Here is a 288,358-nt window from a genome sequence, read left to right as displayed (position 1 = left end):
TATTTGGTTGAGAGACCACCATGTCCAAAATCATCGCCATTTCTGCATGTATGTATCCCAGGTAGTATCACGCCTACTATGAATCAGGACGTACCTCACATCTTGGGAACAGGTGAATTCAGCTTGGTGTAGCCAGCTAGGAACCAGGACATAAAGCGTACGTGGTCTAATTGGGGATAGACCACCCTGCCGCAATGTTGAGTCAAGAGGTTGTGTTGGTTTGGTAGACGGTATGGCTGTTGAATGGACATACGAAGGAGCAGGGACAGCCACGGTTGTCATGGCCAAAACGGGTCTACGAGTATTACTGTAGTGGTGTCTGTGTGTATTTTCTCCAGAACCCTTGGTATGAGTGGGACTGGAGGAAAAGCATATAGCAGATGATGACTCCAGCTGATGAGGAAGGCATCTCCCAAAGACTCCGATTCAGTGGCTGCCCTGGAGCAATAGAGCTGGCATTTCGTGTTGTGACGTGGCAAAGAGGTCTATAGTGGGGTGCCCCCAAAGTCAGAAAAGATCTTGTACCACCGCTTGGTCCAACTCCCACTCATGTTGTGGGGAGAAGTATCTGCTGAGAGAATCTGCAAGTATGTTGTCCTTCCCAGGAAGCTATGTTGCCGTAACAGTGATATCGTGGCGTATGCACCATGTCCATAATTGCATTGCTTCCACACATAAGGAGTGTGACCTGGCTCCTCCTTGTTGATTGATAATAGTATACAGTAGTTATATTGTCCATGAGAATTTGGATGGTGCAGCCTCGAATAACATTCACAAAGTGTCTGCATGCATTGACTACTGATCTCAGTTCGAGAAAATTGATGTGCTGCAATGACTCTTGGGCGTCCCATTGGCCTTGAGCCCTAGTGTGTTGCATGTGAGTCCCCCAACCCAGCAGGGATGCATCTGTTGTGATCTGCACAGTAGGTGGGGGGCGATGAAAGGGAATGCCTGCAAGCATATTGGCAGGTGATGTCCACCATTTTAATGACTCTTACCGGAATTGGCACGGAGACCATCCTGTGGACATCATGGCTGCCTGGGTGGTAGATTGTGCCTCCAATGTTGAAGGCATCTGAGGTGTCGCCTTGCATGTGCGACAACATATGTGGAGGCCATCATGTGACCTATTAGTTGTAAGCAGATAAGTATGGGGGTTTTGGGACTTATTGAAAGGACTTGCACAATGTCTCGAATGGCGTGGAATCTGTTCATCAGAAGATAGGCCCTGGCCATCGTGGAATCCAGTCGTGCGCCGATAAATTCGAGGGATTGTTATGGAGTCATCGCGGACTTGGAATAGTTGATTATGAGACTGAGGGCTTCAAATAACAACCTTGTGGTATTAATCGCATGTAACGCCTCGTCAAAAGAGGGGGCCTTGATGAGGCAATCATTCAAATACGGGAATATGGCGATGCCTTGTCGGCAAAGAAACGCCGCAACTTCAGATAGTGTTTCTCAGAATACCCTGGGTGCAGCACAGAGGCCGAAGGGTAGAACCCTGTATTGATAATAAGCTGTGCCTAGAACAAATCTCAGAAATTGTCTGTGAGCCAGGTGGATAGCCACATGAAAGTAAGCATCCTAGAGGTCAAGGTATGCAAACCAATTCCCTGTATCAAGAGCTAGAATGATGGATGCTAGTGTAACCATTTTGAATCTGCTCTTGCGGAGGTAATGACTGAGCCAGCGGAGATCCAGAATGGGTCTCCAACCCCCTGTTTTTTTCTTTTTCAAGAAGTAATGTGAGTAGAAAACCCTGCCCCTGAACTGATCGGGCACTTTCTCTACCGCTCCAATGTTGATGAGGCGGTGAACCTCCTGTTTTACGAGAACCTCATGAGAGGGGTCCCTGAAGAGGGATGGGAGGGAGGGGAAGGGCGGTGGTAGTATTATGAAGGGGATTGCATAGCTAAACGTCACTAGCTCTAACACCCATCGATTGGTTGTAACTGAGGCCAGTCGGTGTTGGTAAGACTTTAATCGATGGTGGAATAGCCTCGATGATTTGCTCAGGTGAAGTGCAAGAGGAATGGTTCGCAGGCCCTCAACCGATGTATCAAACTTGCTGATGGTTGTTTGGTTGATTGGTCGCTCTGTTGTTCTGCTGGCGCCTTTTCTATGGCCGTTGTCTCAGGCGTTGTTGGTCGAACTGCCTATAGTGAGATGGTGGGTACGAGAAAGGCCTTTGTTTTTGGTAGGGAGTGTATTGCAAGTTGCAGCCACGATGCTCTGCACATAACCACCGAAGCGGCAGTTGTTCTTGCAGCAGCATCAGTAATATTGAGGGAAATTAGGAGTGCCGTGCGCAAGGCAGTATACCCCTCTTGAACCACTGACTTCAATATCTGAAGTTTATTGTCTGGCAAGTGTTCTAAGAGTGCGACAAGCTTGGTGTAATTGTCAAAATTATGATTAACAAGGAGCGCAGCATAGTTAGCCATTCTTAACATGAGAGTAGCCAAAGAGTAGAATTTTCTGCTGAACAGGTCTAAGCATTTGCTGTCTTTGTCATTACCATTATTTTTGTACTGGGGTTTTTTGGCCTTCTGCTGCACTGCGTCCATCACCAGAGAATTCGGCTGGGGATGGGTAAGTAAGAAGTCCATGCCCTTAGACGGAACAAAGTACTTTTTATTTGCCTTCTTATTAGTGGGTGGAGTGGACGCAGGTGTTTGCCAGATGTCGTTAGCTATCTTGAAGATGGCGTCATCAAATGGTACAGCCACTTTAGCTTTCTGAGATGGTTGTAGGTTCTTCAGCAGACGATGTTGTTTCTGCTGCACTTCCTGGCTCTCAGCTACGCACTTGAATAACTCTTGGAATTGCCGGACACTGTCCATAGGCAAGGAGTTTCTGAGGAACACTGCATCATAGGGGGAAGAGAAAGATTGATCTGTCGGGGAAATTCCCTGCAGCTGTTCACCCTCCGATGAGTGTTCCGCATGAACTTGGGTGCCCTGAACAGGAGGTGGTATGTCACCTGTAGGAGTTGGGGGTCTTGTGCCTGAAGGAGAAGTCAAGGCAGTACCATGCATTTCATGTGATTGGCGAGAATGGGGTGAGCATGACTGGACTCATTCCACTGAGTAAGAATGTGGGACTATGTATCTGTGGTCATGTCATTGAGAGTAGTAATACCTCGGAGAGTACCTACTCCGGTAGTGGTAGTGAGAACAAGTTGAAAGCGTAGGTGACCCAGGTGAATGTGATCTGCTACGCCGGTACCTGGGTGAGGATGGTGACCGGGGTCGATAGTAGCGTTTCAGAGAAGGGAAAGAGTGCAGTGAGCGATGGTATGACCTGACGAGACGTGATGCGCGTCACTGGAGTGGATCGGTTCTGGTGATAGAGGCTCCAGGGAAAATGGGTGAGGTTCCAGACTTGAGGAAGAGTGGCGATTCTCCTTGATATACATTTGCCTTTTGTTGGTACTGGGGATGGCTCTCTTGAAGACAGTATTGGAGATGCATCCTGCAGTGCTGAAGCTATCAGTGCCGGCGCTATCAGTGCCGGAGCAGTTGGTGCCGGAGCCATCAGTTCTGGAACCATCGGTGCCGCAACCATCGGCGCCGTACTCGCAAGTGCCGCTGCTGGGCGTATCGGCACTGAAGGTGTCGGTGCTGGAGTGCTGCCGTGCTCCGCCAAAGGTCTTGGTGCTGGAGGTGGTGGTGCTGAAATAGGTGGCAGTCCTGTTGGTGCTGGTGCAAAATTGGGTCTTGGCGCTGAAGAGGAGCCCGTTGCTAGTTCCCTAACGAGGGCCGGATTAGGTGCTGACGTGCTGTGGCTTGTCTTCTGCTTCTCAGGATGGTGGCTAGCTATGAACTATACTAACTAACTATACTAACTAGAACTAGAACTGAAACTAAACACAAACTATAACTAACAAGAATGTTCTATTTCTTTCTCTTTAGGTTGTCTGAGGAAAAGCTGTTCACTCTATCTGCGACTGAGGACAGTTAGGAAGAACTGGCAGGAGCCGGACCGCGCAGCAGAAAGGGCGCGAACAGCATGAGGGTTGGCACACATGCACAGTCCAGCTAGACCACTGCTGGCGAATCTCCGATCTGCAGCGCCGGGACCAGCCCAACACCTACAGTGGAACACCCATGGGGACACTACTGGAAGAAGAAGCACCCCTTACAGCTGAGGAGGAGAAGCCTCGTACCCCCAAGGTTAGGAAGTCTGCCGCCACCACCGTGAAGAGGAAATGTAGAGTATTGGTGGTCAGAGACTCTCTTCTGAGGGGGACCAAGGCACCCATCTGTCGCCTTGACATGTCATCTTGGGAGCTATGCTGCCTGCCAGGGACCCGTATCCAAGACATTATGGAGGCATTGTTGAGGATTATCCGGCCTTCTGACTACTACCCCATGCTATTCATCCAGGTGGGCACTAATGATACTGCAAGGTGTGACAATGAGTGGCTCAAGAGTGACTATAGGGCTCTGGGAGTATGGGTGAAGGAGTTTGGAGAGCAGGTGGTATTCTGTTCAGTCCTTCCTGTTAAAGGTAGGGGCCCAGGCAGAGACAGGTGCATCTTGGAGGTGAATGTCTGGCTGTGAAGATGCTGTCACCAAGAGGACTTTGGCTTCCTCGACCACAGGATGCTATTCCAAAAAGGACTGCTAAACAGGGATGGGGTTCACCTTTCGAGGAAGGGGAAGACCGTATTTGGATACAGATTGGTTAACCTAGTGAGGAGGGCTTTAAACTAGGTTTGATGGGGGCAGGTGACCAAAGCCCACAGGCAAGTGAAGAACATGGAGACCTGGGAGATGGGTCAGAAATGGGAGGGAGCATGGACTATAATAGCAGAGAAAAAGGAGGGACAAGGCAGAACTGGGAGGCAAGATCAAATCAGTATCTTAAGATACCTATATACAAATACAAGAAGTATGGGTAATAAGCTGCAGGAACCTGAAGTGATAATAAATAAACACAACTCTGACATTGTTGATATCACAGAGACTTGGTGGAATAATACACATGATTGGAATATGTGTATAGAAAGGTACAGCTTGCTCAGGAAGGATAGGCATGGACAACAGGGATGAAGTGTTGCCTTATATATTAAAAATGTAAACACTTGGACTGAGGTGGAGTGGACGTAGGAGGCAGAGTTGTTGTGAGTCTCTGGGTTTGGTTAAAAATGGTAAAACCAAGGGTGATATCATGCTAGGGGTCTGCTACAGACCACCAACCCAGGCAGAAGAGGTGGATGAGGTTTTTTTTAAACAACTAACAAAATCATCTAAAGCGCAGGATTTGGTGGTGATTGGAGACTTCAACTATCAAGACATATGTTGGGAAACTAACACAGCAGGGAACAGACTATCCAATAAGTTCTTGGTCTACATTGAAGACAACTTCTTATTTCAGAAGGCTGAAAAAGCTACTACGGGGGAAGCTGTTCTAGATTTGATTTTAATAAATAGGGAGGAAAATTTGAAAGTGGAAGGCAGCTTGGGTGAAAGTGATCATGAAGTCATAGAGTTCATGATTCTAAGCAATGGTAGAAGGGAGAACAGTAAAATAGAAACAATGGATCTCAGGAAGGCAGATTTTGGTAAGCTCAGAGAGCTGGTAAGGTCCCATGGAAAGCAAGGTTAAAAGGAAAAACAACTGAAGAGAGTTGGCAGTTTTTCAAAGGGACATTATTAAGGGCCAAAAGCAAGCTATTCCACTGCGTAGGAAAGACAAAAAATATGGCAAAAGACCACCTTGGTTTAACCGGGGGATCTTGCATGATCTAAAAATAAAAAAGGAGTCTCATAAAAAGTGGAAACTATGACAAATTACAAAAGATGAATATAAGCAAACAATACAGGTATGCAGGGGCAAGATTAGAATGGCAAAGGCACAAAACGAGCACAAACTAGCTACAGTCATAAAGGGAAACAAGAAGACTTTCTATAAATATATTAGAAGCAAGAGGAAGACTAAGGACAAGGTAGGCCCATTGATCAGTGAGGAGGGAGAAACAGTAACAGGAAACTTGAAAATGGCAGCAGTGCTTAATGACTTCTTTGTTTTGGTCTGCACCAAGAAGTCTGATGACAAAGGAATGCCCAATATAGAGAATGCTATTGGGAAGGGGATAGGTTTAGGAGATAAAATAAATAAAAAAAGCAGAAGTTAAAAATCACTTAGAAAAGTTAAATGTCTGCAGGTCACCAAGGCCTGATGAAATGCATCTTAGAATACTCAAGGAGCTGATATCTGAGCCTTTAGCTATCATCTTTGAAAAATCTTGGAAGACAGGAGAGATTCTAGAAGACTGGAAAAGGGCAAATATAATGCCTATCTTTAAAAATAGAAATAAGAACAACCCAGGAAACTACAGACCAGTTAGTTTAACTTCGGTGCCAGGAAAGGTAATGGAGCAAGTAATTAAGGAATTCATCTGCAAACACCTGGAAGATAATAAGGTGATAGGGAACAGTCAGAATGGATTTGTAAAGAACAAATCACGTCAACCCAATCTGATAGCTTTCTTTGATAGGATAACACATCTTGTGGATAAGGGAGAAGCAGTGGACGTGGTATACCTAAACTTTAGTAAGTCATTTTATACGGTCTCGCATGATCTTCTTATCAAGAAACTGGGCAAATACAACTTAGATGGGGCTTCTGTAAGATGGGTGCATAACTGGCTGGATAACAGTTCTCAGAGAGTAGTTATTAATGGCTCACAATCCTGCTGAAAGGGCAAAACAAGTGGGGTTCTGCAAAGGTCTGTTTTGGGACCAGTTTTGTTCAATATCTTCTACAATTTAGATATTGGCATAGAGAGTATGCTTCTTTAAGTTTGCAGATGATACCAAGCTGGGAGGGGTTGCAACTGCTTTGGAGGATAGGGTCATAATTCAAAATGATAACACAAACTGGAGAAATGGTCTGAGGTAAATAGGATGAAGTTTAATAAGGACAAATGCAAAGTACTTCACTTAAGAAGGAACAATCAGTTTCACCAAAACAGAATGGGAAGGAACTGAATAGGAAGGAGTACTGCAGAAATGGATATCAGGGTCATAATGGACCACAAGTTAAATATGCGTCAACAGTGCAATGCTGTTGCATAAAAGCAAACCTGATTCTGGGATGCATTAACAGGAGTCTTGTGAGCAAGACACGAGAAGTCGTTCTTCTGCTCTACTCTGCACTGATTAGGCCTCAATTGGAGTATTGTGTCCGGTTCTGGGCACCATATTTCAAGAAAGATGTGGAGAGGTTGTAAAAGGTCCAGAGAAGAGCAATAAGAATAATTAAAGATCTAGAGAACATGACCTATGAAGGAAGACTGAAAGAATTGGGCTTGTTTAGTTTGAAAAGGAGAAGACTGAGAGGGGACATGATAGCAGTTTTCAGGTATCTAAAAGAGTATCACAAGGAGGAGAGAGAAAAATTGTTCTCCTTGGCCTCTGAGGATAGGACAAGAAGCAATGGGCTTAAACTGCAGCAAGGGAGGTTTAGGTTGGACATCAGGAAAAATTTCTGTCAGGATGGTTAAACACTAGAATAAGTTGCCTAGGGAGGTTGTGGAATCTCCATCTCTGGAGATATTTAAGAGCAGGTTAGATAGATACCTATCAGAGAAGGTCTACAATGGTACTGGGTTCTGCCGTGAGGGCAGGGGACTGGACTCAATGTCTTCTTGAGGTCCCTTCCAGTTCTAGTGTTCTATAATTAGTTCAGTGCTTGAGTTACTATTAGTACTTTCACTTTCCCACTCCTACTCCAATCATCCAAATCTAAGTCATACAACATACCTAATCTTCTGTGCACCTGAGTGGGAGGTTGTTTTGGTTGCCGCCAAAGCACTGTTATTATTTGGCTCATTTGTGGTGACATCTACATGTCTTTTTTAAGTTGTATTTATACCATTTGTTAATAACCAAGTAGGACAAGATTGTTGGACAAGAACCTTTTGTTATTCAATATTCATGGTATCATATCAATTAGAGATGGAAAATCTATCACATTTCTAATCTAATCTTCTGCCAATGCTGAGTTGTTCCTTATGGTTTCTTTTTCCAGTACTCCATCCATATATGAAAATATTATTAATAGGGCTATAAATTAATTGTAATTAGCTCACAAGATTAACTAAAAATTAATCATAATTAAAAATATTGCAATTAATAATACTTGTAAAAATAGAATACCAATTACATTTATTAATTATTATGGCTATTTTTCCACATTTTCGAATATACTGATTTCTATTACAACACAGAGTGCAAAGTGTGAAGTGGTCACTTACTATTTTTTATTACAAATATTTGCACTATCAAATGATAAAATAGTATTTTTCAATTCACTTCATACAAGTACTAAAGTGTAACCTCTTTATTGTGAAAGTGTAACTTACAAATGTGAATTTTTTGTTTAATAACCAACCAGAAACAAAACAATGTAAAACCTTAGAACATACAAATCTACTCAGTCCTACTTCTTGTTCAGTCTATCACTCAGACAAACAAGTTTGTTTACATTTACAGGAGATAATGCTGCCTTGCTTCTTGTTTACAACAGTGCCATGTGAATGCCTTTTCTCATTTTCAGGAAATGTTGTAGATAAGACACAGGCAGCATCATTGTCTGAAAATTGTTAGAAAGCTTGTTTGTCTGAGTGACTGGCTGATAAAGAAGTAGCACTGAGTGGACTTGTAGGCTCTAAGATTTTTACAGTTTTGTTTTTTATTGCAATTATGTAACAAAATTCCACATTTGTAAGTTACACTTTCACAAGAAAGAGACTACACTATGGTACTTGTATGAGGTGAATTGAAAAACACTATTGTTTCTTACAGTGCAAGTATTTGTAATAAATATATATTATGTGAATACCGTGCACTTTCCATTCTGCTTTAACTGAAATCTATGCATTTGAAAATGTAGAAAACACCCAAAATATTAAAATAAATAGTAATATGTTGTGGTTCTACAGTACAATTAATCAAGATTAATTTTTAATCATGCAATTAATCATGATCTTCTTACTTGCATGACTATTATCTTTTTAATTGCATGATTATTATAATAGAGTGGCCAATCCTCAGAATCCTGAATTGCTATATAAGGTAATCTGTTGAGACACTTAACTCCTACATGAGCATATGATAGCGTTATAGCTGAATCATGCTAACAAGTGGATTCAGTTAGTGTCAAACTGAATATAAAAAGGGTCAGAGCCATTCTTAGGAATTAAGGGAACTAGAATCCAGGAGAGAGATTGTAGAGGGATACATTTAGGAATCCTAATTTTGTTAAGAAGGTTAAATCTGAGGTTTATGTTTGCTTGTATTGTAATTTACCAGTAAGTCTAAACTCAGGAGGGGGCAAGTCTGGATGATCTATTCTATGACATGTTGGCTACGTCTACACTGGCCCCTAATTCTGGAAAAGTCATGCAAAGCAGGTAAGTCAGAATAGGGAAATTCGCGACGGATTTAAATATCCCCCGCGGATTTAAATAAACATGTCCGCCGCTTTTTTTCCGGCTTGGGGAGAAGCCGGAAAAAAGCGTCTAGACTGGCCCGATCCCCTGGAATAAAGCCCTTTTCCTGAGGATCTCTTATTCCTACTTTCCCCAAGCCGGAAAAAAAGCGGCGGACATGTTTATTTAAATCCGCGGGGGATATTTAAATCCCCCGCGGATTTCCCTATTCTGACTTACCTGCTTTGCATGACTTTTCCGGAATTAGGGGCCAGTGTAGACGTAGCCGTTCTGTTGAGAGTAGGGTAGGAATGACACCTGTGGATATCAGCCAATTTCAGCCTAGAATAAAAGGGACATTTTACTTGTTCACAACCTAAGTTTCTTATTGATTGACTACACATATTCAGTCACACCATTTCTTTCCCACACAGGTGGAAAAGAGTCTATCAAGCAAACAATTTTGAACCTCTAGAAAGCTCCTGTTCAAAGAATGGGCTAAGATGCTATTGAGAGAAGAAATCTTATTTTCCAAACAGGAATACCCACCCTATTGAGTAAGACACTAAGCATGGTAAAATCAGGAGGCATTATTCCATGTTATTCTACCTTCTCATTTATGGGAAATTGGTCATTAACTAATTGGACCATCTTCTAACACAGCTGCTATTTTTAAATTTCTTTGGAATATGTACCAACAATCCTGTTGAAAATGGTTTACACCTGGTTTACTATCTAATATACCAAGCTGAGACCAATTATTGCAATGTAGTTATCTATTAAATACACTAGTTTATATTAAAACATAATTCTAAAATCGCATTTCCCAAATCCATATATATATTGTTTCCTTTTACTGGCGTCATCTCAAATTGCAACATTTGTAATGTGAGTAATTAGAACCAGGGCTATTCTTTCTAAATCGTAAGTGAATATCTCTGTGCCATCCTTTTGCTTTGCATCCAATTAATGCTAATGCATACTGTCCTACAAGAATTTGCAAGCTGTACTGAGAAAAAATGCAGTGTTAGTTTTGTAATTTAGTGCACAGAGCACATTTGCGCAAAAGCTTTGTAAACTGGGCCTGTGGTCAAAAGGAGCAATTAGCACTTTGTTAGTATGCAATGATGTACTAATCTGCACAGTCCCCAAAAGCAATTGTCTATTCCATTTTGTCCTCCTGTGCAAATTTTCTACAGTATGTACAGCACTGCTTCCAAAATAACCCGTCAGTGTTGTAAATTGGGTTCCCTGTGATTCGTACCTACATATCAATTAGAAATTATTTGTTGGAAAAACAGTGTTCTGTTAACCCTTCTGAATGGGTCAGTGAAGAGAAAAGATCTTATTCATGGTAAGTGACTGTAACTCTTCTATCAGATATTTCAGTGAATAATGAAGGTCAAGTTCAGGTAACATAATATTCCCTTCTGGTCACTCTTTAGAGATCCCTCCTCACTACATTTTAAAATAAACCCTTACTTACAGTGACAAAGTTGGTGAAGTAATATCTTTTATTGGACCATTTTCTGTTGGTGAGAGAGATAAGCTTTTGAATGTATAGCTCTTCTTTGGGTCTTTGTATACAGTGTCCTCCAAAAAAATAAGAGACTCTAGTTCACAGTATGGGTATGTCCCATTCCGTAAGTCATGGACCTCATGTTAAATAAGGTCTTGTAATAAAAATCAGAGGGTTTATGAATAAAAGAGTGACAGTTATAAGAAATAATGCACATAACATACTGTTCCATGCATATTAGACATCCCCCCCTAGTGGCTGGTCCACAAAGGATGTGAGTCTAATATAACCACTAAAGAATAGAGTTATTCCTTTAACTTACGTAATAGAAATTCAAGCTTCTAGTGCTGCAGATCTTGGATTCAACCCATAGTGATGATCAAAGGTGAGGATTGTTACACATGGAAACTATTAAAAGCAGTATACAGTCAAACATATAACCAATATTTTCAAAAGTGACTAATGTGTGTGTGGGTGCAGGAGGAGGGGGACTACCAAACTTGAGCACCCAAAAAACTGAGGCACTCATAATCACTAACAAATTTTGATTCTTGGAAGAGGAGCCTGCTTGTGGTTGTCTCTCTGTGCATGTTGAGAAGTCAGGGAACTTACAAGCAGTTCTCTCCTCTATACCTCCTGTCAAAGAGTTAACCAGGATTGCAGACCTGTGCTCCCCTAGTACAAAGGTTGCTTAGGATTACAGCACTTATCAAGGACTGGCATTTTCAAAAGAGATATGAAAAATAATGGAGTGGCACAGTGGCTGCCCAACATCAGGATTTACAGAGACATCCTTCCTCATTAATGCCTTCTGGAATGCCCACTGGGGGAATGCAGCTCTGCAATATCACTTTAATGGCAAAGTCTGGATCATATTTACCACCTTAAAAGATGTATCCAACAGGATACTATAAAAATCCAATCCCTGGAAAAAATAAATTCCCTGTAGTTGACAGTATAGTAGGCAGTACTTTTTTTAATTAAAAAAATGGTATGGTACTCCGGGGGGGAAGTTGTTGAGAAAAAAAAAGTGCTGGGGACTGCTGAAATGATGCTGTGGCCACTTTAAGAGCAACGTGTCCCAAGCAGGCTTCCACTGGGAACCCAGACACCCCAGGAAAAGAGGTGCTGGTACATCCAAGGGGAATGCAATTCATTTAAGTTATGCAGGGCGTACCATCACAAAAAAAGCACTGAGAGTAGGTAAATGGGATGAAGCTATCTTTTGTTTAGAAATGCTGCCCTCATAATGGTCTCTAACAATAAGTGAGACAAAGTAACCTCATCAGGGTACAGATTTTGGTGTTGGCAACAGGAACCAAGAAACAATGAAAGAAGGCAGGTGCAGTGGTGAGAATCTGACAGAGAAAGATGCTCCTCTCTCCTCTGGTTTATATTTGCAACTGGCGTAGTACATGGCTAATTTTTCACTGAATGAAAATGGTGGGATACAGTTGTTAGACAAGATGGAGGCAGTGCACCAAACAGGACCCTCTCCCTTTCTGGAAAAGCCAACTGAAAAGTGGAAAACCCTATTCATTAAAATTTTCCAAGACAATTTCATTCCACAGGAACAATTCCTTTTAATCAGAGTTTTCCAAAAAAGTTTTACATTAGCTAATTTTCATCCCCTCTCTTTTGCCAGAGGGAAAAGGGAGAAAGAAGGGGAAAGGAAAATTATAAATAATTAAAAAAAAACCCTCTCTACTAAACTCAGTTTGTTGAAAAAGAGAAAGTTACTCATCTTGTGCAGTTATGTAGGTTCTTTGAGAAGTGTGTCCACATGGGTGCTTCACTTTCGGTATTTGTTTTCTCCTGCATTCATCTTTGAAGATTTTTGGTAGCAGTGCCTGGTTGGGTGGCACATGTGTAGTCCCTGTCTCATGCTATTCCAGGCAGTTAACTGATGCTGTGCAAAGTCTTCCCCCATTCCTTCTCTACAGCAGAGACTAAATAAGAAACTATGAAGCAGAGGAGGAGGAAGGATAGTAGAACATTCATAGGGACACACATCTTGAAGAACCTATATCACTGTACAAGGTGGGTAACTTTCTCTTCTGCTGTCCTTGTGGTTTCTCAGCAGTACCCTCTGGTGGAAGGAGGGGGCTTCTGAGTTGAAGTTATGACAGATGATAGTACAGAGAGTCTGAATAAGGTATTGGATGTTGTCTGTTGTTGTAATTCACACTGAGGCTACGTTTACACTACGGATTTTGCAGTGAAGCTCTTCATTTGAATAATTTATTCCGATCCATTTTTGCAGAAGAGGTTTTTGCACAAAAACATGCTGTGTGAACTTTTCCTTTTTGCGCAAAAATCCCTTTTTGCACAAGATCCTTATGCCTCTCCCGGAAAAAAAGGGGGGTTGTGCAAAAAGGAAATGTCAACACTGCATGTTTTTGCACAAAAATGGATTGGAATAAATTATGCAAATGAAGCACAACAAAATGCTGATCAGCACTTCATTTGCATTGCCTCTTCTGGCAAAACCCGTAGTGTAGACGTAGCCTGATGGTATTATAATTTTAAGCAACTGGAGATCCGCTTGGAGAGTCTTTGTTTAGATATGGCACTCCCTTAGGATCATTCGGTGATGGATAAGAATAGTTTGGGTGATCTACAGAATGGTCTAGTTCTATCTATGCAAAAAGCCAATGCCCTCTGAACATCAAGATTATGACAGGTGTAATATGTCCTATTTGTGTGAGGTTTAGGGTAGAATGTTGATAGGTAGTTGGCTGTTTAAGGTGGAAAGCTGAAATGACTTTTGGTAGGAACTTGGAGTACATTCTCAGGGATAGTTCATCTTTAAAAAAAGTTTTTTTATGGTGTAGGGCTGAAGAATGAAATCACCCTTTTAATGAATTACATCTACCAAAGTAACATTATGTAATCTTGTGAATTGTGGCTCAATTTTTATAAATGGGATTTCACAAATGAAACAATGTTAACCACTTTTGAATTAATTTGTTAGTAGCCTGTTAAGAATTGCCTTTGAGGAATCTGTTATTATTACTCCTTTTTAATACAGTATAACAGAAGTGACCCCATACTGTAACTGAAACCCCATTTTTAACTTTGTACTACTCTGTTTACATATACACATCCCCCCCATCAACTTTAATCTCATTTAACAGTGTGAATGTATGTGTGTGTGTAATGGAATCAATCCAGAAGTGACCAGCTTCCTTGATGGTGGAAGAACAATGCAGTTGCCAGAATCACCTTGATGGCTGAAGAACAATGGAACTTAAAAGACTAGAACTAGCAGAATCTTATTTGGGGGATAAGACAGTATCCTCTGCAAAAAGAACCCACCCAAGAAAGAGAAAGACAAAAGCCCCATTAAGAAAAAGATCAAAGTCCCATCTACTGTTAACTGATGACTTGTGGTCATACAGTGCTTTGGGGCAGTGGGACAGGACAGGATCTATGGACTAAAACTTATAAAAATGGGTCTTTCAGTTGTATGATCATCAGTGTGCCTTGACATGCCCTCACTCTTCTTCTCATGTCTATACCATCTGGCCAGTGGACTAGTCTGAGCCACTGAGGCTGGTAACTGTCTATTCCATTCATAGAACTATGTGTATGAGGCATGGATAATTTTAATAGCTAGGGACAATAAATGAATTCTAGATTCACAATAAACATGGCATACTGTCTTATTCCCCAAATAAGTTTCTGCTAGTTCTACTTCTCTAAGTGCCACATTGGGAGGTCTGCCATGAAATCCCCCAGTTCTTCTATACAGCTGGCCGACATAATTACCACAAGGAATGCTACCTTCATGGAAAGGCGTAGCAGTGAGCATGTCAACATAGGCTAAAATGGAGGAGAGGTGAGGGTGTGAACAACCAAGTTGAAGTCCCATGGTATAGTAGGCTTGCATAGTTTTTGGTAAGTATTATTGAATTCTTTGAGGAAATGTTTGGGTTAGTGGGTGAGCAAAAACAGTAGTGATCCACCTTGGGGTGGAATGCTGTGATGGCAGATAGGTGGACTTCTACTGAGCTCATGGAAAGGCCTGACCTTTTGTGTTCTCATAGAATGATAGAACACTTGTACTGGAAGGGACCTCGAGAGGTCATCAAGTCCAGTCCTCCGCCCTCACAGCAGGATCAATAGATAATATATATATATGTAGATAATCCAGTATTGAGAGTAGTGAAAAGGATGAACATCATCTGTTTTTGTTGTCTCCATGTCACAAATCACTGCCACTTAATGTTGTGCATGCAATGAATTGTTTCTCTTCAACTGTTTGACAGTATGTTTTGTACCTCTTCTGACAAGGTCATCTCAGGTCCCATGAGCAATGGAGAAGCCATGCTCTGAGATGCAGTTTCTGTGGATTCAAATGCAGGACATACAATCTGAGTCCTGGAGCAGAAGATGAGACAGAAGTGGGAGTGTGATTGATAGGTGTAAAGTCATCCTGAGGAGGTGAGGATACCAGTTATGCTGAGATCTTGCTGGGACTATTAGAATTACTATGGCCCTGTACTGGCTGATCTTGTGGACCACTTGGGTCAAGAGAAGAATGGGATGGAAGGCACAGAGGAGAAGAGCATTCCACTTAAGGAGAAATGCATTGCTAAAAACTGTATGCTGAGGCCTGCCGTGGAGCAAAAAGAGGGTATTTGGTATTTTGTGCAGATGCAAAAAGATATATGATTGGGAACCCCCACAGTTGAAATATGTGAAGTACATTGTTGTCAACTCCCACTCATGGTCCTAAAAAAACCCGCCTGATTAGGGTATCCAGTGTGTATAGACACTCCCAATTTCAAAATAAGTTATGCAATTGACGTAGCTCAATTTGTGTAGCTTACTTTGAGTTAAGCCCTGCAGTGTAGACACACCAATAGGGAGTGCAAACATGTTACACTTTGTCTGTTCATATAAAATATATAAGCTATGTTTTCCACAAGGATCTGAATAGTCTTAACCTTGATGAGTTGTAGGAAATAGGAACAAGCATTGCAGACGGCTTGAAGTTCTAACAGATTTATATGTAAACAGAGCTGTCCTGCCCATAGGATGGTTCAAGCAACAGCCCTGGATCCTACACTTTGAGGGGACCCTCACTTCAGGGGGAGGGGAGTCCAGGGCATCTAAGGTGCTACCAAGTAGGGGAGGCTGGTGCCAACAGCAGTGAGCGTGACCCAGCTCCAGCATGCCCCACTCTGCTGGCTTCTAGAATCACATAATGGAAGGGAGGAATGATGGAGGGGAGGGGCAGAGGAGAATCTGGGGTGGGAGGCAGCAAGATTTAGGCAGAACCTGAGGTGGAGGAGGTTGTCCTGGGTCCCAAAATCCTCTAGGAACAACCCTGTATGTAAAAGGAATTCTGCAGCAGACCAGAGGCTCTTTATAGAATGTGGATGCAGGTGTGCATCCCATCCTGGAAGTGAGACATCTGTGCTAATGGTTAGAGTTGGCATATTCTGAAGGAAGGGCATTCCCATGCATATGTTGATGGATTGGTTGTGTCCACCAGAGAACAGAGTGCTTTATTTTATCCAGTATCATAAGACATTTGTTTAAGCTGTGTCTGTATGGAACATAATTCATATGAAGCCATCCTTGAAGGAAACACACTTAATCTGGCGAAAACACCTTTAATTTGACAAAGGCTGTGGTTGCCATGTGTCCAGGAAGTTGTAGGCATGTCCTGACAGATACCCATGGACTCTCATGTTGTGGATATGTGGCCAATGAGAGTGAGAAAGTGTTGCCATGTAGTGAAGCTATGGCCTTTGACAGAACTGAGATGATCCACAATGAACTCCAACTCCTGCACTGGTGTTAGGATGATTCTTTTCAGTATTTATTTGGAAGCCCAAATTTATGAAGAGGTTATTGTCTGTTCAGTGGCTTGTAATGCAGCCTGCAGCGCTGGCACTTTTGGCAAGCAGTCATCCAGATACGGGAATACCATAATTACATTTCTGCGCAGGTAGGCTGCAATCACAGTCATTACCTTCAAAAACACTTGAGGGGCAGTGGATAGGCTGAAAAGCAGGTTCTTGTACTGAAAGTGATCCTGTCCTATAGTAAAGCAGAGAAATCTGAGGTGGGATGGATGTACTGTTACATGAAAATATGCATCTTGGAGTTCAAGGGTCAAAAACCAATTCTCTCTTTCTTAAGTGCTGGGATTTTGGTGCCTTCTGTAATCATCTTGAATCACTGTGTTTTGATTAACTTGTTGAGTTGATGTAGGTTAAGTATTGGTTTCCATTTATTGGAATTTTTCTTTGTGACAAAAGAGCGGATGTATAGATTCCCAAGGATTGGACTATTGCTTGTGAGTTCTTGAGTGAGTGTAGATAGTTGTCTTTTCAGTGAATAGTTTAGACCCCTCGAATGGCACATCTTCTACCATAGATAGTACCTCCTTGGGGAAGCCAGGAAGATGGAACTATGAAGTCCTTCTCATCACCGCTGCAATTGCCATTACCACTAATCTTGCAACTGCATCCACAGAGTCAAATGAGGCTTGGAAGGCTGTTTTGAAGATGAGTTGTCCCTCTGACAGAAGTGCTATGAATTGTTTTCTCTTGTCCTCAGAAATAAAAATCAATAGACATTTTTATGTAGCTTGTGTAATTGTATTTTGCTAATAATGCCTCAGAGTTGGCTATGTAAAGGTGTAGCGTAGCTGAGGAGTAAGCTTTGCATCCAAATACATCAAGTCTTTCCCAATCCTTATTGTAATTTGTTCTTGTGCTGTTGCCTGCCACATTCCTGGACTGCGCCTACCACTATGGAATTGGGTGCTGGGTGTGAGAAAAGGAACTCTGTGCCCTTGGCTGGCACATAATACTTTTTGTCAGATCTCTTGCAGTTTGTAGGAGCAGCTGCAAGGGTCTGCCAAATGGTTTTGACAGGGTTAATCAGCACATTATTCATGGGGTAGGGTGATTCTGAATGAAGCAAATATATGCAAAATATCCTCTAGTTGTGTCACTTGGACACCCTCAAGGGATATGTCCAGAAAGCTAGACATCCTTTTAAGTACATCCTGGAATAGTCTGAAATCATCCCCTATATTACAGGGAAGAGGCATAATGGTGTCATCTGTGGAAAGTGATGGCAAGTGGGTAGATGATGACCCCTCCAGGAGTGGGGGGAGGGAGGGTTCCTCCTTTTCCCTGATGCCACCAATGTGTGTGGGGTCTGAAAGTGGCAGGTGGTCCCCTGTTGTGTGGGCATGTGGCCCACAGGTTTTAGTATGTCCATGGGGGTGGGAAAACTATAGGAGGCTCCCAAGGTTAGCCATATCACAGTAAGTACTTGGGGTCAGTGTAATCTGGCTCCTCAGTTGGCTAGTTCCTGGCAGATAGGAGACAGAGATCACCTTGTCCTTCTTAACCCTCCTCCTCTTCTTCACTTGAATAAGGAGTGGATTGTGTTGGGAATGAGAGAAGACTCTGCTGAGTGTGCCATTTTCACAGTGGTACTGATGATAGTAGACGTCCACTCACAAAATGGTTCTTTGTGTCTTATTCCTGCTTTGGGGACCCAGGAGTCTGCCTCTTTGATTATTTTTTGGCCAGGGTTGTTCTGATGTATGGTTTAAGGAAGCAGCTCTATTGGAAGCCATGGTTGGCATAGTTTGTCTGGGGATTGTGGGTCCTGATGAGAGTCTGAGGCCCCGATGAGAGTCTGAGGGACTTCTCCATAAGGAGGAGCTTTAGCTGCAACTCTCTAGCCCTTCTTGTTTTGGCCATGAGCTTGAGACAGCATTGGCACTTGTGTGTTTCACCTAAGCAGCAAACACACTGATCATATCTGAGACAGATATCACAAGCTTACCACTGAAGTAGCATTTAAAGCCCAGGACACCGGACATTCTTGTCACGGAAGGCTTTTGCTTTCAAAACAGATGAATAAGCAGAGGTTCAACACAAGTAAAGTAAAAATATATTTTTTTTCTTAATGATAAAGGAAACAAGCTAACTAGCCGCTAATGAGGAAATTATGTAACTAACTGTTAAACTCATTAACTACTAAGTAGCAAGGTGCTGTAGATAGCTCCAACTTATAGCTTAGGGTGGAACTTAGGGTTCCTTAGCATAGAGAAGCAATGATGGGTTGTTAGGTGGGAGGATTAGTCACTCAGCATCAGTTAACTGGCTGGAAAAGCATGAGACAGAGACCCTAATGGGCACTGTTACAGAAGTCTTTTAATGCAAGCACACAGACACACCAACCCCTAAAGTAGAGGACCCACAAAGAAAGTACTCAAGGAATAATAACATTTTAAAAAGAACAAAAAATGTCCTTTTTTTAAAAAAAAGATTTTTAAAAAGAAATTATTTTTTTTGAAAATTTAAGATCAACTCTGATCTCAACTAGGGGTGTTAAATTTAGATTAATTGGCTAATTGAATAGTTTTGTAAAACAGATATGTCGATAAGGGTGCCTGTGCCTTTGAAGTGCAGCAATGGCCCCAGGGCTGTCACTACACTTCAAAGGTGAAAGTGCTGAGGGGAGGACAAGCAGTCCCCCGCTAGCCCTGTGCTTCTGCGGAGTTTCAAAGCGGCAGTGCTGCATGGAGCCCAGGGTCAGTGGGAACCCCAACTGGCTCCAGGTTGCACACAGCATTTCAAAGTGGCAGTCTCGCATGGAGCTGGCCCCAGGCTCCACACAGCATTGCTGCTTTGAAACACCCTATCCTCTTTTCCCACCCTTCCTGCCTCTTTCTGATAGAGGCAGCAAGGTTGGGGGGGAAGCGACTAGTTGATTAATGTATCGACTATCCAATAAGCATTTTTGCTTATTGTTGATTAGTCGACTAGTCATTCACATCCCTAATCTCAACTAATATGGTAGCTGCTTAAGGAGCAAACTGTCAGCCACTTCTTTTCTCATGTTGTGAAAAGTTCTGCTCAGAAGTAGGCATGGGTAGGTCTGAAAGAGCAATAGATCTGTTAGCCAGTGAAAATTAAACTGGTGATAGCCCAGCTCACAGTGTGAGGAATTTCAATCTGGCTTCTTTTATGGGATAGAAGAGCTGTAGGCCTTAACATAGCTCTTGGTGCTTCTAATTTAAAGGAAGCGACCAAACACATTCCTCCCCCAAGATGGATGCTTTACTTTTTTGTTGCTCCTGCTGCAATAATTTTCAAAGCTTTTGTGTTTCTCAGTATGTGCCATTTTAGTGACAGTAACTGAACACTGACTACTGCTGTTCAAAAGTAAAACTACTCTGGCAAGTTGTTAAAAAACCATAACGACTCTCAACTGTAACTTCTTTTCTATAATTTTCTCTTCTTTTAATAATGTGCTAAGTTCTAAAAAGAGCAATAAATCAATCTGGTATGATGACTGCTTGGCTGGTTAAAAGCAAGGAATGGAAGATTGTAGTTGGAGGAGCTGAGCTATTGATAACTGTACATATAAATATTTTGATCTATGGTTTCTATGCATGTACTCCCGCATTCCCTAACAATTACTTATACTAATAATAATGGCTCCTGAGGCATAACAATATGAAACTGCACAGACAATTCCACATACTTGTTCTCTTCATCCACTTCCTTATGCAAGCAGGAATATTTAATTCAAAAGCTTTCCTGCATCTGTTTTTCCATTTTCCCTATTCATCTATCCAGGGAATCACATTTTCCAAAGAACATGTTAAATTTGTTTTGTAAAGAAAACAGAGTTGCTTGGCTGCTACCCAGTCTGGTAAGACACATACAGCATCCGACAGCTCATATATCTAATTTGTAGTTAGCTTGTTGTAAGCTAACAGTCATCTGTCCGGAGTATTCGTAAAGGTACTTGGTTAGTTCTTAGTTCATTTCAATTTAATTGTCAATGAATTCTGTACAAAGAACTGTGACAGGTATCAGTGGCTAATATGCTAACAGGAAGGCTGTCTCTGTCCCTTACTTTACTTTGTCTTTGCCCCTGCCACTTGGGAATCCCTCCAAGATTTGTTTTCTGTTATTGAGAATATGAAAAGTGACCAAGACATTTTACCTATTTATGCTTACATTTTTGGACTTTCCAAACGAACAAACCACAAAATACTGAGAGATATTATCTAAACTATACAGACAGTCTCCCAAATATATAGCATTGCAGCAGATTGTTCAGTATTTGCCTGCATTATAAGATTAACACCTGAAAGATTTTTTACCAACAAAGAGTTTAAATATTACTTAGCTGAAAAATTATAATCTACTGATATGCATAAATGGATCCTTTTAGGTTAAAGTAACATATTTTAAAATATATATTGCTATCAAGATGCTATAAATATTGGCAATGATTAGCACTGAAAGAAATGTAAACTGATTCACCATCTGTGCTATTTGTTTATTTTTCACATTTCACTAATCCTAGACAGTGAAAATATATTAGTCTTTTTCACTCTCATGTGCTAGCCCAATAATGCAGAGTTTCTGTGGCAACTCTTGATGGGGAACATTTATGTCCAACCCTCTCATCTCTAGCCACCCTGTTATCACTGAAACATTTTTTTAAAGTAATATTACATAAAATAAAAACTAACTATAGGTTAAATTTCTCTAGCCCAGCATTCGCTGATCTAGCAACATCTATGGGCCAGCATGATTTTAATTAGCTAGATATCAACTTATGGGTGTGACCAAGTTTCCCGTGGTCCCACAAAGTTTGTTTACAGCCACCATTGTTCTGTGATATTATTTAGCTCTAATTTACCACTAAATGCTTTCTAAGAGCCTAGTAAGCAGCGGAAGTGTTGGTAATGTTACAAGATAATATTGACCTCCCATGGTTCGACAAATTCTCTGATTCAGCACCGGTCAGGCCCTGAGGGTGCCGGACTAGAAAGGTTCAATCTCTGCCTGACCTTATAAAATTACTGGATAATTATTCCATGCTTATGATTTCAGTTAATTATTCTCCTGGCCACATAGAATCATAGAGCTAGAAGATACCTCAGGATGTCATCAAGTCCAGCCCCCTGACCAAAGCAGGACCAATCCCAACTAAAAAAACCCAGCCAGGGCTTTGTCAAGCGGAGACTTAAAAACCTCTAGGGATGGGGATTCAACCACCTCCCTAGATAACCCACTCCAGTGCTTCATCACCCTCCTAGTGAAATATTTTTTCCTAATATCAAACCTAGACCTCTCCCAGTGTAACTTGAGACCATTGCTCCTTGTTCTGCCATCCGTCACTACTGTGAACAGCCTTTCTCCATCTTCTTTGGAACCTCTCTTCAGGAAGTTGAAGGCTGCTATCAAATCCCCCCTCACTCATCTCTTCTGCAGACTAAACAAACCCAAATTCTTCAGCCTCTCCTCATAGGTCATGCACTCCAGCCCCCTAATCATTTTGATTTCCCTTTGCTGGACCCTCTCCAATGTGACCACATCCTTTCTATAGTGGGCTGCCCAGAACTGGACACAATATTCCAGATGTGGCCTCACCAGAGCCGAATAAAGGAGAATAATCACTTCTCTGGATCTAATGGCCATGCTCCTCCTAATGTACCCTAACGTGCCATTAGCCTTCTTGGCTATAAGGGCACCCTGTTGACTCATATCCAGCTTCTTATCCACTGTAATTCCCAGGTCCTTTTCTGCAGAACTGCTACTTAGCCATTCGGTCCACACCCTGTAACAATGCTTGGGATTCTTCCGACCCAAGTGCAGGACTCTACACTTGTCCTTGTTGAACCTCATCAGATTTCTTTTGGCCCAATCTTCAGATCTGTCTAGGTCACTCTGGACCTTATCCCTGCCCTCCTCTCCCCCTAGCTTAGTGTCATCTGTGAACTTGCTGTGGGTGCAATCCATCCCCTCATTCAGGTCATTAATAAAGATGTTGAACAAAACCGATCCTAGAACAGATCCTTGGGGCTCTCCGCTAGAAACTGACCGCCCACCTGACATTGAGCCATTTATCACTTCCTGTTGGGCCTGACAGTCTAGTCAGCTTTCTATCCATCTTGCAGTCCATTTATCCAATCCATATTCCCTTAACTTGCCGGCAAGAATATTGTGGGAGAATCAAAAGCTTTGCTAAAGTCAAGGCATATCACATCCACTGACTTTCCACATCCACAGAGCCAGTTACGTCATCATACAAGCTAATCAGATTGGTCAGGCATGACTTGCCCTTTGTGAATCCATGTTGACTCTTCCTGATCACTTTCCCGTCTTCCAAGTGCTTCAAAATAGATTCCTTGAGGATCCTCTCCATGATTTTTCCAGAGACCGAAGTAAGGCTGACTGGTCTGTAGTTCCCTGGATTGTCCTTCTTCCCTTTTTTAAAGATAGGCACTACATTTGCCTTTTTCCAGTCATCTGGGATCTCTCCCAATCTCCACAAGTTTTCAAAGACAATGGCCAAAGGCTCCACAATGACATTTGCCAACTCACTCAGTGCCCTCGGATGCATTAAATCCGGGCACATGGATTTGTGTATGTTTAGCTTTTCTAAATAGTTCCTCACTTGTTCTTTCCCCACCAAAGGCTGTCCACCTCCATCCCTTCTTTTCATTCTTCCTGAAAAGTAATAGGTGTAACGGCATTGCGCAAGAGGGTTTTTCTTGCGCAAGAAGGGGCAATGTAGACGCTCCTTCTTGCGCAAGAGCTTCTTCTGAAAAAATGGTGGCTCATTAGGTATGCAAATGAGGCTCGGCAATATTCCACACTTAACCTCATTTCCATATTACTTGCACAAGAAGCTGTGAGTGTAGGCATAGCCATACTGTGTTGCCTAGTGCATTTGTCTGGGAGCTGACCTTGTACGTGAAGACAGAGGCAAGGAAAGCATTTATTACTTCAGCTTTTCCCACATCATCTGTCACTAGGTTACCTCCCTCATCCAGTAAGGGCCCCACACCCTCTCTGATCACCCTCTTACTGATAACCTTCCTGTAGAAACCTTTCTTGTTATTCTTCACATCCCTTGCTAGCTGCAATTCCAATTGTGCTTTTGCCTTCCTGATAACTCCCCTGCATTTGAGAGCAATATATTTATACTCCTCCTTAGTCATCTATCCAAGTTTCCACTTCTTGTAAGCTTCCTTTTTGTGTTTAAGCTCACTAAGGATGTCCCCGGAAAGCCAATCTGGTCACCTACCACATTTACTTTTCTTGTTGCGCATCAGGATGGTTTCTTCCTGTGACTTTAATAAGGCTTCTTTAAAATACTGCCAGCTCTCCTGGACTCCTTTCCCCTTCATGTAAGCATCCCAGGGAATCCCACCCATCAGTTCTCTGAGGGAGTCAAAGTCTGCTTTTCTGAAGTCCAGGGTGTGTATTTTGCTACTTTCCTTTCTTCATTTGGTTAGGATCCTGAAACCTACCATCTCATGATCACTGCTTCCCAGGTTGTCACCCACCTCTACTTCCCCTGCTAGTTCCTCCCTGTTTGTGAGCAGCAGGTCAAGCTGCGCATGGCCGCTGGTCATTTCCTTCAGCACTTGTACCAAGAAGTTACCCCCACCATTCTCCAAAAACTTCCTGGATTGTCTGTATACTGCTGTATTGATCTCCCAACAGATGTCAGGGTGATTAAAGTCCCCCATGAGAACTAGGAGCTGTAATCTGGAATCTTTTCTCAGTTGTCTGAAGAAAGCCTCATCTACCTCATCCACCTGATCCGGTGGTCTGTAGCAGACACCAAGTACAACATCACCCCTGTTGCTTCTACCTCTAAACTTAACCCGTAGACTCTCAACAGTCTTTTCTTCTTCTAAATATTGAAGCTCCAAGCAATCATACTGCTCTCTTACATACAGTGCAAGTCCTCCTCCTTTTCTCCCCCGCCTGTTCTTCCAAACAGTTTATACCGTTCCATGATAGTGCTCCAGTCATGCGAGTCATCCCACCAAGTCTCCGTTATTCCAATCTAATCATAGTTCTTTGACTGGGCCTTGACTTCTAATTCTTCCTGTTCGTTTCCCAGGCTTCTTGCATTTGTTTACAAACACCTTAGATAACCAGTTGATCACCCTACCTTCTCCATCTGAGTCAGGGGTCCTCCTTTGTTGCTTGTTCCTCCTTGAGTTCCTTCCCAGTATCCGACTTCCTCAGTTACCTCAGGGTTTTGGTCACCATCCCCCAAAAAACCTAATTTAAAGCCCTCATTAGGTTCACAAGCCTGCCTCCGAAGATGCTCTTTCCTCTCTTGGTTAAGTGGATCCCATCTCTTCCTAACAATCCTTGTGTCTGGAACAGAGTCCCATGGTCAAAAAACCCAAAGCCCTCTCTCCGACACCACCTCCGCAATCACGCACTTACTTACTCAATTCGACGATCCCTACCAGGACATTTTTTCTCCAACTGGAAGGATGGACGAGAACACCACTTGCGCTTCAAATTCCTTGATCTTTCTTCCCAGCGCAACATAATCTGCTATGACATAATCAAGGTCATTCTTGGCCGTATCGTTGCTTCATACATGGAGAAGCAGGAAGGGGTAGCAATCCGAAGGTTTAATCACTTTGGGAAGACTCTCGGTCACATCCTGAATGCGAGCTCCCAGTAAGCAGCACACTTCTCGAGATTGCAGGTCTGGACGGCAGATGGATGACTCAGTCCCTTTTAGGAGGGAGTTCCCGACCACCATCACCCGTCTTCTTCTTTTGGGGGTGGTGGTTGTGGAATCCCCATCCCGAGGACTACCCATGCCTTCCGGTAGATAGTGTTTCCTTCTGATTTCTTCCCTGAGAGGTTCCTGCCAAAGCATTCTCCACCACAGTGTCTGTGGAGAGAGCCTGAAAGCGGTTACCTAAATCTACATGAATGGGGGATACCTGAGCTGGCCTTCTTCTTCTTCTAGAGGTTACATGCTGCCAGTTTTCTTCCTTGTCCTGTACTGACCTGACTGGCTCTTCAGCCTGTTGTGCCTGCAGGATTAAACGTGACTTTTATCGAGGAAGTCTTCATCCTCTCTGATGGCACGTAGGGTCAATACTTCGGCCTCAAATCCTCTAATTTTTTCTTTCAAAATGGCAACCAGCTTGCACTTAGTGCAGATGAAATCCCTTCTTTCTTCCAGGAGGAAGACAAATATGGCACATGCTGAGCAGGTAACAACAGCAGACCTATCAATATCCATACCTGCATTCTGAGAGATTCCTCAGTTATTAAATGACTCCTTGAAGGGCAAGAGTGCAATGGAAGATTTTAAAGAATGGCGAGTATACCTCACACCCTTCCCACTCCCCTTCCTAACTCCCTCTCCAAATGCCCTGTTAACCGCCCCTGTTTGCAAGCTCCCTGGTTGCTGACTCACTCCTTTATAAAGCCCTAGACTGCCTGTAGCCCCTCTCCCTGATTAAGGCTCAACCAATGAGCAGAGGCTTCTAGATTTCAACCCTGATTAGAAGTTCACGGCTTCCACCTGCCAGCCACAGCGCACACTTCATGGGGGGAAGAGGAAGAGGAAAAAAAACCCCAAACCCCAGACAGACAAACAAAAGTTTAGCACCAAGAAACCCCCAAACACAAAGACACACACCACTACAGACAGCCACGTCCCTCAGGGGTCCTGTATTAGCTCCTTCTTCACCTGGTGAATTCCTTCTCCAAACTCCCTGTTAACAGTCCCTGTTCGCAAGTTCCCTGGTCGCTGACTCACTCTTATACTCTGCGCTTTACTCTGCAGAGGCTGTATCCAGTTAAGTTTGACAAATATGTATCCTGCAGTAAAAAAATGTTAATCACCAGCTAGCATATAAAGTGCCTGAAATACCTTCATAAGGAGAACTCAACTCAGGGCAATGCAGTTGGTGCTACTTTTAGGCTGTAGGCTAGGGTATGTCTATACTACAACGTTAATTCGAACTAACTTAGTTCGAATTAGTTAATTCGAACTAAGCTAATTCGAACTAATGGATCCAGACTAAAAAACTAGTTCGAATTAGCGTTTTTCTAATTCGAACTAGCATGTCCACATTAAGTGGACCCTGAACCGGGGTTAAGGATGGCCAGAAACAGTGCCGGCAGGGCATCAGAGGAGGACTTAAAGCATGGAGAAGCTGTCTCAGGCTAGCCGAGGGCTGTGCTTAAAGGGTCCCGACCCCCACCCCGGACAGACAGTTCTCAGTCTGTCCAAAGCAGTCCTGGCTTGGATTGCCCGGACTACCCACACTGGGCACATAACACCACTCGGCCATCAGCCCGGCTGCACTTGCCGCACGCTGCCATCTGGGGAGAGGGAGCAATTGGGGGGCTGCAGGAGAGCTTCCACCCCCAGAAGCCCGCAGAGCCAGCCCAGTCCTCCCCATTGGGGGCTCGTACCCCATTCCTCCCTCACCTCCTTCCACTAACCCCTCCCTAGCCCCCCTTCCTGATGTACTAAATAAAGATAACGTGTCTTCCAAAATGGAATCTGTCTTTATTGAACAAAACTGGGGGAGACTGGGAAAAGAAGGTGGGAGAGGGGAAGAGAGAGGATGGGAGAGGAGAGGGCAACTAAAATGATCAGGGGTTGGGAACAGGTCCCATATGAAGAGAGGCTAAAGAGACTGGGACTTTTCAGCTTAGACAAGAGGAGACAGAGGGGGGACAGGATAGAGGTCTCTAAAAGCAGGAGTTGGGTGGAGAGGTGCATACAGAAAAGTTCTTCATTAGTTCCCATAAGTTCCCATAAAGAAGGACTAGAGGACACCAAAGGAAAGGAATGGGTAGCAGGCTTCAAACTAGTAACAGAAAGTTGTTCTTCACAAAGCAAAGAGTCAACCTGTGGAACTCCTTGCTGCAGGAGGCTGTGAAGGCTACAACTAGAACAGAGTTGAAAGGGAAGTGAGATCAAGTCATGGAGATTAGGTCCATGGAGTGGTATTAGCCAGGGGGTAGGAGTGGTGTCCCTGCCCAAGGTTTGTGGAAGGCTGGAGAGAGATGGCACGAGACAAATGGCTTGGTCACTGTCTTCAGTCCATCCCCTCCAGGGTCCCTAGGGTTGGCCGCTGTCGGCAGACAGGCTACTGGGCTAGATGGACCTTTGGTCTGACCCAGGACGGCCATTGTAAGCTCAGGGCTCAGGGTCGGGGGTCTCAGTGGAGCCCCTTGATTCTCTTGCACACCTGCTCCTGGGTGGCCAGGCTGGCAGCTCTCCTGCCCTAGACGGCCACTTTCCTGTGCCTAGTGCGGAGATCGTGGACGAGGTCCACGATGTCTGCACTAGCCCAGGCGGGTGCCCGCCTCTTGCGGTCCGGGGCAAGCTCCCAGGAGCCGCCAGTCTGGTCCCGGGAAGAGGGGGAGGGATGGGGGGCATCGGGTGGGTGGCTCGATCCATGCGAGGTGCAGGGTCTGCTGGCTGGTTGCCAGCCCGTGCCCCTTTAAGGGGTCCGGGGCCGGGAGGGGGGCAGACGAGTTTCCCTGTTGTTGGCCAGAGTGGCCACCAGGGAAACCTGGGGAGGGCTAGCCTCCCACTAGTTCGAATTAAGGGGCTACACACCCCTTAATTTGAACTAGCTAGTTCGAACTAGGCTTAATCCTCTTAAAATGAGGTTTTCCTAGTTCGAACTAAGCGCTCCGCTAGTTCGATTTAAAATCGAACTAGCGGAGCGCTAGTGTAGCGCCTATTAAAGTTAATTCGAACTAACATCTGTTAGTTCGAATTAACTTTGTAGTGTAGACATACCCCCTGAGACAAGAAAATATTTTGTATAGATCATCCTCACATAAAAAGTCTTGTACACTGGGTCCTCTAAATTTATAAGCATGAAAGTCTTAAATTTCAAAGTAACTGAAGATGACATCAAGGTTGTATTGTATTTTGAGATATTAGATCCATCTGCATGATTAAAATTCTCTGAATCCTCAATGCTTCCTTCTTGTGTAAGAAAAACAAAGGATGAAAGATATGTAACAGCTGAGTTCTGAGATGTGGAAATACTCTCTTAACTTAAGATACATTGGACATTCCACTCCTAACAGAAAGAGTTTTAGGTAAGGCCTAAGTTGATTTAGTTTGACGGTGGGGCATTCTCAGTATTAGGGCACTCAGATTAGATCAGTTTGGTTTGCACTACCAGAGTACTCAGACTGAACACCTCATTTGTTCCATTCAGGGGATAGCTGTAGGTAGTAGAGAAAAAACTGAGCTAGGACTCAACGTAATTGATTCTGCAAGTTTGAGTCAATTCTAGGTAATTCCCTAATTAGAGGGCTTGATCCGGCACCATCAGGACCTGACCGATCCCAAATGAGGGAATTTGCTGGATCAGGGGAGGTCCCTGTAACTGGCCCCTCAGCCTGCCACCCCTCTCTACCACCAGCCCTGCTTTTGGCCCTTGCCGGTCCCCCGCCTCCAGCTGTCTGTGCTGCCGACACTGGGTGACTTGCCAGAGACAGGGCTCCTGGTTGCGCCCTGGGTTTTCCAACTGTGCCACAGGGCTTTCTCCAATGCTGTCAGCCTTTATGGTCCAGGAACATCGGTGGTCCTACTGGACCGCCGATGTTGCCACATCAGAGAGGCCCAGTTTAGGGAGGTACAACCGGTATAAGCAACCCATTTACTGGCTCTAAGTCAGATTTACAAATCTGATAGTCTTCATATCCAAATGACAAAGATGTATTAGCTCCTGTCCTAAGATCCATATTTCTGCACCCAGCAAGCATCCATCAAACAAGGAACAATTTCAGCTGAGGACCCTAAATTTCTTTACTTCTTTGTGGCAACTGCTCCTAGTAGTGGATTCCCACATTATAGGCCACCACTTGCACTGTTTGTCCCTCCCTGTATTTCTTCTGATATTCCAGGACAGACAAAATGTTTACTATTTGCTAAAAGAGTCATTTTAGAAAAAAGAATTAGAACAATTTTCTCCATATCACTGCTTCTTTTCTAGACTGTGGCAAAGATGCAAAAGGATGTCAAAGAATGAGAAAATAGATGAGAGAACATATGAAAACAGCAGGCAGTGGTAACTTTTTTTGTGAGAAGTTTTGTTTTAAAACAACACTGATGAATGGCAAGAAGCGAAAATTTCAGAACCAGGTTATAATGGCAGTATTCTGATGACACCACTATAAGAGCTGAGTAGAGAAAGAAAGAATTTGGAAAGTAGCTCAGGAATGAAGAGAAAAACCTCAGCAAATCAGAATGAAAGAGTTAAAGGTCTTGCATAAAAACAGACATATGTTGAAGTTTGGAGGAAAATGATATAAGTAAAAAAGAGACATTTTTGGATATAAATAATGGAGAGTATGTACAAGCAAATGGGATTTGTTCACCATAAAGGTCTAATCAGATAGATTTGTTGTTTTTCTTTTCTTTTTTTATTTGCCCTCTAATTTTATTAATCCCCTTACTTGTAAACTGTTCGTTATGTGACGTGGCTATAATATAATATAAATGACAATCAGCTTCAACAGTAGTCTTCCACAGTGTTCCTTCAAACATTTTTCATCCTTGAGTGAGTAGAATCCCCAAAAATGAAGCATCTGCCAAAACACTAGAATGCTACAGACTTTTGCAGTTCACAAAACTATCCCTCTTGCATTCATATTATTCACACATAGCTCATCTTTAAGATGCTAAACAAATCTAGGAGTCAACTAGAATAGCTATGCTCTCCTTGTAAATATTAATACAATATTCACTGACACTGGAAAGTAAAGTAAAAAGGCATTCACTCAGGCTTATACAATTTCTCTGGGATGTCAACTCTTAATAGAACAGTGAAAATAAGGCCCTGTCTACACTGGCACGTTTTGTCACCAAAAACTTCCTTTTGTCGACAAAACAGTGAGAGCATACACACTACAATGTAACTTTTGGTGGGAAAAACCACCCAGTTTTGGCAACAAAAAACTACCACCATGACAGACATTTGTCTTTTTCTCTCCCTTTATTGTCAACAAAGAGCCAATGTGGACTCTGTTGTTTGTTCCGTTGAGAGAACTGGCTTCCACCACTATTCCACAATGACTGCCCTTACGGCTGTGCTCAATGTTTTATGATCTCTGCTGCCCTACAGCCATGCACTCCTCCCCTTTGAAAGCTCCGGAAAGTATCTGACAGCTGAGTGAGCTGCTTTACTTGGGAAACAAAGAGCAAATCATTGGAATGCTTTGGTTCTGCCCTGCTCTAGATATAATGCAGGAGCAGGCAGACTGCTGCTACAGGGAAAGAGCTGAAGAGATTGATGTGCTGCTTTGACATTCCTCAGCACAGAAAGCTCACAGAGCTATGAAGGAATCCCAAGAAATGCAGGCTTCAGCTCTGCCTTCCACAACACTACACTGTGGGATGCTTACCCACATTACTTTGCTCTTATCTGTGACAGTTTGCTAGCAATGTGGCCATGAAATGGTGATAATGGGAGGCAGAAAAATTGGTTTGACCCTTTTTCACTTTTGGTGATTATTGACATGACATGTGTGTTGACAGCATTTTTGTCGCCAAATCTTCCCAGTGTAGATATAGCCTAAGTAATAAAGCAACACAGACAGCAAACTAAGCAACAAGCCATTGACAATTTGAAAATAGGAATGGAAGTAAAACATCAGGTTATGGATATTTTAAATGAATCTTTAGGGATCCATTCTATGCAAGTGAAACAGAGTCCTGTAAAAACAGATAAAAGTTCTCCTGGTTTCAAAGTTTCACCTTGTGTGTCACCAATTCAAATTCACATTAACACATGGCTTCAGGGTTTTTAGACAGATCCATGTTTCAAAGAGCTTGCAAATAAGGCCTTCATCCTACAAAACACTTAGCATCACATCTAGTGCTTACTACTTCTGAGTACACCCATTGACTAATAAGAGCCAGAACTCTACCAGATAACAAAGATCTGGCCTTAAAGGTCTGCAATACCCATCCCCAAACAAATTCTAAAACTTATTGGAAATCGCTTGTCTGGAATTCAACTCTACTTGAAAGGCCAAACAAATAAACAAGATCCATGGTAAATTTCTTCCGGTTTTAACAATTTACCATGTATTAATTAATAACACAAGATTTAAAACAATCATTAAGATCAGAGTTTTCAGATATCTAATATACTCCATTATTTTCTTTCTTAAGCCATTAACACCTATGTAAACTTTACTTGAAATGTAATCATGCAAATGTCATGAGCTAGGCCTTTTGCTTCATTATTCATTCACTAAAGCTTGAATGCTTAGCTAGAAAAGCAGCCTAAATGCTCTACAACAGAAAAAGACCAATACAAGGCAAGCCAGATCCTGCATTAAGACCTGCTAATGCAGACTCAGTCAGCCCTCTGCTCTGCTCTGGATCTGTCTCCTTCCAAAAAAAATGAAATGTTAGTCCAGGCTTTCTAATATCTCCAGGCTGATGGCCACCTGTTAAACTCAACATGGTCAAAAGCAAGTTCTTTATCTTCTCCTCCTGATACTAGGTGAAAAATATTTTGGTCTAGAACTGTACAGGATTCACTGTTTTGTGTTTGCTTTATAAATCTAACAGTGAAAAAGAATAGGGTGCTACATTTTTCTTTTCCCCATCATATATTTCTTGGCATATTTCAGATCTTGTAATTATGTCACCAACTAATACCAACTGCTCCTCAGGAGTGGCCCGAGGCGACCTGCGGTAGCTGGCGCCCCAGGCGGAATGCGTGATCGGCGCTCCCACCTGCATGGACTGACATCATCAGGTGCCCCGGTGCCCTGTGACATCATCATCGGGCGCTCCAGGTGCCCCGTTGAAGGTGGCGCTCTAGGAGGTGGCCAAGTCTGCATATAGTCATGGGCTGCCCCTGCTCCTCCTCACTCCAGCCTCAACAAGAAAATGGAAGATGTACTTGGACTGAAATCCTTCTGAAGACAATGGAGTTTCCCAATCTCCCATGTAGCCACATGACCCCCATGTTCCAATATAACTCACCTGAAAATTTGGCAAGGCCCCATGCAGCCTGCTTTCCCTTCTGAGCCCAGGAGAAAGTCCTCGGTCTCTCCCCTGCATGGGTCTGTCTCTTGCTGCAGCCCAGATGGGAGTCAAGATGCCCCAAACAAACTCCCCATCCCTACCTCACTTCACAGATGGCAGCACCCACTCACCCCTCTTTCCCTACCTCCCCCTGTGCAATTTGCTCTCCCACCCCAGTCCAGCTCGGGGCTGGGATAGTGTCCTGACTCGTGGAAATTGCAGTCACCAACAGCTGCAGCCAAGAGAACACTCCACAAACTCCTCACCCACCCACCCACCCATTTCCTCTCTATGCAATCTGTTCCCCACTCCCTCCTAGCCGGCAGCAAAGAGAGTAGCTAGCTGCTATTATCCAAGTAGTCTCTCCTCTCCCAGCTGCGGCAGGCCAGCTGGGAGTCAGGATGTCCCAAACTCCCCTCCACCCCCAGCCACTTACCCCTGCCTCTCTCTGCTTTATGTCCCCTATCTATCAGCTAAGCGAGGCGAGCTTCTCCATTCACAGCAGGGAGCTACTGCACCAGGGGGAGAAGTACCTCTACCCCAGCCAAACAGCTGTGTGTGCGGCAGCCTTGAGCCCCTGGGCAGAGCTCATTAAGCTCTGCAGCTTAGAGGGAACCTTTCCATTATTTTTTATTTTTCAAGTATAAAAATGTCACATCTGTTGAAGACATAATTTTCTTATTCATTTCTCCACATAGACTTAAAATGTTACGTTTTTTATTTTGTAACTTTGAGTCTGGAACGGATTATAAATGTGATACTGCAAATTAGCAGAAAGATCACATTTTGTCTGAATTTTTATATCAGTCTCTCTGAGAGATACTAATCAAGCTTGTCATTCTTCTGAAGGCTGACATGGCCAACAAGTATGCTGCTGAACTGCGACTTGTCAGGCTTAGCGACTCTTACCATAAAAGCATCTGAAATCTGAATTCTGTATTGATCCCAACTTGGCTTTTCTACACAATAACGTCTGTAGCAACCCTACATCAACACTTCACTCAGAAAGGTTATCCTGCATATGTCGATCATGTAAAATTTACAGACACGTTGACATGAATATGTGGATTATTTCAAACTTTTATTGCTAAAGTGATGCATTTGCTAATGTCAAGGCAGCAGTTAAAGTGCTGACATAGAAGTAAAGGTGGAAGCCATTTATTTCTCTTTCTAGAAAAGCTTCTGAATAACATTTTCATTCCCAGGAGCCATCCCTTATGCTCAAAAGGTCACATTTTTGCCTACTTACTCCATTTTGATGAATAATATTTACAAAAACGATGATTTAATATTCTGAAAATTAATACTGCAAAAGGATTTTTTTTTTCTTTTTTCTGAACAGAGACTCTTTGTAACCTTATCCAATTCCAACAAAGCAGCCAATATCTCTAGGCCCTAATGATCCAAGACAAGAAGCTGTCAGAAATGGCTTTCATCCAATCTCTTTTATTCTGGTCCACCTGCTTTGTTCCTTGTGGATCCCCTATTCCCCTCCTGTAAATGTTGCACTCTTCTGCTTCATCCCACTACAGAACTTCAGCCCAGGATATAGCTACTCACCTGTGTGGAGAATCATCTTTCTGATCCCTTCACTCTGGGGCAATAGGAAGAGTTTTAAAGGTGCCTAAAGGAGTTAAGTGCCCAAGTTCCATTGAATTCCAAGGAGACTTGGGTGACTAACTCCTTTACTGTCTCTAAAAATCACAGTCTTGAAACCAAATCATAAAATCTTTACTCTGAAAATACGCTTGTTAATCTCATTGGGAGTTCTGCCTCAGTAGGGACTGCAGGACTCCACTTTTAATATTTCAGATTTACTAAAATCCAAGGTGTATCAGACATATTTAAAGGCCTTTTTTACTATATACTACTTTCCAGTTACAACCCTGCTAAATCATGATAAATGTTGCTGCAAAAGGTAAACATCTTTAATGTCTCCAAGGCTCATGAAATGTCTTTGAGTAAGAAAGCTATATCAGCAATAAAAAGTTGAAGGTTTTGAATCAGCCGGGTCAAGTGTCTTTAAATCAAAAACAAAAAAAATCCCTTTTTTCCTCAGCTGTGGTGTAGCACCTGCCATTAGCTGTGGTAGTTCCTATTTTCATATTGTCTGACAGTAGCAGTTGGACTGAGCCAGAGCCAGTGAGGCTGAGAGGCAGACTCCCTGCTTCCACAAAGCTGAATTTAATAAGATGAGAACAGTATGCCAAGATGGTGATCTCCCTCCCTAGCACTTATCATGACACTAGTCACTCAGCAGGGCCCTTATTGCAGCAGTAATCTGGGTGAGCCTGGCAGAGCATCCTGCTTACAAGTTCAATATAATAGAACAGCAGGGCACTGAGGGCCTGGCAGAAAAGCTTAACAAAGTTAAAGCCTATTACTCTATGCTTGAAAAAAATGACTCTCAAAATATTATATGCCAAGTACAAACCAAGACATGTCAAGTGCAGTGACATGCTCAGCTTTGGCCATAATAGCTTATAGACCCAGGCATCATGGGTTTAACTATCAATAATTCTGATGGAAACGTATATGCAAATTTGTCCTGCTCTTTTGCTCTGTTTGTATTTAATAGGCAATGCTACTGCATAATATACAGCTAGCTAAAAGAAAATATCTTTAATCTACTTTAAGGTGCATGATTTGGTCAGAGGTTGAAAAAAATGATCACTTACATTTTATTCTTTTACTCTCCCCCATTCTTGCATTTTTACATGTGAAAAAATCAACTGGAGCAATAGCACAGCTTTCTGTCCTTTCTCTGTAGGGAGAGTATCCCACAATCCCGGGGATGCTTTAGCATAGCCTTTGAAAAGGATGATAGCAAAAGAGTTAGTAAGGTTTAGCTTGTAAGAATTAACAGTCAAGGGAAGGAAAGTTTTAATTCTGGTTTACCTACAATGATCTAGGATGGCATGGGTAGTTGGTAATGTAGGTAATGCAGAGCCATCCCAAAATTGCCTACATGACCGACTGCCTAAGCCTGGGGCTGCCGCTGGAGAAGGCAGCTTGTCTTTTCCCACGCTCTGGAGAGGCATTGGGCCGCTGCACATCAACTCTGCTTTCCCTACCTACTGGGGAAGGCAGCCCGGCTTTCCCTGGCCACCCCTGCATGGAACCCATTTTCCCCCAGCCGCTGGGGAGGCATTGGGCCACTTTTCCCAGCCACCCAGAAGAGCTGGGGACGGGCGGCAGCATGGGAGCCATGGCTCTCCACATCGTCCAGAAGGATCGGACTGGGAGTGGGCATGGCTTCAGGCAGAAAGAGGCAGGTCTGGAGCTTGCCTTCCCTGGCAGGCCTTTCACCTGACACCTATGTAGAATGATCTTTAAAACAATTGGATTTTCTTTATATGGATAATTAGTTATCTGGGTTGAACATCTTAAAAATACATTTTCCTCCTCTTCAGAATTCTAGCTTCAGCAGACATCTCTTATTGTGTAGATTTGAGTTTAAAACAGTACTATGCTGCTTTATGTGTAAAACAGCATGGCTGCGTCTAGACTGGCACTTTTACGGAAAAACTTTTACGGAAAAACTTGCCAGCTGTCTACACTGGCCGCTTTGAATTTGCGCAAGAACACTGACGATCTAATGTAAGATTGTCAGTGTTCTTCCGCAAATACAATGACTCTCCTGTTCAGGAAAAAGCCCTCTTGCGCAAATGCTTTTGCGCAAGAGGGCCAGTGTAGACAGCTAAGAACCGTTTTGCGCAAAAAAGCCCCATGGGGAAAATGGTGATTGGGGCTTTCTTGCGTAAAACCGCGTCTAGATTGGCACGGACACTTTTCCGCATAAAGTGTTTTGCACAAAAACGTCCATGCAAATCTAGACGCTCTTTTCCACAACTGCTTCTAACGGAAAAACTTTTCTGTTAAAAGCATTTGCGGAAAATCATGACAGTCTAGACGCGGACCATCAGTTACTGTTCTGACCAGCAGTTCTGAAGACACATTTTACCCTGTTGACCACTGTGTACCATTTTGGAGGCCAGCCACGATGTTAGATTTCTTGGAATATGATCCTGAAATCATAGATCAGCTAGCAGGCATACAGTAAGTACCAACTGCCCATGCCTCATTGCACTGAAAACAAAATCTTTCTAATGCATCCATTAAGATTCACTTGGTGGCTATATTAAGTGAATACGACATGGTGAATGGCTAAATTCTATTCTCTCACCGAACCACCAAGCAGTTCCTGAAAGGTCTTAAAACCTTTCAACCAATAAAGCCAGTAGTCCCATCTTGGAATCTCAACCTAGTCGTAAACACGTTGATTTGTACTCCATTTGAACATATGGCAACATGCTCTTTGGCACACCTTTCCATGAATGTGGCATTTTTCATAGCAATCAGAACAGCCAGAAGGGTCACTGAGCTAGCCGTCTTCAGGGCTGCCCCACCATTTACCACATACCATATACAAAGATAAAGTCATACTAAGACCACATCCGAAGTTCCTTCCAAAAGTTGTCTCATGTATTCACTTTAATGAACCTAAATACTAACCAGTTTTTCATCAGAAGCCTCATCTGGACGCCTACGCAGCAAGACTCTACTCCTTGGACATTAGGCATGCTATTGCTTTTTACCTAGATAGAACAAAACAATTTAGACAATTTCACAGACTGTTTGTTTCAATAGCAGACCACTTTAAAGGACAAGCTGTATCCAAACAAAGGCTTTCAAAATGGATAGCAAACTGCTTTCAGTAGTGCTATGACATTAATAAAGTGGTATTGTCTACAGGCGCGTTCCACTAGGGCAATGGCCACATCTATAGCCTTCTTACACAATGTGCCTATCAGGGATATTTGCAGGACAGCAACGTGGGGCTCCACGCATACCTTCACAAAACATTACACCATAGATACTTACCCTTCACAATGTACCACAATTGGTATGGTGGAGTGCCCACAGGGACACTCCTTGAAGACGAAAAGGGAGGTTATTCACCTTGTGAAGTAACTGGTGTTCTTCCAGATGGGTGTCCTTGTGAGTGCTCCATGGCCCATCCTACTCCCCTCTACTCTGGAGCTTTAACACCTCTCTGTGGTAGAGAAGGAACTGAGGGGACGGTTGATGGCACGTGCGTGTCAGCACTTTCACTGTGTTGTAGGCAGTGTTGCATGGGTGCGCTGGCACCCGGGGAGAATACTGCCACTACAAAGTTCTGATAATAAGTTCTGACAAGGTGCCAAGATACCTTGTCACGACCATGATGGATGGGCAGCAGCCTAGGGACTAAGGGGTTAACTGTATCTAACCAGGTAGCAGTAAACAAATATATTTCAAACTGGGACAAAGGAATTTTTGGGGATACTGAGGGGGACAGACAAAATGTCTCTCTCCAAGAAAAGACTCTTCACTATCTGTAAGCAGGGTAAAGTTTAGATAAATCTGTTAGGTTTTATTGTTTTATGGTTTGGGAAATGGGATCTGATGTCTGTGCATTTAGAAATGGATTTTCCTCTCTTTTGTAAATAAGTTTTGTTCCCTATGGGAAAATTCCACACGAGTATATTAATTGCTGGCTCTTATCATCGAGCCTATGCTTTTAACAGGAGTATTGTGGTGATAATAAAAGTTCTTTCTTTTTTATTAACCTGGTATTGGTTAATTTTTGTGTCCTGGTTTTACTTTCGGGCTGAGATTTCCCAAATCAACTCTTCCCTTGTTTTCTTACCATTACTTGGGTGGTGGCAGTGGATTTTTATCCCCCAAATCTAAGTTTTTAAGATTTTGGGGGAAGATTTATACCAAAGCCTGGAAAGATAAGGTTTTGGGGTATTTTTGAGGGCTCCCACTTCTGCATTCCCAGAGTGGGAAATCAGCCTTGACACATCTACAGTGGAGCATCCACTGGGACACTCCTTGAAGAACTGTTTTTTCTTCTTCGAGTGATTGCTCATGTCCATTCCAAGTAGGTGACTGCTAAGCAGTTATCTGGTGGAAGCACTGAGTTGCAGACTAGAGCACTGCTCTACTGAAAGTGACTTCATCTTTGGTATGTTGGTACATGGCATAGAGAGTTGTAAATGTGTGGACTGAAGGCCATGTTACCACTCGGCAGATATCCTGGGTGGGAACATGATCCCAGAATGCAGCTTGTGCTCATGTGGAACGTGTAGTCAAAGGAAGAGCTGGGACCGTGGCAAGGTCATATCAAGTAATAATACTTGCTGTGATCCGAGAGGAAATCCTCTGGGAAGATATATGTAGGCTTTCATCCTGTCTGCAATCAGGAGTGGCGTAATGCTGGCTGTGGCAGCTGGCGCCCCAGGCAGAACACGTGATTGGCGCCCCTGCCTGCACGGCCGCCAATGGCCGTGATGTAATCATGGGGCGCCCCGGCGCCCCATGACGTCATCATCAGGCGCCCAGGCCAGCGGCGCCCTAGGCAACTGCCTAGTTTGCCTAGCCTCACGGGCCACCCCTGTCTGCAATGGAGATGAACAGCTGGGTAGGCTTTCTAAAGGGTTTGTGCATTCCAAATAGGAAGGAAGGGCACATTTAACATCCAGAGTGGAGTAAATGTCCTTGTCTGATACATGTGGCTTTGGGTAGAAGATCACTAAAAAAAATGTCCTGACTGGCATAAGTGAATCTACCTTCGGAAGGAAGGCTGGGTGTAGGCAGAGCTTCACCGTGTCCTTATAGAAGATCATGTAAGATGGCTCTGATGTCACGGCCTTAAGCTCAGATACTCTTGTGGCTGATGTGATAGCAACCAGGAAAGCTACCTTTCAAGAAAGACAGAGGAGGGAGTCAGTTGCTAGTGGCTAAAGGGGGGAGGGGACATTAATTTTAACAGCACAAGCTTAAGGTCCCATGGAGGTATTGGCTGCTTCATGTGAGGGTAGAGTCTCTCTAGCCCTTTCAGGAAGTGACCTATCACTGGATTAGCAAACAAAGAGTGGCCAGCAGAGCCCAAATGAAACACTGAAATAACTGCCATGTGCACCTTTACTGAAGACACTGCTAGGCCCTGTTGTTTTAAATGAAACAACAGATGTTTTAATCCCAACTTAGGAAGGATAAAAGAGGTTACTCACCTTGTGCAGTAACTGGTGTTCTTCAAGATGGGTGTCCCTGTGGATGCTCCTCTGTAGGTGTCTTGGGAACCCCTGCACTTATAATCGGAATTTTTTAGTAGCAGTACCCAGGGTGCTGATGCGCATGGGCAGTGCCGGTCATACTATAGTGAGTGTGCCAATGCATGCACATCAACTGTCCCCCACTTAGGGTATGTCTACACTACAAAGTTGATTCGAACTAACAGACGTTAGTTCGAATTAACTTTGATAGGTGCTACACAGGCTAACCGCTAGTTCGAACTTAATTCGAACTAGCGGAGCGCTTAATTCGAACTAGGTAAACCTCATTCTACGAGGACTAATGCCTAGTTCGAATTAAGTAGTTCGAATTAAGGGCTCTGTAGCCACTTAATTCAAACTAGTGGGAGGCTAGCCCACCCCAGCTTTCCCTGGTGGCCACTCTGGGCACCACCAGGGAAACTCGTCTGCCCCCCTCCCGGCCCCAGAGCCCTTAAAGGGGCACGGGCTGGCTACAGTGCCTGTGCCAGGTGCAAGCCTGCCAGCACCCAGCCAGCAGACCCTGCACCTGGCACGGCACGAACCAGCCACCCGCTGCCACCCAGCCCTCCGCCTCTTCCCAGGACCAGGCTGGCGGCTCCCGGGAGCCTGCCCAGGTCCGCAAGAGGCAGGCGCCCACCAGGTCTAGTGCGGAGATCGTGGACCTTATCCACGACCTCCACACTAGGCACAGGAAAGTGGCCGTCTAGGGCAGGAGAGCTGCCAGCCTGGCCACCCAGGAGCAGGTTTGCATGAAAATCAGGGTGGTCCAGTGAGACTCCCAACCCTGAGCCCTGAGCTTAGAATGGCCGTACTGGGTCAGACCAAAGGTCCATCTAGCCCAATAGCCTGTCTGCCGACAGCGGCCAACACTAGGTACCCTGGAGGGGATGGACCGAAGACAATGACCAAGCCATTTGTCTCGTGCTATCCATCTCCAGCCTTCCACAAACAGAGGCCAGGGACACCATTTCTACCCCCTGGCTAATAGCACTCCATGGACCTAACCTCCATGACTTGATCTAACTTCTCCTTAAACTCTGTTCTAGTTCTAGCCTTCACAGCCTCCTGCAGCAAGGAGTTCCACAGGTTGTCTATTTGCTTTGTGAAGAAGAACTTTCTGTTATTAATTTGAAGCCTGCTACCCATTCATTTCATTTGGTGTCCTCTAGTCCTTCTATTATGGGAACTAATGAAGAACTTTTCTTTATGCACCCTCTCCACACCATTCATGCTTTTACAGACCTCTATCATATCCCCCCTTGGTCTCCTCTTTTCTAAGCTGAGAAGTCCCAGTCTCTTTAGCCTCTCTTCATATGGGACCTGTTCCAAACCCCTGATCATTTTAGTTGCCCTCCTCTCTCCGAGCCTCTCTCTTCCCCTTTCCCACCTCCTTTTCCCAGTCTCCCCCAGTTTTGTTCAATAAAGACAGATTCCATTTTGGAAGACACGTTATCTTTATTTAGTACATCAGGAAGGGGTGCTAGGGAGGGGTTAGTGGAAGGAGGTGAGGGAGGAATGGGGTACGAGCCCCCGATGGGGAGGACTGGGCTGGCTCTGCGGGCGTCTGGGGGTGGAAGCTCTCCTGCAGCCCCCCAATTGCTCCCTCTCCCCAGATGGCAGCCTGCGGCAAGTGCAGCCGGGCTGATGGCCGAGTCCTGTGATATGCCGAGTTTGGGCATTCAGGGCACTCCAAGCCAGGACTGCTTTGCTGTCCCTCATTAAGTTAGACAAGTGAGCGGGGAACCCCTGAGAACTGTCTATCCGGGGTGGGGGTCGGGTCCCTTTAAGCACAGCTCTCGGCTAGCCTGAGACAGCAGCTCCATGCTCTAAGTCCTAATCTGATGCCCTGCTGGCACTGCTTCCTGCTATCTTTAACCTCGGTTCAGGGTCCACTCATTGTGGACATGCTAGTTCGAATTAGCAAAATGCTAATTCGAACTAGTTTTTAGGTCTAGATGCACTAGTTCGAATTAGCTTAGTTCAAATTAACTAATTCGAATTAAGTTAGTTCGAATTAGTGCTGTAGTGTAGACATACCCTCACTTCTCTACCACAGAAAGATGTTAAGACTCTGAAGCAGAGGGCAGGAGTGAAGGTCGTGGAATGCTCACAGGGACACCCATCTTGAACATCAGTTGCTACACAAGGCAAGTAACTTCTTTTTTCTTCTTCTTCAAGAAGTATCCTTATGGGTGCTCCACTGTAGGTCACTGTCATGACCAGGAGGGTGGGCAGCATCCTGGGGACTAATGGGTTAACTGTATATAACCAGGTAGCAGGCAGCCAATAGAAATGCAGGTAGAAATTTCAAACTGAGACAAAGGAATTTTTGGTTTTTCCCTCCTTTGTCCCTGGGCAGTTTCTCTCAAGGTACTGAGGGGGACAGACATCATGTCTCTCTCCAAGAAAAAGACTCTTCACTATCTGTAAGTAGGATAAAGTTTAGATAAATCCATTAGGTTTTTATTGTTTTATGGTTTGGGAAATGGGAATCTGATGTCTGTACAATTAAAAATGGGGTTTCTTCTCCTTTCAGTCCAAACACTAGAGCATGGATGGGCAAAGGGCCTTCTGCGGGCAAAATCCAGCCCACCAAACTGGTAGATCCAGCCTGCGGCTGTCCTGCCATTCCCCCACTCCCAGGCCAATCAGGGCCTGGGAGGGCGGGAGAGCATGCGAAGTCTCCTCAACCCCGCAAGAGCATGTGGTGGCTAGAGAGAGACACACTGGCTGTTTTAAACCAGGCCAATCAGGGTCTGGAGGCGGGGAGCACACAAAGTCTCTCACATCTTGTCCCCGCCCTGCCAGGGGCGCACAGCAGCTAGAGCTGGGCTGCTCAACTTCGGAAGCCTCGGGAGCCATAGCTCATGCCAAGGGACGCATATACATGCAAACATATATGCAAATAGCTTTGTTCATACTGACAGGCATGAATACAAAGCATTGCCCACAATGCTCCTGGCACCTCCTCCTTGGGGGCTAGAAACACCGACACCCTGTATTCCAGCCAGCCTGTCCACTTGTGTCTTTCAATGCTCACCCTGCCTGGGAGACACCTTGCCTTTGTGGAATGTGTTCCCAGTGGAGCTATGTTCAAAGGATCCCACCAGCAGGCCATGAATTGAGTCCCGCATAAACCCAAACTGTACCGCGGGCCCCATGCGGCCCAGAAGACACGTGTTGAGTAGCCCTGGGCTAGACAGACACACCAGCTGTTTTAAAACAGCCGGCATGTCTCTCTAGCCACTGCATACCCTTTGGGGGGTAAGGAGACTTTGCACGCTACCAAGCCCTAACTGGCCTGGAGGCAGGGTGAATGGACAAGGTGGCCTCCTGTTAGACATCTAGGGGGAACTGCCAGCTGTTTTAAAACAGGTGGTATTTCTTTCTAGGGAGCAGGGCGGGGGAGAGAGGAAGAAGACTTCTTGTGCTCTCCCACCCAAGGCCAATCAGGGTGTGTGGGGGTGAAGCACAAGAAGTCTCGTGGCCCTGCCCCTTCCGCCCAAGGCCCCATTCCTTCCCCTTTTAAAAATTATTGCCCACTCCTGTACTAGAGGCAAGATTCACGAGCGTCTCCTGTAGGCACAGACTTCTGGCAAGAAGTACAATATTAGAAGCCCTGCTCTGATTCCCAGGAAAGGGGCAGGAAGGGGCTAACTTCCCCATTACCTAAGAGAAAAAACACAACTTATCTTTACTAAACATGTACCCTATCTTAACTACCTAAAGAAAACAGTTTACAAAGAACAGCTCAGAGAAACACTAGGAAATCACTTGCTGAAGGTAACAGAAGAAGAGTTCCAACTGTGGTCATTGGCAGTAAGAAGGAACTGAAAGAGGGAGAGATGGCAGTGGCCTATATACAGCACCATAACAGAACAACTCCAAAGGGCTCCACAGATTTTCTGCTTCCAGGTACTATTAGAGGAAAAACCTACTGATGACTGTGCATGTGGCATGCACACATGTATTTGGAATCAACATGAATCATAGTTCATTCACAAAACTCCTTAAGGAAGTATCTGTGCTTCTATAACAAGTTAATAGCGTTAATTTTTAAGTGCCATCGATTTAAGTGCCACAGGCACTGTACGAACCAAAATCCCGATTTGTCTAGAGGTACTGTTTAATCTCAGGAGCTGAAGGAGTGGACTTGGCCCGACATCCCTTGCTCAAAGCTAGGGGCCTTGCCACACCCTACCCCAGGGAGAAGAGCAGATAATCAGTTCTCCAAGCAGACTAGAGTGACTGCTTCTGCAACAGCCAATCAGGGCCCAGCAGGCTGATATAAAAAAAGCTGCTGAGCCAGGTCCTGGCAGTTCCTCACTGGAGCTTGAGATCTAGGGACCTAGGGACTAACTGGGAGGACAGCAGCACTTTGGACTGCTATGAGTGGGAGCTGGACTTCAGATGTGGTCGAGAACCCAGGCCCAGGAGTAGAGGACTAGCCATAACAGGATAGAAGAAGTTATTCACTTTGTGCAGTAACGATGGTTCTTCGAGATGCATGTCCCGTGGGTGCTCCACTGTAAGTGCTGGGCTTCTTCCAGCGCCACAGATCAGAGATATTTTTCAGCCGTAGTCCGCCGGACTGCGCATTTGCGATGTGCATCTTGTGCCTTTCACACCATTTCTGAGTGCGCGGTCCAGCATCCGCCAGTTCCTCCTGATCCTCTAGGGTCTGAAAGACACAATAAACAAGGTACTCCAAAGAGGAGAGGAGGGTGAGTCGTGGAGCACCCACGGGACACGCATCTCGAAAAACCATAGTTACTGCACAAGGTGAGTAAATTCTTCTTCTCCGAGCAGTGTCCCATGGCTGCTCCACTGTAGGAGAATTCACAGCAGTAGCCTAATTAAAGGAGGCGGGATTCAGAGCTATTGCCTTTCTGCCGTGGAGAGAACGGCAGAGGCCACTGCTGCATCATTCATCTGAATGTTAGAGATAGCATAATGTTTAGCAAAAACGAGGCAGGAAGACCAACTGCTACATGACAAATGTCCTGTAGGGGAAGTCCCTTGAGAAAGGCGGATGATGTCACCATCACTCTTGTTGAGTGTGCTCTCAAAGAATGTGGGAGTGGCTTGCCCTGTAGTGAATAGCACTGTGCGATACAAGAGACGATCAGCTTAGATATGCGCTGAGCAGACAAGAAATTGCCTTTGAAGCGGTCTGCAGTGGATACAAGGAGAGTCTGAGATTTCCGAAAACTCCATGTCCTATCGATGTAGAATGCCAACGCCCGGTGGACATCCAACATGTGGAGTCGCGTCTCTTGAGGAGAGGAATGTGGCTTAGGGTAGAATGTGGGAAGGACTATGGGTTCATTTATATGGAACTCCGAATTGACCTTTGGTATAAAGGATGGTAGAAGCCAAAGTATTATTGCATAAGGGGTGAATATGGTATAGGGTGGAGTTGCGGAGAGGGCGGATAATTCACTTACCCTTCATGCTGAGGTTATCGCCAACAGAAAAACCACCTTTAGGTTTAAAGTATTTAGATCACAAGTTGCTAAAGGCTCCAAAGGGGGTCACATTAATGCATCCAAGACAAGCTCTAGGCTCCAAGGGTCTACAGGTTGTTTGTGGCAGGGCAAGAGATTTTCTAGACCCTTCATGAACCTTTTTGTCATAGGGAGGGAAAATACCAAGTAGCTATCGATAGAGTTTCAAAAGGCTGTGACTGCTGCAATGCGAACCTTAAGTGAGGAGCATGTCAGTCCAGAGTGTTTGAGTTCTAGGAGATAGTCTAGAATGCGGTGAATAAAGACCAAGACGGGATCCAATTGAGCCGAGGAACACCATGAACAAAACAGTCACCATTTATGTAATTAAGTATTGCGTATACTAAGTCTCCTACTGTGCAATAGGACGTGTTTGATCGATTGGGAACAACTCATCTCCATCCTTTTGAACCAATGAGGTACTACGCTGTCAGCACAAGGTGGTCGAGTTGGGGATGGCAAAGGTGTCCTTGGTTCTGCGTCAACAAGTCGGGGCATCTGGGAAGATGGTACGGGGCATGTCTGGACGTTTGGAACAGATAAGGAAACCACGTCTGTCGTGGCCATTAGTATCTTTTCGAGAATTTTGGGAATTAGAGGAGTAGGTGGAAAAGCATAAAGGAGATGCTGGCTCCAATCGTACAGGAGTGCATCTCCCATTGAGTTCGGTTCGATCCCTGCTCAGGATCCCATTCGTGGTTGATGGAGAAGTTCCTGCTGAGAGCAGCAGCTATGATATTCTGATCTCGTGGAGTAACTAGGAAGCCTAGTTCGAACTACCTAGTTCGTGCCGCGTGTAGCCGCGCAGCACGGGGTTCGAACGAGCGGGGATTTAAAAATGGCGGCGTCCCGCTTATGCAAATGAAGCCCGGGAAATTCATTTGCAAATGCGGTAGTTCGAACTAGCGGGGTAGTGTAGACATACCCATAGAGAGTCTGTTTGGAAATGACTTGACCTTTGGAGTGGTCTGCTATCGAGAAAAAGAGCCTACTAGAACATGTAAATTATTTTGTTCTTTCTAGGTAAAAGGCGATGGCCCAACAGACATCTAAAGAATGGAGTAGAGCAACATTGGCATCTGGATGAGGCTTTTGGTAGAAGACAGGTAAGTACAAAGGTTTGTTAATGTGGAGCTGCAAAACCACTTTAGGAAGGAATTTTTGGTGAGGTCTGAGCACCACTTTGTGTTTATAGAATACTGTAAAAGGAGAGTCAACCATGACTGTGATAAGCTTGTGAACTCTTCTTGCCATGGTGAGGGCCATGAGGAAAGCAACTTTCATAGAGAGATGCCTGAGGGAAAACGTCACTATTGGTTTGAAAGGGCGACAAGTCAAGGTGGTAAAGATGATGTTTAGATCCCAGGATGGTGTGATTTATCTCAGAGGAGGGAACACATTGTTGAGTCCTTTCAAGATCTTTTTCGTAGTTGGCTTAAAAAGAGGGTATATGCCCGTCTATGTGACAATGCTCACTTGAGAGAGCTGCCAAGTGAACTTTGACTGATGAGTTTAAAAGATTCTGCTTCTTCAAGAAAAGGAGGTAATCTAGCAGTCTCGGTAGCTGTGTTTGTGAGGTGATAGCACGTTATGAGTGTCTAAAATCACGAAACGTTGCTATTTTTGAGCATAGACTTTCCTGGTGTTCAGTTTGTGACTGTTCATGATTAAGTGATGAACCTCTTCCGAATAGGTGAGGATAGGCATGGTCAGCCTTGAAGGAGCCAAGTTTTGAGGTGCAACCTTTGAATGTCTGGGAGTATAATCTGGATCTCGTCCTGTGACAGGAGACTTGCAAGCTATGTAAGACAAAGTGGGGGAGCAACAGACCTCTGAGATAGGTAAGAAAACCTGGTTTTCCTGGGCCATGCCAATGCTACCAATATGACTTGGGCCCTTGTCCCATTTATTTTCTGTATGACTTTATTGAGTGGTGGTAGGGGCAGAAAAACATAGGCCAGTTTGTCTGTCCAACTGAATAACTGAGTGTCGCCTAGTGAGTTTTTGTACAGACTCTCTCTGGAACAGTACTTGGGGCATTTCACATTGCGGATCTGTTTGCCCCTGGTGTGAGCCGCTTCAACTACAAGGGAGCTGGGAGTTGGTGGGTGAACAGAAACTCTGCGCCTTTGGCTAACACATAGTATTTTCTTTTGGCCCTCTTGGATGTTGGCCATATGCAGGCTGGAGTCTGCCAAATGATTTTTTTTGGATCAAGCATGGCTCTGTTCATTGGGAGGCCTATTTTAGAAGAAACAGAGGCCTGCAGAATGCTGGTAAGTTTATGCTTGATCTTGGGGACTTCAACTAGGGGGATGTCCAGCGAATCCAACATGAAGATGTGAGGTTTAATATAGAAGAAAAAAGGTATTATTGAGCAACAGCAGAGATAAATCCCAAGGAAATTACAATTAGTCTGAATTACAGACTTTGGGACTGATTCTTATTTTATCCAGTTCAATTCATTCATCTCTTGCCATGATCCTAATGTTTTCAAGTTGCATCAAAGAGAAATAGGAGAAACTATTAGTGGATTTCACACTTACCAGTTCAGACAGGTGAAAGGTCAAGGACTTATAATAATTACATCAGACATTGGCCACACAATGCAGAGTCACAGAGTTATTGTGGGGCAGACTGACTGTAATTTATACTAACTATATTGGCTTCAAAACAAATCCATTCTGTATTCCCCAATCAGTAGAATATAAAAGTAATAATTGTGCTTAATCCTACTATTTTAATCTAATCACTGCCTTCTCTGGAGATCCACCAGAAATGTTTTGCAGAAAAGGAGAATACCACTCAATCAACATGATTGTGCAGTACCTTTTCGAATGAAGAAGGTACTTCAAATTCTGGAGGCTAGCAGCAGCTGAGAACTGAAGGCAAAATTAAACTGCTCAACCAAAAAGGGAGCCAAAATCAAGTGGCTTAAATAGCCCAGGCATAATAAAGTGCTGAGAATCCCAAGAAGCACACAGCACCCTGCTTATTCAGTGTGTTCTAGAACTGTGGTATACAACATGTTAGCCACTAGCCACATGTGGCTATTTGACCGGTTGAGTGTGGCTAGCTGGTTTGAACAATATGGCTATTTGGCCAGTTGAGTGTGGCTAGTTCACTATAGCAGTAGCCACTATTGTGGTTACTGCTTCAGAACTGATTGGACACTACAGCTCTAGAAATTAAGAAGGAAGCTCTAGCGCTAGTCCAGAATCAGAAAAGACACACCATTTTCATAGAAATACATAAAATGTGACAAGGAAAACCTGAAATGTATTAACTGCGTCCCTTTATCAGTGAGGTTCATTGGAGCTGGTGATATGGGATTATTTAAAAACTGGAACCTAATATCTATACAGTGTCTAATATAGATATTAGGGACAAAAGAAATAAAATAAATAATCTGTCAGTATGTTAGGTTGGTGGAATGTAGAGTCTCAGATGGCATGTACTAAGGGTCAGACAGCAGGAAAAAGAAATAAAAAAAGCAAAAGACAAATTAGCTATATAGCATCAGCCAACATTACATGACAACTGGAAACTTTTCTGAAATTAAAAACTTTGTCACCCTAGAAGGCCAACTGGAGTCCATTCTCTTATGCATGTCTCATCACTTTACACCAACATTTTAAAAACATGTAGAGTTTTCTCCTAACAAAGAGAAAATTTGTCACTGATTAAATATAATCGTCACAGATGACTTTCCTAGAGTGTACAGTTTTTGCAACCAAAACCAAAATTATTAAATAAAAATTCTGACAAAAACTAAAAGTTTATTCTTTCCCTCCCAGTATGTGCAGTCACTGCAAGCCAAATACAACATATAAATTGGCAGCTAGCACTTTACATGATGTAAAGGTTGGCCATGTGGTTCCTACAAAAGAGAAGTGTAGGGGTATGTCTACACTACCACCCTAGTTCGAACTAGGGTGGTTAATGTAATCATTCGAAGTTGCAAATGAAGCCTGGGATTTAAATATCCCGGGCTTCGTTTGCATCTTGCCGGGCACCGCCATTTTTAAATCCCCGTTAGTGCGGACTCCGTGCCCGCGGCTACACGCGGCACGGAGTAGGTAGTTCGAATTAGGCTTTCTAATTCGAACTACCGGTACACCTCATTCCACATGTAGACATACCCTAGTAGATTAGTGATGGTCCCTCCCCCTTTGGGTCAGTGGGAGACCACTCTGTTTCACTACATCTCTGGGCATCGCCCACTAATAGGGTATGTCTACACTACAAAGTTAGTTCGAACTAATGGATGTTAGTTCGAACTAACTTTCATAGGCGCTACACTAGCGCTCTGTTAGTTCGAATTTAATTCGAACTAACGGAGCGCTTAGTTCGAACTAGGTAATCCTCATTCCACGAGGATTAAGCCTAGTTCGAATTTACTAGTTCGAATTAAGGGCTGTGTAGCCCCTTAATTCGAACTAGTGGGAGGCTAGCCCTCCCCAGGTTTCCCTGGTGGCCACTCTGGCAAGCACCAGGGAAACTCGTCTGCCCCCCTCCCGTCCCCGGACTCCTTAAAGGGGCACGGGCTGGCTACGGTGCCCGTGCCAGGTGCAAGCCTGCCAGCACCCAGCCAGCAGACCCTGCACCTGGCACGGATCGAGCCACCCACCCGATGCCCCCCAGCCCTCCCCCTCTTCCAGGGACTAGGCTGGCGGCTCCCAGGAGCTTGCCCGGGACCGCGAGAGGCGGGCACCCACCTGGGCTAGTGCGAACATCGTGGACTTTGTCCACGATCTCCGCACTAGGCACAGGAAAGTGGCCGGCTTGGGCAGGAGAGCTGCCAGCCTGGCTACCCAGGAGCAGGTGTGCATGAAAATCAAGGGGGTCCACTGAGACCCCCGACCCTGAGCCCTGAGCTTACAATGGTCGTCCTGGGTCAGACCAAAGGTCCATCTAGCCCAGTAGCCTGTCTGCCGACAGTGGCCAACACTAGGAACCCTGGAGGGGATGGACCGAAGACAGTGACCAAGCCATTTGTCTCGTGCCATCTCTCTCCAGCCTTCCACAAACCTTGAGCAGGGACACCACTCCTACCCCCTGGCTAATACCACTCCATGGACCCACCCTCCATGACTTGATCTCACTTCCCTTTCAACTCTGTTCTAGTTCTAGCCTTCACAACCTCCTGCAGCAAGGAGTTCCACAGGTTGACTCTTTGCTTTGTGAAGAACAACTTTCTCTTACTAGTTTGAAGCCTGCTACCCATTCCTTTCCTTTGGTGTCCTCTAGTCCTTCTTTATTGGAACTTATGGGAACTAATGAAGAACTTTTCTGTATGCACCCTCTCCACCCAACTCCTGCTTTTAGAGACCTCTATCCTGTCCCCCCTCCGTCTCCTCTTGTCTAAGCTGAAAAGTCCCAGTCTCTTTAGCCTCTCTTCATATGGGACCTGTTCCCAACCCCTGATCATTTTAGTTGCCCTCCCCTCTCCCAGCCTCTCTCTTCCCCTCTCCCACCTCCTTTTCCCAGTCTCCCCCAGTTTTGTTCAATAAAGACAGATTCCATTTTTGAACACAATTGTCCTTTATTTTATACATCAAGAAAAGGGGCTAGGGAAGGGTAAGTGGAAGGAGATGAGGGAGGAATGGGGCACGAGCCCCCGATGGGGAGGACTGGGCTGGCTCTGCGGGCTTTTGGGGTGGAAGCTCTCCCGCAGCCCCCCGATTGCCTTCTCTCCCCAGATGGCAGCCTGCGGCAAGTGCAGCCGGTCTGATGGCCAAGTGCTGTGATGTGCCCAGTGTGGGTACTCCGGGCACTCCAAGCCAGGACTGCTTTGCAAGCGGGGCACCCCTGAGAACTGTCTGTCCGGGGTGGGGGTCGGGACCCTTTAAGCGCAGCCCTCGGCTAGCCTGACACAGCATCTCCACGCTCTAAGTCCTCCTCTGATGCCCTGCCGGCACTGCTTCCGGCCATCCTTAAGCCTGGTTCAGGGTCCACTTAATGTGGACATGCTAGTTTGAATTAGCAAAACGCTAATTCGAACTAGTTTTTTAGTCTAGATCCGTTAGTTCGAATTAGCTTAGTTCGAATTAACTAATTCGAACTAAGTTAGTTCGAATTAACGTTGTAGTGTAGACATACCCTTAGGGAATTAGCTGAGCAACATGCAGTCCATGCCTCTAGCCTACAGCCTGGGCAGTGCAGGAATCTGTTGGGATTTCTAGCCTGCAATCCCACAGAAGAGGAGCAGATAGTTATGGGTCTCAACCCACAGGCAAAATGAAGCAGCAAAATGTCTATGGCTCATACCTATACCCAAGGCCGAGCAGCAAGCAAACAGTTATTAGCCTAAGACCTTAATCAGGGCAGAGCAGTATAGTGTCTATGTCTTAGGCAGGCATGCTGACAGGGATGTGAAGGGAGCAACTGCCCCGAGACTCAGCAATTCTGTGGTGGCCAGAGCTCTGGGCACTTTAGTATCACTGCTGGAGCGCTGGGCAGTGCACTCTAAAACTCCACACTATGTGCTCTGGCCGGCACTGAGGGCTGGAAGGTGGTGGGGGAGGGGAGCACTGGGTTGTACAGTCAGTGCTGTCCAAGCTCAACCCCTTCCACCCAAGGGCTCGTCCCTTCTGGGAGTGTAGAGTCAGTTCCTCCCTTCCCACATTGCCCAGGGGCTCAGAAGTTCTGTCAACTCCTCAGTCTCAGGCCTGTATTTAGAGCCAAGAAGTCAAAGGATCGGGCATCCTAGCTTCAGCAGATGGCTGACAAATGCTGGTTCCTTGGCTTAGAGAGCGGGGGACTGTCACTATATGAGTGGAGTACTAGGGTAGGGGATGCAGGCCCTTCTGACTCTATCCTAGCCCAGCCCAGGGCTCTAACAGCAGCAAAGTATTCTGCCACTGGATCAGCAGGGAGTCAAGCCATAACATGCTGACTGGGTCTCTGGCAACAATGTAGCCAGACTAGGATTGGCTGCCTGCAGCTACTTCTTCCTTCCCCTCAGGTTATACCTGGATCAATAGGGAATCCTCTGGTTCATCTGGATAAAAACAGTGATAGTCCATGATATTTTTGTCATCAGGGAGCTCCAGCAGCTCTGGCCAGTCCTCAGCTCAGTGGAAGTTCACTCTAGTCTTCCAGCTCAGGAGCATGAAGGAGACATCTGTCTCCTTTGGTGTCTGCAGCCCAACTGAACTCCAGGGCCCACGCTTTATACTCCCCGTTTGCCCCCCAACTTCTGGTGAGAAGAATGAGCAAAGGATGACTCTGCCCACCAGGGTTCACAGAATGGTCTCCCCACTCTGGCTCAGTGGGAGACCACTCTGCCTCACTACAAGAACATTCATTTGATTTTGCTTTACACATGTAAGTTAGAAGAAAATGTATATAGGAAGGCATTATGAGTTAGCTTCCAGGATGCTGCTGAACCTTTTCTTTGGCATTCATCCTTTAGCAATTAATGGATGGCCTGCTCTTTTCCACAAGTATGTCTTTGCTAAACCAGATGAAAAAGTTTAGAACAAAGTTTTTGTCAGAAATTCCCATAAGGTTTTGAATCACTTGTACTATTTGCTGCGTCTTGAGCCAAATGGCACGTGCAGCTTGATAAAACACTACCATTTGGTTTTCTGGCATGGGGTTTTACTCACTTTTCTTTCTTTATATTGACAACTACATTGATCTCATCAGTAGAAGCAATGTGCTTCCAAAGGAGTTTCATTTTTCATCAAATGAGTACCAATTCCAGCAGTACTATTTCCCTCCTTTGTTTTAAGAACCTATCCAAAAAGTTTGATGTTCCTAATTTTGACTTTGCATGTGAAAATTGGTAGATGCTTTTGGTCTTTCATTAGTAAACTCAAATGGATGGTTCAGCATAATTCAGCAATTTGGGAATTAAAATCCATCTGGAGCATTCAACAGAGAAAATATATTGTCCTGTTTTGATCATGCCATTTTATCCTACAATCAATCAGTAATAGCAATATACAATTATCCAAAGATGAGATGTTGTTAGTATACTTGTAGATTCTCCTTTGGAAGAATTTGACAATATTTTCTTGTTCTCCTACTTTCCATTTTGCTCAGCTCTTGGGATGCTTGCAGGATGCCATCAGCAGTAAGTATGCCTTCCTGACCAAATATTTAACCAGGAACTTACCATGTCTACTCTTTTGTGTTGGATTCCATTACTCACTTCTTAAGCAGCTCTCAGAACAAAACTTGGGCAGAGGTGTGGCAAGCCACGTTTCTGTCCCTCCAATTCTGTGAGCTGGTTTAACCACTAGTATAAAATAATACTTGCCACAGAGGAGAGAGAACATGAGGTGACACAGAACATGCACTACAACCGCAGAGCAGTCTCCTGTGCTGGGATAGAAATGTTGTGGCTGTTACAGTTATGGCTCTGAACTCCATGACATATGTGAAGTTGAGCATGCTGGGGGGACCAAAGGCCTTGTACATGAAAGTGATCACAATGAGCTCCCCATCCAAGGGTGTGTCTAGACTACATGCCTCCTTCGACGGAGGCATGTAGATTAGCCAGATCGGAAGAGGGAAATGAAGCCGCGATTAAAATAATCGCGGCTTCATTTAAATTTAAATGGCTGCCCCGATCTGCCGATCAGCTGTTTGTCGGCAGATCGGGGGAGTCTGGACGCGATGCCCCGACAAAGAAGCCTTTCTTCATCGACACAGGTAAGCCTCGTGAAACCAGGTTTACCTGTGTCAATGAAGAAAGGCTTCTTTGTCGGGGCATCGCGTCCAGACTCCCCCGATCTGCCGACAAACAGCTGATCGGCAGATCGGGGCAGCCATTTAAATTTAAATGAAGCCGCGATTATTTTAATCGCGGCTTCATTTCCCTCTTCCGATCTGGCTAATCTACATGCCTCCGTCGAAGGAGGCATGTAGTCTAGACACACCCCAAGTGTGGAGGTATCTGTCTTGATAGGTAGAAGTATAGAGAAAATAATTCATTGCACATATAAAGTGGATTCTTCCACTGATTTAATGAGAAGGGGACTTTTTGTAAGTCCTTCAACTTTACAGGTCACTTGGTGGATATACTGATTTCAACTATTCAGTGCAACCACCTTCCAAGGCTGCCAGGACAAAGGGGAAAAACATGTTTAAAGGGCAATGACAATGCCTATTCTGGCTAGAGTTCTTACCCACTGATGTACAGTCATCCCAGACCCCAACTAATTTCTACATTTTTCAATGTCTGTTGAATGAGGGCATTGTTACATCCTGTATACTCTTGAACATTGGAACGGAGGCAGTAGCATCTCTAGCAACAGATGAGGGTTGTGTGGTAACTGCAAGATGACTCAGTTCTGAGAATTTCTTGAGTACCAAGAATCTTGGTATCATAAATATCTGCACTGTGGCTGTTGATATCAGAGTCATGAGCATGAAGGTTATCTGTACCAAGTGGGCCAATGTTGACATCGGTGCCAAGGAGTCAGTACCAGGGGGAAGTTCAAACTATAGTTTCAGGTGATGCCACTGGCCAGTGACAAGCCAGTCTGAGGCACCACAGGGACCAAATCTAAGACACAGTCTACCTTTCAGCTGAGGCAAATGAGCTGCTACAGGGACACAATGAATCTTTTGTTTCATTTAACTAGACACTGAAGAGGGTGACTTTATGCACATGCTTGTTCTGAGAACAATGCTCCTTCCTATCCTCTTCTGATGACTGGGTGAAAAAGGTCTTGGGTACTTTGCTTGACTTAACAGTCAATGAAGAATGAGTTTAGAGTAGAACTACTGCTTCCTGGAGCACTAGCCAAAAATGGTCGTTCAGGCTTGGGCAGGATCTTTTGTCTTAGAAAGCTCTTTCTTCTGGAATGTTTGATGAGGGTTTCTTCAGAGTCTATATCCTCTTGAAGCCACAATAGGTCAAGCATCTGGTCACTCATCAAAGCAAAAGAGGCACCTGGAATGACTATCATTGTGCAGGCTACCAGCTCACAAAAAGGGCAAGTTTTAAATCCTGGAGACATAGATTCAGCCAAAGGTGCTTGAGTGCTGGTAGTGGGGATATTCCCAACCTATTAAAAACATTGTTTGCCTGTAGTCTACTCACTAATTATACTAACTTCTACTACTAAATTGCCTAAGAAGAGATTGCACTGTATGCACAGTAAGCAGAGACTGCAGAGGTTCTGTCTCGCAAACACAGGAGAGATGAAGGAATTGAAGGATGGCTGGATGAGCCTGCTTTGTTTGTTATGCCATAAAGACATGGAGAGAGAGGAAGAGATGCATAGACATCTACAGCACAGATGCAGCACAAATTGACATTGCTAACCAAAAAGAATCTGATTTCATGCACAATGGTCACACAGGCATCAAAAGTGAAATCCACAAGAGAAATCACTCCAGGAATAACTCTGAAGATCCTAACTTTAACATTTTTAGTTTTGGGATAATTATAACATCCTTATAATGTTTTGTACCAATAAGTCACTAATACATTTTCTCAACTGTAACTAGATTACAATGCATTTTCTTCATCCTAGAATACACATATATTCTATTTGGCTTTTTCCTAGTATACAACAAGGCAAATAGGTCTAACAATTATCTAACTCTTGCCTATGGAGCAGAATGTTATTTAAGACCTACCCTAACATTTGGGCTAACATCCAGTGTTGACATTTTTGGGGGTAGGGAGTATGTTACACTTTTAAAGGTGATGTCCTTCAAATGAGACTGTAAGACAAGTTACCTTCATTCCATCTCTATCTGATGCCAAATAATAAGATGGCAATACCATGTTCCCTTTCAAAAAGAACTGACTAACAAGCTCTGTATGCTGGACATCATTCCCATCCCTGTGAAACACAAGGGCTATGTCTACACTCGCGGCTTCTTGCGCGAGTAATATGCAAATGAGGCTAAGCGTGGAATATCGCCGAGCCTCATTTGTATATCTAATGAGCTGCAATTTTTGCGGCAGAGGCTCTTGCGCAAGAAGGAGCTGTCTATACTGCCCGCTCTTGCGCAAGAAGGAGCTGTCTATACCGCACCTTCTTGCGCAATGCCGTTACACCTATTACTTTTCAGAAAGTGCATAATGCACTTGTGCAAGAATGCATAATGTAGATGTAGCCTGAGGGTGCATCGAGACAGCAACTTTCTGTCGGAATAAGCTACACAATTTGCGCTAAGCAAATCACGTAGCTTATTCCATGTCTAGGTTCAAAGAGCTTATTTTGAAATTTGGTGCTGTGTAAACCGCACCAAATTTCAAAATAAGGCACTATTCTAACAAATCCCTTAATGTTACAGGGATGCTAGAATAGCATGCCTGCTATTTCGGGAAATAGCAGGTGCATTTAAAGACACAGTGCTACTATTTTGGGATACTTTCAGTATCCCGAAATAGCGATGCAGTCTAGACATTCTCTTAGAGATTACAGGACATGGACCTACCCAAACAAAAATTTAAGAGCTGAATGTTCATTTCAACAGAGATAAGCAGACATCTCAAAAAACATCTGCTGTCTTTAAAAACATCTGCTCCATTACAAATCAAAATATTAAAAGTCTGGGAATGAACAGAAAAGTATCAGTTACTGTTATAATTGCTTTTATCACCTGCTATTGCAGGATCCACCAAACTCAATTTTGGCCCCAATCCTGCAAAACATTTATGCATGTATTCAACATTATTATCTTATATGTTCCATTGCAGGGTCAGGGTCCTATACATTTAAAAATTTGAAAATACATGCCAAGGTCAAACACATTCATTAGGAGATTACAAAATTCAATTTCTTATGCAGTGGGTCTGTTTCAACCTATGGGTAATATTGACTGGTACATTCCGCCTATTTATGAGAACACTACTAGTGAAAAATTTGTAGCTTTGCCAACATTAAAAAAATCCAACTCAAAAAAATAATTATTTTGTCTATAAGCTTTGAAATTCGAAATAGAAATTTGGCAGCGGGATAAACCCTAGAGTCAGAATCAAATTCACCTAGATTTGGAATGGTTTAAACCGCCTGAGAATCATCAACAATGCATTCACATCATGTTAGAGGCTTGCAAATAAAATCTCTGTATATTCCATCTGCACAGGATATTCTCCAGTCTTACACAATAAGTGCATTTGAGTTTATAATTCAGTTATATCTGTGGTGTAGTCCTTTGTTTTAAAGATAATAATAAATGAATATCTCAGGTACTGCACCTAAAAAATCCCACTTTTACTGTAGCTTAGCAGATAAATAAATCAAACAGAAATGTAGGTTCAAATTCCATACTTACAAACTGGCTGATGTTCACAGATGTGCAGAATATGACTCATAAATAAGAGTACAAATTATAACATGTAATTTTATTTTTATTACATTTTTATGCATCTGTATTTGATTCTGATATAATAATGCATGATCTCTGAGTTTTATTTCACAAATTTGAGAGGAATGTTTGTCAGCACAGATCATGAAATGTAAAACCAGGTAAATAGTTAATGGACCTTGGTAGAATGACTAATGGTTCATGGGTACATGTGCCTAGAGCAGCTCCCCGAGCCTATTTACTATTTGGTCTTTTTTTTTTCTCCGCAGAGCAAGATTACAGTGCAAAGGCTCCTGAGTAAAAAAAATTAATATATAAAAAAACAGTACCCAGAAAGATTCTATCAATCCACTTACCTTTTCATATACATGAAAGACTGATGCATATGAAAAGCTTGGTGTTGACAGCCTGGAAAAAACAAGGTCAAATTAGGCTGAGGTCAAAATGAAGACCTGAATATGACTGCGCATGAAAATTTATTACAATTGTAAAATTATGCTTTTAGAATGAAAATCATTTAATATTTAATGGTGAAAATTAGTAGTTATGTAGAATTATGCCTCAGGGCTCTTGCTACGTTGGGCGGAATTTAATTTAGAAGGGCTGATGAAACTGTATGGAGTATATTCTTCTTGCAGATTTTCCACCAGTTTTTGTTACTCATAATAAGACAAAATGGACACTGGATAATGGGTCTCAAAAAATCTGAACGCAATACATTTATAAAATGTATACACACAAATATAATAATAATGCAGACAACGCATGCTTAATTTGCTTGGTTTAGAAGGACCTGACCACATATTTATTATGCCTACCCAAAACAAAAATTGTCATCCTCTACAACCTTCCTCTTCTCAATACACCTATGAAAGGAAAAGAAAGCAACAAAAATTATCATTGATTAAATCTTCACTCATTTTTCATGCTTTTATTACATTTGACAACTAAAATCACAGTACAGAATTTTGGGATTCCACAGAAGTCTCAAACAGCATAGTAGCTTTCAGGAAGCCAGATGTTTCAGCCTAGCTTTGCTATTTTTAGTAGCTATTGTGCTTGAACTTGGTACCACAGAGAGCACAAATCTATGGAACAATAATGCATGAGAGCTAAATGTTGGGGCTGCAGAACATTAAGAACAAAATTGCAAATAGTTCTTCACAAAAATCTGTAAGATGCTATGTCAAGTTTGCACGTCATGGATTATTTTGCTTATATAATAATACACGCTACAGATGCATTAAAATAGTACAGCATGAGATTTAATAAATCCAAGGGGCAAATGAAATAATTGTCAGGTTTTTTAAAAAAACTTCTCAAAAGATTTGTACTGTTTTACATCCCACCACATATGTTTAAAGGGACCTTTATGCAGAATTAGATTGTCAATATAAATTGATTTTACTGTGGGTGGCCCACTTCATGTAATTAACATGGGGCAAAATAACTTCTGGGTGTTCAAATGACTACTCACTTAACTGTAGCTGATTTTTATAAATCCTTAAATGTCTCGTATTGGTGACATATTAGTCCAATGCTTCATTGTGTGCAATTACATACTTATACCATTATGCTAAATACTTAAGGCCTGGTGAAATGCTGTGTATTCTCTATTGTGTGGCATAGACCCTTGGGCATTTTCCTCTAGATATATACTGAAACTTCGTTATCGAGGTGAATTGCATATATGATTAGAATAGGCTTGAGGCAGATTCTCAAGTTTATCCTGAAAACATAAAGGCTTCAGGAAAACATCATCCCTTGATGATCATAAAAGCACTGTTTGCCTGTTTCCAGATGGAATAGCCTTTGAACCTTGTTCAAAAGCTCAGAGAGAACTGAGAAGCAAAGCTGAGTGGTTCCAGTGCCCAAAGCTTTCTGGGATAATACTTACAATCACGAGGGTCATAGTCTCTGCTTACAAAGAACTGTTACAAATAAAAGGGGACATCTAACTACTCTGCAAGGCTCAGCAATACGCAGATCTATGGTTTCAGTCTGTCGCATAATAAGTTTTAAGGCCAGCCATGAAATTCACATCTAATTCTGAGTGTGAATGGTAAAGCCTCAAGAAGCTGTGTGTCTTCAGATCAAGGCCTTTGGTTCAGGCACATCTTTATTTAAGACTTATATGTCCTTTTGAAGAAAACAAATGCATTTAGCTATAAAACAAAAGGTTATATTTATTTAAAAATAGTAATAGTTGGTGTAATGGACAGTTATGCTTGTAAATTTGGAACACAGAGTTTGTGGCTGTTTTATGGGGGGGAAAGCAGTGTTTGACAAAACTATCCATCATCAAACATTATCATCATCTAACATCTGTTAGTAAGAGGATATCATCATACCTCTCGCGACCATAAAAATATAACAAACATAGAAAAATCCAAGATTTATTTTTTAAAAAAATTTAGTTAAATTCAGAATAGGAGAGACGGGAAGCCAACACTTACTACCTTTTGCAGATAGAATGAATTGCTATAGAGCCAGTCTTATAAACCCTGTTTTTGTCTTGATCTTTAGTCTTTGTATCCAGACCCATAAAGTCCCTTATTCCCCATACTTACTACTTTCATTGATGAAGTCCAACTTCCTGGATTGCAGTTAGCTGGATGTTTCCTATTCACTTAGATTACATTACGTTTTAAACTATCTATTAAGATTTCTGTCTTTTAACATTTCATGGCTCAACGGTAGTTGGATTCTCTCTGGCCTTCAAATTTGTCATTCTTGAGATTGTCTTAATTTTAGATCCATTGTTTTGATGTGATTTTGATTTTCTTCCTTCTTCCCTTTTCCTCCCTGAATATGCAGGCCCGTATGCAGGAATTTCAGTATGTGTATGTGGGGTGGTGGTGGTGCTTTTTTGTAAATATGGACCAAAAGGGTGTGAATGCACTCCATGGTCCCCAAGTACGTGGGAAAACTGACCCCAGCCTTCCCCCAGCCAGCCAGAGGATGGGGGAGGGAGACTCAGGCAGCACACCACTTTGCTTTCCCCAGGCCAGGCAGAGTATGCTTACTTGGGGGACCATAGAAGGGTGCTTTTGCACCCTGCACACCCACCCTGAGTATGCGCCTGAGATGTATGTCTGTTTCTAACATTCTTCATTTCTCAACATGGAGGCAAAGAATTCATGGCACTTTTATTAATTTTCATCTGTCATCAAAGGTATCCTCCTTATATCTTGGAGGGCCAGCTTCACTGAGCTTCCTTATTCCCACCCCACATTGCTAAGCACTTTTTAATCCATTTAAATACCCTCTAATATTTGCATTCATCATTTGATGTCCCTGAGATTAAAGTTCCTCTCTGTGTATTCTTATAAATATTTCTGCAAGTTTGTTTGTACTGAAAGATCTCTGAAATGATAAGAGCTAGAAACACCAAATTTTGCACGGATACTTCTCATTTCCTAACTTACATAACTGGATTGATTATATCTCAAAATCAGTTCCCCTGGCTCCCCCAAAGCCCCAATTGGGCCCACTGATAATTAGCTTTTAGTAGCGCCTGATCATAGAAACACATCATTTTGCATGGATACTCCTGATTTCCTAACTTAAAATCACTGGATTGGTTATATCTCAAAATCAGTTCCCTCGGAGCCCCAATTAGGCCCACTGATAATTAGCTTTTAGTAGCACCTGATCATAGGCATTTGTTGGACTCTTCTGTTAAGCGAGTCACATAAACTGCAACTACGAGATCCTAGAGGATAAAGCATGTGGGCACCTGCAGCACCATCAAAGGAAAGGCCCTGGGGAAGAGGCTGCAGTGGCACGGAGAATCAGCCACCTCCCCTATACTAGAGCACCAGCAGGTCTCCAGGACAGATCCAAATGTGGCTGATGCTCGCTGGGGTCTAGTCTTGCTAACTGTGGCTGGGAGAAGCCTCCAGCTATCATAGCCTCTCAACATCTTCATGCAGCTGGGCTCCGGCAGGACCCCTTCTAGAAATTAAAGTTGCTTCCCTCCCCCCAGGCCCAAACAAACCATCCCACCACTCGCCCTCCTTTGGTCTGCGTGCGTTCTCCTGGCAGGACTGTGTGCATTATCAGCAAGTGCTATGGGCATTATGCACTTTGCAAGATTCAGCTCACAGTACAAAGAGGAGATGGGTAGGAAGACAAGGTTTTGAGCACTGTGGAGCCTGAGGAGGACATGGTAGACTCATAACAGCCTATTCTCATTAGAACAGGTATGTTCAGGTGCTGCATGTTCTGATCATCTAGATACCACTAACTGCACCTGGTCTGAAGGTGTTTCGCTTTGTCTGATCAATGCAACAGGTCCAGCTGCCACTAGGAAGTCCATTCAGATTGCCCCATGGAGCAAGCACTGAAGGCACTCGGGGAGTGGCTACTTGGGGAGAAGTGATTTCCTGCTGCTGCAGAGCCCAGGAGATATCCCCTCCATTTCTCAGGGCTTCTAGCAAGGAGGTTGCAGGCATTGGTTTGCATAGAGTCTTTAAGGGAAGATGGGCCTTCCTGATTTGTGGGGATTGAGAAAAGAGACCCTATGGGATTTGTCCTTTTGTAAGCACATCATTAGCTATGTTAATTTCTTAAAGTAATATATCAGAGAAAAGTATTTCCAATAAAATATGCTATGTTAATGTCACTGATGTAGTTTATTCATCACACCTTTTACTATATTTTCCCCAGGCGACGCCAGGTATTTCTGCTAGTATTATATAATGTGCATTCCAGTTTAATATTTTTCTTTTCCTATTTTCTTTGTCAGCTTTCTTAACTGGTATTTTAAAAACATCCCCCAAATGTGACTTTCCAATTGCTTCTGGTTCTAGCCATATCTCGTGAGGGTTTTTTCCCCTTCAACAGTCTTCTTTTTCTGTAGATATAATGCATGTTTTAATACTTAATATTATTTTCTCCTGTTTACTCATCTGCTTATTTTAGCTGATTCTTCCTTTCTGCTAGATATCCCATCCCCCCATCCACTCCTTTAAACTCTCCCCTATAGCTCTGTCTATCCTCTCAGTGAGTGCATTTGTGACCCTTCTGTTCAGATGGAACCTATCCCACCTATATAGGCTCCATCTGTTCTAAAACATCCCACAAACCTAAAAGGGGATGGAGGAAATTCTCTCTACAGAACTGACAGTACTAGGTGGAATTCTCCTGGGGTTTTAGCCCTGGAGAATCAGTGGCATGTAAGAAAAATAAAAGACATCTCACTGAAAGGAATTCTTGTTAATAACATTACCAGAATGTTTACCTGGTTGCTCCCTTGCACAACACAGTCACTCAGGGCCTGATCCAAAGCCTATTTAAGTCAGTGAAAATCTTTCCATTGACTCAATGGACTTTGCATCAAGCCCTTATTACGTATGTTTCTATACTTGGGATCAGGGGGGTGAAATTCTCTAACGTCTCATGCAGCCTGCTGCTAAAGAGAGGACTTTTTCCTCATTCCAAAAATTTACATAAAGATCTAAAGAATTTAAAGCAGTAAAATATGTTTATGATTTGCTTCAAGGGACAAGAAAAGCTGGAAGCAAATAAAAGTAAACCACTCTCTAAAATTGGACCAACTTTTAGCTTTGAGAGAAACTTCATCATAGATTTTTTTTCCTTATAGCCTAAGGAGAAAAGTTCTCTTAGTTTAGACTGTGAGGTAAATACTTTGTGTTAAAAAAAATGGCTGCTAAATATAATTTACATATATATATTTAATCTCACTGGACAATAAAATTGGGAAGGAAAAGCTTGAAATCAATTCTTGACAATTATTTTTAATTTAGATACCTAAAACAATGATAGAATATTTTAAATTGCTGAAAGACAGATAATAGAAAAGCTGAATACTTAATTTATATGTAAGACTTCTCTCTATGATGGTCTCTCCTAGCTTTCTGCAAGGTACTGTAGCTGCAGCTTTGTTTATCTGGCCCCTACACAATATTGTCAGGATGCATTTCCATTTTCCAAGTGACTGCTGCCACTGTGCCACAATCTGTGCTCATTTCTCGAGCAGCTAAACCCTTTGACACTGTGGTTTTTAATTAAAATTACATTAAAGTTAATCAGCCAGAAAGAGGCTGCTGTAGAAGGCAGGTTTGATTGCAACCTGCAAAGGGCACTGGCGCTGCCAACTTGCTAAAGATGTGCCGGCAGATGCCAAGCTGCTTGTGTGAACCTCATGGTTACAGAAATGCTAGAAGAGGTCATTTCTGTCTTCACTTTTTTTAGCACTGTCTCAAAACAATAATGTAAAATGGTGTTCAATGAAGTTAAAGACGACAAACACAAGTTTAATGCACTCAAAGCAATTTTTAAGAAAATCATGGTTATTGCCCGAGTATGTTTCAGAAACAATTTTATGCTTGATTTTGAAAATGTTATGCTTGATAGGATTACCTGCATATCTAGTGATTGAGTGATAAATAATGGTTTGCAATTTTGAGTCTTGTGACTTTAAACAGTGTAGCATATCCTCAAGGATTCCTTTACAGTTACTAAGTAAAAACAAACAAAAAAAGGCATAAATGAGAGTTAGATTACCAAAAGTTCTTCAAAAACTAAATTAGATGAATTCATTGTCTACATGAGTGTAGCCAGCTTCCACAAATGGAGGTAGAGGTTGAGGTACATCACTTGCAACACCAAATTTAGAGTTCATTATACAATTTAATGGAAAAGTCATGATGGCACAAAGAAACTAAGGAGCTTTTAAACTGGTATTAAAATTGCTAAAATACTCTGCTACATCTATTGGTGACAGGAAACTTTAAATAAAATAGTGTTGAGTTTGCACCAAGTTACAGATAAACCAAAAATGTCCCAAACAATATAAAGTCCAAGAGAAGCTGTCAGCATATTACATTTGCTACAAACTGCATTGAATTAAGGAATCCTTGTGTAACAAGTGCCACTTGAAATCCTCATTTCAGTATTTTCCAACTTCTAAGTTTAGGATTTGAAATATACAATTAGGAAGAGCACGGTGATGGCAAAACAGCACTGTGAACCTGCTAGTTACCTCCACTTTAATAAAACTTTTCATGTTGAAATTCTGTTGCAGATAACTCATCTACATGGATTAAAGAAACAAAACAAGAAACTTGAAAACTCTGAATTTCAATTTATGAACTGCTCACTGATTATCCTATTTGTCATCCCTCACAGTGGAACAAAGCAGATCTGTCGCCTCAAAAGGCCATGTTAAAGTTTGGTGAAGTGCTGCTTTACATTACATAGGAAACTTCCATGAACCCTGAACTGCACAGATGACGGGCTAGAAAAGGAATATTCCTCCCTCCTTTTATCATGTGTTATCATGATATCCCTACAAGCAGTCACCTCCAAATCCCCCGGAAAAGGAATTGTTATGCAACAGGTTTGCACGCAATTCTATGGAAAATGACCATTCCCTGGCCTCAGCTCCTTCTGCTTCAGCTACACTCCATGAAACTCACAAACAAGGCTGTCATGGGCTTTGGCAGGGGAAGGATGTCCTAAAATCATTTCATGTTTCATTTATTCCACGTTTCCTTCCCAGAGTTGAAGCTTGTGCAGCTCTGGCTCTTCTACATGCAGAGGGTGATCTAGTGACTTGGGCACTGTTTTTTGTTATGAAGATATGCTTTGCTTTATATATTAGGGCAGTTGTGTTTATCATGCTTAATCTACTGAAAGAAGACAGAATTAGTTTAATAATTATATATGATGGCCAGAATACAGTATTTCATATACAATCACCAGCTGATGAGTACAATTACCAATGAAACTTGGAAATACAAAAACAGTTTGTGCACAGTGATTGTAAAGACAATGGTTAGGCACTAAAGTGTAGGAATAATGAAATCTACAAAAGCCTACCAGATGTTTGGATTTAATAGGTGTTAATAACAAATGAAAACTAGCATTGAACAGTCTTGCTAAATATAATTTCTTTCTCTCCTTCTGTGATGCTTGTTATTTGAAATTTTACTAGCATTGTGTGCATAATGTATGACTTGCAAGAGAAAAAAGGACCTAAAGCAAGCGGGGGAGAGAAGTTTCTTCTGTTTTTAAATTACCCTTAAAGAGCTTGCTCTAGATCACACAAGATGGCTGTAACAGAAGTAAGACTAGAACTCCTGGTCAATCTTACATATATCTTCTTTTGCAAGAATGAAGCACAGCATTATTGAAAAATAAAGAGACATACCTGAATATTACTCTTAATATTATTTGAGTGTAAATTTTGTGAGCATATAAATTAATATTAGATAGTGATGGAATAGGCTTATAACTAGGGTAAATATCAGTAAATAGCAACCAACTATACTGAATATAGTATGTTACTGACCTTCCTTCCCCCTAGGAGAAATGAGGGACAGAAGACAGATGTGCAATATGTGATGGGATAAAGATGGCATACATGGATAAGGGCAACTTGATATGGGGTATTTTTGCCTCCTGTATAATTAGGAAACCTTGGAGGTGTGACTGAATGAAGACAGAGGTGATGGATATAACAAATGATGGCTTCTTAAACTAATGTGTAGGGAACACTGCCAGGAATGGTTCATGTCTAGATCTTGTTAACCAATAACCAGGCAGTAGAAGCAAATTAGAGTAGAGCCCCCTGGGGTCAAGTGACCATAATCTGATTAAATTTATTATAATGCAGAAACCAAAACCAATTAAAACAAATATAAGAACTATGATTTACGACTGGCCAGTTCTGAAGCCTTGGTGAATGAAAAGGACCCGAGTTAAATGTATACAGGCATTGCAGAAACCCATGAGAGCAGGAGAAATTATATAAACCTATCATATTAGGAATGTATGAGAGAAAATTATATTTTGTCTTGTTTAAACATAATAGCAATATTTTAAAGGAGGGATAATTAACATTCTTTTCAAGAAATAACAGACCCACTAAAGGCATAAGCAAAAGCTTATGTGCACATTAACCGCCTTCATTTTAAAGAGGTGGGAGATATCTAAACCCAAGAAGTTTCATGTGAGGTGGATAATAATTAGGATTAATAATATGAAATATAAGGAATCCATAACAGTATTATAGAGAAACATATTATAAATTTCTCATTTGACTATACCTGTATAGGCAAGGCCCAAAATGCAATGGAAGCACAATGCTTCCTCTGCATGGGAGACATGCAACAACCACCTATATGACAGAATGGCTTTATAAAGAACTATGGAAAGAGTGTTATGGGTGTCTTTGTTAATTGATCACAACTTTCATAGGACTATATTCTGCGATGCTTACTACATGTAGTTAGTACCTTAGGCTATGTCTAAACTACATGGCTCCGTCGACGGAGCCATGTAGATTTGTTGTTTTGGCAAAGGCAAATGAAGCCGCGATTTAAATGATCGCGGCTTCATTTACATTTACCTGGCTGCCGCGCTGAGCCGACAAACAGCTGATCAGCTGTTTGTCCGCTCAGCGCGCTAGTCTGGACGCTCCCCTGCCGACATCAAAGCCCTTTGTCAGCAGCCCCGGTAAACCTCGTCCCACGAGGAATAACGGGGCTGCCGACAAAGGGCTTTGATGTCGGCAGGGGAGCGTCCAGACTAGCGCGCTGAGCGGACAAACAGCTGATCAGCTGTTTGTCGGCTCAGCGCGGCAGCCATGTAAATGTAAATGAAGCCGTGATCATTTAAATCGCGGCTTCATTTGCCTTTGCCTATGTGTCTAATCTACATGTCTCTGATGACAGAGGCATGTAGTCTAGACACAGCCTTACTGATGAATAATCCTGCTGATTTCAGTAGAATCTGATGAAGGGATATTGGTCACTATAAATAAATGTAGCACAATCTGGTCTTGATTCATTTGCGTGGCAATGCTTTCCTCTATTGGCTGGCTATTTTTGGCAACCCTTTCCAAGACAACAGGAAGTGAAGAACACATGTTGATTAAATATTCTTCTTTGGACACATTGGTAAATGCTTATCTTAGATTCTTAAAAGTTAGAGATGTTGTCCTGGGCATAAGTAACTTGACTCATTTTAGTGTGCATGTTTGGAAAGGTACATGAATCAGTGGACTAGATGAGATAAGGAGAAACACTCTGGTACCAGGGGAAAATGAACAAGATAAACTTGGAACATGACCCGTGCATGCACAGAGCATGCTGTGCAGTCACTGGTTCCTGAAAAATAACCACACCAAATAATGAAACGTGTGATGGAATACATAGTTACGAATATATATATTATTAGTATTGACAGAAATGTATGCAAGGAAAGGTGTTGCCATTTAATTTTGGATGAGTGGCATACCCCATACCCAGTACTGATGTCTGACTTTGATCAGCTCAAAACAGCTTTGCTGTATACCAAATAAAGAAACACAATAGATGAAATTGGAGTTGAATTGAGTTCTTGGGGAATCAAATGGAAGAGGTTTTTGGGGAATCTCAACAAAAGATAGAATACCAACAGCAGAAATATCCTGCCTGTAAGTTAACATGTAAAATATCAGGTATCTCAAAACGAGCTGAACTAATGAATATTGAAGAAAAAAAGTACAGAAAATGCTTAAAGTCTGATGATAGCTTATATTTCTTCACTTCTCCTATATTATTATTTATAGTGTATCCCTACTTGATATTATGATTTGAGATCTTTCATTTAGATTTGTAAGTGTGATGATCTGAGAGTAGATATGGGATTATATACTATGTAGGAGTTGTATATATTGTAGGAGAATATATATTTTGAGGTTTTGTGACAATGCAGAAATAGTTAAAAAATTAAATAGAACATGAGAAATATCTAATGTTAAAGTTTTCTCTAATTTTCTGGAATTTTATTTTTTAATTTATTTAATTTTTTGTGGGAAGTTAATTTCTGACAAGAAGAAAATTTAAGTTTTTGAAATGTGGTGCTATTGAAGATCTTTGTGCCTTTCCAGGATGGAAAAAAATACAGGCTGATGGTGGAAGTATTGGAGAGAAACAGACCCTGATGTCAGAAATCAAAAAATTCTATTTTACGGACTTTGGTCCCATTAAGTACAGAGATGGACATAGAATTTGATTACGAAGGAAATAGTAACAAGGAGAACCACAAAAGAGATGGATGGATAGCATGTTGCAGACCACTGGAATGTCAATGCTGAATGCTTAAAGCTGTTTAGTCTGGAAAAGAAAAGACATAATAACCATTTTCAAGTACATAAAAGGAGAAGGAAGAAATTTTTTCTTCTTAGCCTCTGAGGATAGGACAAGAAGCAGTGTGCTTATATTGCAGAAAGGGAGATGTAAGTTGGACATTAGGAAAATCTTGTCAGGGTGGTTAAGCATTGGAATAATTGCCTAAGGACTTTGTGGAATCTCCATCATTTGAGATTTTGAAGAGTAGGGTAGACAAACATCTGTCAGGGATGGTCTAGATTATACTTAGTCCTGCCGTGAGTGCAGCGACTGATTAGATGACCTCTTGAGGTCCCTTCCAGTCCTATGATTCTATGAAATTTAGACATTTATGGTGAAGACTTCCAAAAATTCTGCTATAATGTCACTGATATTAAAACATGAATAAGTAGGTTTAGTTATTTCACTTTAAACTGTTCTATTTCCTTCCTTGACTACTCTTTTGCATGTGTGTTATAAAAGTCTTATTTTTTAAATGTTTTAGGTGGCTATAGTCATGCACTTCAAATGTTGTGTTTAACCTTTTATATAACCAGAGACATCATTTGCATCCAACAAAGGAACACTTGTCTGCACCTATGACTGTATATATCACCACCAATTAGGAAGCATGAGGGTCTATATTACCAGACATGTCCCTGGAAGCACTAGGTCATTGGATTCAAAGGGTTAACTGATGGCATTTAATGTACTTATCTGAGTAAAGAGTTTCAAGGCTGGCAAATACTTCCCCTCATATTACAACTTGGTCAATTAGCAACCTTTAGGCCACAAATATATGTGCATGTTCTGTTGTTATCCTGTCAGCCTTCCTTACTCATTCGTCAGTAATAGAGTCCTGTGACTAAAACCATTTTTGGCCAGGGTAGCTGAAAGACCAGTGTCTGATTCCTCACAGAAACTTTCCTATAGGCAATAAAACAGCAGTTATATTGCAACTGCTCAAATGGCAAATGTGAAGTGACTGCTCTAGTATAAGATGCTGTCTAAAAACAGAGATGGGGGTAGCTCATTTGACAGAGCTGTTCACACTTTCTCTGCACAGCTGGGAGACATTAGCTTGATTTCCCAAGATTGGTGTGTTTTCCAGCACAGTGAGTTAAAAAAAAACCCAAACAGCCTCCAAGATAAACTGGGGTTCTACCATACATGCTTTGAAACTCAGTCACCAAGAACCACTCAAACTAACTGAAAGCTGGATATTTTTGTGAGGTCAATAGTTCAATTAAAGTGAACCAAGAAAAGAGAAGAAATACAAAACCCAAGCCAACCTTTTGTAGCCCACCTTTCTTATAAAGCTGCCCTCACTAGCTCAAAATTATAGGCATTATATTAAAGAAATTGGGCCAAAATCATCCCTGTTATCATTCCAGTGAAAGCAATGATGTTAAACACAGAATGAAAAGGCTTTTTATATTCAAAGGTATGTTACAATAACTTATTCTAGTAGAATTGGAAGTCAAGGGAGATTTGGGGGATAAAGGTCACTATTTAAAAAGAGATGTCCAAAGGTGACTTTCTAAATATGTTTGAGGGACATTTAAGTACGCAGTCCGATTTTCAAAAGTACTGAGCAACCATCAACCAGCAGAGGCTGATGGGTACTCAGAACTTCTGAAAATCAGGTAATTTATTTAGGTACCTACATATGGATTTAGGACCCAACCTTAGGCATCCATTTTTTTTGAAAAGCTTGGGCAAAGAGCTTTAAAGAAAGAATTCATTTTACTAACATCCATCCTCCCAAACTAATGGATGATGCTCATTAAACTGAAATAACATAAAGCAAAGTATAAATTTCTCAAGAAGTATCACAGGTATTTAAATGGGGTAGTATCTATTTCAGAACATTCAATGGACTTATATTAATTTATAACTTCGCAGTCTCCTTCAAAGAAAGTAGAAAAGAGAGAAAGCAATTGGTTGGAGAGGTGGGTAGACTTATGATCTGGATAATGTTTCTGGGGTTTGTGAAGATGTGGGCTGTAATTTTCTTTATGACTTATGGGTGTAGCCCTTATTTGGGCTTCTTATGTATAGCCTGCACATCTACGATTTATGTATAGGCTATATTTGATTCTAACTCTTATCTGTTTGCACTGCAGTTATTAATTTGTCACAGTCTAATATCTGATGATGAGTGGATGCAATTGCAGTTAAAAAGGCTTTTCAGAAATATTTTGACTTGTTAGCTGTTTATCTGACCGTGATGCTCACTTTTAATTCTAAGTAGACAAGCTGTCCCCTGATTTATGCTATGCTATGATTTACTACTGTCTGATCTTTTTTTCTCTAAAGGCATCTTTACCACTTGGCTGCTATAAAAGTATGGTTATGCATGAGGCCTGAGGTTCTTTTGAAATGATGTGCTGGATTCTATTCAGATTTTATTTATTTAAAACTTTGGCTCAGCAACAGACTCTCACGAGATATAACACCTCACTCACTTGATGGGCCTAGGGGAGGGCAGGCAATTCATACACAGTAAATATCATTTACACTATTTTAACACATTCATATCATTCTTCACTCTCAAAAAACCTTACTGATATCTTTTCTAACAATTTCAAAATAGATTAAAACCATGAAAGTGTTTTGAAGATTTGATAAACTTTGAAAAACTGAATTTAAAGCCTATGTAGGCAAAATTTGCATTTTAAAATAACTGTTCTCACACTATTATAAAAAGGATAGACTTAAGTCTATTATATATAAATTGGTCTTTTGAATTCATGATTACTTCAGTCCTTCAGTTTGTAGGCATCAACCTCAGTGGGGCTGTACATGTATGCAAAAGTCCATCATATAGAGTCCTCGGATGATTGAGGACATCACAGATGTCCATTTTTTGGAGCAGTATATTTTGGCACTCAGGTGGTAGAAGCTTAAGCTGAAGAAATGAGTAACAGGAGCAGAAGCTGTAAAGTGGAAAACAAAGTGATGGCATCAGTCTTCTGATGACACTTTTTAAGCTTGGTCCAGAGTAAAGTCCTGATTCAGTAGAGTACTTACATGTGTGTCTTATCTGATGCCCATGAATAGTCACATTGAAACCAAGCATCAGTGAAGTCCCTCTATAAACCCTTTGAAACCAATGGAACTACTCATGTTTTCAAAGTTAATTATGAAAACCAACAAATTAAAATGTGTTTAAACCTCTCTCTCTCTTAATGGAGATATCTCATAGCAAACATTTGCAATCAAGAATGTATTACATGCTGAAAATTCAAAAGATAAATCACTCTCATCCTGAACAACCAACAAGAAAAACAACCACCATAATAAAATATCAGAGACTTTTAAAGAGTTTACCATATTAAGGTAAAATCCTGGTTTCACTTCAATGCTCCAGTGGAGTGATTTCACCTCTTGTGGATATTAAGCATTAGGCTACATCTACATTGGCATGATCTTGCGCAAATACTCTTTAACGCAAGAGTTCTTGTGTTAAAGTATTTGCGCAAGAGAGCGTCTACACTGGCATGTGCCGTTGCGCAAGAGATATGCTTTTGCGCAAGAGCATCGGTGCCAGTGTAGACGCTCTCTTGTGCAAGAAAGCTCCGATGGCCATTTTAGCCATCAGGCTTTCTTGCGCAAGAAATTCATGTTGCCTGTCTACACTGGTCTCTTCTGTAAGAACAGTTGAACAAGAGGGCTTAGTCCTGAGAGGGAGCATCATAGCTGTTGCGCAAGAAGCACTGATTTCACACATTAGAACGTCAGTGTTCTTGTGCAAGAACTCGCAGCCAGTGTAGACAGGCAGCATGTTTTTGCACAAAAGTGGCCGCTTTGGTGCAAGATCGCGCCAATGTAGACACAGCCTTAGAGTTATAAATAATAGCATATTGTCACATACATTGGAGCATTTTTCATATTAATATATTTCCACTATTTGCAATTACTTTCTTTCAGGAATTGTAGGTCATATAGTACTCTCCTATATACAAATATAAATCAGAAGTATTGAGTAAATGAACTAATAAACTGACTTTTCAATGAATTCCATGATAGAGAAAGAGGTAACTGATGACTTTGCCAAAATCAGAAGATCAGAACCATCAGATTGAAATGACAATTGAGGATATTGACACCTTATGCAGTGTCAATATCCTCAATTATCATTATTTAGCTGAAATAAATGGTCATAAGCAGAGGTCAACAAATTATGGAAAACCCTACTCGCCAGACAAAAAAGGGACTCGCCACCCTCCCCCACAAAAAGTGTTTTTTTAATGGCATAAATTCCTAATAAGAATAAGAACAGTAATTACTAATAAGTTATTAATAAATATCACCCTGTTTATTAATAAATATCTTATAAACCTCTACCTTTTCTCTCTGCTGCCATGTCTACTCCTCTTGCTCCATCAGCTCCCCTGGTGCCTGCTGCCCCCCAACCCTCTGCTGTCCTGACTCCTGCCCTTCTCAGGTTATGTCTAGACTGCAAGCCTCTTTCGAAAGAGAGCATCTAGACTACAATACGCGGATCGGAAAATCGATCCGCTTTTTCGAAAAAGAGCGTCCTGACTGCTGGACGCTCTTTCGAAATTAAAAGCCACCCGGAACTGCTTCTGCCAGGGCATGGGGGCAGCATTTCCTTCCGGGTGCTGCTGCCTGCCCTTTGCAGAGACGCGTGGTTAAAGGGACGCCCCTGAACACCCGTTGCTCTGCTTCTGCAGCTGCCTTTGCTGTCCCTCTAGGAGATAAGCAAGACATTGCAGTGCTGGTTTGGAGTGCTCAGCTTCCTGGGACACCCCAGCAGGTTTTTTCTATGGAGGTTTTTCTGTTTTAGACCCATTTTTTTGGCATGGAGCCAGAGCTGCCCCTGTGCAGGCGATGGCCCCACGCCATCATACTGCAAGTGTTGCTGCATCTGCATGACACAGTCATGAGGCTACTTCCCCATCTGGACCCAGACCAGAGGTACGAAGGGATCGTCCGTCAAGCAGCCGCACTGCCCTTGCCTCCAAACTTCTTTGTGGACAGGCGTGTTTGGAGGCTTGACACCAGCTCTGACTGGTGGGACCGGCTTGTGATGGAGCTCTGGGATGACCAAGAGTGGCTACGCAACTTCCGGATGCAAAAGACCACTTTCCAGGAGCTGTGTACCTGGCTCGCCCCTGCTCTTCAATGGCAAGACACCCACCTACGGCCCGCTATCCCCCTGGAAAAGAGGGTCGCCATTGCCCTCTGGAAGCTGGCAACCCTCGACAGCTACCGCTCCGTGGGACACCAATTTGGAGTGGGCAGGTCTACTGTTGGATCCATCCTGATGGAGGTAAGTCATTGTCTGGGGACAGTCACAGTTTGGGGTGGGGGGAAGGGAGACTGTCAGGAAGGGCAAAGTGGAGTGGGAGTGGGAGGGAGCTACTCCACTCACCCTGAATTGTTGGGGGGGGGGAGTTCTGAGGAGGGGATTCCCGGGGTGTTTGAGAGGGAAGGTGGGTGGTGGGTTCTCCTCCTAAGAGATAAGGCACCCCTTCTAACATTTTGTTGTCTGTCTCGTTCTGCAGGTGGTGAGGGCCATCAATTTGGAGCTGCTCAACAGGCTCGTCTGTCTACCAGATCTGGACAGCGTCATGGCTGGCTTTGCTGCCCTTGGCTTCCCAAATTGTGGAGGAGCGCTCGATGGGACACACATTCCAATCCGTGCACCGCCCCATCGAGCAGCCCAATTCATTAACAGAAAGGGCTACTTTTCTATGGTCCTCCAGGCCCTGGTCGACCATCGTGGCCAGTTTTCTGACATTTGTGTTGGGTGGTCAGGGCGGGCACATGATGCCCGCATCTTCAGGAACTCGTACCTCTACCGGAGGCTTCAGGAAGGAACATTTTTCCCGCATCACAACTTTGCGGTTGGGGATGTGCACATGCCGGTGTGCATAGTGGCTGATGCCGCCTACCCCCTGATGCCGTGGCTGATGAAGCCTTACACCGGCCACCTGGATGCGAGCAAGGAGCAGTTTAATGCTCACCTTAACCGGGCTCGCAACCAGGTGGAATGTGCGTTCGGACGTTTAAAAGGCAGATTCCGGTGCTTGCTCACACGCCTAGACATGGGGGAGAGCAACATCCCTGAGGTGGTGGCCGCGTGTTGCGTTCTCCATAACCTGGTGGAGAGGAAAGGGGAGGCCTTCCTACCAGGGTGGGGTACAGGTGCTGATGGTCAGGAGAGGCACTTTGCCCAGCCCCGGACAGCTGCCATCTGCCAGGCTCACCGGTCTGCTGTTTGCATACGGGAGGCCCTACGGGAGCAATTCTCAAGTGGAGGCCACTGACTCTACTGAGGGGCTTCTGCCTGGGGACTGGGCCCTGGCCCAAAAGAAGCTTCCCTCCACAACCCATCTCCTGACCCTGTTTGGAGAAATCATAAACACCAGGGTTTGTCTCAAAATAGTAAGTTCTGTTTTATTTTTTTAAATATCACTCAATGGAAAATAGTATAACTGTTGCAAACATAAAAAAGCTTTTGTTCATTTTTGATGTAGAAAATATAGTTTCATGCCAAACTATGTACAATAAACATTTTGTTGAACACTTTCCTTGTCATTTAACTGGAGTGATGGGGGTGCTTGAAACCTGGAGGGGGGAAGGGGACTTGAAACCTGGAGGGGGGAAGGGGATCAGGTTGCACGGTGCTTGCCTGATCTCAGTCTCCTGCTTGGGCCTCGTGTTCGGGGTCCACCATGGCCACGGGATCGTGTGGTGCACCTGTCGGTTGGCTGGATAGGGTAATCTTGGGACGGGGAGGCCTGGGGGAGAGGAGGGCCAGGGGGAGAGAGGGGCTGGGGAACTGGGGGGGCTGGAGGAGAGGGAGGTCCAAGGGGGGAAAGGGATGCTGTTGTGGAAGGGGGGTTTGGTGGGGCGGGGTCATGGGGTGCTGGAGGAGCAGGACCAGGCACAGGAGCAGGCAAGCCGCAGACCTCCCTGAGAGTGGCAGTCAGGGACGTGCGCTGCTGGACCAGCTCCTCCATCAGCCGGTCATGCCACCGATCCTCTGCCTCCGCCCTCTCTCGCAGGATGGTGTTGAGCTCCTGCACGGCCTCCACATGCTGCCTCAGGATGTCCGCATACACACGCCTGTGTCTGCGGCTCCCATGTCCCCGAGATGGAGGTGGGGCTGGGGTGCTGCGTCCCTCTTGCACAGCTGGTCCGGCTGTGGAGGAAAAGAGGAAGACACAATCAGTCCTAAAAAACTGGACTCTGTAGCACTTAAAATACTAACAGGATGGTTTATTAGGGGATGAGCTTTCGTGGTCCAGACCCACTTCCTCAGAGCAGAGTAACACGGCTACATTTCTATCACAATCAGTCATGTGTGCAACAGCTGTCCAAAAGGGCATGCCCTCTCCTTGAGACAGGGGAATCAGACATTCTGAAGGTAACATTGTGTGTGACCTGGGCATCAGCCTGAGCATGACAGGTTTCCCTTGTGCATCACCCACTGTGCACCCACCTACCTCCCCCCCCCCCCCCGGGTGTTACACAACCTCACTGCACTCACCTGCTGCTTCATCTCCTGCGCCAGATGACACCTGGGAGGCCTCTGGGGTCTGTGTGACTGGCTCCAGGGTGAGGGTCGCCGTCTCCTCACTGTCCTCCTCTGGCACCATGTCCCCGTCTCCTGACTGCTCTGGGTCCTGTTCTGGCGCGTCCACCACAGGGTCTGCCAAGCCTGACTGCACGAGACGCCGTGGTGTGCGTGCTTCACCACCACCACCCAGGATCTGGTCCAGCTCACTATAGTAAGGGCAGGAGTGGAGGGTTGCCCCAGAACGGGAGCTATGCTCCCTGGCCTTTACATACCCTTGGCGCAGCTCCTTAACTTTGGAGCGCACCTGGTCCTGGGTGCGGGGGTAGTGTCCCTTCTGGGCCAGGGCCTCTGCCATGCGGCCATAAATGTCCGCATTTCGCCGCCTGCTTTTTAGGGCTTGTAAGGCCTCCTCCTCTCCCCAGAGCTCGAGAAGGGTCTTGATCTCTGGCCCAGACCATGCCGGTGCCCGGCGTTTGGAGCCCCTGGTTGGATCCCCAGAAGGCTCTCTGGAAGGGCCAGGAGGGTCTTGGGGCTGGGACATGCTGCACTTCACCAGCCGTGTGCTCTGGCTCCTTTGCTGCCACAAGTGGCTGTGAGGGTGCCTGTCCCTTTAAGAAATGGCTGCAGACAGGAACCAGAGACATGCAAGCCATGCCCCAGATTGTCCACCAGGGCTTCTTCCTGGAGGCCATTATTTTCGAAAAAATGGCCTCCCCACGTCCACACTCACTTATTTTTGACGGATCTCCGTCGAAAAAGGCGTTCTTCCTCGTGCAATGAGGTTTACCGCCGTCGAAAGAAAAGCCGCATTCTTTCAATTTAATTTCGAAAGAACGCGGCTGCAGTCTAGACGCAGGTGAAGTTTTTTCGAAAAAAGGCTACTTTTTTCGAAAAAACCCCTGAGTCTGGACACAGCCTCACTGTCCTCAGCCTTCCTGAGACCTGCCCCCCTCCGCCAGCCCTTCTCTCCCTCCTGTACCCATTCTTCCAGTAGCCCCACTCCGATTGTGTGAGCTACCCCTCCTTATCCCCTCTCCTAACACCTCCCTCTACACACCTGCCCTGCTTCTCTCCTCCGGTGCTGGTCCCTCCCCTGCAGGTGTCTGCCCTTCTGCTTCACCCCCAGAATTCCTTGGCACCTGCACCCTCCTGGTGCCTCCCCCTTCCCTCACTGCTCCTGCCCCCTTTGCTTTCTTTTTCCCTGATACCCACCCCCTCACCACCCTCTGCCCCCATTCCCTTCATGACCCATGCCCTCACAGATTCTTTGCTCCATCCCCACCTTCCTCATGCCCACCCCTTCTTTCAAGCCTTCTCCCAGCACCTCCTCCTCCCCCTCTAGCCCCCAGTGCCCTTACCCGCTCCTCTCCCAGCATCACCCTGTCCCCCTTCCACTGGCACCTCCCCTCCTGCCCTTTTCCTCATTGTCTGCACTTGGCCCCCTGGCATTTGTCTCTCCTGTACCCCTGTCCTTGGTGCCTTCCCCTTTCTTCTTCTTATTCTTCTCCTGACCTCCTCCCCTCAGCACAAGCCCCTTCCCCATATTTTCCCCCTGCTCTCCCCACAGCCCAGCCTAGCCTCTTCCCCAGGGGCCAGCTCTAGGTTTTTTGCTGCCCGAAGGAATAAATCCCCCCCCCCCCGCCCTTTGTTGTTGTCTTTTACACGTTTGCATTTTGCAATGGATTTTTTTTGTTTGTTTTCGTTTTTGTCCCAGCATTTTAGCCCTATAAATAACAAATAGCATTTTCATTTTTTTTCCATAAAGGCAAAGGTGCTTCAAGTGAACTCCCCCTTTCACTCGCTGTTGGGTCACAGCAGCCTTTTCCCTGCCCTGTCCAGCCCCTCCCTATGGGCAAACACCCTTCACTCCTGACCCACAGGGAGAGCAGGGTGCAGGGGCAGCACAGAGCCAGAGGGGTGCAGGGAACAGTGGGGGGGATACGAGGGTGGCGCAGGAAATGGGAGGCACAGAGCCAGAGGGATGCAGGGATCGGGGGTAGCAGGGTGCAGTGGAGGCACGGGGAATGGGATGCGGGGAACGGGAGGAGAAGAGGGATCGGGGTCTAGGAATAGTGCAGGGAATGGGCAGCACAGAGCTGGGGGGGCAGGGATTGGGGGGAGCAGGGTGCAGGGTATAAGGGCAGCACAGAGCCAAAGGGTCACAGGGAAGAGGGAGAGCAGAGAGTCCGGGGTGCAGGGGAGGCGTGGGGAACGGGCGGCGCAGAGACAAAGGAGGCTGGGGCCGTGGCAGGACTGGAGCCAGTGGGACGGGCCCTGGCTGTGCCGCGCACCACAGCCAGCTTCCAGGGACGTGTGGCTAGAGCCGAGCTGCCACGGTCCTTTAAAATCAGCGGGGCCAGGTCACACCAGCGTCCTGGCATCCCGCCCCGCCTCCTCACGCCAGAGCTGCACACAGGCAGCCCGGTGGGAAGAATCGCCGCACTTCCCCCTTCCCAGTGGCGCTCTGCTCCTCTGCCAGCTGGCGGATCGGATGGCGCTGCACCACCCGTAGTGCCGGCTTTGGCCAGCCCGTCAATGGCCCATAGAGCCAGTCCGCCCCTGCACTTGCCAGTTGGAAAAATCTACTTGCCACGGGCGAGCGGGCGAGTGCATTTGTCGAGTCCTGGTCATAAGAACAGCAATACTGGGTCAGACCAAAGGTCCATCTAGTCCAGTATCCTGTTTTCCAACAGTTGACAATGTCAGATACCTCAGAGGGAGTAATCAAAACAAGTAATCATCAAATGATCCCTCTCCTGTCATTTCCAGCTTCTGACAAACAGAGACTAGGGACACCATTTCTACCCATCCTTGCTAATAGCCATTGATGGACCTAACCTCTGTGAATTTATCTAGTTCTTATCTGAATCCTGTTTAAGTCCTGGTCTTCACAACATCCTCTGGCAAGGAGTTCCACAGGTTGACTGTGTGCTGCATGAAGAAACAAGATAAAGATCCTCTGACTGATACTAAGCCATCTCAGAAAAATATATCTATCATCATGAGATTATGAATAGGGCACACTGCAGGCATTAAAAAATCAAGAGAGATGAGACCAAGCTATATCCACTCTGCAAGATGTGCCAGAAGCAGGCTTTAACACCTGCTCATGCTGTTGACTGTAATATAGGGAAAAGGAAGCTTTTCAGATTGGACACCTTAGATCAAGCTTTTACAGAAGCTCCAGTACAAATGGCCAAATTTATTCTCAGACTTGCTGGCTTGATATGATTGTCACCGCACAAGACAACAACTTAAATCTAGCATAGTTCCAGTGAAGCCACTGAAGCTATTTAGGATTTGCACTCTTGTAATACCAGCAAATGGAGTCCTATTTGCTGATTTTAATTGATTAAAAATTAAAATAGTTATATATAATTAGTATTGGGACAAATTCTCCTTTCACTTACATTCGTGTAATTTTTATACAGTACTATGGATATAAACAAATAATAAAACAGACTGCATGTAAGAAAAAGAAAATAGCAAAGTTGTGTGTGTGTGTGTGTGTGTGTGTGTTTGTAAGAGAGAGAGAGAGAGAGAGAGAGAGAGAGAGGTGGCTCACAAACGAACAGCATAACGTAAACACCACCATAAAAATAAATGGGATTTCACAGGATCTTAACAAAGAGTGCAGCATTTTTAATTGCACTACATATTCAAACTGGGGCCAGTGGAGACTGTGGGGTTGGTGCCTGTGGATGAGGGGCAGCACATGTGGCCATTGCTGTACATAACAGCTGCTTTTGGGGTTGGGGCTGCTTTGGCTCTGCTACTCCATTGGGGCATATGTTCATCATATGACTTATTCTTATGGACAGTCTTTTTTTTAAAAATCAATCTGACTAGCCAGTGCAACAGAGATTAATATGATCCACTCTTTTTACAGGACCACATTTTGCCACTCTAACATTGGTTTCAATTGGATTATTTGGGTAGAAAAGAGGCAGAGCCATGACCAAGTTGTTTGCGTACTGCACAATATATAACAACTGAACAATATACATTGTTTGCATACTGCACAATATGGGTGTGTCTAGACTACATGCCTCCTTCGACGGAGGCATGTAGATTAGCCAGATCGGAAGAGGGAAATGAATCGCGGCTTCATTTAAATTTAAATGGCTGCCCCGATCTGCCGATCAGCTGTTTGTCGGCAGATCGGGGGAGTCTGGACGCGATGCCCCGACAAAGAAGCCTTTCTTCATCGACACAGGTAAACCTGGTTTCACGAGGCATACCTGTGTCGATGAAGAAAGGCTTCTTTGTCGGGGCATCGCGTCCAGACTCCCCCGATCTGCCGACAAACAGCTGATCGGCAGATCGGGGCAGCCATTTAAATTTAAATGAAGCCGCGATTATTTTAATCGCGGCTTCATTTCCCTCTTCCGATCTGGCTAATCTACATGCCTCCGTCGAAGGAGGCATGTAGTCTAGACACACCCTATATAGCAATAAAGAAAGAAAAAGCTGGGGAGAATCAAAACATTTTTCAACAGAAAATGGGGTGGGAGCAAAGGACACACATTTTCAGAGAAAAATATTTCAGGGTTTTTTTCAACCAGTATAGATATAGACACACGCACAATCTTCAATACATCAGTATAGCCTCACATACTTCACTGGATGTCAGCAAGGGCACAATTTGGCCCTGAGTGTCATATTTCAAATTAAATACATTTAATCGATTCCCATTTATATCCTGTTGGGTATAGAGTAACTGATACTTCAGATTTTCTATTTTACTTTTCCTGTTTTCAAGTAATTTTGTTGAGCATACAAAAGTATTGTTTATCTTTATTAATAAATTTTGTTTTACATGTCTTTGAAGCCTATATCCTGGGGAAAGTGGTGGGTCAACAACAGAAAATTACAAATTATTACTGCAATTACATTAGGAGGCAATAGAAGCTGACTAGATTCATCTACTAAATACTGAAATGCTTCAAAAACTGATATGCACAATGTACAGAAAAAAAATTCCACTAAGTCAATAGGAAACCCATGCTTTTAAATATTTTAAGTGCTTATTTAAAACCAGCCTTTGTTTTACTGGGAAACTCTGCAGTTAACAGCAATACAATTTAGTGGCAATGGTGGTCACAGCAGGAAGTAAATTTAAAAAAGAAATAACAATGAAAAGCCCTCTCTCTCAATCAATAATAATAATGCAGACCTATGTTTTTTTCATATTGACGGAAAGCTATGAGCATGCTGACCTAGGTCTGAACCCAGTGCCCTACAAACTAAATGTATCATTTACTCTGAACACTAATTGGTTTATGGACTTACACATGGAGAGGTGAAACATCTTGCAATGGTCAGTCACAGCAAGATAAGACCACAAGAAGACATTTACAGTAACAAAGGAGGAAAACTAGTAAGAACAATGCGGAGAGAGTGAGAGATTACCTCCTCTTACCAAAATTCCCTGATGCTTGCCATTCTACCTCAATTTTTGTTTCATTTCATATTGATTGAAAGACTCACAGGTCTTTTAAAACAATTATATAGCATATACAGTATGTGCAATTTTCGAATTTTTAACATCAACATTTTACCAAATTCCTAAATTCTTGCCATTTCAGCAAAATGCCCCAAAGTTGTTCTTAACTCACCCAGTACCTTTACTAGATTTTATAATTAAGGAATGGATTCTGACACTCTTGCATCTGTGAAAACTGGCACTTTCTGGTCCAACAAAATCCATGGTTTAGCACGACCACGGATGCTCCTGGACCAGAAAGCCTGGGAGCCTAACGGTAGGAGGGCCAGCAGCCTCAGTGCAGCAGGACTGAGAGAGCTCCACAACAGTGCTGGGACTGGAGAATCCCAGCAGCCTGGGGCAGTGTGGAGCGGTGACTAGGGAGACTCAGGTACCCATGCAGGCATGGAGCCGGGAGACGAAGCCCGGCTGCCCGCGACAGTGCAGGACCATAGAAGCTCGGGCACCCACAGCAGTGTGTGCTGGAAAAATCTGGCAGCATGCAGCAGCGTGGGCCAGCGCTGGGGAACCCCAGCTGCCCATGGCAACACCAGTAGCAGCAGAGCAGACAGCCCAGCTGCAGAGAGGGCAGGGGGCCAAAGGAAGGGGGACAGCTGGCTCAGACCCATGGCAGAGGACACCTCCCCTGGTCCAACAAATTCTATCAGTGACAGATCAGCGAGGTATAACCTGTAGTACTTTCCTCCGTAAACACAGTTCCTTCAGTTAAAATAGATACATTTGATTAATATAGCGGAACTCATACACTTAATTAATTTCTTCCTGGGAAAGCATTGCTCATAAGCAGAGTTCCACAATAATAGGAAATGCAAGTTGCCAAATTAAATAATTCAGGAATTTCATTCTACTTGTTGAAGTGTTTACACAGTATAGGCTGCTCTGGCTGTTGGTACACATCCACAGTTGCACAGGCAGGCATGCTTCTGGATTCCTCATGACAATAAGCTCTCACATAACAGTATCTGTGAGTAATGATTTCTATCACTTCAGGTTAGCTAGGAGACTCCATTCCCTTCTAATGAACAATGACCTGACCTCAATTATTCATATCTTTATTACCTCTTGGTTGGTCTATAACAATGCAGTATACATAGACATGAAGTCTTCACCATTAAGGGAACTCCAACTAGTACATGGTACATGTTCCTTCAGGAATGGGAGCCATACTGGGTTTTACAATGGCACCAATGGCCCTGGTACCAGGACTATGGCCCCATCTCCTGTTCCGCCTGCACTCCAGCCCAAGGCTCTGTCCCCTATTATGCATCTTCTCCCCAAGAACCTACCATTAATTTTTCTCTGTCTCCTCCCAACCATATGAGTAGCAAGAAGGGTCTTGGAGAGGAAGAAGCTGAGCAGAGACAGAGGGCAAGTGGAGTTGGGGGTAAGGCCACTGTCTGGGATCCACAGCCCACAAAAGATTAATTCAGCCCTGATTGTGAGCACATCAAACTTGTTTTCCATTCCCTACACCAGGGCTACTCAACATGCACCAGGGCTACTCAACATGCAGCCATCTGTTTGTGGCCCGCAGTGTGGTTTGGGTTTATGCAGGCCTCAACATGTGGCATGCGGGTGGGAGCCAAATAAAAAAAATAGTCATGCGGGTGACAATGGTCTTCTATTGATATGCGTTGCTCATTAAAAAGTGCTCATTGTTCATTAAAAGTACTGTCATATGGGTGGAAATTGGGTAAATACTGCATTTTATTAATATCAGCAGAACTGAATTAAATGGGACCTGTGTGTTGTGTAGTCTTGCCTTAATCTTTGTATTCATGCCATCAGTGTGAAAGAAGCTATTTGCATATCATAGAATCATAGAATAATAGGACTGGAAGGGACCTCAAGAGGTCATCGAGTCCAGCCCCCCGCCCTCAAGGCAGGACCAAGCTCCACCTACACCATCCCTGACAGATGTCTATCTAACCTGTTCTTAAATATCTCCAGACAGGGAGATTCCACCACCTCCCTTGGCAATTTATTCCAATATTTGACCACCCTGACAATTAGGAATTTTTTCCTAATGTCCAATCTAAAACTCCCCTGCTGCACTTTAAGCCCATTACTCCTTGTCCTGTCCTCAGAAACTAAGAGGAACAAATTTTCTCCTTCCTCCTTGTGACACCCTTTTAGATATTTGAAAACCGCTATCATGTCCCCCCTTAATCTTCTTTTTTCCAAACTAAACAAGCCCAGTTCATGAAGCCTGGCTTCATAGGTCATGTTCTCTAGACCTTTAATCATTCTTGTCGCTCTTCTCTGTACCCTTTCCAATTTCTCCACATCTTTCTTGAAATGTGGCGCCCAGAACTGGACACAGTACTCCAGCTGAGGCCTAACTAGTGCAGAGTAGAGCGGCAGAATGACTTCACGAGTTTTGCTTACAACACACCTGTTGATACAACCTAGAATCATATTTGCTTTTTTTGCAACAGCATCACACTGTTGACTCATATTCAACTTGTGGTCCACTATGACCCCTAGATCCCTTTCTACCATGCTCCTTCCTAGACAGTCGCTTCCCATCTTGTATGTATGGAACTGATTGTTCCTTCCTAAGTGGAGCACTTTGCATTTCTCTTTATTAAACCTCATCCTGTTTACCTCTGACCATTTCTCTAACTTGCTAAGGTCATTTTGAATTATGTCCCTATCCTCCAAAGAAGTCGCAACCCCACCCAGTTTGGTATCATCTGCAAACTTAATAAGCGTACTCTCTATCCCAATATCTACATCATTGATGAAGATATTGAACAGTACGGGTCCCAAAACAGACCCTTGAGGAACTCCACTTGTTATCCCTTTCCAGCAGGATTTAGAACCGTTAACAACAACTCTCTGACTATGGTTATCCAGCCAATTATGCACCCACCTTATCGTGGCCCTATCTAAGTTATATTTGCCTAGTTTATCAATAAGAATATCATGCGAGACCGTATCAAATGCCTTACTAAAGTCTAGGTATATGACATCCACCGCTTCTCCCTATTCTAGTTGTATATGCAATCACACTTAGGGTGTGTCTAGACTACAGAGTTTGGTCGACAAAAGTGGACTTTTGTCGATAAAACTATACCTGCGTCTACACTACCGCTGAGTTCTGTCGACATAACGTCGACAGAACTCAGCAGTTTTGTCGACGCTGGTAAACCTCATTTTACGAGGCATAACGCCTTTTGTCGACAGAGTTCTGTCGACAGAAGGTGTTATTGCATGTAGGGTTGTGTCTAGACTACAGGGTTTTGTCGACAATGCTTTGTCGACAGAACTGAATGTAGTCTAGACGCTCTTTGTTGACAGAAGCTTTGTCGACAGTATCTGTCGACAAAACTTCTGTCGACAAAACCCTGTAGTCTAGACGTACCCTTAAGTTGTGGCCGATGGCATGTGCTGTGAGTATCATTGTGGCCCCCAGGGCTTCCAAAGTTGAGTAGTGCTGCCCTACACTGACCTCTCATCAAGTTTAGAGTTTTGGTTGTTATCTTCAAGGCACTCAAAGAGCCTGGATATAAGGTATCTGAAAATTCAATAAAGCCCAGGTTAGCTACTTTGCTCTAATGGAAATATATATATATGTGACTAACATCTGTCACTTGTTTGTTATGCCATCCTCTCCGCTTGGGAAGAAATGTGTGTAGTTGAAACTCCATCAGTGGAGATATTTAAGAGCAGGTTAGACAGGGATGATCTAGACAGTGTTTCGTTCTGCCGTGAGAGCAGGGGACTGGACTTGATGACCTCTCGAGGTCCCTTCCAGTTCTAGGATTCTATGATTAAAAACAATGGGTCTTTTCAGCTTACAAAAGAGGAGACTAAAAGGGGGGCATGACTGAGGACTATGAAATCACGAAAAGTATGGAGAAAGTGAATATGGAAAAGTTATTTACTTGTTCTCAGAAAATAAGAACTAGGAGGTCTCCAAATGAAATTAATAGGTAGCAGGCTTCAAACAAACAAAAGGATGTTTTTCTTCACATAGTGCACAGTTAACCTGTGGAATTCCTTGCTAGAGGATGCTGTGAAGACCAGAACTTGAACAGGGTTCAAAAAAGAACTAGATAAATTCATGGAGGATAGGTTCATCAATACTTATTAGCCACGATGGGTAGGAATGGTGTCCCTAGCATCTTGTTTGTCAGAGGCTAGAAATGGGTGACAAGAAATGGGTCACTTGATGACTACCAGTTCTGTTCACTCCCTCTAAGGCATCTGGCATTGACTACTATTGGAAGACAGGATACTGGGCTAGATGGACCTTTAATCTGATCCAGTATGGACATTCTTATGTTCTGAAAATGGTGATAATTCCTTGTAATACTAGTAAACTTTTCACATAACCACTAAAAGCAACACAATGCAATACATATCACATTTCAAAAACAGACGTGAAGCATTTTAGGAGCATAAAAAAATTAAAATCAGCAATAATAATGAGTTTTCCCAATTTACATTTAAAATTGCAAGAGGGAATGTCAACCAGAGAAAATTCTGCAAAGGTGGAACCTAATTAGAAAAAGCTACAAAACTGAGGCAATAAGGAGGAAGTTATTGGTGTCACCCCACAGATTCCAAGGACTTAACAAACAGACTACATAAACTTTAAGCATGCCTCCTGGAAGCAACACTGTGTTTGAAATTTCAGAGGGATAGCCAAGTTAGTCTGTTTCAGCAAAAATAAGTAGTCTGGTAGCACCTCAAAGACTAACAAATGTATCAGAATGTAAGCTGCAGCTCCTGAAAGCTTATGCTGCAATAAATGTGTTAAGTCTTTAAAGTGCCACTGCACTCCTTGTTATTTTTACTTTGTGTCAAAAGACATAGTTTAGGGTATCTCAGACAGAGGTACCAGTGAAAGAAATATATTATAAAACATGCAGGTTGTTTAGGCACATACGTAACTTCAGGTTGGTAATCGCATTTCATGTGCATTCTAAGAACTATGGTGTCTACCATAAACCTTTGCTTTGTTAATCTAATTGTATTGTTTCTGATATATTGTGTGTGTTGGAATGGTGACTGTATTAAAAATAAAAGTCCTCAGATAATTTAATTTTGAGATGAATTGTTAAAATAGAAGCACCACTCAGACAAAGGCTGAGAGTATTTCAGAGGAGTTTTGCACCATCCCTGATGGGAGGAATCATCTTATATTACTTTGCAGTGATTGCTTGGCTGAGCTAAGTGAAGGCACTGATGGGTTCTGATGGGAGTTCCATGCAGCCCTCAACAGACAAAGATCACAGCAATGTGAGCCCTTGTAGAAGGTGTGTGGGGAAATATTAAGTCCTCTGAGAATAAGTGGTGATAGAAGGAATTGGGTTGTTATTGGTAAGGTGGGTATCTTAATATTCAGAAACCTCACACCTCAGGAGGAGTGAGGGAAGCACCCAGAATGACAGAGTAGGATTGCTAAAGATTTCCCACAGGCTCAACTATTTCCAGTGTTGTGGTGTTAAAAATATCTCACAACTCTGCTGGTAGCGAGTTCAGATTATCTCTGGCTGCGAAAAAGACAACTTTTCTAATAGGTTATATGGTAGAAAAAGTACCACCAACACATCACAACGAACAGCTGGTCAAAACTTATTGTGAAATTAACCAATTAACTTTGATAAACAGATTGAGGACTGTGTGAGAAAAGTTTGTTTCTCCTAACTCTGCAGAGAAGCTCTGCCAAAAGAAGAAAAAGGGAGTAAAAAATGGAGACACTTTAACAGTAGTTTAGGATTACAATGAACTCACTTTGTCTACACAGCACTGACATTATTCCAAAATAAAACAGTCTACGTCTCCATTACAAGCAGTTATTTCAACATAATGACAAAATAATGTCAAGCTGGAGGACTTCTTACTCCAACTCCTGTAACTATCATTTTATGAGGAGTATGGGAAGTCGGAGGAAGAGTGCTCTCTCTCGGACTTCCTACTGTGTAGACAGTGCCAAAAGACAGCTACATAGATCAAGTTGCGTAGCTTATTTCGGCTTTAGCCCTGCTGTATAGATGTGTCCTACTGAATAAGAAGGAGATTTCTAAGATATTTGGCTTTTTGAGATTCATTACAGTGTAATCAGTAATGTAACATTTCACATAAGGTAATTTACATATTTCACTACTTTTTGCAGCAATTTCACAAGAACATAGATTTATTTTAAATATGGTGTTGCTGTCTAAAGTAAGTGAACAAGTATTTAAGTTCATTGCACCAAACATACCTCTCTGAACTAGCATATACACCTAAGCTAAAATAGCTACCAAGTCTGTGTAATTTGATACTCTGACAAATCTTTGTTTTTTTTCTCAGCGGTGTCTCATCTTACCAACTCATTGCCATAGGCTACAAACAAATCTATGATATGCTATATATAATTAAAACATGAAACATTATTTTAAAAAAGGCTTCAAAAGGCTTCTCTTAGCCACTGTACAAGCCATTCTCCTTTGCTTCCTATTCTACTCTGTTTTGTAATGTTGATGTTAATTGTATCATCTGCAAAGTAGCTGCATTTCTTGAATAGAGAGTGAGATTTTCAAACCACTGGATATGCAAATATAAACATAAAAATGCAGTTGAATTTGCTTGGCTAAATTACAAGCACACTCAGTCAGGTGGATGTGTAATAAACAATTGCCAACCTATACTTTCAATTGAACAATTGCAGTAAATGCACACTCATTTCACCGACATCAATGTGGGATGGTCAGGAAAGGTACACGATGTCCACATCTTTAGAAACTCCTGCCTCTTCTGAAAGATGCAGAGTGCCACTTTTTTCCCAGACAGAAAAATCACAATCTGATAGGTGGAAATGTCCATTGTGATCGCTGGTGACCCAGCCTAACCCTTGCTCCCATAGCTCATGAAGCCGTACATGGGCAACCTGGACTGCAGTAAGGAGCAGTTTAACTACAGGCTGAGCAAGGGCAGAATGGTGGTTGAATGTACTTTTGAGAATTTAAAGGGAAGGTTTAGGAGTCTACTGACTAGGTTGGACCTTAGCAAATACAACATTCCCTTTGAGATGGCAGCCTGCTGTGTGCTCCATAATATTTATGAAAGTAAAGGGAATAGTTATCTGGCGGAGGGAGAGAAGGAAAGGCTGATGCAGAGCACCTAGCCAGAGATTTTGAGCAGCCAAACACTAGGATGATAAGGAGGGCACAGTGTGGGGAAGTGCAAATCAGAGAGGCTTTGAAAGAAAGTTTCAAGAGACATGCACATTGCTCTCAACGAGGTGTTCCTGTGTTCAGTGGGGTTGCCTGTAATCCTCCACACCACTCCTGCAATACAAGCAATACAAAGGCTGTTGTTCAGAGTCCGTGCATTTTTATTTACAGCGGGGACAGAAAAGCAGTCTGTAGTGGGACCCAAAATGGGGAGGGATCAGAAACATGAGACGGACAACCTTTAGCCTCCCAAGATCCTGGAGGTTGAGTGTGAGGCTACTCTTGAATTCCCTCTCCTGCCTGCTGTGTAATTCATTGGGCACCTGTGGGTGGAGGCTACGAACTGGGAGCAGAGGGAAAGTTGTTTTGCATAGGAGGGATCCTGTATTAGTCAGCAGAGCACCAGTCAACACAACAAATAGTGCCTAATCTCCAACAAGAGAGCATAAAGGAATCTCATTCCAGGAAGAAGGAAAATAAAAAGTGCTCTCTCAGGGTATGTCTACACTACCCCGCTAGTTCGAACTAGCGGGGTAATGTAGGCATACCGCACTTGCAAATGAAGCCCGGGATTTGAATTTCCCGGGCTTCATTTGCATAAACCGGGCGCCGCCATTTTTAAATCCCGGCTAGTTCGAACCCCGTGCCGCGCGGCTACACGCGGCACGGAGTAGCTAGTTCGGATTGGGCTTCTAATCCGAACTATCTGTACTCCTCGTGGAATGAGGAGTACAGCTAGTTCGGATTAGGAAGCCTAATCCAAACTAGCTACTCCGTGCCGCGTGTAGCCGCGCGGCACGGGGTTCGAACTAGCCGGGATTTAAAAATGGCGGCGCCCGGCTTATGCAAATGAAGCCCGGGAAATTCAAATCCCGGGCTTCATTTGCAAGTGCGGTATGCCTACATTACCCCGCTAGTTCGAACTAGCGGGGTAGTGTAGACATACCCTCAGTTGTTAATATATAATCTGTCTCTGTTGTACACACATAGTTAGAAATCACATTTTATCTCTGCAAAACAGACTTGTGTTTTGTCTTCTTTTGGTGAAATTTCAAATAAATACACAATGGACAGGACACAAAAACTGCAGAATAGTACAGAATATTAATGGCATTATTTCACTGGAAAAAGGTAGGAAATTTCTAACTGTTTTGGCAATTCTCTTCCATAGTCAACATAGGGAAGGGCTTTACTGTAACAGCCTCCGAAGTTCAGCATGGTTGTAGACACACTATACTATACACTTTTTCTTTTTTTTTAAATGTTACTGTCCTAGATAAACTGGGAAAGGGATTAAAGTAGTCATCTAATTACACATTCAATGTAATTTTTAATTTAAAAATTAAATAAAAAAATAATAAAAAGAAAGTCCATGCTTCAAAATCAGAGGAAAGTTAGTAATTCTTGACTTGCGTGTATTCCAGTCCAAGGTCAAATACAACCCAAGTAGAAACAAATTGGATGTTTCTATAATTATCACTAATTTTCATGTTTTTACAGAAACAAATGATCATAGTCCAGGATGAAAATCATCATTAGACTGATTGTTCTCTTTTTACCTTACAAAAACTGCAAGTGCGTTAAACTTGGTTCTCAAGATTTTTCAGTTTCTTCCATCAATACAGTTACACTTTCCACATCGGAATGGATTCTCATTTCTTTACTGACAGCAGGTATCTGAGTTGAAATGAGTTGAATTCATGTGATGTGTGAGATTACACTGTGTTACACAAGGTAATGCTACCATGTCAGCTATGATGAAGGAAAGAAACAAGACATGATATGACAGAAAACATACTACACTGCAGCACAAAATGTAAAACACAGCTTTCAATAGGAAACATCACAATTATATACCCAGCTTTAGCAAAGATGTAGCTGCTGAAAAGCATGTTCAAATTCACTAAGCAGACAGCATCAGAAACAAACTACATTTGTATTTTAGAATTTCTTTACTGCATGAATTACAAGACATCTTCCACCTATATATAACAATTGTTTTCCATATTACTGCACTAAAATATATTCCTCAATTATACACTAAAATATATTCCTGATTAAGAGACTATTCACTGGCAAAAAGGAGAAAAGAGAACAGAAAGATGTAAAATGAATTATTGTTCCTTCATCAGGAAAAAAAAAAGAAGAAAAAGGATTGAAAAATGATCCAAACACAGCCTCCTGTAATATCAGTCCATCTTTACTCAGCATAGCATTTCAAACAAAGAAAAGTTATAGTATATTTTGCACAAAAATGTGCTAGCTTTGATTTAAGGTGGTTTAGCAAACACAAAGCATAAAAGGCAAAGGAATAACCTCTTAATATATTTAGCATGTCGTCTATACTCCTTTCATCAATTTTGCTACTCAACCATCTCCTTTCCACCACCTACAGCATAGATATCTTCTCCCTTGTACTGAATAATCAACACACAGCTAATTTATACACACCCACACAGCTGGTGAGTGGGAACCGAAGCTGGTCAATACACTTCTATGAATATAAACTTAACATGGAAAATGGAAATACGGGCTGAACCTCTCTAGTCCAGCACACTTGGGACCTGACTGGTTCTGAATGAGAGAATTTTATGAACTATGGGAGGTCAATATTATCTAATAGCATTACCAACACTTCCACTGCTTACTGTGCTGCTAGAGGACATTTAGGGGTAAGCTTCAGGGGGTAGCCAATTTAGTCTATACAAGATAAACTTAAAAAACAAAAACTGGTCTGGTAGCACTTTATAGACTAACAAAACATATAGATGGTATCATGAGCTTTCATGGTCACATCCCACTTCTTCAGATGACCAGAGTTTTGAGTTTAGGATGTACCGACCCAAAATAAATAGGGGAGAAGGGAGAGAGGGGAAGGGAAAAAAAGGAGGAGAGGGGGCGGGAAACAAGGAGCAGAGGTTATGAAAATATCCAAGGGAAAAACAGGAAGGCAGAACAGGCCATCAGTAAGCACCTGAAGATTGGATAGTTAAAACAAAGCAGATAAGGATCAAAGTCAAAAGATAGGGAGGGTACTAACACAAGAATCTACCTCAAAAAAAAACAAAATAACCTCCCCACACAAAACACTGCCCCTTTAAGAGCCACGTGTGGCCCAAGCAGGCTTCCGTCGGCCACAGCGTCAGATCTCGCTGCCACAAGCAGCGCCCAGACCACTGAGCAGGGGAACACAGAACAGCCAAGGGTGCGGGAGCCGAGCCATGGGTGCCTCAAAAATGCGGCTCATGAGCCATGTGTTGGCCACCCCTGAAACCTCAAAAAATATGATGAAAATGGGCAAAAAATGTAAAAAGGAGTTTCTTACTCATTTTCTCTTGCTACTGTTGGTAAATATTTTTCTAAAGTTACAAAGAAAATTCAGTCATCATCTGATGAGTTATTGCACCAAAATTGGAGACTAAATTCAATTATTAAACCACTAAAGGCACATCTACAGCATTATTTAAAAATAATGTTATTTTGAAATAACAAGGTGAGCATCCACACAGCAAGCCCGTTATTTTGAAATAATTTTGATATATTAGATTTCTTATTCTGGAATAATAAACCCTCATTTCACAAGGAATATTGCCTGTTTCAAAATAACTATTTTGAAATAGGGGGTGTGTGGAAGTCCGAGCTGTGGTTATTTTGAAATAATTGGCTTCCAGGGCTTTGCACAGCTGCCTTGCTGGCCACTCTGGCCACACCCCTCAGACTTCTATAGTTTCACTTTCCCTGCAGGACTCTGTCCTGGAGATGCCCATTGTCAGCCTCCTGGTCCTCGCTCCCAGGATGTCTTCCAGGGTTCAGACGAAGGTATGGAAGGCCCATCAGGATGGACCTCCCTGGTCTGGGACCCTTGTGACCTGACTGGTCCTGGATGAGGGATTTTGCTAGACAAGGGGAGGTCATTTTTGGACCCCTGATTTTGAGCCCTCTGGGCCGGCCGCTGGCCTCCCAGCCGACTTCCCACCTTCTGCTAGCCCCGTTGCCCTGCTGATCCACTGGGAAGCCATCGCATGCACCGTGCACTGGGGGTCCAGACATCTGCACACACCAGGGCTCCCTGGGCAGCCCCGCGTGCTGGGACTTCCTGAGGAGACATGTGCATCACACCAGTGCTCTGTGAACAGCCCTGATGCAGGGTTCCCTGGGTAGCCCCGCGTGTGCACTGCACACCAAGACTCCCAGCCCCGCTGGGAAGCCACGCGCTGGGTCTCCCAACCCCATGTGTCAGCCCGACTGCCACGTGCTGGGCGGCCCTGCCCTGAACTCCCTGCAGGCAGGCCACTGCCCTGCTGGCTCCACAAGGATCCTTACTGCTCTTTGGTCCTGCAACATTCATGCCGGTCCATGGATGTTGCGGGACCAGAGAATCTTGGTTAAGAGAGTTTCAACCTTGTGATGGGGCTAGCCTGCCCCACACTGAACAGGAGGGAGGAGAGCCCGTCTATTGGGTAGAATACGCCCCTCCCCCACAGCCCTGCTGGGCATGCTCGCAGTGCAGCCTCAGTATAAAAGGCTGCCGGGCTGCTCAGTTGGGGCGGACCTCCGGGGAGGAAGAAGCTCCAGCCCAAGCCGCAGAGCCACAGCCGGACCTGCTGCTGGAACCAGAGCCGTGGGGACCGCCGCCGTTGCTGCTACCATCCCCGGGTCGAGCACGCCCCCAACGACAACTCCGGGGGTCCACCCGCCCCGCTGCAGTGGACAACCCCTTCGCTGCTGCCCCAGACATGGGACCTGCTGACATTGCCGCCGCCGCCAGCCCAGCATTGCCAGGTGGGGTCTCCGTCAGCCAGAGGGCTGGGGTAGGAAGCAACCCAGGGCAAGGGGCAGGGAACCCCCCGGTGGGCTCGGCGCGTTTCGGGGAGAACTCCTCGCCGAGCCGGTAGTGGGAATCACCCACCACTACTAGGGCCCTGGGTTGGGGTCCAGTGGAGAGGGAGGGCCCAGACCCCCCTACCCCAACTCCTCAGGGCACAGACTAGGCCTCAGGGCCTGCGAATTGTGATGGACTAGGCCTCAGAGCCTGCTTTAACCACAGACTAGGCCTCAGGGCCAACGATTGGGCAGAACTCGGCCTCCGGGCCTGCTTTAATCTCGTGAAGGAGAGGGCAGGGTGGGGGGACCCCGCCACAAACCTGTAGTGAAAACCATCAGTGACCTTAGTCCTCCAAATACACTTATACAACCAAAGATTGAAGAATTATTGTAGAGTTTGATGGAGTGTCCATTTGACACAGGAGTAGAAGAGGCTAATGGAGGCCAGATGTGTGAAGTAACCTAGCAGTTGGAGGTTAGAAAGAAAGGCTTACTCAGAGAGACAGGGTCACCTATACAGCAACTGGCAGAACCAGGGCTGGATGGAGGCATGGGTGAGCCGGGCAGCTGCCCAGGGCGCCAACCCACGGGGGGCGCCTAATGGCACCTGTAAGGTGCACGCGGCGTCCCTTACAGCTGCCATCAGGAGACGCATGCCCGGCTCCCGCAGCACTGGCCCCGCAGCGCTGGACAGCAGTGCCCTTGCTGCCACGGCTGTGGGGCCCTGCACGGCCCGTCGCGTGTGCCAGTAGCGCTGGCAGGGCTGGGCTGGGCAGTGCATGTGCCGTGCAACCCGGGGGCGGGCCCCGGGCTGCACCCCAGTGGCCGTAGCCGGTGCGCACATGCGCCGTGCGCCCAGGGGATGGGCCCGCACCCCACGGGTGGGCCTGCACATGCGCTTGCGCCTGGGGGCGGCGCCGCATGCCGGGGCTCAGGGCGCCAAAAGGGTTCGGGCCAGCCCTGGGTAGAACCTCTATAAGATCAAGTAGCTAGCTACAGATAGGGGTTGCTGTTGCTGAAATAGAAAAATCACTCATTGAGAAGAGGGAGGAGTGCTTAAGGGCTGCTGTTGGGAAAGGCACTAGCAAAATCAGAGAGGCTGGGAGCTAGTAATGTAGGAAGAAGCCCTCAAAAACAGTAGCAAGATGTAGGACTACACTGGGACTATGGCTGTTTGTTATAGGGTCCCTGAGCTGGAGTGTAGAGGGCGGACATGGGTTCACCAACCAGCCATAGTAGTGACAAAATGGAAACACCAGACATATAGCAGTCACTGGATGGGGAGGACTTTAGTGACATAGCTGGAGGAGAGGAGACTAGAGACCCAGGATTGAGTGGGGCTGCAAAGCAAAAAAGGTTTGGGAGAGACATCATCAGAGCCAGTGTAAAAGCTGGCAGTACTAATCCCTAGGATGGCCAGCAGGAGGCACTGTAAGCAGTAGTATGCTATATTATTTGGAGAAGCTATATTAAGCCATTCAATGTTGTGGCACCATAGTGGGTCATCTTATCCATGACAAATGCAGAATAATCTAGTAGTCAGTGAGATATAAGGGCTAAGAAAATTAGAGTAGTGGCTGCAGACCAACCATGGAGTCCGTTATGAAATATTAGTGCCAACAGACTACTCTCCTGTGTGTGGGACACCTATGGATGAATCTTCCAACACAGTAAGAGCTGCTGGCTACTTGGCAGTCAAATTCAAACAGCTGAGCACTAGACGTGTATTTTGCTGGTCCATCTGCAGTGTGCAATATATGCCAGATGCTTTACTTAAGGTGAATAGGAAAGGAACTAAGTGTATACTACATTTAGGAAACATGTTTTCAAAGAGATATACTGAGCATTTTGTTGCTATCTTATTCAAGCCAAAATGAATGGCACCTTAGACAATCAAGTTGTGGCAGGGGAATTAAAAAATGTATGAAAGATCATAACAGTCTATATAAGGAAAGAAAAGGTCTTTAAATTACCATATATATGAGTTAGCAGTCAGTAGTAAACTACATGTCCATCAGAGCCTTCTGAATTATCTGCCAGTTTGATATTCTTATCTTGCCTACCTCTAAAAGCAGGATGCATACAGTATTCTATAGAAAAGGATCTCCATCTACAGTGGAAATAGTTACAATGAAGAGGAGCTTAAAGCCATTTCTTCGAGTTCTCTGTTATATTTTAATTGGACTATGCCAATATATCATACAGTGAAGAAAAGCACTATTATTACAGGCAGTCCCCGGGTTACGTACAAGATAGGGACTATAGGTTTGTTCTTAAATTGAATTTGTATGTAAGTTGGAACTGGCTCCAGATTCAGCCGCTGTTGCTGAAACTGACCAGGGGCTGACTACAGGAAGCTGGAGGAAGCTGGAGGCAGAATTGCCCTCCGCCTCCCCGGCTTTGCTCCAGGTGTCCCTGGTCTGCTGGAGACGGTCCCCAGCAGACCAGGGGCACCCGGAGCAGCTTTTCTCGCCCCGGAGGTCGAGGTGGAAGGACCGCTGCGCTCTGGGTGGTCCCGCTGCCTGCGAGCTCCGGGGCGAGAAAGCCCCGTTCGTAAGTGCGGATCCGACATAAGTCGGATCCGTGTAACTCGGGGACTGCCTGTATATATAGCTTTCACTATATACTGATCGAATTCACATACATGTGACAAGCAAGGACATTGAAAATACACTGAATATGGTTAATTCTGGACATATTCAGTAGCATTGCAAAGACTGTTCATTAGTGAAATGATGTAGCTCATATATGTCATGACCAGGTTGTGGGCAGGAAGACCTAGTAGTAAGAGTCAAAATCCACAGTCACAAGACAACAATCAAGAGTCAGCATATTACTAGGAAGCAAGAGACAAAGTATAAATCAGAACCATGAATCAGAAGCCTGAGCCAGGTCAGGCCAATATACCAGGAGCTCAATCTCAAATCTCCTCAAATATAGTCAGGAGATTTCATCAATAAGACTGATGAGGCAGAGAATCAAACTGAGGCTAGATACTAAATGAGCCAGCATCAGCAGGCTGCCAAACAAAGAGCTCCTTTAAATTCTGAAGCGCCATCTTTGAGACCTGTGGGTCACTACCATGTCGTAGTTAATACTATTCACCACCTTCTTTCGTCTGGCTCAAGAGAGAAAGTCTGGCAACAACAACAAAAATCATATATTTCTAACAGGTCTTTGTTATTTTATTTTTTATTTTTGTTTGTTTGCCTGCAATCAGTTGCAGATACAAAGCAAAAGAAGCAGTAATAGAATCAATGTTTCCCAAAGCTAGTGGCTCATCTGGTTGACAAAGTTAAAGATGTCAGTTGGTATATAAGGGAATGGTGTGACTACCCTCACCCAATAGATCAGATCCCCATTTTACAATGGGGTAAGCTAGAGGTGACTTTTAGTTTGAGATAACACAACACTCAAACCCACAACACTCTGCCACTACACCTCCTGCAATACTATCACAAGCAGCAAAAATATTGTTAGGCATGTGGCTCCATGTCCTGATGATACATACAGCATTTCGCATTCTTAGCATGTGAACGTATTTTTAGACTTGGAATATATGCTGTTGATATTAGGCTTTGCTTATACAAGAGTCTATGTGGAAAGAGCTGTTTGCTCTCTGCCTTTGTCTCTGATTAGTTCCGGAGGCAGAGGTTTCTTCCCTGGCAGTCCAACACTGATGTTCAGCTGAAATTCCTCAAAGAAGGAACTGCCTTGCATGCTGTTTGAACATTTTGTTCCAGGACTGGTATATATGTGTAAACAAAGTAGGTTACATTTAGAATATACTCAGACTTCATAACTCTGATTTCCCCTCCACTGGGAATAGGGTTGACAACTTTCTAACAGCTCAAAAGTAAACACCTTTACCCTGTCCCTTTCCTGAGGCCCCAGCCATTCACTCCATCCCCCTCTTTCTGTCACTCAATCTTCCCCATCCTCACTCAATTGCTCATTTTCACCATTCTGGGGCGAGGGGAGGGGTTGTTGGGTTTTCCAGATGAAGGCATGAGCTCTGGGATAGGGCCATAATTGAAGGGTTCAGGGTGTGAAAGGGGGGTCCAGGATGGGACAGGGCATTGTGATAAGGGAGGGGGTGAAAGCTCTGAGGCTATGTCTAGACTGCAAGCCTCTTTCGAAAGAGAGCGTCTAGACTGCACGCGGAACTTTCGAAAGAGCAAGCCGCTTTTTCGAAAGAAAGCACCCAGTGAGTCTGGATGCTCTCTTTCGAAGAAGCCCTATTTACATTCAAGAACGCCTTCTTTCGAAAGAAGCACTTTCGAAAGAAGGCGTTCTTCCTCGTGAAATGAGGTTTACCGCCGTCGAAAGAAAAGCCGCGTTCTTTCGATTTAATTTCGAAAGAACGCGGCTGCAGTCTAGACGCAGGTGAAGTTTTTTCGGAAAAAGGCTACTTTTCCCGAAAAAAACCCTGAGTCTGGACACAGCCTGACTGAGGGGTGTGGGCTCTGGGGTAGGGATGTAAAATCCCATGTAATCAGGTTAAATGTTATTTTAACTGGTTAACTGATTAAGCGGGATCCCGTGGACATGTGGCCACTCCAGCCTAGCCCAAGCAGACCCCTCCCCTGCAGCACGATGGGTCCAGCATGACTCCAGCCCTGCTGGCTTCGTGAGGCTGCTGCCCCTGGACTGTGTCACAGTGAACTCAGCTGGACTGCTCCCAGGTTCTGGTAAATAAATTACTAGTAAGCATCATCTGATAAGGGTGATGTTACCAGTTAACTGGTTACCCGTTCACATCCCTACTTTGGGGCGGGGCCAGAGGTTTCAGAGTACAGGAGAGGGCTGAGGGCTGCAGCAGGAGGGTAGACTATAGGAGGGGGTTCAATGTGCAGGCTCCAGGAGGGAGTCTGAGTGCAGGAGGGGGCTAATGCCTGGGCACAAGAGGGAGTTTGGGGAATGATCTCCAGGCAGCGCTTAACTCAGACTGCTCCCCAGAAGCAGTGACATGTTCCTCAGCTCTTAGGCCACCGGAGTGGCCAGCCTGTGGGAGCAGTGGAGCCAGTGCTCAGAGTGGGGGCAGTGTGCAGAGTCCCCCTAGCTGCGCCTAAGCTTAGGAGTCAAGGGACATGTCTCTGCTTCTGAGGAGCCACACAAAGCTACATAGCTTCGGTGCTGACCTAAGCCATTAGCATCCCTTTTTGACTGAGTGTTCTGGTTGAAAACCAGCCACCTGGCATCCCTAACTGAGAGGCTGACCCAAAAGGCCCTAGACATCTGTCACTACTCACAGAAGGGCATCATCAGAATCAGAACACACTGGTGTTGACTGGAAGCATACTATACACTGGTGCAAATATGTAGGCTGCAATGTTGATTCATATGCAAGGAAACATCATATGCAAGGAATAATTCAAAGGAAAGAAGCCAGAAACAAACAGAGGTAATGAGAGAACATTCTATAGCAGAGTATAGCTAAATGGAATATGAAATGGCAGCTACCTCTAGCAGACTAATAGAATTTTTTTTAAAACTGTATGCAAGTAATCTTCATAGCCATTTCATGGCTTCATATATTGCATTGTGTCATCACTACAGGCTATGATAACATTGTATCAGCAATCTCACTTTGTATTCACTTTATAACTGAAGAATATTCCAATTTCAAGGATCAACAGGTATCAGAAAAGAGCCTAAAACTGAAAAGCACCCAGAACAGGGGAAAGAATGTTCTTTTGGCCCTTAATGTGTACACCAATCATACTGAACCCAGGTTTCTAAGGGTACGTCTAGACTACAGGGTTTTGTCGACAGATACTGTCGACAAAGCTTCTGTCGACAAAGAGCGTCTACACTACATTCAGTTCTGTCGACAAAGCAAGCTGCTTTGTCGACATGGCAGTGTAGACGCAAGGACAGTTTACATGCAATAACACCTTCTGTAGACAGAATTCTGTCGACAGAAGGCGTTATGCCTCGTAAAATGAGGTTTACCAGCGTCGACAAAGCTGCTGAGTTCTGTCGAGGTTATGTCGACAGAACTCAGCAGTAGTGTAGACGCAGGTATAGTTTTGTCGACAAAACTCTCTAGTCTAGACACACCCTAAGGGTTCATCGTAAAGCACCCACATACAGTAAATTTATGGAACTAAATTTCTCTGTTGCAGAAGTTGAACTAGAGTCTAGATATCACATATTTGACATGTGATTTAAGCTATCTATACATAAGTTGCAAAGCAGTTATCTGTACTACATGCCAATTGCTTGACAAACAGTGGGTGAGGTAGAGAACCCAAGATATGGTAGAAGAGAAAATTCACATCTTATGGTTAAGAACTAAGAACAGGATCCAAAGCTTATCAGAGTTAACAAGACTATTTTCATTGATTTCTATACGCTTTGGATCAGACCCTATATTTTTCTTCTATCCTTTTATCTTTTTCCCCTTTCAGGTTTTTTTTTTCTCCTTTATTTCTTACAAGAGCAGTAGTGACTACTGAATCAGACAATGCTTAGCTGACAGTCATTTTCAGATAATTAGACTAAGTCTCAAACACCTGCCCTGCACATCTTTGGATACCGACCAGACCAGAGTACCCAATTACCCAGGAGTATTAAGGGGAAGGGTGGGAGTAAGAGCAAGTGATTTGACTCTTGAACTCCTATTTGGATGATGCTGTACATGGTGCTTCTTTTCCCTAGCTATTAAGATCCAGTGAGAGATCAAAGGCCAAATCTTGTCTGAACTAGCATACAATTTCTCCATACTGTTTGAGATCTTTGAACTTTAGAAAGACTGCAGCATTCATAATTACATCTAAAGCAGGTCTGATGATGTCCCCCTCTACAAAGGATTCAGAGACATGAATAAAACTCCTAATTTTCAAGTGTTACTCCTTTCTTTCAGATATTAATTTTAAAAAAGTATCTTGCTAAGAAAGATTTTTTAGGGTTGTGGCTCTTGCATAGGAGAACACAGTTTGGTGGCCTCTCTTGTTAAAAATGTTCTAGTGCCCATCTGATGCCCACTTATTTATAGATTTTAGACTAAAAGCTCTTTTTTGCCAGTTTTCTTCACAAGCACTTATCTCAACATCCTCATTAGATGGTTTTTCTCTTTTCTTTTTTTCAGGCCTTTCCATGCCCTTGGTACTTTCTTTTGTTCCATTCTGCAAAAGGAATGGCTTTAAAGGATCTCTCTCTAGCAGTTCCAACTTTTTCCCTCTTTGTAATTAGCCTTATTTGAGGACTAGGAAAGTAGAAGACTAGAGGGGGATGGTGAAGAAAATCATCTGTTGAACAAAGATGTTCTTTACTTCAGTTATATGCTCTACAGGCTGGGTCAGATATCTTGCATATCTGCTTTGAAAATTATTTTTAAAAGAAACTTAGTTTCACAAGTAGCTGCAGATGTAAATGGGGAAGAAATCTCACAGCTAATGGAGAGAAATACTTTATACAATTGTTACATAATTCCAAAATAGTAATAATTAAATGTTTTAATTAAAGAATATTTTGAATTATTTCTGATAGAGGAATTTGTCTTGAAGTGAAAGATTTTATGAGCAACTGCTATGAAAGAAAATATTAAAAGTATTAACTCGTGTGTATAAATATGGATATTTACAAGACAGACTGAAAAACTGTCAAAGATGACACCAAGCTGTGCGTTATTGAAACAATACAATTTACCTTCTTAATACCATTACTCTGATGTTAATTTTCAGAAAAAATAGTATTGGGGAGACTGTTCATTCACTGTATTTTCCTTGTTATTTAATTTTAAATGAAGGTAAATGCACAGAAAATATTGGAGGTCCTACAGGATCTTAAAACCTATATGCTTTTACAGCATATCCAAAGCTTCCGTGGAGAAACAATATATCTGAAGTGGAGATGGTTCAGGGAGAGTTGCTTAATGATGAATTACAAAGTAAGAAAAATATTTTTTGTGCACTAATTTGCTGATTTTTTATTCATGATGGAAGTTTTTATTTTAATATTTTTCTGGTTTTTTTTAAAACCTTACTCAGTCTTGCCTTTTTTTTTTCTTTTTTTTTTCTTTTTTTTTTCTTTTTTTCTGAAAGACTGCTTGGACAGGATGAGAGCAGTTGGAGGGGGAGAATTCTTCACCATCAACTGAGAACTGAGAAGCACTTTGACAGCACTTTTCTAACAAATGTTTATCAGAACTTGAGCTAAAAAGATTAAAACAATTTTACACAGATCCAATATTCTGATTAATAATGGTCTAACATTTCAGAAATTAACTTTTTCTGTCAGACGTTTAAAGGATATTTTACTAGTGTCACTATAGTTAAATGCATTAAAATATGTTGACTGCAACCAAAAAGTATGTTTTGATAACTTCCACATATTGAAAGATGAGATTGAAGATCTTGCCTTCTGTAAAATCGCTGAGTTCAGTGTTTAAACTGAACTGAGTGGAATTCAGAGATGAATTTCTCCATATTTTATAATCTTTTCAAACATATCCTGTGGGGAGAATCCTGCACAAATATGGAGCAGACCACTTTTCATTTATAGTTCTCATTTTTATTATATTACCTAAAGTTAGTAAGTAATAATGGCAGACATATCTCAGGCTGTCCATAATACAGAGATTTAAAAAAAAACAGTTTTTCAAAAAACTTCACCTACGTCCATACTGCAATCTGTTCTTTCGAAAAAAATTAAAAGAACAGAGGGATCTTTCTACAAGGAAGAAGCCTTTTTCCGAAAGAGGTCTTTTGGAAAAAAGTGAGTGTGGATGGGAAAGAGGGAGTTTGTTCGAAAGAAGAGGAAAGAGGAAAAAGCACAGGTGCCCTGGTGGCCACTCTGTCCGTAGTAATCACTCGAAGAAGAATTAATGGGCTTAGAGGGTGGAGTCTTGGGAAAAATAAGGAACAGAGATGTATGAACTGGATAAAAGGTGGGTGCCTCACATATGAGAAAAAGAGATATTCAGAAGGACACAGAAAACATGCTTCAGGAGAGTAGTCTGAACCTCCCATATCAGAGATTACGGTAACTAGTCCGAGAGTCAGTAAAGCTGGCAAACAAAGACTAAGGTTTAAAGGAAGAAGAAATATGCTCTGTACCTTTGTGCAAATAAATAACGCTTTTTTTTTTTGAAGAAGCTGTGTTTAAGTCACTTCAGTCACCTCACTGGTCACAGATCCCTGCAGGAAAAGGGTTTACAGATGTCAAAGCCACCTGGGTCTGTTGTGTTAGAATGGCCTGGTAAACTGGGGGGAAATGCAGCCCAAAGATAGAGTCAAATAATGGAAGGGCCAAATGGTTTTACCTAAGATTGAAGGTAGCGAAACCTTTCCCCCAAAGGTGCATTCTGGATAGACTTTAACCATAACCTTAGCAATGTATTATTTTATATTCTTAAGTATGGGTTTAGATAATCATTGTAAATTTATCCTGGAAACATAACAGGATATGACTTGTTTCTATGATGGTGTAATTTATGTCACTTCAGATATATGCCACAAATAAAACAACCTGTGGTAATGAATTTGTTCCATTAATTAATATGCTGCATAAGTAGTATTCATTTTCTTGATTTGCTTTTTTAAAATTTCTTTCCATGGTGAGTTGCCTATTGTATTATGGAAGATGGGAAACATGAGATTGTCAATGTATTTACACCATCATTGCATCATTCTGCCTGATGACCTTTCCAAACTCTAGTTCTAATTTTTCTTCAGATATATAATTAGGGCATTGGAGACAGCAAGTAAAAACAGTATAAAAAATGAATTGCTTAGTAAACTACAACACTTCAAAGTACTCAATAAAAATCAAAGTTACATGGGAAAGAGATTTAGGTGAAAGCGTTTTATAATCAGAATCTGAAGACATTAGCTCAATAGCACACAACTTCAATTTGTGCGCATCATATTTATATGCCATATAAAAGCATTCAGAGGTTATATTATACACCATCTGAGAAGCAGAATAGATTTCATAAATAACCTAACTTGCCCTGAGTGTACAACGAATCAACACATATTACCATACGCTCACTGGAGTTGAGCATATTTAAAGGAGTTTGGATTAAGAAATCATGAAGCTATTGAAGATATTTGACAAAAACAAGATCAACACATTCCTTGTTTGAAATTTAGTAGAATTTATTAATAATTCCATGCTAAAAAACTGGTGTCAGTGCACAGAGATCCCACACAAGCAGCCAAGGATTAGACAGTGGGGAAAGTATTTGCTTCTTGATGAAGCAAGAGACCAAAGTTATCTTTGTTTCTTTTTTTTTTTCAAATTTAGAACAAACAGAAATCATTCTACCACAGCAATTATTTAAAATCTCAAAGACAAACTGCCAGCACCAGCATATAATCAAGTACTTATTAAGCTAGCCCCACATTCATTGAATCATAGAATACTAGAACTGGAAGGGTCAAGAGGTCATCAAGTCCATACCCCTGCACTCTCTGCTGGACCAAGCATCTAGATCGTTCCTGATAGATATCTATCTAACCTGCTCTGAAATATCCCCAGTGATGGAGGAGATTCCACAACCTCCCTAGGCAATTTATTTTAGTGTTTAGCAACCCTCACACTTAGGAAGTTTTTCCTAATGTCCAACCTAAATCTCCCTTGCTGCAATTTAAGTCTATTGCTCCTGTTAAAGAAAGACAATCCTCCTCTACTTTTCAAACAAAGTTCCCCCTCGTGAAATGTATTTTCTGGGAAGAAAATGGGTAAATGCTATTTAACTCCATAAATATCCCTATTTTTACATTTCAAATGCTGGCCAATATTGGAGACAAATTATATTACCACTCTACAAGAGAAGAACCTGAAGCAATAGACTTGGGAATGTTGGGTTTTATTTAAGTGTATTTAACACACTGTAGTGTAAACAACAACTACTGCCTCTTATCATGAAGAGTTGAAAAAGCTTTGCTTAGCAAAAGAGGCACAAGTTTAAATTCATTCTATTGTTTGAAGGAATGTTGAGAATATTTTACGTTAGAAGAGCGAGAATATTCTCAATGTTCTAGCCTCACATGGACAAAGTTTTCTGTTACGTATTAAATTCCTCATATTTAATATATAAAAATATAAATATGGACCATAAAGCAGCAGAGAAAATAGAATTCTGCTCTTCAGTTTTGGTGTGCGGCTGACTGAGAAGAGTCTGAGGGCTATTCATTGCTCAGTATACCTGGTGTCTATCAGTTAAGTGCCATCCCCCTAGCCTCCACCCCTCTTCAGAGCATCTTCACTATTTTCTGGGGATGCTTGAGTTTTAGCCCTGCTGAGGCTTGAGGCCTTGTTGCCAGTCATCCTGGGACTAGGGAGGCTGGAGCCAAGTGCCATTCATGCTGTGGGGCCAGGGAAGCTACCTATCACTTGCCCTCCAGGGCTGGGAGCTACCATCCCCATGCTTCAGGTAAGGCCACCTTCCTTCCCCCCCCGTGCTAGAGCCAGGAAAGGCTGGGGCTCCATGCTGCCAGCTCTCCCTCTCCCCCATGAGGGTGAGGAGGAAGGCTGGGGCCTCACACCACTCCTCTTTCCCACCTAGAGTTGGGAGCATGGATGGCAGGTACAGGCCTGAAGGCTAAATTCCCCCTGCTCTAGCTTCACCCACTGCCTATGTGTGCGCACGCACGCACACACTCAGGACCAATGGTAACTAATCGTGTTAGGAACCATTGGTCCTGAGTTTGTGTATGTGTAGATAATAGATATTAGTATCTAACTGACAGATAGATCATGAGGCATTGGGCACCATTAGTCCTGAGTACTCTATGTATTACTGAGAAATCTGTAATGCCAAGTGTGTTGTCATTATCAAGAAACTAGAATGGAATAAATCATTTGCAAGAAGTTTAGGATGAAGATGGCCATTACCAATTGGGGCTCACCCCAACTTTACAAACCTGGTAGGTACCTAAAAGGTTTATCTCAAATCTTCCTCCTAGTAAATAAAATATTAATTAAAAGGCGTTTGGGGATCCTCAGGGCATTCCAGTATTGCTAGCAAGATGCTTTATCCTACCTACTAGAGAAATACATAACAATGTTCTTTAAAAATTAAAAATTTAACAGAATCTGAATATATGCTCCTTGTCAATCCTCTAGGATGGCATCATGTTATTCTCGAGTGCACCATCATAGTGAATTCATTTTAAAATATCTACATAGCCTGTGGAAAAGCTGTTTCTGTGTACTAGATACAGCACATAATGAAGATTACACTTGCTTTGAGTTTGTCCTGGAGAAGATACCCTTTCAGAATTATTTTATTTGTCAGTGTTACTAGTCAGAGTATGCGGCCAAGTAACTGATGACTTCTTCACCACCCTCCTCGACCTAAAACCTCCTCGTTCCCCTGGCCCAGCCGAGACCTCCCCAACTCCCAGGCACAGGCCCCCGCCTGCCCGTCCGGCTGGCTGGGAACAGTCGTGGTCTCCCCAGGCGGCTAGGCCAGGGCACGTCCGCAGCGAGGTAGCAGGCCTCACACACCCCGCAGCCGGGGGGACGCAGGAGCAGACACTTGTCACGCTCCCTTCATGGATCCGTCCTCACTGGTCCAAGCACCAAACGCAACCTCAACCGGGCCCAGGCTGGGCCCCCGGGTGCCTCGTGCCATTCCACGAGGAGTAACGGTAGTTCGAACTAGGAAGCCTAGTTCGAACTACCTAGTTCGTGCCGCGTGTAGCCGCGCGGCACGGGGTTCGAACCAGCCGGGATTTAAAAATGGTGGCACCCGGCTTATGCAAATGAAGCCCGGGAAATTCAAATCCCGGGCTTCATTTGCAAGTGCGGTATGCCTACATTACCCTCCTAGTTCGAACTAGGAGGGTAGTGTAGACATACCCTCAGTTCTCCTCAGGGTGGACGCTCTCCCACAGGGCTTCCTGGATACTGACAACCCCCCGATGGATGTCCTGGTTGGCAGCCTGCAGCAGGTGCAGCCAGGCTGATGGCAATGCATCCACAAGATGCACCAGAGTGCTCAGGGGCAGTTCTGTCTCTATGTTGCAGAGTGCTAAGGTGTCTCAAGTGAGAGCAACCAAAGCACTCTGAGACACAAATACTTTGCTGTCCCACAGCAAGGCAGGCAAGCAAGCAGGGACACCTGAGAACCAGCTGGCTGGGGGGGTGTCCCTTTAAGCACAAGCCTCAGATAGCCTCAGGCAACAGCCATAAACAGACACTCCTAACCTGATGCCCTGCCTGACCTGGTTCTGGCTGGCCTTAAATCCGAGTCTGTGTCCAGTCAGTGTGGATGCAGTATTTTGAATTAGCAAAATGCTAATTTAACTGCATTTTGTGTGTAGACGCTGTAACAGACTGGGCCGTGTCTGGGCACAGCTAAGGGCGTGCGCTTAGGGCGAATTGCTCAAATTCGGGGCTCCTTACAGCCCCCCGACTGGTGACTTCTCCAAACAGGCCACAAACCAGTCACACAGAGCACTTCAGCTGCCTGCCTGAAGCCTCACGAGCAAAACCCCTCCAACACCCCAGCAATATCCGTGCTCCAGATGGCCCGGGCCTCATACACAGGTGGGGAGTCCTAGCACCCAATCCCACCTACCCCGAACAAGTTCTGTCCAGTTCCAAGAAACCAGCCACAGATCCCTGGTCAATTTACCCTTTGGACCTTACCCACAAATCACGCTGGGCCAATCTTTTAGCATCTAACAACTAAAGGTTTATTACCTCAAGAAAGAAAAGCATGAGAGTAAGGTTGTTAAAGAATCATACATTACATGCACCGAATCTCTCAGTTCTCGATACAGGCTCTAGAAGAGATGTTACAGCTGCTGGTTAAAAGTCCTTGTTGCACATCCTAGAATCAGGATGGGTCCTCAGTTCTTCCTGGCTCTTCGATCCCTGCAATGCTGCCTCTGGGATGAAGTGCTGAGCTCAAGACAAAATGGAGTCCCCCACATGGCCTCTTTATACCTCCTTCCTGGCCTCTTCTTGGCCGCAGCCGGTCACCTGGCCCTCAGCCTCTCTCTCTGGCAGCTCTTAGGTCTCCGCCCTCATACTTTAGGTGTGTCCTTGGCCCATCGAGTGCCATTGTCCCACAGGGCCTCGCTAATTAGCATGTCCATAGGCTGGGCTCTGCCCAATGCTCAACCACATTCAGAGAAATAATCAGCTTCCTCACACATTACAGATTCCTACCTACACACACAGACATTATACACTCACATAGTGTACACAGGATCAGCAGACAGTAAGCTCCTATTCAATACCTCACATGGCTCCCTTCTATACCATTTTTGGGGCCAACACCCACACCTATCGGTGCATCAGTGATCTGGCTGCTTCCCTCAAGATCCAGTAACGTGACAGATGCATTAATTTGAATTAGCTTAATTCAAATTAACTATTTCGAATTAAGATAACTTGAATTAATGCTGTAGTGTAGACATACCCTCTGAGTCCCCATTGCCTGGAGAGCTTTCCTTCCAGGCGGACTAGCTAGCTAGCTCAGTGTGCATTCTCTCTCCCTTCCTTCCTCCCTCCCTCCGCGCAGAAGGGGTTTCTCATCACTTAGCCAGGCTGTTCTCTTTCACTACAGCCACCTTTTTCTCTTTATGGGGAATTGCCTGATGCCTCCTTGGGTGGGGATTTATTCTGTAATTAGGTTAGCTTATCCCCCATCTCTCAGGGCAACTCACCCTGTTACAGGTATCTTCAATGTTCCCAATTTGGAAGGTATATTTCACAAGGATAAAGGACCAAAGCCAATGCATAAGAGAGCATACAGGGTCATATTCCCCCATCCTCTGGTTTGCTGCTTGGCATACTGAGCATGCTCACATTGAGTAAGCATGCTCAGTAACATCTGCTGAATCTGATACCCTCACTCTGCCCCCACTACTGCCAGGTATAGACTGTCTCTGCCCTCTTCATCAGAGTAGTGAGATATACATACAAACACTGTATGTATTCCCATAAGAAAATATTTTTCTCCTGTGTTGTTTCCAACATAGGTAGCCTGTTTTACTAATAACTTTCCTAATTCACTTTCTTGTCTTTATCCAAAACATTCTAATTCTGGGCAAGGCTATAAAATATGTTCTAAAGAACCCTCCTGCGAAAGAATCCCTCTATCAAACTTTGCTTGTTAATTAATTTTGTATTTGTTTTTGCAATGTTATTTAATTAGATGTTGATAAGGTGCTCAGATGCCCCTTTGGACATTTGATTCTAAGCAATAAAACTTAAAATAAATTATTATTATTATTATTATTATTTAGTACATTGCAAAAAGGAGGGACTGATCACATGTATGAGAGAGTTACTCACCCTGTGCAGTAACATCTGTTCTTCGAGATGTGTGTCCCCGTGGGTGCTCCACTTGAGATGCTGGGCTCGTCCCGGCGCCGCAAACAGAGAAACTTCCATAGCAGTAGCCCTGCCGGCCTGCGCATGCACTCCTGCTGCCTCGCGCTGTTTGAGCCGTTACAGCTGAGCGTGGGCCAGCTCGTCAGTTTCCTCCCAACCGGAAGCGTCTGAAAAATAAACAGAAGCTCCGAAGCAGGGAGGAGGGTGGGTCGTGGAGCATCCACGGGGACACACATCTCGAAGAACAGATGTTACTGCACAGGGTGAGTAACTCTCTCTTCTTCGTCGAGTAGTGTCCCCGAGGGTGCTCCACTCGAGGTGAGTACACAGCAGTGGTCCAACACTATTGATGTGCTTCGGACTTATGGTCTCTGCGCTGTGGCCAAGACACTGCTTGTGCCACCGCTGAATCATTCTTCAATATTTTCGCAAGGGCATAGTGCCCGGCAAAGGTAAGAGCAGATGACCAAGTTGCTGCATGGCATATGTCCTGCAAGGGCACCCTTCTAAGGTACGCAGTGGATGCAGCCATGCCTCTGGTGGAATGAGCGCGAGGACGTCCTGGTAAGGGTTCATGCCATAGGGCATAACAACGTGTGATGCAGGAGGTGATCAAGTTGGAAATACGTTGTGTGGAGAGCTGTTGACCTTTGGAACGCTCCGCTGTAGCTATAAAAAGACGCCGAGACTTCCTGAAGTCTATGCAAACAGAAGGCCAGTGCTCGTCTGACATCGAGTGTATGTAAACGTGAGTCTTCTGGTGAAGAATGAGGTTTCGGATAGAATGTTGGCAGGCTTATGGGCTCGTTTATATGGAAGGGAGAATTTACCTTCGGAAGGAAGGGGGGATGAACGCGAAGCAGAACCCCCTGTTCAGAAAATAACGTGTACGGTGGGTCGGCCGAAAGAGCTGCCAATTCACTAACTCAACGTGCTGACATGATTGCCAGAAGGAATGACACATTCATCGTGAGCATGCGCAAGTCACAAGTTGCTAACGGCTCAAAGGGAGGACGAGTTAGTGCGTCCAGTACCAAGGATAAATCCCATGGCTCCGGTGGGATTGTGTAGGTTGGATATAGATTCCCGAGTCCCTTTAGGAATCTTTTAACTAATGGGTGAGCGAACAGCGAATGCCCGTCGATGGGAGGGCGGAAGGACGAGATTGCTGCCAAGTGAACTTTCAGCGAAGCATTTGCTAACCCCTCTGGGTATGTCTACACTACCCCGCTAGTTTGAACTGGCGGGGTAATGTAGGCATACCGCACTTGCAAATGAAGCCCGGGATTTGAATTTCCCGGGCTTCATTTGCATAAGCGGGGAGCCGCCATTTTTAAAACCCCGCTGGTTCGAACCCCATGCAGCGCGGCTACACGGGGCTCGAACTAGGTAGTTCGGACTAGGATTCCTATTCCGAACTACCGGTACACCTCGTGGAACAGGTACACCTCGTGGAATAGGAAGCCTAGTCCGAACTACCTAGTTCGAGCCCCATGTAGCTGTGCTGCACGGGGTTCGAACCAGCGGGGTTTTAAAAATGGCAGCTCCCCGCTTATGCAAATGAAGCCCGGGAAATTCAAATCCCGGGCTTCATTTGCAATTGCGGTATGCCTACATTACCCTCCTAGTTCGAAGTAGGAGGGTAGTGTAGACATACCCTCTGTCTTTATGTGGAAGATATAAGCCAAAGTTTGCTACACCGGTAAAGAGAGGGGGTCAAAGTCCCTCTCCAGACACCACGTTTGGAACCGATGCCATTTGTAGGTGTAGGCTTTGCGAGTGCTATGGCATCTGCTATTCATCAGTACGTTTTACTTCCAGAGAGCAGGTCATTTCTGGTGGCTGAAACCAGTTAGGAGCCATGCCGTGAGATACATGCGATCGATGCTCGGATGCACCATCGAACCGTGACGTTGAGACAGTAAGTTGGGCATCAGTGGTAGTCGCCGTGGCTAAGTGACCGACATTCTCGACAATTGCGTCAGCCAAGTCTGTCGGGGCCAAAAGGGTGCTATGAAGATCACTGTTGTGCCCTCCATCGCTATCTTCTACATTGCCCTCGGAATGAGAGGAAGAGGCGGAAATGCATAGCGAAACTGGTGACGACCCCAATCGAGCAGAAGAGCATCTCCCAAGGAATTCATGCCGACACCCGTCCGTGAACAATAATGATGACACTTTTTGTTGTGACGAGTGGCAAAGAAGTCTATACTCGGGAACCTCCAGAGATGGAAAAGAACGCGAGCCACTTCGTTGTATAACTCCCACTCGTGCTGAGGAAGGAAGTGTCTGCTGAGGGCATCGGCGATGATATTGTCTTTGCCTGGGAGGTATGATGCGGTAAGGGTTATATTGTGATGGATTGCCCAGTTCCACAGCCGTATAGCCTCCGCGCAAAGGGATCGTGAACACACCCCGCCTTGCCTGTTGATATAGTACACCATGCATATATTGTCGGTGAGAATGTGGACTGCAGGACCTTGGATCCTCTGGAGGAAGTGCCTGCATGCGTTGGATACAGCTCGCAGCTTGAGGAGATTTATGTGCTGAAGGGACTCCTGTGCCGTCCAGAGCCCTTGAACTCGATGTTCTTGCAGATGGGCCCCCCAACTGATCAAAGAAGCATCCGTTGTGATCTGCATTGTGGGCCTTTGTGCGTGGAAGGGGACCCCTGATAGCAAATGTTTGGGGTTGTCCCACCATGTTAGTGAAGTCATGACATGTTCGTGAATGGATACTGTTTTGCTCACAGTGTGTACCCCTGGTGTGTACACCGTGAAAAGCCAATGCTGGAGGCTGCGTAGGTGAAGTCTCTCATGTGACACCACATATGTGGTGGCAGCCATATGTCCGAGCAGCTGTAGACATGTAAGTATGCGGGATCTGGGAGCAATTGACACAGTCTGCACCAAATCCCGAATCAACTCGAACCTTGTTTTAGATAAGTATACTCTTGCACTCAGTGCATCGAGTCTCGCGCTGATAAATTTCAAGTCCTGACTCGGTGTCAGGGACGATTTGCTGAAATTGATTATGAGGCCCAACGTCTCGAACACCGCTGAGGTGGTGGTCACTGCCCATGTAGCCTCTTCGCGAGTAGGGGCCTTCAGTAGGCAATCGTTGAGATACGGGAAGATCGTGATATTGAGGCGTCGGAGATAGGCAGCTACCACCGCCACGGTTTTGGAAAACACCTGTGGCGCTGCTGACAGACCGAAGGGTAACACTCAGTATTGGTAATGGTCTGAGCCCACTACGAAATGAAGGAATCTCCTGTGGGCCGGATGAATTGCTATGTGGAAATAGGCATCCTGTAAGTCGAGGGACGCAAACCAATCCCCTTTGTGGAGAGCCGGGATGATAGAAGCTAAAGTGACCATTTTGAATTTTTGTTTCCGCAGGTAATGGTTGAGTCGACACAGGTCCAGGATAGGCCTCCAACCCCCTGATTTCTTCTGGGTGAGGAAGTACCGGGAGTAGAAACCTCTCCCCCAGAACTGAATGGGTATCCTCTCCACTGCTCCTATAGTAAGTAGTCGAGACACCTCTTGCTGTAGAAGAGTCTCGTGAAAGGGGTCCCTGAAAAGGAACGGGGAGGGTGGGAAGTGGGGGGGGGATTGAGTTGAAAGGGATGGCATATCCTGAAACAACTATGTCGTTGACCCATCGGTCAATGGAAATCAGAGACCAGCGATGTTGATAAGGCCTCAGCCGATGATGGAATAAAGCTATCTGATTGTGTGACGTTCCCGACAAAGGGGTTGCACGCAGTCCCTCGACTGACCCATGAAACTTGTTGCCAGCCCTGCTGGTGACCGGATGTCTTGCCAGGTTGTTGTCTTCGTTTCTGCTGGCATTGTCTTGGTCTCTGCTGTTCATATGGCTTGGCACGGAAAGTTCCGTAAGAGAAGGGTCTCTGTTTGTTATAGGGCGTATACCTCTTACGTTTATATGGAGGCGTATACATCCCAAGAGTTCTAAGAGTCATACGGGAGTCCTTGCCTGAGTGGAACACTTGATCAGTGGATTGGGTGAAGAGAGACTGATGATCAAAGGGTAAGTCTTCTACCTTGTTCAACAACTCTTTCGGGGCAGCAGTTTGGTGTAACCAAGACACATGACACATGACTACAGCAGTAGCCGTGGCCCTAGCTGCTGCATCAGCCATTTCCAGGGCAATCTGCAGTGCTGTTCTGGCCGTTGCGTAGCCCTCCTGTATTACCGCCCTTAAGATTTGGCGCTTAGACTCTGGTAGGTGTTCTAGAAGAGGGACTAATTTGGAATGTCAAAATCATGATTCGCGAGGGGGGCCGTGTAATTACACATTTGGAGAACTGAAATGGCAGAAGAATACACTTTTCTACCTAACATGTCCAGGCGTTTAGCCTCTCTGTCACTTGCAGTATTTTTATTTTGAGCCGTCTTTGATCGCTGTTGAGCAGCGTCCATAACGAGGGAATTGGGCTGGGGATGTGTAAACAAAAAGTCCATACCCTTTTGGTTTATAAAATATTTCTTGTCCGACCTCTTTTTAGTCGGTAAGGAAGCAGCGGGAGTCTGCTATATATCATTTGTGATTTCCAGGATAGCCTCATCAAAGGGCAGAGCCAGTTTTGATTTTTGTGACAACTGCAAGTTCTTTAGCAAGGGGTGTTGCTTTTGCTGCACGTCCGTAGTTTGAATACCCTGAGATTGAGCGACCCTGGCAAAGAGCTCTTGAAACTTCTTATGATCTTCCGCGGGAGATAGCTCTCCAGGGAAGACAGTGTCGTCCGGAGATGATGATGAATGGTTGGCCGGACACTCAGGGGTCCGTGGTTCCCTGTTCGGAGTATGGTTGTTCTCATGCTCGTCATGATTAGAAACTGAGATACTGTCTTCCAAAGGCGCTGATGGAATCGTCAGCGAAGGTGCGTGAAGTGGGGACACTGGACGAGTGGGTTGTGGAGATCGTGAGCGCGGGCATCGCAAGCTATGAGAAGGTAGATGGTCATCATAGTAATGATCATATCTCTGACGGTGAGTCGGGGAGCGTCTGGACGCATCGCATCGATGTGAATATCTTACACGTCTCGAGGATCTTGGTGAGATAGATCTGCCAGAAAAACGTGATGGAGAACAAGAATAGCAAGAATAGTGCCGTTCATCGTGACGGTATGATGGTGATCGATGAGGTGATCTATGGTAGTGATCCCTAGTGGAGACATAATGAGGAGCATGATGGTTGTCCGAGCAACATGAAGCTGGTGACCAGGGTCCCGGAGAGAATTGAGCTCGGTCAGGCGTGAGGGAAGGAGTCCGAACAAACCTTGACTTATATGGAGCCTTAGTCGGCACCGTATGATCAATAGGGGAAGACGGTGCCGTTTGAAGTGCTGTGGCCCCGGTTGAATGGCTGCCCTGCAGATGAGTCAGCGGTGCAGCGGGAGCTGAAAGCTGTGCCGGTGCCGGAGGAGGCTGTGGTGCAGAGGGCTGCGCGGTGCCGATGATCGTCTGCGGTGCCGGAGTCAGCGCTGTTGCTTGCGGCACCGTGGAGAGCAGGGTCACAGCAGCCGGCGCCGCAGGCATGGGTGCCAGTAGAGTTGTGACTGGCTGCGCATGCGCAGCATCAGCCGGTGCTGGGTCCGCCATTGCTGGCTGTAACACGGCTGTCAAAGCTGTTGCCAGTGCCGATTCCGCCCGCGGCCCTTTACAAGGAGCCTGCATCGGGTCTTTGGAACGGGCAAAACTCAGGGCGGAGGCACTGCGGCCCTTGCCCGTCTTCTCCGTCGGGTGCCTCGGCAAGGAGCCAGAGGTACCCGGTCTGTCCCCCACGCTCCTGCCCTGTGGTAGCTCAGCAGACTCGTGGAGCTCCTTCGCGGGTGAACGAGCCGAATGAGTTCCAGAGGCAGCGGGGGACAGCGCGCTCGCTTCAGACTGAAGGGCTTTGTTAAATAAAATCACTCTCAGCCGCATTTCCCGATTGCGCCTAGCGCGAGCTGTCAGTTTCATACAGCGAGGGCACTTCATCGGAATGTGCCCGTCCCCCAGACATTTGACACAGCGCGAATGCCCGTCTGAGTCGAGCATTGCATCCTGACATTGCGAACATTTCTTAAAGCCAGGCATAGTCTTTGTAGGTTGTCAAGCAACAATAAAACAGTTTTTTTTAAGGCTACTAAACAGACTATAGATTAGGACGGAAAAACAAAGATTTTGAAAACTAACTAACTACTAACTATTAACAACTACACTAACTATAAACTGCCAAGTGGCAAATAAAATCTCTAAAGTAAAAATCCCTTTTCTCCTCAGGCCGGAGAGGGAGCACATCCTAGGTCCGTCTGCGGCCGCGGACGGTTGAAAGGAAACTGACGAGCCGGCCCGTGCTCAGCTGTAACAGCTCGAACGGCGCAAGGCAGCAGGAGCGCATGCGCGGGCCAGCAGAGCTACTGCTATGGAAGTTTCTCTGTTTGCGGCGCCGGGACGAGCCCAGCACCTCAAGTGGAGCACCCTCGGGGACACTACTTGACGAAGAACACATGCTTCGTAACTCTGAATACCTCTTCTATTTGCCAATTTAAATAATCATGATTTTTTAATCTTTCATAATAGTTAAATATAGCCATATTTCTGGCAAATTGTACTGCTCTTCTCTGTACCTTTTTATTTTCAGAAACATGTTAACTTAAAGAATTTTAGAGCCCAATGCACTGTGAAAATTACAACCCTCCCCCCGTCCTTAAAGCAGCCCCACTGCACACAGACCCCCCACAGACTCTTTCCACCCCTATCCTAACAACCCTCCACTGGCCCTGACAGCTTTCACATACATCCCAGCAGCTTTGACAGATTTCTCACTCACTCAGCCTCCAACATCCCCCACAACTCCATTCCCCCCACATCCTCTCCAGCTCACCTTACCCCCTTTTCCTAACTACCCCCTTAGCCTCCCCTCATAGCCCTAACACTTGTCATTCATCCCATAGTTTACCTCCAGCCCTTCACCCACCTCTCCCAGGATCTTTCTAGCCACTCACTGGTGATCCTATAGCCCAATGCTCCATGCCCATCCTGAACTAGAAAAAAAAACAATGAATGGTCCTATAACACCCTAAACTCAAAATAAGATACACAATTTGCGCTACACAAATTGTGTATCTTCTTTCTAATCTATTTTGAAATAGCTTATTTTGAAATTTGGTGTGTCTACACAGCACCACAATTAGAAATAATGTACTATTTCAAGCCATCCCTTATCCCTCATGCAATGAGGTTTACTGGGATAGCGAAATAGCATGCCCATTATTTTGAAAAATATTTTGAAATAATGGGCAGCTTGTGTAGATACGGGGTAGCTATTTCAGGATACCTCTGGCATCCCAAAATAACCATGCAGTGTAGACATGCCCTTAGAGACTAAAAAAAAACAGATAGTATCATGAGCTGTTGTGGGCACAACCAACTTCTTCTCCAGGTGTTACAGGACCATTCATTGTTTTTTTTAAGTTTTTTAAGTTACAGAATAACATGGCTACCTTTTTGAGACTTCCTGAACTAGGTCAGCTCTTCCCTACCCCAGCCATCAAACTCCAGTCTCTCCCAGGACCCACTGTTGCCAGGGTAAAGACATTTAAAGCTTATGTCCAAGATGGAGCCTCTTTAGATTCCATCTTGTTTTCCTTCTTCTCCCTGTGTTACCCTTTTCCCGCCAAAACCTACGTGTACATGGTCATCTGCTCGGTGCACCCCGCACTATAGTTTGCACTCAGTCCAAAACTATGCACTGGGCACTAAAATGAGCTGCACACCGCTCAGAAACTGTGCACCCCTCCCTACTGGAGTGCTGCACACGGCACCATTTGCTGCACACCACCCTTACCACCCTTTTCCCGCCTTGAAGGGCTTATAAGCCCTGACCAAGGAAGGGTTCGGGTTCGCCACCGTCCGTCCATATCGTTGCCTGTCAGTCACTGTCTGCTGTTAGTGTCTGTTCGTCTCCCATGGTGATCCATTTTAGTTTGTGGGTTCTGGTATAAGGATTTGTTCGAGTGTGGGAGAGAGAGCCTCGCGAGTGTGGGAACGCCCCACTTAAGGATTATTGGCTTCTGTCACGTGGACTTGAACTCATTTACCATCATCCTTGCCCGCTGGATTGGACTGGAAGTCGAAGGGCTACCAAGCGCCGATCCCAGAGGGAATCTACCCGACTCACTAGAGGCAGAGATCCACCTGCCGGAGGGCCATTCAACAGGACTACCCTTCCCTGTCAGCGAGGGACTCCCTGCTGTCCTCCCCTAAGGCTTTACACTAGCCACAGGGTAGAAGGTTGCAGGCATCAATCGCCATCTACCTCTGATTTGTAAAGTATATTCCCCTTTGTTGCATTTGGGACTTATCTATCTTCTTTTCTTCTGGGATAGGGTGGGTTTACACTGTTGTTGTTGGTGTATGTTCTACTGTTCAAAATATATGGTTTGGCCCTAAACATTGGTCTAGCCTGATTTGTTGTTACCCAATCCAACGGTGATCAGACACGTAACACCAGGCCGAATCTGGCTTCTGGGAGGGGGACACCCGGCTTTAGGCCGTGGGCTTAGTCATTGCCATTAGCTTTAGCTCCCACAACAATTGCTTACCTCAGTTCCCCAGGTAACACCACCCTGTACTTACCCAGCCTCACACTATTCAGGTTTGGTCCAGCCACTCCTCCATCGTGACAGAAGGGCAGCCACACCAAATTTTAGTAACATTGTGGCCTACAGCACCACCACTCAGTTTTCCCTTTTTTTTTATGGTGATTGGGACCTTCCCTTGAGATGTTCCTCTCTATAAGCATCCCAAGTGCTCAGATATTTTTAAGGCAAGAAAAATCAATTTTACATGGTTGTTAGTCTAAAATAAGGTGTACCTTCTCTCAGTACAAGATGCCAGGAATTGCCATTCTGGATCAGATCAGTGGATCATCTAGCCCAGCATCATATTGGAGCAATACCAATTGCCTCAAAGGAGCATGCAACAAATCCTGCAGCAGGCAATTAGGTTACAACCTGTCCACAGGAAAAAGTTTCTTCCTAACCCTTATTAGTGAGAATCTCTGGCTTTTGCTCTGCATCATGAGGGTTTATAGAGCTTCCAGATTTCTAGTTTAAATATCTTTACCATAACTCTGGATACTCATTATCCATAGACACTGTCATTCTTTTAAATCCTTTAAAGTTGTGGACCCAGTCCCCTCCCTCTCTGTACCTTTAAGACCCCCAACCCCCATCTCCTGTGCTGCAGACCTCTGGCCTGTCAACTCTCTCTCCTGATCCTACTCTCCCTATATCTGACATGTTATTCTTCACCCTTCTATATTCAAGGCTGCTTCCAAGTTCTGACACCTCCTCCTTCTCCATGAAGTTAGGGTTCATGTCCTAAAGTCACTGAAACAGCAGGAGAGACAGTCATCCTGCTCTCAGTTCTTATGCCTATAAGCAGCCACTGGCAACTTAGACTCATAGACTCATAGACTTTAAGGTCAGAAGGGACCATTATGATCATCTAGTCTGACCCCCTGCACAGTGCAGGCCACAGAATCTCACCCACCCCTCTTAGAATAATCCTCTCACCTATGTCTCAGATATTGAAGCCTTCCAATACTTTGAAGGCCCCAACATGCAGAGAGTCCTTCAGCTGTGATCTGTGCCCAAATGCTACAGAGGAAGGCGAAAAACCTCCAGGGCCTCTGCCAATCTACCCTGGAGGAAATTTCCTTCCTGACCCCAAATATGGCGATCAGCTAAACCCTGAGCATGTGGGCAAGACTCACCAGCCAGACACCCAGAAAGTTCCCTATAGCAACTCCTATCATCCCTCCATTGACCTATTTCCAACTGGAAATGAATGGTCAATTAGTTACCAAGATCATGTTATTTCATCCAACCATCCCCTTATCATAGAATCAGAACTGGAAGAGACCTCAGAAGGTCGTCAAGTCCAGCCCTCCGCTCTAGGCAGGACCAATCCCATCTAAATCAACCCGGCCAGGGCTTTGTCAAGCCGAGACTTAAACACCTCTAGGGATGGAGACTCCACTACTTCCCTAGGTAACCCATTCCAATGCTTCACTACCCTCCTAGTAAAATAGTTTTTCCTAATATCCAATCTGGACCTCTCCCACCACAACTTGAGACCATTGCTCCTTGTTCTGCCATCTGTCACTACTGAGAACAGCCTCTCTCCATCCTCTTTGGAACCTCCCTTCAGGAAGTTGAAGGCTGCTATCAAGTCCCCCCTCACTCTTCGCTTCTGCAGACTAAACAGACCCAAGTCCCTCAGCCTCTCCTCGTAGGTCATATGCTCCAGACCCCTAATCATTTTGGTTGCCCTCCGCTGGACCCTCTCCAATGCGTCCGCATCCTTTTTGTAGTGGGGGGCCCAGAACTGGACACAGTACTCCAGATGTGGCCTCACCAAAGCCGAATAAAGGGGAATAATGACATCTCTGGATCTGCTGGCAATGCTCCTCTTAATGCATCCTAATATGCCATTAGCCTTCTTGGCTACAAGGGCACACTGTTGACTCATATCTAGCTTCTCATCCACTGTAACCCCCAGGTCCTTTTCTGCAGAACTACTACTTAACTGGTTGGTCCCCAGCCTGTAACTATGCTTGGGATTCTTCCGTCCCAAGTGCAGGACTCTACACTTGTCTTTGTTGAATCTCATGAGATTTCTAGTGGCCCAATCCTCCAATTTGTCTAAGTCACTCTGGACCCTATCTCTGCCCTTAAGCGTATCTACCTCTCCCCCTAGCTTAGTGTCATCTGCAAACTTGCTGAGGGTGCAATCTATCCCCTCATCCAGGTCATTAATAAAGATATTGAACAAAACCGGTCCTAGAACCGAACCCTGGGGCACTCCACTAGAAACCGACCGCCATCCTGACATCGAATCGTTGATCACTACCCGCTGGGCCCGGCCTTCTATCCATCTTTCTATCCATCTTACCGTCCATTTATCCAATCCGCATTCCCTTAACTTGCTGGCAAGAATATTGTGGGAGACCGTATCAAAAGCCTTGCTAAAGTCAAGGTATATAACATCCACTGACTTTCCCATGTCCACCGAGCCAGTTACCTCATCATAGAAGCTAATCAGATTGGTCAAGCACGACTTGCCCTTTGTGAATCCATGCTGACTATTCCTGATCACTTTCCTCTCATTCAAGTGTCTCAAAATGGATTCCTTTAGGATCCCTTCCATGATTTTTCCAGGAACCGAGGTAAGACTGACCGGCCTATAGTTCCCTGGATCGTCCTTCTTCCCTTTTTTGAAGATGGGCACTACATTTGCCTTTTTCCAATCATCCGGGATTTCGCCCGATCTCCACGACTTTTCAAAGATAATGGCCAAAGGCTCCTCAATGACATTTGCCAACTCCTTCAGTACCCTTGGGTGCATTAAGTCTGGACCCATGGATTTGTGTACGTTTAGTTTTTCTAAATAGTTCCTAACCTGTTCTTTACCCACCAAGGGCTGTCCATCTTCTTCCCATCTTGCGTCGCTTAGCACAGGAGTCCAGGAGCCGACCTTGTCCGTGAATACAGAGGCAAAGAAAGCATTGAGTACTTCAGCTTTCCCCACATCCTCTGTCACTAGGTTACCTCCTTCATCCATTAGGGACTGCACACCCTCTCTGATCACCTTCTTTTTGTTGACATGCCTGTAGAAACCTTTCTTGTTATCCTTCACATCCTTAGCCAGTCGCAACTCCATTTGCGCTTTCGCCTTCCTGATAACCCCCCGGCATTCTCGAACTATACATTTAAGCTCCTCCCTAGTCATTTGTCCAAGTTTCCACTTTCTGTAAGCTTCCTTTTTGTGCTTAAGTACACCAAGGATTTCCCCTGTAAGCCAATCCGGTCTCCTACCAGGTTTGCCTCTCTTGCTACGTGTCGGGATGGTTTCTTTCTGTGCCTTCAATAAGGCTTCTTTAAAATACTGCCAGCTGTCCTGGACTCCTTTCCCCTTCATGTTAACATCCCAGGGGATTCTTTCCATCAGATCTCTGAGGGAGTCAAAATCTGCTTCTTTGAAGTCCAAGGTGTGTATTTTACTACTCTCTTTTCTTCCTTTGGTCAGGATCCTGAAATCTACCATCTCATGATCACTGCTTCCCAGGTTGTCACCCACCTCTACGTCCCCTATTAGTTCCTCCCTGTTTGTGAGGAGAAGGTCAAGCTGTGCACGGCCCCTGGTCGGATCCTTCAGCACTTGTACCAAGAAGTTATCCCCAACATTCTCCAAAAACTTCCTGGATTGCCTGTGTACTGCCGTATTGGTTTCCCAACAGATGTCAGGGTGATTAAAGTCCCCCATGAGAACCAGGGCCTGCGATCTGGAAGCTTCGCTCAGTTGTTCGAAGAAAGCCTCATCTACCTCATCCACCTGGTTCGGTGGCCTGTAGCAGACACCAACCACAACATCACTGCTGTTTGCTCCTTTAAACCTGACCCATAGACTTTCAACAAGTTTTTCTCCCTCTTTATACTGGAGTTCAGAGCAATCATAGTGCTCTCTTACATATAGTGCAACTCCTCCTCCTTTTCTCCCCTGCCTATTCTTCCTGAACAATCTATACCCTTCCATGACAGCGCTCCAGTCATGCGAGTCATCCCACCAAGTCTCTGTTATCCCAATTAAATCATATTTCTTGGCCTGGGCCAGGGCCTCCAGTTCTTCCTGCTTGTTGCCCAGGCTTCTCGCATTAGTGTACAAACACTTCAGGTAACCAGTTGATTGCACTATCTTCTCCATTCGAAACTGGGGTCCTCCTTTCTCGCTCCTTGCTCTATGCATTTCTTCCCGGTATCTGACTTTCCCACTCCCCTCAGGGTTTTGGTCACCGTCTAACTTAGAATAGCAGTCAGTGGGAAATTTCTATTCAGTCCCTTCAGTTCCATGAAGGAGCATGCATATTCACTGCAGATAGCTTCTTGAGAATTTAATTGCCAAATTCTAACAAATCTCTAATGAGCATGTGTGAACTGAGATTTGTCAGTTTATAACATTTGAGAAAATTTTTACACTGATGGGGTAAACTGCTGATTCCTTACACTAGGGCTATGTCTACATTACACGTTTTTGCAGCAGAAAATATGCTAATGAGGGAGTTGCAACATCATTAGCATATTTTCTGCCGTTTCTTTTTGTGCAAGGGGTTTTTGCACAAAAAGAAGCAGTGTAGCAGCTTTTGTTTCATGCAAAACCCTCATCTTGTGCAAAATGGAGTTTTTGCACAAAAAGGAAACATCCACACTGCTTCTTTTTGCGCAAAAACCCCTTGCACAAAAAGAAATGGCAGAAAATAAGCTAATGATGTCACAACTCATGCTAATGAGTCCCTCATTAGCATATTTTCCACTGAAAAATATCGTAGTTTAGACGCAGCCTAGGTGAACCTCTGTTAAATGTAAACTCTCTGTTCTACAGTATGAAGGTACTAGAGCAGTGGTTCCCAAACTTTTCAGCATCACGCCCCCTTTTTGATTTTTGAAAAACCCTCACACCTCCCCAGCTCTTCTTTACCATCATCCAACCCCACTTCTAACAAAAAATTCAATTTGTAATTTAAAATTAAAAATAAATAGAAAAACTTGAATTAAAATTATTTAAAATTAAAAATAAGCACAAATAATTTTTCTTGGCACAAACATTTAATAAAAATGTAATTTAACATAAGAAATAGCAGAAACAAAACAAATTTAATGTGTAGGATGATGCTGCCTTTTCTTCATGAGTTGGGAAATCCTAGGTTTGAGCAGTTGGAGCAAGCGTGGTCCTGGGACTCCTACTCCCCGCCCCCCATACAGGCAGGCAGTAGGGGGAAGGAAGTCCCCAGCGGCATGTCAGAGCCCGCATTTCAGGAAATGCGCTAGCTGTTTGGGGAGGAGGGAAGCACCGCACGTGCTTCCTGAGACCCAGACCCAGTGTGCAGCTGTGGGACTTCCCCCCCCCCCCCTGTAGGAAGCCGGCGCTACCTCCATTTTTGCAGGAGGTAGTGCCAGTATGGACTCTTTCTTAGGGTGGAGGGAATGACGGGGGGGGGGGGGCTGGGTCGCCTTGCACCCCCTTTGGAATTTCTTCATGCCCTCCAGTTTGGGAACCAATGTACTAGAGCTTCTCAAGAAAATTGTTTTAATGTTTTTTTATATAGGCAAAATGTATTTGGCCCTAATCTTATTCTCAAAAGCGGCTACTTCCATTGTAACTTACTCAAAACAATTCACCCTCAGGTAGACCACAGATACAGGAAATTGTAGCCCAAACAATAGATGTTTTCCAAGGATATAAGACATTTGGGTCAACATCTTTACAATGGAAAGTGTTAAGCAACCTTAACAAAGGCAACACTACAATCTCCACCTATGATACAGGCTGGAATTTTCAAAACAGGTCAAAGTCAATTAGAATTACCTTGCAAATTCTAAGCTATATAAAATAATGTCATCACAGTGCTTTTCATCCAATTTTCTTTCCATTTTTAAATGCGTCAAGCCTGTACCTCAGGGGTAGGTAAATATCAGTCTGCGGGCTGAATCTGGTCCACCAAGTTTAGCCTCTGGCAGGCCCCCACACTGCCATATTTACCTGCATCTCCACAGGTATGGGGGATTACAGATCACATTGGCCCATGGACCACTATTCCCAGCCAATGGGAAATACACTTGCCCATACCTAAGGAGGCACAGGTAAATATAGTGGCAGCCTCCCACCAGGGACTAACCCTGGTGAACCACTGCCATTTTATTGCCCACCCCTGCTGTAGCTAATGCTGTACACTAGTAGATCTCTTCAGTGAGCTAACCACTACACAGCAATTTGTACATCTACACTGCAATTGGAAGTGTGATAACAGCATATGCAGATGTATCTAAACTAGTTTTAATCTGGCTAGCACATGTAGCAACAGCAGCAAAGCGGCAGCAGCACAGGTTTCCATGCAGGCTCTATGGGTATGTCTACACTACAAACTTAATTCGAACTAGCGGAGCGCTTAGTTCGAACTAGGTAAACCTCATTCCACGAGGACTAAGCCTAGTTCGAACTTACTAGTTCGAATTAAGGGGTGTGTAGCCCCTTAATTCGAACTAGTGGGAGGCTAGCCCTTCCCAGCTTGCCCTGCTGGCCACTCTGGCCAACACCAGGCAAACTCTATTGCCCCCCTCCCGGCCCCAGAGCCCTGAAAGGGCCACGGGCTGGCTACAGGGTTTGTGCCAGTTGCAAGGCTGCCAGCACGCTGCCAGCAGACTGTGCACCTGACACCACATGAGCCAGCCACCCGATGCCCCCCAGCCTCCCCCTCTTCCCGGGACCAGCCTGGCGGCTCCCAGGAGCCTGCCCAGGGACGCAAGAGGCGGGCGCCCGCCTGGTCTAGTGCGGAGATCGTGGACCTCATCGAGGTTTGGGGGGAAGCCTCCAATGTCCACGATCTCCGCACTAGCCACAGGAACGCGGCAGTCTACGGCCGCATGGCTGCCAGAGGCCACCACCGCAGCAGGGAGCAGGTCCGCTGCAAGATAAAGGACCTGCGGCAGTTCTACTCCCGGGCCTGCCTGCCAGGGGCCAACCCGGAGGCCTGCCCCCACCTTCTGGCTCTGGACCGCATCCTGGGGGCTCATGCCGCCCCTGAACCCCGGGAGGTGATTGACCCCGGGGCAGAGGGACCACTCCCTGACACCGAGGAGGAGGAGGAGGACGCCGAGAGCCAGGAGTCTGGCGGCAGCCTGCCCAAGACCCAGGACCCCCGAGGCACCTCACTGATCCACTCGCCTGTGTCGTCCGAGGCCGGGGAGGCCTCCACATGTGAGTACCATTATGCTCTTATGTGTATGGGGGGCTGGGCGGAGAGAGAGCCCAGGGACCGTGCGCCTGGGCCTTGCCCACCACGGAGCAGCAGCTGGGTGTCATGCAGGGGCCCTGGCCTTGCAGAGGGGGGCTGGGTTTCACCCACCTGGGCCCCAGGGAGAATAGACCGCTGCTCTTGTTTCAGCACAGCCGCAGCACCTGGGCCTGCAGGGCGCACCACCCCGCCTGCAGCAGCCGCCCGCGCCCGGGCCAGCAGGAAAGCCAGGAACCAGGAGGAGTACCGGCGGCGGCACCTCCGCTTCCAGGATCACCAGCTCCACACCCAGGACCACTGGGTCCAGGAGGACCTTCGGCTGCGCCAGCAGAGCTTGGAGGCGCTGGAGGAGCAGGGCCGTACCCTCAGAGGCCACCTCCAGAGCCTCCTCGACCGGTTCCCTCTTCCTCCTGCTCCTGCTCCCCCTGCTCCTGCTTCCTCCGCAGCCCCCGTCCCTCCTGCCCCAACCTCCACACCCATTCCCCCCCGGCGTCCCCTCACCCACAGTGTTGCAAGACGGGAGAGGCAGCCGGACCCCCACCCCTGAGCTTTCCTTTCCCTTCCTCCCTTCCACCCTCTTCCAGCTCCCTCATCCCAGGTTTCCCCCTCCCCTCTCCCAACCTCACTCCTCCGTCCCCCACCCCACTTATGTTAAATAAAAAGAGATGTTGTTTGCCAAAACAGGTGTCTTTATTTTACATTAGGAAGGGTGGTTAGGAAGGGGAAAAGGGAAGGTGGGGAGGGTGGAAGAAGGCCCCAGTGGGGAATGCAAGGAGAGTTCAGTCCTCCTCCTCCTCCACCAGGAAGCTCTCCCGCAGGGCTTCCCGGATCCAGACAGCCCCCCGGTGGGATTCCCGGACAGCGGCGGTGCGGGGCTGAGCGTAGTGGCCAGCCATGCGATCAGCCTCAGCCATCCAGGCTGGCAGGAAAGCCTCCCCCTTTCTCTCACACAAATTGTGCAGCACAGAACATGCTGCCACTACAGGAGGTATATTGTGCTCGGCGAGGTCCAGATGGGTGAGGAGGCATCGAAAGCGGGCTTTCAGTCGCCCGAAGGCCCCCTCCACCACGATGCAGGCCCTGGTGAGCCTGGTATTGAAGGCCTGGCGGGAGGGATTGAGATGCCCCGTGTAGGGCTTCATCAGCCACGGCTGTAGGGGGTAGGCGGCATCCCCCACCAGGCAGACGGGCATGTCCATGTCCCCGACCCTGATGTGGCGGTCGGGGAAGAAGGTCCCGGCCTGTAGCCTCTGGCACACGGAGGAGTTGCGGTACACCCGTGCGTCGTGTGCCTTGCCGTATCAGCCCACATTAATGTCCGTGAACAGTCCCCGGTGGTCACACACGGCCTGCAGGATCACAGAGAAGTACCCCTTGCGGTTGACGTACCGGGAGGCCTGGTGTTCCGGGGCAGGGATGGGGATGTGCGTCCCGTCGATGGCCCCCCCGCAGTTGGGGAAGCCCAGGGCGCCGAACCCACGGATGACGGCGTCCGGGTCAGCGAGGTGGACCACCCTGCGGAGCAACAACCAGTTGATTGCCCTGACCACTTGCGGAGAGACACAGCAAAGTGCGAATCACTGGGGCGCCTGGGTGGCTGGGAGTGTTCGTGCCCTGGCAGTGCCCCGTGCCCCACTCCCGGAAGCAACCCCCCCGGGCGGCGTGTAGTACGGCCGGAAGAGACTGGCCCCTCCGGTGCGGGGCACTTTCGCCTCCTCCCTCCCCCCCCTTTTTCCCTGGGGCGGCCCATCCCCTCCTTGCAGCTCCCTTTCCCCCCCGGTCCAGTGGCCGATGAGTGCCGTACCTGCATGAGCACTGCTCCGACGGCGGATCTCTCCACGCCGAACTGGTTCCCGACGGATCGGTAGCTGTCCAGCATAGAGAGCTTCCAGAGGGCGATGGCCACACGCTTCTGGAGGGGGATGGCGGGCCTCATGCGAGTGTCCCTTCTGTGCAGGACCACTTGCAGAGCTCCAGGAAGGTGTCCCTCCTCATCCTGAAGTTCTGGGTCCACTGTCGGTCTTCCCAGCGCTCCAGGATGATGCGGTCCCACCAGTCGTTGCTGGTGTCCAGACGCCAGATGCGGCGGGGCACTCCGGCATCTGGGCACCGCCGCGGCTCCTCCATGGCCCCCAGGGTGGCCAGGCGGAGAGGCAGGGGGCTGACGTGCACCAGGTGGTGCCAGGCAGCCTCCAGCCATTGGTGGCAGGCTTGCAGCAGCAAGTCCAGAAAGTGCACCAGAAGGTGCAGGGCGAGCTCTGGCTCCATGTTTCCACCTGCGGCGGCGTCCTCGAAGGGAAGCACCGACACAGACGGGCACAGAGACCAATGATTTGCTGTCCCTCGGCGAGGTTGGCAAGCAAGCGGAAAAGCTGAGAACCGGCTGTCCAGGGGGGTCCCTTTAAGCACGAGCCTCAGATAGCCTCAGACAGCAGCCACATAACGTAACTACTGACCTGATGAACTGCCAGAACAGGTTTCAGCTGCCCTTAAATGCGCCCCTGCATCCAATCAGTGTGGACGCGCTAGTTCGAATTAGCAAAACGCTAATTCGAACTAGTTTTTAGGTCTAGGTGCGCTAGTTCGAATTAGCTTAGTTCGAATTAACTAATTCAAACTAAGTTAGTTTGAATTAGCGCTGTAGTGTAGACATACCCTATGAGCTTACCCAAGACTCTGGGCACTTACTCAAGCAGCTAGCCTACTTTGAAATCAGTGCTGCCACAGCTTCACTGCTATTGGTACTCAAGCTAGCTAGATTAATGCTAGCTGTGGGATGTCTATTCATGCTGCAATAGCACCTGCACTCTACGCACACTCTGTAACTCTGAAAGTTCCAGTGACTTCAATGAGGCCAGGAGATTTCATCTCTAGTTGTTTTTTTTCCCCCAAGAGACCTGCAGGTTCAGAGCCCACCACTGTATAAAAAATAATTAACTTATTTTTACAATGTGAAATAATCACTTGCAATTTAGTCATGATGAACTGCCACTAAGTTCTCTTAACATAATTTTAAATCCATCAGTAGAGTTTAATAGTGTCTTCTAATTCTTCATAATTTTTTCTAACCAAAATTTTGTACAAGATTGACAATTCAATAAAGATAGTACCATTTGCTGGTAATACTAAGATATCAAAAATATTAATAAGTAAAGAAATCAAGAACCTTCTTTGAAAAGACATGTTTTCCACAACTGGACTTAGCCTGTGCAGTCAAGCCTGGGCAGGAAAAGGAGGCAATTAAACATAAACATAAGAACATAAAAATGGCCATACTGGGTCAGACCAAAGGTCCATCTAGCCCAGTATCCTGTCTGCCGACAGTGGCCAGTGCCAGCTGCCCCAGAGGGGGTGGACTGAAGACAATAATCAAGCAATTTGTCTCCTGCCATCCTTCTCCAGCCTTTGACAAAGAGAGGCCAGGGGTACCATTCCTTATTCTCTGGCTAATAGCCTGTTATGGACCAAGCCTCCATGAATTTATCTAGCGTTTTTGAAAAATTTGTTACTGTCCTAGCCTTCACAGTCTCCTCTGGCAAGGAGTACCACAGGCTGACTGTGCGCTGTGTGAAGAAGAACTTCCTTTTATTAAGTTTTAAACCTGCTGCCCATTAGTTTCATTTGGTAGCCCCTAGTTCTTATAGGAACAAGTAAATAACTTTTACTTATTCCTCGTCTCCACTCCACTCATGATTTTATAGACCTCTATCATATCCCCCCCCTCAGTCTCCTCTTTTCTAAACTGAAAAGTCCCAGTCTCTTTAGCCTCTCCTCTGGTGGACTCTCCTCATATGGGACCCATTTCAAACCCCTAATCATTTTAGTTGATCTTTTCTTAACCTTTTCTAATGCCAAAATATCTTTTTTGAGGTGAGAAGACCACATATGCACGCAATATTCAAGATGTGAAAGTACTATAGTTTTATATAGGGGCAGTAAGATATTCTTCGTCTTATTTTCTATCACTTTTTTAATAATTCCTAGCATCCTATTTGCTTTTTTGACTGCCGCTGAACACTGCGTGGACGTTTTCAGAGAAATATCCACGATAATGCCAAGATCTCTTTCCTGATTAGTTGTAGCTAAATTAGCCCCCATCATATTGTATGTATAGTTGGGGTTATTTTTTCCAATGTCCATTACTTTACACTTATCCACATTAAATTTCATTTGCCATTTTGTTGCCCAATCACTCAGTTTGGTGAAATCTTTTTGAAGTTCTTGACAGTCTGCTTTGGTCTTGACTATCTTGAACAGTTTAGTATCGTCCGCAAACTTTGCCACCTCACTGCGTACCCCTTTCTCTAGATCATTTATGAATATGTTGAATAGGTCTGACCCTTAGGGAACACCACTAGTTACACCTCTCCATTCTGAAAATTTGCCATTTATTCCTACCCTTGGCTTTCTGTCTTTTAGCCAGTTCTCAATCCATGAAAAGATCTTCCCTCTTATCCCATGACAACCTAATTTACACAAGAGCCTTTAGTGAGGGACCTTGTCAAAGGCTTTCTCGAAATCTAAGTACAGGCAGTCCCCGAGTTACGCGGATCCGACTTATGTCGGATCCACAGTTACGAACGGGGTTTGCTCTGCGTCTCCCTGGTCTGGTGGACTCCAGCAGACCAGGGAGATGGGGAGCAAAGCCTCTGAGGACGCCGGCAGCGGGACAGCTGTGGTGCGTCTGGGCTGTCCCACTGCCCGCGTGCTCTGCGGCTTTGCTCCGCGTCTCCCTGGTCTACTGGAGACCAGCAGACCAGGGAGACGGGGAGCAAAGCCTCTGAGGACGCCGGCAGCGGGACAGCCGTGGCGCGTCTGGGCTGTCCCGCTGCCCGCGTGCTCTGCAGCTTTGCTCCGCATCTCCCTGGTCTGCTGGTCTCCAGCAGACCAGGGAGACGTGGAGCAAAGCCGCGGAGGACCCGGGCGGCGGGACCGCGGTGTGTCTCGGTCCGCCGCCCGCGTCTCCCTGGTCTGCTGGGGGGGGGGCGCAGCTAGTACGCCCCCCCCCCCCAGCAGACCAGGCTTTTCTCCGGACGCCTGTGGTAGAGCAGCTGGGGCGCTGCCGGTTGGTCCCGCAGCGCCGTTCTGGGCGCTACTGGACCAACCCGGCTGCACCCCAGCTGCTCTGCCCCAGGCGTCCTGATTCAGCCGCTGCTAGTCAGTTTCAGCAGCGGCTGAATCAGGACGCCTGGGGCAGAGCAGCTGAGATGCTGCTGGGTTGGTCCAGTAGCGCCGAGGAGCGGCACTACTGGAGCAACCCAGCAGCACTCCAGCTGCTCTGCCCCAGGCGTCCCCAAGTCAGTCGCTGCTGAAACTGACCAGCACTGACTACAGGAAGCCCGAGGCAGAGTTGCTCTGCCCTGGGCTTCCTGGAATCAGCCGCTGATCAGTTTCAGCAGCAGCTGACTTGGGGACGCCTGGGGTTCTTAAGTTGAATCTGTATGTAAGTCGGAACTGGCGTCCAGATTCAGCCTGTTGAAACTGATCAGCGGCTGATGCCAGGAAGCCCAGGGCAGAGCAACTCTGCCTCAGGCTTCCTGTAGTCAGCCGCTGGTCAGTTTCAGCAGCAGCTGAATCTCGACGCCAGTTCCAACTTACATACAGATTCAACTTAAGAACAAACCTACAGTCCCTATCTTGTACGTAACCCGGGGACTGCCTGTATACGATAACTACTGGATCCCCCTTGTCCACATGTTTTTTAGCCCCTTCAAAGAACTCTAATATATTAGTAAGACATGATTTCCCTTTACAAAAACCATGTTGTCTTTTACTCAACAAATTATGTTCTTCTACATGTCTGACAATTTTATTCTTTACTATTGTTTCAACTAATTTGCCTGGTACTGGCATTAGACTTACCAGTCTGTAATTGCCAGGGTCACCTCTAGAGCTCTTTTTAAATATTGGCATTACGTTAGCTGTCTTCTAGTACTTGGGTACAGAAGCTGATTTAAAGAATAGGTTACCAACCACAGTTAATAGTTCCACAATTTCACATTTGAGTTTTTTCAGAACCCTTGGGTGAATGCCGAGTCCCAGTGATTTGTTACTGTTAGGTTTTTCAATTTGTTCCAAAACCTCCTCTAATGACACTTCAATCCAGGACAGTTCCTCAGATTCATCACCCAAAAAGGACGGTGCAGGTTGGGGAATCTCCCTAACATCCTCAGCCATGAAGACTGAAGCAAAGAAATCATTTAGTCGCTCCGCAATGGCTTTATCGTCCTTGATTACTCCTTTTGTACCTCGATCGTCCAGGGGCCCCACTGTTTTTTAGCAGGCTTCCTGCTTCTAATGTACTTAAAAACATTTTGCTATTACTTTTTGAGTTTTTGGCTAGCTGTTCCTCAAAACCTTTTTTGGCTTTTCGTATTACATTTTTACACTTAATTTGGCAGTTTTTATATTCCTTTCTATTTACCTCACTAGCATTGGACTTCCAGTTTTTAAAAGATGCCTTTTTATCTCTCACTGCTTCTTTTACATTATAGTTAAGCCACGGTGGCCCTTTTTTAGGTCTCTTACTATGTTTTTTAATTTAGAGTATACATTTAAGTGGGCCTCTATTATGGTGTCTTTAAAAAGTGTCCATGCAGCTAGCAGGGAATTCTTTAAAGATTTTCATATTACTGGATGGTTACTCCAAAATAACTTATTATTGTGTATTCTTGTTTCACATTTATAGAGTTTTGTGTATATTGAAAGAACATTTTTTGTTCCTGTTTGATGGGGTTTCCTATAAGAATATTTTGCTTCCTATTTTTTGTCTAACATTGACCTCAATTTTAAAATTCCAGAAGTCCAACTAATCAGTTTCTTACCAAAATAGCACAGGAAATATCTTCTTTGTAGGGCTTCTATTAGAAATACTAAATAAAACAAACAACAAAACACCTTCACACACTGGAATTAATGTTAAGATATCAACATTATGACACAGGGCATTTCTGAACTCTCTGGTACTTCATACTCAAACAAGCATAGGGAAAATTACATAAGTTAGTGCTCTTGTTATATAGGGACACTTTAACCTCAATTCATTATCAATAGTAACATAAGAAAAGAGCAAAAAAACTGGGCAAACAGAAAATGTGTAATAGGCCCATGGAAATCAATTAGAGCAGTGACCTGCTTTCACATGAAATGCATGAAGAATCTCTCCCAGAGGCTCAAAAGTCTTATGTGGGTTTGACTAATCATTACAATACCAGAAGAATGGTGCAGAATGGAAAGAACTACAGAAACCTCCCTGGACACATAGTTACAGATTGACAATTGCCAACCTGAAACAAACAAACAAACAAACAAAAAACAAAAATAAAAACAAAACAAAGTAACCTTTAAAAACACAAACAAAAAAACCCCTTCAAAAAGAGGCTGCAATGTAAAACTGCTGAACTGGAATTCATATATAAAATCGACACCACCTGAAGGGGTCTGAAAAGGGACTGGGAACTGCTCTCTCATTACAATAACTAATTTTTCTACTTTAGGTATTCTCATCTTCTTATCCACATCCACCCTGATTAAATTAGCTCTGATGTTGCATTCTCATCTATGTATTCCTACTATTTCTTTTTCTTTCAGTTTATGCATTTGATGAAATGAGTTGCAATTCACGAAAGCTATGCCATAGTAAAATTGTTAGTCTTTAAAGAGCCACTGGAATCCTTGTTTTTTTAAGAAAACATACTAAAGGGACCAAAACAGTGCTAGCATAGCTAAAACAACACGTAAATAAAGTGGTTATGAGCAAAAAGGCAGCATTTAGAAACTGGAAGTTAATTCCTTCTGTAATAGTTCATGTCAGTGGGAGGCCACGCTGACGTACTACACCTTCTGACAAAAATATACAGGAAAAATATAAAGGAGCAATAACTTTGTAGAGCAAAGCCATTCAAAAATGAATAGCAAAACATGTTGTAACTACATCAGAAGCAGGAAGCCTGCCAAACAATCTGTGTGTCCCCTGGATGATAAAGGTGCTAAAGAAGCACTTAAGAATGACAAGGCCATTGTTGAGAAGCTAAATGAATTATTTGCATCGGTCTTCGCTTCCCACACTTGAGCCATTCTTTTTAGGTGAAAAATTTGAAGAATTGTCCCAGGTTGAGATGTCAATAGATGAGGTTTGCCACCTTTTCTTTTGCACTGATGCTTGCTGGGAGCTGTCTTCAGCCAGGGGACAGTGTTTTCCCAGGAATTGAAATTGGTGTGCTTGAATATATGAGAGGGGGTACGGGAATGAGGGCTGAGACTGTGAGGGTGAAGGTGGGCTGTATGGCACCATAGTAAAACCGGAAAAATGTTCCAGAACAGTTTTATTAGATTTAACTCATGTTTCAAAATCATTACAGAAATTAAAGTTGGCTACTCAAGCCTTTATGAAGCACTCCATCTACATTCTTCTTGGTTTCTTCTTATAGTATTGCACAACTCTTTGGGGTCTTCTTGTGTGGTTACTTCCAGTCCTTCATGATATGCTCATGATCAGGTGGAAGGCAACTTCTTTTAGAAAATAAAATTCCATTCAATGAGGAAAAGAATGCTCAACTGTAGCTTTAGTAACTGTGAATAGCAACAAATGAATTCTGATTTCTTTCATCGTAGGAAACATAGCACAACAATTGAGTCAAACCACTAGTGATGATAAAAAAGAAGTTGAAGTTAAATCTTCATTCTTTTATCATATGATATTCAACACTGTGAATTCTCTATTCTGTCCTGATCATATGGAAGCCCCATTACTGGTAGTCCCTCACTCCACTCAACTCTAGGGCTACGTCTACATTGGCCCCTTTTCCGAAAGGGGCATGCTAATTTTTCAGATCGTAATAGGGAAATCCGCGGGGGATTTAAATATCCCCCGCGGTATTTAAATAAAAATGTCTGCCGCTTTTTTCCGGCTTTTAGAAAAGCCGGAAAAGAGCGTCTACACTGGCCCCGATCTGGCCCGATCCTCCGGAAAAAAGCCCTTTTCCGGAGGATCTGTTATTCCTACTTCAAAGTAGTAGACGCTCTTTTCCGGCTTTTCTAAAAGCTGGAAAAAAGCGGCGGACATTTTTATTTAAATGCCGCGGGGGATATTTAAATCCCCCGCGGATTTCCCTATTACGATCTGAAAAATTAGCATGCCCCTTCCGGAAAAGGGGTCAGTGTAGACGAGCCCCAGGTGTTTTATAAGACAGTCATCTGTAAAAGCAACATGGAGGTAGAATCCAGAAATCATTATTGTAGATTATTAAGAATCAAGTCTGTATACTTTACCTGTGTTAAAAACCAATTCTTATCCTCTTCATATAATGATTCAATATAAATATCTTCATTAGTCAACTTCTGGACTGAAGTCTTTGCTTCTTCCAGTATGTTTTCAATGGATATCTCCAATTGAGCTGAGGGTAGCTTCTATCGCTGGATAAAGATCTACTGTTGTAGCAGATGCATAGATGACATTGTTTAATAACCCAAGTGGTTACAAGAGAATGGCCACTCAGGCAGCAGCTCGGCAGCCAAACCCAAGTTGCCCCAGGGATGGAGCTGGCTGCAGCATTAGGAAGGAAGAATAAGGGACCTGGTGAAGGTAGGAAGGTTCTGGAGTGGCAATAGTCTTCTCTGAACTTAGTAACAAAAGTAGTCCACTAGCTTCACTACTTAGATCTGTCCTATCTTTGTAGATACTTTCCAAAGCCAATAATAACAGTTCCAGTAATTTTAAAATAACAACCAAGAATCTCTCATAAGAAAGCCAACAGAGCTTCCCAAGTTGGACTAAACTGAACTTCAGTCCCAGAGTATCTTCTATTTGTTTCCAAAATGTTCAGTTCTTTTCAACCCTTGCTGTAAAAAATATATATCAAAGCCTTTAAATTACTAGCACTAGCTAGAGTAGATGGCCTGTTATATAGGAGAGATTAGAGTTGCACTTTTCTTTGAGCAATGTTTATACTTCACTATACAGTTTGGGGACCTCTGATATACAACTTTTCGGTTTCTTCTTTTGTGGAATTGGAAAGACAACGAAAATGATTAGCGGTATAGAAAAGTTACCTTACGTGGAGAGACTAAAAATACCAGAAAAGAGATGACTAAGGGGAAACATGATAGACTATATAATCATTCAAAAGCTTCAGAGGGGTAGCCAAGTTAGTCTGTAACAGGAAAAACTTAAGAAAACCCAAATAGTCTAGTAGCACCGTAAAGACTAACAAAACATGTGTATGGTATCATGACACACGCCTGTCATCTGAAGAAGTGGGCTGTGCCCACGAAAGCTCACGATACCATCTACATGTTTTGTTAGTCTTTAAGGTGCTACTAGGCTATTTGTTTTTTTATAAAATCATTATTGGTTTGGAAAAAGTCAATAAAGAAATGTTATTTCACCTTTCATATTCAACAGCTATCATTTTATTATTTTTAACTATTTATTTTCCCCTTTAAAAAAACCTCATTTTTGGCCCTGCACTGCATCAGATTTTCAAAAGCAAGTGAGAAGAAGTACACACGAGGAAACTTCAATGCACTGATGCAACCTAATTTACATGCATGCATCCTTAATATTCCCATGAGGATCAGGGGGTTGTGAATGTGCACTTTTGGAAATCTGTTTCTTTGTTTAAAATCTTATGCCATGTACCAGCCTATAAAGCAAGGGTGGGAAACCTCCAGCCTTCGAGCCACATGCATTTAGTCAGTGTTAGCCACTGGCGGGTTGCAAGATGGTCTGGTTCCTGAGCATCCACAGGAACAGCAATGCAGCTCCCAGTGGCCACAGTTCACTTTTCCTAGCCAACTGGCGCTGCAGGAAGCGCTGACCTGGCCCAAACTGCTTCCCGCAGATCCCATTGGCTGGGAATGGTGAACTGCAGCCATTAGGAGCTGCAAGTGGCAATGCCTGCAGGCACTCAAGTAAATAAAGCATCTGGCAGCCTGCCAGCAGCTAACCCTGATGAACTGCATGCAACTGGCATGCTGGAGATTTCTCATCCCTACTATAAAGGATGGGACAGGAGACCAATAAATAGGGCAAATTCAGAGGAGACATAAATTGTAGTGTAAATTGTACACTGGTAAATCGATGCAGGTGTACATTACTGTAATCAATATGATGAGGGTAGATAGGTGGAGTGATAGCAGGAAAAATTTAATAAATGGAAGAGAAAATGTAATAAAGTAAAAAATAAAGCATTGAGTTTGAATATCACTGACTTACTAATGTGTAGCTTTACATTTCCTTTGAATATGACATAAGATGAAAAGCAAGGACAAAAAGGGTCAGACTGTGAGGCATGAAATGAATGGGAGAAACACTAATGACAATGTGAGAAGGTTTGATGAAAAAAGATATATAGTGGCAAGAAACTTTACAAAACTGTATTATAATATTTGCAGAATAAAAAAGTTAAAACCTGGGCATAAAATAAGGGCTATGTAAGATGGTGAAACAGCATTTGGGTATCCCAAAGAAACCCCAACCATCTTTAAAATATTTAGAAGTGTGATGGTTTCTATGACTTGGGACACCAATGTCCCACAACTAGTTTCCAATTCCTAAACCTGTAGTTTTTTGCCATGTACACGAGACAGTATTCTAAAAACAGAATTCCTAAAGTTTCAAAGCAGTGATGAGTTGGATGACTCCTCATCAAGTGAAAGGGAGTTACTTGGTTGCAAAGTCAAATGTCACTTTTAGAAAACGTAGGGGGTTAAAAACTAGATGTTGCCCATAATCTGATGTTACATATCTGACACTGATGAAATTCAGGAATCAGCTTCCCTATTCTGCAGCTTAGGTCTCATCAAGGGAATTGATTCATCACATTGTAATCAGTCCTTTTGATACTTAGCTGAATACAAATTAAGATACTGAAGAGATTTACATGTTTTTGTTGTAGAAGCCGGTAGTAAGAAAAAACTGATTTATCATGTGCAGTGGATTTAGTACTATACAGACTTCCCTTAAAGTTAAATTGAGAAGGAGTTTTTAAAAATTGAGCTTTACTTCTTTATGTTGCAAACAAAGGCTGAACATAAAGAGGAGGATGGATTATTTTGTTTGTTGTAATTTTTTTTGTTTCCTCCCCAGCTTGTTTTTAATCTTTGAACTATAAGAAATACCAAGTTTGGTTTTCTCTCATTTTAGTAGAGAACTTGTGAAAGAGCTTGAGGATGTTATTAGGACCTCTAATATCTTCACTGAAGGGGTAAAGGTATTGAGCTTTCCTTTCTCTAGAATAACAATTAGTAATCGTAATTAACTAAAAAAGAAACAAAGACCTTTAAATACAGGTTGACCCTCTTTAGTTCAGCACTCTCTGTTCCACCAACATCTGTGGTCCTGAATGATTTAACTTAGTGAGATATCCATTTATCAAGGGTGTGGCCAAGTTTCCTGTGGTCCCACAAATTTGTTTACAGCCACTAGTCCTAGCTCTCAGTGTTCTGTGCTATTATTAAACTCTAATTTAAGACAATACTAACCTCCCGTTGTTTGGCAAATTCTCTGGTTCAGCACTGATCAGATCCCAAGGGTGCTGGACTAGATAGGTTCAACCTGTAGTCAGAGGCTTCCGAATAGCCTGAAAATTAAGAAGGGAAAAGATTTTTGGTCTTTCTCATAGGTTTCGTTTCTCATGTAAAAAATGTAAGAACAGCAAACCCTTAATTATACATAAAGAACAAAAAAGGACAAATGCTCAATTGTCTTTCCAATACACATTACTTTTGAATTGTAAAACTTCAGGTTGTATGTTCTGTTCCATTTTGTGGTGTGTCGGGGGAAAGAGAAGGGGCCAATTACACCTTTAAATATACACAAATATACAAGATATAACAATACCTAGACACCGGGTGTCTGCTCCGTATTAAACTAAATATGATAATTTAAGTGTCATCTTGCCTTCCTTCTCATTTAATTCTCCTGTATCTTGTTACATGATTAAACTGTAAGATCTTTGGAGCAGAGATGTTCTTTTGTGTATACCGAAAGGGGCCTTGATCCCTTCCTGCAGTCAATACCACAATACAAATAAAAAAACAAATTAATTAATCTACTACATATTTGAGAAAGATTTTCTGTCTGTGAGTCTGACTGTTTGTCTGTTCAAGAACTCCTAAGCAGTTAGAAATAGGGCTGCCAAATTCAACTTCCTCTTATCATAACTCAGAGTAAGATAAAGGTTTGTACTGGGAAAATGGGATGTGCCTGGAATGAGCTTGCTTCTCACGCAACTATACAGAAAATAGACTCACCAAGGGCTGGCTGAGGGTGCCACCTTCCCCTGTCCAGGACTGCCCCAGTACTAAGCCTCCCAACTCCCAGGCATCCTTTAGGGAAGGCGGGGGAAGCTGAAGCTTTATTTCAAGACTGGTTAATGTGGAGGAGACAGGTGTTCAGCACTGTTACTGTTGCATCACCCTTACCAAAGAAAATAGAGGTGGGAGGAAAGGCTTTTTAAATAAACATGTTTTGATCATATCAGCCCTGGTAGGAAAAGTGTCTTCCTCTGTTCACATCCTGTTTGTCAGTTTTCTATCTAGGTGTCAGATTTACATTTGAAACATATAAGATGTAGTATGTCTAATCAAAATAATAAATAAACTAGGGAAACAAAACCAGATTGTCCTTTTGATTATAAGAATGAAGGAAACAGCAATATATTTATTTTTTCAAATATGAAATCTAATGAGATGTGCATAGGATGAATTATAAGATGTTACAATCACTAACCTATTGCAAGATCAGATGATGACAATAGTGAAGATTTGCTAGATAAAAAGCTCCCTGAAGTTCTACACACTAAGCCCTCGTCTACACTAGGGAATTATTTTGAAATAACTCCTTATTTCAAAATAATAAGAAGAGTATCCACACTACCAAGCCCATTACTTCAAAATAATGGGCTGATTATTACATAATAATAACTCCTACTTTTCATGAGGAAATTGTTATTTCGAAATAGTGTCATTGTGGATGCTCAGCTGCTCGAAATAACTGGCTGCCAGAGGTCCTACAGCTGCAATTGTGGCAGCTCTGGCCACACCCCTGACAACCCCAATGCTCCCCTTTTTCTGTAGAGTTTAAAGCTGCAGGCAGAAGGGAAAGGACTTGTGGCACGAAAAGAGCTTTGCCAGCCCCTTGCCACACAGCATCTTTCATAGGAGCCAGGGCTGACCCCAGCACTCCCTCTGCACCCTCACAGCTGCCAGCACTCCCGCAACACCCTCTTTTGCCTTTGATAAGAGATAAAAAAGGGCACCAGCCTGGACTGATGTGGAGATCCTGGATTGAAGTGTGGGGGTAGGAATCCAACCTCCAGGATCTCTACACCATATGGAGGATCGCCAATGTCTACGAATGTATGGCTGCCAGCCTGGCCGAGAAGAGCCACATGTGGACTCTTGACTAGGTCCACATGAATATAAAAGAACTCTGGCAGTCCTACATTAAGGCCAGGGAGGAAAGTGGATGCTCTGGCGTGGCTTAGCACACCTGTCAGTACTATGAGCAACTGGCTGCCATTCCCGCATCATCATCGACTTTGGCCAGGACATGCCTGGCATCCGCCTCCATAAGGGCTGAGTTGTGGAGGAGGAGGAGGAGCAGGCGAGCCAGGACACCATGCCCGCCAGCAGGAGCTGTTCCTCATCCTGGAGCCAGTCCCTTTCTCCAAGGATGTCTCCCAGGGCTTGGACAATCCTGGTGAAGCCAATTCAGGTGAGTTCCACAACCTTCCGTATTCACACGCGGGGGGCAGGCGGTGAGCTGTGAGGGGCTGTGTGCTGCTTGCTCAGACTTCTCAGCCTGGAGTCACACGACAGCCTGTGCATGCAGGTGCACATGGAGCGCCAGTCCAAAGCACTCAGCTCCATGATGTTCATACACAGGAACCCCTGAATCCTTCTCACAAGTTTCTCTTAACCACAGAGTGATGGTGTTGCCTAGTGACTATTGCAGCATCCTATTAAACAAAACATGTAGATTTGATTTCCGCCTCTGTCACTGACATGCTATGTGACCTAGGACAAGTCACCCACTATAAATTCTTCGTTCCTTAGTTTGCCCATTTGTAAAATGAGGAAAACAGTGCTTACTTTCTTTAGAAAGCACTCAAAGATCTACAAATGAAAAGATTATTAATTATTAAAATCAAGGGACAGCAACAATGAGGGCACCATGTTAATTATAGAACAAAATAAATTGAAAATAACCCTCAAAAAGCTGGTAAGCTATAAAACAGGATCTATGGTTTTTAAAAAGTCTGTGTTAATTTTATTGCTGATTAACTTTGTTGTGTTTTATTTGTTTGTTGCATTTAAGGAGGAGTCATTCAAAACTGTACCCTGCACTGACCTCTATGATTATAGAGATTAATAACCCAGAAGAATTAGAACAGTTCCATTGCAGAAAGTGTGGGTTAAGAGTTGGAGACCATGATGTGTACCTCAGACCACTGTTCCATTGGGATTTCCTGTGCCCTACTACAAAATAAGTTTTTTTGGGAGTGCCATGGAAAGGAAAAACAGTATGGATGGTGCCAGTGGATTCTCATTTAGGTGGCTCTATCTGCCATTCTCTCACACAGAGCAAATATGGATCAGCCAGAGAAACAGGCTCTCTGTAAATATTTCCTACAAATGTTTTCAAAAACTGGTCACTTTCAAGGTTGTCTTATCACCTGGGAAAGAACAAAATAAGGGAACGGCTACATGGTCTACAACCTGAAAGCATATCATAAGACAGGAGAAGACTGGGGACTGCACAAGGAGCAAAAACCAGGGAAACACTAAGGCTATGTCTACACTGCCTCTGTTTTGTGCAAAAAATATGCAAACGAGGTGAAGAGTGGAATATCGCCATGCCACATTTGCATAATTAATGAGGCTCCGTTTTTGTGCAAGAGCCGTTCTTCCACATTTTTTTTCAGGAAGAACGGCTGTTGTGCAAGAAGGGGGTTTTGCACAAAAAGGAGTCGTGTAGACGGCTCCTTTCTGCGCAAAAGCCTCTTACGCAAAAACGGAGCCTTATTAATTGTGCAATCGAGGCACAGCAATATTCCATGTTTTGCCTCATTTCCATATTTTTGGCACAAAATGGGGGTAGTGTAGATATAGCCTAAAGGTTTGAAGCTCCAACATTGGTTCAGACACATTTCCAAAATGAACCTCTAAACAAAGTGACATTGACCCATCATTATGCTAATTACTTATACAAGGAAGAGTCTTCGCCATGATGTGAAGAATAATCTCTTCTGTAAGCAAATTAAATCAAATTATTGTTGGTGGTTAGGTTTGTTCTTTTTGGGACGCAGGGGGGAAGGGAGAGTAGTGGCCTCCTCTCACTTGCATTAAAGAACTACCATATTTTTAAAATCTTAATTTTATCCCTACTTCCTGGATGCCCTATGCTGACTTCTAGTATTGGGGTAAATACGTAAATATTGAAATGCAAATTTCAAGAAATCCAAAAGCAGTGACGGATTGCTCCCTAAGCATAGCTGGGCAGGGGGTGGGGGAAGGAATAAATAGAGGTTAAGCACCATGTACTTTCTGTGATATTCTGCTGGAAGACCACAGATTATGGTTTAAGAACTATTACACGATAAATTTCATTTAAATTGTTTATGCTCCGATACATACTATGCAAGCATACTTCTCAGAACATATTCAAAATGGCCTCCCTACATAAACTTATAGGGCCACCACACACCGTGTTTGTTTTGATCCCACTCAAAATGTCCTAATTCACATCATCCTATCTTAATCTCTCCTCTACACCATATAATGTACCAAGTAGTTCTGCACTCTTCATATCTTAAGCCTCTGACCTCTCTGTAACCCTCAATGTCTCAGTTGATGCAGATCCTTTATTTCCCCTGGGTATTTTTTTAAACTGATTTCCTGCCTCTCATTTATCACATCTGCTGGTGGTTCACTGTTACTTGGATCTAGCTCCCCAAATGAGCAGGAGGCTGTTTCCCCTTGTGCTGCCTACAAGTCTGGCTGTTACAGGGGCTGCCTTTGGAATTCGGATTAGCAGGCAGACAAATAAGTTAGTAGCTTCAGATAACCATAAGACATTTTAACTCACTGCTCAGCACAAAAAACAACTTATTGCAGTGTGGATGGATATGTAACAGCTCCTTGTAGTCATCTGCTCTCCTATCTGGTGACCCAGCTTTTCTTAACTACAGGATAATCAGATGAGGGAGACCTATCTCTTCAAACCTGACTTCTCCTGGTAACAACCATTTTTCATGTAAAGACCACAAACTTGTGGGCCTATAAAATCCAGAGGTAGTTGGGTAATTTACAAGCATAAGTTATGCTCTTCTGGGTGGGTGAATGTTTAGTGATACGGACATCATAAAAGATTAAGCTACTAACGCTTCTTCTTTGGAAAAGGGCATCTTGCCAGCTCCAGTCTGTGAAATCTCAGAGGGAAAGTGCAATAACCCTATCAGCAATTTTAGAGTGGCTTCAGAGGGGCTTTTCCTCCCTTAGGGAGAGATGCCATTTTTATTCTTTGATTCCAAATATATGTTAATTCTCATTTTGCTCCTCCACATATCACATATGAATGGATATACTTCACATAAGAAGGCTTAGTCAAGAATCACAGCTTTTAACTGGAAATCAAATATTTTATGAAACAAGATCAAAGGTGTCAAACATAGTTTATATTTTGAAGAGATGCCATTTGAAAATACTCCTTTGAACTCATTTGACCAAAGTTTTTTTGTTTTTTTTAATCGCACCTGGGTACAGACATATACTCTCTCTTTCTTTATCTGGTAAGAACAAGGTGTGGAGACTTGTGCAATAGATAATTAATCTCTATTGCTATCTATAGTTTCATAGTTAACACTGTCTTGGTAGAAGTGTGAAAACACTTTCACACCTTAGAAAATGGGTGATTAACTAATCAAATGACAATATGAATCTCAGACAAACACAGAAATGACTGCAAGCTAAAGCTATTTATGACTATATTTTTCTTTGAAACGTTTAGGAAAAAACCCTAAAACCTTCACTTTTCAGTCATCTCAAGCAGTTTCTCAAACTTTTGAACAACATTGTTCCTCAAACATATGGGGGAAATTAGCAGGTTTTTCCCACTGTAATACACAGAGTGCTGAAAATCAGGGGAGCAGCCAGATGTCTGTCTATACTAGTGCTCCTAACATTGTTCCATCAATGGGGCTAAACTAGTGTTAGCAAACATTTTCCTACCATAGATAAGTTTGGTGAGATTGCTGAGGTCATCTATGTCAGAACACTGGCAGGAAGATTCTATTAAGCAGCAGTCATTGTCCCATAAAGACTCCATTAAAACAGTTGTGGCTATTAAGTATCATAGATCTTAAATCAGCTCCCTGGGAGATTTCCAAATTAAGTGGTTTTCCTGGGAAATATCTCCCAGTTATATGGAACATATTGTAATACATTTATATATGAATTCTGTGCAGCTGCAGTCCTACACCTGTAACAGGACTCCACATCGGCGCAGAGCTCATTGGCAGTCATGCTCAAATAATTATTTACTACATTTAAAATATATACTTAAAATATGGTTTTCAAATCAATTCCTTACCTATTAAAGTTCCAGTAGCTCCACACAGATGAATAGTGCTGATCTCTCTTAGCAAGAGTTGTTAATGTTACTAATCATTTCCAGCAGGAAGTTTGGTCTAAGAAGGTAGTTTAAGACATAGGAAATACAGGTCACAATTTGGATGCATGCTAAAAGCAAGAAAATTGCAAAACTGTTTTAAGATAAGTTTGGCAACTATTAAATATTTTTTTGGTTAATAGTTGTTAAGCTACATAATCAGAGGCTGTGTCTAGACTGCATCCCCATAAAAAGGATGCAAATTAGACATATCGCAATTGCAAATGAAGCGGAGATTTAAATCCCCCCTGCTTCATTAGCATAAAAATGGCTGCCGCTTTTTCCGGCTCGGAGCTTTGCCAGAAAAAAGCGCTAGTCTAGACGCAGATCTTTCGGAAAATAAAGTCTTAAAATGAGGGATAAGGGATCTTTCAGAAAAGGCTTTATTTTCTGAAAGATCCGCATCTAGACTGGCACTTTTTTCCGGCAAAGCTCCGAGCCGGAAAAAAGAGGCAGCCATTTTTATGCTAATGAAGCGGGGGGGGGGGGGATTTAAATCCCCGCTTCATTTGCAATTGCAATATGTCTAATTTGAATCTCTTTTACGGAAAAGGGATGCAGTCTAGACACAGCCAGATTGTAAAGACAGTAGTTTTCTGTTTGATAACTATTTCATTTACATTCACTTATACTTCAGAAAGTCAATGTGCATGAATTTTTGATTTTGTGAAAGCAAGGGATTGCAATGCTTTTCAAACCCTACATTTCACTGTAACCAAGCATGTGGTACAATATAAATCCTAGGATTACAAACATTATGCTGAAGGTACGGAGAGCATCTACGGAGCGTATAACAATCTCTCCACAAATGTAGATTTTTGTATTTAGAACATAAGAACGGCCGTACTGGGTCAGACCAAAGGTCCATCTAGCCCAGTATCCTGTCTACCGACAATGGCCAACACCAGATGCCCCAGAGAGAGTGGACCGAAGACAATGATCAAGTGATTTGTCTCCTGCCATCCCTGTCCAGCCTCTGACAAACAGAGACCAAGGACACCATTTTATCCCCTGGCCTTTTATGGACCTAACCTCCATGAAATTATCTAGCTTCTCTTTAAACTCTGTTATAGTCCTAGCCTTCATAGCCTCCTCTGGCAAGGAGTTCCACAGTTTGACTACACGCTGTGTGAAGAACTTTCGCTTATTAGTTTTAAACCTGCTCCCCATTAATTTCATTTGGTGTCCTCTAGTTCTTCTATTTAGGGAACTAATAAATAACTTTTCTTTATCGGCCCTCTCCACACCACTCATGATTTTATAGACCTCTATCATATCCCCCCTCACTCTCCTCTTTTCTAAACTGAAAAGTCCCAGTCGCTTTAACCTCTCCTTATATGGGACCCATTCCAAACCCCTAATCATTTTAGTTGCCCTTTTCTGAACCCTTTCCAAGGCCAAAATATCTTTTTTGAGGTAAGGAGACCACATCTGTACACAGTATTCAAGATATGGGCGTACCATAGTTTTATACAGGGGCAGCAAGATATTCTGGGTCTTATTTTCTATCCCTTTCCTAATAATTCCTAGCATCCTATTTGCCTTTTTGATCGCCGCTGCACACTGTGTGGAAGTTTTCAGAGAACTGTCCACGATAACTCCAAGATCTCTTTCCTGATTTGTGGTAGCCAAATTAGCCCCCATCATACTGTACGTATAGTTGGGGTTATTTTTCCCGACGTGCTTGAGATGTACTATTTATAGTACTTGAGACATTTTAACTTGATTTTTAAAGGAAGGGGCTTTTTAAAATTCCATTTTCTAATTATCATCCTTTTAGTATGATGCATTGATATTTAAGTGGTTTTCAGTTCCCTTGTTTTTCGTATAGGTCACTAATAGAGGGAGAAAATGACTCACTATATAGGAGGAAAAAAAAGTAATACATATAGGGTGTTTTCAAACAGAGTACAAAACCTGTAGAAAACCTGTAGTAGGTGTTACTTGTAACTAGGGATGTGAAAATGTAACCATTTACATGGTTAACTGATGAGCCTGTATCAGAGGCGGCAGCACCAGGGACAGGAGGTGCAGGCAGGAGCCAGTATTCTTGGGAAGTCAGCTCTTAAGCTTTTTTAAGCTGGCTTCCTGCGCGCACTGGCTCCTGGGGAGCAGCTTGCCCCTCCACCCACACATAACCTTTCAGCAGTTACACATTTACTTTAATAAAAACATTTTAACATCCCTATTCATAACTCTAATATGTATATGCATAGGTTTTCAAAATGAGGAACAATTTTGGGTGGCTAACCAAAGATGGAAAGAAGTTTCATTTCAGAATGTACTGAGTATATACACTCTTAAAATCAATCTCTGCTAAGGTGTCTCATATTGGGCACACAAGAATGAAGGAATCCAAATAATCAGACACTTTGAAAATGTCGGACCAACATTTTCAGCCCAAAATTTATTTTTTAAATTAACATTGTCCCTTTAACTACCACAGTGGAAATTCCAGTAGAATCTATCGACCCTTTATCTGGACTCTTTGGCTATGTCTACACTTGCGCGATCTTGTGCCAGAGCTATGCAAATGGGGCTAAGCATGGAATATTGCTGAGCCTCATTTGCATACATAATGAGCCACCATTTTTGCAGAAGAGGCTCTTGCGCAAGAAGGAGCTGTCTACACGGCCCCTTCTTGCGCAAGAAAAACCCTCTTGCGCAATGCCGTTATTCCTGAAAATAATCAGTGTAGTGGCATTGCGCAAGAGGGTTTTTCTTGCGCAAGAAGGGGAAGTGTATACAGCTTCTTCTTGCGCAAGAGCCTCTTCCACAAAAATGGCGGCTCATTATATATGCAAATGAGGCTCACCGATATTCCACGCTTAGCCTCATTTGCATAGCTCTGGTGCAAGATCGCGCCAGTGTAGACATAGCCTTTTTGTTTCTTTTAGTTTCTGCTGGTCTCTCCTCCGTCTATTGGTTTTCCAACAGAAACGAGCAATCAGTGGACCAATAGACAGTATAATGTACGTGCCAGCTAGAATAGAAAGATTACCACTAGTGAACAGTTGACAATTATCACCACTAACAAGAGAGTTCCAATGTGAGCCACCTTGCCATATGATTCAAAAATACCTACAAGGTATTTGCTGGGAAGTTAGATGTGATAATTCTGAAATCGAACATTAGAATATTATCTTATATAACTTTCACCTACCTGAGGTGATTGTTGTTTATATTCAGAATATAATCATTAAAACACATCCCATTGTCATTTCCAAAAATATGTGGATGCTATCAGCAAGGAGTTTTAAGCACCGCTTATCTTGTGTTTATTAGAAAAAGACCTTCACTAAAGCAATCATGTTTTTGTCAAGCACACAATGTCTTTTAACTAATACGTCTATCAGAAAATATTGTGAATGCTGAAAAAATAATCACATTTCAGTTAACTTTCATGTTTTAGTGAGGCATCTCAATGGACTCAATTAAAAGCTTCCTCACAAGTCTCATTATGTGAATGATCATTGGTTCTCATATGGGTTTCTCCATAAGTGAGATTTTATCAAACACAGGTAGTGCTGAAACTTTTTACCATCATCTTTATCTGGTTTATCAGAAGTTGGCAACTGTTGTTTGACCTACTTAACTTAGAGAGCAATCCACTTATCATGCTCTAGTTTTTGTATTGCTACTTGAGTAATACAAAACTGGTGACATGTTAAAGCATTGGGTAAGCTATAACTTAACCAGCGTAAAGCCTTTTAGTGACATGGTTATCTATAAGCATGGTTTGTGGATTCACACAATATAGTTAATAATTAATTATAGCACCTAATCATGTTTCTTCCTTGCTAGAAGCACCGGCTGGCATGTGGTAGATTATGGCAGTTGAGCACTCTCACTTTTGGTAGGTAGATGTGACCATTTAACCATGCCTGTGTACATAATGTGGCTATCCACCAAACTTTAGGGCATTCACCTGTCTCCTATCCAAACTAATATTTTGGTCTGTCTTTCTGATATCAACTTAAGGATACCAAGGTGTGTGTTTACACTTAAAAATAGAGCTTTTATTCTTTTCCTTCTAAGCAAGGTAAGGATTTGGTTGTGCTAGGACAATGGGATTTGCTTTGAATAAGATTGTTTTTCATAAAACGCAAAAGGAGGGGTCTGCTAGCAGACACAGTTATCCTACAGAATGATCACTGGGGGGCAGACACACTGGTAGAAAAGTAGGCAGCTGGGGGAGGTGCTCTGGATGTTGGTGGCCACCGTACACAAGTAAGGTTCCCATACAGGTGAGTTACCAGTCAGGCAGCATGGCCTCCTTGGCCCCATGGATCTGGCACCTGCCCCACTTCCATGGCCAGCCCCAGAGAACTGGCACCCAGAAAGCATGGCCTGCGCCACCCCTGCAAGTCCCAGGGATCTGGTACCTGGCCAGCATGGCCCCCAACACCCTGTATTGGCCAGTCCCAGGGAGTTGCTGCTCAGGTAGTGTGACTCTGCCACCCCAGGGGTTGGCCAACCTCCTGCCCTGAGCTCCCACACTCCTAACTCCCCTGCCCTGACTCCAGCACTCCCCAGCCCCTACCAAGCCACTCCAACTCTGACTCCTAAGCCCCCATACTTCCACCCTCCTGCCCTGATCCCTTCCTCACCCTCAAGACTGACTTCTGCATACCCCCCACACCCAGCACAGAGCCTCTCCTCACCCCCCCATCTATGAGTTCAGCACCACCCCACATCCTCAAACAATTGCTTTGACTTCTGCACCCCCCACACTCCCTGCCCCATCCTGAGCCTCTCCTTAATGACCTAAGCCAGTGGTCCCCAACACGGTGCCCGCAGGCACCATGGTACCCACCGGGGCATTTATGTGCATCCGCTGAATCATCTGGGTTGGCCCAGCACACGGCATATGCGCGGAGCAAGCCCTGGGCACAGAGCGCATGGGCGGCCCCTGCCCTGGGCGTGCGGCACACGCGTGGTGCCGACCCTGGGCGCAGGGGTGGCCCCTGCCCCAGGCACGCAGCATATGTGCGGTGCCGGCCCCGGGCACATGGGCAACTCCTGCCCCGGGTGCATGGCACATGCACGGTGCCGGCCCCAGGCGCGCGGCGTGTGCACAGCTCCGCCCCCGCTCCTAAGCAATGCCCTGCTCCTAAGCAATGCTGGGAAATGTGCTAGTGTTATACTATATAACAACTTACTCTTCCACATTTCAGTCTCTAAGGCTATGTCTACACTACACTGTTCTTCTGGAAAAAGCTACGCAAATTGCGAACCACAATTTGCGTAGCTTTTTCCACTTCTTTTTTCAGAATAGGCTTTTCTGACATTTGGCCTATCTACACTGGGCCAAACGAAGGAAAAAAACCCTTTTTCAGAACATCTCTTCTTATTTGCAAAACAAAGTTTACAGGGATGCCAAAAAAGCGTATCTGCTCTTCCAAAATTTTTTTTGGAAGAGTAGACGCATTTCCTGGACAGAAAAACTGTAGTGTAGATATAGCCTAAAAGTTAACATACTTTCAGTAACTAAAGAGCAGTTTTAGACACTAGTAAGGTCCCTTTCAGCCCTACAATTCTATCATTCTAACTGTATGAGGACATCACTTGTTTTGTGTGGGTACTCCCAGTGTCAATACCATTCACCATTCAAAAAACTATGGGCTATCGCAAAGATACTCTTAAAAGGCATTCTGGACCAAACTCAGCCCATAAAAGGGAGAGTTTGAATAACTCTCTATACTTTTTAATAATCTATGTTTGAGCTTTCTTCAAGGCTGTTAATGAAAATTGTCAACAAGTATTTTAATATTTGTCCACCTGCAAACCCTTATACACCAATCCCGCTCTGCAGCTTGAGCACCAGGCAGGTGGGCTGAGCTGTTTGACCCTACTCCCCAGCAGAAGTGTTGGATGGGCAGGCAGAACAGGACAATCACTGTAGCTGGAGTAGAGCCAGGGCCATGGGGGTAAGCCTGGATGTAAAATTTACACCCCTGGCTATGCCCCTCCCATATGACTGGAAGAAAATTCCTTCAAATATGCAGATGGTCCACCTTCAAATCCTTAAAACTAACCTATGCTATAATGCCTACAAAACAGTGGTTATGACCACTACTTGTAAGATGACTCTTGATATCTGTTTCCTTGTTATCTGTGCATCTACCGCTCAGCATACCCTTCAATTGTAAACTCACTCATACTTTTTCTTTTCATTGTGACACCAGTGCTTAGTACGGTGGGACAATACCACGTTAGTCCAGCTACTAAATAGTAAGTAAGAGGATGCTCTCTAGCCTTTGTAGTCTGGTGCAGTGTATCTCAACCTTTTTTTTTTTTTTTATAAAGTACCCCTTTAAAAAAACATACCCCCCAGTACCTACAGTTCTCAAACACACAACATTTTTTTCTATCGTTGCAACACATTTGTCTAAACAACTTAATCATAGCTGGGTGGGCAATGACATTTTTGGGTGTAAAAAGTACAAAAATAATAAAATGCTGTGAAACTTAAAACAAAAATTCTGTTTTCTCCAATTTTCAGTTGTTTTGACGTACTCCCCAGACTTCTCTTGAGTACCCGTGGTTGAGAAACACTGCCATAGACTAGCCTAGTACATGAGTTTGAGGTTATCGCTTAAACAGTCGTAAGTGATAACAGATAAACATACTTCTGTAACTCTTGCAAGTTGGCTTCTCCCTATCGCCACCCTCACCAAAGCATCATTGCTGAATTATTGTACTGAAGTACAGACGGGGCGCTGAAGCTAGGGTTGCCAGGTGTCCGGTATTGTACCGGACAGTCGGGTATTTGCATGCTCTGTCCGGTAAAAAAAAACAAAAAATACCAGACATGTGCAATGTCCGGTATTTTCTGATTTATCCGGCTGCACATCGGACAGAAGCATGGCGTGGGCAGGGGGAGCGGCTGGGAGTCCGAGCTGGGAGGCGGGGCCGTGATTGCTGCTTGGAGCCCTCTATTGGTTGAGTGTGAGGAGGAGAGGAAGCCTCCTCCTCGCTCCTGCGTCACAGGGAGCCTGCGCCAGACAGGCAGCAAGTGCTCAGGTCAGTCCCGCTCCTCGTGGGCCAATTTGCTCACCCTCCCTTCCTGGCCGGCCAGTTCTCCCCCATTTCCCCTCCTGATCTCCCCTGGCCAGCCTTCCTGCACCACCCCCCAGCTCTGCTTCCTGCCGGCCTGTTCCTCTTCCTTATTTCCCCTGGCCAGCACTGCTGCACCTCTCCTCTTGCTCCCCCCACCCGACTGCACCCCTCCCCCCCAGCCAGCTACGCTTCCCCTTCTTCCCGGCCACCCTCCTGGCCCCTGATCCCCCCCAGCTATGCTGCCAGCCCCCCTTACTTCTGACCAGCCCCGCCCCCTTCTGGCTGGTCCCTCCTCCCCCGATATCCCGTGGCCAGCCCCATTCCACCCAACTCCCCCCCCACGACCAGCGCTGCTTCTCGTTCCCCCCCATCTTCCCCTGGCCAGTCCCATTGCCACCCCCCCCCCTCCTGGCCAGCATCACTCTCTTCCTGGCCGGACCCTTCCCCTCCCAATGAAGTGTGTTCTGGTTTTTTTTTTAAATGATTACCTGGTAACCGCTACCAGTGATCCAGGTTCTCGGAAGTGTTTTTTTTTTGTGTGTGTGTGTGTGTGTGTGTGTGTGTGTGTGTGTGTGTGTGTGTGTGTGTGTGTGTGTGTGTGTGTGTGTGTGTGTGTGTGTGTGTGTGTGTGTGTGTGTGTGTGTGTGTGTGTGTGTGTGTGTGTGTGTGTGTGTGTGTGTGTGTGTGTGTGTGTGTGTGTGTGTGTGTGTGTGTGTGTGTGTGTGTGTGTGTGTGTGTGTGTGTGTGTGTGTGTGTGTGTGTGTGTGTGTGTGTGTGTGTGGTTTTTTTTTTCCTCAACAACTTTGGTCCCCCTCCCGCCCTTTTTTTCCTTCAACAAATTTTTTTCCCGGTGGTTTTTTTTTTTTTTTTTTTTTTGAGGGGGGCGGTGTTCGGCATTTTTCTTTCAGCCCTCTGGCAACCCCAGCTGAGGCAGAGAGCAAAAGTGGCTTGTCCAGGCCAGGCAGTGAACTGGTGTCGACAGTGGGATCACCACCAAGCTCCCCAGCCTGGCGTGACTCCGCGAGCCGCTTCGTGCCCCCGGACACACGGAGGCGATAAGTCCTTAGTACTGCAGTGGTTCGGACCACGCGGGCTCCCTAACGATTTGGGACCAACCGCCCGCCTCACAACAGCACACGACCCCACAACCGCTTCAAGGCCGCGCGGTTGGTTGCCAGCGCATGCGCTCTCCTGGCGTGGCGCGCACGCGCTCTCTGCCCCGCCTCTCTTCCCTCCGCTAGGGCGCGTGCTTCTCCGCCCTGTCCACGTGCCCGCCGGGTCGCCCCATCTGCGCGGGCAAGCGCGCGCCGCCCGCTTCCGCGTTCTGCCCTTGGAAGCACTTTGGCGGTCTGCGCCTGCGCCGCGGGCGTGGACCTGTCTTGGGAGTGGCTATGTGCTAGTGGCGGCTGCGGTAGCGAGGATCCCCGCATGGAGCCTTCTCCGGGCCCAGCAGGTAGGGGCGGACACTCCCCCCCCCCCGCGCGTGCGTGACTCCTGCAGCGGGGGGGGCAGGAACAGCAGCGCCCGCTGCCGCCGCCGCCTCCTGGTGCCGCGCTCTCACCGCCCCGGGAAAGCCCCGCGCGCCTCGGGGGTCGGTGGTGGGAGGGGAACGTGCAGGCAGGTTGGCTTGCGGTGCTGCCAGCTGGCGTTAAAGGTCACGCTGCAGGGCGCGCTGGGGAGCGAAAGTAACCCTGCTGTTTGCCTGCCTTGGGGCCAAGTGGGCCAAGCTGAGTGCTAGGATGAGCTTGGTTCTGCCGGCGGGTTTGATGTTACCTTTGGCCCTGGCTATACGAGCCCTGCGATACTCAGCCTGTTCTAGAGCAGGATCCTCTCTCCTCATCTTAGGAAAGTGGGGAAGGCAACATGGCCATTATTTCTTGGTACCAGCCAGTGACTTTCACTTGCTATCGCCAGCAGCAACAACGGGTCAAGTCTTAAGATAGACAAGGTGCTGGCAGCTGCCTGACTCTTAACTCTGTGCTGTGCAAACCAGTTTTGGGCAGGGTTCAATGACCGTGTTACTGAATTATCAGCATGTAGTCTATATTAGCATTCCTTTTGCTCCCACCAGAGGCCGTAGTATTGGGGAATGTGAAGAGGAACCTATAAGCTGTATTTACATTAGAACGAAGTGCTTGCCTACACAGACAAATTGTGTTGATACAAGTTAAGTGTTGTATTTAAACCTATATTTTATTTAAAAAACCTCCACGTGGATGCTATTATTCTGGCATAAGAGGGTCTTTTCCCAGTTTGTTTCTTGGAAAGGAAAGATAAACAAGCTTTTTTTATACTGGAATACTATATACACAGCTTTATTTCAATATAGTTATATTGGTTTAACTATATATAAAGCCATGTTTATAATAGGAGTGTTTTACCATATGTGTACAAACATTTGCATGTACATGCTCCATACTAGTGGTGTGCAATCACAATTTTCATTGTCTTCATTTTAAAAGTTGTGTGCCCTTGTTTCACATACATTGACTATACCAGTGAAGCTGAGCCAACAACAATGCTTAAACATGGGTGTTGTTACCAATTTTCTAAAACATTATCTATTGCTAGTGTATGATCAAAGCTATTTTTTCAGAGCATTACTCTACCAAACACTGCCACTAGTTAGAAGAGTACAGGCAGTCCCCGGGGTTACATGGATCTGACTTGCATCGAATCCCTACTTACAAACGGGGTGAGGCAACCCCGCACTAGCTGCTTCCCCCCAGCAGACCAGGGAGACGCGGAGCGGCTTTTCTCAGCAGACACCTCAGCTTGAGACTAAAGGATTGAGAGAAGTGAGGTGTGGGAGAATAAAACTGAGCTCTGGAGAAATGTTTGGCTAGAGTTTCCCCTACAATATGTACCAGTTCCGACTTACATACAAATTCAACTTAAGAACAAACCTACAGTCCCTATTTTGTATGTAACCCGGGGTCTGCCTGTACAGCAATTTTTATAACATTCTTAAAATGTGTTTACACGGTAGGGATGTCAAATATCAGTTAATTGAATAGTTGATTAACCTCGTGAATTCTTATCAGTTACTCGATTATTCTATAGTTCCCGGGGGCGGGGGGGGGGGGGGCAGGAAGGGGACTAGCAGCCAGTGTGCTCCGGTCCCACTCCCAAAGAGCCCCCTGCTTGGGGTGCTCGGCAGGAGCCAATCCACAAGGGGAGCCCGTTTAAAAACCAGTTCCCCTCATGGGCCAGGTGCCTGTCACCCCCACTGCTGCCTCTGATGCAACTCCTGTCTGGGGGGTGGGCCTGAGCTTCTGGATCAGGTGCATGCCAAAACTGAGCCGGGCTGTCTACCCACCTGGCTCTTAATACACTGTAAATGCAGAGCTGCAGCAAAAGTAGGTTCTGGACCTGGCGTGAGTCAGGACTGAGCCGGGCTGCTGACCAGACGGCTAAAAAATTAACAGGCAATGTGGAGGAATGCATGTAGTTTATAGCATTAACCTATAAGCTTTTGCTTGTTGGTTAATTGGTTAATTGACTACACTATTACATCCCTATTACCAGAGCTTTCTGCTAAGTTTAAACTTTATAAGTATGTATATACCTAAAGCAGGGCATTGGAACTCAGACGTCTAGCATCGACAAGACCTTGGGGCTTTTCTACACAGGAAATTTTTGCCAATAAGCTAGGCCTACATTGCAGACTTCTCCCAGCACAGCAGGGCAAGGTGTGACAAGATGTGATTACTAACCAACACGGGTGCTGAAAAACTAGCTATACCAGCAATGCTACACTTTTATCCGTATCGCTTATTTCACTTATTTGGGGCCTTACCATACCAGTACTAGGGACATAAAAGGTTAACCCAGAAGACCCTCTGCAGCAGCTCCCTAGAGGGCCTGGCCACCCTCTTCCCCTGCCATAACACCTGGCCGCAGGTTACGGGCTGACTCACTGGGAGCTGCTGCAGAGCCTGCAGCAAAGCTTCCCTGGGAACAGGGCTGGCAGCAGAGCCTTCTCCCCAGGAGTGGGGCCATCAGCAGCCCCTGCTGTTCCTGCACCCAGGAAGGCGGCTTTGCTATGGCAGCAATTCTTCCTCCCAAGGGTGCCAGCCCTGCTCCTTGGGAGGCTACACAGCAGGCTCTGCAGTATAAAGCTTATTTAAGCTTTATACTGCAGGGCCCACAGCTGTGTAACCAGTAACCACTTTGATTTTTAGCGGTTACACCGTTACATTTTTAACTGTGTTTTTACATCCCGTGTGTGTTTGTGTATACCAGCATACTTGACTAGCAAAGCACAGCTAAAATAGTAAATGAACACTTTGTACTGGTTAGGGATGTGAAAGCTTAACTGGTAATGCTTACCGGGTGCAGGGAGCTGCTCCAGCCCCTCGGGGCTCACCATGGGCAGGGGCTGCTCCAGCTTCCTGGAGAAATCTCTGTTGATGGCACCCCGTTCCCCACTGCAGGTTACACGCTGACTCCCTGGGAGTGGGGCCAGCTGCTTTTCTGTGGCAGAGAAGCCGCCTTCCTGGGAGTGGAACTGGCAGGGACTGGCAATCCTGCTGCCAGGGAGGCTTCGTTGCAGGCTATGCAGTGTAAAGCTTATTTATTAATCTAACAGTGCTTAACATTGCTTGTTCTTTGCATTCATCAGTAATAAAAAACTGCATTTTATCTGTTTTTATTCTGCAGTTACACTGATTGGATGGCAATGAACATACTTTTGAACTTCCCAGGATGCATTTGGGAAATTGTTATGCAGTATGAGGCAACCCTTGGGTTAATCTGTCACGCAATGTCACCTCTCTGAAACTGCCACAACTTATGAACGAGTTACATACCAAGCACTTGGTCATAACTCGATCTGTTCGTAAGTCGGATTACATTCACTTACGTATGGCCGCGCTGTTCATAAGTGCAGGTTTCGTTCGTAACTCAGATATCGGCTGTATAGGAGGCTGATCGTAAATACAAATGGTCGTAAGTCGATGCATTTGTAACTCAGGGACCGGCTGTATTTTGTTTTCTACAGGTTGGACCTCTCTGGTCTGTCATCCTTGGGATCTGACTGGTCCCGGACCAGGGGTGGTCCCTCCCCTAATGGTCCATGCTAAACTGCTGTTCCCCTTCCCCTGCTGCTTTCCCCATTGCTCCCTGACAAACCCTCACTCCCTGAGCTAGAGCTCTCCAGCTCCCATTCTCCCAGCTTCTGCCAGGGCCGGAGCTGCATGGCTGTGGTGCGAACTTCTTGGCTGCAGTTGGGGCTGGAGCTACATGGCTGGGGCTGGAGCTTCACAGACTACCCCCCCACAAGACTTCTGGGTGAGTCTCTCTCTCCTGCTTCACTTCCCCCCTCCCCCCATGTTGCTGGCTCGTGGCCAGACCTCCTTACTCCTGGAATCTGTGGTCCAGGAACATCTGTAGTCCTGCCAGACCACGGATGTTGCTGGATCTGAAAGTCCTGGCTAAGGGAGGTACAACCTGTAGTGTATCGGTTTTCATTTTTTAAAATGAAACTCAGGCTTTGTCTGATTGCTCTGCAGTTTGGATTACTATAAAAGTGTTAATAGCAGCAGGTTGAAATGCTGCCACAGAACTCCCCTGTGTAGACCCTACGAGTGTGAACTGCTTTGCATTAATATGGTTCAGTTTGAAGAGGACTGTGCTAATGTAAACTAGGAACTCTAGTTTTGATCACATGGGGAAGTTACAGCACAACACTTTGATCTACACTGCTATTCACTCCCCACTAGTCCTAATTGGGGGACAGTGTAGGCAAGCATGTAGTTGCTGTTTGTTATGTTGAGAAAAAAACATCAAAATGTTAACTAGGTGCAGCTAGAATAGAGATATCTGTGTCAGTTTGAAAAGAGACTGGAGCAATAGCTGAGAAGTGTGAACTGCCCCATTCATTTCAGTGTGTTTACTCAGATCCTAGTGTGGTACTTAAATGTCAACATAGTTAACTATTTAATTTTGCATGTAAGGAGAGGAATAATCGCATGTCTGTACAATGTTTCCATGAGTCATGTCTCATTTTAGTGCCACAAGAAGTGAGGTGATGGTGGGCTACCAATATCACTACATACTATTTTCACCCATTAAAAAGAAAACCAAGTCCAGCTTGCCCAACAGAGCCCGTGGATGTACGGGAGCCCCTCTGAAGAGGAGAAAAGCTCTAGGAGCCTTTGAAGTAGGAATAAGAGATCCTCCAGAATAGGGCTTTATTCCGGAGGATCGGGCCAGTCTAGACGCTCTTTTCCGGCTTTTCTACAAGCCGGAAAAAAGCGGCGGATATCTTTATTTAAATCCCGCGGGGGATATTTAAATCCCCTGCAGATTTCCCTATTACGAAGTTTAAAATTAGCATGCCCCTTTCGGAAAAGGGGCCAGTGTAGACGTAGCCCTAATGTATGAAGTTACGTACTTAGAATTTTTTCAGGGAAGTCTCTTGCCTTTCTTGATGGCTATGCTGCACTTCAGTATTATGTTCGGTTAAAAAGTCTTTTTAGGGACTCAGTTTCTCATTATACACTTACAAAATTTGAGGGCCAGCTGCACTATTCTACTATGTGAATGATGTAGAGTCATGACACATTAAAAAGATAGTGGAGGAAAGGAAAGACATTTCAGTGTAAAGGCAGGAAAAGACAAGGAAGCTAAGAGTTAGAAGTTAAAGAGTAGAGAGTCAGGAATAGAACTGGAGAACTAGTTAAAGGATAATTCAAAATGGAAAGGAAAAAGAAGAGTGGTGCAAGAGATAATTCAACAAATAGCCTTTTTAATGGCTTTTCATTTTTATTTCGTTTCTGTTAAGTAGAATAGAGATTCGGCACAGAAAAGAAATTTTAGGAACAGTCCACTTTCAAGATGGAAAATTGGATAACAGCCTTTCTGTGTCTTGTTTATACCCTGGCCAAAGGACAGAGAAGTGTTTGATGGAATGTTCTGGAACTCCTCTGGGAAATAAGATATCAAATAAATAAATTATATAAGTACCTGGACAGAGAGTGAAGTAGTATGCAATGCAGTTTAAAAAGATTCTTCACAGATGAACATACTATAACCCCAGAGTTCTCACCCTTTTACATCTCAGGATCACCTATATAGCAATATGCGAAGAGCAGGAATACACAACTAAGTGTGTTTTGACCATTTAAACTGGTATTTAGAGTCCTGCACAGATACATATATGTGGATCCGCCTCCGCCAGGCTCATTCTGTCATCTGATCCGCAAGCTGGATTTTATCTTCATACACATCTGCAGGGTGGCAGCAGCAAGCTGTCTTTAGAGGGTAGGTGGGAGGAAGCACAAATGAGTGAGGAGGGGACAGGGTCTTGCAGGGAAGAGGGAGGCAGCATGGGAACAAGGACTCTGAGTAAGGAGCAGCATAAGGGCAGGATGAGGGTCTCAGGTAGAGGTGGGAATGGATTTGCATTGTGTGCTTTTGCTGCTGGGGTGGGGGGTGTTCATCAGCAATGGTACCTGGTAGCAGCAGCTTCTGTGAGATCACAGCAGGGCAGAGGGGTACAGAGTTGGGCCGTCGCCCGCCCCAGTCTCCATGGCAGAGGGTGGGCCGTGCTGCCCTGCAATTGGCCGAGCCTAGGGCACTGCACCCGCTTCCCCCCATAGCTCCAGCCCCACAGAGCTGGACCCTCCCCTCTCTGAACAGGGCAGCTTGCTGTTATGCTGAGAGTCTTCCTCCTCTCCCAGAAGTGAGCCACCTCCCCCATGCATGCTCCCAGCTGCACTAGATGACAGTACGGAACAGCAGTGTGGGGCAAGTGGGCCCCTGGTTCGCCACAGGTCAGTGTTGATTGGGTGTGGGGGCAAGGCTGGTACTCAGCTTCTTGTGCAGGGAAATTTGGGAACCAGTTGGCACTCTCTCCTTGCTGGCAGCAGGGGGCCTACGCTGGCATCCTGCCTTAGCTGGACAGCCGGGTACAGTTGGAAGAGACCCCTGTGCAAGTATTGGTGCCATTATCTGTGAAAATGGTCCATGGATATCCGCATTTGCGGTTGTGAACCGGCTATCCAGAGCTCTAACTATAATACATATATATGTCAACTTACTGTTAGCCGCCTTGATTTTTTTGTTTTGGTGCAGCCTGGAACTGGCTATTCAAGGTGATTGTGCTGCAAAGCAAATAGAAAGCAGTGTGTAGATACAAGCAAAGTGAAGAGTGAATTAGTTAAGCACATAGTTAAGAGTTTCTCTTCTTAGACCTTAGTGCTGGTTCACAGCAGAAATGATAGGATCAGGTTCCTCTATACGCGCTTCCTTGCTCTTAATTTTTAAAATTTATGCACAGCACTCCTTATCTGGGCCTTGAAAGAATATACTGTAGGAGGATGCTCTCATTTAGCAGCATTTACCGGATCTTGAAAGAGAGAGATTTGTGATTAAATAATATTTTTTAAAAGAAAGCATCCTTGAAGATTTGGACTTAAATTGAAGAGTCTAGTCTAGCATTTTAGACAGGATTTCTTTACACAAAAAAGTATTTGTAAAATAGATTGAAAAGTCTTCAAGAAAAACCACCAAAAATAAATGGGATAAACCATAAATAATTACCGGTATATTAGTAAATAGGCACATAAACAGCACACTCAGTCGCTGATTGGAATTGTGTGGTGAAATCTAATCCAACAATACCCCATCTTACTCATATTTCTGATTTAGTTTTGATGCCATTAAATAGTTTGGCTTCCATTTCCTGCAAGTTTTTCTGCTTATCCAGATGTTGTTTATTTTTGTTTTCACTGGAGATGTTAATTTTATGCTACATTCTCATTTTACCCCATGAGCTTTGTTTGTTATAAACATATAGCATTTTTTAAAGAGTTAGTCACTGATTTAAAGGCTGTATTCCAAGTTGTCTGTTTGCTCCTAACAGGAATGGAAAATGAATGGCTTCATGTTTTATGTACACAAATTAATTCACATTACTTGCACACTTTTTTCCAATTATGCTGTCATACTTGGGACATAGAGCAGCTCTCATATTTTCAGTTGCACTATCAAACCATCGTCTTACCTTTGGGGAGTTCTAAACACCATGTTCTGCCAAGAATTTTTCATCTAAGGGTGGTGATGAGCTAATAAATGCAACAGTAACTATATCAAGGGTATATTGGTAATAGGAATGTTACTCTTGGGACTGCTGTTCTGGCAAGAGAAGCTGAAGTGTTCAGGTTTGACTGGAGGAATGTTAAACAGTGTTGCACCTGGGACTTGATCTGCACTGATGCTGTCATTTTATTCCTGCTGTCGTATTTGTGTATATCTGCTGACTGTAATATCACCCATGTAGAGAGTGTGTCTGTGTCATACATAGAATACAAAATACGTTAACAGAATTTTAAGTCACAAAGACAAAAGTTAGCAAATGTCAGAATTAAGTGCCTGTGCTACCTTAGCTGTTAGCATTTGAGATTTATAGCTGTGTACTATTCTGTGGTCCTGCTGTCCAGCCTACCTGTCTGCTCCCTATCTCCACTCCTTATGGAGACAAGAAGAGCAGATGGGGGTCAAAGAGGCAGTGCGAGAATGGAATTACATGGTGGAGGCCTGCTCCAATACCAGATTCCTTACCAGTTTCCTGCCATATGTGCATCTGTTAGGCTGGATGGGTAGTCTTTTCCAGGCTGCTCATGCATACTTCAGCCAACCAGCTGACCCTCCATCACTTCTCCTTGGCCATCAGGAAGGAATCCTGGCCTGACAGACATGAGAAGCTCTGTGAGCCTAGGTCAGCTCTTGGTGAATCTGAGTAGTAACTATTATGTCATGGAGTAAGTGCTTGCAGGATGAGGCCCTTAATTATATCCTTACTATTAATAAGAAAATAGAGGATGGATTCAGCGCTGGCACTTTTCTACTCTGGATTAGGAGTTGTCTTCTGAGGATCTTCTTTGAAGTATGTTTCGCTATATTTGTTGTTAAGCAAATACCTGGCTATTTGAAACCCCCATAATTAACGAAAACATGGCATTTTGCATAATCTGCCTTTGTTTCATCCCAAGTATTATAGTATTGCTGAACTGATTTCTGACTTACTGCAGTGTAGCCATTGTGGATTTCTAGCTAACATGCTTGTCAGTATTCTTATAATCCAGTACTGCCATATTGCAAGAACACATGAGCCCCAAAGCAAAATGTAAGATAACAAATTCAGCCAGTGAAAAAGGTGAAAATTGACTTCGAGGTGATGATAGAATGGTGAGAAGTTAGAGCTTCGGAAATTTTCCCTGGTGTTGTCATCCTTGTACTCTATCTTAATTTGAATTGATGTGAATATAGGATAGAAAATCTCAAAATCTGTGGGGTTTAATACAAAGATATATGCTACCATAGGTTTTAAGAAAATCCTAAATATACTGCCGTATAGAGCAACTGCGCTAACCAGACTGTTGAAAATAGTTTTAGAATATCAGGGTTTTCATGTCAAATGTTCACTTTGTTTTTATATCCTTTAGCTAATAATCAAAATGTCATTAGTAAAGAGCAAGCAACTTAGGAGCCCAATCCTGCAAACATTTATACACAAGTGGGCCCTCTGAACTTCATAGGATCGCTCACATGTCTAAAATTGCTCACTTACGTGTTTGCAGAATCAGATCCTAAGATCCCATTTCTGCGATGGGCTCTTCACAGGTAAATGTCTGCATCCATTTGAGCTTCACCACCTTCAGTGGGACTCTGGGTGGCTCCTGTTCTTGCAGTATGACAGTACTGGATTATAAGAATACTGACAATGGGGAGCTCATGCTGGCACTCCAGCCTGTGTTGGTGGGGCGCACCAGTGCTGGCTCTACAATGCTGGGGTGGGGGAGCCTTGAGTCTTAGGAGCCAGATTCAGGCAAGCCATGTGCCAGAGCTGGTCCCTGGGCCATAGGTTCCCCACCCCATGGGAGAATTTCCTTTCACTTTTCCTCTTTGATACACCAGTAATGAGGACCAAAAATTCTAGCATAGACAGAGCAATATTTCTCTCTCATTTGTCTTTTATAGGAGCAAAGGAAAAGAAAGATGCAAGGTTATTTAAATAGCAGCCTGTAAAGCTAGTTCTAACTAAGAAGGCAACTGTTAATGGGGTGAAGTTCCAAAAAAAATACACCTCCAAAACACTGCCAGATGGAGGTTAATAAGCAAGGCAGAGGTAGGTTTGGTGGCCACCAGCAAGGTCCAGGGAATACAAGCTGATGAGTTGGTCTGATACAAACTATATAGCAGCCATAAAATGGGAGAGGGTATTTTCATTTATCAGAACGCTATTTTTGCAGGACCTTTACTGTCATAACAGTCTTTGGCTACGAGCATTTCTCTCATAAATGTGGAAGTACTCTTTGCTTTAGGTGTTGGCCAAAAAAAGAAGCAGGTTTTTTTGGGTCTCTTCCTCCTCAAGAGCCTCCTGACTATTGTAAAAGTCCCCTCTACAATATTCTTTTCTCCATAGCTTCCTGACTTCTGTGCAAAGGGCGAGTGGCAATATTACAGGTGCTCCATGTTTTTCAGTTCCATATGGTTTCTATGTTTTTCTAGACTTAAGTCCTGATACTCTGGTCCTTGTAGATGTATCTATTAGGGATGTTAAATTTTGATTAATCAGCTAATTGAGTAGTTAATGGAATTTCCATCGACGACGTGGTAAGTTGATGTGGGTGGAGGGGCTACTACATGTGGTTCTTACTTCATTTAAAAGGCAGAGGCGCAGCAGTGGGGTCCTGGCATGAGTGGGGACTGCTTCAGTTCCCACTTACGATGTTTTGACTGCTGCGCCTCTGCCGCCCCTGCCTCCCTGAGGAGATGAAGCTGGTTTCCCTCCCAGCATTGGCTCCTACTCCCCCATTTGCTGCCTCTGTATCAGAGGCAGCCAAGGGGGGAAGCGACTAGTCGAGTAGTAACTTGATTACCCGATAAAAGTAGGCTTATTGGGTAGTTGACTAATCGCTTATATCCCTCGTATCTATTTTCTTGGTTTCCCTGTTTTTAATAAAAATAATAAACTATTGTTAGGAATAGAATGTTTTGTAATGAACTTATTAGAATAGACAGAAATTTCAGTTTGAACAGTGAACATGAAGAACAGTGAGTCTATTTTTGTGGAAAGGTGTAACATTGTTGGAAATGGCAGAAGGCTTTGAGGACTTCACAGCATGGTTTGTGATTCTATCTTCAGACTTTCCCTCACAAAGTCCTGCATTTTGTACATGGTAGCTGTTCTTAGAAATAATTTGAGGCTGAGCTGGCTTTTTTTTTGGGTCTTTTGAGTAAACAAGGCTTAGAGAGAGAATCGCTTAGGGAGAGAGTGATGGAAGAGGCGAAAAAAGGGGAAATGAAGTGGCCTCAAAAGACAACCTTTTTGATGGTAAAGCTCACTAGTTATTGCTGGCTACTTCGTATGCCTATTTGTGAATACCTCATTTCAATTTTCATTTGTATATTCTAAGTCAAACACTTATTTGGAGTATGAACAAGTCTGGGAAGTATAACGGTAATGAGTTTTTGTTTTTACAGTTCTGGTTTTCTGAACAATGATTTATGCAGACTAAGAACTGGGCATTTAAATAGACTGTCAAGGATGGTTTGTAGAACTGTGGTGGACAATAGGCTTTTCTTGACATTTCTTTCAGTTAAAGATTGAAAAGTGTACCCTAATATGTCTTTGAGTTTGGGGATGAAAAAGAATATAGTATTTAAATAGTATATGTTGACAGAAATACTAATTTTACTTGGAGATATGGATTCCATCATCACAGAGGGTTACATAAGAACTGGGACTGTGTTTTAAACATGGAGTTCGGGTCATTTGTATTTATTTCTGTTGATTAAACTAATTTTAAACAAGTAATTTTAGGTTAAGCAGCCTGTTTCTTTCTAATTTTATAAACAAACTAAAATACAATTTAAAGTTGTGCTTGAATGTGTTATGTTTTCCCACTGTTAATGAGCTAGGAATGCAAGAGTTAAACTGGTTAACCAGTAAGCTGATGCTTATCAGTTCCTGTTAATTGTTAAACTTTGTGGGTGGGGAGGATGCTACAGGGCCATGGTTAACCATGTAACTTATAGTGTTGTCGTCAGTTACACAGTTACTACTCAAACTTTTTTACATCCCTATAATGAGCTTCAGTGTAAAATCCACAGAATATACATAATTACAAGTTTGTAAATAAATGTAGAAAATAATGCTATGTTTCAATTCATTAATATTTTTCTGAGTTATGTAGTTTCTATCCAGATCATATTGGCAAGCTAGCTAATAAGAAACATATGTCAGCCTTAACAGCAATTGTTTCTGGTTAGTTATGCACAGTGTGTAATACCAAATATGAATATTATGTGAACTTTTTTGTTTTGTCTGGTATCACTTTATAGCTATTGTGATGATCAGACTTGCTTGCCTTTTGATTTTAATATCTTAATGTGCTTCTCGTAGCTCATTATTCTTTTGATTATTTGTGCCACTTTTAGTATGTCATCTATCAACAGTTTTATGTTGTTTCCGAAAATTAAAATACGGCTTTCCCTGAAACAAAGTACTGTTTTTGCTCTCTTGCAGAGGAACCCAAGCTGAGACATGTAGAAAAGGATGTTTTAATTCCAAAAATGATGAGAGAGAAGGCCAGAGAGTTATGTTCAGATCAAGTGCAAGGTAAGATTTAAATATTTATCAGAAGACCGGAGTTTAATCCTTCACCTCAGTCAAATGATGATTTATTATTTATGATTGGCTTCCTATCCATTTGCTGAGAACAGTGTTGAAGCTTACAAAATTGTCAAGAGTGGCTTTGGTTGACTTACATTGTAAGCTTTTTACTAACATACTAGACTAGCAAGGCACTTCGATAGAAGCTGAGTTTGTCTTGAGGGAAATCTTTCCTAGTTTTTGTCTGTAGCAGTGATCTGTAGCCTAAGGACCACGTGAGGCCATCAGGGTTCTGTATGTGGCCTGTGAGACATTTTGTTTACCATTGCTCACGTGCAGGGTTGCCAGATTTTGCTGGTTTCCATCTGTGTAGGTTTTTGTCTATCTCCACTCCTAAAGTGACACACAAGTAAAGCAAGGACATGTGAAGTGAGATGCATGCTGATTGCAAACCACATTGACTGTGAGAGCCATGTGCTCCCTTTGCATCCAGTCAAATTGTGGATATGGTTCAACTGGCACACCCTGCAAATTCTAGATGCGCAAGCGCAGTTAGCAAAACTATCCTTGTCTATCATGTTCTTGGGGCCCACTGAGATGAAGGGCCACTCATGCAGCCTGCTCACTAGCCTAGGTTGCCCATTGCTGATCTGGAGAGTGTGGATCTGGAAGAGGAAAACTAAATCAATGGTTTTAGCTTTGCTAAAACAACATCTTCAGTGTTCCTTTAGTGACAATGGACTTCCCACATGTAATCAGTTTACAAGAGGGATTTCTGGCTCTATCATCACATACTGCTATTCAAAAGAATGTTTCTTTCAGATGTTCGCTACTTGACACGAGCCTTAGAAAAATTAAGTTATGACAGATGAGGGAAGAGATTAATATTCTCATACTAACAGTTGGAGTTTTTTCTATGACTAGCATTTTTGGATGATAGCATTGGCCAATTGTTACAAAGCATATTTTTCTATTTATTTCTTTTGCTAAAAGGAGATTTCCTTATTTTGGAGTTGATTAATTTTATCTTGTAGGAATTGTAACAGAGAGAGTGGGACATAGCCAGCATGTTTCTCAAAATTTAACTGATATATCCAAATGATAGACTAGTACAGGTTGGACCTCCTTGTCCAGCACCCTTGGGACCTCACCAGTCCCAAAGGAGGGAGTTTGCCCGACCATGGGAAGTTGGTCCCTCTGATAACAGATGCTGGGCTCTCCCTGCCTCTAGGACCCTTGGGTTTTCAGCTCTGCAGCCAGCCCCAGGACATGGGGCTTCACTGCCGCATGTGACTGCCAGGGGTCAGCAACTAACTGCTCCCTGCCACTGGGCTCTCTGGTCCAGGTTCTTTCTGGTCCAGCAACATTCATCATCCTACCAAGCCATGGATGTTGCCAGATCAGAGCCTCTCGAACTAGAACAGTTCAACCTGTAGTATAAAATATTTGAGAACATAAGTGTTACAAGCGCAGGCTTTTTGGAAGGGTCTAAATGATAGCCTAGTTTATCTCCAGCTAAGTAGAAAAAGTCACTATGAGAGAAGAGCAAACATTTGTGGGAAGAGACTTCCTTTGTCTCTTTGGGTACATCTACATAACAGGACTATTTCAGGATACTTCCAGTATCTTGGAATAGCTACCCTGCATCTTTTTGAATGCACCTGCTATTTCAAGATAGTGCGTCAGCTATTTCAAGACCTATTTCATCCTCCCTGTAACGCTAGTTTCATGAAGGTTAAGGGATGTCTCAAAAATAGTGTGTTTTGAAATTTGGTGCTGTGTAGACATGCCAGATTTTGAAATATGCTATTTCTAAATTCAGTTGAAGATACGAAAATTGCTTATCTTATTTCGAGTTTAGGATGCTGTGTAGACACACCCTTTGTCTGTGAAGGGATATAATCACATCCAGGTATGAATGAGCTCCCCTGAGCTAGTTTCATCTTAACAAGACATACCTGCAAGGCTCTCTCAGCCTGGAGGGGAATGAATGAGAATCAGGGAGAAGGTTGCTCCATCCAAGGGAATCCAGTTGAAGGGCCATGGATGAGATGCACTGCTGTTGAAGCTGCCCTGACTGATAGCAGTAAGCCTCAGGACGAGGGGTAGAAGGTAAACCCCAAGGAGGGCTCACAGATTGTGAGAGACTGAGCCGTTAGAATCAATTCTCCAGGGGCTGCCCAAGAGGCTGGTTCTTATTCCAGCCAGACCTTCTTCTCTTTCAAAGGGAAGAACAGGAGTCAGACCTTGGCCTGTAGGCAGTAGCTTGCAGAGGGATTTGCTGAGAACTAGGGGAAAGGTGTAATGGGGTAAAGAATGGACAGTGGGACTTGGGGAGGAGGGGACAGCACAAAGTCTGCCTCCCTTCCCCCCACGGAGCCAGAGTATACCTCTGATATACAGTACATCTGGCATAAGTGCTTATGGTGAGAAAGCATAGATCTGAGTAGAGGAATCAACTAGGAAGAAACCCAAAGAATATACTCTGCAAGGAGCCCTGGGGACTCATGAGTTACATAAAGATCACCAGCACTGTTGGATAAATTTTGTGTAGCGAGGTAACCTAGTCTGATTAAGGGGAGAGAAGTAAACATTAGAATATAAAAAAAATGAATAGGGTAATGGATATATAAAAAACAAATAAAGAAACAAATTCTCCCCCCAAAGACATGCACTATCGCAGTTGCCAGGATGTAAGAAAATGAACTCTGAGAACCTCTATTAGTGCTACAAAGATATGGACACACCATGGGAAATACAGCATTGCTTTAGGACATGGAGAATCGTGGAAGAAGATATGGGCCGTTCTTGGAATAACAGTCTTCTCCGGAGTCCAGTTGATCAAAACAGTACAATAGTTTGAGATGATGTCCCTTTTTAAAGTAAGTAAGTTCCTTTAATGTAGCATGCAGTTGAGAAAAGGGAAGGAACTGACACAGGATTCTCACCTCTTTCTATTTTGTCAACCCCCTAACCTGAGGGGTCACTCTATATGTGACACAGAAAAAAGGACAGTGGTGCTATAAGAAATGCAAAAAGAACCAAGTTCCGCAAACAGAGTAACTGAGAGTATGTGCCAAAAGAAATGGGATCATGTAATGGGTAGAGTTCCAAATCTTCCAGGATTTATCTTTGGAAACAACAATGCCACAGAAAGAGAAAGTGAGAGTTTTAAAGTAAAAACTTCTCAAATTCTGTTAAATTACAATTCATGATAAACCACCCACCCCAAATATAGTAATTCAGTATGTATGTGATGTGCTTTATTTAGGGTTGTGTTTAACTCTCGAACAAGTTGTCATGGGGTGTGAATGAGAGTGAGTCCTTCCCAAAGAGGATATCAAGAATATTTCAAATTTGAGGTGCTTTTTATTTTTTTTCCAGTTTCTCGGGTTTTGGGGACAAACCAGAGAAATGATGATTGTAGATAATTTAGTCTATGTAAAATAAGGCAAAGCTGCAGTACACACGAGACTCCTTTCCCCTCCACAGTATAGATTGAGAGCCCCTCTAGTACATCTAGCATCTCTCTTTAGTTTCTTGCCTTCGTAAGTCATAAAACAAAATGCTAGATGTATTTTTATTCTCATCACTGAGCAAAACATATAATCTCTTTTACATTAATATTTTCTATGGTGGGGCTAATTCTATGGTGTTTTTAATTCCATCGTGAAATTAGTTCTTGGACAAAAGTGTGTCTCTTGTTAGTGTCTGTCTGCACTCTTTTGAGGGAGGGACCAAATGCAGACATTTGAAATTGCAAATGAAGCCAGGATTTAACTATCCCATGCTTCATTTGCATATTTGTGTTATGGCACTATTTCAAAATTTAAAAAAATTTAAAACAAATGTTTAAAATGTTTTTCAAAGTATAATCACTAATCCATCCAAACCTTATTTCCTCTCCAACAAAGTGGTTCTTCCATTGGCAAGATCCAATCATGAGTCCATGCTGACAGTTTGGATGTTTTGGGGCCCTGCTTGTATTGGCAAACTTTGAAGACTGGGCATGTGACTAGTCAAACGTCAGAGTGTTGCTTGGAAGCCCTATTTTATGTCTGATTTGGATTACCAAAATTAAAATGTTTTCTTTCTTGTCATCTTGGTTTTGTGAACTAGACCTTACATGTAATTTTATAAGAGGTTAGAGTTTATTATTTCTGTAGAGGGGAGAAAGATTTGTATTATAGGAGATGTTACCATCCATTGTGATCCTAAGAATTTCTTGGGACAAAGAGTTATAATGTGAAAATTTTCAAAATGATTTCTGGGGCCAATAAAAATGTATAATTACAAAGAGCAACTGTAGATACAAATGGCTGAATAAAATCCTCTTAAAAGCATTTGGCATGCTAGCAAATAGGAGTTAGGAAAATGTTGCTGGCAAAGGGCATTTCCTAATTCCCCTCCCCCAATTTCCCCATTAGCCCTCCTCTGCCCAGGGCCCACATTGATACTTAGTGAAGGTGATGGGATGCAACACTACTGCAGGCTCCCCTACAGTAGAGCATGGCCAATGTCAACCATAGTTTTAGTTATATGCACTTACTCAACAGTCCTGTCACTGGGATAATTTCTGTCCCTCTAGGGGCCACCTGCTCCAGACCATGACCCTTGCACCTGACATATCAAGACCCACAAAAGGAGAGCAGTTCCTAAGCTTGGACAACACTGTGGTGCTGCATGTTTAAATGCCCAAGGACACCTTAAGTAGCGCTTTGTTCCATATAAATAAGTGGCTTATGTTCTCTTACAAAAAATGTAGATAAGAAAATGTGTGAAATACTTAGTAGATCTCAGCTTGATGCTATTCACTGTCATTGCTCATTCTCTTTTGTAATAAAAAGGACCAAGTTCCATTAATCAATGCAAACACTCTCCAGGTGTTGGGACAAATTAACCTGTTGGTTTCTGCAATAGGGTTCTGAAGCACAGCTAACATTAGTTGTTTGGTCCATCATTGACAGCACCAAGAGTTTTAGGATACGTTTGCCAGATAGCTAACATGTTTAAAATTTTATTGATCCTGTTTCCTTTAGGAAGATTAAAGATCTGTAATAACTTTAAAGTTAAGGAATACAACACCTTCCATTATAAATGGAGTTTGCTCACCTGCCTTAGTAGAGAAAATGCATTACTAAAACTGAATTGTATATTCATTAAAATAGAAATATTGGAACTATTCAAGATTTAGATTTAGTAAACTGAGTAACTTGCATAGCATCATCAGATACTCAGATTTATAAAATTAAAATATAGATCATTATTTAATGAAAACTGATGAGCCAGATCACATTGGCACTTCTTTGTTTCTATAGAGAGAGCTCTCTTCAGCTCACTCTTAATCTGAACTTGCTTATTTGTTTTTGACTCTGGTTGGAAGACAGTTAATTGAGATTTGGATGAAAAGTCTGGTTATATAACATGACTGGATAAGTTAGACATGATTGGTATAGCCTTTCATATGAATGTGAAAAGGGAGTGTGCTGCCTTATTATCAGCAGCCTGATTTTTTTTTGAGAGAGAAAAGAAAATCAATATAATTTAAGAATTTCATTTCAATCCAGCAACAAAGCTGCAGGTAGAGGGAGAAAAGGTTTTCCCTCTGCTACTCTGTTTATTATCCACAATATAAAATGCCTGCATTATAATCATATTTAATACGGCCATTCATTCTCTCTCATATATAAATTTCACCTGGCTAACAATAGTGTCAAGCCTTATGTTATGAGAGTTATAAATTAGCTTTTTTCTCTTTTTATTGAGAATACGATGCTGAATAGTTATACTATCATTTTATGCAGAATAGTTTCTATTTTGGAAATACTGTTTCAGCCCCATATATTTCCAGTGAGCATTTACTCTGATTCCATTTTACTATGTGAATTAACACAACCTCTAGAGGGATTAACATTATTGAGTTTTGTTCCAACAAGCTAGGCAAAGAGAACAGCTATATGTAAATTACAGTTTGAAGAAATTGGACCTAGATTTGTTGATTTCCTTCTGATGCTTTTAGGCCTTGCTCTTTTAAACTAATTATGAAATTTTCAAGGAAATATGAGAGCATATCATGTGGTGTTTAATGAAAAATTAGATAGTCTAACTGATAGAACTTCCAAGAAGACTTGCATAAAGCATAATTTAGGAAGAAAACTTCTATTTGATTTTTCATGTCATTTCAACCCAGCTGGTCACAAAAAATGGGTCAGACTGCTAGCTTCACCACTGCAACTTAGGTTGTTTTTTGGGGGGTGGGGGAGTAGGTGGGGAAATGGAACAGCTTTTACAAGGACAAAGAGAAATGAAATCACTTTCAGTGAAAGAAAGAGGCCTCATTATAGCCACCAACAGCAGTTATTGACAGCTACACTTCCTATTAACAAGGAGCATTTAAGAGTTTGGCTGTTGGATCTTTGGACTTGATCTAATTTGCTAGCATTAATTAGTTTCTTTTGAGCACAGACACTTGGTGTTCACAGCTATAGATTTGGAGGACTAATTAGGACAGAAAATTGAACAGAATGGGGTAAGGCATTAACCTTCAGCCATTACCAGCTGGGGCTCTGATAAAGACCACAGAGTCCAAATGCTCCCTATTCATGCAAAGAGTACCCTAATGAATATCAATTTCAGCCAGGTTGCCATATTCCTACCAAGACTGTCTTAATTTTGATTCTTTTACTTTCTATCATATTTTAATTATCTATACCTAATTATCTATATTGATAGTTTAATGCACATAGATGACACATTTTATATCAGATGAGTTATATTCCATTTATTAAATCTTTCAGTTGGACTTTAAGAAGCTGATCTTGGTTTACAGTTAAGATTCTGCATTGTACATAATTTTCTTCCTACACAACATACATATTGTAACGTTGGCATGGTAAATAGTTAAGCCATCATTTTAACAAATACCCTTTAAATAGACAGTATTATGTAGCATAAGATGCTGCTCTAACGTATTTGCATTAATGCCCTGGGCAGGAAGCGTGACCCAGCTGACTACTTAGGGTTAAACAGTAAATTGCTTATGAACGCATTTTCTTCTCAGCTTCTGTGATGATACACAAGCAGCGTGTTGAGGTGTTAACTTGGAGATCTAGTTTCAGGAGGGTAGTTTTTCTTTCAGGTCTTTAAACTGATTAAAAGGGCATGAAGATGTACTGAACTGAAGCATCTTTATCTTTTTTTTTTTTTTTTTTAAAGAGAGAATAGTTTGGTTTTCATACCTTTCCCCAGTGGTTGGATTGGTATAAGGCATAAATGCCAGAGATGGAGTGAACAGTTACTAAAAAGAGAAGGGAGAAGAACTCTTGAGGAAATATTTTTTTTCAGTTCACACATGATTCCTGGACAGTCATTTTTAACTCATTTATTCACAAATCCTTAGCAACTACCTCTATTCTAGGGATGTTAGATACAGTGTAACTTAATAGTTGTGTAACCACATGAAATCTTATTGGTTACCCAACTATTCAGTAGTTCCCAGGGGTGGATCCAACAGCCAGTGCACTCTTGGCCCCACTCTCAGGGAGCCCCCTGCTGCCCCGCACTGCTGGCTCTGATACAGAAGCAACAGCATAGGGTAACAGCAGCAGCCTCTGTCTGCAGGGGGTCTGAGCTTCCCCTAGACAGAGGCTGCTCCACTTCCCTCTGTGTGCAGTGAGCCTGGGTCCCGCCAAGTCTTATCAGTTAATCATTGTAGCAGCTTCCCGCTCACCACAGCGCCACCTGCCGTCGAGTTGGGGAATTAGCACTGCTGGCAGGTGGCCGGATCCCTTTCAGGACACTGCCCTCCGGCAATGTCCACAACAGCCTGAGCTTCCCCCCCCTTCCGGGGGCAGTTTATGATAGGCCAGTAGGCCTTCAGGAGGCGGCTCCTCCACCTCCAGCATAGGGAGAGACGTGCCTGCCTCCCTGCGTTACCGCGCCTTAAACTAGTCCAGGCAGGCGAGTCTCTTCCCGGCCTTCCTTCAGGTCGGGCCAAGAGGTAATTGTTCGCGCGCCCGGCCTTGCTTCAGGTCCGGGCCGCAGAGAAATAAGCCCACCACTTGTCAGTCTAGTATCATACAGTTTGGGGCAGGGCAACCGTTCTAGTCCTGTCCCTTTAAGAGTTCCTGCCCGATGCACGGACGGTCCCAAACATACCGCAGGTAAGCCCGGGCTCTTGAGCAGGGCGGTCAACAAATACCGCCAGCCAAACCCAGGCCCTAACTCCAGGCGGGATGGTAAATGGCGGCCAGGCCCTGACGCCAGGCGTGGCCACACCCAAACCCCAGTTTGTACAAGCTCCTCCTTCAGCAGCGAGGGGGAGACTGCCACCCGGTTAAGTGGTGGCAGGGGGCGCAGGCCCACCCACCTCACTGCGCCCCAGCCCAGGGGCCCTGATGGCAGCAGTGCAGCTGCGACCTACTCAGCTGGGCTCCGGCCCGTAACTTGCTGGCCACGGGCAGCTCTCTGCCCGGACTACCCCCTGGGCCACTCTCGTCTCCCCCTTCCCAGGTACCTGTAGCTTCAGCAGGTTCGTCGGGGAGTCGAGGCCGGTGTCGTCCCATCAGGGTCCGGGTGGCCCAATCCAGGGGTCAAGGGGTTGGAGCTCTGCAGCATCCCGTGAGCTCGTCCGGCCCCGGCGTTCCAGTACCCATCGAGGTTCCAGCCAGTCCCCCGGCTCGGGCCAGTCCTCTGGGTCCCTGGGAGGTTCTGCTGGCTGGCTTGGCCCGGCCTCCGTAGCCCTGGCAGGGACACCTTGGCTGGCCTCTGGGGAGGCCGCTGAGAGCGGCCTAGCCCCGGTCCTACTCTCCCCAGGCAGGAGCTCTGGACAGGCCTCCGTCTCCTTTAGAGGCTGCCCCGTGACTGAGCTCCCTGGTAGCCTTCTTATAGTCCTAGCCCCGCCCTTTGACTTCCCATCAGGTGAGGGGGCGGGGCTAGGCTCTGCCCAAAATGGCTCCTGGAGGGGTTCCTCCACCTCCGGCTCAGTGGGGGACCACTCTACCCCACTACAATCATGTACAGTAGTAGGGATGTCGACAAGCAGTCTACTCCATTCATGATTCACAAGTGTTGTTTCTGCTCCCTGATCTTCCAGTTTCTATCCAGTCTTTCAATTGTGACCCACTACTAGCTTAAATTCAACATGATAAAAACCGAAGACCCTACACTTTCCCATAAAACACTTCCCTTATTTGTCCATTGATGTTGACAGTGCTACCACCCTCTGTCACTTAGGGTATGTTACAAAGCAACTAGATACATGCCAGTTGGCTTGGGCTGAGGGGCTGTTTCCTTACTGTGTGTACTTCCAGGTTTGGGGATATGTAGCTCCATTTCAAATTTTATAGGAGTCTGCAAACGAGAAAAAAAGGTTGAAAACCATTGTGTTATGCTTAATGGCCAGTTGAGTTAGAAGCTGTTAAAACAGCTTTACGCTGGTGGAGGATCTCTTCCATAGAGTGTTTGTTCCCTTTTTTTTATTATTATTATTCTTTGTATTACCGTAGTGCTTAAGAGCCCTGGTTATGGGTCAGAATCCCATTGCTGTATGCATTGTACCCCTCCACAACAGAGAGTTTACAATCTAAATATTAGACTAGGGATGTTAAAATGCGGTTAATTTACTAATCCAGTAGTTGATAGAATCCAGCCTGCCCCCCAGCTCCTACTGTGTTTTAAATTGCAGAACCAGAACAGGGTTTGGTCCCGGACCCAGCATGAGCCAGAACTGAGCTGGGCTGCCTGCCCACCCAGCGTCTACTACATTTTAAATGCAGAGCTGCAGCGGGGGTAGGTCCCCGGCTGTGGCTATGCCTTTAACTGCGTATAGTCAATAGCATTAACCAATAAGTTTTTCTTATCAATTAATCGTTTATTCAACTATATTTATACATCCCTATATTAGACAAGAGACATTAAATATCTATAGACAGACCGGGAACTATAAGGAAGCAATGAAACACGGTTGGTTGGCACAATAGGAAGTGGTCTGGTTTCAGCACTCCAGTGGCCTAACCACTGTCAGGTTTATTTAGGCATCACAACAAAGAGTTTTAAGGAAAGAGTTGTAGAAGCATAGTGAGAGAGCTTATGTACTGCGTTGGCTAATTCCTCATTGTTTCCTTTCTGAGAAATTTGGTTCTTGTTTACATTGCTCATAATCGTGTCTGTCACTCTTTACCACTGATTTGTGAGTACATGCTTGGTTTTCTTTCAGGGTAATTAATATTGCACTTTACATTAGTGGGAATAGAATATTCTGACATATGAAGCATATGTCACACATAGCTACTCCAAAAATAACATTGGAATAACTTGTTACTATGGAATAGCCACACATGGTAACACATATTGTTAATGAGTGCTTGCTACAGTACTATGGAAATGCAACATATGACTTTCACAGTAACTGCTACTTTAACTGCATCTGCTTAAGCATGTAAAACTGCTCCTTGGCAACTTAAACAGTAATTGCCCCTTTTCACTCTACATTCAGGAATAATGCAGTTATTACTTTGTGTAAATATATCTAAAATTTCAAGAGGTCACGCTGTATTCTCTGCATATGTGCATAAATATTTACATACTGTGTACATTATTAATATTACCCTGCGGTTACTTTCTCACTGGAAATAGCCAATGTGTCTGCTGTGGAAATAATTTTTCAACAGTGGAAAATTGACTCTGCCTCTAGTCAAAAGAGCCATTGGTTAAGTGATTCTTATTGTATAGTCAAAACTACAAACCAATAGCAAAGGAGCTTTCAAATAGCTTACACGTCAGTCCCATAAAGCAAGTATGATGCACCCAAACTCAGATTATAGAATTAAAAAGGATGCTTCCATCTTACAGCCTTTACCTGAAAATACTGGGGTTCTTGGGTCCTCCAAGCATCAACTTGATTGTGAAACCTTTCTTACAAAAGGTCGACAAAACTTCAGTAACAATGGGTAGACACTTCACTACTACCATCCTTTTCACATGTTTCTGCCTCCATGCCAGCATCAGATACCACAGTGATGGAGCCACCACAGTGATGGAGCCATATGAAAACATAGATGGATAATTAAATCTTACGGTCATAAAGATTGAGCTGTGATTGTAGCTGTTCCCATTCAAATCCCAGTCTTCCCTAGACACAAAGAAAGCAAAGAGACTCTTCCATTCAAGTCAGGTGAAAAAGAATTGAGCTGTGTGTTGACCACTTACTGATGGTATTGCAGCTTGAACTATCTCCACTTTTCCCTGCAGCACACCTCATTACAGAGCCCTTGGGGCATTTTGCCCAATTTTATCTCTGGAACTGACTAGGTAAATGAAAAGAGTGGGGCTAGACTTGGTTGGAAATTTTCTTCAGGAATGATTTTCCCATGGAAAATTGAGTTTCCTCAAATTTGAAATTTGGTTGTTGTTGTTTTTTTTTATAGAAAATTTTCAAAACTCCACCAGTGAAATTGATATGAAATATTTCATTTCAGGTCTATTGACCCCAAGTTGAATATTTCATGTCCTTTACTGGCTTGAAATGCTCAGTTTTTATCAGTTATAAAAAAAATGAAAATTTTGTTTCTTTGTGTTGCACATCATTACATACCGCTAGGCACATTATGGGAAATGTGGTTGAGCAGGAAAGAATGGGGGAGTCAGAATTACAGCTCCCATCAGGGAACAGGGAAATGCAGTTATTATCAAAATGCAGTTCAGCAAACTGAAATGAAATTTTTATTCCAGGAATGTTAGATCTTTTCGTTTTAAATAATGAATTGAAATTCTAAATTGAAATTTGTCAGAATTTTTATTCCTTTGAAAACGTTGATGTTTCACTGCTTTGTTTCATTTTGGGGTGTAAATAAATGCCAACATACTAGAATTTCCTGTGGGACAGAAATTCTGAATTTTGTGCCATCCAATTGGTATCATTAAAGGGCGAGGTCATCTGCCCCTTCCAAGGTCCCTAATAGCTTGTCCTACTTGATGTAGTAGTTAATGAAACCCATGTATCAACAAGATAGCTACAAAACTTAATGGGTTTTTAAATAAAACGTTCTATATTATTAACTAAAACCACATTTATAACCTCTCTGAATACATTTATCGTTGTTGTTGTTCATACGGTACAGTAGATGTGTGAGACACTTAAGAAAAATAAAGACAGCTCTCTGGCCCAAAGAATAATAGTCTGACTCACAGAAATGATGGTTAACTAAGGTGGAGGAGTACAGAGAGGACAAAGGTTAAGAGTGCAAGATCAGTGGGAGCTTTGTGATGCATAAACATATTGTTTGGCCCTAATTTTTATTACGAAGATGTAATTTTTTAAATACAGATTAGGAGACTTGCCAATAGTAAAATAGAAGGATCTGAAGGAGTGAAGTCTATGTAGTGCACAGGATCAGGATGGATACCACCAGCTTAGGAGGTGGTATGACAGTTGTGGAGTCCTTTGCATGAAAAGGAGCCAGGGACTGGAAAGTTGGCAAGAAGGCATAAATGAGTGGAGGAAGTTGGTTAGGCAGAAACTGGGACGTAGAGTGCAGTATTTCAATATTTGAATGGGGAGCATGGAAAAGGATTTTACATATTAGATTTGAAGGAAACCAATGCAAAAATTGGTTATCCATGAAAGGGTAGGTGGTTGCAGAGGTTGAGATGACTAAAACAAGAATCTGAGGTTTAGTCCAACACATCTAATCTGGATTGTTCTAAGAGGGTGTAGAGAGAAAAGGGTGAGTGTTGGTGAGACTTTGCCCAAGGTTGACTAGCAGGAACATGCAGTTAGCTATCATGATTGAAAAGGGAGCAATCTTCTCATCTTACTACTTAAAATTATGGGTTAAAACAGAAGTTTCATAAAATTCGGGATGTCTGTTTCCCATTCTGTTTTTCAGTTTCAGATATTTACAATATGCTCTTTTCCAAATGAAATGGTACACACCTGCCAATGCAGCTTTCTCTGTGGGTTAACTGTTGTTTCATATCTACGCCCAGCATTTGTCAAAGAAGAACAGAGTTAGTTTCATCCTCTCACAAATTTAGCCATTATAAAAGAAAGAAGTTATGTTATCTCTGATTCAGCAAGAGGCTTAAGCATGTGCCTAATTTTAAGCGTGTGCACAGACTCGTGATATTAAATCAATTACATTGCATCCTTAAATTCAGATCTGTGCTTAAATACCTTTCTGAATTGGGATCTTAGTTTATTTGGGAAGAATTACTAGCCTGTATGCCTTATTGACACTGTTCTTTAACATGTACTCATGTTGCTCATAGATTTCTTTGTTAGTCTGTGTTGATGCCTACATTTTGTCATTGCATACTGAATGAAGAAGAAAATAATTCCATGCAAACAACACAACTTTGAATTTTTTGCAAATCAGCTTTTATTACATGTAATTTATAGTTTACACGTTAGTGGCTTAATCTTACATGTAAATGAATATTTTTCAGTAACAGTTAAAGACAGCAGGTAGAACTTTCAGAAGTGCTTAGATTTCTTAATTGTTCATTGTGCCATTGATTTCTGTAGGAGCAAAGTTATGGCAATTTGGCATGCCTTTGGAAGAGCCTGCCCTGCATTAGCATGATATACTTTTGAGCAGGGTCAGTAACTATGTATTTCTTAATATCTGGATTGCAGTGTTAAATAGTTTTATGCTGTGTAGCATGTGTTAACAAGCAACAATTTCCTGTATTGAGAATAATATCTTTATGAGTTATAAATATCCCACCACTAGCAGCAAATAGTGGCAAATCCCTGTTACATTCTCTACTACTACAACAGAAGGGGGCCATCCTTTTAAAATATAATTTTGTTATTCAGGCATTAAAAAGTTAAAAATGTTTTATTTTCAATTAAAGCAATATATCTGGAGGGGAGAAATATTTAATTATGGATTAAATATAAATCAGTGGCAATATTTTTAAACAACTCTGTGCACCTCCCAAAATTGGTCTGAATAAAAAGCAAAATTTTAAAGGGAAAGTGAGGGACAGTCTGCAAAATAGAAGAAACTGTTCTTTTTTTGTAGGATGGCTGCTGATGCTGATTCCCCAGTATTGGTTAGGCGAGGCATATGACCTTGTGACTTCAAAGTAAAAAAACCTTTAGTAGTATATTTGGATTCTCACCTTGAAGCTTCAAGTATTAGACTTCAGGCTTTAAGGTAGTAGTTTTATGCAGTGAATCTAAACTCTCGTCAAAATACAGTAAACTTCCGATAATCCGGCACCTTTAGGACCCAGGGGGTGCCGGATTATCAGATATACCAGACTACCAGAAGGGGGGGTCTATGAGGGGTCTGGAGTGGGGTGGAAGGGGATGCCACCCCAGACCTCTCATAGCCCCCCCTTACGATAGTCCGGCTCTGCCCCAGGCATCCCTGATTCAGCTGCTGCTGGTCAGTTTCAGCAGCAGTTGAATCGGGGATGCCTGCAATAGAGCAGCTGGGGTGCTGCCAGGGGCGGTGCTACGGCACCAACCCAGCAGCACTCCAGCTGCTCTTGGGGACGCCTGGGACAGAGCAGCTGGGGTACTGCCCGGTTGGTCCCGTAGCGCTGCCCCTCGGGGCTGCGGGACCAACCTGGCAGCACCCCAGCTGCTCTTGGGGCCGCCTGGGGCAGAGCAGCTGGAGTACTGCCGGGTTGGTCCCGCAGCGCCAAAGGACGGCGCTGCGGGACCAACCCGGCAGGACCCCAGCTGCTCTGCCCCAGGGGTCCCCGATTCAGCCGCTGCTGAAACAGATCAGTGGCTGATCTGTTTCAGCAGCGGCTGACTTGGGGACCCCTGGGGAGAGCAGCTGGGGTCCTGCCGGGTTGGTCCCACAGTGCTGAGGGGCGGTGCTACGGGACCAACCCGGCAGCACCCCAGCTGCTCTGCTCCCGGCTTCCCCGATTCAGCTGCTGGTCAGTTTCAGCAGCAGCTGAATGGGGGAAGCCTGTCCGGCTGCCCCAGCACTTCCGGGTTCCTGATGGTGCCGGACCATCAGGAGTCCCGGAGCATTGGATGCCGGACTAATGGAGTTTTACTGTAATTGGTAAGGACAGTGGTGAACATGCCTATTTTTCCCCCAAATTAATCTTTGTCATGCTTTGACAATTCTGGTTTCCTCCTTCATTCTTCCTTCACTTTGCTGTTGTCTCACTAATATTTTTTTAAACAATCCTTGCTAACATATATAAACTTTCTTATTAATCTCCTTTCTATCCATCTTGCTATGGGGGAAGATGATGATGATGATGATCATGGCCAGGTATGTATTTACATCACCATCCTTCCCTCTCTAGTCTCACTTGGCCATGTATCCCCAAAGAGGGTTAACTGTGTAACTGCTAGGAATTTAATAGTTGAACGGTTACTGTTTTTAAAGGCTTTTTTACATCCCTAGTGAGGGGATGGGACATGGGGCAGAGAGGGAGGAGGATGAAATGGGAAAGAAAAGGGGATAAGGGAATTGGGGGTTGGGGAAAAATGGGAGGTTGGCATATAGCATCCCCAACAGCAGCAGCAGGGCCTTCCCCATTAAGCAGGCTCATTGAACCCTGCCCCTATGCTGATACCTGGACCCTTCCAATGAACTGCCCACAACCAGATCCCTACCCCTTCAAGCCTGGATCTTAACACTGAGCATTCCACACCCAGCCCCCTTCCCCCACTGAACCCCAGCTACTCTGTTGGAACCCCTGAAATGTTCCAGAGCCTTGCAGTGAGCTCCCATGTATACAGATCTCCCACTGAGCCTCCACTGGGTCAGGGTCAGGTGCAACCTCACTGCTGTGTCCCGATGCTGGGAGAGCGAGGACCTTCAAAGTGATTTCCCACCTCAGTGCAACCAATGGCCTGTGCTCCCCACTGCCATGCTGGAGCCACATTTATTTACTAGCAAAATTTGCAGAATTTTTAATTCTTTGGCGCAGAATTCTCTCAGGAATAATTGTCTATTTATAGTATGCGATGTTAAGGTCATGAAATTGAGCACTTAAGAAGGGGAATTACAGAAGTTGGGGCCTTTACCACAACATTAATTCAGCTCTTCTCTCCTTTCTGTATATTGCACGGTATAGTATATGGTCCTTATGTGGGTGCTGGAAGGTGCTGGGACTGCTGAATCCCACTTTTTCTCAGGATATACAGCAGCTCACATGAAGCTAGCAGTTGGGAATAGATGACACTCCAACAAGGGTAGAATGACCATTACCTACACCTTCATCCCCACTTTTCCTGCCAGTATGGACAGGCCCACGGAGTTGGACCTGCACACTACGGACCAGGCTGCGGTGTTGTATAGTTGTGTACCAGAGGATTCAGGATGATCCTCTGCCACAGCAGAATACGTCCTGGTGCTCTCCCTTGAATGCTTCAGCTTTGTATTGTTCCATTAACATGGGCTATGTGTAAAGGGCATAATCTAATTATTAAACAGAAATATCCTAAGGTTTAACAAGGCAAGTAAAACTACAAAATGGATGTGCATTACAGGCAGTCCCCAGGTTACGTAGGTTTGTTCTTAAGTTGAATTTGTATGTAAGTCGGAACTGGTACATATTGTAGGGGAAACTCTAGCCAAACATTTCTCCAGAGCTCAGTTTTATTCTCCCACACCTCACTTCCCTCAGTACTTTATTCTCAAGCTGAGGTGTCTGCTGAGAAAAGCCGCTCCGCGTCTCCCTGGTCTGCTGGGGGGAGGGGGGGTTAGCTTCGCGTCTCCTTGGTCTGCTGGGGGGAAGCAGCTAGTGCGGGGTTGCCTCACCCCGTTTGTAAGTAGGGATCCGATGTAAGTCGGATCCATGTAACCCGGGGACTGCCTGTATAGCTAAAGATGGAATTCTTCACTTCTGGAATTTCCAAAACCTTAACTGCTTGATTTCTTGTATTAGTGGTACATTGATGTCTTCTATATAATGTCCTGGATTTTTTTATTTTGTTTTCATTTTCCCTTCTCAAATGAGAGGGTGACTCCAAATCATTTTAAAGATAGTTCAACTCCATTAAGTCATTTTAATAGTGACCTTTAAAATATGATGTCCTTAGTGGAGACATTGACTGAAGAAGTTCTTAGCATAAGTGGCCTTATCTGCGCACACTCAACTTTGTAAATCACTTTTGGTTAAATGTGTCAGGGGTGGGAAAAAAAAATTCCAGCAGATGATACCCAAAATGCTAACTTCAGATGTTGAAAATGACTTGAACAGATTTTCTGAAATCTTGAATTGTTTCTTCATCAGCGGAGACTTCAATACCAACCAATTTTTATGTTTATTTCTTCAGCTTTGTTGGAGATATGGGAATGCATGAGTTTTGAAACATATGGATAAAGAGTTATGTTTCTCTTCTCCAAATACTCAATAACTCAAAATGGATGAACTGGTTTTTTTGCTTAAACTTTCCAGAAACATTAACTATTGGGCCGAGAGCAAGCATGGACGATATAACCCAGAAAGAATTCTTATACTTTCAATAAATGTTTACTTAGTGAGGATAGTTTACTTGTTTGTCCCCCTCTCCCAACAGATTAACAATAACCCCTTCCTCATTCAGGCCCCAGGTCATGAAAATTCTTAGGAAGGAACTTAAGCACACACTTTAGTATGTAAGCACTCTCTGAACTTAAACACACAAATAGTTCTGTTCACCTCATTGGCACAACTCACATGCTTAAATGAATCAAGGCCACTATTGTTAATGGTGACAAAATGGAGGATTTTTATTGTCACAAGTAGGGGAATATGAAAATGCAAACTGTGGTTTTTTTGGTCTTTATTTCACTGATGAAAGTTGCCAGATTGAGAGCACTAGAAAATGTCTTCTTCTATTTATTAACAAGTTAATTGTTGGAAACTGAAATGCAAGCTTTCTTAGGCTGTCCCATCAACCTACCTCAATTCTGACCTCAAAGGATCATCTCTAGAGGTAGAAGGAGATCAGTCTCCATTTTCACCAATTCTTTATTTTCCATAATTTTTCTTTTAAGAAGGAGATTAATTGTAATAGTGATTTTGGTGTTGTGGGCAGCTCTCCAATAAAAACTAGACTGTTTCATCAGCTTGTTTCAATATTAAATAAGCACCTGATTTAATTATTTCTGTAGGGTGATTTGTACAGTACAAATGGGCTGCATGGCAGTAAGAATACTCTGAACTGTCCAGTCCTCTCAACGTCTTTAAAATCTGCAGTGATTGAAGCTTTTTATTGAAATTCTGGGCCCAGTTTAGAACATATGAGGATTTTTTTTTAAATTAATGACTGATTTGGCAATAATTGAGGCTCATGAAATTTTGTAAAGCTCTTAGTCCCTTCTTCTCTCCTCCAGTTTCAGTGCCTTAATCTTGTAAAGGGAATGATCCAGACATCCCTTTTTTGGCTTTTCCTAGATGGTTCTGAGGAAGTATGGGCTCGTGGTTATGGCACTAATGTGGGACTCAGGAGACCCATGCTCAGTTTCCAAATCTGCTACAGACTTCCTGTGTGACTGTTGGCAAGTCACGTATGGCTTGTCTACGCTATAGCTGGAATCAACATTGTGGTGATCAATGCACGAGAGGTTGATTTAATAGGTTTAGTGAAGACCTACTAAATTGACCAACTGATGTCAGATGTCAACTCCAGCTTGCCACCAGAACAAGATGAATAAGGGTTGGCAACCGGAGCATTTCTCCCATTAACCTAGCATAGTGTGGACCCCCACAGTAAGTAGATATAAGTTATATCAACGTGAGTTACACTTCTAACGTAACTCAAATTGATTAGCTTAGATCAACTTGAACCTGTAGTGTAGACCTCTCCTCAGTCCTTGTGAGTCTCCATTCCCCATCAGTAAATGGGAATAATAGTATTTCCCAACTTCACAAGGTATTTTGCAAGGGAGCTGACACAACTTGCCAGGCCCCTGGGCAAGGTGGGGAGGAGGCAGGCTGAGTGCTCCAAGAAGGGCAGAACCTCAGGCAGAGGAGGTAGGGCTGGGCCAGCCAACCTTCAGCACCACCTGGATTGTGTGGCATCACCCCCAGCTCTCAGAGCCATCTAGAACATGTAGCATGGCACTCTGACAGTTTTTAAAAGGGCCCGGGGCTCCAGCTGCTGCTGGATCTGTATAAGTGGGGGCAGCAGCCAGGAGCCCCAGGCACTTTGAATCACCAGGCTCCAGGGCAACTGCCCCCTTTGTCCTCTGTTAGCAGGCCTAGGGTTCTGAGGATAACTACATTAGAAAGATGGTGACATGCCGTGATATTATGGTAATAGAGCCAGATAGGGTGAAGGAGTTTTTGCACTCCTATCTCTTTCCCGTCATAGACCTATTATGAGGCCTGGAGTCTAAAAAATCCACCTTTCATGATGGGACTAGATTGACTGTGTGGCTAGCCCTCAATACATCATCTGAGTGCCTTCCCCAGACCTAAGACAAGGTCCATCTCTGTCACGAACAGAAGTTTGTCCAATAAAAGATATTGCCTCACTCACCTTGCATCTTTCATCCTGGGACATAGCTACAACACTATTGCATATGTCATTGAAAGAACAGATTAATTTATATTTTTCCAGATTTTTATTTTAATACCAGCTGCACTCTTTTCCTGTGCAGTGCTCTCAAAATACTTGCTATATAAAACGTAAACCGTGAGTAGTGTGCAAGGAGGGCTAGACAAATATCCCAGCATGTCCTCCATCTGTTCTTCTCAATTGTCTTATTCCAAGGGAAGCCCATCATTATAGACTCAAATTTACCCTTGTCAACAGTCTCAGGCAAATATATTTTCATCCTGGTTTTTTTTTCTCTCTCTCTCTATCTCTCTCTCACACACACACACAAATAAATCTGAGCTGAATAATAAATCTTGTATTTTGGAAACGTTAATATTAAAGAAATTTCAGTATGACTTCATTCTTCTTGTGTGTTTTTGTATAAATGAGGTCCTGGATTTTGTGGCTCACTGTTAAAGTTTAAAGGAGTTTGCTCCATTTGAGCTTTATTGGATTGAAAACTTTGTGTCTGGAAGGGCAGTGGTGATTAATTTATATTAAATGGGCAGCAGTAATGTGATTTGAGCATGAAAAGAGACTCACTTGTTGTAAAGGAAAAATAGAAGACTGAAGGATATAGTTGATCTAATCTGTAAACTAGTTAAACAGCTGAATATTTAAGGAGGCTGAAATTGAAGCTTAGTTGCCCTCTAGGGGTTTTATGTTAATACAGCACATGTTAGATTTTGGTTTTAAAAGGAGAGGTATGAGAGAGCCTTGAAGTTCGTACCTAGTAAAGAGGGTGTTTTGTTTTATTGTTGGTTGTGGGGTTTTTTTGTTTTTGTTTTTTTAATAAATAGTTCATCTGGCTAACAGCCCAGAAGCAGTTAAGTAAAGACACTGCTAGATTTTGAATTCATTTCCAGTGAGGGGAACACATGGTGTTAACTCTTATATAACGTCATAAGAGAGCACATCATCTATTCTAAATAGATAGGATAGGCAAAGAATGGGATATGAAATGGCTTGATCGTGGTCAATTGATGGATTGTGATTAGTTGGTGAGTGAGGGGCAGAAGAAAACCCTGATCTCCTGATTTTCCAGTCCAGTGTCCTGTTAGATACTGATGTCTCTGTATCTTGCAAAGATCTGAGTACCCTCAACTCCCAGTGACTCTGAGAATTAAAGGATCTCTGCTTTCCAGAAGTTTGTGATCTTATTGGTCACCAACCGCCTTTCACCTATGTCATTTAGTTCTGGTTTGGATCATTCTCTCCCCACTCTGTATTTGCCTCTCATCTTCCTGACACCCAGATATCAATTTATAGCTTCAGTCTACCAAAAATTAGTTTGTGTAGTGAATGAACATCTTATGGTTTCAGAGTGAGGTTATGATGGAGAGACCTTTCTGTGAATCTTGCTTCATAGGAGCTGCTAGCAATGTTGAAACTGTGATTAAACTTGTTGGCATTGATGTTTATAGTGTAATTGCATCATGGGCATCATAATGACTGATTTTTCATTGTTGCTTGAACCAGCAATTTGTCAGCGTTGAGGACTCTTGTTGTGTGGTGTAAAATGTTTTTATTGTAGAAAGGGACATGATCAGAATGCTCTGCTAAACCAAAAGTATACCATCTTTGTATAAATTCTAAACATGCACGTTTTGCTAGCAGCTTTCTAAAGGGATGCATAGCTGATATTTCAGTTACATACTTTAAAGTGCAGTTGTGTGTTAAACATATAAAATGTTTTGTTAATACAAATATTTTATCTGTCTCATTACTAATGTGACAAGATTATTTATTTATTTATTTTACTTTTTCTGTTGCATTATTTTAAACAAGTTTGTGTCATTCAAATTAAAAGCATTCGGGGGAGGAGAGAACACCTTGCATAAAGCTTTCAAAAACAGGTACTAAAGGCCCACTCACAATTATTATGCAAGTACTTGTCTCCTTCCAAATCCTGAATGCAGATCAGGTAATTGTGTGAATGTGGTGCAACTATAGGTCCTGATTCTACTGTTGCCTCCACTGGTATAAATCAGGATTATTTCTATAAATGTTAATGACACTTCACTGGTTTTATATTGATATGAAATCAAACCTAAAACCATGGTGCCGTGATCTGGCAAACAGACTCCCAGTCTTTCTGTAATCCAGTTCTTTCACAGTTCAGAAGTTTTCTTTGGCCAAAGATTTTAGACTGTGGCTCTGGGAAATGATAGAAGAAGTCTTGCTGACCAGGGCAGGGCCTCATCATTCATGAGTCATTGAGCTGATGAGTTCAAGCTTACTCCCTATGTTTACATAAATGTCTATTTATTAACCTTGTTGTGGAGCAGTGGTAATCCCTCCATACTGAAGTTGATCACAAGCCTGCATTAATGGTAGCCCTGTTGATTTGGCTTAGAAAACTGCTTTTGGCTTGAAAATAACCAGATTTATGAAAATAACCAGATTCTGAAAAGCTTGAAATAAAAATGTAAGATGTTTTAGTGACCAGTAATGCCAACATTACATTGATTTTAAATTTTGGCTTTTATCTGATGTCATCACCCTCTAGATCAAAAATAGCTTGTTATCCCTTTGAAGATTGCATTTGGTTATATCTCTTGAAGACTCATTAGCAACCATATTTGAAGGAAACAGGTGGTAACTGAGCCAAGAGCACTGATTACAAGCAAGGTTCAGCAGTAGGTTGGAAGGATGATCGAAAGAGCTCAATAAGAGCACTTAGATTCAGGAATATACTGGAGCAAATTGATGCCACGCATAAAAGTTAAAGCATGTGCTTTAAAGTGCTTTCCTAAATCAGAGTCTGAAAAACTTGTGATATACGGCTTATGTACATGCATTCTAGCTGAGTGTTTTCCGTGACTCCTACAAAATACTAACCATTCTTGCCCAAAGTGCAATTTTGCTGATATTTTCACTACAATTTCAAAGCTACAGGGGGAATGCCTTTCAATGGCTTTTTTTTAAAGCTGGCCAATATTGTTCACTCTCAATATGGCTGCTTCTGCAAGCCATGTATAAAATTGTGTATGTAAATGAAAGAAATATAATTTTAAAATCCCTACCATTTAAAAAAGAGCCCAACCCAAAAGTACTTCATTCCAAAAGTATTTAAAGTTACCAAGATATTTACTCACCAATCAATAAATGTATAACCCTAGCTATTTAAAAATATGAAAATAAACATTTAAGGAAATCAAGTCCTTTACCATCCGACAAAATTAAACATACACATTCTTTTCAAAGTACAGATACATGCGTATTTTATTTCAACATGGCAGCCCTAACAAGGACCCCAAATCATCCTCTTCTATGATTAATTTCAGTATGTAAGCACATCATAGAATGCTTCTGAAAAAGAAACATTAAAATGCATGATCCAGAGTGTCACTTTCTCTTACTTAGTACCTTATTTTACCATCTGTCCAGCCCACAGCCATGTACGTTTGTAAAATGGGAATATATATTTAGAGAAAGATAAGACTACTAGGTTACAAATCCAGTACTGGAGATAGAGCTATAACAATTCTTGGGGGGCTCCATGAGGGACTCTGCCTTGGGATGAAGAATCACTTGAGGAGGAGTTCGCACCTTGAGGATGGGGTTGCATGCTCCACAAAGAGCTATGATCTTGGTTCTGCTTCTGTCATGCAACACTTTGGGGTGACCTGTGGCCCTGTGAGCAAAAGAACAATTGTTATTGCCCTGTTCCTGCATTGGATACGTGGGGACTGGAAGCCAATTGCAGCCAGCCGCATCTCCCTTTGCTGGCCATCCACTGCACATGTGAAAGGTTTTGTTCTTCATTCAGGCAAGAAACAAACACAATTTTGTTATCTATATGTCCCATTTACTTTTGAATGGAGAAAGTACAGTAACTTGATTAAACCGATGAAATAATCAGTGTTAAGCCTCAGCTGCTGTAGCTGTACAGATTTCAGTATGTGACTGCCTCTCCAAGAGATGAATAAATTATCTGCTTTATCTCCATCTTGTGGTGGAAAGAGGTCTTCTCTTCATATTGTGCTCTTGGCTTGTTGCCAGTGAAGTTACTCACTATGAATCTCTCCTTTTACAGACTGACTTTTTTTAGGCACTGAGTTCATCTAAGGAGTCAGTCACTATGAAGTAGTTGTATTTTATCAACTATGTTACATTTGCTTTCAGATGCCTCAGTGAGTAGGACAGCTTCTCCCAACGGCGATAGGAACATCAGCACTGAGGCTACGTTGCACTGCTCAAGTCCAATATAGATTGCTTATACAGAACGAGGCATTGACAGGCAGTAGCCGGGGGGACCTTGCATTTGTTCTAGTTCTGCCTCTTCCAGTGCCTTTATACTGTAATATTTGATGTCAAGGATTCTTAGTTTAGGGTAGGGAGAAAAATTCAGTCGAGTCTTAAAAGTAGCATTTGTTTGGACTAATATCTGAAGATGACTACATATGTTGCATACTCTGTATATTTGCAACCTGACAAACCCTCCTCACTTTTTGTAGCTCTTTTGACCTGAGAAACCTGTTTGAGAAGCAGGCATTCTAGAGAGGATAAAAACCCAAGCAATTAAATGTAAAGCAAATTACAGTAGAGTCTATTCATATCAAAGAACATTGAGGTATTTTTAAAAAGCCTTTCTGGTATTAATGAGTCATAAAGGTTTAACACAGAAATCTTTTCTTCATCATGATGGTGTGTTGTATTTATTTTTACAGTGCTCTTCTACTTTACTTGCACATCTAGGTGTGTGTGTTGAGACAGATTGAGAGCCCCTATTTTAAATGGCAAAAAACAAATTGGAGGTTTTGAGGCTGTTATCGGGGATTACAACCTGTCAGCCCCCAGGCCAAGCCCCACTTCGCCTTCAGCATTTATCGTAATAGTAGCCCAATGTCTGTGACTCTGAAACACTGGCTGTTCCCTCTGGGCAGCGCTGTTGCCTCCCGCTGTGGCGCTCGGCTGACATCTGCGCTGCTTAGCCAGGCCGCCGCGCGGGAGCAAGCAGCACAAGTGGCCGTTTGGGGTCCACGCTCCCCATGCAGCATGGAAGTGCTGCATGGGGAGCGTGGACCCCAAATGGCTGCTTGCTCCTGCATGGCGGCCCGGCTGAGCGACGCAGATGTCAGCTGAGCGCCACAGCGGGAGGCAACAGCGCTGCCCAGAGGGAACAGGCAGGAGGTGGGGCCTAGATGAGCGTGCGACTCTGATGTCAGGAAAGGGCACCGGATTTAAAAGGAGGAAAGCGGAGCAGACATGGAGGAGGCCAGAGGAGGCGGAGGACAGCGAGAGAGTGAGAGACACGCAGCAGCAGGAGGAGAAGAGAAACAGAGTGAGAGGCGGGAGGAGGAGAAGAGAAAGAGAGAGAGAGAGACAGGAGGTGCACAAGAGCTGAGAGAGAGAGAGGGCAAGGCAGTAGGAGGAGGAGAAGAGAGAGAGAGAGGCTGTTTGCACCGCTTATTCCCGCGCGGCGGCCTAGCTGAGCGGCACAGAAGTCAGCCGAGCGCCACGGCTGGAGGTGAAGGGGGGCGGTGACGTGCACAGCCAAGGGGCGGGGTCTGGACGAGTGTGCATCCCCGATGGGGAGAGCAGAGAGAGAGAGAGAGGCACAAGGGGGAGAAGAGAAGGAGAGAGAGACATAAGGCGGAGGAGAACTGGGAGAGAGAGTGGGAGATAGGAGGAGGAGGAGAGAGAGAAAGAGAGCGAGAGAGACGGAGTGAGAGATCAGATGCTCAGGAGAGAAGACTAACGTGGAGGAGAGACCTGATAGTCCCGTCTTAAGACGGGCTAATTGGCTATTTTATAATAGTGTTAAATATAAAATTTTGCTTTTAATTTATAAGGAGTGGGGGGAGAGTTCACTCAAAGGCATACTGTGTGAAAAGGGTTACCAATACAAAAGTTGGAGATCCACTGATTTAAAACAATATGTTAACATTTTATTTGTGCAAAAACCACATGCAGCTCAGATAAAATGTTGAGTCTGGTAAATCCTGACAATGTGTACTTTATCATTTCTCTTGCCCCAACTCTCTCTTCCTGCTGTTTAAGTTGAAGTTCTATTGAAAATGTGGTGCTATCAAGATATACCAGTTACCTTTTGGCAGCAGTGATAAATATGTGTCTGCTAGGTGTCCCTAAGCAATCAGCTGCAGTCAAAATGTAAATCTTAATTTTCAGGATCAGTATTTTTAAAAATATTTTTTGTTCTAATTGTCATTATTTAGTAATAAATTTACCCCCACTCATGTTCAATTTCACATTTTGAATTTGAATCAGATTGCTTTTCATGACATCTTTTTTAAATATTTTGCTTTTTTAAACACACAAGTGAAACTGGGCTATTTTTTTCTTGAGAATGTATTTTAAAAGTAGCAATCTTTCATGTTTTTCAGCTCCTATATACTGTGATGGTACAGGACGAATATAGTTTACAAGAAATGTGGGAAAAATAAACTTGAATATTATATTACAGCAATAATCAGTTGCAATTGTACTAGGTGCTGTGCAAACAGAGTAAAAAATGGCCATTAGAATTGGCCTACTGGATCAGACCTTTTAATCCGTCTAGGTCACTGACCATTGTCTGACAGTAGTAGCCAGCGATAGCTGAATCAGGGAAGATGGAAGGTAGTTACGGAATAACCTTCCTCTGCCAAAAGGGTCTTTCTAAGCCCCATTAATCTGAGATTAGACTGTGCCCTGAAGCCCTCCCAAAATGCCTTTTAGAATCCTTATGATTAGAACTATAGTTATTCTTATCTGTATAAACATGCAGTCCTTTGGAATTGTGCTTACTATTGGTTTGTGTGAAAAATTTTCTTTGACTGTTTTTAACTCCTTTTGCTTTCGTTGAATATCCCTTTGTTCTTGATTATGTAGGTAGGGATTTTTGGAACTTTGAGTGTATCTTTTATACCAAGAGCCTAGCAAGGTTTTAAAAAGGGGTTGATGCTGAGATGGACAAGGATTTAAAAGATCACCACCAAATAGCCAAGGACCAGATGCTCAAATTATGCAAATCAACATATTGTCTCTAATGCTAATAGAATTATGCCAGTTTATACCACCTCAAGATTGTGTCCTCAAGTGTTCTGGAAGATAGAGAGAACTTCATGCATCAGGCCATAAGCCAGAGGTGGGGAACGTAAGGCCCAGGGGCCAGATGCAGATTGTTTACCAGGATCTCGCCTCCGAGGCTCGTGGCTCCCCTCCAGAATTGGGGAGCCTACACTGGTGCTTCAACCCCCCTGCCATCCCTCTATGGTGCTGTTGCACACAAAATCCTCTAGCCTGAGACCCCCTAGACTCTGGGGTGCAGAGGGAATGTGGGAAGTGTCTTCTCAGGGGCCATGTCAGTGAGGGTGCCTTTTGGGGGTTTCGTTTTTTGGTTTTTTTTTTCACTTGTATGCGGCCTCTGACCCTAGAAAGGTTCTCCACCCTTGCCAAAAGCCAACTTCTTCCATCAAGTGAGAGTTGAGAAGAAATGTCCCATGAGCCTTGGTTATTCCATAGATTTCTTGCATCTTCCTTTGAGGTGGTTGTTACTAGCTGCTGATGGAAACAAGGTATTGGAATAATTGGGTCATTGGTCTGATCCATTATGGAAGAAGTTATGTCCAATAGTTCAACCACTTCACATTGGTACTTGAATTTTGATTCATATAGTTGCTATGATGTGGATATGCAGAGGCAGTCTAATTCAGAGGATTCCAGCAACTTTCTTCTATACACTGCAATTTAAGCCTGTTTTTTCCTCTTCCAGTTTTCTATGTGTGTTTTCCCCTTTCAACTGAGACACATTTTTCAACATTTCATACTTGCAAATGAGATTTTCTAATTTATTGTAGGATCCACTGATCATGCTGTCTCCAAGAGGTAGTTGCGCTTCCATGCTGAGAGAGCACTATAGATATAGAAAAGTGTTCTTTGGCATTGTGAATAACTCTCCTTACAAGCTTCAGAGGGTTAGCTGAGTTAGCCTGCAACAGGAAAAACTTAAAAAACAACAAATAGTCTGGTAGTACCTTAAAGACTAACAAAACATGTAGATCAGTGGTCACCAACCAGTAGATCGGGATCTGTTGGTAGATCTTGGAGCCTCTGACAGGTGATCCTGACAGGTTTGGCCAGGAGGCTGCCTAGTGCCAGCACTTCAGCTGCCTCTCCCCGCACTGCTGTGCAGCTCCTGCCCTCTGCTTGGAGCTGTCCCCTCAGGAGCCTCCTGCTTGCTGGGTAGGGGAGGGAGAGGAAGGTGCTGATGTCAGGGTGCCTCCCCCCCCCCCACACACACACTATGTATCCCATCTCCACAGAGCAGAGAGGGGACACAATAGGGCTTGGGATGGATGGAGGTTGCTGGCTGCTTTTGGGAGTGATGCAGGGCAGGGGTGAGCCTACCTTAGCCCCACTGCACCATCACCTAGGAGCCACCTAAGGTCAGCAGGGCCCAGCCAGAGCCCACATCATGAAACCCTACCCCAGTCATGAACCCCTTCCAGAACCCCAAGCCCCTGCCCTAGCTCTGAGCACTCCTGCATCCCCAAACCTTCCCAGAGCCTGCACTTAGAATACCCTCCAACACCCCAACTGCCTGCCCCAAGCTCAGGTCAGAGCCCCTCTCACACTCCAGATCCCTTAATCCAAGACCAGAGTATGCACCCCAACCCACAGCTCCAGCCTGGTGAAAGTGTGGGAGGGAGGGAGGACGGAGTGAGGCCTCGGAGAAGGGGCACAAAGGAGGCGGGGCAAGGGTATTTGGGTGTGAGGTAGATCTTTGATTGCACTTAAATTCAAAAAGTGTTCTCATGTTTAAAAAGATTGGAGACCACTGATGTAGATGGTATCATGAGTTTTCGTGGGCTTCCGCAAACGTGCTCAAGCCGACATTCTCAGCAAACAACATCATATAACATATAACCCTCAGTCATGCAGAAGGCAATGCTATACATAGCCTCAAAAACAATTCTAACATCATAATCAAAGAGGCTGACAAAGGGGGCGCTGTAGTCGTCATGAACAGAACAGATTATGAACAGGAGGCGACTATGAAGAAGGGGGTTGTACCCACAAAAGCTCATGATACCATCTATATATTGTTAGTCTTTAAGGTGCTATTAGACTATTTGTTGTTTTTTAAGTTTCTCCTTACAAAAGATTCTTGGTTTCCCTGTCCTCCTCCTAGGGAGCATGTTATGCTCTAGTTGTCTGCCTGACTGCCACCCCTGTTTGAAGTTGGTTTTCTGGTGAAGCTTGTTTGAGATACTGTACTTTGGGAGCAAGGTCATTATATAAATATATTATTTATTAGTGTGGTGTTATACGAACATTTGGAAGGCAAATAAAGTATTTGATCTGATAACAGAAATGCATTTTAAAGAATAAGGGTTTATTTAATGTAATTTTTGTTTGCCCTACATAAGATGTATTTAATTACTTTATTCCATCTTTCTGTATTCAAATTAATCTTATATATATTGGTGCTCAAATTAGAATAATTCTTTAATCAGCTGTGTTATGCATGCCATAGTAGACTAGAATAGGAAAGCTACTCTTGGCATACTGAGATGCATATATTTTATTTATTATTGTAATTTAAAAGTAAAATCAGAAATATTGATTTCTACTTGACTGGAGAGATGATTTAGTTTGAATATCAGTCTGATCTTAATCAGGTGAGAATTAATTGAGTTGGAGGTATTAGATATTCAGTGATGTTAACTGAACCATGAGCAATCTACAGAGAAGCTTTCTTTTGTACTGTGTTAGAAATATCAAATAGCTCATGCACTACAACGTAGAAACAATCTTTTCACGTTCATCCTACTACCTTCTTGGCTCATTAAATGCACCAGTAAATCCGTTCCATGCACACAGAGTAATCTTCAAAGTAACAAGCTAATAAATCACTATTTAATACAAAATTAAAAGCATAGCTTTTATAATTATTGAAATACAAAGTTTTGTATCACTTTAATATCTTATACATATTTTACAAACCCTTTTAAAACCCTTTCTGCATACTCTTCTCAATATGAGCTATATTCTGCTGGTTTCTTAAACTACTTTACCGTTTTGCTGGTTTTTCTGTGGTGTTAGTGTAAAGAGGGTGATTCATATCTTAGAAAAATGTCATTTCTTATTTTCTTTTTTTTTCCATAATAAAATAGAGAGGACAGTAAACCTGGTCTGGATCATGATATAGGCTTTTTTGTTTTAAGAGTGTGATAGCAGTATCATAAGTGTTGAGAAAATATAAATGGTGAGATAACACCTCAATAGGACTTGCTCTTAAGTAGTAAAATTGTAGAGTCTTTAAATAAACTATAGCCATGGCTGAGGATCGATTGATGTTGGTAATGGGGTATACTTCATACACTGAATGGATATTAAAAATGGGTGTACAGTAATTACTGATTGTGATAAATTAATTAGCTTGAATATTAGAAGTGCTAGGTCAGTGTGAAGTAGTAATATTGTAATAGTTTATTAGCAAGGTATTGAAATACGTTCATGGTCATAAAGAAGCAACATAACGAATTTTCCAGACACACACACACACACACATACCCATCCACCTCAATCCTTAGTGTGTTAGTATGATTTTTCTCCATCTAACATGAAACAAAGGTCCTATGTTTTTAATGGGTCTCAACATTTCAGAAATGTTCCAGTTTTGTTTAAATGTGGTTCCATTCAAAACATTTCTAATATGAATCCCTAGCTAGGGTACAGCACCGTTGTTGTTTTTTTTAAACACGAAGCATAGTTTGATCATATGTTAGTTGTCTAACAACACTGGGAATCAGTTTAACTTGAACCCTTTTTTAAACCACATTAAATTATATTTAAAGGCTTGTGGAGAAGGAGCCAAAAGGTCTTGTCGTCATATTAATTTTCCAGGATATATATAACTTCAGTATTTTGACCTTTTTTTTTTTTTTTTTTTTTTTTTAAAAACCTGTTCAGGATGATTTTTTTTAAATGTTACTTTGATCAGTCTTCTTTAGAAAAATCAATGGCTAGGTCATTTTTTTTACATTCCATTTGTCAACTGTTCACACAGCATTTTTTTCATTAATAGTAATTTCAGCTTATAATTCAAAGAGGACTGATAAGACTCTCTGGTATTCACTTGTTGTTGCATTTACTGTGTGTCACGCCTGTTTATTGTACCTGTATGTACTGCAACAATGTGTAATCCCAGCCTTTCATTTTATTGTAACACTGAAGAAATTGACTCAATGAAAAATGTTAAATTGTAGTTGCACATACTTATCTCCTTCTATCCTACCCTTTAAGTGTCACACCAGTGCAAACCTTTTCATATACCAAATCTTATGCAGAAATGAAAGTGTGTAGCGAACCTCATAAATAATAGTCCAATTTGTTACTAAAAATTATACTCCACAAAGCTAAATAGAATGTGTACCTTTGTGTGCTAGCACAGTGTTTCTCAATCAGTGGTACAAGTACCCTTAGGGATACTCGAGAAAAGTCTGGGGGATAGGTCAACATAACTGAAATTTGGAGAAAACTGAATTTTTGTTTTAAGTTCTACAGCATTTTATTATTTTTGTACTCTTTACACCCAAGAATTTCATCATTCGCCCAGCTATGATTAAGTTTAAACAAATGTATTGCAACGGTAGACTTTTTTTTTTAAAAGGAGTACGTTATAAAAAAAAGTTGAAAAACTGTGTGCTATCACACATTTTTATATGCATTTTAACTGGGTTGAACTTGGATCCTGGTTCAGCCTGTCCCTGCCATTCTGAAATAAATGTGCTTGCACTATGTACTGACTGTCCATATTTATTTTGAGTTTTCATATCCCCAACTCCGGTCATCTGAAGAAGTGTGCTGAAGAACTGTTGTGTAATGGATATAAAAATGAAATAAGAGAATCAGAGTAGTAAATTGGACAATACATTTATCTTCGCATTCAGGATCGTATCACTTAGTGTGGTAAGGCCCCCTATGTGAGAGATCCGAATGAGATATACACGAGAAATGTGTCTAAAGCTTTAGTTAATTTGGGTGTAATTTCTTTACAACAATTAAAATGAGAAGTCAGCTTTATCTGAAATAGAGGGAGGTGATAAGTTGGTGTTGAAAATGAGAGAGCCCTTGTGTCTGTGACGAGAACTTCTGAGAGGCATATTTAAGAGAAAATACCTTTTATTCTGTTATGGCTTCACTACTTGTGAATAAAAGATGTTATATTTGGATACATATCAGTACAACTGGAGATGGTATCAGTTTTAGTAATTCGATTAGCATGACAAAGCAAACGAGTGCTACCAAAGTCAATATGCCTCTAAAGGTCTGGCTAGGATAGGGTATTACACTAGAAATGAGTTTATCACATTTAGAGATGGTCTGTTTCAGATGTTGTCACATATTCTGAAGGTATTTTCCCCATAGTTTTGGGACATCTCCTTCCTCGCTTTTTGGCAGGAAGTCACATAATTCTGATCACTTACAAGAAGCACCTTTTCTTATATTCTTGTGCATTTTGTGCAGCTTAGGTCCAACAAAGCAGGGACTTGTGAATTTTGCCACCCAGTTGCTTGCCAAAAGAAATGGATTTGGGTGAAACTGGATGCATTAATCTTTTCAGTGTTCTTTATCTGGAAGGATAGTAGAGGGGAAGAGAAGGTAGGGATTCCTTCAAGGACTGCCCCCTTGTCAGTCACTTTTTGCTTGTCCCTCAAAAACAAATTCTGAATTCTGGGGCTTTTGTCTGTGTCAACAGAGCTTACAATAGCTCGCTACTTTTCTCTGTTGAAGGGACTGGATCTGTTTTTTCTTCCACATACCTCCCTGAGAAGCTCTCTAAATTGGCCCCTTTGCCACAGGTTCCTTCCTCCTTCACTTTCTCCAAAGAGCTTTCTGCTGCCCCACTACCAAAGAGAATCTCCCCACCTTTTTGTCCCCTTGGAAGAATGATGATGAGTTGGAGTTCTTTTTGAACTCATTGGTTCCCCTTATCCAGACCAGCTTGCCCTGGACATAGGAGTTCACAAGGTCTTATTCCCCCTTTACACCCTTGAGAGCCCTCACAAGAAACCTAGTATGTTCACATCTGTGCTCTCGTCGCATTGGATTTTTTAAAAACATGAATAACATTCTAAATTTCTCTCTCATTTAAAAAAGTTACAATTAAATCAAATCACAAACATGCTAAAACTACACTTACTTGGATTCTAGTCTGTCTAGCCTAACTACCAGCTCTTGCTGCTTTAAAGTCCTAGGCTTTCAGTTTCTGTTTCTCAGCAGGCTAAAGTCATGTGCAGAGAGAGACACAAGCTGAATAGGATTGTTTTTCTGTGCTTATATGGAGCTGAGCCAAGCAAGGCAGAAGAATTACTTAAGGCAATGTCTTAGAGAGACAATATATAGGAAAGGAACAGTGGTGTGGACTGGAAAGAAAAAGGAAGACATTATTCAGCACACACACACACTGCTTTCTGTATGCCCCCACTCTTTTGCCACAGGACAAACTGTCATGGCTTCTGGGTGTAAGACACTATCTGGGACTACTTCGAAGAAATTCCTTCCCTGGGTGAAAATGAGTCAAATGTAAGCAGTGGAAGAAAAAGTAGCAGGGCCAAATTGCAAGAATGAAACATTATAAGGAAACTGCTTATTGAGAGAAAATGATGTGGAAATGTCTGAAGACCAGAGTGGATCAATTGGTTAGTAACTTAAATAATTCATTTTGCATTGCATCATTCTTCGTTTAAATGCGATTGCTATGTTGCTAGGGGAAAAAATAGTCTAGCTAATTCTTATGGCTTGTTTAATTAGTTTACTGGGTTTAGAATCTGTCATCCAAGAATGTGGTACAGAAAGCAGTAGTCAGAGTTGCCAGTTGCCCTGGGTGTCATTTTCTTATTTTATATGACATAATACATGCCCCTTATTTTGGAACATGACCATAGACCGTAATGGTGATGCCATAATCTAATCTCTTTTTTACCAAAGCATAACTCAGCTTTTCCAAGGGAACCCCACACTATACTTGTTTTCTCAATAAACAGACGTGCTAGTGAGTTCAGTGGAACTTATTCCAAAATTAAGTGCACTATAAGTACAGCCAGTCTTAGCTTTTTTAGTAATTTGGAATCAGATTGGCATTTTAGCTGAAAAAAAAAAAATGTAAATGATTAATTCAATAGAGTGCGAGGAACTGAGAACAACTATTGAAAATAATTTTTGAATTTTTGTTTCAGGATCCTATTTAAGCATAAAGACAAACTGTCTGGGTGTAACTTCAGAATCATACATTGGTACTTTTCACAGCAGTGCTGCAACTAAACATATTTCAGACAACGAAGTACCAGTAGCAAGCAAAAGATTACAACCATCATGAATGGCTTTGTAGCAAGGACCAGCAAATACCAACAAAACACCCTAGATGAAAAAATTGCCCAGTTCAGTTATGCCAGAAACACTTCATTTTGTATTGTTAATAGTAAACACCTCATTGACAAGATTGAGTCCTTATGACCAGGCTACACTCCATCTCGTAGAGCAGACATTGGTGGAAGGTAAGAGAAGGAACTTGGAACATGGCTCAAGAAATACTGAGGGAACATTTGCCAGGTTAAGCGTTGATGTGTGGAGCAGTGTACACAATGATCCAGTAATATATGTCCGTGTGACAGCAGAAGATGGTGTTGAATATCTTTCAGAAACAATAGATATGTTGGGAAATACCCACTCAGAGTATTTAAAGAATGCAACAGTGAAAGCTGTAATAAACTGTGGAAAAAAATTGTCATGTGTAGCAGTTTTGTCACAGACAATGCTGCAAATGTGGCAAAGATGAGAGGATACTTAAAAGAAGAAAATGAAGGCTGTTCCTTAACAGATGGCTGCAGTGCCCGTTTAATGCATCTTTTAACCAAAGACTTTAAGTATGTCCTCTCCAGGAGTAAAAGAAAATTCTGATGTTAAAAAATACTTCTGTAACAACGATTTTGCTTCAGCTTCCTTGAAGAAAGCAGGAACTAATTCGCCTTCATTATGTTTAATGGAATTTTGTGGTTGGTTGGGGTTTTGAACATTTAGTAAGAATTGGCCTATTCTCATAATAATTTGTGAAGAAAATTATGATAAAATAGATAGAATGATGTATCTAACATTGGCTTAGAGAGGAATGTAGAGTATATGTTCGGTATATAGAAGCTTACATCTATATCCTTTAACATCAGAGAAATTGCTGCTGCATTACTCTTGGTGTTGACATTTGTGAATGTCTCGACTTCTAAAAGGAATACCTCATCAGAAAGCTAAACTGCAGGTGGTAAAGAAGTGAATGAATCAGAAGAAAATGAGATGGAATTGATGCTTGAACATCCTCAACCGCAGATACAAAGGTAGATGCCTAACTTTTAAAAAAGGTGGTACTGCCATTGCATGGGCATCTGAAAGCTACTCCTCAGCTACGTCAATCATATACATTTCAGGGCTGGAGCGAAACCATTTAATGAGTACAGGTTTACTGATGAAGTGAACAGAGTCACTGTTCTGAATTGGAGGAAATCATTAGCCAGGCACCTTGAAACATTTCCTTCACTTGCAAAGCCAAATTTTCACAGCTGTAGCTTCCTCTGCAGGCACAGATAGAATATTTTCATCATTTGGTAGTGTTCATTCAAAGCTAAGAAATCAGCTGAGTTGAAAAAAGCAGGAAAACTCTTGTATATTCTCCTATATGTTGTAAAATGCTATAGTGTGTTGTAAATTAACGTTTTAAGTGATCAGATTTGCAATATTGTTTAAGAAAGTGGAAAAAGTATCAGTAGGAAACGTGATTTAAATAATCACTCTGTGCCAGAGTAGATGGTAGTGCCAAGTACATGTAGGCTAACCAGGTTTGTTTGTTTGACAGCTTGGAAGTCATTAACTGGAGACTCTGAAAACAGAGATTGAAATCCTGCTCCATTGATGTTAGTGGAAGATGGGCAGTAGACCTCAATGGGGCTAGGATTGCACCCAGAGCTCCTGAAATGGGAGACGCTTGGTGCACTATTACTTGTTCCTGCCTGGTCTTTTGATGCATGGCTGGCTGACACTCACAGGAGAGGAAATACTCATTACCATATACACAAACCAGAGGTCAAGTTTTAAAACACATTTTATGGTACCATCTAAAAAAACAATTTTCCATCTTTATTTCCAGACCTTGCGGCCAGGGATGGCAGGTTTACTGAAATTTTAGTGGTGCCCAGAGCCCACATCCTGCTCCCACTTAAAATCCCTGCCCCCACCTGCCTTAGATTCTCAAAAGAAGTTTGGGTAAGGGAGCAGTATGGGCTCTGGAAGGCAGTTTGGGTGCTGGCTCTGGGCTGGGGCAAGGGATGACAGTTTGGGTGGGGGAGGGTATAGAGGCTGGGTGCAGGCTTGGAGCTGGAACAGGGTGGGGCAGCCCTGGGGTGCTGAAGGAGGTGTGAGCATCAGGGTGCCCATACTTTATGAAAATTAGGTTATGGATGTGAACAGGGCTTGCCGAGCCGTGGCGAGCCCCACTCGCCAGCCCCACTCGCCAGCCCCAGAACTGTCTGGCGTTCTGCTAATGCACAAATCGTTCTGCGCATACGCAGATCGCCCAACCCTGGCTCTTCTGGGATGTAATCTACTAGATTGTCGAGCCCTGGATATGAATATGCATAATGTGAAGATGCTTTTTGCAAAAAAGGTCATGAAACCCATCAATTTTACAGTTACAATGTGCTGGATCTGTATATCCTATTTTTGAGTATGTATCATTCTTGTATGTGAAGTTAGAAATATGAAGTACAAAAAGCAGTGGATCTGTTCATAATTCTCAATATGCTAATGAAGGCCAACACTGATGCTCTGAAACTAAACTACTCGGTATTCAAACCAATAACCTGTGAATGGTCATGTTTGTCTTATAAGCCCAAACTGTAGTGGGTCCTAGAAAGATGTGACCATGCCACCTGGTACTGGAATCCACCTGTTACTTTTCCATGTGGGGGAGGGGTTGCCAAACAAAGGTTTCCTGTCCTGCGGGAAAGCCTATTTAAGCAATGGGAAGCCATCAGTCCTTTGTCTACAGCTGACCTTTGAAAGTGCCTGGTCCTCCCTGAGAGGGTGCAATGAACTTTGAAGAAGCTGTAGACCCAACTTAGAATAAAGATTAACTCTGATCTGAAGCTTTTTACCTGAGACAAGAACAGCTGCTTAGGGTAAGAATTTGTGTGTATCAGGTTTCTTAGTGCATTAGAACTAGCTAAGCATTTTTGTTCCTTTTTAATTTGGTAACTTTGATCTATTTTCACATGCAATTACTTAAATCCTACTTCTTTTACTTAATAAAAACACTTGTTTATCATCAAATCGGGATGTAAGCAATTAACCTTACTGCATGATGCTTACCAGTAACCGGTTAACTGGTGGGTTGGGGGCTGCTCCAGCCTAGCCAGGTCTTCTGAGGATGGGAGCGCTCCAGCCTGCTCTGGCTTGAGCAGTCTGCCGCTCTGCGGATGGGGACCACTCTGATCTGAGCAGCCAGCAGTGTGACAGTCCTGGCCATGCTCCTGGTAAACATAACATTTAACTGGTTAGCTAGGATTTTACATCCCTATTATCAAACCCAGTGTATATAATTGTTACTGGGGAGTGAGGGGAGAGCAGCCACTGAGAATCTCTCTTTCACTGAGAAAGATGGCAGACACCTTTATAAGCTTCTCCATAGAACTTTTACCCAGAGTAAGATGTATTTATTTGTGGTTTTGGTCCCTTTTGGGGTTGGTTTCCTGGACGCTGAGCCCTCCCGGAGCTGAAGTGGTTTAGTATCTAATGTTGCTCTGCTGGGGAGAGAGCGGTAACCTCACCTTGGTAGTTTCACGTGGGGAGACCAGAGGATATGGCTCAGCAGGACAGAGTGGTAGGGAGCCCCAGAGAGCAGAAGGGGGCGCGGGGTCAGTAACATGGTCAAGGCACCAGGGGTCAATCATAAGGGGACGTCTCCGATTCAGTCTCTGATGAGGGTGTGAGAGAAAGTTTGGGGGGGGTAAGCCTGGAAGGGAGTGCAAGCTCTGGGAGGGAGGGGAAGGAGAGAAGGGTGTAGTGCTTACCTGGCCCCGTGGTCTTCGTTGGGGGTTTCTGCACACTGATGCCCACAGGGACCACCTCTGCTGCTCTCATTGGTCGCAGGAGCACTAAGCATGGGGGCATCGTGTTGAACCCCATGCACACCCCACCCTCCCCCCAGGTCAAAGATGTGCTGGCAACCACGCAGAAAAGGGAGCAGCTTGATCCCAGCTGTGCTACCAGTGGTGGCAGCAGGGGCCCCTACCCTAGTTTGAATCATCCAAGGACAGCAGATGGGGCCAGGAGTGCATGGGGAGGGAGGAACACCCAGGGGTAGCAGGCAGGGCCGGGGGAGAGACCTGGAGCTGGGCCACAGGCCAGGAATATTCCTGGTAGCCATACATCATTTACTGATAGAACTGGGGCCTCTCATCATCAGAGCTGAGATCATTTGTTAAAGAGCAAGTTCTTCTTCACTTGACATGTGATATTGAAAAACCGGCTTTATCGTGTTGAATGTGAAAGGTTAGACCTCTGGAATTACAATCTACAGTAAGACTTCCGATAATCCGGAACCTATGGGATTTAGGTGGTGCTGGATTATCAAATATGCCGGACTATCAGGAGGTACTATAAGCAGGTCACACACACACACACACACACACACACACACACACACACACACACACACACACACACACACACACACACACACACACACACACACACACACACACACACACACACACACACACACACACACACACACACAGTATATAAAGAGTAGTTAACCCTTTTTATTGTACTTACTATATACAGTATACTGTAGTTTTTTAGTTTTTTTAAGCTTTTTTTACCCTTTTTGCTCAGTTCAGCTGCTGCCGCTATTACCTTGTGACTCTTTTTTTGCCAAAGCTCACTCACTAGGCTCTTGCCATTTTGATGCTGGACTGTCAGGAGTGCTGGACTATTGGAGTTTTACTGTACATTGGCAGCTGTTAAAAATATTAAGCTATTATGAGTTTAATCAGATCTTTCCTATTTATTTTTTATAGTAGCCCATTATGGAACTTGAAGTTATCTGACTGCAGTATGAAAATAGCTAGAACCAGAAAATTGTGACAACTAAACGTAATATCAACTTCTGTAGATTTTGATATGAGATTACATCTAAAAATACTATTCCAAATGTGTGTGGTTATTCCCCAAATCAGCTTTAACACTGGAATTTTTTATATTCTTTATTTAGTAATCCTAAGATACTTATAAAATGGAATAGAACTAAAATTAGAATAGTGCTTTCCAGGCTGTTAGAAAATTTACGGTAATATTTCTAACTGAAAATGGTGTTGTGCCATACATAGCCACTTACACATTATCACAGGGATTTAAAGTGCTAGAAGTACAAGGAGTAATTAAGTAGTGTATGCTCATGCAGGGATGTCTAATATGCACTAACCTGCTCCTTTTTTCCTTTCTCTGTAAGTGTCGGCAACATTAAAGCTATATAGCTTGAAGCAGTTTTATCACTCTGTAATGATGCTTTCTATTTGCATGGCCATATACCACAAGCAGGGCCTTCTGAAGCTAGGGAATGCTTGCTATGCAGTTCCAGTTTCATTCACTGGGACATCACGCCTTTAACCAGTCAAGATTGGTGAGCTAACAAGTGAGAGGGACCTCCTGTTGTCTATAGCCTTTTTTTTCCTCTAAACTTCGCAGCTTCCAGAAGTACCGATTATTACAAAAAAGAAGCACAGCACTTACGCTTCAGCCTGTGGGGACTAGAAATCAGATTGCTTGCTAGATAAGTCTTAAGCTTTAGAAGGCTTTTAATGAGAGTACATTTTATAATACAAATTATAGCTATCACATTGCTGTGAAATAGTGACATAGGACCACGTTGTACAAATCTCCAAGAAACAAAAAGCTAGACACTTTCACTCAACAATAGTATACTCTTGAAGCTAAATAAATCCCTTCGTGCTATTACAGCACATTTTGCATATCTTATGTTAGTCTGATTTGTTTTTACTAGTAATACCATTTTAAATTACATGTAGGTCCAACTGTTCAAAAGCATTCTTAAACACTTTATTTTTGTGGACTTAAGTTTTTGCAACATGCTAAAATTGGATCTAGTGTTCATATCAAGTCTGGCATTTTAAGTACTGTAGTCAGTTTCTGCATGAAAATGTTTCCTTGGGCACATGTGAAATAGTTGCACACATTTAGCTGGCCTCTATAAGTACATCTAATTGTTGAGCATAAATAAAAATATAGTTTAACAATGGCTTTAATTTTTGTAATTTTAGTAACTTTCTATTTCAGCATTTGGAAAAACACCACCTTTGTAAGCAACTTTATTAGGCTAGTCATAAGTACATTTAAGCAAATGCCAAGTAATTGTATCCTAATCTATTACAGTATTTGTGTATTTTTTAAAGTAATTGAATGGAAAGAAAACAAATGGCACACTACACAGAGTAACTAATTGGTAGGGAATTGGTTGTAGGATGTGCGTGTTTGTGTTATTTAAAGAATCTCATACATTCTATTTTTAGTGTGTTATATAGAATAAGATACTTTCTTAAGGCTGGGTGCCCCCTTCAATTCTGTACCTCTCTTTGGGTACGTCTACACTACAGCGCTAATTTGAGTTAACTTAATTTGAAATAGTTCATTCGAATTAACGCATCTACACACAAAACCTATTTCGAAATAGCGCCCCCACACTGAGTGGACTCTGAACCAAAGTTAAGGCTGGCAGGAACCAGTGCCGGCAGGGCATCAGGTTAGGACTTAGTGTGTGGGGCTGCTGCCTGAGGCTAACTGAGCTCCGTGCTTGAAGGGACCCTACCACTACCCTGGACAGACAGTTCTCAGGGTTCCCCGCTTGCTTGTCTACCTCAATGAGGGACAGCAAAGCACTCCTGTCTTGGAGTGCCCTGAGTACCCACACTCGGGACAACACAGCATTTGGCCACATGGAGCCAGAGCTGCCCCTGGCACACTGGTGCATCTCGTGGGGTCGTTGCCATCAGCCCGGCTGCACTTGCTGCAGGCTGCCATCCGGGGGGCCCATCGGGGGGCTGTCAGGATCCCGGAGGCCCTGCGGGAGAATGTCCACTTCGAAGAGACCAAAGAGCCACCCTGGTCCTCCCCACCGGAGGCTCGTGCCCCATTCCTCCCTCATGTCCTTCCACTTACTCCTCCCTAGCCCCCCTTCCTGATGTCAAACAAAAGACGTATGTTCAAAAATAGAAACTGGGTTTATTGAACAAAATGGGGGGTGGGAGGAGCCTCTGGGGAGACTGGGAAAAGGAGGTGGGAGAGGGGAAGAGAGAGGGTGGGAGAGGGGAGTGAGAAACGTGGGAGGAGGGAGCTGGAAGGGGGAAGCAAGGGGAGGGGAAGCTCAGGGCCCAGGGCCAGGGGTCTGGCCAGACCAACTTGATTTTCATGCAAACCTGCTCCTAGATTCGCATGTGGCCTTTGGTGGCCAGGCTGGCAGCTATCCTGCCATAGATGGCCGAGTTCCTCGTCTAGGGTGGAGATCATGGACATTGGGGGCATTCCCCCCCAAACCTGAATAAGGTCCATGATTTCCACTGCTGGCTCTGGGCTGGCAAGCTTGGACCTGCAACAGGCACTGTGGCCAAAGTCTACCCCTTTAATGGCTCCGGGGCTGGAGGAGAGGAGAGTAAGTTTTCCTGGTTGTGCCCAGAATGGCCATACCTTTTCAGAGTTGTCTACTGTGTTATCTTCTCTATGAAACACTCCGAGTGTGATTTGATTTGGGATTTGAGGATAGGAAGCAGAGCCGTACATCAACTATTCACCTTGGCATTATACCCTCCTGACTGGGAATTTCAAAGAAGAAATTATCAGGAATCAATGTTGCTAAAGGCTACTACACATAAAGCTAGTAATAGCTAGGCTCCTTTCAACTCTGCTGCTGTAGGGGAGAAGAATCAGCAGGGCAGCATATTTTTTCTCGGGAACTAGTGGTGTCTTTTTTTGTGTGGCCCAAGAGTAGTGGGAGACTATGCCTGTTGTATGCTCCCAGGTCCCCTAGGTAGGACCTCTCACCCAAGAGGAGAATTACTTGGAAACTCCCTGGTGTAAACCTCACCTCAATATTTGCCTAGGGCTCTTTCACAAGAGGAAATGATCCAGCCAATGGTATTTAATTGGTTTAGTAATTACTGTCATTACTGCACTAGACTGTAGTAATTATTATGCTTAGCAAATGTTGGAAGCCCTAGTCCTACAAAAATCCCAACATTAACAGTCCTAACTTTTATTTAACAATACTAACAGAGTCATTGATTTAGCGTTTTTAACATACACAAGCTATTTCACCACAAAAACATTGACTTATCAGTCTGAAAGGTAAAGAGGAGTTTTAAATGGGATTTGTCGCAGAATACACAGCTTCAGAAATTGGTTGGGGGTATTAGCAACATCGCTGTATATGAGTCTGTTAATGTGTTATACAGTATGAAGGAAAGAGTCTAATTAAAATCTTGTTGCTAAACAAGTGTCAAAGACCTCACAAACAGCTTGAGGCTCCAGGCTAGCCATTGTTAGGCTTGAAGATCAGACTCGGTCAGTGAATGAGAAATGTTTTATAATGTGGCTTAGTTTGTTCATAACACACGAGTATCATTTAGATGTTGCATAATATCTGCACAAGTATATCTACGGTGCCTTTGACCCAATTAAAGTATTAGTGTGGGTACTAAAGGGCTTTTGCTATCATTCAGGATGAGTTTTTTGTGAGATCTGTGTTTGGCAGATTATCTCCCAGGATTCAAGAACTCAGCTATAAGAGCACCTTTGCCAAGCAGCAGATAGTGCTCTCAAGATGTGCCATCTGGAATACACAATCCTCACACTTCCAGCAGCAAAAATTAGGTGCAGTCATTGAAATAAATGGCCATAAACTGGTGTGTGACTGAGTTGAGAGGCAAATCAGGCCGCATCATCCACATCAGAAGTAAAGATTAAGTAGCGTGTGTCTACATTTCACACTAAGCACAGACCCTAATTCAGGTTTCAATCCAGCTAATCTAGGTCCAACCCATACCAGATTGACTCTGGTCAGCAAGCACTCAGGACTCAGATTCTAGGATGCTGCTTGGGGCGAGGGGGATGAGAGCTTGCACTGTACTCCCCTGTCATTTTGTATTGCAGACACAGTTCACATGACAGTCAGAAGGTCAGTATATTGCACTATGGGCATGTTAGCACTGCTATGAAACCCAGGTCCAGGAATTATAAATCCAGTGTGGATGCTCAAAGATAGGTTTGGAAACAGAGTCCAAAAGCCTTTGCCTCATAGACCAAAGTGTGCAGTGTGGCACAGACGTACAGTATGGCAGTGTTTCTTAAACTGTATTCCACGGCACACCAGTGTGCCATGAGGCAGTTGGAGGTGTACTGTGGAGAACAGTTCAAAATGACTGCCCTTAAAGGGCCAGGCGAACCTCTCTCAACTCCCAGACTTTTTTTTTTTTCCCTTTGCTCAACAAAAAAATCCTTGATATTCCTCAAAAAAAAAAAATTGTTTGGTGTTCCTCGGTCTTAAAGTTTAAGACACTGGGCTATAGGTTTGCCACAGCTTAAAGAATAATAATCTTCTGATAGCTGAGCATCTTAACACTGGATGTTAGACTAAGATAAGTGAGAAGTCAGATTCCAGTTGTCTTTAAAAAAATAAAATAAATACATTAAGTTCATCACCAATCTAAGTCTAATGCTTGGATATACTGAGGTAACAAAAGTTCCAAGCTTGCCATAATGTCGGAAACAGATCAGCGAGGAGTCAGCCTGTAAAAATAGTGTATTGTACTTGTGTTAATGTGGATCCATAATACAAAAATCTAAACTCTCAATTTTTTTTTTATTTCAGAATTTACTAAATGCTGCCAAGACACTGGCTTTCTTATGGTGGTGAAGTGCCGACAGGAGAATGCAGCATTGAAAGAATGTCTAACTGCCTAGTAAGTCAGATGACTTAAAAATAGAATTTATGATGTATTTTCAAGGTGGTCTCTAAAAGGTACCATGCATCTTCAGATGATTCCAAAAGCAAATGTAGATGCTGACCTCTTCAGGCAAGTTTGCAATGTGTCATGATTTGGTCCTTTGAGTACTGAATCTAGGGTGGTATATTTTCTCAAGGAAAGCAGTTATATCTTCAGGGAAAACAAGACATCTTGGACTTTTACGCAAGAATTAAAAAAAAAATTCTCATGGTTGAGATCATTGTTTAAGGCAAAGTGCTGGTGGATACCAATATTCTATCATGGTGCCAGAGGCCGCACTGAGCTCTTTTTTGCAGCTCTTGCTTGTTCAGTGAATATGATCAAAGACTATGGACTTTTTTTTGTCTCTCTTGTACTCTATTAGGTGTCAGTACCTACAGCTGGGTTATTTAGAGGATTAATTACGTAACGTGAGGGTTGAAACAGAGGGAAAAATACATTAATGCCTTTACAAAAAACCATAGCAATGACTCAGTTATTTAGAACAGACAGAGCTGTTTTAAACAACTTTTAAGTTAGATATGCGTTGCCAGGCACACATTAACAGCTCTGTCTATGCAACAAACACTTGCATTACAGTAAATGTTAATTTGAAATATTAATTGTGGATTCTCTATAAACTAACCCTTGTCAATTGCCTTCTGGGTGGGTGGGTGGGTGGGTGGGTGGGTGTGTGTGTATATAAAAGCAAGCACCTCATTTCCTTGGGCCACTATAGCAGACTATCTGGAACTCAGATCTGAATATTGGGTATAGCAGATGTGCTACACCAGGAACCATTATAGAACAAATGTGAAGTTGAGAGGTGTATTCCTGACATTAAGGTTAATTTAAAAAATAAGTTAAATCTTCATTCATGACTTGTTTGTACAGGACCAAACACACTGTGCTCGTCTCCCTAATGGAGAGAATTTGATTACTTAGGGCTTTTCTACATAATGGGGTTATACATGCAGTAGGAACGTGATTTCTAAAGCATACTGAAGTGTTTTTGAGCTTTAATGTGCTTAGCACAGTGTTATTTCAAATAATACCTCATCAGCTGGATCTACACAGACCAACTGATGTGTAATTTAGAAGACAGACCCCCCCAGTGGCCAAGCCCTAAATTGAGAAAAGGGCACAACACATGAATTCCTGTAGATTCTAAGAACTTGCTGACATGGGGAAATAGCCCCTGGTAGTTGTACTGTATTAGATACTTTTAGGGCAAAGTAAGTATGGAGCTTACTGCATTTTAGCTTAATCCACTTCCAAAACTAAAGCACACTAGGGCCAGGCCTACACGAAAGGGCAAGGTCAAATCAAGATATACAACTCCAGCTACATTAATTACATAACTGGAGTTGACATACCTTGATTTGAGTTTCTCTGCTGTCCCCAGTGGGAGGTGTGCCCACAGGAGCACTGGCAGCCAACAGGGTGCCCACTGAGTTTGATTTGGCAGGTCTTAACTAGATTTTTTGCTTAGTGAAGATAATACCTTAGTGTCTTTGTGTGAAACAGCTATCCCCTAGTGCAAAAAAGCTCTTGCAGACTCTAGTGCCGTGTGTCTAACACGCTAGCCACATGTGACTATTTGGCCAGTTGAGTGTAGCTAGTTCACTATAGTAGTAGCCACTATAGTGGCTCTAGTGCAAAATAAGTTAACTTCCCTGTACGGAGAAGCCCTAACCCCACCTCCCCCCCATCTCCAGTGAGATGAACTGAATTGTACAGGGTTGCCCCTCCCTGGGCCAGCATCCTTGGGACAGGTCAGGTAATTTGCCAGACCAAGGGAGGTTCCCTACCACCACTGCCCTTCAACACTAGGGCTCTGTTTCTGCCCCAGCTAGCCACCTTACTTCCAGCCCCTGTTACTGTTGGGCCTGGACTTCAGCTGGGCTGCTGGCCCCACTGTCCTAAACTGGACTGCCACACTGTAGGGTCCAGCCCCCAGCCTCACTGGTGGACGATGGCCCTCCTGCCACTAGGTTCCCTGGGCTCTCTTGTGAAGGAACATCCGTGGTCCTTCTGGACCACAGATGTTGAAAGACCAGAGTGTCCATTTTGGAAAATGCAACCTGTAGTTCAAACAATTTTAACCTAATCACGACATATTTAACAACATTAGGTTTTATATAAGAACTACAAATCTGAACTTATGAGTAATAAGCTATTTTTGCTCACTCTTATTTGCAAATATTATTCTATGGAAAACAAGTTAGAAAAGTGGTTTAATTTTAAGATAAACATATGTAAACCGAGAAAATACTAGTTGGTATCCAGGAAAAAAAAAGGAATGGTTAGTGAGTTTGTGATATCAGAAATACTTTTTTGGGTTTGCCCTTCAGCCACAATGGCATAGTTCAAGTCTGAAAACAACATACTCTCCAGCAGCAGGCAGTGTTGGGGAGGAGAGATATGAAAATTTAAAGCTAGTCCCTAATGGAAACAGGCAAATTCAAAATCAACTTGCGTATGAACATTTATTAATGATGCAGGTAGCATCTCAGATCCACAAATGTTAATAACTTCTTTGATTTAAGGTACGAGTCACAATATTTGGGTTTTTTTTGTAGCTATAATGATCCAGCATTTTATGAAGAATGCAAAACTGAATACTTGAAGCAAAGGGAAGAATTCAGAGCTACTGGAATTCCTGATAAACGAAGACAACAGAAGCTTCCTACAAGCATGTAGCTAAATCCTAAAATGAAGTTTGGAATTTTCTTTCAGTTAGACACATACTTTGATTTTGTGGAATAAGATTAGACTCAATTTTTTAAAAAATCATTGTTTGTCTTTCAGGCTGGATTTGAATGAAATAAGATGCATCTTATATTGTACTTTGTCTATTAAGAATAAATTTTCTATGAATTAATTGAAAATAAACTAGGATGTATTTTTAATCTGCTCAATTCCAAGTGTTTGAGGAACTCTGTGTAGCATATTTTGAGAAAAAAGCCAAGAGCCGTCTATTCTTACTGAACATTTTGATTTGCCCTTCCTCTACTAATATTCCCCTCTATAATCCAAGGAAGATATTTTGCTTCTTTTTATGGTAATGAACAGGTAATGAATTTCAGCCACTGTCTGGATAAAAGAACAATTTAAGGTGTACCTTTATCACTTAGCACAGCTGCATACAAAAACACACTGTGGCTTCATTAACCCATTAGACTTGAAAAAATACTGTTCTTATCTTGGGAAAAGTGTGATATAACTCACAGTTGTAGAAATAATCATTAAAAGGAGTATATAATAACTAAAGATGTTAAGCCTGCACAGAGCTCTGAAAACTTTCTGCTCCTAAGAGCATTCTCTCTAACTCCATTATAGTCTCTTTTGCCCAGTTCTATATCTAGGACTGCTGCCCCATTACACATGAGCCCTTTAGACTTATCCCTTCTCAGGAAGCTCACATCTTAAGGAAATCTCTTTCAAAGAGGGTCAGAATGCAGCTGAAACATTGGCAAAAGCATCATTTAAGGAAAAGGTGTTCTCTCTCCATGCAAGGTTTCATTGTAGTGAAAGCTGGATTGTGAGAACAGACTTATGGGAAAGAGGGGAAAACAAACAGGAACATACTAGGATAAAGAAGTCTCCAGAAGAGAGAGAAAAGCATAAATTCTAACCATCACTTAAAGAAAAAGCAGTCAATGCCTCTAAACAGAATAATCCTTAGAGATAAGAGGGTTGGACTCAAATAGTTGCATGTGCAAAATTGTGGTAAGTAAGTAGTCAACCAACAGGCATATAAGAAACTAAGCTCCAGGTACTACAAGGGGTTATTAATAAATCAAGGAAATAAGCTGATGGACAAAGCCAGAATTGTTTCTAGATACCTAATTTAGCACTTTGCTTACTGTTTGAAAGAAGCTGTTTCTCTAAAGTGCCATCATCCACCTCGGTTACTGCATCTGAAAAATTTAAGAGGGGGGAAAAACCTATACAGGTGTTATTGATTTTTTATTTATATGTTGCCTGTTCAATTCCTTTTATCACCACAAAATATGGGTTGCTCCTGACTTGAAATGGAAACTCTGGTGTCCTAGACATTTGGAAAATGTTCACAACACATTATAGGTAAAACTTACAGTCTTGTCTATCTGAAGTCTGCCTGTTTCTTGAATAATCAAGGACACTGCCTTTTGCTTTAGTGGCTTTTAGACTACTGCACTCAAAAGAGCGTAGGTGGACCCTAATGAACTGGGAAGCCTGAGAACATGTAGCTAGACTGGCAGTGCCACCTATTAAGAGTTGCCGATCAGTTTTTATTTTAAACACTATTTTCAGTTGCCAGGTTAATTATATGTGAAGGTTTTCTACATTCGCTATCTGCCTTGGGCAGATCTTTTGGGGAAGCTTCAGCAAAAGAAGAAGCTGTTTTTCAGGATAGGGAAAAGTTTTATCGAGTGTTAATTCCAACCATTTCTTCAGAGAAAAACACTGAAGTTTGCAGTGGCATGGCCTTGAGAACAGATTGTATTTACTGTTCCTCAGAAAATTCTGAAGGTCCCTATTTGCACATGGTTGGAAGAGCTCTTTAGTGGCTTGCTCTAAGTCTCCAGCAAGGACTAGTTTAATCGTTCTTTTTAAGGCCTGTGGGACTTAGCCTCAACAGTCATCACATGCATAGACCTCCTACCAACCAGGTGCCCTGGACCTGCTCCCAGCCCACACTATCTCCTGCCTAGAAGGCACAGCACTGGAACTTCAGAGGACTAACACACCCATAGCACAATTTTCCTGTAGCTTAGTTAGAAAGACAGTCCAAGGAGAAAGTCAAAAGATCATCTTCCGTTCACTAGTTTTAATTCTGTGCACTTCATAGCTCTGCACCAAGCCTTTCCGCCCCTTCATGTACCACTCTATTTTATAGATCTAGTACTTGAGCAGTTGTATAAAGTCACAGCTGCCAGAGCTAGCATTTGCAGGATCTCCAAGCTGGCTGGCCCAAATCTTAATTTGACAGCACTGACATTCATTACACCCTCCTCTTTTGCCAGTCTTTATACACAGAACATGACCTTCATTCAGTGCTTAGGCTGGGATGCCAGCTGGGTTCTTTTCCTTTGCAATGCACATGCAATGGTAGCTTGGCATTTGCTAAGTTCTTCTTTAAGAAGTGTCCCGGTGGGATCTCCACTATAGGGCTATGCCTGCACTGGCATGATTTTGCACAAATACTTTTAACACAAGAGTTTTTGCGTCAAAGTATTTGCACAAGAGAGCATCTACACTGGCATGTGCTTTTGCGCAAAAGCATCCATGCTAGTGTAGATACCCTCTTGCGCAAGAAAGCTCCAATGGCCATTTTAGCTATCGGGCTTTCTTGGGCAATAAATTAACGTTGCCTGTCTACACTGGCCTCTTGCGCAAGAACAGTTGCGCAAGAGGACTTATCCCTGCGCGGGAGCATCAGAGCATTTGTGCAAGAAGCACTGATTTTATACATTAGAACAGTGGTCCCCAATGCAGTACCCGCGGGCGCCATGGCGCCCACTGGGCCATTTCTGTGCGTCCGCCAAGTGATCAGGGCCAGCCCTGCTCCCAGGCGCATGGCACATGAGCAGCCCCACCCCCAGGCTTGTGGTGTATGGGCATCCCCGCCCCTGGGCACACGGCACAGGAGCGGTGCCAACCCCAGGCACGTGGCATATAGTCATCCCCACCCCTGGGCACGCAGCACAGGAATGGAAGAGGCTTGATATCCTAGACAGAAAAATCACATTCCTCTGCCTCCCTGCTCATCAGGATAGCTAATTATGAGGCGCTGTGAGCAAAGTATACATATCACCATTTTGAGAACATGAAAAATTTTATTGAATGGCTACCCGATGATAATAAGGCTTCCTTCCAGTCTAACATAGAGGAGGCTTCCTTATAGCTAAGAATGCTCTGCAAGCATCCCTCGAAGTAGCTGATATTGCAGCATGATCCTTACTTATGTCGGTAGTCATGCAGAGTGTCTCAGGATTCCCTAGGGAGGTACAGAATACTGTTGAGGATCTCCCATTTGAAGGACAAAAGCTTCCCCCCCTCCCCCCCCCCAATGACCACAGATGCCTCACTACATTTGCTCAAGGACTCACAAGCAACCCTAAACACCCTGGGCATGTATGTTTCCCAACCCAGAAGGAAACTAAATAGACAATTCACACCTCGGGGTAGAGCATCCTCATTGTAGCTTCTCTGGGATGTGTACAATCTAGGAAGGAGGCAGAGGTAACAAAAACAGACAAACACAGGAACAACCTACCATGTCCCAGTCCACCAATGGGCAACAAACTTTTTGAACGTCTGGCCAAGGGTTCAATATCATTTATAACAAATGCTTGATACCAATTCATTCTGCAGCCCTTTTACCATGCATGGACCCAGATTACCACAGACAATTGGGCTTCAGAAGTCATACCAAAAGGCCTCGCAATACCATTCACCACATTTGCTCCAGCCCTTGTGTTCAGGGACCCTTCTCACAAGTTCCTGCTACAACAGGAGAGAAACAGATTACTCCATATGGGAGCAAAAGAGATTGTACCAGCTCATCTCAGGGGAAAGAGTTTCTACTCAAGATACTTCCTCACGCCAAAAAAGGAAAATCAGGAGGCTGGAGACCCATCCTGGACTTATGCAGACTGAACAAATATCTAAAAGCAAAGATTCACTATGGTAACTCTAGCAAAGATAATTCCATTCCTCAAACAGGGAACAGGACATGTATTTTCACATATCAAGTATCATATCACACAGACAATTTCTAAGACTTACTCTAAAGGATCAACATTTTCAGGGCTGGATCCTCCCATTTGGCCTATCCTCCACACCCAGAGGGTTTTTTTCCCCCCAAAATACTGACTCTGGCAATAGCTCATCTCAGAAAGCAGGACACAATAATATTCCCTGGATGACGATCTAATTATGGCACATTCAGACCATGAAGCCATCCAATTCACTGCAGAGACAGTTCATCTATTCACATCTGTAGGTCTCCAGATAAGTGCACAAATATTATACCTCTCGCCATCCCAGACGCTGGAGTTCATAGGAGCTGCACTGGATTGCACAAATGCATAGGCACGACTACCATTATAGAAGTTCCAAACACTGTCTACGCTAACAAACTATTATAGACAGCCCCACAGTATGGGCCAGACAGTGCCTTCAGCTTCTAAGCCACATGTCAGCAACCACATACGTGGTTCCCCACACCAGGCTACACGAGATATCTCCAGCCATGGTTTCATGCATGCTTTTGACCTCACGAGCACCATATGCAGAAAATGCTCAGCCTCACAAGGAGGGTCAGAGTCACTTCTGTGGTGGCTTTCCAACAGATGCCCCCATCCATAAGCATAACCATGGATGCTTCAGTAGAAGGCTGGGGTATGCACACCAACAAGCACACACCCAGGGAAGATGGACGCCGACAGTCAGCCCTGCACATCAACATTTTCGAACTTCTCACAGTGCAAAGAGCATGTGAGCACTTTCTACCATTGATCCACAGCAACTCTGTAAGGATACTCACAGATAACACCGCCTGCATGTTTTACATAAATCGTCAAGGAGGGCAAGATCACATCCCCACTGCAGAGAGGCAGCAACACTGTGGCACTGGTGCATTCACCACATTACCCTCCCAGCAGGGTATCCAAACAAGCAACCAAAACATAACTGCAGACCATCTAAGCCGCACAGTTCATCAGAAATACAAATGGGGATGCATTCTCGAGCCCTAGATTTCGTCTTCCTCAAGTGGGGTTTTGTGGAAATAGACTTATTTGCCATTACACAATACCTCAGGGCAAGGCTGGGCAAGGACTCCATGGAGGATGCTATGTTGATCAGCTGGTCTCATGATCTCCTATATGCCTCTTCACCACTTCCCTTTCTCGGCAAGGCCATACAGAAAATAAAGCAGCGCCAAGTCATGATTACTGCATAGCCCAGATAAACCTGGTTTCCTTAACTATCACAGCTGGCAGCTATGCCATCGATTTCTCTTCTAAAGAGGCCAGATATACTTTCTCTCTGGATTGGGTTTGAGTTCTCCACATATTCACAAACGCCATCTCTGGGCTTGGATCCTCCAGGGGTGAATACTCGACAGCAGACCTGGTTAGAGGAAGTCCACAATATAATCCTGAATTGTTGCAAACACTACGGCTGTGTCTAGACTGCATCCCTTTTCCATAAAAGGGATGCAAATTAGACATCGCAATTGCAAATGAAGCGGGGATTTAAATCCCCCTGCTTCATTTGCATAAAATGGCTGCCACTTTTTTCCAGCTCGGAGCTTTGCCGGAAAAAAGCACCAGTCTAGACGGGGATCTTTCGGAAAATAAAGCCTTTCCGAAAGATCCCTTATTCCTCTTAAAATAAGGACAAATAAAAAAACCCACTGCATCCTCACTTGGCACAGTTGATAATGTTAGAATACCATTTTTTCCTTTACAATTCATCAATAAAGGTACACCTTGCAGCTATCTCAAGTGAGCACAAGATGATAGATGGCCAAAATGTATTCTCACACCACACCACTAAGAAATTTCTAAGAGGCCTCAACAACATTTTTCCCCCTATAAAGCAAGCAGTGTCGCCTTGGGATCTCAATCCTGGTCTTAACATCTTGATGTACCCACCCTTTGAGTCTATGGCAACATTCCCTCACTCACCTTTCCACAAAAGTGGCCTTCCTTCTAGCAATCACGACAGCAAGAAGAGTAGGCGAACTGGTCACACTCATGGCAGATCCACCATTCACCATCTTCTAAAAGGACAAAGTAATTTTAAAACCACATCCCAAATTTCTTCCAAAAATATTTTCACAAATTCCACCTTAACAAACCTCTGTATTACCTATTTTCCACCAAAAGCCACATCTGGATGCCAATGCAGCATGGCTCCACTCTTTAGACGTTTGAGCATTTACCTTCTACCTAGATAGAAGCAAACAGTTTAGACTTTCTCTTAGACTATTCATTTCTAAAGCAGACTGCTCAAAGGAGCCACAATCTCAAAACAGTCTTTCAAGATGGATAACAAACTCCTATTGAAGAATGCTACCATGTCAGTAAGGTGCCATTACCAGCTGATGGGCAGGAGCATTTCACAAGAACGGTAGCCTCCTCTACAGCCTTCCTACAGGTGCCCTTGATGGGCACATTGTGTAAGGCAGTGGTCACCAACCAGTAGATCAGGATCTACTCATAGATCTTGGAGCCTCTGACAGGTGATCCTGACAGGTTTGGCCAGGAGGCTGTCAAGTGCCAGCATTTCATCTGCCTCTAATCTCTGCTGTGTTGCTTCTTCCCTCTGCCTTAGAGTTCTGCCCTCAGCCCTGGGAGCCTCTTGTTTGCTGTGCAGGGCACAGGAAGAAGAGGGGTTACTGATGTCAGAGTGCCCTCCCCCCACCCTGTACCCCATCTTCACAAAGCAGAGGGGGGACAGTGATGGAGAGAGTTTGGTGTCTGCTTTTGGGAGTGGTGCAGGGCCAGAGTAGGGGTATGCTTGCCTTAGTCCTCTGCACCACCACCCGGAAGCTACCTGTGGTAAGCAGTGTCCAGCTGGAGCCTGCATTCCAAACCCTGAACCCTCCAGCCCCCAAACTACTGCCCTAGCTTTGAGTCCCCTTGCACCCAAACTCCCTCCCAGAGCCAGCACCCTGCACCCCTCCTGCACCTCAACTCACTGCCCCAGGCTCAGCTCAGAGCCACTCCCACATTCCAACTCTTTTAGCCCAAGATAAGAGTCTGCATCCCCTTCCCCCACACCTCAGCCCTTTGCCCGCAGCCTGATAAAAGTGAGGATGAGGGAGAGAGGATGGAGTGAGCAGGGGCAGAGCACTGGAGAAGAGGCCAGAAGGAGGCAGTGCAAGGGTGTTTGAGTTTGAGGTAGACCCTGGATTGTATTTAAAGTAAAAAAGTGATCTCATGCTTAAAGAGGTTGGAGACCACTGGTGTAAGGCAGCAACTTGGGCATCGGTCCATACATTTACAAAACATTATACTATAGACACTTACGTTTCGCAGTGTACCACTTTTGGACAGGTGGCCCCTTGCTGTTGTCCACCATTCACATCCAAAGTCCCTCTTTCCACAGACTGAGTGTTCCACAGGGACACTCTTCGAAGAAGAAAAGAGAGGTTACTCACCTTGTACAGTAATCGGTGTTCTTTGAGATGGATGTCCCTGTGGGTGCTCCATGACCTGCCCTCCTCCCCTCTGCTTTCGAGTTGTAACATCTCTCCACAGTAGAGAAGGAACAGACGGATGTGCCAATGCAACCATTCACACCAACACACGGGGGGAGGGGTTGTACTGCTGCTGAAAAGTTCCAATTACAAGCACAGTGTGCCAAGATACCAGCAGTTGCCCGTCCACAGGGACACCCATCTCGAAGAACACCAGTTACTGCACTAGGTGAGTAAAATCTCTTTTGAGGGCACTTTGCAATCTTAACATTCTTCTAATGTTTTCAATGTACCTCACTGTACTTCATAGAGACACTATATCTACTAAGGAAGCTGTCTTATGAAAAAACAAACCCCTATGAAATGGGGTCAAACACCCAACAACTGTTTTAGTATTGTGTTTCAGTCACTGCCTGCCCTTCCTTCTTTCTGAAGTTAACAGAAAACAACTTTCAATTTTTATCTGCGTAAAAATGTGACATTAATAGTTATCAGTGCTTGTAAATTATGTGTTAATGGTGACCCAACAAGGCATTGAAATAAACACTGGAGGCTTTATAACTGTTTGCAGCATCTACAAGAGTTGGTATTGACAATTTGGATACTTCATTGGAGCTCTATAGTTAATTTTTAATGTGAGCCAGATACTAATGCCAGCAGAGAAAGGGCAGTACAATTATGCTGACACACATTAAAGAAGGATCTGGTTCTGTAGTTTACTTTCTTATGACTACATCTCTGCAGTATGCCACAGAATGTCTCCCATACAGGATTGAAATGACATGGCCGTCAGCCATCTTTTTGCCATCTGCATAGTTTTAGAATAAAAGCAGGGGGAAGAGGCACTGGCATCATTAACGGGTTTCACACCATAATTAAAATGTACTAGCTATACAGAGGAGTGGTAGTATTAATCAAAGCTATGTAAGACCTTCACACAAACATTGATCAGCATTTAAAACAATACCCCCCCCCCCCACACACACACACACACTTTATGGAAGAAAGTGCAAGTTTAGTTTGTATTACTCTTTGAAAACAAAAGAAACAAACTTCAAAGAACTTTTTTGCAGCCTTAATTGTAACCACCACCAAGTTTACTGCAACTAGAGGAGATGAAGAAAAAAAAATCTGTTCACATAGACAGCTTGTTAAAGGAAGCTAGTTCTGGTGCTTCACTTTTCTTCCCTCCTTGACCTGGGTATTTCAGACAGCAACAAGACAGGAGAAAGCCACAAAGGCAGTAGTTGCACTCAGGATGCAACTTTCTGAAATGGTTACTACCTTTTGAATTTAAAACACACAATGCCTCTATATAGGAAATGACTTTCCAGATATTCGGTATGCAGTCAACTTGCTTTATGCTCACTTGATATGAAAAGCAACAAAACATGTTTATACCAGAATACTATCCATGTTTTTCCAAGAAAAGTTCAGTATTCTGTAGTTTTTCCTAATACTTCCATCAAGAATGAATAGGTCTCTAAGCCACAGCTATGACCAGTTCACATGGGTCATGGAGTCATAGAATACTAGAACTGGTAGGGACCGCAAGAGGTCATCTAATACAGTCCCCTGCCCTCACAGCAGAAACAAGCACTCTTTTGATCAGTGGTTTTCAAACTTTTTCCTCAAAAGGCAGTTGAAGAAAAATTGTTGATGCACATGACCCAGCATAATTATAGCTTTTGATTAGGTGCAGGCTCTAGTGGGGAAGAGGTCTAGGAATGGGAGATTGGCAATGCAGGAGGGGCAGGGATAGGGAGTTGGTGTTTGTGGGTGAGCAAGGGCTTACCGTCAGTGGCTCCTGGTCAGTGGCGCTAAAGCAGGCTTCCTGCTTCTCCTAACACCTCAGACAATGCTGTGACGTGGAAGTGTCCAGCAGCAGGTCTGGCTCCTAGGTGGAGGTCCAGAAGCAGATCTGCATGCTGCTCTGGCTTGGAGGCACATACCCTCCCCTCAGCTCCCACTGGCCAGTGGGAATGTGAAGCTAATGCTCAGGGTGGGAGCAGCACACAGAGCCTCATGCCCACCCGCTGGCCTAGGAGCCAGACCTGCTGCTGACTTCTTCCAGAATGCAACATGGTCCTCCTCATTAGTCACAGGTGAACCAGTTCCTGACATTATGCAACCCAGTGCTCATTTACCACCCATCGTTTGAAAATCACTGATGTAGAAAAAATCCTGAGATATGTTTATCTAACCTTTTCTTAAATATCCCCAGTGATGGATTTTCCACAACCTCTCTAGGCAATTTATTCCAGTGTTTAGTCACCTGGACAGGAAGTGTTCCCTAATGTCCAACCTCAACCTCCCTTGCTGCAATTTAAGCCCATTGCTTCTTAACCTCTGATGATAGGATAAGGAGAATAATTTTTTCTCCCTCCTCCTTGAAACCCCTTTTAAGGGCCTTGTCTAAGCAGCTCCCTCAGTTTACTAAAATGTGCCTTCTTGAACTCTATTGTCTTTAATGTTCTCCCTTTTAAAAATCATGAACTTCATAATTTTCACTCAAGATGCCTTACACTTTCAAATTCTTAACCAGTTCTTCCTTGTTAAAATCAAATCTAGACCAGCCCCCCTACCCCCGTAGCTTTTTCCACCTATTGAAATAAAAAATGGTCTCCAGTGCATTCCAAGTACTTGTTGGATAATCTGTAGCCTACTTTATTTCCCTCATTTCCCTCAACAGATGTCTGGATAGCTGAAGTCCCCCATAACAGATTTTTTTTTTTTACAGCAAAATAAAGCCTCATCTACCTCTTCTTCCTGGTTAGATGGTTGTAATAGACCACCCTTGATTTTTACCTGCTTTTACCTTACCCAGAGACTTTCAACAAGTCTGTCACCTATGTCCATCTCTACCTCAGTCCAAGTATATACATTTATAATATACAAGGTAACACCACTTCTTTCTTTCTATACTAATATTCCAATTGTGTATTATCCCAAGTCTGTGATACCAACTATGTCATAGTTGTATTGATTTACTGGCATTTCAAGTTCTTCTTGCTTATACCCCATATTTCTTGCATTTGTATACAGACAAATCAACTGATTTGATTTTGACCCTTCCCACTGTCCTGTTTTGCCTTTCATCTAATTAATCCCTATTATCCTTACTCTCCCCAATTTCTGACCCATCTATCTCCCCGGTCTCCCTGTTTTTCCACTTACCTGTGGGCTTTGGTCACCTGCCTCCATCAAACCTAGTTTAAAGCCCTCCTCACTAGGTTAGCCAGTCTGAGTCCAAATACGCTCTTTCCCCTTCCTCAATGGTGGGCTCCATCTCTGCTTAGCAGTACTTCTTCCTGGCACAGCATCCCATGGTCAAGGAAGCCAAAGGCCTCCTGGCAACACCATCTTTGTAGTAGGGCATTCACCTCCAGGCTGTATCTCTCTGCCTAAACCTCTACCTCTGACTGGAAGGATAGAAGACACCACCTTGCACCTCAAACTCACACTCTCACTCTACTCACTAGTCCCTTGCCCTGAGTGCTGCTTCCTTTTGTTCTTCTCTTCCTCAGCACAGAACTGTAGCAGAGGCCAAGGCATAGGGACTTCAGCATGAAGCTGCTCTGTTCTCTATGCAAGAAAGTGCAGCCTGGCTGTTGACAAAAGGTGAAAAGTAGAACAAGATTGGACAGGGGCACTTTTGGATGAGGAAGGTGAGTAAAGCAATATACAAGAATGTGCTATAGCCTAAGGTAGCAAATCCCACTACCTCCATGTGCCCAGGAGGAAAATACTCCTCCACTACATATTAGAGCAATCTATGGAGATGTATACTGCTCCTGAGGACTAAGAAGGTACATTGAATTTAAATTTTCAAGGATCTGTGATCAAGTTCTTCTGTTTTGCACACAGCCTTAAAATAAGGAATTTTGAGAGCAGAGGATATAGCTATGGTTGCCAAAGATTAAGAAGATGTATAAGTGAAGCCCATTTCAAACAAAAATAAATTTATTTAAAATTTTACACAGCAGGATTCCTTCCTTGCATAATTCCAAATGCTACCTCAGGTTGGTATCTGTGGACTACATTAAACTTCTCAAAAAGGGCCAAAAAAATAATCTTTGAAACCAAGGGAGTAAACCCAGTAAATTATATTAGAACTAGATACAATACAGTCTCAGCAGCCACATGAGAAATAGTTCTGCTGCTTTGTTATTATACAGGTAGTTGGTTCTATCAGCTAAAGCCTAGTGTCTTGGATTTGTTTTATGCATATTGGGGTTTGTTCTATTACTTTGCAAGAGCTTGTACTCCCTTGAGTCAGCCGTGTTCATTGGTCAGAATAAATTCCAGCATCTGACACCATTTCCATTAATCACAGACAAGCCAGTATACGTGAGCAAGATGATAGAAAGAAAAACATATCCGGTGAATGGTAAGCATATTATTTACGTATGCTGTTCATAATACAGTAGATGGTATCAAAGAGATTCTTTTGACTTCAACATAGACAAAACTCTAATACATAAAAAGGAGATGGCTATCACATGAAGCACTGAAGGCACAGGTAGGGCGGGGGGGGAGGGGCGGGAGAGACGACCCACAGATCACCTAGCGCTGACTTTCCATTGCACTTTCATAGTACATCATTGATATGACTGCATTGCAAAGTCAAGCTTTCTTATAGAAGTTACTGGCACTTTGAAAAAAATGACCGATTAACTGTTGTGAAATCCATTTTTTCTTTATATTGAGTAAGGTAGAGTAGACAAGTCAGATGCTTGTGCACTGTATACAGAGAACAAATTACCACTACTAATCATTTTGCCACTAATTAAACTTTATATTTGCTGAGAACATGAAATACCTATTGTAGCATTTCCTCTTAAGTATTTGTACTTTTTAGTCATTTCACTTTAAACCTGATGCATGAAGCCAAACAGTTCTAAAACTGCTCTATCAAATAAGACTTGTAAGTGCCTAGATGCTACCTTTGTTTAAAGAGTAATAGGTTTTTATGTCAGTTACCCACATACATCAGTACATGGACAACTGTAGAAAGCTAGCAGCTATAGTTTTAAACAATTTAGTTTTCTACACAACAAATTAAAAACCCAATTGATATGGCACAATGATTTTACACAATACACAACATCTGAGCTGCTCAAATTAAGGCTTCTGAATATTCATGACTAGCCCTTCCTCCTTGAAAAAAAAAAAAAAGTTGGCAGCCTTAGAAACCATATAGTTAAAAATGAAGATTTTGGTGATGTATAAAATGAGGCACACAAAGAGCTTTGCATTTTGGTGAGGATGATTCAATAGGAGGGTCCAATGTTCATCGAATGTAATTCATTTCCTTGATGTGAATGGAGAAAAACCAAAAACTATGTCCATGAATTACAACTGTCAGCAGCATCTATTTGTGACCTTTAAATACTTACAGTAAGGCCAAAGTACAGGTGCAGTCTGAATAGTATATCCTAGCAGTTTTGGTTTATTATATGTTACATAAACATGATTTGGAAAAAACCCTATTAAGTCTCACCTTTTTTCTTCCTAGCATATATCACACCTTATAAATCCAGTGACTGTCCCTGAACCAGAGGGGGCGAAAATAACATTCCAATTCCATTCTTTACCTGAGAGGTCTAAATCTGAAAGACACTTCTGTCAGAGGTAAGCTCACAGCTTTTAGAAGTTTCTAATGCAGGATACCTGAAGCCTTTACAAGCAGTGTTATGTACACATAGCAAATTAAAATGCACAGCTGGATTATGTTGATATATTCCAGGAATCAAATATTCAGTCTGTGTAATATTTGCAAGGATATATAATTTTCAGTAGAAGAGGGCAAGCATTTAGGGCCTGATTCCAATTTGCTTACATCTGTATTACCAGTGCAGCTCCTTTGAGTTACTCCCAATTTACAGCAGTGAGTTAGGCTCCTCTCTTGGAACAAGACAAAAGTTACCTTCACATTTTAGGTAACTACTTGTCTTTTTTTTTAAAAAACATTTTAGCACTCAGGTGCCTATTCAGAACCAGCCCCAGTCTCTCTTACAAACTACTTAGTTCTTGTGCAGGCAGTTTTGATTACACTGATCCAAGTAATCTATTGGGTAGTTTGACAATGAGGATTTATTTTTCATTTCCCAAAACATTGTTTCACTAGGTTTTGGAGGACTTGGAAATACCCAGGAATTATCTTCTAGAGAGCTCTTTCCATATGAGTTTTGTTCATGACAGGTTGTGCCACCAATTGGGATGGGTCTCTCATCTGTCCATGATTGAAGATTGGCCCGTTCGGACAGGATTTTTACATCTCTTGAGAAAGGAGGAGCTATGGCATTGCAGAGAAGTTTGTCATTTTGTGAAAGAGAGGTTTTTTTGTAGACTGCCCCAGAAGTCGTCAAATATAATTTTGTGAGGTTCTGTTCCACATCTTCGACACACTGTACTGGTGCACAAGTAGAAGCTGAAGAGAGAAGACAATTACATGTAATTCTTAATGTACATAAGTAGAAGATATAGTGTAGATTCACTATGTATGTTTCTGAATGAAACATGACAAGTTTTTTCAGCTAATGGTTCCCATATCTTGCTTCTGAGTTCTAACACAGTCTCTTGTTGAATCAGTTTTGCAAATTTCACCATAACTTTTTAAATAGCACTCTCTCAAAAACCAAACCACGACATGTGGCAAGTTCTAGTGTATTTTGGGGAGTGTATCTATGGTGAGGCATAGATAGAGTGCTGCACCAAGATGATCTCTGTGCTCAGAGAAATGTCTGATTCACAATGGTCCCTTTTGGCTTTGGAATTTATCAATCTTGCTTGCCTATACAGGCAGTCCCCGGGTTACGTACAAGATAGGCACTGTAGGTTTGTTCTTAAGTTGAATTTGTATGTAAGTCGGAACTGGTACATATTGTAGGGGAAACTCTAGCCAAACATTTTTTTTAGTTTTGGATAGCATAGGGAAAGGTTAACTCCCCTCTAATGTTTGTTTTGCTGTCTGTTCCCCTGTTCAGAAGATTTCACATCTATTTCTGTCCCTGTGACAAACTCAGGACTAAAGGAGTAACTCATCAAATACCAAACAGCTCTGCACCATGCTTTGAGCTAATAGCTTTATTTCCACACACCACCCAGGGTTCTAGGAGAAGGGTCCTTTTTTTGCTAACACAATGAGGCCAGCACTTTGTTTGTTTTGGTGGAGTCTTTGTTTGCCCAGGGAGCCCAGCATGTATAGGGGGAGGAGGGGCAGAGAGGCTGCTTTTGTCTGCTGTTCAGCAGCCTGTTGCTCAGGGGAGGGGGCAGCCTGTTGCTGGCAGAGGGGGAAGGGGGAGGCGTGCAGGATGCGAGGCCGCGGGGGGGGGGGGCAGCGGGCGTGGGGAGGCACTTTTCCTCTGCCCGGCAGCTCTGCGGGATCCCTGTCCCTGTGGCCAGCTGCTGCAGGCAGAGGCCAGTTGGAGCCGGCCGAAGAGGAGGAGCAGGTGGATTCTAGGACCCAGGTGAGCGAGCCCCGGGGACGCTGCTGCTCTCCGGGAGCCCGGCATGTATAGAGGGGAGGAGGGGCAGAGAGGCTGCTTTTGTCTGTTCGGCAGCCTGTTGCTCAGGGGAGGGGGCAGCCTGTTGCTGGCAGGGGGACGGGGGGGGGGGCAGCGGGCGTGGGGAGGCACTTTTCCTCTGCCCGGCAGCTCTGTGGGACCCCAGTCGGAGCCGGCCCGAGGAGCAGGAGGATCCTAGGACCCAGGTGAGCGAGCCCCGGGAATGCTGCTGCGCATGTGCGGGAGTTGCCTCACCCCGTTCGTATCTAGGGATCCGACATAAGTCGGATCCACGTAAGTCGGGGACTGCCTGTATAGAATCTTGCACCCTATTTCACGGTCTCCTCGTGAGTTGCCTCTTTCTGCTGCAACGTTCTGAATTAATCTTTAGTCTATGAAGCAACTTTGAGGGAGATGGAATGGGGCTTGCTGCTGCTTTGCTCAAGGGTAAGGTTTCAAATAATCCAAGGTGAGGATGACCATTTGAAAATAGGCAGCAACTCTCCAGAACTTAGCCTCAGCACATGAAGCAAAGTTTCCTACAATAGCTATGAATATAGAATACATCCTCTAGTTTATAAACACAGTGCTCATACACAGGACCCTACCAAATCCATGGGCCATTTTGTTCAATTTTGCAGACACAGGATTTTAAAAATAGCAAGTTTAGTGATTTCAGCTATTTAAATCTGAAATTTAACTGTGTTGTAATCGTAAGAGTCTAGACCAAAAGGAGCTGTCAGGGGTATCACAAGGATATTGGGGGGGGGAGGGGGGGGAAGGTTGGCTGTACTGCTACCCTTAATTCTGTGCTGTTGCTGGCAATGGTACTTCCTTCAGAGTTGGACAGCTGGAGAGCAGCGGCTGCTGAACAGGCGCACAGAAGTAAGGATTGCTTCATATGGTATTGCCTCTCTAACTTCTGTACTCTTTCTAGCACCAGCTCTTCCTTCAGAGCTGGCTCGTGGCCAGCAGCTGCAGCTCTCCAAATGTCCAGTGCTGAAGACAGTGCAGAAGTAAGGGTGACAATATAGCAAGTCCTCTAAAATAATCTTGTGATGCTCCTGCAATGTCCTTTTGTATTAGGAGCACCTATTTGAGAAATGCTGTTCTCCTGCACAGCGTATGGTAAAAGCACACAAAAGATCAGATTTCACAGTCCATGATTCATTTTTCATGGCTGTGAATTTGGTAGGACCCTATTCATAAGGGACAAACACAAGAATCAGTGCGCTTGCAGCAGGATGTAGCATCACCCTGCCAGTAGAAGTGCAAAATTGGTGACCAATTAGCAAATTTCAATTAAAAGCACTTTCCAGTGGCTGATTTGTCACATCCAGAAGATATAGTTAGGGAATTTGTGACTCACCCAGTCTGCGTTCATCCTGCAAAAAGTAGTGCTTGTGCCGTAAGCTATTCATAGGTACAAGGACAAATGGAAATCATATACTGTACTCCAAATGCTGTGAATACTGGGATTGTTGAAGTGTTAGGGCAGATGCGGTGCTATTCAGTCACCATGACAGCATGGGGAATTGTATTATTGCTCATTGGATACTTTCAAACAGAAACTTCTAATAGCTTGGCTGTCTAGAGTAGCATGGCTATTCATCTCAAAGCATGGGACAGTGCAACTTCTCTATTGTGTGTGACTAACAGTCTGGGTTATAACTGGTTAATACAAATTTCAAGGTCAATATTTCTGATGTTCAAGCTGGAAGTACTTTAACATCTCAGTAAAATGACCCAAGTTTCTATACTCTAAGACTAAGATTATTTGACTAGAAGCAATATAAACTCACTTAGGCAGCTTACACCCCCGCCCGCATATGCTATCTATTTGGGCTTACCCACAGATATAAAACAATCGGGACTGGTGCCCTGTTTATTAGGTGATCCCTGAGGAGCTTGCTGTATTTTGCTTACGAGCACATATTCTCACATATGCACTCACAAAGAAATGGCCTACTGGGAACTAAATGAAATGAGAAAAAGCACCCCAAAAATCAGTGCTCTTTGTTGTGGCCTTTGTATGATGACTGAGCCTCAGTGGTCTGCAGCTAGATCAGGCCAGAAAAAAGTCCATATTGAAATAAATCTGAAGGAAAATATTTATGTTTGCATAGACAGAGGGTATTCTCAGTGACAGCAATGAAAGAGAAACAACCCATTTCCTCATTCCTGTGAGGCATTGTCAAGAACTGACTAGTAAGCAGGATAAGTTTGCTGCAGTCAAGATTTGATTTTTTCTGGGATAGCAATTTATCTATTCAGGAACATTTTTGGCTTCTAAACACATCAAGCAGCAAAACTGTATAAATTCATACAGCTTCCTAGATTGGATCTGTCTCAACATTAAAGAGTCACAGAATGCAAGAAGCTATGGCATTATATAGCCTTCAATCTTAAAATTTGCTCATGTTCTACTTACTACAGGCAGTCCCCGACTTATGGATCCGACTTATGTCGGATCCGCAGTTACGAACGGGGCTCGCCCCGGAGGACTCGGACTGCGGGACCTCGCGGTCCCGCTGCCCATGTACTCCGGGGCGAGAAAAGCTGTCCTGCGTCTCCCTGGTCTGCAGACCAGGAAGACGCGGAGCAAAGCCGCAGAGGGGCTCGGGCAGCCAGGCAGCCCAGGCTTTGCAAAGCCTCGGGGGAAGCCGGCAGCGGGACAGCCCAAGCGCGCCTGGGCTGCCCGAGCCCCTCCGCGGCTTTGCTCCTCGTCTTCCTGGAGACCCCCCAGCAGACCAGGAAGACACGGAGCAAAGCTAGGGAGGATGCGGGCGGGACTGCGGCGCATCTCCGCGGTCCCGCCGTCCGGGTTTCCCTGGTCTGCTGGGGGGGCGCAGCTAGTGCGCCCCCCAGCAGACCAGGCTTTTCTCGCCTGGGGTAGAGCAGCTGGGGCTGCTGGGTTGGTCCTGCAGCGCCGCTCCTCGACGCTACTGGACCAACCAGGCAGCACCCCAGCTGCTCTTCCCCAGGTGTCCCCAAGTCAGCCGCTGCTTAAACTGATCAGCGGCTGACTACAGGAAGCCCGAGGCAGAGTTGCTCTGCCCCGGGCTTCCTGGAATCAGCCGCTGATCAGTTTCAGCAGCGGCTGACTTGGGGACACCTAGGGCAGAGCAGCTGGGGTGCTGCCCGATTGGTCCCCACAGAGCCGCCCCTGCGGGGACCTACCCGGCAGCGCCCCAGCTGCTCTGTCCTAGGCGTCCAGATTCAGCTGCTGTTGAAACTGATCAGCGGCTGATTCCAGGCAGCCCAGGGCAGAGCAACTCTGCCTCAGGCTTCCTGTAGTCAGCCGCTGGTCAGTTTCAGCAGCGGCTGAATCGGGAAGCCAGTTCCGACTTACAAACAAGTTCAATGTAAGAACAAACCTACAGTCCCTATCTTGTACGTAACCCGGGGACTGCCTGTATATACTAACCTACTGTAAAGCATCAGAAAACATCCTAGTTTCATATTGCTTTTCATCTACCATCACTTAAAAAGATTTCCAAAATGCTTCTAGAAGCCATGAGCTTCTTTTCATGAATAGTGTCATATATATGGATTAACAGAATCCACACACATGTTGTAACTGACAAATCTGTTGGCAAGGTTAACATGTAGCATCAATACATAGTGGTCAAAATAATTGCTCTCCCCTCCATCCTATGAGGAATATGAACCATGGTGTTGAAAAGTAAAAGGCTTTCTGAAAAAAATACGTCGCTTCTATTATAGAACTGACTTCAAAGTGCTCAAAAATGGAATTCAGACTAGTAAGTAAAACACTGTGAGGGAAGGGAAGGAGAATTTCATTCTACCCCACATACAACTTTTTGATCAAGACATAATAGAGATTGCTTCATGAATTTCTCTAGCAACATTCCAGATTCTACTGACCTTTTCCTTAATAAAGTGCCTGCTTGGAAAACCCACTATTCTATGTATCTAAATATTCTGAAAATAGCAATTTTTTAAGAAAAAAAGAAAAAGCAATTCAGTTCTTTGCTGTTATCACAACTTTCCCTTCTATTCATTCACAATCCAGTCATCTTGACATCACTGATTTACTTGCCCAATCTTTGACTTGAGTTAGCCCTAAAATATGCAAGGAGATCATTTTAAAAGGTTGTGAAATATTTGGAAACATTTCTTAAAGTGAGGATCACGTTGATCTATTAGCTCTCTTAATTCTAGAAGTTTCTTTTTTCATCATGATCCCTAAAAGCCAATTACTGTTTAAAAGGAGATGAAGACTGTACTAACACAGTGAGTAGGCAAACTTATTTTCTCCTCTGGATAGCCCAAGACATGGTTAAATCAAGATTATATTATGTATGTTAAAGCAAGTGTATTATGACTGCACTACATTGATACGAAACTATGATGAATCAGTAATCCAAGTCCAACTTTATTCCCTGTTGCAGGTTTCCAATCTTAAGCCGAATACTGGTATGCATCAATAAATGATTGTGGTCAAAGAACCCTACACAAAAAATACAGAAAAAATCCACACACCCCAATTTATAAAATGATGCCTCCTACATCCCTTGATTAATAACTCCATTACTGACTTCAGAAAAATGTTGCTGCAGTGAGTTCCCTGTGGGGAAGTTGAGTTGTTAGCACTTGTACACATATGACAACCACCACAGAACCACTAGAGCACAGCATATGCATGCTTCTTTGCAATACCCTCACACAACCCGGACCAAAACAGAGTTCTTTGGACTACAGAATTATTCAAAATCCAGGCAATCCTTGATTTCTCTTCTGAAATTGGATGTTGAATGTGTCAGCACTGTAACTTTCCAACATAGACAGACACTCATCCAGTGGGAATGGTATTGAAGCTACCAACTCATTTAATAGAATACCTCACATAGTGACCATCAAAGACAAGTTGGTGTCCTAAAGGTGAGCCCCATTGTCAACTCCTTTAGCCATCCAATACTATATTAGTAAGGTTGTCCTTCTAATATTTAGTCTTTTGAATCTCTCATCTGAGCTGTGACCTGCTTATATTTTTTAATCAAAGAAGTGCATTAAAAACAAATGACTTTTGCTTATCCTATTGATCACTATATTGTTGTATTTCCTATCCAGTGAAAAATAGGGATGCTGCTACTCACTAACTGATTCTTATCTTCTTTAGGTTTCAATAATTAGATCACAGGTGACTGCCAAATATTCATCTCTTGCCTGCACTGGAAAGAAATACGACACAGAGGAGTTGAAATAGAAACACTTTCAGTCAGCAATGTAGAAAATCTGCACTGAACCCGGCCAAAGCAAATGACCAATGGAGTCAATTGTTTTTAAGAGGATGGTGCAGATAAACCAGTTTCCCTGTAATGAAAATATTGATGCTGCAAATGTCATCATCTGGATTTTTATTTAACTGGTAGATAAAAGTTTTCAGAATATTTTCATCATAACTAAGGAAAAATCATAGCTACTGGGAAAGAGTTAAAAAAAAAATCTGTTCCTGAATTTTAAAATGCCACCAAAATGTTTTATATATTCTATACTGTTAATGTAGGAGAATGCATTTGAAAAGTAAAATCCTTGTTTTATTTAAAAAAAAAAATGAAGTAGTTGTGGTAAAAGGTCAAATACGAGTAAACTTAACACCTCAGCCTTGTACACATCAGCGACACTTGGCTGAGAAAAAAGCCACAAGGGGAACAGAATACAGTACTGAAGAAAAAACACATCAGCAACACCTTTATGTGTGAAGTTGACCAGTATGAGACAGAAGCCAAAGCAGTAAATGGGTAGGTTGGAACTATAATACACTGGCTTATCAACTTCAATTGATGAGATTTTGATAAGATATGATAGCTAGCTTTTCTTTAAAATGGTATAGATTGGATCAGTGGTTTGTACTTATAAGGCTTATTCCTGCAAACACTAACTTGCCTTTTTTAGCTGCAGTTGGGTTGATTTTCAGTTTTCGTAGAACCTCAGCTTGCACTTCAGTCACCAGATGCAAGTTAGACATTTCTCTCTTCAGTTCCCAGTATGCTTGCTGCACATTTTCACTGAAAGACATTTAAAAAAAATTAATTTGTTGTCCTTGCGACTGGTCACCTTGACTCTTTTGCAGTTCTTGAGTTATACAGAAAACACTAACACTGTACAATGTCCCCCTCCCCCTTTTTTTTTGCACTTGAGTGTATTCTCTTTTCAGTTTTACTAAAGAATCATTTCAAATTGACATTATCAATGGACAGCATACCCACTAAGTCAAAGGCTATCAGATGGCTTTATTTGGCTCTTAAAGAAAGCTGTGTATACTAGTATATAAAACACTGAACTAAAGCACTAATTTAAAACTCTGTAAATGGAAAATTAAGATTAAGAATACTCTGGTAGTTTCACATACAAGATAAAGTGTTACTCCTGATGCAAAACCAATGCCCTCAAAAATATCCTCAGTACATATTTCAAATACAGGTAATGGATACTATGAAACAGATGTAGTTAAGAAATCAAATTTGAATTGCTTTGTTTGTGAACGTTGCTACATACACTACTAACATTTCAGATCATGTTAATGCATATACAGTACTAGTAAAAACTAAGTATCTGATATTTCAGTCTTCACACCAGTCAGTTTGCCACAGTGAATTCAGATTAATTAGGTACTTGATATCCAAACTGCTGAACACATGCCCAGGCCAAATTAAAATAATGCATTACATTGCTTTATGTCTGACAGGGCTGTCTAATGCTGTTGATTGTACATCAATGTGAGAAAACAGTGCAAGTTATCAAGAACCGGTGCTCATTTTTGTTGGTGGATGAAGAGGAGAAGAGATGGTGGGCAGAGGTAGAGCTGTTTTGTCCTATGAAGATTCTTGTTATTTAAGGCACTTTATTACCTGTTTAAATCACCATGGTTAAACAGCAAGGCAGATTTTGCCAAGAAAAGTTATGAAAGGGTCTAAGCAAAATATATCAGTTATGAAGAACTATTTAATAATCTAAACGATAAGCAGATAATTCAGCCTTCAGAGTATTTTTCCAATACATAATAGATGCTTACGAAGGTACACAGCACACACTGCAGAACTGCATTATTTCAGAACATAAAATTCTATGAACCAGATTTCAAAAATGCTCAAAACCCCACAACCAGAGCCAGATTTTCAAGGGAATTCCTTTTCTGTTTATGCAGCACATAAAGTGATTATTTTCAAAGAGTGTTCAGTACACCTTGCAGCTCCTACTGAGAACACAAGCAGCTGAGAACTAACCTGGTTTGAAAATCTGTCCCTGTGCTTTCAAATAGAATCATTGGATAGTAGCATTCATGCTTCTACAAGATTGAACAGCAGATAGATCAACTCCCACTTTGAAAGACCTATTGGAATATTTTAAAATACGCATTCACTGTTAGCCCAGTGCTTTACACCAAAGGTATTACAATTTTGTCAGTCAACTGCTGGAAGAAAATCCCCTCCCTCCCCCCCCTTTTTTTTTTAATTAAGAATTCTGTTCTCACAAAATCCTTGGATCACCACAAGTTGCTTAGAGTGGAAACTACATTAGGGATGCAATAGTGTAGTCGATTAACCCATAAGCAAATGCTTATCGGTTAATGCTATAGACTACATGAATTTCAAACCACCCCCCTTGCCAGTAAATTTTTTAACAGGCTAGCCAGAAGCCCAGCCCAGTCTTGGCTCACACCAGGTCCGGAACCTACGCCTTCTGCAGTTGTGCATTTAAAGTATATTTAAGGAGCCAGGCGGGTAGGCAGCCAGTCTTAGTTCCAGCTCACACCGGGACCGGGAGCTCAGCCCCCCACTATCCCCTACAGGGGTTGCTGCCACCCCATGCTGCTGCCTCTAACAGGCAGCTGGTCCACAAGGGGAGCTGGTTTATAAATTGGCTTGCCTTAAACGGATACAGAGGCAACAGCGCAGGGTGGCATGGGGCTCCCCAGGAGTGGGGCCTGAGCGCACTGGCTGCTGGCCCCACCCCTGGATACTACAAAATAGTTAGGAACGACTAAGAATTCATGCGGTTACTTGACTATTCTATTACCTGGTATCGAACATCCCTACTTTGAATTGCCTATCACTTTTGATAATTTCACTTCATGTACAATTTTCCTCCAGATGAGAATGTACAACGTGGATAGAACCTTACATGTATTAACTCTTGAATTACTACAAACCTTTTTTCACAGTTAAATATTCTATATACGCAGATTGTAAACTGTAATTACTAAGCAACAGTGGCAACTCTACTCGTATACATAAACACACCTTTATTTTAATCTCAGATCTATTAATGTTTTTAATATAAAAAAATCTGATCCATTCACTACATACATCCCATTACTGCAATATTTTTAAAATGTATTAATTGCAAACGTCTGTGAAATACTACAACTTATTTTACTAAAACATTTCTCTCCTCAATAAAATTATCTACCGCTGTACAATCTTTTTAGAAATACTGCTTGGAAAACTCTTAGCTCAAACATAACTGTTTAAGTCTTCAGCAAACTGGCATTTCAAAACAGATATATTAAATCAGAGATTTTTCAAGCTGTTGACAAGCATGAAATGATTACGCCACAAAAAATTAGTTAACCACATCTGCCCTCCCTCAGTAAACAAAGTTGTTTGCTACAATAAATGTTTAACAGAGAAACCCGTCTCAGAATTTGACAAGAGCTCCTGACTGCTCTGTACGTTTCTGTACATTCAATGGTATTACGAATAGTTATTCACATTACAAAATCAAACCACACTATACATATGCTAATTCATGCACTGAGCTGCTATCTGAAAGCTGCTTTAAAAAAACAACTAAATTTACTCTTCTATACTGAAGGACAGATAACTACATTATCTTGAGATAACACTTCTGCTGTCAGACATGCAAGATTGACTGTCACGCTGCAACTTGAACCACAAGAAAAAACTGCTAGCGACAAGTTTAAGATGAAGAGTAAGTAGCAATAGTTCGGATACAACATGCCCTATGAAATAGTCATAAAAAAATACTGTAGAGTAAATGAAAGGAACACCAACAGTACTATTGATTCTTCCCCCTCTGATTTCCTTCCCCCTATGAACAGGCAAAGTAAGCTCAACATGCTATGACTAACAATTTCCTATTACTAAGTACTATTCCCCCCTCTTGTGGAAAACTACATAAGTACACAAAGTTGTTTCTGTCTGGATGTGAGAGACAAATAAACCAACACATTTATCAGTATAACCACTGTATTCCTTTAAAACCAAATCTTTTCCTTAAAAGGGCATTTTCCCAAGTACATTTGAACTCTTTGCCATTCTGCATTCCCTGTAGGCAAGCACGATAACAATGTATCATATTACAATACACACATGATTATGGAGCACAGATCCATAATCAAGCAGTGATCGGATTTTATTTTTCAGTAGGAATACTATGTGTTTTTGTCAAGTGAAGAGAATTAATAATTTGTAACATCATCCTCACTTCCTAGTTCGTTCCAGGTTAGGCTAGGTCATTTGCATTCTCCACTTCTGCTGACATCTTAGAATATGTCAGCTTGAAGATATCTAAGTTTGATAACATTATTTGAGAAAAGGGTAAAATTCAACTGGGAACACATTCAACAGCTGTTTCTGTAGTTCAGACAAAGTCTTTGGGCCCCACATGAGCTCCAATTTTAGTAGCAGGACACAACTCCTTCCTATTAGCAGCTGCAAGTTCCTTTTACATGTCAAGCCTTTTCTAATGTCTGAATGTCTGGGAAATAGAAGAATAGATAAGAAAGCCAGGAACTCTTTTAGTTGATGTCTTATGCCCCTGTTATCTGTAGGTTGCATAAGGGGCAAGCCACAAAGGTCAGTTACGCTTTAGCCAATGCAAAACCTAGTGGGCCACATAACTTAAGTGGAACAGGTTACCATAACTATTACACACGTGATCCATGAATTTTTGCTAGCTTCCCTCTCTTTCCTGGAATGATGCAAGGTGTTCATCTTAAGCCCTATATTAGATTGCAGTCTAGCTACCCAAGAATCTTCTACCTGCTTCACTTGACTACTAATAAAAAGATGAGAAAACTTCCAGGTGTAAAACTCTGGCCTTAAAATTGCCATATGAGCTCAATTTTTCTTCGCAAAAGTTTGTTTTGCCTTCTGATAAAACTATGGATGTTAAGATTAAGTGGCATGCTATGGTCACTGATGGGAGGTAGCTATTGTTGCTCCACGATATGCTCAGTTCTGGCTCATGTGTTAGGGCTTGTCTAAATGCCACTATGCTGCACGGCAACTTTCTTGCTCAGACACGTGTGACAGCAAGTTATAGCACTATAAAGTGCAGTATGAACTGGCTCCCAGCACTGTAAGCTACATCCCTTGTGGAGGTGGTTTACCTACAGTGCTGGTACCCTGACCACACAACCATGCTAAAGCACTGTACACAAAGCCTCAAATTACATAATGTGCTCACACAGCAGAGTATTTTGCACATAATTGATACCACCATTCAAAGCACTTAGTTTACTCTTATCTCTGATCACAGATTCCTTTTCTCAACCTGTTATCAGTGTGGCTTTTCAGATGTTAGTCACTATCTTTTTCAACTACACTGATCAAGTAGCTAAGGTCTCATGCATGCTCATCTGCTGCCTTGAATGCCTATTTCCAACAAATTGTGCCAATTTTCTTCCACATATTGATCTGAGAAAGTGGATCTGGCCCACAAAAGCTCATCACCTAATAAACCATCTTGTTAGTCTTTAAAGTGCTGCATAGTCCTGTCTTTTGTTTGATCTTTTAGCTTCTAATGTCACCAGCACATTAAGTGGCTTCATGCTGTTATGTGATGACTCACATTCCAATGCCATCACACATCTGCTTGTTTTGAACATCTACCTACCTACAAATGAATATTTCATAACTGAAGTACACTTCGAGAGACCCTAATCTCATTCCGTGACTCCGCTATTGTTCCCCTTAATTAAAAAAAAGTAACATTGCTCCCAAGCCCAGGAATCTTGACATCATCCCTGACACAAGACCCTTTGTCGCCATCACTTTCTCCAGAATTAGTCTCTACCACCACTTTGCCTCTACTGAATACCTTTTTCTTGACTTGATCACATTTGTAACACTGGTGGCTCCCCTTTTCCTAGCATCTATATCTGCTCCTGGAGGAATTCTGAACCAAAACATTAAAAATACTGTCTGCAAATTTTTTAAATTCTGCACATTTTGTTAGTAAGAGTAAAACAATATAATCACCAGTTTTAATTTACTGATAATTTATTTCAAAATACCTGCCTGTCAATGTCTGTAACAATACAGAGAACAAAAAAGATTCAGGAAATGTTTTTGACAAATAGATTCCTTACTAGGCGTATTAACACAGAACTCTATGTAATAATTCATTTAAACTGCAATTCAGAACAATATGTCCTGCACCCCTCAGAAGCAACATAAAGGGTAGGAGTAATGGAGAAGGAAGTAATTGCTGGGAAGGAGCCTGAGTGTGAACTTGGACAATTATTGGGTAGGTGGAAAAAGTTGGGAATGGGTTTTTTGGGGAGGTAAAGAAGGATTTTTAAGAAGCTTCTCCCCTGCAGACCCTGGGTGACTCCCAGCCTGTCCCATTCAATCAGACATTTGCCCCATCTTTCCCTGTACCTCAATATAACCTTGCACCCTCTGTCCACATGTGTGCCGCCTCCCCCCCCCCAGATATCCACTCCCCCATCTCTAGATGGCCCTGCACTCCTCCCATCCCCATGTGGTCTTGTACCTCAACTTTCATTCAGTCCCTGATCCAGTCCATCCTCCCCCACTAGTCCTTATGAACCCCATGTCTCCTGACCTGGGCCAACAGGCACTGTGAAGGCAAATCCTCCCTCTTCCCTAACTGGCTGGGACCTGCTGCTCTGTTCTACTGCCACAGCACTCTCTGGTGGGCAGAAGGCAGAGCTGCAGCAACTTTCCAGCACAAGCTTTTTCTGCAGAAAAAAATTTAAAATGTTCATAGCTCATTAATTATGCATGCACACAGTGGCACAGAAGTCCTCCAGAAGTACTGTCTTATTGTTCCTGCTCTTCGCCCTTATTTCCATTCAGATTTACCATCTATTGGTTCAGTGGTTTGGTGCATTAAGGTGACTTGGCTCTCTAGCTCAATCAGAAGCCCTTCTTCCAGGGATAAACAAAAAAATCTCAACATAACACAAGTCTTGTCAGCCTCTATAATGAGCTTCTGAATTTCTTGATGTTCACTATTCTTTCCTTCAAGGTAGGGATTTAGTCCTGGGTCTTGCAATGCAGGGGCCTTCATCACAGGTGTTGGATCACAGTCCCGGTTTCAGAACTGAATAGTCCTCAGTCCTTCCTTGAACAGTCCAAGGTTCCAATGACATTCTCTCTCCCCTTCATGCAGAAGATCTTCATAGCACTCTCACAAAGAGCACAATCAATCCTTTACCATATGTCAGGATTACTCACTCAGAAGCAGAGGAAGATGAAGGGGAATCTAGTCCCAGTCTTCTGCTTCACAGATCCAAGTTGTGAAACAGTCACCTGCTCTAAGTGCACGTAGCGACATCGCTATTTCTTTGAGGTTATTTTCTGCACTACTATTAGATTTTTACTACCTCAAATCTGTCTCCTGCTTCTGCAGCCATCCCATGTTAGGCATTCCCAACTCCTCTTGTCCTTCACAAACCTTTTTCTGGTCATTGTGAAGGGCCTCACCCAGAGCTTTTCCCAAATGCTGATGTGTCTGAGTCTAAGAAAATCTTTTCTAGCAGGATCTTCTTCCAACCTAGACATCCAACCCTACTCACGAGACCCTTGATGGTTACATTTTCCCTCCATTCAGATGCTTCTCCCGAGGACACTCCAGTTCTAGGATTCAGAAGAAACCAGACAAAGGCAGAGCTGAGCCCACTGCATTTAAAGGACTAATTCACTCCATGACAGTGTTCCATAATGGCTACTTAACACTGTACAAAAAGAAGAACTCCTGGTGTCTAAACTTAAATGAATCCAGATATACCAGTAAGATGTAGAAAGCAGAATCATGGATCCATCCTCCATCACATTTAGCCTTGATACCGCTACCCAAAGCAAACTCAACACACAATGCAAGCTTGCAAAAAACTCCATACACTTGCTATACCATCCTTAAATCTAGTATTTAATGTATGTGATCTGGAAACAATCCAGAAGATTTAAAAATACAGTCTCTGACAGAGTTAACAGTAGATTTAACTTTTATCCTAATTTATCAACAAGAACAAAAATAATAAATTTTGTCAAACAGGAAGTGTAATTAAGTTTGTAACTGCTTATACAGCAAGCTACCTTGGATGAGTTAGCCTATTATTCAAATAAGTTCACTCTCAGAATAATTTGCCACATCAGCTCAATGATAATTTCTAAATCAAATACCAACAAAAAAAGTGAAACATAGAAGAACCACAAATCTTCATACCTCTGAACGTTTTGTTTTTGGAGGAAATCTCCATTTGACAGATTTAATTCTTGACCCTGGTCCTGAAAGAAAAAAAACAAACAAACAGCCAGTCAACTCTATTTCATGTTCATGTTCAAAAGCTTTATAACAAAAGTAGTCAATTATGTGGTATCTGATCTTACAAGCAGGAGGGTCTTAACTTTCACTAGCTGATGAATATCAGGAAGGGAAGGAGATGTGTCATTTTACAATGAAAAGTTTGCAAAAAATACATGAATTTCCTACAAAAATTCTGCTTATTTGAATTACTGTTTAAACACCAAGATCAATTCTGTATTGAGAAAATGAGTAAAATGAAACAATACTATCCCCTCACTGTGAATGTTTCAGAAAGTTATGGGGCCTAAATATTTTCTACTAAGAAGTTTCACACAAAATGGCAAATCTCGAGCCCCATTAACATTATTCCTGAGAGAACAAATCAACCAAAAAATTGGTAACAAAATAGTCTGGCCTATATTTGCAGACACCACCTTTTGCTTTATCAAACTATCACAAAATAATTAATCTGAAGTGTTTCGACCACATTATACTGCATCACAGTTTGCAGATTGAAGTCAATGAGATTTGTACCCCCATGTCACCTACATGCTTTGGAAAAATCCCACCTTTAGCTTTCTATGTATCAATTAACTTTGGACATCTAGATTTGAAAATTCTACCTTCTGAATAAAAAGTTCACAATTAACTCATTGAAAGTCTAAGTAACTTTTCTATTAACTCTGAAGCGCTTATTTTCATGTGATTTTATCCTATAAAAGTTTTGTACAATTTAAGTAGGATACCCTACTCATAATGACATTAAAAACAGCATTTGTAATTTAGTTCATTATTAAATATAATCTAGTATTACAAGAGCAAAAAAAATTTCAATTCGATTCTCGTAAACATGCTATCAATTGTCATTGTGACTATAAAAGGATCCACTATTAGCAGCAAAGCTTTTAGTTGATGCAAAATGAGACTCCCATACGCCCACTATGCAAAACTGAAATAAGAAAATCTATAATACTAAAAATACAACCAGAATGTCCTGATAGCAGCCATTTCTCTTTAATTCTATGTTTTTAAACTGTTTCGTATTCATAATAGGGATGTAATAGTGTAAACGGTTAACTCACCAACATGACTCATTAGTTACCCTTCAGTTATATGCCGTTCCCCCTCCAAGCTCCCTCCCCTCACTACTGCCTCTGTGTGTGAGGTAGCTCATGGGGAGCTGGTTTTTAAGCCAGCTCCCTGCACACACCAGCTCCCACCTGCCCCGCAGAGAGTGGGGAAAGTCAGGCAGCTTCCTCTCCGGTGAGTTTTCATGAAACCACTTACATTGTCAGTGGTTATGTGTTCGCCTGAACACATGCATTTTAACATCCCTAATTCATAAATCCCAGAGCTCTCTCAAAGTTTCAACTGGCAATGTTACTTTCCTCTTTTACTGCTCACGTGCAAGACAGTCAGTCTCAGTGCTATAAACAAGCTAATATAAAACCTTGTTCCTTGATGTGTGTTAGTGGATTTGAGGGGAAGATGTATTTCTTCTTTAAGACAAGACAGTTACTGCAACAGTTATTAATTCAACAGAGTTCAGTGCACTATCAAAACAAAACTAGCCTCCTAATTCTGTGGAATCTCTCAGAATGTATCACACGATTAATAGACCGTCCCCAGTTATGTCTCCAAAATGTTTTGAAAAGACACCTACAATAACACTAGACATTTAAAAAAAAGCCACTTATTAAGGAGAGGAAAGTTAACAGTGAATGAATTCTCAATTCAAGATAATCAATTCCCTTTAGCACCATCTAGTGGACAAAATATAGATGAGCATATAGAGACGGAGAAAAAGTTTCAGTAAGAAGAGCTCAAACACTTAAAATTTTAAGCCTTGTTATGTTCTGTGCAAACATAACAAATGACAAGAATCAGTTGATCAGGCTGGCCAACAAAGCCTCCAAAGCCTGACAGCCAGTATTAACGATGTGTATCTTAACAAAAACTCAATGTATAATTTTTAGCAGCTAGGAGTAAACTAATAGCGTTAAAGGTCTCAGAGGGGTATCCATGTTAATCTGTAACTTTAAAAACCAATGAGTAGTCCTGTGGCACCTTAGAAACTATAAATAAATAAATAGTATCATGAGCTTTTGTGGGCAAAATCCATTTATTCAAATGAGCTCATCTGAAGAAGTGGGTTTTGCCCACGAAAGCTCATGATAGCCTATATATTTTTGTTGGTCTCTAAGCATACCTCTACACAGCAGCATTATTTTGTAATAACTAACATTATTCAAAAAAACACAGTGCACATCTACACTGCAAGCCGTTATTTTGAAATAATGTCAAGCTGGAGGACGTCTTACTCTGACTCATGGTAACTCATTTCATAAGGAGTAAGGGAAGTCCAAGGAAGAGTGCTCTTCCTTCAACTTCCTCCTGTGCAGACAGCACCAAAAGCCAAGTTAAGTCATTTCACCTTCAGCTACACAATTGATGTAGCTGAAGCTGTGTAGTTTAACTGGACTTGAGTCCTGCTATGTAGACATATCATAAGGTGCCACAGGACTATTCATTGTTGCTAATAAATACTAGAAAGAAAAAAAAAAGAAAGGTAGCATAGCCTCTATTTGAAGGGAAAAAAGTAACAATTTCATCTGTTTTCCTCTGCAGTATATAGCTTAGGGATATAAAATTCCTTTTAGAAAGTTAACCAATTAAGTATTATGTTTAACCAGTTAACCAAGATCCCACAGGCAGGATCCAGCCAGGTGGGGGAGCTGCTTGGCCAGGCTGGTCCTGTTGCATCGTGCCACAGGTGAGGGGCTGCTCCAACACACAAGAGCATCTCCCGCCTGCAGTATGGTGGAAATTGCAGGTAGGGGAACTGCTCCAGGCTGGGCAGGCTGCCACTTAACTGATTACCCAGTAAGGGCGATGCTTACTAGGTAATCGGTTAACCCTTTACATCTCTAATCTGCATTAAATCAGATCAGCAGCTTACATTTGAGAGCTCATGCATGACTGCAGCATAATTTAAATGTCTTTACAAACAATGTGCACAAGCGACTACATTCCTTCCACATGAACTAAGTTTTAAAGACTAAGGCAAACAGTAGCTTAATACATTTACAGAAAATGTTAATTATAACAAATAATAGTAATTGTGCCCTCAACACACCAAAAGAAATCTGATTCTAGGTTTTGGCCTTAAACTTGAAAAACCACAAAGTGGTCTTTTAGCCCTGTAATGTGGTCCCCCGCCTTCTCATCAATATGCATGAGCAGTGACACTCAATATGTAATGACTGTCATGAATTTACATAGATGGTTCTAGTTTCTGCTGCACACGTCACCATGTGCTGCTGCACACAGTACACTCACCCCAGACAGTTAAGAGCTGTTTATTCAGGCACCCAATCAGAGACCCTTGTTTACCTAGACAAGGTCCAATAAGTTTAAAGCTACAGCTCATAAATATTCATGGGGAGAGCCTACTTAAGTTCTGGTTAACCTTTCCTGCTTGTTCGTTGTTTGCTTCTCTCTGCCTTTTTGCGTCTGCAGCGTTCCACCCTATCCCCTGTCCATGTCTATAGGTAGCTAGGTTAGTTAGAGGTTCGTCATCAAGTCTGTCCGTTAGTATAGTGCGTCAGTTCTACGCTCAAGCGGCTGGGGTATTATATCGTGACGGGAGGCGTCGTGTTAGTTTAGTTAGGATTTTGTGTATCCAGTCTGGGTACAGGAGTGGCTCGTCTATCGCCGGTTCCAGCTGAAGAGCGGAATCAACCTGAAGGCCAGCGCCAGGCAAATTACCAGCAGTGAATCCTGCGTCCAGGAGCGGAAGGCCCTGGAGGAGGACTTCACTACCTGCCTGCATTCCACCCGTCCCCAGGGTCTACGAGGGACTGCCTCTCTGTTCCTCGCCAAGGGCTCGGAAGGAGCCTACGGCTTGAGGTCGAGAGCACCGCAGAGGGCATCGCTGAAAGGGATCGCCTCCTAGTCTCTCGCTAGAGGCTTTAATTAGCCAAAGGCTTGAGAGACAGGTGCATCACGTCCATTGTCGACAGCTGGATAGTGTAATTATTGTCTGTGTAATCCTTGTGTTTGTGGGGTACTTTACTATCCTCCTATTTCTCCTTGGGTTGTGGGATATTAAGAGTGTTCACCTGTTTCCTTGTTGTACCTTTTAAATTTTACAATATATGGTTTGGCCCCTTTAAAGTGTGTAACATTTTTATTTCTCTGCGGCATGTTAATCAACAAACACCTATGATAGATGAGGTTTGGTGGTATCTGCAACTTCCACTGAGGTTTAATTAATTAATTAATAGTAATCAGATTGCAAATCTAGGCTTAAGCATCCTCAGTGTAACAGCCCTCCAAAGAGGAAGGTACTACGAATAAGAAAAATTACATGAAGTCTTCAATCCCTGGTCATCTCCTGATGAGATCAAAACTTTAGCAGACCTTGGCTGTTTCTAGATTGGCTGCATATAAAAACAAGATCTAAATATTACCATCAGTTCCACAGGCATTTCTAATACAGTCCTGGATAAAAAGATACTGGGGGAAAAAAAAATTCCCACGTCAACTATGGATACAACCTCACTATACAGGGATGAGAAGATGGGTATACCGATCTTGTGGAAAAAGAGGGTTTGCACAAAAAGAAAATGTCCACACTACTTGTTTTTAATGCAGAAAATCAACAGAAAATATGCAAATGAGATTGTGACTCATGCAAATGAGTCCCTCATTAGCATATTTTTTGCCAAGAAAACTCGTAGTGTAGACATAGTCTAGATGTCTTGCAAATTCTGTGACGCAAGGGTCCTATAAACAAAGCTTCTTTTACCACACAGCTTTGATTCATCCATAGTACAAGTTTATTCTGTGTACTAGATGAGGCAGGGATCTTCTGGGAAAAACAGTAAGTTATCATGTGATTAAGGACTATTGAATTTCACACATAATAAGAGGCCAAATTCAGTTTGCACTGGCAACCCTAATTCTGGCATTTCCTAACTTTTGAGCACTTAACTTGGCAACCTTAATAATGTTCTTAAAATAGTTTGAGTTTGTCACTTAAGAAGTTAAAAAAGCAAATTACTTTTTTAAAAAAAAGAGAAATTCTATTTCGTGGCATAATATTAATATCCACATGATTCATCAGCAAGGTTGGAACCTTTAGAATCTCCATTGAGCATCCTTTCCCCCTTGAATTAACATAGTAATGGTAGTACTAAGTCGACAACCTCTGTGCACCAAAGCTAGATGGGGATGAAACACACATTTTTGCCAGTGGATTTCAGAGACATTTGCTGACAGCAGAGCATAGAAATAGTAAAAGTCCTGGAATTTTTTCCAGGATCTGGAAGGGAGCAGACTCTTGGGGAACTGGCAGAAGAGTTTGCCTACTAACCATAAAACATTCTGACACATCCACTTCCTTTCCCAGTCCTCTCTATTTCCCATTCCTGACTGTCTGTCCCAGTCCTATTCTCCTGGTCTATTTTGACTTAGTCTCCACTTTTCTAACTTCTGTTCTCAGTCTCCTTGCCCTGCCAATTCCAGTCTGCCCCTTGCCCCCTTTCCCCCAGTTCCTCATCTGCCTTCCCCTTCCCTCTAACAGCTCCCAGTCTCAGCCTCTCCCACCAGGGTTTTAATTCATTCTCAGTCTCTCCCGAACTGCCTTCCCATTTTCATGTTTTTGCCTCTCTTCTTACCTGATTCCTTGTCCCAGTTTCTTTGCCCAGGGAGTCCCAGTCTCCCCCCATTTAATTTCAGTATTCTTCCTCATACCAACTATATGCCACTTCTCATACTTCATTTCTCTGAGTAACCTCCAGTGCCAATTCTACCAGACTCCTTGACCCAATTTACTCCCTCCTGATCCTTGGTCTTGTGTTTTCCCCACTGCATAGGAATCAAGTGGTTTCCTACTTCAGACTACATATATGCCAAAAAAGAGGCAATTGAGAACACAGGAGAAACAGGATTCTGGTCTCAGAGTTCAAGTCCTGGACCCCTCATGCCCAGAGTATGTGGGAGTAGCCACTGCAGGGACAGCTTAGCTTTACCCTTTTAGTACTGGATTGGAGCATGCTCAGTTTGTTCTGAGTGAAATGGGGCATGTTATAGTTTGGTCAGCATTGGGAATGGTGAGAGACTCGGGCATGCTCATTGCAGTCTGAATCTTAGGGAATTTTGCTGCTCATAAATCTTAAGACGTGGCTATCAGCAGTTCAAACTGCAGTATTTCAAAAGGCTTTGCAGCTTATTTGGGTGAATCTTCACAGGGTCAGCAGAATACGTATGCCCAATAAAAGGCCACTGCTCTGCCAAGTTTCAAGTCCTGACGTTAACCATGTGATAACAGAGCTGTTCAAATGAAAGATCATCAAGCATTTTTAGTTTTGTTTTAAAGATGGGCAAAACATCTTTTTCTTTAACTTTATTGTCTACAATAGTTGACCTGGCTAAAGTTACCCCCCACCCACCCCCACAAAAAAACCCCCACAAACTGAGGCAAATATTGGGCATGGAAAATTTCAGCTCACAGGGTTGAAGTTCGGCAACATTTTAAGTAACTAAAACAGAGTCTTATAATCAGGTGATGGGCAACCTTTGCAAAAGGCAGTGCCATCAGCCCCACATATAAATACAGCATTATTTACAAGAGATTAATTTCCTGGGAAGATCATTGCAGTTTTACTACGAAGGTTTTCATTTTTCATTTGTTTTATATGTATTTAGTTCTCTTTCATGTATATATTTCTCATGGGAACAAAAGTATTTGAAGTAAAGTTAAGGTTCAATATTATATACTCATTTTAATTTTATAAGTCTATTCATGTTTCAGTTCTATAATTTAACAACAGTACCTTCTGCAGTTCTTTTCTGAGACTGTTGCATTCTTTCTTCAGCTTTTCTATTTCCTGTTCCAAACTGTGTACTTTCAAGTCACTATTCAGCTTCTCTATTTCCCAGCTAGCTGGAGCAGAGTTCAGATTCCTCATCACTACAAAAAAGATAAGCAACAGACTGATTTGCACTCCCATTATAAGGTTTCAGAGTTAGACACCGTGTCATGGCTCATGATTATCTGCACCAGACAAAATAAAAAGGACTCAACAGATTTAAAGTTTACTTTTCATCAATAAAGGTAAACTCTTCAAAATATAATAGATTGTTTGTGTATTTGTTTGTGCAAAATAAAGTCATACTTTGCAATTACCTACAGATATCAAATTTTGCATACACAATCCTGCCATTTAAATTACCTGAATGCACTACTTTTTACACTGTAATATCCTAGATGAAAGGTTTAAATAATTATTTTGGGGTTTTGTTGGAAAAAAGTCATGGCTATTATGATAAGAGTTCATAAAAAATATTTGCTAACAACATTAAAATCGAGTCACCTATTCAACTGTCATTTTAGTGCAAAGAAAATTTTTACTGTTACAAATCACAAAATCATTCAAATTAGTTACGGAAAGAGAAATAGAAGCTTTATGAGTTTCTGATTCAAATTTACTATGTATGGTAATTATTCAATAAAATTAATAACATTTGAAGTTTTTTGCAAGCATATAAATATAATTTAAAATAAATAGAATTTATTAAAATTTATTTAACTGTCCTGTAAGTGTAATCTATGGAAAGTGACTTTGCCTGGTCAACAACAGGCCTCACCTGCTAACCTAAAATATTTAGCAGTGTCTTGCTTTGTATAATACAGAGTTACTTGTCATCTGATATTTCATATCTACTTTCCTAAACAGGTTTTCTTGACTAGCCTTTCTTGTACAAAGATCATACTTTACACTACAGGAAGTGAAAGCATTACGTTTCCCAATGGATATTTATCAAGAAAGCGAATAGAAACTTTTTGACAAAGGAAAACTCAGAAAATAGATTAGAGGGACAAAGCATGTAGCTGTGTTTTTCTTTCTTTTATGTAACTTCTCCAAAGTAGGCTTTGCGAACAGGAGCAGCAAACAGGGAGTTTTGAGAGGGCATTCTCCAGCAAAAAGGAGCAAATATGGGACCCTTGAGGTAAGTGGCTGTCTGTAGTGTGTGTTTAGGGGTTACTTGCTGTGTGCCTGAGCTTGTGTTTGTCTGTTTGGTTGGTTTGTTTGTTTAAAGGAGCGTGTGCTGTGGCCGGCAGTGGGAAACTGTGAGCTTCTAAAGGTTTGAAATCTAGAAGCCTCTGTTAATTGGCTGAGCCTTAGTCAGGGGGCGGGGCTATCAGGCAGGCCAGGGCTTATAAAGCAGTGAGTCAGAGACCTGGAGCAGCAAACAGAGTTTTGAAGAGGAGTGGGAAGGGGCCAGGGACACTTGCCATTCTTTATAGTTTAATTTAAAGGTTGTAATCAAAACTTCCTGATTTAACTAAAAAACCTTTCAATAACATAGGTAGCTGTAGGAGAGAATGCAGGCAGAAGCCCAGCAGCAAAGTGGGGGCTATTCTGTTTATAGCACCCAGTGTAGCATGTATAATTACCTGCCCTATGGGCGGGTGGCGTATATGTGCATTCAGTGCAAGGAGCTCCTGGCCCTCAGAGACTGCAACAGGCTTTGGAGGCCAGGGTGGCTGAACTGGAGGAGCTGAGGGAGGCAGAGAGGTATGTAGAGGAGTCGTTCCAGGACACTGTAGAATTGTCCCACCTCCAGTCAGACAGCCCCTGCGCTGTTAAGGCTCAGGGAAGGAGAGCAGTCAATGGGAGCAGAAGGAAACCTTCCCATAGCTGGGACCCTCCTTCCAGATGTTAGGGTATCCTTTCGCACTGAGGTTACCTTTCTGGGGGAAGGAACTCCAGTCAGTAGGAAAACGCAGTTGTTAGTAATGGGAAATTCGATCATTAGTAATGTAGATAGCTGGGTTTGCGAAGACCAGGAGAACCGTTTGGTGACTTGCCTGCCTGGTCCAAAGGTTGCGGATCTCTCGAGGCATCTAAATAGACTTATGTGTAGTGCTGGGGAGGAGCCAGTGGTCGTGGTATATGTAGTTACCAATGGCATAGGGAAGGGTAGCAGAGACGTTCTGGAAGCCAAATTTAGGCTGCTAGGAAAGAGACTGAAATCCAGGACCTCTATGGTGGCACTCTCATAAATGCTTCCAGTTCCACGTGCAGGGCCAGGTAGGCAGGCAGAGCTTCAGAGTCTCAATGCATGGATGAGATGATGGTGTAGGGAGGAGGGGTTTAGCTTTATAAGGAACTAGGAAAATTTTGGGGATAGGAAGAGCCTGTACAGGAAGGATGGGCTCCACCTAAACCATAGTGGATCCCGACTGCTGGCACTTAGTTTTAAAACTGCTCTGCGACCTTTTTAATGTTAAGAGATGGGGGAAAGCCGATTGGTGCGGAGGAGCATGTGGATTGGACAGAGACAGTTCTTAGAGGAGGGTCTATTGATAGATTCTCTAGGTTTTAGTCAGGAGGAGAGGATGGAAGAGGATCAAGTAGGGGCCAAATTAGATGAAAAACATTCATATAAAAAATAACCTGACATCAGAAAAGGGCAGACAAATAAACAAGTGACAAGTTTTTAAAGTGCTTGTACACAAATGCTAGAAGTCTAAAAAATAAGATGGGTGAACTAGAGTGTTTCGTGTTAAAGGAGGATACTGATATAATAGGCATCACAGAAACCTGGCGGAGTGAGGACTATCAATGGGACACAATCATTCCGGGGTACAAAATATATCGGAAGGAAAGAACAGGTGGTGTGGGTGGGGGAGTGGCACTATATGTGAAAGAAAATTTAGAATCAAATGAAGTGAAAATCTTAAATGGATCAATTTGTTCTATAGAATCGCTATGGATAGTAATTCCCTGCTCTAATAAGAATATAACAGTAGGGATCTATTATCGACCACCTGACCAGGACAGTAATAGTGACTATGAAATGCTAAGGGAGATTAGAGAGGCTATCAAAACAAAGAACTCGATAATAGTGGGGGATTTCAACTATCCCCATATTGACTGGGTACATGTCACCTCAGGACAAGATGCACAGACAAAATTCCTTGATACTTTAAATGACTGCTTCTTGGAGCAGCTGATACAGGAACCCACAAGGGGACAGGCAATTCTCAATTTAGTCCTGAGTGGAACGCAGGATCTGGTCCAAGAAGTAACAATAACAGGACCACTTGGAAATAGGGACCATAATATAATAACATTTAACATTCCTGTGGTGGGACACCTCTGCATCCCAACACTATGGCATTTAATTTCAAAAAGGGGAACTATGCAAAAATGAAGAGGTTAGTTAAACAGAAATTAAAAAGGTACAGTGACTAAAGTAAAATCCCTGCAAGCTGCATGGACACTTTTCAAAGACACCATAATAGAGGGCCAACTTAAATATATACCCCAAATTAAAAAACATAGTAGAAGAACTAAAAAAGAGCCATCGTGGCTTAACAACCATGTAAAAGAAGCAGTCAGAGATAAAAAGACATCTTTTAAAAAGTGGAAGTCCAATTCTAGGGAGGTAAATAGAAAGGAGCATAAACACTGCCAAATTAAGTGTAAAAATGTAATAAGAAAAGCCAAAAAGGAATTTGAAGAACAGCTAGCCAAAAACTCAAAACGTAATAACAAAATGTTTAAGTACATCAGAAGCAGGAAGCCTGCTAAACAACCAGTGGGGCCCCTGAACGATCGACATAACAAAAGGAACACTTAAAGACAATAAAGTCATTGCGGACAAACTACATGAATTCTTTGCTTCAGTCTTCACGGCTGACGATGTCAGGGAGATTCCAAAACCTGACCCGTCCTTTGTAGATGACAAATCTGAGGACTTGTCAAAGATTGAAATGTAATAAGAGGAGGTTTTGGAATTAATTGATAAACTTAACAGTAACAAGTCACCGGGACCAGATGGCATTCACCCAAAAGTTCTGAAAGAAATCAAGTGAAATTGCGGAACTATTAACTACGGCTTGTAACCAATCCTTTAAATCAACTTCTGTACCCAATGACTAGAAGATAGCTAATGTAACACCAATATTTAAAAAGGGCTCTAGAGGCGATCGCGGCAATTATAGACCGGTAAGTCTAACGTCAGTACTGGGCAAATTAGCTGAAACAATAGTAAAGAATAAAATTGTCAGACACATAGAAGAACATAATTTGTTGGGCAAAAGTCAACAGTTTCTTTAAAGGGAAATCATGTCTTACTAATCTATTAGAGTTCTTTGAAGGGGTCAACAAACATGGGGGGTTCCAATAGATATAGCATACTTAGATTTCCAGAAAGCCTTTGACAATGTCCCTCACCAAAGGCTCTTATGTAAATTAAGTTGTCATGGGATAAGAGGGAAGATCCTTTCATGGACTGAGAACTGGTTAAAAGACAGGAAACAAAGGGTAGGAATAAATGGTAAATTTTCAGAATGGAGAGGCGTAACTAGTGGTGTTCCCCAAGGGTCAGTCCTAGGAATATTCAACATATTCATAAATGATGTGGAGAAAGGTGTAAACAGTGAGGTGGCAAAGTTTGCAGACGATACTAAACTGCTCAAGGTAGTTAAGACCAAAGCAGATTGTGAAGAACTTCAAAAAGATCTCACCAAACTAAGTAAATGGGCAACAAAATGGTAAATGAAATTTAATATGGATAAATGTAAAGTAATGCACACTTGAAAAAATAATCCCAACTATACATATAATACGACTGGGGCTAATTTAGCTACAACTAATCAGGAAAGAGATGTTGGAGTCATCGTAGATAGTTTTCTGAAGAACTATACGCGCAGTGTGCAGTGGCAGTCAAAAAAGCAAACAGGATGTTAGGAATCATTAAAAAAGGGATAGAGAATAAGACGGAGAATATCTTATTGCCCTTATATAAATCCATGGTACGCCCACATCTGGAATATTGCGTACAGATGTGGTTTCCTCATCTCAAAAAAGATATACTGGCATTAGAAAAGATTCAGAGAAGGGCAACTAAAATGATTAGGGGTTTGGAACGGGTTCCATGTAAGGAGAGATTAAAGAGACTGGGACTTTTCAGCTTGGATAAGAGAAGACTAAGGGGGGATATGATAGAGCTCTATAAAATCATGAGTGGTGTGGAGAAAGTGAATAAGGAAAAGTTATTTGCTTGTTCCCATAATATAAGAACTAGGGGCCACCAAATGAAACTAATGGGCAGCAGGTTTAAAACAAATAAAAGGAAGTTCTTCTTCACACAGTGCATAGTCAACCTGTGGAACTCCTTGCCCGAGAAGGTTGTGAAGGCTAGGACTATAACAGGGTTAAAAGAGAACTAGATAAATTCAGGGAGGTTAAGTCCATAAATGGCTATTAGCCAGTATGGGTAAGGAATGGTATCCCTAGCTTCTGTTTGTCAGAGGGTAGAGATGGATGGCAGGAGAGAGATCGCTTGATCATTACCTGTTCGATTCACTCCCTCTGGGGCACCTGGCATTGGCCACTGTCGGCAGACAGGGTACTGGGCTGGATGGACCTTTGGTCTGACCCAGTATGGCCGTTTTTATGTTCACATTGTAAAATGCCTCAGTACAAAAACAGGATTGAAGAAAAAAAAAAAAACCACACACATCATGAACACCTGAAAACAGATTCGATACTGTGAACTGATCAGATCCAGATGTAGAACTACTCAAACTGGTGCATGCCCAACTTGCATGCATAGGAAAATATTGCTCCTTTTCCTTTAATTTTATACAAACTATGTTTATTAGAAGTTTTTCCTCAATCATGCCTACTGGGAAGTTTCAAATAACCATACAGGTTCCCACTACAAGATTAGCAATCTTAATAACAAACACCACTTATCCAAATACTAGATAAACTGAATGAATTAGTTTTTAGTGAGTTATACTGTGTATGTGATATGATGTTTATCCCCTATGTCGGGGTGACCAACCCATTAGAGACAAAGCCAAAATAGAGGTGGAAGGTGTGAGAGGTCCAAGTTCTGGGAGGTAATTTGGATGCAGGAGGAAGTAGAGAAGAGGATGCTGGCTCAGGGACTGGGCTCCAGGATGGTAAGTGTCAGGGTCAGGTGGAGGGTTGGGGTGCTGAGCAAGCCACAGTCTTGTGACTGTAAGGGTGCAGGAGTTTGGGATGAGGTGCATGAAGAGCTCAGGGCAGGGAGGCTGGGAGTATGATGGGCTCAAGTCACAGATTTTCATTGTGTGGATGGTGCAAGAGTGTTGTGGCAGAAGACTGGAGATGTGGGGGTGCAGGAGTTTGGGGATGAGAGAGGCTCAGGACAGGGGGTTCCGGTGTATGATAGCCTCAGGTTTGCGGTCTGGTGGGATGCAGGAGTATTATGATGCTGCAGCCAGACGGGGGCTTGGCCCCAATTGGGGGCTTGTTGGCCAGGCTTCATTTTTAAATAAAATATTATGTCAAACAAAATGTTTCAGCATTGTCTTTATTTATAAGAGGGGCAGGGAATCTGTTTTGAGTCAGGAGGTCACTGACCCACAGAAAAGTCAGTCAGAGCCACACAACTGAGATGCAAAAAAACAACCACTCCAAACCCTCCCACCCCTCACTAATGTGGTCCCAACTGTGCTGGTGGGAGCGGGGAACAGGGTGCTGGGGCAGGGTATTCATGGGGGGCATCTGGCCAGGGTGAGGGGACACAGACAGCTGGGATCCCGGTCTCGGGAAGCGTGCTGGCTGCTCTTCCCCTCCCCTTTTCCAGGCACCCCCTGCTCTAACCCAATCCCCCTCCCCTGCCCCAGAGCTAGGTGTGTGCGCGTGCACGAACACACTCACACTCACTCACACTCCCCATTGCCAGGCACCCCCCCAACCCAATCCTCCTCCCCATTGCCAGAGCCAGGCACACCCCCCTCCCAAACCAAATCTCCCCCCGAACCAATTCCCTCCCTCCTTCTCCAGACTAAAAAGTCAGGCACCCCCACTCCTGCTCTAACCCTCCTCCCCACCGCTCTAACCTAATTCTCAGGTCCCGGACTGCCACCACCGCGTGTCTCCCTCCAGGCACTGGGGCGTGTGCGCTGAGCAGCCAGCACACCATGGGCACCCCCCCCCAACCCAATCACCCTGCCCTTCCCAGAGCCAGACACCTCTCCTCCCCACTCTAACCCAATTCTCCTCCCCCACTAATCCTATGCCCAGGTCCCGGAGCTGCCACCACCACACCCAAAGCCATCGTCACTGCCTGCGCTCAGCAGCCAGCTGCTAGCACGTGCAGGCTGGGACGCGGTGCGCAACCCAGCCTGTACGATGCAGTGTGCTGGGGGGCCAAGAGCAGAATGGCGCAGGCCATGAGCACTTATGCAGCTCACAGTGGCCCGGCCATGAGAGCAGGTGACCTGTGCAGTTCTGGGTTCCATCCCAGTTCTGCCAGGAGCTGCAATTTTTTTATGTGGCTCCCGAGCCACAGGTTGGCCACCACTACCCTAAGTGTTCTGAAAGGGTTACGGTAGGCTGCACCTGAGAAGGAACCAGGAATTAATGTTACTTAATTAAGGATGAAGCTCACTCAGGCTGGAACAGGCCAGACTTCTATAAAGCTAAGAAGCTGAGACCAGGAGGAGGCTGCAGGGAAAGTATGCTATAGTTGCTTCCTGATTGGAGGGAGGTGTGTTGAAGATGATAGAGTCTGGCAAGAAGAAGAGCCCTGGGGAGTGGAAGAAGCTCAGAGGGCTGATAAGCCCAGAGGTGCAAAAATATAAGAGATCAGAGTCCAGGGAAACAGGAGCATGCAGACCATAGTTGCAGATCCTTATAGGGTCACTGGGCTGGAACCAAGAGTAGAGGGTGGGCCAGGTTACCCTACCGGCTACCGGGCAAGTGCACTCACAGCCCATGCATGAAGAATGAAGTATTGCCTGAAATGGCACAGGTACAGCTTATCCTGAGAGACTCTTACACACCCTGGAAGAAGAGAATTATAATGGCCAGTCCACAGGGCCAAATCGCAAAGAGGGAGTAGCTGAGTCACAGGAGTAATGAGTCCTGAAGAGTCAATGACCTGAGCAACTGAGGACAGGGAGTACACCTGATAGATCAGTGGTGAGCTAGTTCTCAGATAAGCCACAAGGAGGTGCAGCAGCAGTAACTAGTGAACCTTATTACAGTGCAGTATAAATATAATCCACATTGAAACCCATTCTTCACCCATTCCATCAACCTAACTACCATTAGCCATGGAGGTAGTGTTTTCTAGAAATAGAAAAACCCCTTCATTGTTGTAGGTGGTGTCTATATTCTGGAGTTATTGCATCATAGCTAGGTTGGCATAGTTCCCATAAATACAGATGTGACAATCATAAGCAAACTTTCTTAGGGTGGGATTTGAACTACAATTCCCTAAGCACCACTTCAAAAAATACCCCAAAGTGTTCTTGATTCTCTATAGAAAGTAGCAAGAGTCAAATTTGGAAGAAAGGAGCATCCCCCACATTTCATGTATATGCCATTTGTATTTTGATATGATACAGTAAAGTCCCAAAGATACAATCACCAGTTTTATGGACAGACCAGTCAACCAGACACTATATGAAATCAGATGTAGCCAATCATGCAGCAGCAGAGACAAACAAACAACCCATAATATGCCTGTATTGCATCTTAAAAGACAGGCATGTCTGAGCTAGCTGTAACCACTCATCCCCGCCCTCAAACATAAGGCTGGTACTTAAGAGCTAAGGATGTTAAATTTACAGGGCTCGACAATTAGGGCAATCTACTTGCCCGTGGTGAGTAGATTTTAGCCCAGCATGGCGCCGCAGCACGGTCTGCGCATGCACAGCGAGACAAACTGCGCGGCTGGTGAGCGGGGTTCGCCACCGCTTGTCAAGCCCTGTAAATTTAGATTAACCAACTAATCAAACAGTCGATGACAGCTCTTGGTATATTTCAAAGGCAGGAGCGCCGCAGGGAGCACGGGGCCAGAAAAGGACTGCTTGAGTCCCCCACTGACCCTGTGCGCCCCACCCATGCTTTGCTTTTAAAATGTACATGAGCCCCACTCTTACTACATTTCAAAGGTGGAAGCGCTGCCAGTTCCCTGCTGCGCCCCTCCACCGAGACAGTGCACAAGCCCCTTCCCCATATTTTTCCCCCTCTCCTTCCCTCCCCTCAGCCCAGCCCAGCCCAGCTCCTTCCCCTCCCCCAGGGGCAGCTCTAGGTTTTTTGCTGCCCCAAACAAAACATTTTTTGGCTGCACCCCCTTTGTTGTTGTCTTCTACACGTTTTCATTTTGCAATGAGTTTTTTTGTTTGTTTTCGGTTTTGTCCCAGCATTTTAGCCCTATAAATAGCAAATAGCATTTTCATTCATTTTTTTCCTCCATAAAGGCAAAGGCGCTTCAAGTGAACTCCCCCTTTCACTCGCTGCTGGGTCACAGCAGCCTTTTCCCTGCCCTGTCCAGCCCCTACCTATGGACAAGCACTCCTCACTCCCGACGCACAGGGGTAGCAGGATGCAGGGACAGCACAGAGCCAGAGGGGTGCAGGGAACAGTGGGGGGGGGGTACAGGGTGGCGCAGAGAATGGGAGGCACAGAGCCAGAGGGACGCAGAGATCAGGGGAAGCAGGGTGCGGTGGAGGCACAGGGAATGGGACGCAGGGAACAGAAGGGGCAGAGGGATCAGCTTCTAGGGGCAGTGCAAGGAACAGGCAGCACAGAACTGGGGGGGGGGAGGGGGAAGGATCGGGGGGGAGCAGTGTGCAGGGTGTAAGGGTGGCGCAGAGCCAGAGAGTCGCAGGGAAGAGGGAGAGCAGGGAGTCCCGGGGTGCAGGGGTGGCACGAGGAACAGGCGCGCGGGGAGACAAAGGGGCGCGGGGAAGACGCAGTGAGCCGGGCGGTCAACAGGGAGTGGTCTCTCACCGGCAAGGGGTCTGGGGCTGTGGCAGGACTGGAGCCGGCGGGGCGGGGCAGGGCATAGCCTGGCTGCACCGCACACCGCAGCCAGATCCCGGGGACATGCAGCCAGAGCCGAGCTGCTGCAGCCCTTTAAAATCGGCGGGGCCACGTCACACCAGCGTCCCATCCTCTGGCTCGCGCCCCGCCTCCTCGCACCGGAGCGGCACGCAGGCAGCCCGGCGCTGAGAATCACCGCACTTCCTCCTCCCCAGCAGTGCTCTGCTCCTCCGTTGGCTGGCGGATCAGATGGGGCCACGCCGTCCGTAGTGCGGGCTTCAGCCAGCCCGCCCCTGCACTCGCCAGCTGGTAAAATCTACTCGCCAGGGCAAGCGGGCGAGTGTATTTGTCGAGCCCTGCTGATAATTATGTACAGACACACAACATACTAACCCAAAGTCCTTCCATTATTATAGTGCACTGCAATCTTACTCATTAACACATCAAGCCACCACTATGTACACTTTGGCTACATCTAGACTGCATCCCTCTGCCAACAGAGGGATGCAAAACAAGCACTTCAGAAGTGCAAATGAGCCTGGGATCTATTTAAATGAGGTCTGAAGAGTAGGGTTGCCAGATGGTTGAAACAAAAATACAAAACACCCCCCTGCCCCCCCCCCCAAAAAAAAACCATCGGGAAAAAATTCTGTTGAAGGGGAGAAAAAGGGGGGAAGGGAGGGAAGAGAGACCAAAGTTGCTGGGGGGGGGGAAGGGAAGAAGGGACTCCAAGGACTTCTTAAGACAAATAAATAAATAAATAAATAAACAAACAAATAAACAAATAACACATGTCCCCCTTAGGAGTGAGTGTAGGGATAGGACCAGGGGAGCGGTTGAGCACTAAGACTAAGCATTGCTTCCCCTAGGTCTTTTGGCCGGCAGCCATTTTGTGCCAGGAGCCTTGGGGAACCAGGTAAGCATGGGGGCTGGGGTCATTGGGGGCCAGAAGGGGCTTGGGGGGAGGGGGGGAGGCTGGGCGCTGAGTGTTTGTAGGGTTGCTCAATGCCCAGCATTTTCGCCTCCTGGCTGGGGAAAAAATTCAGAAAAAATACCAGACATCTCAGGTGTCCGGTATTCTCTGAATTTTTTTTTTTTTTTTAAACCAGATAGAAGGTGAAAATACCAGACTGTCCGGGTGAATACCGGACACCTGGCAACCCTACTGAAGAGTATACATTTCTTATGCTGAGACATTTACTTACAGTCATATGCCAAGATATTTGGCTTGTCTACAGAGTTTGTCAGCTTGTACTAGAGGACTAAATTCTAGTGCTCACTAGCATGCTGCTCACTACCTGGCCCAGCGGGTATCCTGATGGTGTATATTAAATATTCCCCAGTGAACGTTAATGTAGTCTCAATGTAGTTTTAAATGGGATGACATGAACACACACTAGGAAACATTTACTGCATGCCAGCAGGATTCACAACGGACAGCGAGTAAAAACTCTGTGCACTCTAAAATTTACACCTCTCTGGTGCAAGCTAATAAACCATGACCAAAGCAGACAGAGACAAAACTGAATACCTTGCTGAGTTTCCACTTCCGTTCTTAGCTGTAGGAGCTCCACTTCTTTAGACTGCAACTGTTCACTCAAGATTTTCAAGGACTCTGTATTCTCTTTTATCTAGTTTAAGAAAAAAAATCATCAAGAAACCTTCTGCAGTTTGCTAGTTATAATAACTTGAAACATAATCTGTAAATAAAAGTTCCTGCATGGTTTTAGTGATTAGCCACAATATTAAACAAAACCATGAAAATGGTGGCCCACAGAAAGAGGCATTGAGAATGTTATATTGTTCCTATATAAAACATCACCAAAATGTATTTAATGCATAGGCTCCCTTGTTTAGATTTTTAAAGCAATACAGGTCTTCAGGAAATCAGTACAATAAATCCAAGAATTCTCTCTTCATTACATATATTTACTCTATAACAATCCTGCAGGACATGCATCTGTTTTTAATTCACTATGTAAGTGGACATACTATCTTATCCAGTTTGCTTTTCAGATTATCTCTTTCGATGCAAGCCTCTCGATAGGCTTGATAGGCCTTATTTACTTGCTCCCGTCCAACTGAGCTGGTTTCTTCTTCCAAACGGGAGCCAAGGAGCTGAGTTTAGTAAGAGAAAGAAATAATCGTCATCTATTATATTTGAAATAGCTTTTAATAGTCAGTGTTGTCTGCATATCAAACTATTGATATTTTACAGCTAGCAACTGTAAACTTAATGGCACTTTCATATTCTGGAAAACTAAGCAATGTCACATATGCACATTTATATACATGAACATTTTAGAGAGCAGTAATAAAAAGTACTTATGACTTCTGCAATCTACTTTTAGTCATCATTAGTGTTGGTTAGATTATATTTAAGAATGATCCTTTTTAAAACTCAAGTCAAGGATAATCCAGAAGTTTGTATATTATTACGAATAGAGTTGGGCAAAAGTATTCAGAAGAACAGTTTATTTGCCCACACCCCAAAAAATGCAGGTTGGCCAACCAAAACTACTCCTGAATTTGACCTGATTTGTTAAGCTGCAAAAAAGGGGTGAAGAAGGAATGTGTACAAAGTTTGAATCCCCACTCTAAAACGGGGTCTTGAACTCAGCTCTCCCCACTCCTCCTGGATGAGCATCCTAGCCACCAGAAAATAGATTATTCTGGTACAGGTTGGTCTCAGTCTCTCCAGTTAGAGGTCTCATGATGCTCCACATCCCGTCTCTCTGCCTGATTCAGAGAAGATGCGAATTCACATCTCCTCACACCCAAATGAGTGAACTAATTACTAAGGGTATGTCTACACTTGCACCCTCTTTCAAAAGAGGGATGCAAATGAAGACATTCGAAATTGCAAATGAAGCCGGGATTTAAATAGAGCTATTTCGAAATAACAGACACTGTTAAGACGTGGTTATTTCGAGAGAAAACCCTTCTCTCGAAATAACCCTTATTCCTCATACAATGAGGTTTACCAGTTATTTCAAGAGAAGGGTTTTCTCCAGACATAACCGCTTCTAACATCATCTGTTATTTCAAAATAGTGCCATAACGCGAATATGCAAATGGAACACAGGATATTTAAATGCTGGCTTCATTTGCAATTTTGAATGTCTTCATTTGCATCCCTCTCTTGAAAGAGGGTGCAAGTGTAGACATACCCTAAGACAGATTCACTCACGCAAATGTATTTCTCAGGAGACCAGGATCAACAAACAATTATGCAGGAGTGTGTGTTTTATGATGGAGATTAACAGGTAAGATTATTTGGCCTATGTAATTCAAGAGGTCAAACTGAAACATCACAATGACCTCTTCTACCTTTAAAGGCTCTGAATAACAGATGAAAATTGGGTTGAGTAGTGCATACAGTCTTCTCTCTCTAATGAAAATGTTTGTAGACAGAAGGTTTACTTTGCTGTTGTTCAAGTTCAGATTCTTCTAAGAACTTTTAATTATTTTAACATTACCTGCTCAGAAAATTGAGTAAAAATTGGTGGGTTTTTTTTTTTAACTATTTAAACCTAATTAAAATTAAATTTGAAACTGACACTTTATGTTAGGGCCTGAAAATAGGTTATTAAAATCCTTTAATTAAAATACAAAAAAAATATTAAGCATTGTATGTTGGCTGACACTTTTTAAAGGAAAAAAAAAAAAAATCAAACCATTGAACTGGTAGAAGACACAAGCTAAGAATCTGTAACCAGAATTTGTTGAAGTGCTAAACTAGCTTTCGACAGCAGTAATCTCTTCGGCAGATACAGAGAATATTTTCTTCAATTTATTCAACTAGTTTTCCTCAAAGTTTAAAAAAAAAAAAAAAAAAAAAAAAAGAGTTGAAAGCAAGGTTTCTTGCTTTCTTCTCTGTCAATTAAGGTAAAAGGATGAAAACTAGTTCTAAAATCTTCAAGGACATAGCAACCAGAAACAGTTTAAAACAGCAGCTACAGATAATATTGCTTTTGTTTAATAAATCACTTAGTTTTAAATGCAGAACATGTTTTAATTATCTTTTTGATAAGCTTTTTTCATATGTACTTAGTGCATTTAAATGATATTTAAAATGTGGTTTCTATGCAATTTAGTTGAATTACCATCTAAGTATAGCCTGTCGCAAATCATAAGTGGGCTGCCAATCGCAACTCATAGCAGTTTTACCTGAGCTATTAAATAATACAACACTAAATTAAATGTATTAAATATTTTGCATTCATTTGAAAAAAATATACTTAATATTTTTCCTGTCATCCAGTTATTGTATCCACTCCTACAGACTGGAATCAGAATTCTATGCCAACTGCTTATAAATGAATCTCTTCAAAAAAAACTCTAAGAGACAAAGGTATTAATGGAATCAACCTGTTCTACATAATGTTTGCCAGGACAGACAAGGCATTTAAAAGAGGATTTGTATTTAATTTTTTAAGCTATTTAGAAACATAACCTATGACGAGGTCTAAATTTAGATTATAATCTATTAACATAATTGACATCAATACAAAAAAATATTCAGCACTGCATGTTTGCTGCCCTGTTTTAAAAGAAGGTCAAACCACTGAACTGGTTTAAGTCACTGGCTAAGCACCTGGAACCAGCTAAACCAACTTTCAACAAATAGAACTTTTTCTGCAAGTGAAGACAAAATATTTTCTTCATTTCAGTTTATTCAGACTAGTTCAGTTTAATGCAAACTTATTCAAAGTTAAGAAACTAATTAGGAGCTGATAGCAGGAGAGCTCATTTTCCTCTCAAATCACTTAATAAAATCTAGGTGTGAGAGGATGATGATATGCCAATTCACTATCTACAGATATTTCCTTTATTTGATAAATCAGCTATAAAGACTTTAATATAACTTTTCTTATCCACTCAGAACATTTAAAGGTATTATTTAACAAAAACAAAAAAGCACCACGTAAGCAACCCTGCCTACTTATTTAACTCATTATTAAAATTGGTGATTTAAAATTACATGAATTTAAAAATCACTCCACTATGACATCTGCATGAACAAATTACGTATTTTCTCAAGTTTATACAAATTCAGGGCCAAATCATAACATACATAGGCAAAAAGCTCACTAAAGATTTGCCAGCATAAGTACTTCAAGAATTACCCCTCCAGAAAATTCTCCTCAATAACTTGGGTATTTTGTTTTGTTTCTAGGAAGCCCTAAACACACAGTTCCTTCTTCCAAACACAAATCACAGCAACTTGTAGCTTCAAATGGTTCTAAACATCAGCAGTCCAGACTTTATCCATCTTTTTATAAGGCACTATATACCTAAAGGCAAATAAGTGTATCTGAATACATCATTAAGTCACTCTTAATTCATTTAGAAACTACCCGTCATTATCTAATGTGAAGACAATTAGTTTATTCAAATCTAGAACCCTTTTGGCCAGTGAATTAACATATTCACTGATATTCACTTGACAGTGACATTCCCCACTTATAACTTTAGAGCTTTAAAGGGAGGTAAAGAGATGGCTACACTGTAGGAAATTCATAACTTGGGTAGTTAAAAAAATCCACAAAAAATGCCCACTCGCTCACGTTAAATTTTAGAAGACCAGGATAAGAACAATTATTTCTTACCTCTCAACATCAATTTTGGCCCTTTTTAAGAGTCAAACGTTTTTGTTTTACATTTCTGGTTAAGATTTTTTTATATTTCTATTTACTAACTTTATTCACAGAAAAGCTCTGTATTAGAACTCAAAAGCAGGGGCAGATGACTGTTTTGCGGGGCCCCAGGCAGCATAACTCCGCGGGGACCCCCTTTTGCCACGGCGCATGCGCCGCGACACCATGCGCATGTGCATGCGCGGTGGTGTCACGGCGCATGCGCGGGGCTTTAAGCGCGGAGCCCGGGGCGGCCGCCCCGTTCGCCCTGCCCTATATCCGCCCCTGCTCAAAAGCAAAAGGCTATTAAACAATAAACTAGGCTGTCAGAGGAAAACAAAATGGGTTTTAAAAGATGGTGTATCTATCAATAAATAATTTATTACAAACATAGTATTTCTTTTTCTTCTTTAAAGATAGAAAAATTAATAATATTATGAAATGATTATCCATCCAGACTATCAGGGAAAAATTCTTATTACAGAGTAGTAAAATAGTTACACTTACCTTTTCTTCTAAGAGTCTTATTCTTTTCTTCAAAAAGGAGTTGTCCTTTTCGGTTTCCTTTAGTCGTTTCTTGATATCTTCATACGCAGTGACAAGTGCAAAATGTGAAGCAATGGACTCATCCCCTACATATGTTGGAACAGGAATCTCTCTCTCTCTTCTGAGAGTACCATCTGCTTTTTCATGATTCAAAATATAGATGTCATCTTCTCCCAGCTCATCCATGACAGCTGTTTGAAAAGACATTTAAAAAATTCTCACCATGATACAGTGCTTTTTGATGTACAATTTAAAATGCCTTGAGACATAATGCCAGAGAAACTTTTTTAAAAAAAATCCTTCTTTATCTTTTCCATTGCCATGTCATGTCATAACTAAGGATGTAAGCGGGTAGTCGAGTACTTGACTACCCAATAAGCTTAAGTTTATGAGCGAGTCAAGTACTCAACTACTCGCTCCCTCCCCCGCCCTATATTACAGGCAGCAAGTGGGGGAGAGAAACAAGTGCCAATGCTGAGGGGAGCCGGCTCAAAAGCCAGTTCCTGCAGCACCATCTCCAAGATGCCACCTGTCCCCCCAAATCCCTCTGCTGCCTCTATCAGAGGCACCAGCAAGGGTGATTGGTGAGGCTGCCACGAAACAGACTCTACCTGCGATGGGCCAAGCAAGCCCAGATCAGTCCTGGCTCGTGCCAGTCCAGGACCGCTGTGGCTCTGCATTTTAAATCTACTAAAGCAGCTCATTTAAAATGCTGAGCCACAGTGGGGGTAGCTCCTGGACCGGTGCTAGACGAGACAGAGTACCTTCTCTTATCGACTAATCGTGTAGTTGATACAAACTGTACTACAGGCCATTGAAGCAATGGTACACACTGTAACATCACAGAAGCTGCAAAAATGACAGAGTCTGAAAACAGTGTAGATCCAGCCAATGAGACTGAAGTCTTCCATCTGTGAGAAACAAACTGCACATACAATGACTGCACATGTTCAAATTTTAAATACAAGCGGCACACATTTCCCTCAAATGCTCTCTCCTGTGCTACATACTTAAGACTGTAATGGCTGGTTTGGCTGATCCTGGGGCCTGCTACTGCAAAGTAGCACTAGCTGCTGGTTAGGGCCACCTAGCCAGCAGTTAGTGCTGCAGGCCTTGGGTACTGCCAGAGAATCAGCAGACCCTGGATCAGCCCAGTGTACGGGTTGAACCTCTCTATTCTGGCACTCTGATCAGGCAACATCCATGGTCTGGCATGATTTTTATTATTTTTTATTTCCCAAGTTTCTCACAATCCCATAAAGTTTGTTTACAGCCACCTGTCCTGGTTCTCAGTGTTCTGTGCTGTTACTTAGCTCTAATTTACCTGTAAGTGTCTTCTAAGAGCCCATAAGGCGGTGAAAGTGTTAGTAGTGCTGCTACACAATATTGACCTCCAAAGATTCAATAAATTCTCTGATGTCAGATTAGACATTCAACCTGTAGCAGCACCAGAGCAGCAATGGTCTGAGCCACATCCTCCCCTCAAGCAGCGAATATTAATCAGGAATATTTATAGTAAAAGTCATGGACTTTTTGTCATTAATCATGATCTGCCCATGACATTTACTAAACATACCCATGACTAAATTTAATCCTTACCCATACTTAATCTGGAAGCTGTACTGGAAAAACTGAAAGGGTTTGTCCAATCTTCTTTGCCCATGAGAACATCCCCCGGCCTGTGTGTCACCCTACTGTCCTTTCCTACAGCAGGAGCTCTCTGTGACACTCCCAAGAACTCCCTCATGCCAGGGCGTCTCTGTGCCCCTGCTCCAGTCTCTGGTCTTTGTCTCCCTCATTGCCAGAGTCTGTGTTCTCTTCAATAGGTCCCACTTTTCCCATCTCCTCTCCAGTCTCAGTTCCTGCTTCCACATTCAACCACCCAGTTCCTCCCTTCTGAATCCTCTCTACTTCTCCCACCACTCTGCAGCCCCACTGCCTCACCAGTCTTTGCTTAACTCCTTCCAAACTCTCCCTTGTAAGGCACGCTTAATTCTAATAGGGTATGTCTACACTACCCTCCTAATTCGAAATAGGAGGGTAATGTAGGCATACCGCAATTGCAAATGAAGCCCGGGATTTGAATTTCCCGGGCTTCATTTGCATAAGCGGGGCTCCGCCATTTTTAAATCCCCGCTCGTTCGAACCCCGTGCCGCGCGGCTACACGGGGCACGAACTAGGTAGTTCGAACTAGGCTTCCTAGTTCGAACTACCATTACTCCTCGTGGAATGAGGAGTAATGGTAGTTCGAACTAGGAACCCTAGTTCGAACTACCTAGTTCGTGCCCCTTGTAGCCGCGCGGCACGGGGTTCGAACGAGCGGGGATTTAAAAATGGCGGAGCCCCGCTTATGCAAATGAAGCCCGGGAAATTCAAATCCCGGGCTTCATTTGCAATTGCGGTATGCCTACATTACCCTCCTATTTCGAATTAGGAGGGTAGTGTAGACATACCCATAGAGTCCAGGCAATAGCCAACAACCCCGTACAGCAAGAAAACCTGCTGCTTGTGATGGGTTTTAGCATAGCAGGAAGTGGAAGAAAGATTCCACCTTAGCCTGCTGCACCAGGAAACCTGGGACCAGGGTTGGCCCACAACACTTTGGCACCTGAGGCAGGAAGCTCGAATGACTCCCCCATGCCCAGGCCAAAACTTTGAAAGGTCTCAATTCTGCCTTCTTCCTGTTCTACTTCTCTTATGGTACTGCTCTGCTACCTACATATGCACCAGCAGAAGACACAATTTTCCACACTCTGGGTCCTAGTGATGCCCCCTCCCACCCACAATCTGGCACCTAAGGCGGACGCCTCAGTTCACCTCATGGTAAGGCCAGCCCTGCCTGGGGCCCCAGTTTTTCTTATTAATTGGGCTTTTATGGTGTTCCAACTTGCAATAAAATCAACAGTCTCTAAAAGTTTGCAATTGATAGTTATTGGCTTATCAACAACCACCAAGTTGAGTGTTAGACCTCACTTTGTTTGGCCAATGAAAGAGTTTTGTGGTTACAGAAGTGGATGCTGAAGACAGAGAAACTGATTCAGTCATCCCGTGAGATAGGGGCTTTCAGGGCTTGCTTAAGGTAAGTACCCTTCCAAAAGCCATCAACTAGCAACTGACTGGAGCTAGATTCAAATTTACTAAACAATTTAATATCCAATTAACAATCCCCTTAGGAAAAAAAAAACAGTATTACTGGAAAACTGTGTATATGCATTAGTCAGCTTTTAGTCCTCTTTCTCTGCACACTCAAGTAGCTCTTAGCCTTTATTAGGTTCAATTCTGATAATTTCTTACTAAACTTCAGATACGATCTCCTGTTTTTCATTCTTGTCATTGAGATGCTGGCTAACCGACCAGGTTACGCTAGAGAGTATATTCCAGTCAGTTCAGCTGTGAATTAAATCAAAGGGATTATAATTGTGTACGTTTTTTTGGGGGCGGGGAAGAGGGCTTAAACTTCATAAAACTAATGGAAGGTTACTTGTAGTTTTCCACTTAACCATTCTTGTCATAATGTAATAGCAAACATTTACAAAGTACCATTGCAACTAAGTTATCATTTCACACGCTTCCTTAGATAAAGCACTTAAAGACCTTAGTTATATTTTCTGTTATAGCCACTTTCTATGAAATTATTTATGACGAGAGAAAAAAAGTTGAAGTGCCTTCCTCACTCACTCTCATCAAAGGAAACACCCGCATGATTAGAGAGACTGTCAGCTTGTCTTCAGTAAGGTACACATAGAGATTCAAATACAGCTCCTTTATCTCTGGACTATTGAAATTCTAACAGGGCAGAATAACTCAAAGAGCTCCAAAATTATTCTGGGAAGTCCTAGAAAAACCTTTTGGAAAACTAGCAGTCTGTTAAATCACTGCCACCATTTGAGTTATAAACAGTGGTTTACCTGTTATAATTTTACCTGCTTTAACATCTCAAATAAACACAATTTTTTTGTTTACTAAAGAACTGTCATCCAGAATTGTCTTTGGTGTAAGATCTAGAGTATCAATGGATCTGGGATATGTGACTGGTGCACCAGGATGAGAAATCAGATGTGACGTGATTTTAGGTTTAAATTATCTTTTATCACAAAGTTCAGATAGCATGGGTGGAAAGACAGGCTGGAGAGCTAAGGCCGACTGTCTATGACCCCACAGTAAGACTAGTGCAGTGATCCAGGATTTCATATTTGTTACTGGCTTGGTGAAATACAGTTATAGAAGTCTGCGATGTCTGCCACGGTTTTCTGATAGTCTGCCCTGATATACTAACTCCCAGAGGCAAACCTCATGGCCTATACTTATTTCCATGCTATTCTCCTAATTAATAAACAACAAATTGATACTCCAGATATTATCATCTTTGGGCTCTCTTTCAAAAAGTTTATGACCCAACTTTCTGAACCAATACAAGACATAGCATGTATAAATGCTGCTTTATAAATTCAGGGGTTATACATTTCTCCTGTGCCTATTGTGAGGATTTTTGCTGCACTAAAAAGTTGTGCTTCAAAGGATCTTTAGTTTTTTAAAATATATTCTTAAAATCCTACATTAGAACTGGTTCTTCATATATCTAGCCTAGTGCTTTGTCTCTGACCATTATACAGAAGCACAGTTGTGGCTCCTTAGTCAGTCACATGGAATTTTACACTTAATGAAATGCTTGAATCCCCACCTAATGTAAGACTACAGTATATCTTTCCTAAAATTACAATCATTAAACTGTGGAAGAAATTAACTTTTAGAAGTCCAAGCCACAACACCAGAGAGTCAGCTTAGCCTGATTCTCCAATTTTTTTTTTTTGGACAGGCTGAGTAACCCTTTTTAAGTTAATGTAATGTAATGCTGCACATGCAATCATCAGTACAGTCATATCTGATATGACCAGGTAGGTGAGGAACTATATTTTATTGGACCAGTTTCTGTTAGTGAGAGAGACAGAACCTAAAGAAGAGTTTTGTGTGATCTTGAAAGCTTCTTTCCTTTTCTCTCACTCAACAGAAACTTGTCCCTTTAATAGTTGGGGAAACAACACAGCTGCAACAGAAGATCTGGTATGGAATGTTTTATTTGGTTCTACACGGCATAAGAAGACAATCTATTCATGAGAAACATCCAGCTTATGCTAAGTTAGAGGTGCCCAAACAGGCACTTTTCCTCTCAGGATGTTTGGATGGCCAACATCAACTCCTTCAGGGTATGTCTACACTGCCACCCTAGTTCGAACTAGGGTGGCTAATGCAGTCATTCGAACTTGCAAATGAATTTGCATTTATTTGCATGTTCCCAGGCGCTGCCATTTTTAAATGCCCGGTAGTTCGAACCCTCTGCCTGCGGCTACATGCGGCACAGGCTAGGTAGTTCGAATTAAAGCTCCTAATTCGAACTACCTAGCCCATGCTGCGTGTAGCCGCGGGCAGGGGGTTCGAACTACCAGGCATTTAAAAATGGCAGCGCCCGGGAACATGCAAATAAAGTCCGGGATATTTTAATCCCGGGCTTCATTTGAAAGTTCGAATGACTGCATTAGCCACCCTAGTTTGAACTAAGGTAGCTAGTGTAGACATACCCTCAGCTACATCTCCCTAGCAGAGGTGAGGGTTTCTTAGCAGATCATTATGGGAAGGAAAACTGGTGAGTGTGTGATGAGTAGAGGAGAAAGTTCAGGAGCACAGATGTAATTTTTAGATGGTTTGCTTCTGAGAGAAATCAGCAAGAGCACACTAGAGAAGAAATTTAAAGGTGCTATGGGATGAAGAGTTAAATTTAGGAGCGTGCCTCAATATATATACTGCATGAAATTAAATAAATATTATTTCTAATCTCGCAATTAATACAAGGTATATTTAACAACATCCAAGAATCAGAAAAACATGATTAGGAAGAACACTGATATTTTTACAGCATGAAAGGAAGAAGCACAAGTAAGGTTCCAAACCTGCACATTAATGTGACAATATTACATGCACATGAACTGGACATTGAACCAAGATATCAGATTTGCTAATTCTGAAAATGGAGTCAATGGGTCGCAAGCAACATATAGAAAACTTAATTTGGTTTAGTGAAATCAGTTTAAGAATTCAAAAAATTTCTGCATAATACATATAAATAGATAAGAGTGATTTAAAGTTGGACTTTGATTTTGTAATCTACTTCTGCATTATTGAAAGGTTTGCATGGCTTCTGCCCACAAAAGCTAAGATACGCAAGGAAACAAAGTATCACAGTTGCAGGGTAACTGCACCTGTATATCCCCATCTATGGCACCTTCAGGGCACTCAGAAAGGTTTTTAACTGTGAACTGCCCCCCCCCCCTTGCCCTGATGGAGACTCTGAAAAAGTGGGTTGTACCCATGAAAGCTCATGATACCATCTACATATTTTATTAGTCTTTAAAGTGCTGCTGTACTATTACTTTTTTTCCATTTTCCAGTTACAGCCTAACTCAGCTACCCCCCTGAATCTTTCCTGACCAGGGATTTTAGGACTATAGAGCTTCCTGGATTATACTGTGATGCACCCAGCAAGCCAGTCTTTCTGAGTGTGCTTTGACTTTCTCTGAGAGAACTGAACAGAGAAATTGCCAGTAATTTACAAGTTACAACAGAGCTCTTTCTAAGCAAGCACATTTATTCTTCAGTGAGATACAGAGATAAACTATAAACATTCCTTTACATGTTAACAGCATACCAAAGGACATCTATCAGTTTTATAGGGCCACAGTAAGCCAAAAATCTTTCTTACCCTTCTACAAATGTTTGGGGTCCTGTTAGACAGGTCCCGTCTCTTTGCTAGACCAGGAAAAAGGCCTTTAGTCAGTTTAACCTTAGGCTATTTTTCCAAAAGTCTGTTGGTCTTCGCAGAGTCCACTTTGAACCAGAATATGCAAACATCCCCAGGAGACAGTATAGCTCTGAAAGTGTTACAACCAGACAGATTTGCCTTAATCATCCAGTTTGTGCTTCCTGGAAGAGCTGTGGAAACCCTCCCTCAATTCAATTCATAAACCAGTCATACAATTAATACTATATGGTCTCCCAAAGATATTGAAGGAAATTGACCGGTCTGTTACAGAGCATTTTCTGATTTTGAAAGTTAGCAGGATACCCATGAAAACTGAAGTCCTCTTTATCCACTAAACAGATATACTATTGACAGTGGCAGCATAAGCATTCCTTTAGGGGCTTAAGGGACCATCGTCTAAAGATAGCAATTTGACACAATAAATACAAGCATTATTTAAAAATTAATACAAAAACATACACAAGAAGATTTAGTCACTGCCTCTAAACAGCTTACAATCAATCTAAGAAAATATGCAAAAAGTGAGTAACAAATTACAGGTGAAGAAGGAGAGGGGAAAAAAAGCAAGTGATAAAAATCTGTTTAGATATAGATTAGTTGTATTCTAATGTAATTCCTTGAATTGCGAATGAAGGTCTATTTCTGTGCTCATTGAGAATTGTTTCTTGACTCAACCTGTAAACAAACATGACTACTGTGAAGCTGCATGTGATATGGATTCCTGCCCAATAAAAATGATACTGAAATCAAGGATTCACTTTATATTAAATAGCAGTCAGCTAGTCAAGAACTGCACTGTAACTTGTTTATGCTTCTACATGTAGTTTATGGTAGTTTGGGATGAAACTAACACTATGAAAAAATATCAGAATATTTGCTGTTGGCAAGATCAACTGTTTAGTAATTTACGTCTATGTTATGTGAATTCATGTGAAAATTTCTAAAATTTGTGACTAATTTCTGCTCTTAGTGAATGCACTAAGTTCTTACTAAAGAGGATAGGAACTATAAGCATATATAAGGGCAAAATTTGTCCTTTACACAATACACAATTAGCTACTTTATAAATGCTATCACTGAAATAGCATAAAGTGGCAGAGGGAGTTATGGCTCCCAAAATGAAAATGAATTCCATTTTCATGGAAACAGTTGGACTGAAGATAAAGGACTGAGAGACATATTAGCAACCTGCCTCAAATGACATAGGAAAAAAAAGGAAATTTTTAAAGAGTAATGAGCAAAGATGACAGATTAGGTACATTATAAACATAAAAAACATTATAAAACAGTGCAAGTAGTATTAATGAATTGAATAACAATACATCCATACCTTAAGTACTCCATGCAGTATTGGTCTCAAAAAGATACATTAGAAAAGGAAAAAGCACAGAAAAAGGCAACAAAAATGATTAAGTATATACATCAGCTTCTATATAAGGAAAGATTAAAAAAAGTTGAAAAGTCCAACTAAGGAGAAATATGTTAAGAGGTTTAAAAAAAAAAAAAAAAGCCACCATGAATGCCGTGCAGAAAATGAATAAGGAAGTGTTAAATACGCCCTCACATGAAGCAGAGGTCACCCAATGAAAACAACAAGTAGCAGGTTTAAATAAAAAAGCACATCTTCACAGAGCACACAATCAACCTGCAGAACTCATTTTCAGGGGATTTTGTGAAGACCAAAAGTATAACTAGATTCAAACAGAATTAGGTAAGTTCATAGAGGATAAGTCCATCAATGGCTGTTATGGTGGCATATCGGGCCATCTTGATTATACTATGGGTGTCCCTAAACTCTGACAGAAACTGGGACTGGACAACAGGGAACGGATCACTTAATGATTGCCTGTTCTGTTCATTCCTTCTGAAGCACCCGACTGTGACCACTGTTCAAAGACAGGACGTTAGGCTAGAACAGGGCTACTCAACACGCGGCCTACAGCCCATATTCAGGCCACTTGTTTGCAGCCCGCAATGCGGTTTGAGTTTACGCATGTGGGTCAACACATGGCCCACGGGTGGGATCCTTTGAACATGGCCTCCACTGAGAACACACTCCACAATGTCTCACAGGCAGGATGAGCATTGAAAGACGCAAGCGGATGGGCTGACTGGCTGGAACAGACGGGTATAGGGTGTTGGCATTTCTAGCCCCCAGGGAGGTATACCAGGAGCGCCGGGGCATTGTGGGAAGTGCTTTGTATTCTTGCCTGTCAGTGTGAAAGAAGCTATTTGCATATATTTTCATGTATATGCAACCACACTTAAATTGCAGCCCTCAGCATGTGCTGTGACTATCATTATAGCCCCTGGAGCTTCCGAAGTTGAGTAGCTCTGGGCTAGAAAGACCACTGCGTCTGACCCAATATGGCTATTCTTACGTTAGTCCAGTTTCTCAAATATTATGTTTGACACAATTAAATTGATTTTATGATCTATGAATAGATGATATTTACAGAAATGTTTCCTCATGTTAAATATATGCATTATTCCATAAATCAGTAGTTCTCAAACTACAGTACATGGGTCACTGAGTGCTTGATGGAGATCTGCATCAGCAGATCAGATACTAGCTTGTCAGATGGTATTGGTTCTCCTTGTTTTCATCTGCTATATCTCATTAAAATAAAAACTTCAGAGGGGTAGCCTAATTAGTCTGTAACTTGAAAAACAACAAATAGTCTAGCAGCACCTTATAGAGGAACAAAACATGTAGACGGTATCATGCGTTTTCGTGGGTACAACCTACTTCTTCAGATGAATGGAGTATTAAAAGTCCAGATCCAAAAATAAGTTACTTTTATTTGGCCATGGCACAGAATTATGCAATTTATATGAATCCTCAGAATGATGTGCATCTCATGAAAAAAGTGACTAATAGGGATATGAACATGTACCTGTGTACATGGTTAATCTACAAACCTCACAGTTACATGCAGCCTCTCCCCTCCCCCACTGCCTCCATTTCAGAGGCAGCGGGGAAGTGGGGGGGGCAGAGGAGAGGAGGCAGGAGCAATGCACCTAGGGATCTGTCTTTTAAGTTGGCTTACTGTGCGTATCAGCTCCTGCGGAGTCACCTGTCCCCTCCCACCAGTGCTGCTGCCTCAGATACAGTGGTAGTAATGAGAGGGGGACAGGAGGTGGCTTAAAATCTGGTTTCACATGAGCACCAGCTCCAGCCTGGCCCCCGCATGTAAACGTGTAACTTCTGACAATTTCAATGGTTACATTATTAAAAAAAAAAAAAAAAAAGGCAATTTTAACATCTCTAGTGACTGAATGTTAATACTTGTTTTTTTAACTCTTACTTCCAGAGATATGCTAAAGCAAACAGAATTATTACTATAGATCCCAAATAAGTCTGTGTCTGCAAAAAACACAGTCCTGTTCTTCCCTGTTAGAAATATTTGGTTTAATTCCTTATAAGAGCACATGACACTAAAATATTGCTGCATACACTTAAAGATCCTACATTTCATATGCCTCCCTAGATTTGCTGTGGGCTTATGAAAAACATTTTTGTTCTATAATTTATATGAAATGGTAATAAACAGCTTTTGAGATTTAACATATTTTATCTTGGGGCATAATCATTTCCCCTTTGCTTAGTAATAATCCCTAGCATTTATTCTTTTCTTGTTCAAAGGTTTTTATAAGCATTACACAATCATCAATACCATGTGATGTAGTTAAGCATAATAAACGGTTTATAGATTGGGAAACTGAAACAGAGATTAAGCAAACTGTAAAAGGGTACAGAAGGACTCATGGCAGTCAGAATTAAAATGCCTTAAAGTTCCTGGTGCCTTGAACTTAGACTAGACTTCCTTTTTAATAAAGGTTCCATTTTCCCATGATTTTATCTGAACACTGAACAAGAAACATTTGTTTCTCTTTTCACACTTTCCTTCACACAGCCGTGATATTTGTGGGGAAAAAAAGAATTATTTCACTGATTTCCAATATAAAAATGTTTGATCTCACACTATACCTCACACGATAGCTATATGGAATCAGGGTTTCTAGTCTCCCAAATCTCTATTATTCTTCCTGTGAAAATAACTCCAGTGTTTGCCTTGGCAGGCGCTGCTTATACCATTCCACTAATACCATTCCACTAACTTCGGTAGTGACATGGACATGATTCTTCTCAGTTTCACCCCCAGCTCACAGGATTCTGACTTGGAGCAAAGATATCAGACATCCTTGTCAATTTAATTTTGTAACAGCTGGGGAAAAGTTAGGAGAAGCACCGGAGAGAGATGTATGTGCAGATGCACAACCACACCTGCATAAATTCACATTTAGATGGTTATCTTGGCATCCAAAAGAACCAAAACATTTAGTTTATCTGAATGTTTAAATTCTGCACAATTGGACAAATTACATCTCCCCATCCTTATCACCTGCTCATATCACAGTTGCAGGTGAATTTCTCAGGTCCACACTATTACAAGTGTAGAGGAATGGTTATTGGTATGGCAGCCACGTTTGGAATGCGCCCATTACAGTAGAATTCGATCGTGCACCCATGACTTCCTGGTGTTTCATATTTTTCTCCCCTCTCAATTTTCACTACCTATGTTATGGAATTTTACACATTCTCGTATAAAAGGGCTTCGTTGGCAGGGAGCCTTCTCCCGGTGCCATTCTGAGACAGCACTTTCGCTGCATAGTTCCCAGACGCCTCCCAGCTCCGGGGCAACCGGGCAGGAAGCGGCACGGCAGCCCGTTCGCTGCTCCTGTCCCATCAGCTGGCCAGCTTCCTCTCTCCAGAGGGCGACTCGAATACGCCCGGGGAGGTTGGTTGAAGGAAACTTCTGTGGAGGCCCGTGGCACAGACGCCATCGCCCAGGACTCGGGCTCCGGTCCGCAGGGACCGCGCAGTCGCCGTCGCACTGAAGACAAGCCGCGGAGGGCCCAGAGCAGACCCGAGGCAGGGGGAACGCGTCCCGCAGCAGGCCGGGCCGCTCTGGGCGGGGAGCCGCGTCAGCCCGAGTCACCCGCTGAGAGAGCGAGTCACCGCAACCCCTCCCCGGCCCCCCGGGGAAGCGCCAGGCCTGACCTGCCCGGGGTTGCTCGGCTCCTGTCAGTGGCAGGCAGCGGCCTCAGCGAAGAGGAAGCAGCTGCTCGGGGCTCCCATCGCCTCTGCCCGGGACCCGGCCTGACGACGCTGTTCCCAGGGCCTCCCGCCCTCTTGAGGAAGTCAACAAACCCCTCACGTGACACTAACGTCGCCCTCCCGCAGGCCACCGGCAGGTCCCGGAAAAAGACGGGCTCTAGAAAGGGGCAGGACTACAACTCCCGTCATGCAGAGCGCGGGGCGGGATGTGGAGTGCGTGTGTGCGTCACAGCATGGCGGGAATTGTCGTCCTGCTCCTTTGAATAGTTGCTGTATTACTGGGTGTCCTCTCCGGTGGCCAACCCCGGTTCAGGGCCCTCCTCGTGCGGGCGCCAGCGCCGCCGCCTGCCCAAGAGTTGCAACAGCCGCCCCCTTGCGCAGCACACGTGCCTCTTAGAAAATTACAGTTTTGCTGCTCCCTGGAGCATCTGTGCAGCTTTGCATTCCTGTAAGCTTTGTATGCCATCCAGAGTCCTGCATGTGGTCCCTCCCAGTGGCTTTCCATATGCTCTTTGATATGCTCGCTCTCACACACCAATACACACCTACACAGGACTAGTCTTGCAACACTTTAGAGACTAACAAAACATGTAGATGGTATCATGAGCTTTAGTGGGCACAGCCCACTTCTTCTTCAGATGAATGGAGTTATTAAAGGTCCAGTTTATATATGTTGTTCCAAGGATTCCTCGTGGGATGAGGTTTACCGGGGCTGCCGACAAAGGGTTTTGATGTCGGCAGGGGAGCGTCCAGACTAGCGCGCTGAGCGGACAAACAGCCGATCAGCTGTTTGTCGGCTCAGCGCGGCAGCCATGTAAATTTCAATGAAGCCGCGATCATTTAAATCGCGGCTTCATTTGACTTTGCCAAACAAACAAATCTACATGGCTCCGTCGATGGAGACATGTAGTTTAGACGTACCCCTAGAGTCTATCTTAGAGCAACCCTACTACCTATAAATTCAGAAATACAACAAAATTATTAATTGGCTATCCAAACAGCCATTTCAGACCTGTATTTGGCAGTGCTGGAATTAATAGGGTAGTAGCATACTCCAGGCTTGAAGTGTTTACAATAGGGGTGGGGAACCTAAGGCTCAGGGGGCCACGTGGCTCCCTGCTTGCCTAGCTCTGGCCCCTGTGGCTCAAGGCTTCCCCACAGCATTGGAGAGCCTGTGCTGGTGCTCCAGCCTCCTCACCATCCCCCACAGGGCCAAAGCACACACAATCTACTAGCCTTGGCCTCCCTACGTTCTGGTGTGCAAGGGTTTGTTTGGGGTTTTTCCCTCTTCATTTTTGCGCAGCCCCTAACTGATTTTTCTGAGGGTCAGTAGCCCCTGACCCAAAAAGGATTCCCCAACCCCGGTTTACAGGTTTATTCAATGGCTTTCAGCATCCTCACTCTAAAATATTCTTGAGGGCATTCTGCACCAAAAATTAAAAACTGCACAAAAAACTGGAAATTTTGCACATCATATTTTAAATTTTTGCAAAGTTCTGTAAGTTGTATTTATCAACAAATAAATGCAAGCCACTGGCTGCACAAAGATGTCAGATCACCCTGAAGCCCCCACCTCCCACTTCTGGGACACAATGTCAGTGGTGAGCCTGCACCCAACTTTTACACAGTACAAGGCTTTAGCCTGCCCCAGAAGAATCCTGGGACTGCCTCTCTGTGACAGGCATACCAGGTGTGGGGCAAGCAGGCTTAGTTAGGGAGGATCCAAGTATGGAGGCTCAATGTGTGGGGATCCAGGTGTGCAGTGAGAGGATTCTCTGTGGCTCAGTCAGGATTCTAGGACTGTGGGGGGATATGGACGCACAGAAGCTTATGGGATGGGGTCCCAAGTGCAATGGGACTTTGCAGTGGCTTCCAGGTGAGGGTAGCTGGGGCTCATTGGAGGGAGTCTGGGTGTGGGCCTCTCAGTGAGGGGGGGTGGATGCTGGAAGAGTGGGGCTAAGTAGGGTGGGAGTCTGGGTGCAGCTAGTTGGGGCTCTGTATGTGGGAGTTCAAGGTGGTGGAAGGGAGTGGGGCTCGTCCACATGAGGATTTGAGTGCAGAGAGCTCAGTGGGATGCAGGGCGGTTCCAAATATAGAAGCTGAGGTTCAGTGGAGAGAGGTTTGAGGGGTTTGAGTATGAAGGGGTAGGGTATGAGGGGTTCTGGATGTACCAGGTGGGTTTTGGAAAGGATATTTAGGAATGGGAGTTGGGTGACTGGGGGAGCAGCTCCCTTACAGGGACCCCTTCACACACAGCTAAGGAGTTGTTGGGCAGGAAGCAGGGGAGAAAGTTGAGCTAACTGCAGCTGTGGAATAGTCTGACACAGCCCCAAGCACTCTTTGCATGGAAAGAGAAAGTCCTGTCTTCTTTTACCTGAAACCCAGCTGGGACTAGCTGCTGATTCCAGCTTTAGAAGTTACTAGCTGAGTAGTCCCTATCCCTCCCCAGTGATTTGTCTCTCTGCTGGGTGCTCTGGGTGCCTACAATGATGTACCTGCACTGCTATGGAATGATACTTGACTGCTCTTGCAGCGTCCCTTTGCTTCCCTGTCAGAAAGTCATTTTCCGGTGGGAAAGCAAAGAAATTGCAGGGACATTAATTTTGCACATGTGCAGTGGCACAAAATTCCTCCAGAAGTATATAAAATGTTTCCCAATTCTGCTGTCTGAATTCAGTTGCTCTCTGAGCAACATCCTTAGGTTTTTTTAAACTGGTACATTTTCACGGTCTTATACAGTTTAAACTTCTGCTCAATGGCCCTGATTCTGTAGACATTTTATGTAAGGGTACGTCTACACTGCCACCCTAGTTCGAACTAGAGTGGCTAATGTAGGCATTCAATGTTGCAAATGAAGCCCGGGATTTAAATATCCCAGGCTTCATTTGCATCTTGCCGGGCGCCACCATTTTTAAATCCCCCTTAGTGCTGACTCCGTGCCCGCGACTACACGTGGCACGGAGTAGGTAGTTTGAATTAGGCTCTCTAATTCAAACTACCGGTACACCTTGTTCCATGCACATGGAATGAATGGTCAATTAGTTACCAAGATCATATTATCTCATCAAACCATCCCCTTCATAAACCCATCTAGTTTAATCTTGAAGCCAGATAGATCTTTTGCCCCCACTACTTCCCTTGGAAGGCCATTCCAGAACCTCACTCCTCTAATCATTGCTAAGTGTCAGAAAGCCATACTCCCTGTATACAATTAACATTTAATAAACTACTTAGGTTTAATCAACATTAGCCATTTTTTAATTCAGCTACTGAAATTGTGTAGACCAGAGCTTGGTAAAAACAAGAAACTTGTTCTCCACCACTTGTTACCTTTTGTAATAATTTTGATCCTTGCAAGTCGGCATAAAAAGTTGCAAAAAATTATAAGAGCAGCTTTTACACTCACTTTTCATTGACTTTGCTACAATGCAAATGACTACACAAAGAAGAAGAAAAAAAATAATGGAAGTCAGGTTCCATGGATGGATCCATAATAGTAATTAGGTGCCTAAATCCCAGTTTCAGAGTTTTGTGATCCACAAAGCTCCTGCTAAATGATATAAGCACCTAATTTCTCTTGGCACCTAAGTTTTTGCAGTAAAGGGTTTTGTATGCCTACATATCTATCTCTGAGCATGTAGACAGTTGTTTTATTCTATGTATCTGGCACGTAAGCCCAGAGCATTTGACAAACTAGGAGTAGACAGGTGTTTGACCACCTATCTCATGTGTGGGGCCTAATCTGGTGGGTATTGTCAAGATGTCTGGAGTAGAACGTAAGTGTAAATACCAACCTCAAGGCATACAGTTAAGAAATAGGGCCAGTGCTAGGTTCCTCTGGTAATCCCACGGGTTGTGTTGCACAGAGGAGGGAGTATTCAGGAAAGACTACAATGGGGGTAGGAAGAGGCAGAATAGGGCCATGAAGAAGTGGGGTGGGGCCCATGGCAGAGAGAGGATTTTTCCTGGCTCCATACCCTTCTAGGGACACTACTGAAATCTGGGGCTGAGTTAGTTGTAATATGGTTCATCTGTTCTGACTAACTAGGTCAAGCAGAAACATGATTGCTTTTCCTCAGTCCAATGCAAGATGAGGAAGGAATAATTCTCACTTTATCACTGTGGGTGTGTCTAGACTGCAGAGTTTTTTTCAGAAAAACAGCAGTTTTTTAAAAAAAACTTCACTTACATCCACACTGCTATTGCGTTCTTTCGAAAGAAAATCGAAAGAACACAGAGTTTTTTCCGACATTGGTAAACCTCATTCTACGAGAAAGAATGCCTTTTCTGAAAGAGCTCTTTCGGAAAAAGGCGTGTGGGGACGTGGAAGAGGGAGTTTTTTCGAAGGAAGAGGCCTCCAGGAAAAAGGACAGGTGCCCTGGTGGGCACTCCATCCATAGTAATCACAGCTTAAATGCGAGATAGCGTCCATTCATTGTGGACCCTTTCTTTCGAAAAAGCAGGTCGCTTTCTCGATGTGCTTTGGCAGTGTGGACGCTCTCTTCTGAAAAACCTTCTTTCAAAAGAAGCCTGCAGTCTAGACATACCCTATATAGGAGTTTCCTTCCAGAAAGCCCTCATTCAACAAATCCAATCCACATAGATTCCCTGGGGAGGGCAGCTAGATCACACTGCTGTCCTCTGCTATTGAAAAGAATGTTAGGAATTTAATTCTGTGTCATAATCAAGGCAGAATGCTTTTGTACATTTAGAGTTCTCCAATCGAGGCCCAAAGGAACTGTGTATCATGCCACAAAGCAACCTGGAGAAATGAATGTACATCTGAGTACAGAAATTGCTCCATATTATAGCATAACTATATATCATTAACTTTCCACCCCACAAGATCTCACTACAATGTGAATAAAGAGATGGAAAATAGCTGAAAATAGTGTCTCAGGGAATAGAATTGTGGTTACAGAGTTTCTTCTCTGTACATCTGTTGGAAAAAATGATCTCAGTTAGGGAAAAGTATCCGATTATTCTAAATGAGAAAACTCTCCTTTTGAAAGAAGAAAAAAAGATCTCAGTCTTTATAGATAATAGGTCTCTAAGAAATTTTGTAATTTTACTATGAACAGTTAGAAATATTTTGTTACATTTGAGTTAAAATATTGCAAAAAATGTAGGTCAGGCGTTGTTGACGCTTTTTTTAAACTCAGAGAAAAATAGACCTCTGTTTTCAGCTGTATTTAGAATCCATGTTTCCATGCTAATAAACCACTGCGCCAAATCCTGAGGTCAGTTCTTAAGTCTCTATCTTTTAATTTACACATATGTGCTAACTTTAGTAGGGCCCTGCACTCCATTTGTATGTTCTAAATTGAGGATCAGGGCAACATCAAGCAAACTGCTGTTAATGTGGTTTGGAATTAGCCAGAGTTAAAATTGTATAAAGACTTAAGGATTTCACTGTTCACTTTAGTATGCCAGCTATATTTAAAAAAATAAATTATCAACATATAAGCCACTTTAATATTATAGTATTTCCTCCACCCTATTTTTCTATGTATCAATTTAGCATAATTTTATATCTATTGTTACTTTCTCATATTTAAAAATTTGCAATTTTGCTTTAAAAAATTAATCAGGAAAACATATTGATAGAATGGGGACTAAAGTTCAGATGTTAAAAGATATTTAGGTGCTTAAAAATGCAGATGTGCAGTTAGTGAGATTTTCCAAGCATCTAGGTGCTGAGAAAATTAGGGATGTAGTCCTGGATCCACACAGGGCCTTAGGCCAGGTCCATGCTATAGCCAAAGGTCGTCTTAAAGTACACAATTCCAGCTACATAAAAAGTATAGCTGGAGTCGACATACCTTAAGCTGAGCTTTGGTGGGAGGTAGATGGGAGAAATGTGCCAATTGACTTCCCTTACTCCCTGTGAGGAGTAGGAGTTCTGGGATCAAAGGGCATGCTCTCAGCATTTGATTTAGTGGGTCTTTACTAGACTTGCTAAATCGAACTCTGGAAGATAGACCACCGCAGTGTCAATCTTTTGGGACATGAAGACATGGCCTTAAGTACCTACCTCCTCACTTAGATGCCTACATCCAAAATTTAGGTGACATTAAAATCCTCAAAACTCCTGCTCACCTGCCACCTAACTCTTTAGGTGTAACCCATGCACCTAATCTCTTTGGGTATGTCTACACTAGCCCCCTAGTTCGAACTAGGGAGACTAATGTAGGCATTTGAAGTTGCAAATGAAGCCCGGGATTTAAATATCTCAGGCTTTATTTGCATCTTCCCGTCCGGGCGCCATTTTTAAATCCCCCTAGTCCGAACTAACTGCCCGCAGCTACATGCAGCAGTTAAACGTTAATTCAAACTAGGTCCTTAGTTCGAATTAACTGTTAGTTTGGACTATGGAATGAGGTGTAACAATTAATTCAAACTAACGACCTAGTTTGAATTAACGTTTAACTGCTGCGTGTAGCCGCGGGCAGTTAATTCAGACTATGGAATGAGGTGTAACAGTTAATTCGAACTAAGGACCTAGTTCGAATTAATGTTTAACTGCCGTGTGTAGCCGCGGGTAGTTAGTTCGGACTAGGGGGATTAAATAATGGATCCCGGATGAGAAGATGCAAATAAAGCCCGGGATATTTAAATCCCGGGGTTCATTTGCAACTTCGAATGCCTACATTAGCCTCCCTAGTTCGAACTAGGGGGCTAATATAGACATACCCATGAAGAGACCCCTGTGTGGGAGGTAAGAGCTATCTCTTTAAGAGACCTCTGTGTTGGAGGTAAGAGTGAGTTGAATGTTACTGTTGCTGGGCAGATTTAGCACTCCACACCCAGAAGCTTCTGGAGCTGGATATGGTAGTTTGGGGTCAGACTCCACGAGGAAGCAGGGAGGGCAGATGCTTTTCTAAAGCCTTTGTGTTCTGGGAGAAGCTGAGCCAGGAACAGAGAGCAAACTGTTGTTCCTCACTCCGCAGCACTTAGTAGCAGGTAGTGATTTTGTTAACCCTCTACCAGGGATCACGGGCAATGCTACTTAGATCAAGGAGAACCTGGGAGGGAAAATACTTTTTTCTGTGTTAATTGTATGCTTTAAATATTGTTTTGCTTTTAGCCAAACTGTTTGGCTACGTCAAGACTGGCATGATTTTCCATAAATGCTTTTAACGGAAAAGTTTTTCCGTTAAAAGCATTTGCGGAAAAGAGTGTCTAGATTGGCACGACGCTTTTCCGCAAAAGCACTTTTTGCGGAAAAGCGTCCGTGCCAATCTAGACACGGTTTTGCGCAAGAAAGCCCTGATCGCCATTTTCGCGATCGGGGCTTTTTTGTGCAATACAATACCGCATTGTCTACACTGGCCCTCTCGTGCAAAAGCATTTGCGCAAGAGGGCTTTTGCCCGAACGGGAGCAGCATAGCATTTCCGCAAGAACACTAACAATCTTACACGAGATTGTCAGTGTTCTTGCGGAAATTCAAGCGGCCAGTGTAGATAGCAGTGCAGCTGCTTTTGCGGAAAAACTTGCCAGTCTAGACGCAGCCTTTTAGTTCACTTTCTCAGTCAGTGTGGTTCTTCAGCTCCTCTTTAAATGTGGTAATAGGGAAAGAGTAATTTCTATTTTGTTATTCTCAGTTTTTTGTGTTTTCTTGTAACAGGGTTTTCTTTAAGTCTGTTCACCTGTGAGTTAACAGACAGGTTAATCAGTTAGCTTGCTGTCTAAGAGCAATCCACAGCAGAGGAAGAGTTTGCCTAGAGTCCGACTGCAGATTTCCTACAAGCAAGTGGAGAGATGGGTCAGACTCAGCATATGGTGCAGATTTGATGATCACAGGCACAAACTGAGACTTTGGTGAACTAAATCTAAGCTTTTGGAACCTCTCAGTCTTTTTTGATTGTGTTTGTGTAGACTGAACTGTTCAAATTTCACTTTTAGGGTACATCTAGACTACATGCTTCTTTTGAAAGAAGCTTTTTCAAAATAATCTTTTGAAAAAGCTTCTTTCGGAAGAGATTGTCTAGACAGCCACTCTTTTTTTTTTCGAAAAAAGGGTCTATTTTTTCGAAAGAGAGCACCCAGGCAAACTGGATGCTCTCTTTCAAAAAAGCCCTGTTTGCGTTTAAGAATGCCTTTTTTCGAAAGAGCTCTTTAAGAAAAGGTGTTCTTCCTTGTAAAATGAGGTTTACCACTGTAGAAAAAACCGCCATGTTCTTTTGATTTAATTTCGAAAGAACACGGTAGCAGTCTAGACAAAAGTGAAGTTTTTTCGAAAAAGGCCACTTTTTTCAAAAAAAACTTGTAGTCTAGACATAGACAGAGTTTTCTCTTTACTTATGTTTACTGTAACTATGGACGTTATCTGTGGGTTATAAAATAGCTGTGTTATGTTGTAAGAATTAGATTATTTGTTTCATCATAAGATTTTATAAAGTTATTTAATTAAATTCATTTCTTCAGTATCTTTTTGAACTTGAATGTAAGAAGGCTGACACTGGGCAATCCTTGCTGAAATTCCTTATAGACTGAACTTTGGGTCTCCAGTACTGCTATGGGAGTAGGGTTTTTGCAAAAACAGGTGGCAGAGGGGGCGAGCTTACAAACAACAATATTCCACTTCTAGCTGCCTCCCCCACCAGAAAGAGCTGCCTCTCATTTCAAAGCCAGCAGTTGTGGCCCTTCCGTTGCATTCACAGAGCCAACTCTGGGGAACTCCATGCCTGGCTATGGGTGTGAACTGCCCTACCCAGCCCTTCCTAGAGGCACACGGAACACAGAGGGCTCCTGCTCCAGGACTGTCACTCAGCCCTGGGTGCTGAGAAACACTGGGATGCTACTGGGAGTAGGCGAGGGGTCAGAAGCCCCCTGGGGCTGAATTGACTAGGGTGGGTTTCCTCCTCTCTTATCTCTGCAGAGTGCATGTCCTAAATGACAAAGCTTCCTGGGGGTGCTGCCCCCATCCCTTAAAATAAATTGCAATTTCAGTTCACTTTGGATCAGATCCCAAACTCATTCACCAAAAGTGGGTTAGGATGCAGCGCCTCTCTGAGCCCCTGGTCACAAAGGGCTGACAGATGACAGCAGAATTGAAACTTGACTTTTGTTCCCAGCCTCAGGTAAGGGCATCCCTTTCCCATTCCTTTTGCTCTACTTAATTTATTCTCAAGTGCCAGGAATCAGAACTCGGGAGCTGCACTCTGCTTGCGGGGTAGGGGGGAGACCCCTCGCCAGCCTGCTTACACCCCCACCTGCCCACTGCTCACTCCCACATACGACTCCGCTGCTCACTGCTAGATGCCCCCACCTGCCACTGGCATGCTGCTCACCCCTGTGCCCGCCACTGGTTTGCTGCATCCCTCCTTACTCTCCCTCTCATCTCTTCACCTAAATATCAGGACAAATGGCAACCCAATTGTACATCAGTTGAGACAGGGAACATAGTTCTGATTTTATTAGGATGTCTGGTTACTCTAGGTCAGTGGTCTCCAACCTTTTTATACCCAAGATCACTTTTTAAATGACAGACCAAGCCAAGATCTACCACCCTGCCCCTTCCTTGAAGCCCCGCCCCTTCCTTGAAGCCCCGCCCTCTCTATTCTCCTACTCTCCATCACTTGCTATCCCCAATCCTTATACTGCTGCTTTTTTTTAAAATCCTTCTGTAGGAAGAGGTTTTTCCAACATTTGGCCTGTCTAGACTGGACAAAATGTCAGAAAAAAAACCCTTCTTTTGGAAGCCACCTTATTCCTTGTGGAAAGAGGAATATAGGGGTGACCAAAAGAGCCTGTTTGCTCTTCCACTAAAAAAGCGGAAGAACAAACGCAACCCTGGATGCAGAAGAGTTTTTCTGGGATATCTCCAGAATCCTGAAAAACTCCTGCAGTCTTGCTGGACCCTTGCTGTGTTGAGACAGGATGTGTAGGCTCTGGGGTGGGAATGAGGGATTTGGGTGTGAGAAGGGGTGAGAGGTGCAAGCTCTGGGAGGAAATCTGGATGTAGGAGGAGGTGGAGAAGGGGACACTGGCTCGGGGAGGGGGCTCCAGGCTGGGCAGTGTTGGGATACTAAGCAAGCCACAGGCTTGCGGATGTGAGGGTGCAGGAATTTGGGTTGGGGTATGTGAGGGGTTGAGGGCAGGAGGTTCCAGTGTTTGATAGGCTCAGATATAGGGTCTGGGGAAGGGGGAATGCAGGAGTGGTTGTGGCCAGATGGGGGCTTGGCCCCAATTGGGGGTTTTATAGCCAGGCTTCATTTTTAAATAAAATACTATGTCAAACACAAAAAGTTTCTGCATTGTCTTTATTTATGAGAATGGCAGGAAACCTGCCTTGAGTCAGGGGTCACTGACCCATAAAAAAGTCATTTGGGAGCAGGGGACACAGTACTGGGGAGGAGTGCTAGTGGGTTCTGGAGCAGGGAACAGGGTGCCAGTGGGGGCAGGGGAGAGGGGGCAGGGTGCCAGGACAGGTTTCTGCAGCAGGGGATAGGGTGCTGGGGTGGACAGGTTTCTGCAGAGGGGAGCAGGGGGACAGGTTTCTGTAGTAGGAGACAGGGTGCCAGAAGGAACTGGTCTCTGCAGGGAGGGCAGGGTGCCGGGGGACAAGTTTCTGCAGGAGGGGGCAGGTTTCTGCAACGGGGTGGGGAGGCAAAGGAGAGGGAACAGGGGGCCAGGAGGACAGGGGACAAGTTTGGGGCAGAGGAGAGGGAACAAGGTTGGGAGCAGGGAGTTCCCTACACCAGCCATGGAGGGAAGATAAGAGAAGCGGCTGCCCGGCCAGCTGACCATGGCGCTCAGCCAGAGTGCACCACGCTCCACGTGGGCAGGCGCAGAGGAGAAGCCGCTGATCAGCTGGAGCGCAGGCAGCCTCTTTCAGCTGAAAGCCAGAGTCAGCTGGCTGTGGTGTTTCAGCCTTCCCGACCTCCCAGCTCCCACCATTCCTCGCAGCTACTCACCTGTGTTGTTGCTCAGTGAGTAGCTGCTCCTCAAATGAGGAAATCTAATATAAACGTACTGCGCAGGCACGCAATTCAGAGCGAGCTCAAGAGCTACTCTTAGAGCCTCTGAGATCTACCGGTAGCTCGCGATCTACTGGTTGGTGACCACGGCTCTAGGTCTATGCTAAATTAAAATCAAATCTTGTTCTGCTTAATATGATAGGTTAGCTCAGTGATGCTCAGAACTCAGAAGTTAAAAAGTCAAAGTAGTGATTAACATTACCCAAAAGAGCCACATTAGTGTGAATTCATTGGTTCATTAGATATATACATAGATTAGATAATTCTAACAAAGGATTATTTTATAAATTACAATTGGCTACTAACATAATAAAAGTAGTCTGGTTTATAATTAAATCACACAGAGTTTGAATATGATGTGCTACAAAGAGCTGCAGGAGACTCAGTAAAGAGTCTCAGTCTGGCTATCTCTGGAGCTATGTCTAGACTGCAGGCTTCTTTTGGAAAAAGCTTTTCCGTAAGAGATCTTCCGGAAAAAACTACTTTCGAAAGAGAGTGTCTAAACAGCAAAAGCACAACGAAAAAGCGATGTTGGATGCTATCTCACATTTAAGTTTTGATTTCTGTGGACTGAATGGTCACTAGGGCACCTGTGCTTTTTCCTGGAGGTCTGTTCTTTCGGAAAAAAACCCTTCTTCCCCATCCATACACACCTTTTTCCGAAAGAGCTCTTTCAGAAAAAAGGCTTCTTCCTTGTAGAAGGAGGTTTACCATTGTCGGAAACCCCTCTGCATTCTTTCGACTTTCTATCGTAAGTGTAGTTTTTCCAGAAAAACATCAATTTTTCGGGAAAAACACTGCAGTATAGACATACCCTGGATTAGGTAATTTGATATCAAGTGTATGCTTTTCTGAACAAATACTCTGCCAATATTAACTTCTGCACCCATATATTCAAAATTAAAAGAACTGAGCAGTTACTGCTCCAATATTCAGGAACAGAAATAAATGTGAGCTACTGGACTGTGTTATAGATAAAACCATACAAAGCAATAGCTGGGTATAAAAATCAGATATAGTGGTGCTGAAATACCTTCAATTTAATTATAAACTGAAGCTTCCCATTTATCCCAATTGTTTTAGCATTGATTTCCAATAATGAATGTGCCTCAGAAATTTAGAAAATAAATATGACCAAATAAAAATTCCAGTACTTTTACATTATAAAGTGAGAAATTATCCATTAGCATAATTTGCAATTTTCATGTGTATTACATGCATTCAGAATGTCATTATCCTTGCCACCCTGTATTCTGTTAATTGCGACCTGATTATATTTTAAAATATATTTTATTCAATATTTATGGATTCAGTGTCAGTGTAAACAGCACTAAATACAGATGGCAACATGTTATATTGAAATAAGGCTCTCAAAATGCTCTTTGGGCTTAATCCAGGTCATAATTCTTATCTGAATATGGCAACTTTATTTTGTTGTCTTTTAAACAAATCTAGTATGTCATCAACAAACTCAAATGTGAGTACAAAACAACATACTCAGATTTAAGTATGAAATTAGGAACGTCAAATACAACAATAAGCAGTTAGGGTCAATCTAAGACACCTTGGGCCAGAACTTCAGCTTGTATAAATTGTCATAATCCAGTTGAAATCAATGGAGTTATGGGTATTTATACCAACGGAGGATTGTGTCCTTCATAAAATAAAAATAAAGCAAAATATAAGATTGAAAACATATATGGGACAATATTTGTATTCCAGGTGTTGCACAGAAAGATTAAGAAATATAAATTTTATGTCTAACAGCTACAATATGTGAACAAGGCTTTGTATTCACTAATCAACAAGGGTATGTCTACACTACCACCCTAGTTCGAACTAGGGTGGTAATGTAGTCAACCGGAGTTGCAAATGAAGCCCGGGATTTGAATTTCCCGGGCTTCATTTGCATGTTGCCGGGCGCCGCCATTTTTAAATGTCCGCTAGTTCGGACTCCGTGCCCCACGGCTACACGCGGCACGGACTAGGTAGTTCAGACTAGGCTCCCTATTCCGAACTACCGTTACTCCTCGAGGACTAGCAGACATTTTTACTGTGTATTAGATTTAATAAAATAATTAGCAATGAGAATACTAAGTAGTATAATTCATACCAAATATATAATCATTATAAAATTCCGCACATATGTTAAAACTCATTAATGTCTTTATCTTAAATATGTCAATAATCCAAGTAAAAGAAATTGTAATATAATAATATTTGAAGATTGCATCCTCAAAATGCTACAAAATTAGTACACAGTGAAAACACCATCTTAGTATGCCAACTAATAAATTTTAAATAAAGCAGCTAAAATCTTTACCATGCATTTTCCTAAGCTTTTCCTAGAATACTTAAACAGCTATAATAGTTAATGATACCTCACTGTATCAAAGTGCAGGAGATACCACAACTGCATTCACCTTTTTCAATTTGCTTAATCACTGCAAGTTTCTCTTCTAATGTAGACGATTTTCTATGCTTCTTGCTTGCAGAAGCAGATGTATAACTTTCTTTACGCTTTCCACTCATGATAAGTGATATAGTAATACACAGCAAGATACAGTATCTAGCAATGCAAGTCGCCGCTGTTTGTTAACACAGGATAAACACGTGAGTGAGCGGAGGAGCACTATGACCCCATGTACAGTATTCATCTGCTCATGCATAGAGTACAGTATTACTGCTGTTTTCACAACTTATACTGCCGCACAAAGTAGTCCGCCACTTGATTTTTTTCGTGTTATTTTGGGACGGTCATGTTATTAAAAAAACATTCCTTAAAAAAATCGTGCTATCATGAAAACGTGTGAAGCGGGAACATGTTAAACGAGTAATTACTGTACCACAACCACTTGAAGAAGGTAGCAGTTCAACGTAGCACTCGGAACAAATTGCTTAGAAAACTGTCCAGCTCAACCTGGGGTGCAAATTCTGGGATGCTTAATATCCATCATTGTCCTCGTTATTCTGCTGCAGAGTACTGTGCTCCTGCCTGTTGTCTCGTCTCACATGAGGCTCATCGATATAGAACTTAACAAAGATATGTGCATTGTTACAGAACTTTATGTGGAACTCGTTAGCCATGACTTAGTAACACAGCACTGCACCACATCTGCTGCAAGAGGGACTCCATCATGCTCC

At 43.3% G+C, this 288,358-nt stretch overlaps 2 protein-coding genes across 3 annotated transcripts; one reads left to right on the top strand and one right to left on the bottom strand.

Annotated features, from left to right (window-relative positions):
- The first annotated feature begins 152,047 nt into the window (after positions 1-152,047).
- On the top strand, positions 152,048-210,923 carry CMC1 (C-X9-C motif containing 1). 2 transcript variants are annotated; one of them, XM_006134307.5, is made up of 4 exons: positions 152,048-152,265; positions 164,350-164,442; positions 207,888-207,978; positions 210,585-210,923. In XM_006134307.5, the coding sequence occupies exons 1-4, from the start codon at positions 152,241-152,243 to the stop codon at positions 210,703-210,705; spliced, it is 330 nt and encodes a 109-aa protein (XP_006134369.1). In that variant the 5' UTR covers positions 152,048-152,240; the 3' UTR covers positions 210,706-210,923. The 2 variants fall into 2 exon arrangements, with proteins under 2 accessions (XP_006134369.1, XP_006134368.1); XM_006134306.5 differs by lacking the exon at positions 152,048-152,265 and adding an exon at positions 155,815-156,104.
- Positions 210,924-222,913: 11,990 nt separating this feature from the next.
- Positions 222,914-274,382, bottom strand: AZI2 (5-azacytidine induced 2). The gene is made up of 8 exons (XM_006134305.4): positions 274,175-274,382; positions 262,256-262,485; positions 258,102-258,227; positions 257,641-257,740; positions 246,099-246,235; positions 239,179-239,240; positions 231,622-231,743; positions 222,914-224,636 (listed from the first exon to the last, which is right to left on the bottom strand). The coding sequence occupies exons 2-8, from the start codon at positions 262,478-262,480 to the stop codon at positions 224,230-224,232; spliced, it is 1,179 nt and encodes a 392-aa protein (XP_006134367.2). The 5' UTR covers positions 262,481-262,485; positions 274,175-274,382; the 3' UTR covers positions 222,914-224,229.
- Between the last annotated feature and the right edge of the window lie 13,976 nt (positions 274,383-288,358).

The sequence above is a fragment of the Pelodiscus sinensis genome, chromosome 2 (assembly GCF_052426305.1).
Source record: "Pelodiscus sinensis isolate ZL-2025 chromosome 2, ASM5242630v1, whole genome shotgun sequence".
NCBI lineage: Eukaryota > Metazoa > Chordata > Testudines > Trionychidae > Pelodiscus > Pelodiscus sinensis.
Note: the sequence above shows the minus strand (reverse complement) of the source record. Positions and strands in the feature narration are given on the sequence as shown.

Coding starts and splice junctions, on each gene's coding strand:
- CMC1 (XM_006134306.5), top strand. CDS start 156,011: ATGGCTGTGGTGCGAACTTCTTGGCTGCAGTTGGGGCTGGAGCTACAT. Junction 164,443..207,887: donor ATGTTCAGATCAAGTGCAAG/GTAAGATTTAAA, acceptor TTTTTATTTCAG/AATTTACTAAATGCTGCCAA. Junction 207,979..210,584: donor AAAGAATGTCTAACTGCCTA/GTAAGTCAGATG, acceptor TTTTTTTTGTAG/CTATAATGATCCAGCATTTT.
- AZI2 (XM_006134305.4), bottom strand. CDS start 262,480: ATGGATGAGCTGGGAGAAGATGACATCTATATTTTGAATCATGAAAAA. Junction 258,228..262,255: donor TAAGACTCTTAGAAGAAAAG/GTAAGTGTAACT, acceptor TACTAAACTCAG/CTCCTTGGCTCCCGTTTGGA. Junction 257,741..258,101: donor AAAGCAAACTGGATAAGATA/GTATGTCCACTT, acceptor TTCTTAAACTAG/ATAAAAGAGAATACAGAGTC.